This window comes from Lepidochelys kempii, chromosome 11 (genome assembly GCF_965140265.1).
Source record: "Lepidochelys kempii isolate rLepKem1 chromosome 11, rLepKem1.hap2, whole genome shotgun sequence".
In the NCBI taxonomy this organism is placed as follows: Eukaryota; Metazoa; Chordata; order Testudines; family Cheloniidae; genus Lepidochelys; species Lepidochelys kempii.
This window is the reverse complement of record NC_133266.1, coordinates 38,887,338-39,131,028: the sequence shown is the minus strand read 5'-3', so window position 1 is coordinate 39,131,028 and position 243,691 is coordinate 38,887,338. Positions and strand designations below refer to the sequence as shown.

General features: G+C 40.5%; 3 protein-coding genes across 11 annotated transcripts; 1 reads left to right on the top strand and 2 right to left on the bottom strand.

The window, feature by feature from the left end:
• Positions 1 to 1,144: 1,144 nt before the first annotated feature.
• On the bottom strand, positions 1,145 to 208,631 carry UBR3 (ubiquitin protein ligase E3 component n-recognin 3). Of its 6 annotated transcripts, none has more exons than XM_073305780.1 (40): positions 208,054 to 208,630; positions 181,219 to 181,358; positions 177,103 to 177,261; positions 175,003 to 175,146; positions 174,307 to 174,356; positions 169,100 to 169,166; positions 165,357 to 165,487; positions 160,295 to 160,523; positions 151,215 to 151,394; positions 149,447 to 149,580; positions 146,411 to 146,497; positions 145,714 to 145,779; positions 145,509 to 145,598; positions 144,272 to 144,400; positions 144,127 to 144,179; positions 143,054 to 143,187; positions 141,131 to 141,215; positions 139,265 to 139,407; positions 126,422 to 126,518; positions 117,805 to 117,946; positions 111,123 to 111,227; positions 107,196 to 107,369; positions 106,891 to 106,923; positions 105,186 to 105,646; positions 99,899 to 99,987; positions 79,818 to 79,967; positions 79,144 to 79,277; positions 74,640 to 74,750; positions 72,963 to 73,175; positions 71,918 to 72,054; positions 63,472 to 63,557; positions 51,101 to 51,206; positions 39,713 to 39,813; positions 21,763 to 21,887; positions 17,834 to 17,941; positions 16,635 to 16,760; positions 11,553 to 11,732; positions 10,080 to 10,289; positions 6,941 to 7,080; positions 1,145 to 3,570 (listed from the first exon to the last, which is right to left on the bottom strand). In XM_073305780.1, the coding sequence occupies exons 1-40, from the start codon at positions 208,491 to 208,493 to the stop codon at positions 3,453 to 3,455; spliced, it is 5,607 nt and encodes a 1,868-aa protein (XP_073161881.1). In that variant the 5' UTR covers positions 208,494 to 208,630; the 3' UTR covers positions 1,145 to 3,452. The 6 variants fall into 6 exon arrangements, with proteins under 6 accessions (XP_073161881.1, XP_073161882.1, XP_073161887.1 ...); XM_073305781.1 differs by having other exon boundaries at positions 72,975 to 73,175; XM_073305786.1 differs by lacking the exon at positions 72,963 to 73,175 and having other exon boundaries at positions 208,054 to 208,631.
• On the top strand, positions 208,458 to 222,461 carry METTL5 (methyltransferase 5, N6-adenosine). Of its 4 annotated transcripts, none has more exons than XM_073305789.1 (8): positions 208,458 to 208,925; positions 212,826 to 212,948; positions 213,778 to 213,892; positions 214,405 to 214,586; positions 215,152 to 215,234; positions 215,646 to 215,697; positions 216,587 to 216,636; positions 219,114 to 222,461. In XM_073305789.1, exons 2-8 carry the CDS (start codon positions 212,840 to 212,842, stop codon positions 219,264 to 219,266), a joined length of 744 nt encoding a protein of 247 aa, XP_073161890.1. In that variant the 5' UTR covers positions 208,458 to 208,925; positions 212,826 to 212,839; the 3' UTR covers positions 219,267 to 222,461. The 4 variants fall into 4 exon arrangements, with proteins under 4 accessions (XP_073161890.1, XP_073161891.1, XP_073161889.1 ...); XM_073305790.1 differs by lacking the exon at positions 208,458 to 208,925 and adding an exon at positions 211,820 to 212,088; XM_073305788.1 differs by lacking the exon at positions 208,458 to 208,925 and adding an exon at positions 211,821 to 212,278.
• Positions 218,263 to 231,037, bottom strand: SSB (small RNA binding exonuclease protection factor La). Its single transcript, XM_073305787.1, has 12 exons — positions 230,900 to 231,037; positions 225,040 to 225,114; positions 223,046 to 223,149; positions 222,699 to 222,873; positions 222,354 to 222,461; positions 222,147 to 222,247; positions 221,860 to 221,931; positions 221,729 to 221,771; positions 221,012 to 221,152; positions 220,051 to 220,237; positions 219,743 to 219,877; positions 218,263 to 218,708 (listed from the first exon to the last, which is right to left on the bottom strand). The coding sequence occupies exons 2-12, from the start codon at positions 225,103 to 225,105 to the stop codon at positions 218,611 to 218,613; spliced, it is 1,230 nt and encodes a 409-aa protein (XP_073161888.1). The 5' UTR covers positions 225,106 to 225,114; positions 230,900 to 231,037; the 3' UTR covers positions 218,263 to 218,610.
• Positions 231,038 to 243,691: the final 12,654 nt, after the last annotated feature.

Below are 243,691 nucleotides of genomic sequence, written 5' to 3'. Positions count from 1 at the left end.
GTTTGTTTTTTTTTAAAACATGCTAGTGCAGACAAAACACGAGTGATGTTTGGAGGATAATTAGATTAATTTTTTGAAACTGTCACCAATTTAACAATAGAACAAACAGTAAATTTTGCTTTCTCAAACACTATTTAAAGGAACAGGCATATTTAATATGTAAAGCATATTACACACAATCTGTGGAATGTAAGACAGTGATAAGAGAAAGTACAAATTAAAATGTAATAAAAGTGAAAGTGTGAACAAAAGAAATTACAATTAAAAATAACCATTAAAACCAAAACATCAGTCTTCATCTTATATTCCTACACCATAGCATACTGCAAATTCAGTATTTCACACACACACACTCTCTCTCTCTCTCTTTAAAATCTGGTCACTACCAGCTATAACCAGACCTCACTAAAGAATGGTGCCACACCTACCAGGCCCTCCATAGAGCCTGCAATGGCAACATCTGGTTCCACTAAAACCATTTTTTAATGTTAATGCAGGGCACTGAGCAGAAGACAGAATGGAGACAGACAACCAAATGGTAAGAACCAAAGTGTGGGTGGAATTGCTTCATCAAAACCTTCTCAATAAACCACACATCCACACCCACAAAGAGGATAAAGACCAGATTAGTAATAGTAAGGTGAAGCAATGTTTTTTTTGAGCAGAGCATTACTATCACCTGTTCAAGATTCAAAGAGGCTTAATAAATCAAATTCATTACTAGTTTAATTCCACTGATAGAATTATCTCAAATATAAATTTGACTTAAAACCAACCAAACATGATTTTCCCTAAATCTTGGTTTCTTAATTTGGACTTTTTTTTGTTAGCAGTTTTCCATAGCAACAGTGAAATAACAGCAGACTGAGGTAAAGTTTGGACTAAGATAAGGGACCATTAAGTGGTATAACTCAGAGCAAAATGAAATTAAAAGAATTGAAGTGAGTAATCAAACACACACACACACCCACACACCAGCTAAGTGGCCAAAAAGCTAAAACATTCCAGAGTTGCTTTATGTACAAAATGTTTTTGCATGCATTAACTATTAACTATAAATATTTAGACACCGAACACATTTCAATAACAAATATACCTCGGATCATTAAGGCAGAGAGAAAAAAAAGCCCACAGACACACAGAATGATAGTAGACTTTTATTAACATATCTTACAATGTTGATTACTGTATTCCTACTTTTGTACTTTTTGATGTGTTATAAAGATTGATTTAAATTCTACAGTAATGTACTGTACTTAAATAATCAGTCATCCAGGATACCACACCAGTACATTTGAAGAATGCACACACCCACACCCACCACTCTAGTTTGGAGCTGTTATTTTTCAAAGTAAGCTTAATATAGCAGGCTTAAAAAACTTATGGGGGAAATCAAAATTCTAGTTTAGCAGCATGCATGTATATTCAAGTACAGTTCTTGAATCAAGTGCTTTTTTCTTTTTCTTCTTTTTATTGACTGGTGACTAATTCACCAATACCAAAATAAACACTATGAAATACCCAGATTTTAAAGTTAAGGCTAATAATTTTACTTCACATCCATATGCACAACCATAAAACATTCCATTTTAAATAATACACAGTAATCAATTTCTGGAGACATTATCTCTTGTAAATATAGCATCAGCGTTTCAAACTATAGATTACTCAAATTCATGAGCCCTGTAATAATGTTGTGCTGGAGATGTAAAGAATCTTTTTGCTCTTCAACCACATTTACAAAATGGCCTAATATTCATTATGAGCAATGCAAAAATATTACAGGCTGAACTTATGATACAATATTAAAAAAGTAGTATTTTGGAAAAGACATAGCTATTCAGTTGGTGAAACAGAATAATTCTAATCTTACAAGAAGTATTCTAATACTTTTGAAATATATATATATGTATATATATATAAAAAACAGCACACCATTATAATGTATTTTAATGGTCGATCTTGGGGAAAACTCAGGGCGTCACTTTTTTAAAATTTTTTTGTTTGTCCACTTCTCTTGACTGCTGTACAGTCATTGTATTTCCCCTATACACTTTTCACTAGATAATGACTTTCAGTGAGACCCTTAAAGAGGAATCAGTTTCCATTTTGTACACATGGTTTTAGCATTAGATTTTTTATTTTACACATATAAATTTTATTTTACATAAGCTATGAAAAGTCCCTAGTACCAGGAACTGCTTGATAGCACTGTATGAAATAGCCAACAAATGTCTGACTCATTTGAGAGAAAAGCTTAGTAGCAATATATTACATACCAGTATTTATCTGTAATCTTCCCTACCTACGTACAGTGTGGAGTTTAGCCCAATCATGCCTATTCTCATGGATTTGTAAGCCCTCTGAATATAAACTGTTTATTTGGTATTCTTCCAATGAGGATTCAGATGCATTGCTCATTCACCAGGACCACCTCTATTGCGCTTTTTTCTTTTTAGGAAATCAAGCAGAAAGAGCACTGATTACTCTGCACAAATATAATACAGATGACCCTCTTGAGCTGACATGGAAGATTCAAAATTGTGTTTTATTTGCAGGATAACCCGCATGTTTCCAATCCAATCATTCTGCAACATGCATCTGGTTGGCAACGAAAGGCAGGCAGGCAGGGTTGTAATTAGAACCTGCCATGTTGTATGTCTGACAAATTTTGTACAGACACTAACATCTATATATGTTATCGCCAGTAATTTACTCAACTGAAATGGCAAATTTCATTTCTGGAAAAGAAAAAATAAGAAAGAATGTGTGTTCTGTTTTCATAGCAAGCTACCTAATTCACAGCTATTTCACTTATACATGGAAAATATCTATGAAATTCCTGAGAATAAATAAGGTTTTCAGCAATGCGTGAAATCTTTCAATAGATCTTTAACAATAAGTGAAATGTTCTTTAAAGTTCTACTTTTAGACCAAGTGTTACTATACAGTCTCACAAATCATGTGTTTTATATCATTACAATTGGATATCAAGCAAAAATCTCAAATTAATACAAGAAAGGTAAAGAAAAATCTATCCAGTATGTTTAGCAGATGTAATACACATATACAGTGTTTCAGCAGAAGATGCTAAATGACTCAATTCCACCCAGAGAAATATAAGGTTCCTGGGACCTGTCATCCCTAAACAAGTAACTTGTGCTTGTCATCATTAGTGGAATTCTAAAAATACAAAACAAAAGGAGACTACTGAATTAATTTAGATTTTTCACACCATTCAGAAGAGATTTTTAAATTTTAAACTGTCGTACCATTAATTTGGTAGCAAAAACACCTAATTATTGAAAGACTTTATATATTGGCATAGTTTCACTCCCCCACCCCACCCCCCACCATGAAAGAGCTAAACCCCCATTCAATTAAAGCTATTGTCAGTCAAGTTGCATTCATTCATGGTAAAGGCGATGATATGGTACAATAATAGTGATAGTTTACAATCCATTGTAATGTGGTCCCCATCTTTTATTGATGTGATCAAAGGTATGAGATATCCACTGCTGTTCAAGCACCTTGTATCTTTCCTTACATATGTAGAGAGGTTTACCACGCCTACAGGGAGAGAAAAAAAAATCAACAGTTAATAGTGCAGAACAAATGTAAAATATTTATAAGGTGGCTCTAAGTAATAGTAATGTTCTAAAAGCGAAGTTTAATGATTTTTGCATTTTTTTTCTTTTCAGTTTCCATGTACATATGCATATATTTATATTATAGGATGCCAGTCTTCATTTGTTTTAAAGCACACATGCATTGAAACTCCTGACAAACAAACACCTTAAAATAATGAACTTAGCGGTAAGACATTAATGCTCAATAGCCCATATCGTAGGGAAAGCTGTGGGAGAGGCCAGTGGGGCAGCAGTCTAGGTACTGAGTACGCTCCCTAAGTCTACAGAGAAGTGGTGCTCTGTGTAGAAAGGGCTCTATATGGTTGATCAGAACATGCAGAAGAATGAAACACACAGAGGTGGAGTGGCTGCCCGAGCGGTCTGGAATGTCACTCTGGCACCTGAAAACTAGGGCAGAGCAGCACTGTGACCCCATGCACCAGACGAAGGGGCTATCGGGCATGAATGTCTTACTGCTTAGTTCATTATTTTAAGGTGTTTATTTGTCAAGAGCTTCAATGCATGTGTGCTTTAAAACAAAGACAAAGACAGGCATCCTATAAAAATACATATATGTACACAAACTGAAAAGAAAAAAATGAATGCATGACGGAGGGGAGGCCACCTGTGCCAATCTTGCATGGTGCTGCAATTTGATGGGCCAAGTCATTACGCCACTCATCACTCAAATTTGGCCTGTGCTCGTTAGTGCAGGGGAGGTGATGGGAAGGAGCAGAGCTTGGCACCAGGATCAGGAGAAGCTGCCTTAGTCCAGGAGGGGAGCAGAGTGCTAGCCAGAAGAGGTGCATGCTGGTGAGTGGCCAGAAAGGTCATGGAGCAGTGAGTGAGGGGCTTGGGGTGAGTTGTTAGTAGGCTATGGGGTGAATGGGGAGAGGCTTGGTGGCTGTAGCTGATGGGGCTGTGGTGAGTATTACAGGGTTGCTGGGATGTGAGGTGGGTGGTCTGGTCTGATCAACTAGTTAAATTGGGTTTACGGAGTGCCCCAAAAGAAGCTGGCGCATACCCGCATATCTTGCCCTTATTTGAAGTTTGCAGACAATATTAATTTTGTGAAAACACTATTTTACTTGCACCACCAATGGACTTTTTGACTTAAATACATGTGTGCTTTGGATGGAGATTAAAGACTAGGACTCTTCACCTTAGAAAAGAGACAACCAAGGGGCGATATGATAAAAGTCTATAGAATCATGAGTGGTGTGAAGAAAGTGAATAGGGAAGTGTTATTTATCTCTTCACATAACACAAGAACCAAGAGTCACCAATGAACTTAATAAGCAGCAGGTTTAAAACAAACAAAAGGAAGTACTACGTCACACAACGCACAGTCAACCTATGGAACTCATTGCTAGGGGATGTTGTGAAGGCCAAAAGTATAACTGGGTTCAAAAAAGAATTTGAAAAGTCCATGGAGGATAGGTCCATCAGTGCTTATTAGCCAAGACGGTCAGGGATGCAATTCCATGCTCCTGCTGTCCCTAAACCTCTGCGTGCTAGAAGCTGGGACTGGATGACAGGATGCCCTGTTTTGTTCATTCGTTCTGTTGCACTTGGCACTGGTCATTGTCAGAAGACAGGATACTAGGCTAGATGGACCACTGGTCTGACCCAGTATGGCCACTCTTATGTTCTTATGCCTTGCTACTTGATATGTGTATTTATTACACATATTGTGTGAAGTCTCAAAATTGTTGTTGTGCAGACTTCCAATTTGATAAAATTTGTTGGTAAAATGTAAGTTAGGTTTTGAATATGGGTGATTTATCTTATAGTTTCATCACACTCAAGATGGATTTTGAAGACTCTCATTGTAACAGAATTACGAGCTTGATATCATTTCTATAGGGCTCCTGCACAATAAAAATTTAACACTGCATAATTGGACACAAAGACACAAGGATGAATTTTAACATGGAAGGGTGCAACTTTATTAATTTTTATTTGATCTGGGGGAGGGGGATTGTGTGCTAAACCACACTCCAAAATACCAGGCAGTTATTTGGGCCCAGTCTGGTGTTCAGTGGCCAAACAGCCAATATTCAGGATCAGCTCCTTCAGCCTAACCCCATGAATTCACTCCACCTCTGACTCCTCTCACCCTATACCCATGACAAGAAATGAAGGTACACATGAAGGCCATCTCAATCTGTGAAGACTTAACATCTCCCCTTCTTCCTCCAGGCCAATAGGGTCCACCAGATCTCTGGGAGCCAGCGCCCTGGAGCCTCCCACCTGCACTAAATACCAGCTGCAATTTGCAGTGAAATTACAAACATGCAACTTTTAAATCCCCTCCTTAAACCAGGCCTCCAGGATCCTGCTGGAGAGGCAGAAATACCTACTGGAGACCTTGTCAATCTTGTCCTGATCCCAAAACCTGGTGATTGCTCAGGCCCACATCATGACAGAAGCACAGCTCAAACTATACCTCCATTATTTGGCAGGGCAGCAACCACAGCAGAGTGGCTGCTATATGCTCTGAGGGCTTCACAAATAGCAAGCAGGGTGGGGAGCCATGAGAAACAATCAACTTTCCCTTCCCCACCACAGCCTAGCCAATGGCAGCAAGGAGAGGTGGAGAATCTCTCTCCTCCTTCCCTACCCCTTCTTTGCCCAGGCACAATCTCCACATGCATTCTAAATAGGAGGAGGGCTCAGAAGGTGCCAAGTCTGCCCATCCCTCACCTTCTTCTCAGAATCCCAGTGGTTGTCTTTCTCCTATCAGTCCAATCAAACATCCCTCCCATCCTGCTAAGATGGGGGCGGGGAGGGGAGCATTTTGGAAATGGGGCTGTGGTGGAGCAATAATGAAGAAATCTGGCAGGGAAACCTGGATCCCCTCCAAAGCTGCTACTGAGCATCCAGAGGAACACTCAGCCAGTTGTAACAGGGGTCCTGAAAGACTGGGGAAAAGGGAGCCAGTAGAGTCCTCCATAAAAGATTGATCCTGCTTTCAATGAGCAATGAATGCCATTCCATGTGAATCAGCAGGATCCACAAGGATGGCAAAGCCTCTCCTTCTCAAAGTGACATTCGGCAGGAAATTCCTGCACCACAATGTACACCTTGCAAGTAGCACAATTAATTTTTTAGTTAACAAGTTTCAGATCATTTTATTTATATAAAGAATATAAATCTAATTAGCATAATATAACAAATACAATGACAACATTTACATTTCTAAATATGTGTTACTCAGGAAGGGAGAACTTGTTAATTACCGTATCTGTTTTATTACACACTGTAAACATAAAGCACCAAAATCAAAACATGCTCTATTAAAATGTTACCTAAGATCTCTGTCTTCTTCACCATGTGCATCTAGATAAACAGAACCCCAAAGGCAGAAACGATGGCCTCGAATGATGATGATTACAGATGCATTGATCAGAAGAAATATTCCTGTCCCAGCTCCACAGTTCTGAGAATGCTAGAAGTTATATTTTGGGGTTAGGGGAGGGAAGAGTACAAATATCCTATTAATGGCTGACAGTTTTATAATAAAGAGGCAAGAACATTTTATTTCAAACACACTACTTGTATTAATTCAAGTCACATCACTTACTAAGGAACAATTTGATCCTTGCCCCTACTGTACACTTACGGTTATAACATATAATCCCTGGAAACATATAACTACAAGGGTTATATGTTTCCAGGGATTTGCATGACAAAGTAGAGCCTACCAAACATTTTATGAATAAGCCAAAACCTCCTACATGATATGTTGCCATAATGCATATACACAAAGTCCCATGTAGAAGATGGTTCCAAACTCAAAAAGGGAATAATGTACTTCTGCTTTTTTTAGACAACATGCCACTCTGGGGAAAAACTAAGTTACTATAGAAAACTGAGTGAAAGTGTTCACAACAATATCACTAACTTCCTACTAGCAGAAGTGCACAATTTGGTGTGGCAAAATATTTTTAGTGAACAGTGAAAATTTGAGATTCTCTCAGATTATGAAGTACTCAGAGTAGTTTGCTACACACTGCTTTACAGGATGGACGCCTATTTGCAGATGTTGCCATACTTGTGTATTTGCTCCTCATCTTGCCCTTCACAGTATCTACACCGGTCATAATTTTTTAAAAAAAATAACACCTTAAAAGGTGAAACTCCTGGTTACAACAATATATTTTAATTGTTCATGAATGACACAGATATTAATTTATGCAGTTCATTTCTGTAATTGTATTTTGCAGATTTTAGCCCTTTCCACACATTTTTACTACAAAGGAAATTTATGACCACACAACTAAAATATAATTCTGAATATTGCAAAGTATTCTATTCTTTGTCCTATACCTTTATTGTCTGCAGTATATTTTCATAAAAATGACCTCTCAAATGTAGTCCTTATGTCCAACTATTTTAAAGTTTGATTATTTTTTCTCATACCATATTATTTTTTTGTGACAGAGTTGGAGATAAAACTATTTTCCACTTATAAAGCACCTGTCACTTCAAGCACTTCAGAAAGGTGCATGAGTATTATCCTTATGGGGTTTTTTCATCATGGCAATTTTTAGGAAAAAACACATGTAGAGCTCATGTTGAAAAAAGCAACTAATGGAAATATAATTTTAAAAGGTCAAGTGTCATTTAATCCCCAATGCCTTAAAAAAAACATTTTAGAGGAAATTACTAAAACTCTGCTTGCGATCTGAAAACAGCAGCCAACTTTAGGTATAGTACCATAGTTACCATCTTGGCTGATATTTGCAAATCCATTCTACTATTAACTCTTCACAATTTATGTCTTTTTCTTGCATTTTATGCTGGATGGGGCAGAATCCCCTTCAAGGAATTACCAATCTGACCCAGAGTTCCCTGAGGTGGGGAACCCGAGGCACAGAAACGTGGAAACTTAGAACACTAGCAGTTAAGGCCCAATTTTTCAGAAGTTCCTGCCTACTTTGGGTGTTTCAGTTTTTCAGAGCTCAGTTCAAGACAGTTGGGGCCTGGGCTTTGATCTACCTGATGAAAACCTACAATATCCCTTGAAGTCAATGGGAGCTGGGCACAACACAACTTTTTTTAGAAATCGTCTCAAGACATCTATAGCCTGAACACTAAAAACTGAACACCCAAACTTAGGGGACATTTTGAAAGTTATAGGCAAAGTGACCTGCTCAAGTTTACACATCAAAAAAGTGGTGGTTCAGAATAGAATCCCGGTGTGCTGACTCCCCCCTCTGCTTTTCTCTAATACTGGAAACATATTCCTACAATAAAGAGCATGTGGTTCACAGGAACACTCATCAAATGTGGAGCCTTTAATTTTTAAGTTATTGATATGAATATCCATCTAAAGACAGTACTGATCAAATAGTAAACACTGATGGCTCTTCTGTGGCTTATTTGAAATGAGTTTGTGGTCTCAGTCAACTTCCTAGTGGCCAAGCAGCCACAAATAAACAAACAACACACACACAAAAATCATAACCACAATTTGTAGCCTTGTTGGAAAACTCAGTAGAGCTTTATAATAATTCAAGTTTCATATTAAGATTTCATGGCATTGAACATAGTAAATTTAAAAGACAATGTTAAAAATCCTATTTTCAAAAACATTTTCTTAATGGTGTTATTAGCAACAATGCAGATGAATCAAACAAAAATTGAAGATCATTATCTGTGTTGTTTACATTTTGCATTTCATTCAGAAAAGGAAAATAGACCACTCAGTTTTACTTTTATTTCAGTTCAGTTTTACTTTGTAGCTTCCCTGCACTAGTACAATGCTATAAAGTTTAGGATGAACACACTACAGGAAATTAAAAATAAACTTGTTTTCATTCATATTTAAATAAAACATCTATAAATATCAGATTTTATAAAAATTATATACAAAACTGATTTTTGGACTTAAAAACCATGTGATAGTTTCTCTTTAAATATATTTATACTAATTTTATAATGGCTAGTCTTGTGTTAGTACCATGGATATACTAATTCAGGAACAATCACAAGATTCTTTTCGCAAGCCAGCTTTGCAGAGATGGCAAATGTGAACTTCAGAGCGAGAGTGGGTGACAGCCACTGACTTACAGAACTGTTCCACCCATTTAGTGACATCAGCACTGGCCTCAGAGCAGACGATTTATTCTCCTTCATTATGAAGGGAGAATAAGGCTAGTTGCTGTCCAAACAAGGAAAGTAAGGACTGGCTCTTAGAGGAAGGAGTACCTACATATTATCTCACTTGAGTTGCCTTTGAGATCAGGCCAAATACATAAGGGCCTTCAGAAGTCTCCTGTGAGGGGGCAGACTAAAAATTTATTTAAAACATGTTTGGAAATGAAAACTGTCAGAGCTGAGAAAGGAATGCAGAACTTCTTAGCATGACTTTTTTTTAAAATTTAAAAATGGAAATAAAGCTACAGTAATTTGAAATTCTCTTATTGTAGAATTCTCTCTTACCAGTACACATTCACAGTAACTCTGTTGTTTGCAGCAAAGTCCTTTCAAGCATACAAAAGTACCACAAACTAGACAAACAGCAGGATCTTTAGGAACCTTGGTACAGACAGTACAAGTCTTTCTGTGATAATACTGGAAGATGGTATTATAATTTTCAGGCAACTGAAGGAGACATGGCAAGTCCCACTTAGGCTCTTGTATAAGCAAAACCTAAAAAGAAAATGATAGAAATATTTATCAGTATTGCATGTATATTTATCTGTGCTGTGAGATTTAGAACTACAGAATATAAATGTAAGAACTGTTTTTAAAGGAGGGAAATGTACTCTTCGAGATGGCCCATTCTTTCTACTGCATTCCACACAAGCACTGAAGTGTCCTTTAAATGCTTTCTGGCTTCCTATGGAGACTATTAATGCTGCATTAAGACTTCAGCCAGAGAGCATCACTCAAGAGCAACATGCTTCTTCTTGCCTCAAGGAGCTCAGCATACTCATATACATTGCTTTAGTAAGGTTACAAATGGACTACTGACTGCCTTTCCTCAGGGCACAATGCATTACACCTTCTAAAGGCAACAAACTTCACAGGTAAAACATGGGGCTTAAAGTCGTGTTTACTTTGGGGATTTGCCCTGATTATAGCCATTAGTGGACAGCCAGTGACATAGCTGCGCCACTGCCAGTCCCTAGCATAGACAGGCAAAGCTGCTACTTGTACTGAAATTTGGGGCCAAAAACAGTAGGGTAAAGTTAGGCTCTGAAACTGATGTCTAGGAACTTGTTTGATTTTCAAACATATTGAGCACTCAACAATTCCCAGTTAAATTGATGGGAACTGCTATTCCCTATGAGGTCAAAGGGAACTGCTGGATACTCAGTACATTTAAAAATCAGACAGGTGCCTAAATATTAGTTTCAGAGTCTAACTTTACTCTCTTATTTTTGAAAAACTTCGCCTAAAATTTTTAAAGAGCCAATAATACATTACCATTGAATCTATTCCATTTTTTGCAGGTTACCCACTTAAAGGCACACATGTGTGAGGAATTTCTTACAAATTACTGTTCTGCTATTTCACAAGAGTTTGTTATAAAAACTGAAAGAGGTCTTTTTTGAAAAATACAGTAAAACAGCAGTGTTCTTTTTCAAACATAAAAACGATATCAATAGTTTTATGACCATGGCTCAATGGTCTATTGAATGAATCAGATCTACTGAGGGCAAGAACATTTTGTGATTACCATTAGGGTTCAAGTTTTCATAACAAAGTTGTACCTGTAAAATATGCAAGTGAAACAGATGCAAACACAAAACACACATGTTGTGGGTTCAACTATGCATTTTGCCTCCTTATTTTATCATGATAAATTTAAAACACAGCATTACACATACACACTCAGCGTAACTAGAATCAAGTAATTCCATTCTTACACATCAGCACTGTATGGGGGGTGCAAATTTTTTTACGTACCTTCACTTGTTCTGCATGTCTTTCTGCAAATGAAGCCAATTCTAAGCACCACTGCGATATCATATTAAATGCTGGCACTGGCCAATCAAGGCAAGAGGCACTGGTGAATTGATGTGGTGACTGAAAAGATGATGGTAATAGACCCAGGCAGTTTGCAAGAACTGTAAATTCTTCATCTTCCTTTTAGACATGAAACAAGAAAGACTTGATCATTTTGTGTTATAAACTCAAAGCACAGCACAGCACTGTATGTATCAATTCCATATCAATTAATATGTAAGTGACTGGGAGGGAGCACGGTGGACTGAGGCTCTGCTGCACCTGATTCTCCAGTGGTGTAAAATCCCAGAGGGACCTTACATCAGAGGTGCACGTTAAAGCTGCCCCTGAACTTAAGTGAAGTGGAGAATGAAACCCATAAAATGTTAGCTTACAGTTCACAGACCTAAGAGTGAAGTCTAGTTTGAATGGAAGTGCTGTATTCTCTACAAATTCAGAATAGGTTTTAAGATTACTTTGGTGATATATCTGAGAGGCAGATAAACCGCTGTAAGGCCCCGATGCTATAAACACACACGTGCTTAATTTTAAACACAAGTAGTCCTACTGATTTCAATGGAACTACTTACATGCTTAAAGTTAAGCACATACGTACATGTTTAGAACTGAAGCCTAAATTGATAATTAGAGAAAAGAAAGAAAACATAAAATAAGACCATACATTTATGCAGAGCACATTGATAACACAGGGATGAAATGAATGGGATAAAACAATACAGGAAAAGGGTAGAAAGAGAAAAATGTGAAGTATTCATAAATGAATTAGAGTATGTCCAAGATGCATGCCAGCCGGCAACAAGTATATGATTAGGAATAAAATAATAATAATAATAATAATAAAAGACCAATTTGGATAAATATATGCAGAGTAATCCAGGGTGAGAGAGAAGAGGCTGCAAAGTATTAAATGACAGATGATGAGAGGACAAATTATAGAATGAAGGGAGTGTAAAAATGGAAAGAAAATTTAAGTAGGAGAAAGTAAAAGAGGTTGCACAAAAGATTAAGCCAAAGATTAACACATTTTTCATTGGAACAACAGAAATCAGCAAAGGAGACATACAGCTTTTAACAAATATAGAATATAACTGATTGACAGAAAAGATATTACAAATACACATATTATTTTGTAAAATAGGACAAGAGATGGATAACAGAAACAAGATCAGGAAAATATACACTGAATGAAATCAGGATTGTTTCCAAATGGGTATGAATGAAATGCCTGAGAGTCATCAAGTTCTAAGGCAAGACAAGATTCACTGCAGAATTATGGGGTGAAAGTTGCAAGAGATACAGGGCAAACATACTTGATCAACTGGCAAAACATATGGATAGAAAAGAGCTATTTACTAGGATCCCCTGCCAATGAAAGATTAGTAAATGCACAGCAGATAACGTTTTTTCCAGTCTAGTTTTAAAATACAACAAGAAGGGTTCTAATAGTTTTTCTATGGAGATCATTTTACTGTCTAGTACATCTCCTTGGTACATTCTAGTCATACTAAATTTTCCATTTAATTTCTTACCATCACTCCCAATTATTCCCCATTTCCTATGCTATGTTATTTTTCCCTTTTCCTCCTTAGTGTCCTTTAAATAACTCTAAACTTATGCCATCCATTAGTCTGTTTAAGCAGATGCAGGTTGCTATGGCAGAACAGGAGCTATTGCTGGTTCTGGGGAGCATTAAATACATACAGTCAGACGTGCATACTGTAGTCCGATGGATGCTAGTAGTTTTTTCGGGTGGTGGCTAGTAAGACTGTCCAGAATGACTCCATCTTGAACATGGGAGTATGTATATGAAGGGGAAGGACCATCTTTTGACTATGAAATAACCCTAGTAGGACCATGAGAATTGCTGGTCTGACGAGAAAGACATCCCTGTTCCTATCGCTTTTCTAATTTAACTTGCATCAGTTCAAGTACATCTAATTTTCCACTTGCATCAGTTCAAGTACATATTAAGCAAAAACCCATCCAGCTAGAGACTGAGTTTGTCCACTTGCAGAAGAAAAAAGGAACAGATGACGAATATATTTTAAAAATGAGTTTTGTGAAATATGGAGACTCATTAGGAAGAGAAATACAGAAAGACGACTACAGTCGTCCAGAGCTGCAGAAGAAAAGGGTCTCTCAGCTACAGTGGCAATACTGTGCAGAAGGACTGATTTAGGAGACCATTGCCAGAAGAAAGTGGTGGGATAAGGTCAAGATCTACTGAATCAATAAAAATTGAAGGGCAATAGAATATAGAATGACTACAGTAGTCTAGAAAAAGAATAGGAGAAAGGGTGAGATGAGTTGCAGTCAAGGCTGGCCCACAGCTCTACCCTTCCTACTCCTCACTGGAAAGGATAGGGGAGGAACAGAACTGCTCTTTTTCTATCTCCCTTTTAGCACAGGGAGCTGGCCAGCATCTGTGTTTATTCTCTTCCAGGAAATATGTGGCAGTTGTCTTAAACACCACCACTGAAGAGAAAGAAGGTGGTACCCAGCTATTTAAAGACCACCTCCTGCTCCTCCAGTAGAACCAATGACCGCTGAAATGGCTACTTGGGTTTCATGTAACTCCCAAGGTGGCCAGAGATAAGGAGCGAAAAAAGGGGAAAAAGCCTGTCCCAGACCTCACCCCTCCCACCAATTTGGGTATCTAAATTCTGGCAGGAAGCATGAAAGAAACATGGAGAAGATCAGCAGCAGCAGCAGCAGGCATTGTAAGAACCCTGTCTGAGGATCTGCCCAGAGCCAGAGCAAAGGAAATGTAGCATCATCTGAAGTGCAGAGGAAGGTTATACAGTTCCATACTAATGCCAATAACAACTTTGTGTGTGTGCGCCACTTCTGGAGAAGAAGTCTCCTGCCTGAACTATTATGGCATCCTTTGCAGGTGTTGCCATTGCTGCATCCACTTTAAATGATCATGATGCAAACGGTTTTGGTTGTTGGCTTTAGTTTTTTGCCTTTGCTGGTTCATTCTCCTTCTCTACTTGTCTATAATGACTTTCAGCAGATTTCTTTGTTTCCCTTTTTAAGGTCTGGGTTAAATATTACTTGCAGGTAACTTAGCCTCATCTCGCTCAATTTGAAAGCCAAGTGTCTTGATCACCCTCTTTAACACGGTCTCAATTTTACCTGTCCCTTTTAAAGATGGGCCTCAGAAGTCATTCTTATTATTTTAGAGGCAGACTAGTGCTATCAATTCTCACAGACTCAGGAAGCCAGACTGTGAAACAAATGAATTCATTTTGGAGAAATTTATTTAAAGCAGGGAATTCTTGATAGATATTTTCTCCCACTGGCCTTCAAGTTCACATCCAATGGTTGCTGTGACTATGCACGGGACTGCTCTCCTCCCCCACTATTCCTCTGGAAGAGCTTGGAGGGATGTGGCTGCTCCCTAAGCCTCCTTCAGGGGCCCTGAACCTTTCCCTTTATGCACACATACTGCAAGGACAAGTACTGCAGGAAAAGCAAAGGCACTCCTTTTGTCATACAGCAGGTCTCTTCAGCTGCTGAGTTCATGTTAATAAGCTACACGGTGAAGAAGAAGAGATCCCTGTGCTGTGGAAGTAAAACCAGTTAAACTAATTAAACTAAAAAGAGCCCTGAAGTTATCCTGTCAGCAAGAAGTAAGATACATTTGATCAAAAACCCAGTCCTATGAGAAGAATTCACAATAGGAATAGGACAGAAGCAAAGGCCTGGTCTACACTGGGTGGGGGAGGGAGGGGGGGAATCAATCTAAGATACGCAACTTCAGCTACAAGAATAGCGTAGCTGAAGTCGACGTATCTTAGATCGACTTAGAATCACTTACTTCCCGTCCTCGCGACACGAGATCGATGGTCACTGCTCCCCCATCGACTCCGCTTCCACCTTTCGCTGTGGTGGAGTTCCGGAGTTGACGGCAGAGCGATCAGGGATCGATTTATCGCATCTTCACTAGATGCGATAAATCGATCCCCGATAGATTGATCACTACCCGCCGATCCAGTGGGTAGTGTAGACGTGGCCAAAGGCAGGATCACTAGTTACTCCGGATTTCCCTTGACTAGAAGCCAGAAGTCTGAGGAACAGGTGGTTGGCAGGTCACAGTGCCACCTGCTGGAAGCAGATAAACTTCTGAGGGAAGAAGACCCTCCCAAACATACAGGATTGTCAGACATATCTTTGAGATGGAATATTACTATAAATGAAAAATACATCTTCCCTATCTCCATTCCCCTATGCACAAAATGAACTCCCTAGCCCCATTTATTAAGCCCTACTGCCTCGCCACTCAAATCTCTATTAAAAATTTTATCTGATCTTAAAAATAACTTTTGGACATTTACATTTTTTTTACACCCCCACACCCCCATCCACCCACTCTCACAAAATAAAAGAACTTTAATAAGGTTGCAAAGTTAAAACACTCAAAAGTTAGGAAATGCCAGAATTAAGGTGGCCCTGGCTAGTGTATTAAAATACAGTATCTCTTAATTCTTGATGGAATTGTTTTTAACACATTACTTGCACAAAGAAGAAAATTCTGTGGAGGTTGAGATTAAACATTGGGGGTGTGTGTGTTTTTTAGCATCAATGTACGCAAAATAAAGTTACACCATGGCCAGTGATTTCACTCTATATTTTTTCTTTTGCATGCAAAAAAGCCAATTCTGAAACCTTTCTGCTCACATATCTCCCAGAGAAGCCCACAGGAGGTTATGAAAATGAAGAGGAGGAAGTATCTAGCATATAATATATTGCAAAGTTAGCAGTTCTTCTTGCCATGACACCTTCTACAAAAATATGCAAAATATAGTAAAACATTCTCTAGAATCTTACAATGTATCTGAAGTCTTTCATGTATGTCAGACATGAAGCAATGTTACAGCTAAACAAATATCTGCTCTAAATAATACAAAATGTTGGACCTTTTCTCTTTTGAGGGTGGCGTAATACATGTTTCAATTATAGTATATAAAACTTTCAACAGAAAAAAACAGTGTCATCACCTCCCTCCCCGTATTGTACCTGACAACTGGGTAAATCCCCTCCAAAAAGATGATGTTGAAGAAGGCAGGTGATCCTGAGGAAAGGCAGGCAGAACTGCTGCAGATAACACTCTATTGAGTCAGGAGACCAAACACTAGGGCTAACCTAGAGTGAAAAGAGAGGTTATTAAATTCTGCTTTCCAAATTCTATGTTCCAAAGGCTAGTAGTTCACTTATAATCTCAAGTGATTTTCTAACAAACAAATCTAGGATATAGCACCTTCCAGTTAGGCATTCTCTTTCTCAAAAAGCTGCTTTATACATAAAGCCAACTTTAACAGAAGCAAAGGCTTCTGGTCCGTTAAGAAACCAAACAAATAACTAGATAAATTACCCCAGAGGAATGGGCTTTGATCTGAAAAAGAGGACCTTTATCAGTCTGTAGCACAAAAAAAGAAAATTTCTTCAAAATACCGTTTCAATGGTTCTCACGCCAGTTAGGTTAAAATATGTATATAGATTGAATGGAGATAAATGTTGGAAAAACTATAGTGAGAGATTTTATGCATATGGTGGACATGTCCAGTCATTAAAGAATATGGGGATGTGATTTGTAACCAAATATTACGAATTGCTGAATATTTATTATCAAATGATCCTTTGGTAATGCTCCTGGGGCTTCCTAGCAGAAGTGGTCACACCCAAAGATATTAAGAATTAATCTCTCATCTGCTAGTAGCCGCTAGATTACCAATAGCCTCCCACTGGAAAAAGAAAAATAGTTCAACACTAGAGGAATGATTAAAAAAAATATGGGTGGTGGATGTTATGGAAAAATTAACATATCAATTATGCACCCAGCAAAACAGACAGAGGACAATAGATGCTTAGGTATTTTTTACCATTCAATTCATTACTCAGACAAAATATATTCACTGCAAAAAAAAAAAAAAAAGCAGCACACATGTCCAATATTTGATTATTAACATTTATAGACATGCCTGGTTTAATAGAGTCAGTAGTTTCATTCAATTTAATAAAATCACCAGAAATAACGCATGCTGGGTGGTACAAAGAGGCTCACTGTAATTTGTTAGCATCCTGCTAAACAAAGAGATTTAATGACTACATTACTGCATAATATTTCCAAAAGAAACAAAAGGTCATTTTGTTTCTATTTACATAGTAATGATTTGTAAACCTGTTAAAATTGTCTAAACAAAACTGTCAAAAAATACCATTGCTAATTCTTCAGTTTCTCCTTCCTCAAACATCTTCCCTTTAGAGAGCTCAGAAATCACATGACTCAGTAATGCTTCCCAAGACTTTTCTCCATTGGATGTATTCTGTGAATAAAGAAAAAGGCAGACTCAAATTGCATCAGTCATACAAAATAAGGAGAAAATTGTTTCTGTAGAAGCTGCAAAGGTGAAATATATTTCCTTTAAAGCAACACACACATTCTGACTCAAAGAGAAGAGATACATATAATATTGGAAGGGTGATGTTTTAAGCACAAATAAATACTGCATAACAATACACAGGATGTAGAAACTGAAACAATATGTGGATAGTGAAAAGCTCCTAAAATCAAATACAATTCAGATGGAATATATTTAGCATATACAGTGAGGTTAAGTGGCAGTTTTGAAACTGTACTTTGCTATAATGCGTTAATTAAACTGAACCAAGAAATGCTTGAAATTTAGATGTATTGAATGGGAAAGAAGCTATCAGAAAATTTAATGCTATGTAGAGAATGGGTAACATTTATACAGACAGGGAAAAATTCAATGGAATTTATTTTTTTAATCAGTCACTTAGCTTTGTGCCATAATAACTGTGTGTCAAGAAAGCTAATAATTACAGAAAACCATGAGAAATAAGCAGCATATTTCCATAAATGTCTTCCTTGAAATTACACAAAAATAGCCACAAGAAGAAACAATATCAGATACAAACTTCAGTTCATGTGAGAAAAGTATAAACATGATCAACAGAAAGACAAAATGTTGCCAGGACGAATATTTTAAAAAATACCAAAACAAATGAAGTGGGTTGTAATATGTAAAAGCTCTACCATACAATGCTGTATAAAAATTGACATTCACTTCCCTAATGTACAACAAGGTTAATCATCTCTTTCTAGGAGTTTAAACTCCTCACTGAGGGTGAAATTCACTGCAGGGGCCAGGCCAGATCCCTTTTCCCCATTTAGGCCCTTAGCTCAGGCTCTAAGCCAATGGTCTCCAATCTATTTTGTTGGAGGCTCCTCTTGTGATGATTTGGCAAAGAGATGTTCCTCTTTTCACCCCGTGTTCCATCTCTCCAGGACTCTCAGCACCACTATATGTCCTTTCTTCTGCCCATTCACACTCTCATCTACCATTTCCAGCCTAGCCTTAACCCTGGTCTTTAATTTCTTTCTTAAAATCTTTTTTCTTCTTTTGCTCCCTCCTCATTACTGCTTCTCCTTCCTTATTCCCCCAGTCACCAAAAGGCTACATGCAGCTTGCAGAGTGATTAGGGCTTCCCTGGGCTGGGTTTCAGATAATCTCATGGCCGAGCTGAGTATGAAAAGGAGTAAAGAAAACCAACTTGACATTGAGCTACTACCTGAACCTGTAGCCCTGTACACATGCCAGCGGTACTAAGGCATCTGCCAGAAACAGGCAGGGAAGGCAGGCTGCTGTCAGGAGCTACCAGAGATGCTTTAATTGCCACTATTGGACTATGTCTGCTGAAGGGTGCAGTGGGTAGTTCTGTGTCCAGTGGGTAGTTCTCTGCCTCTCTCATGCTTTACCTAAAGTGGCGTATGAAGTGGTCAGTGGGCTCTCTGTACCCAAAGCGGGGTGGGTGGGTGGGTGGGTGTAGGTCTGTCAACCTTCAACCTTCTTGAATTGACAGACTTTCAGTTACCATTCACTTTGATTTACCTACACAAACCCTGAACAGCCTTCAGCAGCAGGGTGTCATATAATGTAAAACTACTACCCACATAACTTTATTAACGTCTGTCAGAGACAGGCATGCCAATGAAAATGCCAGTTTTTCTTTCTAGAATACAAAAATATGTTACCAATACATATTTAGCTGCATATGTCAAGAGGTTTCAGCACTTGTGATTCTCAGTGCCTTTAGGATGAAAAAACTCTGCTACTTCATAAATCCATTTGCTGATCCATGAACATAATTTGCAACCCTAAGGCACAAACTACCTTATGTGCTAAAAAAGCTATTATTCTACTAGAGAGAGAAAATCTTAGCATGTAGCAAACCTGACTACAGTGTGCCATCATTCTCTATTTTCATACAATAAAATATTTCATTGTAGATAGCTGTTGAAACATTTAAAATATATGTTCAGATAAAACTTGACCCATTCTACTAACATTTTATGAAGGATAAAAAAGCTGCCTACATTTATCAACTTGACTGTGAAAAAATATAAACTGACAGCACTTTCAAGCACTCTCTGTCACAGATTTATACCTGTAAAATTGTCTGTCACTTAGGTCTCATTTAGATAAACAAAAAAGTGCACAGACCTCATGCTAAAATTGTGGGTTTGAAATTGAACACTTATTATGACAGTATCCTATGAAAAAATATTTATTTAACAATAATGCAGCATCCATCCTATTGCACAGTATCCTCAGATACCAAATAGCACATAACAAAATTTCGTTACTTAGCCCCCTCTGGACAAACTACTGACTTGCACTTAAAAACTGTAGTGTTGTATGTGCTGACAAGCATGGCCAATTTGTGCTTACATGGGAAAAGTAGGCCAGGTGTCTCAGTTTCCTTATAAATACTACTAACGGCAGGAAGGAGGATTACCTGCCTGGCCCACAATATTGCTAAATTCCTCCTCTGGTTCCTTTCTCAGTTGTGCATCACATATTGCATATTTTGAGAGGATTGCACATGGCTAGTAATTAATAACTATGAACAAAACTAGAAAATTCCATATTTTCTTTGCAGACAACTTGCTTTTTTATTTACTCAAGTAAGTATATTAGATTGCTGTCTGGTACATCTAACAGGACTTCAATTTTACAGTGAGAGGAATACTCTATTCTATTCCATTATATCTAGCTAAAGAATCAGTTTAACAGAAAGTCTTATTCCCAGTCTATAAATCAGTTCTTTATCAATGGCACATTGTGAAACTTCCAAAACCTCTTCATATAAAAGTGTCTTTATCTGATTTCCACTGTTCCATTCAAACACAAAGTTACACACACAGAAAAGAACAGGCAGGACTTTCTGTTCATGAGAAGCAGAAGAATAATCTTCTGCACTGGGGGAATGACCAATTGTACCATGGTTGGACCTAATGAAGAATTTTGTTTCTATTCCAACAGTTAATTAACAATTTCCAATAACCAATTTTGAGATCTAAAGTTGACTTTGGACAGGTCACCTTAAAAATTTCCCTGTCCTGGCAACAACACATTGGCACCATCATATATTAACCAAAAATGTACTAAACCAATCCATACATGGATTTTTTTAAAAATGAAAAGCAGGACTAATGTGTAAAATTAAAATACTACTTGAAATATTTTTATTAGCACTTTAGTAGATTTTAGTGCTCCTGCCAGTGAGGGACTTACACCACTAGACACAGAGGCAGCATGTAAGCTTTTAAGCACAACTCTGCAAATCTATAGTAAAACAATACTAGAACTTTGATATATTACAAAGATACTTACTTATGCCAAAATGTATAGTAGAGTCCACTGAGATTAAGCTAAAAATGAAACAAATCTGATTCACTTGTTACTTGAACAGTAGTTGAACCAGAGATGAAATTCTAATGATGCTAGGCCACACCTATTCTACATTAAGTTCACCACTGAATTGATACAATATACTAATAAATCCTTCATAAATTTAATAACAGGTTTCAGAGTAACAACCGTGTTAGTCTGTATTCTCAAAAAGAAAAGGAGTACTCGTGGCACCTGAGAGGCTAACCAATTTATTTGAGCATAAGCTTTCGTGAGCTACAGCTCACTTCATGAAATGAGCTGTAGCTCACGAAAGCTTATGCTCAAATAAATTGGTTAGCCTCTCAGGTGCCACAAGTACTCCTTTTCTTTTTGATAAATTTAATAGACAATCTTATCAATATTTAGTTTTTAGTAAACTGACCAACCTTTTTCAGAGCTCCTGAGTTCTTCCATGCCACCCTGTCTTCAGCGCTGCATTTTACAGAAAATGCTGCTAGGGCTTGGGTATACAATAATGTAAACAGCACCTTTACAATGCAGGTAAAGTGTTCTATAAAGTAAACAAAGAGTCATTGTCTTTCACATTTTTTAACCCATGACTTCAGTTTATTATAGACCAATTACACAGTCTCTTTCAATTTGCAAATAAAATGCTTCTCCAATGAACAATCAATTCAATATGAAAAAATCCAAAGAGCACAAAATCATTTTTAAAGTACAAGCTTTGGGACTCTCCCACCTCACAGGGTCCTAGAGGCCAGGCTGCAGCCCGAGCCCTATGAGCCCAAGTTGGCTGGCACAGGCAAGCCGAGGGGTTTTCCTTGTTTTGTTTACATACCCTCCGTACGTTAGAAAGTTATGGCAGACAGCCCTGGAGGCTGTGAAGTCTTCAATGTACAAAAGAGGTACAGTGCAAGTATACTTTCATTTCCCTGAAAATTCACCTCAATCTTGATCAGCAGTGACTTCCTTCTAGGGGCTTCACAACATTTGTCATGCTCACGTTATTGTAAAGAATTACTGATAAGATGTTCACCACAATCGACTGAAGTTGTAGACTAGAGCAAATTGTCTATCTTATCATGTCCGCAATCCTGATTCAAATATCTGGGTTAATCACAGTTCTAACAAATACTGAAATAGGTGCTGAATGACCCAAATAATCACAGTAACAGGGGCATTCAGCACATTTTTTTTAGCTTAATTCCTGACTCTCCACTTTCATTTTTCAGATACTGAAATTCCAGACCCGCCACAAGTCACTAGTTCCTACTTAATACAGTACCACACCTGTGCCTGAACCTTAGTAGAAAACAGAGCTGGGATGTGGAGCTAAGATAAATCCTGTTGTATTCTTATATATAAAAATATGAATTATGTTTCAACTTTTTTAGAAAGAGGTTTCTCTTTTCTTTCAGAAGCCCTCAGAATTGTATTTAGATATGTATGCATACCACACCCACCCACCCACACTATAGATATATAGATTACATAGACAGACAGGACATCTCTCCCTACAGGAAGACTCCAGTCTGCAGTGGGTACAAGGAACTGCTCTGAAATCAGCTGTGAGCAGCTGGCAATCAGAGGCAGAACGAGACGTCACAATATTTGAAAGAGAAGAAAGGTGAAAGTGAGGGTTAAGGTGCAGATGTGCTAAATGTCCCTTTTTCTCATCTTATTAGAGGCTTACAGCACTTCCTGCTCCAAACAATTTCATTTATTTTCAATTTTGCAGATCAACTTTAAAACTTAAGTTTGCACGACCTACCCCTTTCCTACTTCAATTCAAATCAGTCCCATACTAAGGGGACAATCTTCCATACTAGCATCGATGTAACTCTGATTCCTATTAAAAATAACAGGAGTTAGGCGCTTAAAACAAGTGCTCCCCCAGATTTTGGTTCACTTTTAGTTACATAATATGATGCAACAACAAACCAAAACTGGCTTAAATTCATTCCTCCTTAACCAAGGGCTGAGTGAGCTTTGTGCATGAAAACATACAGGAGTTGACGTTGATTTAATTAAGTGCTTATCCAGCATATAAGCAAGACTGAGGGGGTGCAGAGGGGATGTTGGGTCCTCGGACCCAACATTGGACTGCAGGATTCATTTGTGAACTAGTGTCCATTTTTGTCTTTTTGTTTAGTAAATGCTCACAAGAAATCCAAACACAGACAGAAACCTATGGATTTTCACATTCTTTAAACACTATCTAAACAGCATATATTTACTAAGCACAATTTACATCTAAATGGTCTATGTCATTGAAAAGGTACTAGTTTTTGTATAACCATATGCGTCCCATATTAAACAAACCAATGCATGGGCTTTACTTCTTATCTCAACATAATTACACTAGTTTTCTTATAATGGATTTCATAGTATATGTCATCTTCTACTCCCACATCCTCCCCAGAGAGAGGACAGTCTCCTGAGCCTCTATCACAGCCCCCCACAACCCAAGCCCTTCTTTTGTTCCTCTTCCAGAGGCTCCATTGTCATGGCGTTTCCACCTACAAAGACCAGCCTTCTTCGATTCACGCAGGGAAGGAGATCCACAGTTTAAAGGCCATGCATGCGCACGCACACTCACAGCTTTACATGGCTACATCTACAGACAATTGATTCCATTCTAGTTTAGGACTGAGCTCAGGTCCTCAATTCTGATGCCCCTTGTGGCAGTACATAGAGATCTGAGCCAACAAGAGACTGTGTATTAATTTTACACCATGAAAGTGTAAATGAAAAGAAATACAACTTCATATTTCTTACTGTAAAACTGGGACACCCTCCTCACCCAGTCTGCATAGCCACTACCTTTGTCTCCCCTTCAAATCTCTTAGTAAGACTTACCTCTGTCATGTTGCCTATGATAGCAGGACTCTGTCATGATGCCTAGTGATAATAGCTAGGGAGGTGGCCTTCCTTAGAGTTTCTCATGCACCTGTTCTAATTTTTTTTTTTTAAACACACTCCAAACAGTGCACCTAGGATAAGATTGCGTACGTAAGCAATAAATGTTACACTTGTCTTCCTCCTCCTTGTCATTCACTTGTATTCTACACCCAACTGTCATGTCTTAACCTCGCTGGATGATAAGGTCTGTGGGGCAGGGGCTATACTATAAGTGTGTACAGCACACTGGGTCCCCAGTCCAGTTTGGAGCTCTGGGCTCTACTGCAGTACAAAAAAGTAACAATGATCATAATTAGGGGCCTATCAATTTCACAGCAGTGAAAAACGCAACACGGACCCGTGAAATAAGCCCTTCCCCGTTAAATCCGATGTCTCCTTGTTCCTAGGAGCACCCCAGCAAAGGGGGATCCTAGTTCCAGATAAACCTTGTCCATCCCCTGCATAGCTGCTCGGGTGGAAGGAGGGGCGAGAGAGACCAGACCCACATCTGGGTGCCTCCCCCTGCTGCAGGATGCTCTGGGACTGGGCAGCAGCCCTGGAGGTTCCTGTCACTGGAGGAGGCTTGTGGAGTTGGATCTGATCTTCCCTGTGCTGCTAGGAACACCCCAGCAAAGGGGGCTCCTAGCTGCTAGTCCAGGCAGGCTGGGGCAAGACAGGACTTGCTCTTTGGAATCTCTCCTGGCTGCAGATAGCTCCACACCCCTCCTCCCCACTCTGTTCAGCCCTGAAGGCAGCACTGAAATTAGGGTGACAATCCCAATACGCCCCCTTACAACAGATTTGTTACCCCCCCCCTTCCAATACCCTTTCGGGTTGGGACACTGTGAACAGTTACAACACTGAAATTTCAGATTTAAACATCTGAAAACATGAAATTTACCAATTTTCAAATCCTATGGCTGTGAAGTTGACCATAATGGACAGTGAATTTGGTAGGGCCCTACTTATAATGACATTATAGGATAACTACCACATAGATTAAATATAAACTTTTTGCATGTCCATTTTACACATTATTATTGCTGAAATTAAAGATCTATCATGCTTTTGTTGTTCTACTTACAAAATACTTGCATTGTTTGCATTAATAGTAAAAGATTAATTTTTTTTTCTGATGTGCAGAAATTTTAGTAGAAGCCAGAATTTAGCAGAACCAATTTAAATTACTTGGTAACATCAAAAGAATTAGGTTAAGAATTTACAATTTGCAGAAAATGTGATTTATACAATGTACAGCAGTAAAATAACGAAATATTTCACATAAAATACCTCAATACATACATAATACAGAGATACCTTGCAGAACTGCTAGGATTAGGGGTCTACCAGCCTTTCCTTTATAAACTCTGTTTTCGAGCAGGCTTTATTGTAGGCTGTGTAAAGGGACACTCAAGAATTTGGAGCCCAAAATGTTGTTTTTGTTTAAAAATTTATTTTAAAAATCCAGTAGAAATAGCTGTGAAAAGCATTCCTTAGTGGTGTTGAAAACCCAAACACCAACAGCATGGCAATAGTTTCACCCTTGCTAATGATAACTTAGTCACAATAATACATAACTCCACCTTCTATCTGGATAATAGCAGTGCAGTCTATTTTGTTATGGAAACATCAACCCTGAAAGGACTGCACCTGGCGCAGAACGCAGCAGCAGGTCTCATCACGCACAAACGTTACTGAGAGCACATCAGCCCAGTGTTGTTCTCCTGCCACTGGCTCCCTGTAGAGCATGATATTAAGTTTAAGATCTGCATCCTGATTCTCAGAACACTAAACAGCCAGGCACAGGATACCTAAAATAGCTGGTCCCTTAGGGACCAGAACTGCCCTCAATGTGGCTCCACTCCTCTGGTATCTGCCTCCAGGGTGAAGCCCATCTGTACAGAAATCAAGGCTTTCCTGGGGGCTAGCCCATACTGTAGAACTCTCTCCTGCAGGATCTAAGGAGTATCACAAACTGCACCATAGTGCAGCACAAACGCAAGACTTATTTTTTCAGTCTTGCATTTTCTAAGAACAGTATTACCACATTAGCTTACTTTTAAAAACCATGCACACTAACAATACGTTTTCGCCTGGGAGTAAGGAGCAGTACAGGAATGAAGAGGAACTGCATTTGATAGATATTTGTCTACTTGTTTCATTTCATAATTCTAGAAGGAACTAAGATACAGTGTTGGGTGCTGTGAAATAACCTAAGTAGAACAGAGTCGGAACTGAAAGATTAAACTGATTTTAATGGAATGGAGAATGACTTAAATAAACCAGTCTAGTTTCTCTCCAACCTGAGCAAAGTACATGAGGTCAACAAACATCATAAATGGTAAAAATAAAATAAGTTTTTAAAATATATTTTAATTCTAATAAAGCTATTGTTACAAAGAGCTTTTTTTATATAATATACCTTTTATCTTGAAAGTGTCTCTTTAAATGCCAAAAGAAAAGGAGTACCTGTGGCACCTTAGAGACTAACCAATTTATTTGAGCATAAGTTTTTGTGAGCTACGGCTCACTTATGCATCCGATGAAGTGAGCTGTAGCTCACGAAAGCTTATGCTCAAATAAATTGGTTAGTCTCTAAGGTGCCACAAGTACTCCTTTTGTTTTTGTGAATACAGACTAACACGGCTGCTACTCTGATATCTTTAAATGCCATTTCCTTGATTTCTATTGAGGCCCCTTTGCTTTGCTTTCTTGTGCCATAGGGTGAGAAGTCTTTTCTAAACCCCTCAAAAAATGACAGGAGAGCACATGGCATCTTGCATTCCACTAATCCAAGGCAAGAATAAATGACCCTAGTGGGCTCTTGCTACCAGCAAAACTTAAAACTGCCCTGAGGCAGTCAGAAGAGTTCAAATGCTATATTTGAATTACTTTCGGTTGACCCCCTCCCCTCAAGTCCTGCACCATTGCATAGCTTTCATGGACTTCAGGGTATGTCTACACTGCAGCTGGGTGTGTGCCCCCCAGCCCCGGTAGACAGACACATTCTAAGTCTGCTCAAGCTAGTGTGCTAGAAAAAGCAGCGTGAATGTTGTAGCATGGTTAGTGGCATGAGCTAGCCACCCCGAGTACAAGCCCGCCCAATCCTCTGGGGCCGTACTCCAAGGCTAGCCTATGCTGCAAAGTCCACACTGCTATTTTTGGTGCTCAAGCTTAAGCAGAGCTAACGCATGCCTGTCTACCAGGGCTGAGAGGCACACTTCCCATCTACAGTGTAGACATAGCAAGTCCTAGTCAATAGAGATTTAGGGTATGTAAATTTTCATCCTAACAAAACTAAATTCAGTCATTGTATTTAGGTAGGTCAAAATGCAGGGGTTTTTTAAAATGTGGTTATGCTTTTTGTACTTTAATTAAAAAAATTAATAAAAATAAAATTTGCAGGTTAGTTTTTTCACAATATGAACTTTAGGCCCTTTGGGAGTCCAACACACCCCCACTCACACTCAAAAGGCAGAAGGTGTTTGCAGTGGGGCATCTACTATAAATAACATATTAATACCTACTATTGTTTGTTGCATGTTAGGGATAAAACAAAGTTATATTAATGAGACCATTGCACATTGGTGTAGTATTCTCATTTTGCATTTACATGACTAAAATATCCAGGCAGTGTGTCTTTTATTATTTGTTAACTGTACAGCTGATTAGGGTGAAACAATTGTGTGCAAAAATCATCCCATTTATCTTTAATATATCTTTACACAACCTACACTGAAGTCCATTATAGAGTTTATAAAGGAAAGGCTGGTGGACCCCCTAATCCTAGCAGTACTGTGATAAGTCATTTATTGATAACTCGGCATATGCCTTTTTATTCGGTCATTTATATAAAATTAAATGTCATATGCTGGAAGGCAACAACTGCAATAAGAGAGCTTGCTGACTAAACACATTCAAAGGAAAAGGTTAGCAATTCTGCATAAACTGGAAATAGTCACCTTACCTAAATAAACCTTTTTCTTTCACTGAAACTTAAACAGATATTTGAAAAAAACATTTTAAAAAAAGGAAGTCAGCATTAAAATGTAAAATAATCCATGAAAGGCTAACCAAAAGCCCTGTGTATACATAATCTACTTTCAGTGTAGAAACTGAAATATTTACTGTTTAAGCTAATACTTTTTCTCTACTTAGTCAAGATACATATCCAGTGATGAAAGATAAATGTTAATGTTCACCTGAGGTGCTGCTGGGCCCTTTATGGTGCCGAAGGAGATTCAGGCTCTAAATGGGCAATGGAGGGAAACATTACTTCCCTTATGATAGGCTACAAGTCACTTAACCTTAGAGTGGCATAAATTAGTGCAGCTCCCAGGCTGCTTTCACAGATGCTCATGCTGAGCTGGTGAAGAAGCAGGAAGCTATAAGCAGTTCTCTGATGGTTCATGCCCACCTCATTCCCGTGGCAAGCTGAGTGCCAAGCTGAACAGAGGAAGAACTGAGCTCCATATTTTGGTTATTCAATAGGTTGTGCTCTTCTTTCAGTCAGTACTAGATCAATGTCCTTGCATATTATTGGGGGCACTGTGCTTTCAGACAAGATTTTAAAAAGGATTGCTCTGGCTTGGTCATTAAACCTTCTCCCCCCTCCTGCCCCCAAATTATTTGCTAGTTTGCCTGTACAACCTTCATTTGGGCCCCCGGTGTTTATGAATTATGAGACAAGTCTTTTACTACACAATCTCATACTATTTTCTCCACAAGATGTCTGCCTTTTTCTGTTCTGGGAAAAGACAGTTACCTTTTCCGTAACTGGTGTTCTTCAAGATGTGTTGCTCATGTCTATTCCACAATAGGTGTGCACGCTCATCACGTGCACCAGTGCTGGAAGTTTTTCCCCTCGCAGTACTCATAGGGGGGAGCACCCACCGCGACTCCTGGAGTGAGGCCTGCCTGGCGCGGTATAAGGGGAGCTGCATGCTCCCCCAACCCTCAGTTCCTTCTTGCCAGACAACTCCGACGGAGGGGAAGGAGAGTGGGATGTGGAATAGACATCCAGGTAACTGTCTTCTCTTCTTCGAGTGATTGCTCATGTGTATTCCACAATAGGTGATTCTAAGCTATATCTGATGGAGGTGGGTAGGAGTTCACACATTCCCAGGACAGAGGACAGCCTGCCGAACCCTGGCGTCATCCCTGGTTTGGGGGACGATCGCATAGTGCGAGGTGAACGTGTGAGCCGAAGACCACGTGGCGGCCCTACAAATGTCCTGGACTGGGACGTGGGCCACGAAGGCAGCCGATGAGACCTGCGCCCAAGTCGAGTGTGCCCTCACAATGGGTGGCGGGGGGACAAGTCCGCTCAAGGTAGAAAGCCAGAGCCCGCCGCACATCGACTGTGTGGAGCTGGCGCTCCTCACTGGATGGGTGAGGCTTGGGGCAGAGGACCGGTAGAAAAATGTTTGACCCATATGGTAGGCGGAGACCACCTTTGGGAGGAACGCGGGGTGTGGGCAGAGCTGGACCTTGTCCTTATGAAAGACCGTGTACGGCGGCTAGGAGGTCAGGGCCCTGAGCTCCGAGACTCACCTGGCCGACGTGATTGCAACCAGGAAAGCCACCTTCCACAAGCGGTGAGACCAGGAGCTCGTGGCCAGTGGTTCAAACGGGGGCCCCGTGAGACGAGCCAACATCAGGTTTAGGTCCCACTGCGGGACCGGGGTTCTAGAATACGGAAAAAGATGGTCCAAACCCTTAAGGAACAGGCCAGTCATAGCATGGGAAAATACCGTGTGCCCTTGCACCAGCGGATGGAAGGCCAATATGGCTGCCAGGTGCACCTCGGCTGATGAGGGCGCCAGGCCCTGGAGGTAATCAAGGATAAGCTGGAGGTGTTGGAGGTAATCAAGGATAAGCTGGATCAGGGCAGCCACCGGGGAGACACCAAGGTCTGCCACCCACCAAGAGAACCCGGATCACTTTGCCAAATAAGCGCGGCGAGTGGAGGGCCGTCTACTTTCGAGGAGGACGCGCTGAACCTGTTCTGAGCACGTCCTTTCCTCTCCACCTAACCACTGAGCATCTACGCCGTGAGGTGAAGCGCCTCTAGGTTGGGATGGAGGAGGTGGCCCTGGTCCTGAGGGAGAAGGTCTGGGTGGAGTGGCAACGGCCATAGTGGAGCTACCACCAGGCCCGTGAGGGTCCCGTACCAATGCTGTCTGGGCCACGCCGGGGCAATCAGGAGGACTGGGGCCATGCCTGTCTTTATCTTTTCCAGGACCCTGCTGATTAGAGAGAACGGGGGAAAGGTGTAGTGAAGCCAGCCTGACCGGACAGGAGAAAGGCATCGGAGATAGCGCCCCTCCCCAGGCCCCCCCTGGAGCAGAACCAGGAGCATCGCCAGTTCTGCCAAGTCATGAGTAGGTCCACCTGGGGAGTTCCCCACCTTCGGAAGAGCCGGTGGGCCACTTCCAGGTGGAGGGACCACTTGTGTTGCGAGGAAAAGTCCCTGCTCAAGCAATCCACCCTCTCATGCCAGGCACCCACTAGGTGGAAGGCCTTCAGGAGGATGTCATGGGTTATACAGAAGTCCCACAGCCTGAGGGCTTCGTGGCAGAGAGTAGAGGATCGGGCCCCGCCTTGCCTGTTATAGAACATCGAGGCCGTGTTGTCCGTGAGGACCCTGACTACCTTGCCCTCCAGGTGCAAGCGGAAGGCCATACACGCCAGCTGCACTGCCCTGAGCTCCTTGACATTTATATGTAGGGTCAGGTCTTGAGCCAACCACAGGCCTTGAGTCTGAAAGATCCCCACATGGGCCCCACAACCCAGGTTCGACGCATCAGACACCAGCGCCAACGACGGGGCCCTGTCCCTGAACAGGACCCTTTGGAGCATGTTGTTTGGGGCGGACCACCACTGTAGGAAGGTGATCACAGAGTCCAGCATGGTGAGGACCTTGTCCATCCTGTTCATGGCCTGGGAGAACTTCAAGGCCAACCAGAGCTGGAGGGGCCTCATCCTGAGTCTAGCGTGACGGACCATGTACGTGCACACTGACACATGACCCAAGAGTTGCAGGAAAACCCTGGCTGTTGTCACCGGGAATCTTGTGACCGAGTTGATGAGACCTTTCAGAGTCTCAAATCTGTCTGGCGGGAGAGAGGCCCTGGCCGACACTGCATCCAGGAGCACCCTGATAAACTCTATGCGTTGGACTGGGACTAATGTGGACTTGGTATTTTTTACCAACAGGCCCAAGGTGGTGCACGTGGACAGGAGGAGCGCCATGTAATCCCTCACCTGCGACCAGGAGATGCCCTTGACAAGCCAATTTTCCAAATAGGGAAATATCTGGACCCCCCGCCATCTGAGGTAGGCCACTACCACCAACATGCATTTGTAAAGACCCTGGGGGAAGCCGACAGACCAAATGGGAGGACCATGACTTGGTAATGATTCTGTCCCACCACAAAACAGAGGAAGCGCCTGTGCCCCTCAAATATGTGGATGTGGAAGTATGCGTCCTGTAGATCGAGGACAGTGCTCCAGTCCCCAGGATCCAGGGAGGGGATGACGACGGCCAGGGAGACCATGCGGAACTTGAGTTTCACCATGTACTGGTTCAGACCTTGCAGGTCCAAGATGGGCCTGAGCCCCCCTTTGGCCTTCGGGATAAGGAAATAACGGGAGTAATACACCTTGCCCATGAACTCCTTGAGCACCGCCTCTATCGCTCCTAGTCCTAGGAGCCACCCTACCTCCTGCTCAAGCAGATCTTCATGAAAGGGGTCCCCCAAGAGGGATGGGGGTGGGGAATGGTTGGGCGGGGAGGAAGTAAACCCTGGGAGATCGTGTTGAGGACCATCGGTCCGAGGTGAGCCACGACTATTCTGGGAGAAAAGCACACAACTGATTGGAGAAGGGTAGTTTTATTGGGGGTGGATCCCTGGTGAGGACTGGCGGGGTACCCCCGAGCGTCCTGTCAAAAACGACTTTTCCCCGCCTGCTTGCCCAGGCTGGGGGGCAGGCCGAGACCGCCTCTGAGAGTGTCTCTTATAGTCCCACTGCCTCTTATAGGCGGCCCCATACTTCAGGAGGGCAGCCTGGAAGGGAGTCTGCTGCGGCTTGAACTTAGGTTTTGCTGGAGCCGGGACATAGAGGCCCAGAGTCTGGAGGGTCGTGCGGGAGTCTTCCATGCCATGCAGCCTTGTATCTGTTTCCTCTGCAAACAGAGCCTTCCCATCGAATGGGAGATCCTGCATGGAAGACTGCGCCTCGCTGGACAGCCCAGAGACCAGAAGCCATGACGCCTGTCTCATGGACACGGCGGAGGCCATTGATCGTGCGGCCATGTCTGCAGCATCCGAGGCTGCCTGCAGCGACGCCCTAGCAGCCGCTGCCCCTTCCTCCACTAGCGCCCTGAACTTCTTCCTATCACACTCCTGGAGGGAGTCCTCAAACTTGGGCAGGGAGCCCCACAGATTGAATTTGTACCAGCCCAGGAGAGCCTGATGGTTTGCCACTTGTAACTGTAAGCTCGAAGACGAATAAATTTTCCTTCTGAAAGAATCTAGTCTCCGAGAGTCTTTGTTCTTTGGGGTCAGGGCTGGCTGACCTTGCCGTTCCCTGTGGTTGACTGATTTGACCACCAGGGAGTTGGGCGCTAGGTGGGTATACAGGTACTCATGCCCTTTAGTGGGTACAAAGTACTTGTGTTCCGCCTTTTTAGAGATGGGGACCAACGAGGCCGGTGTTTGCCACATGGCATTTGAAATTTTAGCCACCTCCTTCATGGAGAGGCAAGGCCACCCTATCCGGTGTTGATGAGGACAACACGTTAAACAGCGAGTCTGAGGGCTCCTTCATCTCTTCTGCTTGGAGGTGAAGGCTTGCTGCCACCCTCTTTAAGAGTTCTTGGTGAGCCCTGAAATCCTCCTGCGGGGGGGGGGGGGGGCGGGGACGGACATCACAATCACCTCCTCCAGGCAGGGCGAGGAGGCCGGTGCAGTGCTCTGGGTGTCAGCAGGCACTGGAGGGCCCACCACCTGGTCGGACTCCAGGAACAGTGCCGAGGATGTATGTCCCACCGACTCCTTTCTCAGGGTTCTGGAGAGGGAGTCTAATGGTGCTTCCGACGCTCCAGCCACCGAGTGAGCTCCCACCGGTGGCTGCGCCGGAGGCCACGGTGCTCACTGATACCATTGGGCTGGTCACGACGCTCAGTGCCACTGCACCTGCTGTGGCCCCGGCAGGGCCAGCTGTTCGGGTTGACTGGCCTGGCCCACCAAAGGACGGCTACAAATGGAGACCGGGGTTGGCGTAAGATCTGCTGCTATCTCTGGATCGGGAGGAACAGTGGTGCTAGGATCTATGACGGCTGTGGGACCGCGATCTCGACATGGAGGACTGGTATCGATTGCAACAGATGCTCCGCAAACAGCCTTGACGGGCGGACCCACAGCAGCAAGCTGCCAGTGATCAACGCCCGGGGCTGCGGTGCCTTGGCAGAGACTTGGAGCGGGAGTCCGAGTGGGAACAGCGTCGATGACCGTGCCGTGACCGACTGCAGTACCCTCTCCGAGATGAGGACCATTGGCGACGCCCACTGCGGCCCCATCAATATTCACTCCTTGAGGACAAGCGGTGCCGAGAATCCTAGCCAGAAGGAACCCAGCCAGCCAGTCTGGTTAGCGTTGAGGGTGAGCCACATGGACTCTGCCCTGAGCAGTCGCTGGGCGGTGAACGGTGTCAGGAACATTCCCTCAACCAAGACTGGTATCAGGCCGGAGGCAACTGCGGAAATCCCAGTGGCGGCTTGCCTCTGGAGCGTGGGGCCAACATCGGTGGTGCTCCGGGCACCGGCATGGACATAACATCCCAGGACGCCTGGAGGGCTTCAGGTGCAGATGGCATCCAGACATCCAGAGAGGCCTGTTCCAAAGGGGCCAGGCTACTCTACTCAACCTGAGTAGGAGGCCTGGGGCCTGGTGGGGATCGAGGACTGCCCGACATGGGCCTAGCCTCTGTCCCTGACTTCCCTCAGTGCTGCTGCGAAGATGGAGTCTTCCTGGCCCTCTTGGCAGGCCCCGTGGATGGGGAGCAGTGCCAACTGGTCAGTGGCACCAGAGGGTCGCTGCATACTGACGCCGCGGTGCTGGGTACCAGTTCGGAGTGGCGTGCCGGAGTCGGGGTGAGCACTGACTCCATCAGGATGGCCCGGAGCCTGATGTTCCTTTCTCTTTTGGTCCGAGGCTTAAACAACTTGCGAATCTTGCACCTTTCGCTGATATGGGTTTCTCCCAAATAGCGCAAACAGTCTGCGTGCGGGTCACTTCTTGGCACAGAACACCTACATGAGCTGCATGATTTAAACCCTGGGGCGCAGGGCATGCCCCGACCCGGCCTCACTGACTAACTAAACAGCTAACTAACTACAGGTACTAACACTGAATGAATGAGCAGTTCTGGGGACAAGCTACAGCAAAGCTGGAGCAGAGCAGTTCCAACGCACCTTCACTGGCGGCAAGAAGGAACTGAGGGTGCGGGGAGCGTGCAGCTCCTCTTATACCGTGCCAGGCAGGTGCCACTCCAGTGGTCGTGGGGAGCGCTCCCGCTACAGGTACTGCTAAGGGAAAAAACTTCCAGCACCGGTGCACGTGGCGAGCACGCACACCTATTGTGGAATACACATGAGCAATCACTCAAAGAAGAAAATGGGATAACTATTTAATATTTATTTTTACCTCATTGTTCAGTGTGTGGCCCTGGGCCTTATTTACTGCACACGATCTAAATCCTGCTCTGAATACAAAATTATTAATTTCCTCTTGGGCTTTTCTGTAGTACTACAAACAATCCATTTATCCTCACAACGCCCCTGTCAGACTGTATTATCATCGTCTCCATTTCACAGATGGGGCACAAAATCACAGAGAAAGCAAGTTCAAAACTGTCAAAAGTGTCTACCAATTGTGGTTGCCCAACTTGACACATCCAGATCCTGATTTTTCAGAGTACTTAGCATGTATATGATACTTTATATGTTCAAAGCACAGCTCTCCTTGACTTCATTACAGCTTTGAGTCAAATCGGACCCCACAGTCTCAAGTCAGGCACTCAGGAAATGAGGAACTTATGTTGAGTGGTTACCTGTGAAAAGTTTGGCTTATGTGATTTGCCCAGCATTAAGAATATTGTGGCAGAGGAAGGGGCAGAATTCAATTCACAAGGATGGCATTCAACTGCCTTAACCACAAGACCACCCTTTCTGTTTCTGCAGTCTCCTGCCACATACATTACATAACTCTCTACTTCTACAACAAATGTGCCAGGGCTTCTACAGACAATAGCCTCATTTGCTACACAATCCTGATTCACTCCCTGAGAAGTGTCTATTCTGTGCATTGCACGATGATGCACAAATATTAACTCATAAGCACATACATGTAAGTGTGCTTCAAGAGACCAATATATTTAATCTCACATTGTAAAGATGAATTCACAGTATCCTACACATATGAAGAGAATTTTACTTAATCACAATGCCAAGCATGTCAAGCACATAGCAGCTCTGCCCATCTTAGACTTTTTAGGTTTTTAAAAGTCACAAATTGTTTCAGCAAATGAACACAGTGACTATTTTGCAGGTCACACTACACAGCAGGTGCACTCTACACGTACAATGTGTACCCTCTTAGTCCTATCCTAATAAATTGATGTGACTAGAGCCTGTAAATGTTCTGACCTCTATCATTAAGCTTCTCTGTAATAAAAGACTTAATTTGTGTTCTTTCTTTATGATGGGTTCAGATCAATTTTCACTCTCTGAATGAAGAGACTGAACAGTTATAATGGTATTATTTTGCCTTAATCAATGTAGGAATGAAAAAGATACCAAGATGGTACAACAGTTAATAAGGTAGCTAATGCAATTCCCAGAGCTATACTTGAAGGCCAATATATGAAGTTTCGGTCCTGCTTCGTAAGTGCTAATGTTCTCAAAGAATACTATGTAAATATGATTAGATCTCAAAAATGGATTTGAAGCAAAAAAGATGAACTGACACATTAAATACTTGAAGAATAAGGTAACTGTAGTTTACCACAGGGACCACAATCAAATGTGCAAATATTTTATTACTTTAAAATTGTCCACACTCCAAAGAAATGGTATTGTAATATGATGCAGAACTCAATGCCCATATAAAATTGTTTCTCTCAAAAAATAAAGAGAAAAAAACCTCCATGTATTCTATACACAGATTTTCTGTTTGTTCTTATGACTCAGAGTCCCCTGGTAGTAGGTTTAGCATCATACTGCAGTACCATTTTGTCTGTGAAATACTTTAGTATAAAGTTGGAAGAGCATTCTAGGGATAGGTACAGTATATAGGGATAGGTACCATATATACTCGATCATAAGCCGGTTCATTTATAAGCCGACCCCCCAAAGATGGACAAGTAAAAATGGAAATTTTTAATGACCCGTTCATAAGACGACCCTATAATACAGGGGTTGGCAAATGTTGGCAAACTTTGGCTCCCAGGGCAACAGGATAAGCCGCTGGCAGGCCGAGACGGTTTGTTTATCTCGAGCGTCCGCAGGCAGGGAAGTAAACCTAAATAAACAAACTGTCCCAGCCTGCCAGCTGCTTACCCTGACGGGCTGGGACAGCAACTGGTGGGGACATTTTTTGTGTGTGTGCGGGGGGGTTGGGGGGGGGAGAGAGAAGCAGGGGGAAGCTGAGGGTCAGGGAAGTAACCCCTGTGACCACCACCCCCCCATGACCCTACCCCTAGCCCAGGACCCCCACACTCTCCCCATCCCATCCCTTCCCATCTTAGCTGGGGCGGGCCAGGGGAGGATGTCTCTGGCCTGGCTGGAGCTGCTCTGGCAGGCCAGACTGGGCGGCGCGGCCGCAGCATGTTCCGGTGGGCTGAGCGGCGTGGCCACAGTGTGCTCTGGCGGGCCGGGTGGCGCGGCCACAGAGTGCTCTGGGGGGAGGGGCTGAGCGGCATGGCCGCAGCCTGCCAGCCCCGGAGCTGCAGCTGCTTCGAGGCTGGGGGAAGATCAGCGTGGCCAGAAGCAGAGAGACTCTGGCCCCACCTCTTCCCTTCTGGCTCTGCTGCCTCTCCTTGTCCCCTCTGTTGGGGGGCGGGGCTGTGTCCCACCTCTCCCGCTCTCTACACCCGTTCATAAGCCAACCCCCTTCGCTGATGCTTCCACTTTTTTACTAAAAAAATGCGGCTTAGCGAACAAGTATATACGGTAAATATAAGACCACATCCCATCCATCCTCTTTGCCTCAGAATCCTCATGTCCAGTCCTGCCACAATTGCTGTGCTCTGGAATCAAACTGAGAAGTTGGAGAGAGCTTGGGAAGCCGCATGGTGAGACGTAGTTTCTATTCTCAGCTCTACCACTGACCTGCTGTGTGACCTTTGGCAAGTCACTTTACCTCTCTCGGTCTCAATTTCACCATAAGTAAAAGGGTGATCATGATACTTATTTTGTGAATTACATACACATTACATAAGAGCTAAATATCTCTATTACTGTATGTACAAATAACAACACATTTCACTGAGCTCCCAATCTCTGTGTTTGGAGAGTGAGAGTTGAAGAAGGTTTTTCCTCCTTTTTGTTCAATTTTCTTTATGGAATAAGAATTACAAAAAGTGGTGGACTTTGGTTTTACCAATCCCATTTTTCTATTTCCAACTTAATACTTCCTAGGTTTGAAAAATGTATATCCATCTTTTCCCTGTCACTTCACCTTTCCCCTTTCAACTGGAACATATTCTGAGTAAAAGCAAAAGCAAATGAAAATTTACAGAACTCTCTGCATGACGCCTTGCTATTAACTGAAAGTTGTTTTCCTGATGTAAAAGTGTACCTGCATGCAAAGCTGTCCTACATTCTTAAATAAAATAGCCCCAGAAAGGTTAAATCATTTGTACCAGGGTTCATTCCGTCCTTGTATAAAGAATAATTTTAGACCACTTTCATAGATAGATTCATAGATACTAAGGTCAGAAGGGACCATTATGATCATCTAGTCCAACCTCCTGCACAACACAGGCCAGAGAATCTCACCCACCCACTCTTGCGAAAAACCTCACCTATGTCTGAGGTGTTGAAGTCCTCAAATCGTGGTTTAAAGACTTCAAGGATCAGAGAATCCTCCAGCAAGTGACCTGTGCCCCATGCTACAGAGGAAGGCGAAAAACCTCCAGGGCCTCTTCCAATCTGCCCTGGAGGAAAATTCCTTCCCAACCCCAAATATGGCAATCAGCTAAACCCTGAGCATATGGGCAAGATTCACCAGCCAGATACTACAGAAAATTCTTTCCTGGGTAACTCAGATCCCACCCCATCTAACATCCCATCTTTCCTCAGTTTAGTCTCCTTAGGGTTCAGTTATCCCTGTTCGTTAAGCCCTTCTGATAAGACTCATATTTAAAATAAAGCACATTAGTATAATGAATGTTTTATTTTTGTGACAAACTGTATCCCACTCTTAATTTTTATTCTTTAGATTATTAGAATACCAAACTATTCAGAGAACATATTTTTTGGTGCATTACAAAGAAAGTACATTATAGTACAAGATAAACAAAAAAACATAAAATTGCAAAAGGATATACTCAGACACCATAATTTTCCAATCCTGAGCTGAGTTTTAGTGGAACACTCAACACTTAAGGGTCTGTTCCCTCTCACTGGGCACAAACAGATTCTATTATCCTTACGGGGAGTTAGGTGCATGCATCAAGAGGAGAATAAGCCCCTTACTTAGCTAACTGCAAACTAACAGAACACAACTAAGTACCTCCGCTGGTTGCATCCTAAGTAAAAATAAAGAACTGTGAAATCAAAACCTAAGTCACTTGTTTAGGGCCATACATTGACTACTCACAAAATAAGCCACAGTCAACTGTCCTTTTTACAAATATAGATATATTTCAAATATCTTGAATTTTGGTAACTAAGACTTCAGTTCACAAGTGCCTATTTAGAATTTATACCAAGTTATACTATATGCTGACTACATTATAGTTGCTGCATTACTGCAATTAACATCTTTGTATGTGACCTCCTATTATACATGATTGCTGCAATTTGAACTCAAACTCAAAATAAATTACTATCTTTCACCCTTAGGCACTCAGTTCAACTTGAAATATTGAGCTGCCCCTCTAGAGAAAAGAGATGAAGGTCACGCAAAGGACACATTTTTTCCAGTAAAAGAACTTAATAGTTTTTCTCAGGCTTCAGGTCTTTATTGTATTGGTTGACTGATAAGGTGCGAGAAGACAGGGGACACAGATAAGCCTGTCAAACCACAACAAAAATTTCTGTTCAATGCCACCTTCTTTAGATAAAGGCAGAGTCACTTTTTCAGAAAACACAGCAGACAAGCTCTGACTTGTTGTGTTTTTAAAATCACCATGAATGCACACAGTTATGTTTACAATCATTTAAATATATGCACTTTTGTAGAATACCTTTGCGCAATGGTTGTGGCATGGTTAAAATCTGGATGAGCAAAAGGGATGAGACATCTCTGTAAAGTACTGGAACCTCTGGCAATTCTTCACTGCTCATCCTGAAAAATTATTAAAATCATCACTTTTGACACTATAATACATCTTTCATTTTTACATTTTACTTTGCATTTTAATTTTAAATGGTTGTCATTGCAATATTACATGATTGCAAGCTTTTGGAATCCTAATATCTGATAATACTAATGAAACTATAGTTTTAAGATCACATTTTAGTCTACTGTACTTATGACAAATCACAATTTGAGCATCTGACTATTGTTACTAGTAGTTTTAAGCTTTTAAAAAACTGTCTGTAAAAAGGGTTTCTAGAGATCCAAAGATACAACTCACCTGCGACATTCAATGTGTCTCCCTAAATGCTCATGATCCACAAACTCCCAGTCATTCACAAAAACAATTTATAAAAAACGTTAAGATTCTGGCAGGCAATTTAGCTTGTTTCTCCTCAAAAGGTTTAGCATATATACATATAGATTCACATGCACACACACACACACATCACTACAGTACTCATGATTAACTTTCTGTCCCACAGGATGAATTCCACTGAAAAACACTGAGACCCTATATAAGACTTTCCTTTCCTTTATGAGATGGAATAAGAACTGTATTGCCATATGTATAGGCTTGGAAGGATTCGATTTCACTATACACAAAAAACAACAAAAACATTTACATCGACAATCATCAAAATTTACAGATAGGCAAAGTAAGAAAAATGCTGCTTGAGAACTTATTAGAGTTTGATTTAAGAATATTTACTTTATATACTTTGACATGTGATATTGACAATTTGTGTTGTAATGGTTATACAGCTTTAACTTTTTGGATCTCAATGTCTACTGTCAATTAATGTCTGATTCCCATATTGTCTGACTCCTGCCATAATTTCCTGCAACTGTGAAAATTTAAATTGAGTAAAAAAAAGGAAGAAATGCTTAAAAGCAAAATTTTGCACAGCTATATTTAAATCGATAAAAATAAAACATACTTAAAAATAAACATTAAGAAATCAACATAAATGCTTAACCAATACACATTATCAATCAGAATTATAATAAAAATAAAAATTGAATTCTGCTAAGCCTACAAACGTTAGGGTAAAGGAAAAAAAAAGTCAGCTAGATTTCTGCCCAATTTTTAGGGTCTTAATCCTGCAACATTTTATTAAGAACCATAAGTTTTATGAAAAAATTCAGATGGCTAGATTGATAGAGAGAGCAAGCACAGAAAAAGATACTACAGATTTCTTGTTAGATTAATCAGCTTCGTTCAACAATACAATTTTATCAGTTATCTACTTATAAATATCTACTTATAAATTTTCATCACAGATATTTTTAGTGAAGTCATGGACAGGTCACGGGCAGTAAACAAAAATTCATGGCCTGTGACCTGTCCATGATTTTTACTAAAAATACCCATGACTAAAACTTGGGGGGAAGGGTGGCTGCCTGGGGGCGCCACAGGTGCTGGAAGGGAGGGCAGACAGTGGCCCAGGACCTCTGCTGGTGCTGGAGTGGGGATGGAAGGCGGCGCATGGCCCGGGACCCCCGCTGGTGCTGGGGGCAGGTGGAGCCAGCAGACTTCCTACCTGGCTCAGTGCTTCTCCCCCGCACCCCAGCAGCAGAGTTTGGGTGTGGGAGGTGGGGGCACAGGACGGGTGAAACGGGCGCTGGAAGGCACTTACCTGGGGGGCTCCCTGGAAGCAGCGCCATCCCTTTCACTCAGTTGCTAGGTGGAGGCGTGGCCAGGCAGCTGTGCGCGCTGCCTCTGCCCAGAGCACTAGGTCTGAGTGCAGTGCCTGCAGGTGGAGGCAGTGTGCACAGCTGCCTGGCTACACCTCCACCTAGCAGGTGAGCGAGGGGGAGGTCGCCGTTTCCGGGGAGTCCCCAGGTAAGTGCCGCCCAGAGCCTGCCTCACCCCATCCTGTGCCCCAACCCCCTGCCCCCTCCCACACCCAAATTCTGCTGGGGAGAGAGGTGTGTGGTGGACCAAGACTGCCCCAGCAGAGGCTGGTACGACTGGCGCAGGGGCTGCCTGAGCTGTCCCCGAGCCAGGCACACTGGCCGCTCCAGAAGTCACGGAAAGTCACGGAATCTGTAGATTATAAACAGAATATGTTAACAAGTATAAACAGAATATGTTAACGTGCATTTTTCTAGCTTGGTAAATGGCTTTAAGTATGTAGAGCAGTGGTTCCAAAACTTATTTGACTGCACTCCCCTTCTTTGTGTCTGTAGTAGTTTACGTTCTCCCCCCACCTCCTGCCACACAAGTATATATGCACACCAAAAAAAAAACCAAACAAAAAAAACATGCAACTCTCACTTAATACTAAAATCAGTAAGTCATTGGGTTCAAACTGAGCCAACAATCTATTATTTGTAATAAAAGCAAAAGCAAAACTGTGATTGTGCTCGACGCTTACAATTAAATGTGCACACGGCGTCGTAGAAAACTGATTAACATATAGATGGCAATGACTTTGTATAATGCTATGCAAGTTTCACACAAATCCATCAAAATGTATGGCGCCATCTAGAGTCAATGCACAGTGCCATCTGAGGACCTGATATGTCTGGAGGAATCAACGTTGCTAATTATTCATTGCTTTGGGTAAAATGTGCGCAGTAAAGTTTTTTTCCACTAAAATTTCTCAAGCCCCCACCCAGAATATATTCCACACCCCCCACCCCCTCCAGCAGGGCTCGCCTCCCAGTTTGAGAACCTCTGATGCAGAGCATAAAGTACCACCAACGGGGTCAGATACTGCAATCTACGTAGCAAGGAAAATGCACCTTGCTAGCTGGGGTGCATTTTTGATCGGTCCAAGAGCAACAGGGATAGCCAGTTCCCTGGGAACGCTCCACCTCCACCACCCTGAGTGGGAGTAGGGTAGGGGGAGATCTCAAGGAGCTGCAGCTGGGGGCAGTGCTACACACAATTCCCTCCTGATGGCCTGCAGCATATATGTATGGAAGAGGGAGAAGGTACTGCTTCTTTCTCATTCCCCTACCCCTTGCTGCAGGACCTGGGAGCAGGGGCACGGCACCTCGCATGGTATCCAAGTATCGGAACCTGTCCTGTCCACTCCTGCTGCCAGTGAACAGCAGAGGCATGGTGGGCCAGCTGATTGCTTCTCATCTGCCAAGACAGGAGTGGAAAGCTGCTTTTGCTTGCTGCAGAGGAGTAGCCATTTTGGGCTCTGTCCAGCCCCACCCTTCTCCATCCCTATCTAATGAGCTAGTTCTCCTCTGAAACTGGGAACTAGGCTGATCACCACATTTTGTTTGTGGCCTGGAAGGGATTTTCCCCTAAAGCAAAACTGGCAAACTGCTATGTGGGTTCTTCCACCTTCCATCAGCATCCCGGAGTTCTAGTTTTGGGATTGAAATTAAATTTGTCACAATTTAGTGGGCTCCAGTGTGGTTGATGGGTTAAAAATGGTCTTATGTGGTGTACCATAATTCAATGGGGTACTTAGACACTGACCCTAAGCATGGCATTGCATGTCTCATGCAGTGTGTTGCTCTCCTCATATCATCTCATCTCACCTACCTCCTCTGTGGAGGTGGGGAATGGGTTGGGACACTAACTTCCAGCCCCAGTCCCGGGTCAAACCTGAGGGTGTATTGACCTCATATCCACCCTCAGCTTTTTAGAATCTGGGACCACTGGTGCCCAGCTGAAACATGCACTGGGACAGCCCTGTCAGGTAATTTGGGGAATGGTTCCCTATTGGTTAATAATTTTAATCGAGTTGAATCCTCTGCACTTAACTATGCTATGGTGTTTGTCTATCATTATTTCTGTGTCTGTAATGTCCTTTAATCAGACTGCCTCCCTGGAGAGTTAGAAATTCTTGAGAAAGCGGTTTGGAGTGAATATATCACTGAGCTGGCATACATAGTTAACATAATCACACTGATTAACTATCTCTAAGTCCATAGTGACAGGAGCTCTTAAGGAAGGATTCAGTAAAAGGAGTTTATTTTATATCTACATTATCTCCTTTTATACTTGAAAACTAACAATGTATACAATGAGCACAAGTCACCAAGCATCAAGTCACTCTAAAACAGTGATTTTCAACCTGTGGTCCGTAGACTATGTCTAAGATTTTCAAAGGGATCTGCAACTCCCTCAGCAATTTTTTAGGGGTCTGCAAATAAAAAAAGTTTGAAAACCACTGCTCTAAAAAACAGTGTTGTGAACAGTTAGAATTCTAGAAAAGGCAATGAAGAAGTCAAATTTTCAAAAGCACCTAGTCCCATTTTCAAAAATGACATAGGCATTTATGAGCTTAAGTCTCACTGAAACTTAGGGATGTAGGCTCCTAAATCACTTAGGCACCTTTGAAAATTTTACCCATGGTTAATTTTATTTTCCCTTTTGTGAGACAGATTTATAAGTTTCATTAGGCTGATGCCCTAAATTATAAACAAGTCATTTTAATTTTTTTCCAGAATTTTAAATTCATTAAAAAAGAGAGAAAGAAAGAAAAAGAACTCTGAACTCTAGTTGATCATGTTCATATTTGAAAAGTTCTTTCCTTCAGAAAGCAACAGCGTTAAAGCCATTTCACAGCAACAGACAATTAGGTCAAATGCCAATTATGACACAATAAATTAGACAAGATTCCAATTTATATAGTGTGCGGTGATGACTGGCAACATCACCAAAAAAAGTATGGAAGACTCACTTTTTAAATGCGAGAACAAGTGAAATGCTTGCTTAATTTATTCATTCCATATGAATTGGAGAAGTAAAGCTATACGAAATGTCAAGGTTTTCGATAAGCTGCTTCAGTCTTCGTCAAGCACTGCAGCACATTAAGCACTTAAAAAGCACTCTGTCATTCATTAACAGCCTAAGCAACTTCTTCATTATGACACTGAAACTGCATTTATAAACTCTGTTTAGAATATGGAATTTATCCATCCTGCTAATCCCCTATGCATATGAGAAAGCCTGATAAGTCTGACTTTCCAACAGATTGTACCACAGTAGCAGCTAATGAAAAGCCAGTTAATGTAACTTCTCATGGTGCTGAAGCAAGGTACTGTAAAATGAATCCATGCATCCATTTTCAAAAGAATCTATATGATAACAGTTCAAAGAGGTACCTTCTGATATGCCCATAAACGAAAATTTGTTACTTGATTTCCTTTCTGGGACTGACCTCTCCCTCTAGTCCAAGACAACTGGGCTGCATTTCTCTGGCAGAACAAAAAAGTCCATGGGCTGGGGCTGGGAGCAATTGTGGAAATGCTCCACTTTACCCTTCTGTGGTTCCTGAGAGGGTCTCCTGGAGTGCAAAGCACCTCTTAAATCTCTTGTTTACTCCATTTGGCCTGCTCTGTGATGAAGGGAAGGGGAAACAAAGCCACACTATGGGTGATTTCATCAGGGAACAAAGGCCTAGAAATATTGGTCCCCAAGGGAGAGAAGAGAATGACACATAAGCTTTAAACGTTAGGATTTGCAATAAATAAGGTGTGAAGGCTGAACCAAGGCTCTGTTTGCATTGTCAGGGGCAATCTGACGGAAGGGAAGAAGAGCGGCCAAGTACAGAAGCTTCATCAACAAGGACAAGCCTATACCATTTCTAAATTCTACTCTTTGTATTGGGCACCACATAGGACGCAACACAGCTTTATGCTGTTGCCCTTTTGCTAATGTTTGTGCGCTTTTGCAGCAGGTCAGTTTTTCATTTGATGAGAAATTGATGATGCAGTGTCAATGTATTTTCTAATATGATTTATTTAAAAAATGCTTATTACTCGTTTCCCTGAACAGAGGTGGGGTCACAGACTGTACATAGGCAACTGCAGCTTGCAAAAACCTCAACTAATGCACTGTCACTGTCTTTTGGTCTCTGTCTCTCATGGACTGTGTGCTTAAAACATTGTTTCCTCTTCCTCCCTCAGCCCCTGAGCTTTACTCCTGGTAAATGCAAAGCTGCTCATTTAGCACCATATGGTGTCAAAACGTGACTTGACCATTAATCTTCCTTTTGTGCAGCTTCTCTGCAACACACAGGAAATGTGCAGAAAAGGTCTGACTGCCCATCCAGGCAAAGAGTACTTTAACTTGCACAGTTCTCTTAACAACTGTCTGGGTGCACCTACAGTATAGGGGAACATCACAACTTTCTAGGGACAGTTCCATCCTGAGTGCCTATATATCAGGGCTAGCCAAACTTACTTACCCTCTGAGCCACATACATCTATCTTCACAAGTTCGAGAACAAAGGCGCTCCTGTCGGAACTTGGGGCTTCAGCCCCGCAAAAGGCGCCTGCTGGGGCTCGGCGACTTCAGCCCTGTTCCTGCTGAAGCCTCAACCCCTGACAGGTGTGCCCCATGGGACTGAAGCCTCGATCCCCTCCTCTCTGCTGGACAGAAGCCCCTACCTCACCACCCTGTTGCAAGGCAGAAGTCCTAAGCTCCCGCCCCACATCTAGTAGGTGGAGAATGGGGCGGGGGCTCCGCGAGCCGTACTTTGACTGTAAAAGAGCCACACCACCTCCACTATATATCAAAGACTCATATCATCCTCGACATAAGCACCTTTTGCCAAAACATTTTATCTGTCAACATATCAACCACAGAAGACTAAGCCAACCCGGAGAATTCAGTTTAAAGCAATTTTCATTTTTATCCTAGATTTGGGATGGCTATGTCACCAGGTGGTCAAGCAATGACCAACAACATACCACTATGTCACTGGTTCAGCAGAAACTGTAAAGAACCTGGTATATCACCACCAACAACTTAGTTTACCACAAAAATCTTCACAATTTATTAGACAGCTTTTTTGCTTTATAGAATAATTCACATATTTTAAGTTCTTTTGGACACAGTCTTCTTGCTTAATATTTCTCACACACATAGCACTTCACTTGTGCGTGGCTAACTGACACCATATTAACCCCTTCCTAAATTGTCTAGGGTTATTTATTTACATGGATAAAGTTGCATCCAATGATCTGTGCGCCATACAAGAGTTAAAAACAAGGCAACTGAGGGTGTGGAAAAAAAGACTATAAATTTCTCCTTATTCCTTCTTGCACAATAAATCACCTCTCCATCCAAACCTACACCTCAATCAGATGCTTCTTTTCTATAGGAACGGCCAGTAAAAGCAGATGAGTACTGCTGTGTGTATCCTGAAGTTCAACAAGTCTGAGCTCTTGCAGACCAAGTAGATGGTGGAAAAAATGTCCAGAGTCATGAATTCCTGACCAAAAATTCCCCGATGCTATCCTGCTTCTGATTAAACAAGAGGACTGTTCATTCAAGCACTCAATGAGGCATCACCCAAGAATGGAGGCAATCTCTCAGGTACCCAGATCCCTCACCAATTATGGAGGCAGATCTTGGCATAGATTGGGGCTGTTGGCAACAGTGCAACTATATGCAGATGTGCACACTGAAATTTTTTTTTAAGTAGCAGTATTATTTGGATTTAATTTTCCTATACATTTGGCATAAAATCTCCAGCCTGATATACAAATTAGTGCCAGTTGTGTAGAAGAAAACCAAGCTAAAAGTATGAGATCTAGAGTCAGACGATTTTAATTCTAAATTTGCATTTATATAAATAAAGTTATTAATGTTATATAAGAGCTGCAAGAATATAATGCAATCTTGCTTGTGTTTTGTAGATTACTTACAAAGCTGAAAAGGAAGAAGCCTTTTATTAAGTAAATAGTTATGCAATTAATCTCCTTACAAAAAAAATTTTCAATTAAAATGTTAATTTAAAGTAAAAATGAGATAGAACAAATCCAGAGTGTTACTAGGAAGTTTTGTTTTAGAAACAAAGAACCTGGATAAACAGTACTCTTCTGACACAGAACAGGTTTTGCTAGCGTTGATTTTTGTCTGAAGATTAGAAGTAGCACAAGTGAACACATTAGTGATGTTCAGTCAAAAGTTGTTTAGCTGCTGGGACTTTGTCATGCTGTTTGCAATCAGAATAAGCAAGTGAGGCTATTTGGATCTTTTCCTTTTATTGACAGATATTGTTCTACTGGGAGAGTCCTGACCTGGGAAAGATGATTATTTAAATTACTAAAATGCTTAGTTAGACTCAAAATGACAGAGTACAATCCATTTCCTAAGTCTGCACTGATATTTCTCCATCAACCTTCTAACCTTCTGCAGGTTGTAGTAAATCACCTTCTCATTAGCTGAGTTCTTACAACTGTATCTGAAAAAGATGCACTTTCAAAAGACCCTGTGAATTTTGAAGCAGCTTCAGATCACACATGCTCAATATGTCGTAGTTCACTTGAAGATTTTATTTATTTCTTCAAATTCCAAAAGTGTAATTACAGGAGCTCATATTGTGCTCCGGGTGCCTACCCTACAAATTAAAATCACAAAATAACGCAAAAAGGCTGGCTGCAAATATATCCTCCTTTGCCACCCTTTCCTCAACAGCTGTAGAGAGGAAAAAAGATGGGGTTTGCAGTGTGCTCAATAGGTTACCAATCTGAGCTCCGGAGGACCAAAGCAGGAAACAGTCCAAAATTGAGGAACCTTCACAGAATGTCCAGCCAGCAGCTCCCTCTCATTTCTACTGAGGGAGCTCAAGCTTGAGTTCCTCTGCTGATCTGAACTGTGGTAATATGGCATGATGAGAAAGGCTCTCCCTCAGGTAAACAGGTCCTGAACCACTTAGTGCTTTACAGGTTAAAACCAACACCTTGAATTCTACACACGTAGTATAATGGAGTAATCAAGGCAGAGTTCCTCTTGTATGGCTGTTCACCTTGCAAAATAGATAAAGAATGGGTACAAGAACACTTGGAAAACTTGAACCTGTCAGCACTAATTACAGTAAATATTTAGAAAACCAGGAAACATCAGTTTCAGAAGTAAGAAACCTATTATACCACCAGCTGCATCTATAACTACTTATCTAAGAGGTTTTTGAGCACAGTATCTAGTACGGCCCATAGCTCCATAATCACTAAGGGCTCTAAGTTCCATAAACAGGCTCTGTATAAACCTGTACAGGTTCCATGGGGCTTGTTTGCTATGTCACATAGATATGAAATCTTTCAATTGATTCAAAAGCTCAAATAGGAAAAAAAATCTCATAGCCACTCATAGCCAAATCTCCCTCTTCTCCCCTAATACCTCTCCACAGACATAGGTAATCCTTCATTTGTGATTCCCATTGTTAAACTTTAATATTATGAAATTATGCACAAGCAGTACCCACAACGCCTTTCACAGATGGATAGACTATCCCTGGCTGACCAATGACAGTTTGTAGAGATCAGTATGGAAATCGTAATATATGGAGAAAACTTTAGAAAGGTAACTTTCAAGCGTTCTTCATGCAGAGCACATTGCACTAATCCAATCCTGATATCACACTCAGGTGTGTTTTACTGTAACCAGGTCCATATCCAAGAGAAAAGGCAGCAAATGCTTAACTAGAAGCAGGCCTGGTCATTACAATGATTTTTCCTAAATATTATAAATTCTAACAGTCCCTGCCACAGTCATCCAAGATCAGTTTTGAAGGCCCACAAGCCATTCATCCACCAGTCCTCCATTTACTGGAAGCTCTCAGACCAAACTTTAGCAATAGGGAGAGGGGAGAAGCACTCAGACTGCAGAACTGTCAATGGGTATGTTTACAGAGCCGGTGGCAGCATGCCGCCAAGCCCAGGTTGAAAGACTCAGGCTCAAGCTACCACATTAAAAATAGCCATGTAAACAGCACTTTGAAGTTGCAGCTCGGGCTCTGAAGCTCAACCCCTTCGCTAGGCTTCAGAGCCCGAGCAGCAACATCTACACAGCTATTTTTAATGCACTAGCACAAGCTCTGTAAACCCCAGGCTGTCGACCTTGGCTTCGAGGCTCATGCTACAGGCTGTGTAGACATATCCAATATGGCCACAGGGGAGCAGCTCATCTATGAGGACACTGCTCGGTGTGCAGAGAAGGAGGGACTCAGCATCCTTCCGGTGCTACTAGCTGCTCCCTTGGGGGATCAAGAACCAATGTGGTTTCAAAGAAGGAAGAACCTAGCCTTTCCCACCACTCTCAGTAGTGGTGGTAGCAGACCCTTCCCACCCCCTCTCACTAAAAAGAGGTACGGAGATTGAGGAAAAGCAGAAATATGAGTCTCCACAAAGAGAAGATATACAGATTTTACTGCCACAAAAAAAGAGCATCAATTCAAAGCTCCGGATGCCCTTGACAATCATTTAAATAATACAAATAATTGAACAGATTGTTCTAATTGTTCTAATAAAGAATAATATTTTAGCATAAATTTTTTTCTTGGTCTCCTCACAGATCTCCCTATTGCCCAGCTTTTCAAACCTCTACCCTCCCAAAAGCCAGGGAGAAAAAGTAGGCCTTGCAGTGTGCCCAAAAGAGCAAGAAACTCTGGTTAATTCAGACCAGGACCATTCACAACTCTTTCCCTTTCTTGCTTGTCTCTAACCAAGTGATTTCCTCTCCAGCTCCTCCACCATTTGGCTATTTGTCATCTTTGCATGTACACAACCTCCATGCTTTCTTCCCTACTGTTTATTGCTAGGTATCTGGGGATTTCCCATTAATTTAATTTTATATTTTTCTTTTAATTAAATATTCGGACAACTTTTACTATTGGATTCAGGCACTCTCATGAGGATAACCACAATGTGAAGGAAGGAAGTATAAAAGAGAAATTAGGATAAAGTACCTCAAAGAAAATGGGGTCACATTTTATATCAAAATTCCATTTTGAAATCGTTTCAAAAGGGTTAATAAGTGATTTATAGATGTTTGAATATATGGTTAATCAATTGTTATAAAGTCCAACAGGTCAATAAACTGCTTATAATAAACTATGACACATTCTAGCCTATAACATATACTTCTGACATATACTATTTATGTCAGTAACATTCTTATAACATCTATTAATTATTTAACTCTTTATAAACCATTTATAAATGGAATCTTAAAGTGTAACAAAAAGAGTTGCTTCCATTGTCCCTGGCTATCTAAATTAAAAGATCAAAATGTACAGAAAATTATAAGCCCAATTTCCTACCATCCTTAATGTTGGGCCTACTTGTCTTAACAGTATTACTTTAAAATCACAAATATGAATCTCTAATATTTTGTATAAAACAAATTTGAAAATTTCTTCTCTGCAAAGAAATACACTGTGTGTTAGACATTAAGTTTTGTATCTTACACGTTTGGCCATTCAGATTGTTGACAAGTAAAGATTTTTAGTTTCAGAAAGCGACCATTTGGTCCAAAGAACTATACTGATGTTGCGTATTTTAAAATACTTACTGTGAATTCCTATCTTGCATTATCTGTGTTAATTTTCTCCATGGGTTATATGCAGAGTCAATGCTGTAAAGCCGCATGTGCATGGCCAAAACATGGAACAGTTGATCTGAATTGGTGAAGGAAAAAAAGATAATTTTGTTAAATATATCTAAAATATTTTATATCAGTTTAGCACCATTTATTTCCGAAATCTTCTACAAAACCTGATGTCTTCTAGAATGCTATAAATGATGCTTTAGTGACAGGTCTACAAGATTCTCTCTCATAACTTCACTGGGTTTCTAAGCATAAGGGATTATACCTAGGGCCCTACCAAATTCATGGCCGTGAAAAACACATCACGGATCGTGAAACCCAGTCTCCCCTGTGAAATCTGGTCTTTTGCGTACTTTTACCCTATACTATACAGATTTAATAGTGGAGACCAGCATTTCTCAAACTGGAGGTCCCAACCCAAAACGAGGTTGTGTGGGGGTCACAACGCTACTGTAGGGAGTCGAGGTATTGCCACCTTTACTTCTGCGCTGCCTTCACAGCTGGAGAGTGGCACATGCTGGCTGGCCGCCCAGCTCTGAAGGCAGTCCCGCAGCCAGCAGCAGTGCAGAAGTAAAGGTGGCAATACCATGACACCCTTATTACTGCACTGCTGCTGCTGGTAGTGGTACTGCCTTAAAAGCTGGGCTCCCAGCCAGCAGCCACAGAGATTTTGGTCAATTTCACGGTTGTAGGATTTTAAAAATTGTAAATTTCACTGTTTCAGGTATTTAAATCTGAAATTCATGGTGTTGTAACTGTGGGGGTCCGAGCTCTAAAGGGTGTCATGTGGGGGTCTCAGGGATATTGTAGGGGGGGCTGCAGTATTGCAGGGGTGGCCAACCGGCAGCTCCGGAGCCACATGCAGCTCTTCAGAAGTTAATATGCGGCTCCTTGTATAAACACCGACTTCGGGGCTGGACCTACAGGCGCCAACTTTCCAGCGTGCCAGGGGGTGCTCACTGCTCAACCCCTGGCTCTGCCACAGGCCCCAACTCCACTCCACTCCACCCCTCCCTACCCCCTCTCCTGAGCCTGCCATGTCCTCACTCCTCCCTTTTCCCCCCCACCAGAGCCTCCTGCACACCACGAAACAGCTGATCGGGATGTGCGGGAAGGGAGGGGGAGGCACTGATTGGCGGGTCTGCTAGTGGGCGGGAGGTGCTGGGAATGGGGCGGGGAGGGAACTGATGGGGGGCTGCTGATGTATTACTGTGGCTCTTTGGCAATGTACACTGGTAAACTCTGGCTCCTTCTCAGGCTCAGGTTGGCCAGCCCTGCGGAATTGTCATCCTTATTGTGCACTGTTGCTGACGGTTACTCATGACACAGCAGATTTTCATAATACAACTTCACAATATCAATCAGAATTCATGAGTTGCATAGATATAGCCCCAATTCATAACAGTGATACCATGCTCTCACTTGTTTGTCTCGTATCTGAAGTACTCTTCTTGTATTCCATATGTCTACGGTTTAAAATTCCTAAAGTTCCTGGAATCAAAGGTTCAGATCCCAGCTGGGTCAACTCAGCCCTTCATCTTTTGAGGGTAGAAACTTTTAGTGCCACCAGTTTATTATGCAGTCATCTTTTGGATAAGACTTTAAAAACAAAGTTTCTGCCTACTTTGCATTGACATTACAGATAGCATGGTATTTTTCTTAAGGACACTATTTTGCCCACATTTCTGCAATGCGCTGTGCAGTTTGTTGTCACCCTCCAACCCAGATGCAGCTGTATTTCAAGGGCCCCGGAGATATATGATTATTTTCAAAATACTTTTTGAATCCTTTTGAACAAAAGACACTATTATGTTATTAATGTAAGTTATTACAGAATCATATATTAAATGTGATTATTGCCACATAGATGCGAATTGTACAATTGGTCCATAGAAACAAACTAATATATTCATGAATTACAGATAACTATTCACTTGGACTACATCCATCTGCTCTTTTTTCAGATTTCCTCTTTGTTATGTAACTTAGGCTGGCAGTCACAATTAGTGCAGGCAGCATCTTCAGATTTTTACATTTTGCAGGTTTTGAGACGCCCTGAAGCCCTTTCAATTACTTCTTGTATGTTTGTTGTACTGTTACATCCCTAGTGAAAGTGTATATGCTATTCTACTGTAATGTGTTGATATGAAAGTCCTATTTTTAAAAAATGAACTCTCTAGGTTTCCCATAATTTGGCTCAGTTTTCCCTTCCTTCACTACATGTTTTCTTTCATTCTACACTATATATTGGTGTCTTCTGCTGTGTCTGTTTCAGTGTCTCACCCCCCCCCCCAATTTTTCTGTAAAGTTAAATAATGGTTCCTTCTTATTTTCACTCTCTCTTCCTCTACTTCCCTTCAATTTTTCCTTTTTGTTCAATCCTCTCTCCCATTTTCTCCTCTATTATTTTACTTTTCTCTTGCTTCATGTTTAATCTCGCTCCTTTCTTCTCTTTCTGCAACCCCCATTCCACCTGCACACACATCTACAGGTCTCCATATTTAAATAAAAATAGTAGCTATTAATTTATTTTCCACAAAAAGATAATTACTCAGAGATATTTGGTCGCCAAAAAAGTCTTATGCTAAAGTCAGCTGACTCTGCCAGAGCCTGAGGGCTGTAATTAGTTCCCGGGGTTTGTAAAATAATTGAAGATGTAGATGACACTGGAACTGATTGCTGTCACCTGCTTTCTGAATAAAGTCAGTCAATGAGGACAAAATAAACCCTCATTTCTCCTAGCAAGAAATTATAACAAAATGTTGTTTTGCTGACAGATTTCTCAATGTCCTAAGAATATACTGATCTTTCAGAAAATTATACTAATTTCTTTTTATTTAAATGAACACCACAAAACTATTGGTTTCCTCCTTTCTCGTCTAAAGGAAAAAAAAATAGAAAACATGATAATTTACATTAAACTGCTCCTTGCTTCAAACAGAAAGGAGCACCGAGGCAGAAATGTGCTCAGAGTAATTAACTCTTTGTTCCCATATTGACTATTTTCCAACCTTACATTTAACATAAAATGAATTGGTCAAGCATCAAATTCTAGCACCAGAGGGTTTATTATTTGTATGTTCTGGCTATATGTTTGTGAAATTAGGGCGTGTTGTATTGTAGTACTAATCTGAACAGAAACATTTTTGTTACCAAAAGCTTTATGAAACACAAAATCTTAGGGTTTGTTAGTTTGTGATGGATCGAGGAGACAGCAATCCTACTACCTACTTCTGTTCTATATAAATATGATGCAGGATATTCAGTCTAAGATAGGCAAAAATAAGCAATGCTTCTGCTGGATTTTTTTTGAATGAAAAATTTTCTACAATGCTATTTTAAAATATAAAAATAATTCTTCCATGTCAATGGAGCACAAGCATAGAGTGTTTTTTTCTAGATTTAGAGTAACAAAAGAATACATTGCCCCCTAATGGGAACACAGTAGCAAAAAGACATGGTTTCTGAGTCTCTTCTTGATGTCTAAATATTCTTCACTGTTTAGTAAAATGAAATCCTGAAGTGGCCATTTGTTTTTTTTACTACTCCTTTGCAGTGACTATGTGATTATGAAAAGCAAGAGAATAAGGACAGAGAGAACAGAGAAAGGCATGATATGCCATTTCTTCACAAAAATTGGCTTGTCTTGGATACATCAATATTCAAATGACAACATTCCTGCTATTCTACTCCGAAAGTTTTCCTGCTTATGTGTTTGTGTGATGGCGTGGAAGTCCATGTGGGGCTACACAAAGGCAAAATTTATCTGCCTTTATATACTGTGTTCTGCCATGACTGCACCTCACCAAAGTGTGGATAGAGGCCTATAAAAAGCAGTTACCTCATTTTCCATAGACTTTGTCTTAAAGATCTAAACTACAGCCTCTTCTGTTAAGAAGCAAAAGCAACATATTAAATGACAATGAATCATTAAAGAGCCACCCTAACTAGTCTCCAGCAGCAAGAAGATGACAGCCATAACTCAACAGGCATCCCAGACACCCCCACAGACAACAGTGTTTCTTATGGGCCCCTCTCCCAGGAATAATACAAAGTCATCAAGCAGCGATGATGGTGTGCAGAAGCAAGTGAGGGGTCTGGCCTGGAATCTCCAAACTAATATACTTCAAGCTATTTGAAAAAGTCTGTTAATTTTTTTTAAATCTTAGAAGTACAAAAAACTACAGGTTTACAATGTAATGAATGGTATAGGACAACGTAAACTGGACTCTCCTATTTTTCCTCATATAATACATGAGTGAGGTTACAGCCAATTAAGTTGACCAAATGTAAACAAATTGTTAGAGTTAGATTGTTTTTGTTTTCAGAGAGTACCTATTTATGAGCACAAACTATGCAACATACTTAACAAAACATCATCTACATTTACAGTCAGTTTTGACTTTGATTCATGGTAATTTATTACCAAACACTCCCCTCAAAAATTATCTTGCTCAAAAAAAATACTTAACCGGCTACCAGGGGTCTGTTCTTTTCAGCTGCCCCATGCCAGCTCTGCTTTCAGTGTTTTCTTACTGTGAAACAGCAGAGATGAATTAATCAGAGTCAGCACTTTCAAAAGAGCAGCTGGAGAGAAAAGACACTACCACTGCTTTGGGACTGAAGCTGCTAGAGAATAGTCTTCTGATGTTCTCACCCTCAAATATCAAGGATAACATTCTATATATATCTACATCACCAGCACTTGCTGCTGTAATCACATCCTTTATTATTTTCAATATTAAGGAATACTGGTATACATTTTTGATTCCACAGGAGGACAGAAAAAGATGGTCCCATACATGTTTTTATCTTTCATTTCTATCTATACACAGGACAAACTAAACTAATTTGGAGAGATGATTACATATGATTTTGATAGGTGAATGGAAAGATGTATCCAATGTCTGCTAAATTTACAATATCGACATGAAATTTACTGAAGCTACACATTTTCTTCTTGTTTAGTTTGGAACTCTTCTTCTGCCCTACACAGAAACTTTGCATAGCTATTTAACATTGTCTTTTGCCAAAGAGAGTTTAGAAACTTCATTCACATGAGGTATCACATTCTACATACGGAATGGAGGAGGTGCTGTACGAGTGATGAAAAACTGCATGTTTGGCTCACATTTATTTTACCCTTCAAAAGTCAGGAGCACATTTTTATCCTCAATTCTTCTCACATTTGTATTTTTAAATACAGATAAATATTACCTGTTTTGCTGTAATGCTCATAAGTCTCTGTTTTGACTTTACTTTTCTTGATCTGACCTTTTTTCTCCCTATTCCAAAGACTATTATTCATATTTCCAGTGTTAACAGGGACAGCTTGCAGGAGGCAACAAGCAGTCCTCTGCAAGTGAAGCATAGTAGGTGCTTCTGGTTTCAGGTGCAGCATGAAACCAGTAGCACTATTGCACTCCTCCCCTCAACCTCCTGGTCAGGACTCTATGTAGATCATTACTGGAGACATTGGCTAGAGTACTGATTTTTAACAAGGAGTCGCAGATTTCCTTTTTCTCTTTATAGAGCTTAGTTAGCCTTAATATCTTCAGTAGGAAAGACTTGCCGTCTGTCTTCCCAGTCATCACTGATCCTGTAGACTGGAAATACTGAGAAAGATTTTCCTTTCTGTGAAGGTCAGGAAAATCCTTTTTATTTTAGGCAATAGATGATGCAGCACTGTCAGACAAATCTAAGGCCATGAGCACTACACTGATTAAATAGCTAATATCCTCTGGACCAAAACTCTTCAGAGTGGTGTCCTTACAGTAGGAGATCAATTTTAGAGAGGATGAGGGAGAAATTTTCCCTTTTTCTTTGAAGAATATCATTGGCTTTCTTTTTAGATTCCTTCTTCGAGTATAGAAGATATGTCAGACTTCTTAGCAACCAGCAAGTGGGGCTCTTTGCTATGTGATAAAGAATGCTTTTTGCTGCTATATTTTTAGAAAAAAGAAAAGGAGTACTTGTGGCACCTTAGAGACTAACCAATTTATTTGAGCATGAGCTTTCGTGAGCTACAGCTCACTTCATCGGATGCATTGCATTGCATCCGATGAAGTGAGCTGTAGCTCACGAAAGCTCATGCTCAAATAAATTGGTTAGTGCATCCGATGAAGTGAGCTGTAGCTCACGAAAGCTCATGCTCAAATAAATTGGTTAGTCTCTAAGGTGCCACAAGTACTCCTTTTCTTTTTGCGAATACAGACTAACACGGCTGTTACTCTGAAACCTATATTTTTAGAGTTGACCTCGGTGGTTAAGCTGAGTGGGAGCTATCTAGGTTCGACAGAGGTTTTGGCTTTCTTGAAATCAGTGTCAAGACACGACTACCAGCTGTGACTGAAGAAGGCAAAAGGGGAGACGGGCACACCCAGATGGCTGAGGAGCCAGCAGCAACAGGAATGTTTGCATACACCTGGAGATGCTCATAGTAGCAAAGGATCAGGAAGTAGCTGAAAGAGAGTTTTACCTTTTTCTATGACTTCTGTATGAAGTTAGCTGGGAGTCTACTCAATTGTGCTCACGTTACTAGACTCTGCAAGATGGAAATGATACAATCTACACTGGGAGAATGATACAAGAACCAAATTACTTTCCTGGAAGAAACAACATACACCATCTCTGGATGGCGGATACAAATTGCAGTGTGGTCAGATCCAAGGATGGTGCCGAGAGCTATCATTTGATTTGGCTAAGGAACTTGGTACAGAGTTCAATAGAGAGCATACTTATTACCTCTGCAATGCCATTTGTTTCCAGTGCTTAAGAAATTCTGTGTATCAAGAAAGCTAGCTGTGTATCAAGAAAGCTGAGCTCTAAACTGAACAAGAGCCATTAGAGAGGAGGTAGAAACAACCTAATGAGACAGTTTTTCATTGTTTAGGACCGCTATACAAGGATAAGAAGGTATTGAGCGTTTCATTTTAAGGACAGCTTACAAGAGTCCCAAATACTCTTCCTATATTCATATACATGTGAATTTCCTTCCAATTTAAAAAACTGGTGCTGTAAGCTCATAGGGAGATCACTGTTTCCTTTGGCTTTCTCACAGTCAGCTCTGACAGGAAGCCTACACCAGAAATGAGCTTTCATCCCAGGTTGAGATCAGAAATGTTGTTGAATTTTCCTATCGCCACCTGCTGCTATCAGGGCACTTTGAATTAATAGTTACTTGGAAAAGATAAGCAAATACAACTACTTAAGGAAAGCAAGAAATATGGAAAAATAGGCTTTTGTGATATTTATGGACATTAGAGAGATACCATAATGAAACACACATCAAAGGAACATCAGAACGTAGTAGAGAAGACAGATGGAAGAGAGAATCTGGATCAAAAATGTCTGTACTACATTAGAAGATGAACACTGCTACTTAGACATTGAAGGAATCAATAGGATTTATAAAAAACTCAAGAAGATGACATCTCTGTTTTCATATCCCTTTCTCCTTAGCATATGTTATTTACATAAGAAGAAAGAAGGTATTTCATATCACATTACATAACATTACTATCATAGGACAGGAGAATTCCATTCTGCATTCTTCTGACCAAATCCTAGAAAAAAAAGCAATTGAGATATCTGAGCTTTTTATAAACCTTTACAATATTCCAAAGTAAAAAATAAAATCTGTACAAATATTAGAGGACATAATTATTTCTCCTTAACCACAACATTTCAAGAACTCTGATGTCATGTTGCTATCAATGCCTAATGTCACACCACTTCTAAAAAGAACCTACATGTAAGATAAAGAGGCCTTGACCTGCATGTTTGTGTTTTATACTGTATACAAGCATATATTTTCTTAAATTCACAACATTTTTAAACCTTAAAATGACAATTACATGGCCAGATTTCCTTTATCATTATTGTCACATTGGCTCAGTCACTGACTCTAGCAGCTACATTAATCATTCTTAATTTTACTTCCCAAGTACAGTTGCCCTCATGGTGCAATCTACTAAAACAGCACTTGACCTATTTGTTCCCACCATCTTCACTGACTCTTGCTGCTGTAATAGCTCACCTGGGACACCATATTCCATTTTCTGCACTATCTTATCGACGAACTTTACAGTTGTTACAAGACTAATACAGAGTGGTGTGCTTAATCACAAGAGAGATACCTCAGTACCAAAGCTGTGAGAGAATCAAAAGAAAGATCTGTGGGGGCTTACATTGTCATGAATTGTAATTGTTCTATACTGAACAGAAGCAGGTTTAGAAAGACCACAAAGTTAGTATAGTACTGCACAAATAAAGCCTATATTTCCTAAGAATAAGATTAAACTCAAAATAGTATTAAATTCCTACATAGGGAAACAAATGGCTTGCCTGCAATCATTTCATCTTTAAATAAGAAAAAAAAGTGTTTCAGTTCTATCTACATAATGAAGAAACTGTAGGTATTTTGCAAGTACATTTTTTTTAAAAAAATGGAACAAAATACAAGACTATGGAAGGATAATTTACACATGGCAAACAAGAAGAATTTTGCCAGGCTTATGTTTCTAAATTATATTTTGTAAAATGACTATATAGAGAGAAAAACAAGAATTCCCCTTTTTAAAAAGTGCAGCATCTGTTTTATGGCTACAGCTAACTCATACACTTGAGGGACATATTTTCACTCAGTCCACAGACATCCCAATGGCCTGAATGGACTCTCTCTGTATGGGAGGTTGAGGACAGAACAGTCTCATTAAGTTAAACACCATTTCATAAAACCTACTAACTAGGAAAAACAATTCTCTTCTCATTAGTCAAAATCTTACTGTTCAAAGCTAAACATATTAATACCAAACTCAAGTCCAGTGTGATTCTGTTCTAGGAGGACCTACATTTAAACAGGAGTCTATTTTATTGCAAGATTTAATGTGACTGAATAGTTTTCCAGTTAGCTGACAATCCAAGCTTTTTTACCAATTTAATGAATGCAATATAAATAGCGTGTGAATGAGCTAACAATAATTAGATGGCATTCATGGTTTTGTAGTTTGTTTATTTAAAACAACATGATCTTAGTTTAAATAGTGCATTTCAACTGAAGCATCTAAAGCCCTTTTTCAAATTTCCTGAACTATGGGCAGGTTAAATTTCAGTATATAATATTGATAAAAATAGCAATGCAAGCTTAGGAAATATGCAATTATATTTATAAAAAAGTAGAAAAACAACAACATTTTAGGGTATGTAACAATATTACCAGAACTTAATTTCAAAGTCTTTTCTTTCCCCTCTTGCGTGTGACATGGTCCAAACTCTCATAACATAATATAAAACTATTAATTGTTTTTGTCCAAAAACCCTCTACTAAAAAATTCTGTCATATATGAAAATGAATCTGGATTGAAATCTTAAGGTTTTGTTTGTGAGACTATTTACTCTATCACAATATTCAGTGCAAACTTCTCAAGTCAGCTTCTGACAGGCTGAGTGGTTAATCAGGAGTTTATCAGAAAAACCTTTTAAAGTACTGTAACTTAACCATTTTTAATGAAACGTGTGTTGTGTACTAGTTTACGCATATCATCTGTATTTAACCTTGGGTATGAGAGAAAGAGAGAACTTATTCGTTAAATTACATACAGGACCCTTGGGAGGATGTCTTTCATATACATTTTTCTTTTCTTTTTTTTTAAATTGTGCTTTGTTTTAAATAAAAGCTACAGTTTGAGTGCTCTTTTGAAGAGCCCACTACAAAAAACACTCTGGAAACTTTCCATTTAAATGATAAAATAGGTATCCTCATGGTTGTTTGGGTTTTAGTTTTACTTCAGTAAGGTATATTTCTGAGGCATAAACTGCTTCACCTTTCCTTTCAAATTCATCAAACTTATCAGTTTATTTTTCAACTGTTTTTCCATTAATTTTCCAAAATTCCATTAATTTAGAAGTTACATGCTGCCCTAAGAGACTATCAGTATGTTCACAAACAGTTGTGTATTTCATCAGGGTGATTTTCAACACTGGCTGATATTCAGATGTTGGTGATAAAATACTGATATAAGGAAAGTGAGACTATGCATTATCAAAACTTTTAAATAGGCAAAAACAATATGTTCTTTTGATATTAATATAACATCAAATATTTTTACAGTGCTTTAAGGTCTGGTGAATTTAGTTCATTCCACTTTTATCATACATCAAAAAATCATAAGTGGTACTACTATGCGGCTGATAAGTCTCATATTTCTGAAGACTCAGGGCTCAAGATAAAAAACATTCCTTTACTCACTATAGGCCACTTTCTCCAATTAAAAAAAATTACCCTAACTGAGAAACATTAAAAAGGCAGAGCATGAACAGACACTGATAGTCATGTGGGCCAAAAGGCCAGATTGCTACTATCAAAGACCTGTCATTTATTAATGGATTGCACTCAAAACACATCCAGTACTTTCTATACATAGCAAGACGCAATCCTTGTCCCAGCGAGTGCACAAATACTTTTCACTTATATAGAGACTCCCATTCAAGGTTCATAGCCTTGAACCCATTCATAGCCCTTTACAAATATTATGCGTCACAACAACCCTGTGAGAGAGGTAATATATCCGTTTCACAGGTGGGTAAAAGGCAGTGAGAAAATCTCCATTATACCAATTTTACATTTGGATAAACTAAGGCACAATGACTCATTCAAGGTACCCAAACACAGACAGAAACAAAACTGGGAATAGAACCATAGTCATCTTCGCCAGCCATGAGACAATACCTCCACTTCAAGAATTCCTATGGAAATAAGCCTTACACAGAAGAAGCAGTTGTTCTGCAGCTGTGTGGGAAATGTTTTGCTAATACACACTGGATAATATGCTGCTTATTGTACATTACATTCAAAAAATGATGTTAAAATAACATTATTTAGATTGCAAACCAAAGCACTTGAAAGTTAGAAAATGTCCACACAATCTTAATTCTGCCTCTTTGTTCACCCACCCCGTGCACTGAATGAGGCAGTGGGTTTTATGTAGAAAATAGTACGTGATTATGTTATTAAAAACAACATAATGCAGATACACAAGTGGGCAGAATTATGGTTGCATGGATAATTGTAAATCTGGTGCTTCCTAACTTTAAAATGCTAGGATTTTTTTTTTTTAAAGGAGAAAGGTGAACATAAATCCTATTATGTGCAACTGTACCCTCCCATCACTTATCAGCAGAATCTGAACCTAAGCCTTCAGCAATGCAACACAGACTTCAAACCACTTAAGCTACAGAATTAACTACATTGGCTGGTAAAAGGCTCCATCACCCCTACTTCTCCAAGAAAGGGAATGAATCACAGGGTCCTGATGCTGGGTCTTGGCAGTGATTGTGGATGACAAAGTCAAGCCCAGCCCAGCCCAGGCCTCCTCCCCGCCACACACATACACCCCACCCCAGGGGCTGGGGTAAGTTCCTGGTCCATGTGACGCCCAAGAGATGGGCATGGGCCACTGGGACCATGTGCCGGTCTTGGTGGAGAGCCTAGCACAGTCCGGGTCCCTCAACTATAGCCGCTTGGATAGTTCCCTAGCCTTCCCAGGACAGCATCTGCTGCAGCATGAGCCCGGCCTCAAAACGTGCTGTGTTATTATTTTGGCAGGCTGCCCAAATTTTCCTGAAAAAGGTAAACCACAGAAGGGAAATGATCATTTTTAACACTTTATATCTCCGCGAACTCATGGGAGAAAGAAAAAGGCACTTAGCTCTCCTTGCCAAACAGCAAGGTCTTTCTGAAAATAATGGAAGTGTAAAAGCTTCTCAAAGTAAAGGTCACAAGAGTTTTTATCATGACAAGTGTTAAACAACTAAATATAGGTGTCACCACCAGCTCCCCCATTAAAGAGTCAGTGTGTGTATCTAGTGTGAGTTACAAAACCAAAGTTGTGGATATCTTTACTTACCAGCAGTAGCAGCCAGGGTTGTACAAAAATTCTCTGGCAAAGTAAACTGCTTTTGTATAAGCATTATCGTTTGCTTTTAAAACGCTTATAGCTGCTTTGTTTTTATCATTTTAAATCATTCAAATGATATTACATGGTTATGATGATATTTGCTTTCTAAACGGATTATCTTTACAATACAGGAATATTCTTTGTGGATAATCTTTGTAAATTACACTTCTGTTTTCTCTTAACCAAAATTACAGTAAACAAAAACAAAAAATTAACAATCTGAAAAAACTCTAGCATAGAAATAATAAAAAGTTGACCACAGTACACCTAGAAAATATGCTAAAATGTAAAAACAGGCAGCATCTTTATTTTAAGCTAAATTTCACAGTTCTCGTTTAATTTTAAAATAATTTAAATCACACAATAAATTAAACTTACTTAAACAAGATCTTTTTCCAGCTGTGCTTGCCCCGCCTAAGCATAAATTGCCTCCTCGATGAACCAGTTCAAGTTCCAAGTTTGTTCTGCATGAAATATATAAAGGTATTAGGATGCAACTTCAGGATTCAAGCGTCTATAGACAAAAAGGAGCTTCCATAAGCTCGCATTGTATACCATAGGGAAGAACGCCGCACATTAGTTGCTTGGTGGTTACAACAAGGCAATGTTTGACCATTAAAAATAGCAAAATAGAATACTTTTTTGATTTAAACAGCTTGGTTGGCAAGTATTGTATGAGGCACTCAAACTACAGTGGTGAGTGCATTACCGATAACTAAGTATATTTATTTTGCAGCATGCATCTTTTTCAGACATTTTCACAACTCATTGCTGCTAGTGGAATTTTTGTGCAAACCTGGAAAGACCATTTATAACTCAAAGTCAACAAAATTTTAGGAAGTTAGATATATTTAGAACATGTGACTTCCTTTGTGAGGCACAGAACTTTTAAAGTAATTTACAAATAAACAACATAAATCAGATACTTCATCTTCAGAATATTTTAATTCCATTACAATGGAAGCCCTGTCCTTTGTTTGATAGCAATGTTATTGGAAGCCGTGGAGGTAAATTTTCAGTGAAAGGCACTGGGATTTAGCTGTGTAACTCATTAGTATGAGATGGGAGTTGTGCAACGAAATCCCTGCATGTCACATTAACACTTTACTTCTTAGTATATTATAATATTCTGATGATTCGATATTATTTTTTGGCCAAATTCAACAACAATGTTTGACTTTGGAATTGGATGTTTATGTACTGTATTACCGTTTACCCTCAAGACACTGATCAAGCAATTTACATTTTGTCTTCTGAAAGTTTGTTTTAACAAATAAACATGCATCCCTACATTTCTGGTATAGGAAGACAAAATTACTATTCTGAAGTGATATTATGCTAAATTAATTCAAACTGCAATCTTTTTCCTTACATGTTTTTCTTTAATTGAAATTAAATAAACCATTTCTAGACTCAGTATAATTTGACTGAATATCATTAATTGCAAGAAAACCTATTTTAGAATTTTAGGCATATGCATATTTAATCTAAACTACAGGATGAAGAGAACAGAAAAATACTTCATTCAAAATAAAATATTTTGGAAAAATTTCAGCTCTATCAGTTTAAGAGACTACAGGATTCTTCATATACAGTGTTTGTAAAGATACTTTCATATGTTTCTAAAATAGTAACATTTCAAAATATTAATATCCCTAAATTTGCAGCTCATGCCACCCATTTCTGAAGGAATGCTTTAATCCTCTCTAGCCAGGGGAAAAAAAAAAAAGCAATTTAACACTGATAATGTTCCTACTCAGAGCTCCATCTGGTAGCTGCTGATAAGGGCATCTGTGTGACAGGGGAATTTTCCACTCTTCAGGCGATTTGCAGTGCTCACTGAACTTCTAAAACCTACCAGCAAGGAAGCAGGGACAGGGATTTCATATTAGTGGGCAGAACAGCAAGTGTAGATCAGCATGTGTTAGTTCTTCTTTGGAATATAAATGAGACAAATGTTTTATTTCTACAAATCTTCTGATGACTAATTTGTAAATTAATGGCAGTCTTCTACTACTAAAACCAAGACATTTGCTAGATGTTATTTAAATGATTTAATCAGAAACACTATCTCAATCTCTTAAGAACAAATGTCATATCTAGAATTTTCAATTTTCCTTTCACTAAGACATATATACAATTTTACAAAAGCAAAAGTCAAGGACAAATCTGACAGAACAAGACATGCATGCAGTACTATGCTCCGCAGAAGGAGAGTCCTGGTGACAGACAATCCCTCCCCAGCCCTCCTCTTCCCGCAATCCCCCAGCACACTCACTCTCTTTCCCTCCCAAGAGAGTAAGGCACCTCCTTATAGTGTATCGTATCTCCACAGCAGAAACACCAGCCCTCTTCTGGTGAGGTATCCCCTCCAAACATGCTCTTATTTATGGGAAATGCTTTCCCCTATTATGCTCAATCTTCTGAGAGACTAGAGCACTTCTCCCATAAATAGGCACTTTCTACATGGCGTTTTCCCCATATTACCCGAAAACATAGAAGATATGGGTTGGAAGAGACCTCAGGAGGTCATCTAGTCCAACTCCTTGTTCACAGCTCAGTTGTTGGACAGAGACCTGCACCTCACTTCCTGTTCTCTTCATCCCCATTCACATTCCCATCCATACTGAGGTATTGGTTAACCCCTATAGTCAATCACCCAGTGATGGAAAAAAGTAAAGCTGAACTCTTACCATCTAATCTCCTGTCACTGATGGAAAAGTAGGGACACCTGACATACCCTAAATAAGAGACGTGGAAAGTAAACTTGACTCTTGATCGAACCCTCCACTATCCCACCTCCCTCAGTGAAAAGTAAGAGAGATCAACCACTTCCAGTCTGATACACCATATCTCTCAGAAGAGGAGAAGCAAAAGGAAGTGCAGCCTCTCCATCTTTCACTGGGGCAGGGACGTAGGAAGCACAGCCTCATTTGGGTTGCTCTTCCTCCCCCACTGAAGAAACTGAGAAGGGAGGGCTGCTTTGGCTCAGCTCTTGCTTCCTTCTGATGCAAGAAAGGGACCTTTTTTAACTCATGTTTGTGAACTCCAATTAACCTGAAAAATATATGTGATGCCATGTTTTTTAGTAGCCATCATAACACAGAGTAATACAGGGGTATAGATAAGTTACCCCTCTGCTACTGCTCTTGAGCAGGAGGGGCAGATAAAGGGATGGAAAGTATGTCTGGAGGAACCAGCCCCTCTCCTACCTTTTCACAGGAACAAGTATTAGAATTGGAAAGTCCACTACCACTACCATTGCCTCTCTCTCACCTCTTTAAAAAGTTAGCATGTATGAGACAGTGAAAAGTGAAAGGGGGGAGGGGAGAGCTGTGTGTCAATGAATACATAGCTGACAGCATAAACAATGGCTTTGTCTAAACATCAACAAAGGAGAGATCTATCACATGCGATGCGACAGAAGCAGTTTACAAGATGCTGCCACAAATGACAACCATCAGTACAACATTGAGCTATTACAATTAAAAGTAACATACATACACCACTGTACTAGGCCTATAAATGCCTGTGGAGGGAGAGAAATGGCGCAAATGGAGGAACAGACTTAGGTAGCAAGATAAGAGATTGGGCGAAAGAAAAAAAGGACCTCTACAGATAGCTAAGTAGCTGCTTCTCCAGCTGCACACGCAGATCAGGAGGCAATGGCCACGGAATGTCTCTGTACTGGGACAGCTGGCAAGAACTAGCTCTCTCCCCGTTAACAGCTGCAGAATACCCCCTCTACTTCCATTCCTTTATCTCTACTTGAATGTGTCTAGGCAGCAAGAGAGTAATGGGTGAGGAAAGCATGTTGCATTCACACTGCTACAGAAAGGAATGAACTGCTACCACTGGCTACCTCAGGACACCATAACCAATCAATAATACCACACTTTCAGTATGTGGAGTTTACAAATGGCTGCCCAAATGCCCCTTTCATCTATTGCATACCATATCTTCTCCTCAGCTCTGCTTCAAAATTTCTTCTTACCTGCAAGATGTCTCCCTAGAGAAGGCAGGAAAGGACATTTCTCTTACTACAGATAGTACCCCAGCCTGTCCTCTGACAGACAATGGAACATGGGGCTGATTAAGGCAAGACGATTCAGAGATGTATAGATTAATTCACTGGCTAATAAAACGGCAAGGCTGAAAGTCCAGTGGATACAATCAAAAAATATTTTTGAAAAGTGCTTTATTACGAAGTGGCCAATTGTCATCTTGACCACTTTACATTGCGCCATTACCCCAACTCTGTCTGTCCGTGTTTTTGATTGTAAGCTCTTTCGTGTTTGCACAGTGTCTAGTGTATTTTGCACAGGCAGAAACAAAATAATAATAATAGTGAACTAACTATATATAGTTTGACTAAGACAGACTACAAAAGGAGAAAAGTGGGCAAGAAGGTAAGAATCGACAAATAGCAGAAACATCCAGAATAGTTATTTAGTGTGCTACAAGGAGAAATGACAGCCAGAGAAATAATGAGATGGGATTAAGAAGGAAAAATTTAGGCTGAATACCAGGATAAACTTCCTGATAGTGAGGAGTATAATTCTGTCATTTAACAGTGAAGTGGAGGATACTCTATTGCATGGACATTTAAAACGACACAAAACAAGACGCTAGAAAAAGTACAACAAAGAACAATCCTGCTTCAGATAAGGAGGTGAACTGCTGACCTACATAAGACATATTCTTATTTCTATTAATGTTATGTGTATTAAGGTTAAATTAAATGCTTTTAAAATAAAGGTTTATGATCATAGACATTCCAACCCTATAGTCCTTATACAGATAAAATTCAAGGACAGTTCTGTGCACACTGGATTGCTGAATCAAGTCCTAAATCATTAAGAGTGAAATTAACAGTGCTGCAGAAGACCTGGCAAAGGACCTCCATGCTATATCACATGTATGGGAACAATATGGAGTGGCTGGATCCAGGGTCTGAAAACCTCCATGTAGGGGAAACAGAAAGCAGCGACCACTTATCCAGTCCAAAGGATGAAAGAACAGCCATGGATAGGGAATGAATTTTATCTCCCCCACCCTAAAGGATGTTCAGGTCATTTATCTCTAAAGCAGTGTAAGGAACAATGTAACACTGTTCTGGTCTGGGATATTTTTAACTCTCACAGGAGAAACACTGAATTCTGAATTTAGATTTTAGCACAAACACGGAATGTCCAATTTACTTTTTAATTTGTTCAGCTGACATTTTCTATGTTGCATACCTTTTATATTATTATAAACAGGATTTTGCATTTTAAAAAGGCATTTAAGCAAATCATTTTTCACACAAGGAACATATTCATTAGATGAGCTAAACAGAGTGACAAGAAAACCTCAACTGTGTACCCTTGTATACAATATAGTGTATAGAATATATTTAGAGGGGGTGTACTATAACTGTTTTTTAATTTGAAATTATCTTTACCATACATAAAAATAAAGTTACTGTTTCACATTAGCTAAATATTCTACTTACAATGTCAAAAAGACCCAAGAAAATCATTAAACTATTATGAAACAAAATACAACTGAAGTACTCTTAAAGAATAATTTAAATAATTTTCCATTTAATCGCCTAGTTTGTTTTATAAATAAATGCAACAGTAGTTAGTTTTTATGGATATATAATAGACACAACAGGGCTGCGAATCTTTACTGTGACATGACTGTATCTGAATCAGCAAAATATTTGTATGAAAGCTTTAAATATTTGGAATCAATAAATGAAATTGTTCAGAAGAGGATTAAAATGTTATTCAGTATTAACAAAAAATCATCATTAGAAACTATATCAAAACCAAAAACTTTCTTTTACCAGTTAAGGTTGCTATGGTAAATTATAACAATATATTTACCCTTTGCATCACTTACAAAATCAGGAAGTGTTTAATTAAGGATATCAAGAGGCTCATCAATCTACAGATGCACCAGGGCTCTGTTTGGTGCACAGTCGGGGAAGAGAGGAAAAAAGTGGGTGGCATTAGGCCATCTTTCTTCTCACTCACTTACCCCTGATACTGGGCATAATCTAAGGGCCATTATGCTGGCAGCGATAATCAGCGTGTAATCCATGCAAAGAGGAGGGGAAGACTGGGGGAAGAGGAGTGGCCAGAAGTGGGCGGTACAGAGCTGACAGAGTTGGGTTTACACAACCAGGTGAATCCCTATGCAAGCAAACTCTCCAACTGCACTTTTTTACGGTAGCTTTAAGTTCCCTTTAAGCTGCCAAAGAGGCACAAAGGGCAACTGGCATAGGACAGAACCTGGTCCATAAGTCTTATACTGTCCACTTTATTTTTATCAATGCATATTTCACCACAACACAGCCTTGACTCTGACCCATGATTTTTATCATCTTGATTTCAATTTCCAAACATTTTAAAAGACAGTATTAAATGGGAAACGTTATCAGTATTGTTTTAAAAACTACGCATCATTGTTCTTTCTCGTATAGATACGGACAGATCTTGCAGTCATATCTTTGGAAGCAGACATTTGTGCCCCCACTGAGCCCCATTGAAGTCAATGGTGCACTGTGTGGGTGTACGAACCCAGATGTAGGAATCCAACTGAGGCCTTTCGTTTAAAAAGAAATGTGTATAACTTTATTGATTTACAGAAAAATTGTGTGTGTGGATTTGCATTTGAGACTGAATCAATGTGTTTTAAGAACAACTGAATGCTGCAGTTCTCGTCTGAGATTACTGATGAAAGAACAGTATTTATTTTGGGAATTAAGGTGAATTCTGATGCAATTTTTTTTTACACTTGATAAAGAATAAATGGTTAGGCTATCATGTAGGCAGTGTAAGATTTATGATCCTGTACCCTTAAACTGGTCATTTCCTTGCCTTCCAGTATTTCCGTTTTGCACATAACTCCGTAAATTTAGCAATTTCGGTAAGCTAAGCAAGCATAATCGGGTTTTGAAAGAAATTGATGCTGATCAAATATTAGCATTCGCATTTTAATAAAATCCTGTTGTAACAATTTAGGAGTTCATAGCTAAACTGCTTAAATTTTCCTTTTGTTTTTAACACACTCTAAGGCAGTGGTCACCAACTCATAGATCACAATCGACTACTCAATCCTGGAGCCTCTGCCAGTTGATCGCAATCCCCGACCGCTAAAAGTCCGGCAGCACAGCAGGGCTAAGACAGGCTTCCTGCCTGCCCTGGCCCCACGCCGCTCCCAGAAGTGGCAAGTACGCCAGGCACGGGGAACTGCGGCCAAAGGAAGCTGTGGGGGTGGTGCTTGCAGGCAGGAGCAGCACGCAGAGCCAAGTGCCCCCCACCAGGGGCCGCAGGGGCGTGCTGGCCACTTCTGGGAGTGGTATGGGACTGGGACAGGCAGGGAGCCTGCCTTAGCCCTGCTGCGCCGCCAACCGTGAGCCCCTTGAGGTAAGTGCCACCAGGTAAGTGGCCCATGAGGTAAGTGCCCACACCCCAACCCCTAGCCCCTCCCGGAGCCAGCACCTCATACCTCCTCCTCCACCCCAACACTCTGCCCCAGCCCGGAGCCCCCTCCTGCACCCAAACGTCCTCCCAGAGCTTGCACCCCTCTCCTGCTCCCACACTCCACACCCCTCAGCCCTGGCCCAGAGCCTGCACCCCCCCCCCGAACCCCAACCCAATGAAAGTGAGTGAGGATGGGGCAGAGCGAGCAACAGGGGAGAATGGAGTGAGCGGAGCAGGGCTTTGGGGAAGGGGCTGGGACTCAGGGAAGGGGCAGGGTAGATCCTGGGTTGCACTTAAATTCAAAAGGTGATCTTGTGTGTAAAAGGGTTGGAGACCACTGCTCTAAGGGTACAGCTATTCACCATTGTGTGGAAACCATTGCTCTTCTGTCAAACTTCACCTGCTCAGCCACACTAGAGGAGCTTCCTGCCTGTCCGAGAAAAGTTTGCTAGTCCTCATACTAGTATGTCACATCATTGCTATTTAACATTTTCCTATTTCTCAAGCAGAAACTAAATAGCTGCAGTACCATAAAAGAAAACTTTGTAACATGGGAGGAAAGAGGATATTATGTTGAATGAGCTAGACTCAGAAAGAAATTAAACGGGCTTTTTGATTAGCAAATTCTATTTTGCTTTAATTGTATCTTTTCCCACAGAAGTAAGTCTCTAAGAACAGCACTCTGTAACCATACCGACTTGTGTTGAGAGCCAGTCAAATCTCCCATATTAAGTAGGGTCACGCCCAATCAACACATAAATGGATGACCTATGGGAAGATATGTTGACGATTCAGGAAGCGACATCTCATTCCTTTGGGTCAGTGCTAAGCCAATGCCCCGACATGGTGGTTATGTCCCTTGATAATGGAGATGTGGTCCTTCAGAGGATATGCAGAACTCAGGTCCTATCACTCCACCTCATTAGATTGGCTATTCTTAGTAGACAAGGGTTAAATAAGGTCTATTCCAACACAGATAATTCACTTCATACAACTAGTGATGTTATGACAAGTTTCACAATAATATGTGCTTTTCTTAAAGCTCCAGCCGTTGGAGTTATGTGAATACATGAGAAACTCAGACTGCATTAAGAAACAAAACAAAAACAAAACAACCCCTCCTCCATAAAATTCTAGCCCTGATTGTCCTAGAGTGAAAAATGTTACTTCAGGGCACCCTACATGTTGAAAAAACAGAAAATCAAAAGAACCCAAACTTTATTATTTTTTAAATCTCATGATTGTTAAGCCAATCTCAGGATTTTGGTGGGTTTTACTAATGATTTTTTTGGGCACTATTACTAATAACAAATGCAAAAGGAATGGTCAAAACAGCTTAATGGACCTACCTAGCTACAGAATACATGAAGAGAAAATCATTGTCTGGTGATCCAGGAGTCTTGCTGTAGTCTGTATATTTCTTCTGGGTAGTACTTTTTATATCTTTCATTACAGATTCCATTTCCTTACTAAGATTGGTTTCAGACTACGAAAAAAGAAAAGGCATTAATAGGTTAATTTACTTATCTGGTCAAAAGCAATACACAATTACAAAGCTTAACATTGTCATTATACCTATACAAAAGAACATTTATAGGTTATATGAAAAATGTGTATTAAAAGCTGCTATCGTACTTTTTTGTCTAGTAGAAAGGTATATTCTGAATACGCAGGGAGATGGACAAAGCAATTTAACTGTTTTGTCCATATAATGTATAGAATTTTTAGTCTGTGCTATCCTGAAGTATAGTCAATGGGGCATATGGATTGTGCAACAAGTACCTGAAAATAACACATTTAAAATTGCAATCCTTAGCAAACTGAAGTATTGTTACTTTGAAATACCTTTTAAATAGAGGTATTTCCTATGAGATTGGAAGACTAACATGATTTTACAGATCTAATTACATCTTTTTGAATGACACTATAAAGCGGCTACATTATGTACAAGTAGAGTAAATTGTCATCTTTGCAAAACAAATAATCCACAATCTTACATGGTCTGAACTGACATACTTTAAATAGCTTCCAGTTACAAGGGATTCATGTTTTACATTGAAAAAAAAATAGTGAGCTTCATGAAATATGATTCAGTTCTAGGTAAATTACAAGAATGAATTGGATTAAAGAATAAGAAGAAACTATTCCAAAAATAAACTTTTATATTAGTAACGTTTTGATCATAATTCTGTTTTTACTTTTAATAGGTAATGTCATAAAAGGTATAAATCTTTAAAATGTTTTGATTACATTTAATCCATTAAAAAATAGTACAATTTTCCCATACAGAAAGAGGAGGAAAAATGTGGTTTCATAATTTAAATAAATCACAGAAAGAAATATGAAACAAAGTTGAAAGGTAGAGGCAAATTAACAAGGATCTTTCTGCCTTACACTGATGCTTACTGGGAAAGTTCCCAGCTGTTCTTGAAGCTCTTCCACCTCTTTTATAAGATCTTGCATACTCTTGTTACTATGACATTGCAAAAGGCTTCTTTCCACATTGTTTCCAGGATAACAAGGAAGAACACTGTTTGCAAATTGCCTACAGAGGGGGCAGGTAAATTCTCCTTTGTCCACAGAAAAACCCTGGAGGACCTGGTCATTCTTTAAAAAAAAAAAAAAAAAAAAAGAAAGAAAGAAAGAAAGAAAGAAAGTAGATACATATGAACTCAGTGAAGATCACAATTGTGTTCTTGAAATTTCATAGACAATATCTCACAGATAAAAATATAGACCATCTACAAATAACTGTAAACCAAGAATGATACGAATGTGCGCTGAATTTTGTAAGAGCACTCTAATTACTTAGACTGTCTCATGATATCCCTATAATTTACAAGTATTCCAGAATGTCCAAGACAATCCATAGTTAAAATGTCACACAGTTAAAGGAGAGATATTCATGTTGTTCCCATACCACAGAAACAGTGACTGCATCAGCTCTAACTGACACTCCGATTTGCTTGAACAAATTCTGGGTGGGACATGAAGCACTCACCAGAGGACTTCTCTTACTCTGCTTGATTCATGTTATTTCAGGCAGAACAAGGAGTGGTATGACCAGCAACAGAGAACCCTGTGGCATTGCAACAGCCTTCCATCATTGGGAAATAGCGCAGCTAGGGTGGGATGGGGAGATTAAAGTAGTTTTTAATGTTTATTTTTTATTGTTGATTGTTAGCAACTGCCGTAGAGTTTGAAAGTTTCCCTTATTAACTTTATTACTCTGCATCTGGCAAAAGGCAAATTTACTTATCAGTAATGGGAAATATCTGAAGTTACTGTCCCAGGAGAAATACATTCTTGAGCTTAGTTCACACTATAGTCCACAGGTCAAGAACCTAGCCATTGGAGAGCACCATGCCAGATGGAATGGCTCAGTTCCTCTCGACTACAACAGAACTCTTCCACATTGCTTTAGAGTCCATTGAGGAGTGTGGAGCTATAGAGGGTGGGGGGGGGGGGCAGTTTCAGGGAGCTTCAGTTACAGCACGTAACTTCCCATTTTCATCTTCACAAAGTGCCTCATTGGATCCCCACATCTGAGAGCACTGCAGGAATAGGGCTGACTAAGTGTAATTTGAGCTTCAAACAGGTAGTCCCCATACTGAGACAGTCTCCAGCAAACTGACAGAATTACCTTTGTAACTTTCTGGGTCCCTGACTAGTTAGAACAAGTTTAAATAAAAAGTTTTACCCATGAAATGGGAATACAGTTTTCTACCAAAATTTACGAGACATACAGTATATACAGGGCACAATTACAATATTTTTAAACAATGAGATTAACTTGTTGAACTTTTCTTCTTCATAATTGCTTTGGTAGGTCAAAATAATTAGATACAAAATCAATTTTTTACAAAAATGTAAAGATGAAATAAAAAGGAGATGTTAAAAATACACCATTTGGAAGACGATCAAAAAAAAGTCTTGCACATCAATGTAGAAAATAAAAAGGACTCAGTCTTGCTTCCATTCAAATTAGTTGTAAGCTCCCATTGACTTAAATGGGAGCAAGATCAGGTGCAAACAATACAAGACAGCTTTTGGAATTGCAGATCAACTTACTCTTAATGATTCCATGTAAGATTTATGACAATCTATGTGTAACGTATGACCACAAGTTTGTACATAAACACCTCCTTCCCAGCCTATTGACACTGCTTGCAGACAGGAACTCTTAAAAAAATATAAATGTACATGATGTTATTCAACAGACATTTCCAGCTAAAATGTATACATGTGCTATTCAATAAATATTTCTTTCACTTTTATAGGGCTTAGTTATAATAATCCTTCCACTATACAGCTATTGCTGTGCTTTGCATTGAAAACCCAATTTAAGCTCTTATTAAAGTTATAATACTGCAAACGTTTGCCTCCCAGGATGGTGACAGAATTAGGGAGGAATAAAATGCATACAGAGTTCACATAGATTTTACCGTGTTAGAAGCATTCATAGTTATATTGAAGGTAAGTATCACAATGTAGTTCTTGCAATTTTATTTCTGACCTTCTAATACACTCCACTCCCTTAAGTTACATATTATTTCAGCACCAAAGCAATCTTTTTTAAAGAATCTCTGGCATTCACTGTATTCAGAGAGCTTTTAAAGTCCATTCTGCTGTAAAACTACAAACTTTTCCCTGCTTCATAAAAGCTGACTCAAATGTATTTCATTCAGAATGAGCAATACGATGCCATAAGGCTTTGAACATAACATGAATCATGTACATTAATAAAATGTCCACAGTTGCATAATTAAATATCTATCCAATTTTAATTCAATTCAAAAACTTCAATCCTCTTGCTAACTGCTTAACAATACAGTCAGGAATACAGTATAAGATGAAAAAAGGCATTAAGTGGCATAATAATTCAATGTATCAACTTTTGGGCTGTGGAGATCTGAAGTCAAACCTCAGCCCACGTCTAAAGCCTTACATAGCTTGTTGGCATCATCCTAGCACCCTATTTGGCCACATCACAAAACTACACAATTTGGTGAATGGTACTCTAACTCAAGAAATGATCAGCTAGAAAACCAGACAGAATTATGATGAGAGACTTTTATAATACATGCAATTTCAATCACAAAATTAAAATGCATATATTGCATTTATACAAAAAACCTGTCCTAATAGTGAAGAGAGAACAGTAAAAATGATCAGCAAAAATACCTGTTTTAGCCCTAAAACAGACTTGCCCTGCAATGATTTGTAATGGACAATGTAAAAATAACAGAGTGGTGGTTTGCTTTTTTTGGTGGTATAACACCTCTCTTTTCCTGCATGTGAACATATAGAACATTCTTCTATTTTACCTGCTCCAATTTGATCTCTAACATTTTATAGCTCTCCAAGGCCTGAATCTACCACCTTAACCATAACACAGTCTTTCTTCTTCCCGCTGGCCCCCAACTGATTGAGGGACAGACTGGGTGGTGAATCAAGTGAGATTATATAGCGAACTAGGATGAGTTGCTATATAATGAGCCTCATTCACTGAGAAAGCTCATTGTCTGCAGCCAGAGAGACTGGTGTCTGCAGCACTTATTACATAAATGGGATGGTCCATATAGCGAATAAGGCAGGAGTCCACAGAAAGAGGAAGGATAATCAAGAGATGTAGATTTTATTGCTAGTTCACCCACAGATCTTCAACAAATAACAATCTCTCTATGCCTCAATTCTCCCATATGAAATGGTGATACCACATTTTTACCTGTACTGAACACGAATTATATTAGGACAAATTCATTAATAGTTGTGAGGCAATCATAAAATAATAAACACCACTGAAAAAATCTATCAAGAAAAATTCCTGCTCCTGAGCGAGATGTGGATTTTATGCAGTGAATAAGGTACAGGGCGTCACACAAACAAAAGACTTCTTTGAAGTCCTGCTTCCTTCCACATGCACCTTACCAGACCAGGTTCCACAATCTCCCTACCTGTTAAAATTGAAATTCCATTAAACTTTCTTATGTGTGCATGTGAAAATCCCTTATAATAGTTGAAGAGTGCCTACTCAGTGGAAGTCTGCACACAATTGATAAATACACATGCACATGAAGTGCCACTGGAAAGTTGGCAGATTGTTAGTTTTGTCATATGACAGTAATCGGTGTGAATACACAAAGTAAGATTTATAAACATTTTTAACTTCAATAAATCAGAACAGAATTTTTACCATAACGTGTAAACAACAAAGGACCAATAAATGAACTAGGGATCTGCCAAATTTCAAGATTCTAACAGCTTCTAAGGGTCTAGAGTTGTGGGTTGGTTATTTCTTTTAAATTTTCCCACAGTTGAAAAAACACTATTTCTCTCCCCCCCACACACACACACTCTTTCCATTCTTAAAAATAGCTGCTCAGCCATTTTTCCCTGACTGAGCAAATACACCAAATTTCAGCCAAAAAAGGTAAAACTTTAAGAAAAAAATTAAAATGACCTTCTTTTGTACTATTTAGTATATGGCTTTTGAAACAGTGTTTATGTTGTTCTTCAAGTGGAAGAGTATGGATCCTGTTTTGTATCTTACAAACAATTTTCACAAATAAGTAAAATCATCCTTCCATCTCCTGAAACCTTCTGCAGTGCCTGTCATTACGGGAAGGACACCTACTGCTGAGGGTACAGCTGATCAACAAAAGGATTTCTTATTGCTTAGCTCAGCGGAACAAGCCACTCAGGACACTAACAGATGTTTCTGTTTTTATGCCAATAAGAAATTTAAGGATTTGTTCTTTCATGCAGAGACATTTTTAGCACAGTAGTGATCTAGAAAGTTGAAAGCAGAAACAACTAATCCAACTAATGTCTGAATTGGAAACAGAGTTTTTTAGAGCAGAAAGTATTAAGCCACTGAATCATTATAGTATCTTTTAGATTATTTTACAAACACTCAATGTAGCCTCACAGGAAGGAAGAAATCTGATTGATCATGAAGTTACACTTCCATAAGGTCAAGTTTAAATAAAATACACTTTTAATGAAATCCCCTGATATTTGTATCATGAGAAAAGCATAGAGATTAAGATTATATACATTTTTTAAAAACACTTCACTGGGGAATAACTGTCCACTGCCAGACTAAGACCGACAGTTATATTAACCAAGTTTTGGTTTGTTAACAGGTCTCCTTCTGAGCTTGACAAAAGCAATATATTATTAATTGCAACAGGTCAAAGTAGGTGCATTACTGTCATTCTTTGGTGGGTATCTATAGCACAAGTATATTATGCTAGGGTTGACAAAATAGCATCATGAAATGAAAGGTAACATCTAAATAATATAATGCCAAAAAATTAAAATCTATCTATGGATACTTTTAGTAGAAGATCTGTTTGTTCAGGAAAGTTTTCCTGACGGATTTAAACACCTATATCAAAACAAATCGAGAATTCAAAGCAGACTACTAACCTTCTACTGCATACAAATCAGACAAGCTGCCAGAAATTGGCTGATTTCAGTTTTCTGTTTAGAAACTGAATGTGTTATGAGCACATCATGGGGCTGCCACAAGTCACATTAGAGTTAAGATGGCAGCGACTTTTCTGTTTAAAACCAGAGTTTCAGTGTTCTAAGCTTCATGTGCCTAGTTAGATCAGTTTGAAAACTGGTATGCCAGCAGAGGGCCCAGGGTAGCATTTGTGCTGCAGATCTGGGTTCATTTGATCCCAGGATTCGGAGATGCAACCCTCTCCCCAGCAAATGACCTTTTTTTAAAATTTTCACTCTTTTACAATAATTGTTTGTACAGCGACAAGGATAAAACTATAGGCTGTCTCTACGTAAGTTATCACTGGGCTAGCCCTGCTGAGATATAGTGTTCAGTACCAAGAACCAGCTCCAAAACCTAACAATTAATAAGTTATTAGATATTGGTTTTGGTTTTATGAGGAGGTGAACTGGGCTGCTGGGAGCAAAGCACAGAATGTCACAGCAACTGTGTGCAGAACCCAGGCTGGAGCTGCAACACAGAGAAAGCATACCCAGTCATCCGGGGAAAGTGCAGTTGGCTGGCTATCGAGAACCATGAGTTCAAGTCTCTTCTTGTTTTGATCCCTGTTAATATTTCAGTGTACTCCTATTAACCAGGCATTATATCTTTACCCTCGGTAGACAACTATCATTCTTTCATTCTGCAGAAAAAATAACTGGGGAGGATGAAAAAGGTCACTTCTACCAGAACTGGAAATAGAACTGAGGTCTTTATTATGGCAAACCAAGTCTCATTCCCCTAGCCACACTATCTTTTGAAATGACATCCACTATTCCAGTATTGCAATGATACTGTATGAAAATTTTGCAGAGTTTCCACTGACCTATGCAGAATAACCTGCACAAGGAGAATTAGGCCCTAAATTTAAAAACCAAGGAGCTTATCAAATTTAAATACTTTACACCATTCTTATTTCAATTAATTTTTCAGATGCAGAAATAAAGTCAGGAAAACCAATTCTAAATACACTGAGCACAATTATTATACAACTGGTAATTCAATTCATGTTTTTACACCGCACTTTTAGAGATGATAGTACTGCCCTGTATCAATACTTACATCTTTAAAGTACCGCTGTAATGTTGTAAGCCTAACATCATGTACTGCTGCACATGTATCCGAAGGGTATATTTGCTCCTCTTCACTGGTAGGTAATTTCTTTGGCTCAGTGCTATTGCGACATTGCCCTAAAACTATACATAGAAAAAAGATGAGCAAGAGTAAAATGGACAATGATATATGCCCAATGAAAAAAGATTAAATGAAAATTACCCCAGGAAATTGTAGATATAACCATATTTGTCAGATAAAAAGTTTTGTTTCTGTTGCTAACAGAAATCGTAGGGAAAAATTAAAGAAAAACTACATTGTGAAAATAATACCTTTTGCTCTATGCTCTGATGGAGTAGGTACATACTGCTAGTTTTTACATTTTTCCTTTAATACCAGGTTCCTATGCTCCCATCAGGAGGTTTTCCTTTGGGATTATTCAAGAGGATTTGGAGGATCGGGAGAGTGAACAGGACGAACCTCCTTCTCATCTCCACCCCACAGAAGCGGCTAAGTGTTTAGCTCTTTAAACCTACAGATCTGCATGATGCAAGGACCATCCATATGGAAGCATGTCTCCCTAATCCCCTTGCCCAGGCTCCATGAGGCACCTTAACAGCATGGGGTTTATGTTGTCAAGGACTCCTGGAACACTGGCTCTTCCAATAATCCCCTTTTCATACCTGAAGAGGCTTGTAAAAGCACAACTAGTCCTGTAGGTCGATCTTCAGTGGAAGGGCCACTCTGTCCACAAATAACACAATCATACACAGCCTCAGAAACATGCTGTTCTGATGTGGCTATCTCCATAGCAATATCAGCATCTGGCAATTCTAAGAAAAACAGACAAGTTATGGAATAATTAGGATGCAACAAACATCTTGCATATGGATCCAGATAAAATGTCATTATCCTATTCCCAGATAGGATATCATCAAAAAACACAGACGACTACTTACAACTAACCCTGATACTTCAAGTAGAATGGGTACACATGCAGACTGTGCACTAGAGCCAAAACACTGTAGAAAAGCAAAGAATACTCCCTCACAGAACTGAAGTTTCACTTCAAATTTATAAAGAGCCTTAGCTCTGAGATGCCGGTTTCTTCCACCTACTTCGATTCTACATAAAAAACTCTGAAGAGCAGCGATGAAGGGTGATGAGTGTGAATCCATATCCATTGAAATCAGCTACTGGTAAGTAACCTTTTCTATCTCTAATTAGTGTCAGAATAAATTCTGAAGATCGTGGGAAATCAGCAATAAAAGCACTTTAAGGGGGCGGAGCTGAGGAGAACTAGTTAAATAAAGGTATCAGGACTGATCTGTGAACTGTTTGTACGTGCGTGAATGCACCTCCAGGTAGCAGCCTGGCATATCTCAGGGATGCACACATACCCAAGAAGAGCTGCAGAAATTGCTTTAGAGTCAGTGGGCACTGATAAACCTGCAAGGGCATAACTGGGTTGTATAAAAGTTTGACGTTCCCCCAGATTGTCTTCATACATCACAAACAAATAGGTAGTTTAGAAAATATTTAAGCTTTTATCAAGATAATTTGGGGCCTTTTAACATCTAAACTGTTCAACATGGCTTTCTCCAGTAACAAATGTAATTTAAGGGGAAATACATGTAAATATAGGTTCAGATGGAATGTAGAGAAGACCAAATGTAAAAATATGGAGGTGCAGTCATAAAACCTTTTGCTGCTATGCAACACTATGTAAAGAGTGACAGACATCAGGATCTGGATTTCACAGACTCTCTTAGTGGATATTATTGCTTTTCGGGATATAAAATCAAAACATTTAAAACTTACGTGCCTAATTTTAGGCACCTAAATAAAAGCCTGATTTTCAAAGATGTTCAGCACACGCAACTCCCACTGTGGGATTTGCAGGTGCTCAGCACTTCTGAAAGTCAGGCCACTTATTTAGATGCCTAAATATGAAATTAGGAGTCTACTATACCTCCAAGCTCCTAGGTTTGAAAATCTTGCCTGGAGTTTTTATTGATATAGACAGAAAAATCTCTCCTAGTGGCTTGTTATCAATTTATTAAACTAAATACAAGTGGAGTTTCACACACACGTAGAAAAGTATGGCCATTATTTTATTTTTTTAAAGGAACCTTTTGACTGTCAGAAGTCTGGACAAAAAAAATCCTTGGACAGGAATATGATTCATTGATATGTCTAATAGATTAAATCTGACTAGGCTTAAGGCCAAAACCAGAGAGCCAAAATCTGTCAGAGGCTCTTAATGTCTCCTCTAAATAGGAGGACTAAAAATAGAACTGATAATCCTTACGGGCTTAAAAGTGAAGATTGAGTATCTCCCAGGCAGGCGACCCTATACCAGTTGCTTCAGGGTGTTTGTGATCCACATCTTGCCCTTACAATATGGGCAGAGTTGAAACACAGAGTTTTTTCTGTTTTGTTTTTAACTGGACTCGGCCATGGGAGATGGATTTACAGAGGGGGAGAGATCTTCACACCTGCTCCAGCCCCTTTACGCAAGCTAAAAGGGCCAGAGCAGCATAAAGGGGGCCAAAAAGCCCTGGCTGCAGCTGGCACAGACACTGCTTATGACAGCTATAAGGCTGCCTTATATGGACACCATTTCAAGCTGGGAGCAGGAGGCGCATGTTCAGGGCAGGGCAGGATCACGCAGAGTAGTGGAGATTCCATGCAGCGCTACTGCCCATCAGGCAGCTCCCAGGGCTATCTAAGGTCAGCTGAAAGTTTCTTGAGGTCCCAAAGCAGCCCATTATTGGGAGGGCACAAAGCTGACGTAAAGCCCCTTTAGCCAGTCCCTGGGCAGCTAGTTTTGTACTGCGCCTCTTACATGTGCAGCACTGAATCTCACACAGGGACTCTAAATGAAAGCAAAGACTAACTGGACCTGATGACATCAACAGGACTGAGACAACAACGCACCTCCAACTCCAACATTTCAGTAAATTAACAATGCTAACTCTATACAAACGAGAGCTGGAGTTTTGAAATTGGAAAATAAAAACAGCCAAACGTAACAGCAGGAGAAGGAGAAAGAATTCTGAACTCATTTCTCCATAGACTGGAAAGGGGGGAAAAATGAAAGAGAGAGAGAGGTCTTGAGAAAACAGCATCTTAACATCTTGCACTGAACATTTACTACTGCACAGAACCATGAATGCTGCTCCAATGGTCATTAATCTTCTAGAGGGTTCAAACTTCAATGTAAAGGGCTCACATGCACCCAGAAGAGCAAACTTGTACTGACACTATTTGAAGGATAGCATGAAATTCTTCCTTAAACGGAACAAGTATGCAAAAACATGGCTATGAATTGTTTCAAAAAACCTTAAAGCTAAAACTAACCTGGACTTTAATCTTCCTCACTGAAATATGGAATTGCTGATCTAATCATTGTACAACAAAAATTTTTAAGTCATGAGGAAGAAAGCATTTTTACAGAGTGTTGATGAGATTTTCAGTAAGCCAAAACCTGGCTGCCTCTTTGGTTTTCCTTGTATATCTCTGGAACTCAAATGGAGGCCTGATGATTATTCTAACCTTCCTCCCCTCTCCCTCAGTAACATCAAGTCCTTTTGCTGATCACAGATTGAACAGAGCTATTTTCAGAGTTTAACAATATTCTCAGTGGCCTACAGAGTATGGTGGATCTGTGTAACAGAAGGTGAAACAAGCATATCTGCAAAAATTACAAGCTACATTTTTCAATAGATACTGCTTAAAAACAGAAATGTTTATTATTTAAAAGTGCTCCAAGGATAGTGACCCATCCACCATCCACCATCAAGCAATAAACAAAAACAAAACTGTCCTTTTGCATTCTAAGTATTAGTGTAGGCCACTCAACTGAAATGTCTGAAGTATGACAGTGGTCACAAATAGTGTCTATTATAGTAAAGGTTGCAAGACAGTTTTCACCATAACTCTGTTTTCACTTGCTCATAACTTCCTCATGAAATTCAGATTTGGACTGCATTTTCCATGCTTAGTCTCTTCCCACAGATGATGGTGGAAGTTTGAAGTCATTTTTGAGTTATGGGAAAGTAAAACAAAAACAAAACAACACAACACACTTTTGCGTTGTAAAAGAAAAGTTAACCATTCAGCAAAAACAGCCAAATATAAAGTTGATAGTTGGCATCTAAAAAGTCCTTACTGAAGAAGCTTTTGCTTGGAGTAAGGTTTAAAAACATGGTTTTAATATAAGTATTTATAAACGTTTAAAAATAGCATACTGATCCTGCTTTCATACAGTATTCTAATCTATAAAGTTTCTTGGGTTCCTACACCATGCTCAATGCTATAGTATCTGAGCCTTCCAGTAGCGTAACTAACATCTGTCACATTCTCTCATTTTCTTGCCAGCAGAAGGAAACACGTGCAGTGGAGCATTTTTTCTTTTCTTTTACTTTTTCAAAATATATTATAGTGTACACACACAACACACACATTTACATATTTCTATGTTTGTTAGAGAAATCAAGGTCATAGAAGAGTGCCTGGCACTTAGAGTAGAAGGTAGTGGTGGTTATGGTTATGGTGTGATGGTTATAAGTTCCTGTGGTCAACTTGATGGTAATGGTATGGTTGCACGGATAAAGAATAGGTAGAGGTGTGTGTCATCTGCATACTGCTGGCATGTTAGTCCATGTCAGTTCCTTTAGTGGATGCATGCAGATGTTGAGAGGACTGGAGAGAGAATCAGTCCCTGTGGGACTCCATAAGTGAGAGAGGCCCAGTTGTGAAGGTGTAATTTCCCATCACTGCTCATTGGGTGCATCCCTCCAAGAAGCACTCAAACTATTTTAGCCCAGGACCAGTCTCCTCTCTCAGGTGAGAAAATTCACAACATGTAAATACAGAATGCAAGTGAAGTTTACATATCTTGCTTTAGGCACACATATTTAGAAATATCAGTATTTAGAATAGGATTGCTTAGAAGCGTAAACAGCAATAAAACCATTTTCATTAAGGTGGCTTTCTAACAGCACTAAAATCAGTACAAGTTACAGGATGGAAAAAACCATCATTTCCAAAATGATATTACTTTAATAGGTATTCATTCCACAATCATTCATTTTAATGTTAAATGAAAATGATAACCTTCAATATTTATATTCTTGAACACAGCAGTTCCACCTGAGGTGTTTATATTAATTTGGCTGTACCATTTCTCTAGCAGCAAAATAATGATAAAAATTATATTTAGTCTAGTCACATAATGTAATCATTGAAATCATTCTTATAATTATCAAACGACCTTTCTGTTCATTTGTAAATTATGCCCCCAGTTCTATTGATTTCCAGGTTGGTTTTCTTCCCTTCTTCATCTTTTTGATGGATGTACCATGAACTATCAGTTCTGAAGTACAAAAGGAAGGCTCATGATTCCTTCCTACTGTATTCTGAAATGACTTTGTATTACTTTTTACTTAAACTTAAATATCTGAATTTCCTCCCAAAAACCATGGGAGGGGGGTGAGGGGGTGAGAGAACCTGGATTTGTGCAGGAAATGGCCCAACTTGATTATCATGCACATTGTGTAAAGAGTTGTCACTTTGGATGGGCTATCACCAGCAGGAGAGTGAATTTGTGTGGGGGGGTGGAGGGTGAGAAAACCTGGATTTGTGCTGGAAATGGCCCAACCTGATGATCACTTTAGATAAGCTATTACCAGCAGGACAGTGGGGTGGGACGAGGTATTGTTTCATATTCTCTGTGTGTATATAAAATCTGCTGCAGTTTCCACGGTACGCATCCGATGAAGTGAGCTGTAGCTCACGAAAGCTCATGCTCAAATAAATTGGTTAGTCTCTACGGTGCCACAAGTACTCCTTTTCTTTTTGCGAATACAGACTAACACGGCTGTTACTCTGAAACCTGTCATTCAGTATCTGGTTATTTGTTTCTTTAAAAGTGACTTTCTCAGAGTGAAGACTGTCTGAAGTGTGCAATAATATTTACTTCATACAACAGACGGACCTTCTTGACACGATTTGGGATATCACACAAACGGTTATCAGCAAACATAGAGGTAACCACTTTCCTCCAGGAAAGCTGAGGATATGATAATCCTCCCAACAGCAGTTGTATTTTAGAACTTTGCTAAAGGAAGAGGTGAAAATAGCACACCCGTAAGTGAAATTACAACTCTTGTCAGTCACCAAGCACCACCCTGGGAAACAGAATAGCACATTCAGAACTGGTGTTTATTGTCATAATACCCAGTACACCAATTCATAAGTCAGATATTTATCAAACGTCCATAAAGAGTGTGGTGTGAAAGGTAGCTCACCTCCCATTAATCTCTAATTTATACAAAAAATAGTATAAACATTTCCAACTCTAAATGCAGCTTAAAACACCTACTGTATAAAAATAAATCATCAATTGTCACAAAAGGAAGATATTTTAAGTTGTCAGGAGCTAAAATTACAATGGGAAAGGAGGCCACAATATGCTGATTATTAATTTGTATATGCACTTAATGAATATCATTGCAATATGATTTTTCCATATATTAGCAGAGAGCTAAATCACTTTATGAAAAACAGTTTCCTTGCAATCCTTATTAGCCTATGGTTATTAAAATTGTGCAAACATTTATCACCATCTAGTGGCAGCCTGATGAAATGAAAAGCGAACTATATAAATTTCAAATATTTTTCCCCCACTCTGAAATTCAAAGTACTCTATTATACATTAGCTATCAGAGAAAGTGTGTGACACATCTGTTATCATAAGGGGGAAGCAGCAACACTAAAGTTATTTTTAATTTTCAATATTTTCGGTGCCATTCTAAACAATGGCTGACTGGCCAGGGCTTTTGGGGTTGTTTTAGATTCTTTTGGTTGTTGTTGTTTTACAATATCCCTCATCTCCTAAAGCCAGAGGTGTGTGGAAAGGAAATAAGCGAAGTGTTCCTGCTTTCTCAATACTGTCAGCTTTAAAAAAAATATCACTTTTCAAACAGCACATACTGGCACATCCCAGATGTAACCTATATTGTTCACAGCTCTTGTATAATGTGTGCTATCAACCTCTGTGTTAGTTTGGTGTAAGCAGGTTTTTTGCCTTTTCAGCTAATACTTTTCAAGACACTTATTGCATTCTGCTTGTCAGTCATGATGACGGATGCAATTTCGATTGCCCCAGTTTCTGAGAAATGGTCAGCCTTGTCTCTTCATTTTTAACTCTTCCAGTGAATTAAAACCACGTAAGACTATCTAATATGAGAGCATTTTCGCCTTTTATTACTTCCTTCAAAGTTCTCAATTCCCTAACATGCAATTTTTAATATAAACAGGAAATTAAAATAGTCTAGATTAGCAGTATTTGTTCAACAATTTTCAGCAATATACTGTAACACAAAGAAAGTTATGCATTTGATTTATTTAGGCTCTGCTTCCCTCCGATTAGCACAAAAATCAGCCAGATGAATTAGTGCACAATTTGGATGTCAGGGTTCAGGCAGATTGTTGAAAAATATATATATATTTGCACATTGCATGAACATAACAAAAATATTTTACTCCAGGGTTCGCGCATTTTACAGTTGCTTGCAGGGACAAGTGTCAACATCTGGTACTTGTATTCACACTATGATAATCTATTTCTCAATAAAATTTGTCTTTAAAAAATGAAAATAAAACTAGCATAAATTTCAAATGTAAAATATAGATATTACTTTAAAAAATTTCAGAGCCACAGCTTCAAGACACGGTGATGTGTGCCAACATTGTTTCTTACTTCCTCATTGCATGTGGGGAACAGGATCAAAAACACATTTGCCTGGATTTAAGAATGCAAATGACCAAAAGTAGGCTTACTCCATAAACTTTTAGATGTGATGCAGGGCTCTTTTAGCCACTATTTAAAAAAATAAAATAAAATAAAAAAGAATTAAATACAATGGGGCTAGATCTTTGAATCCAGAAGACTACTTACTATTCAAATGAGAAGGCAATTTCCTGACTGACACTGAAGGAAAAACGGGTGAGGATACAAAACCTCAATAGTAATCATTAAACCAAGACAAGATTTTTGTTTAAACAGACAAGACCGTACTTAGGGTTGCTGGTTCAGGCTAAATTAATTGTCCCAGTTAGCCTCTGAGCTGAAGTCAAGTTTTCTGCTAAAAAAGCATCATCTATGTAAGCTCCACACACTGTACTTATGGTTTCTGAGAGTGTACTGTCCAAGAACAAAATTCACAAATACTGTTCCATTAGCCTAAAACTCCAAAGAATTAACCCAGGTTACACATATTTACATTTGAAGAAAAGAGAGGTGTATTTATTGGTGACACAGTAGTTGCAGGTAATTAAGCATGCCTTTTGCAGTTAACTAACCAGATAAAAGTAATTTTGGGTCTCTGCCAGAAGGACATTTTTTAAAGTATACCATCAACTTCTGGCTTTACAATACTGTTATAAGATGACAATATAGTAACAAACCTGGGACCACAATCTTAAAATAAACATAAGGAGGAGGAAAGTGTAGCTTGCTTGGTAGAAAGGAGGGTTAGAAGAATATTCTGAGGGGGATTAGGAGAACTGAAAGGATTTTGGTAGTTTGGAAGAGCAAATTCAGGCTGTGGCTTATATCACAGAACAGAGTTTTGCAACTGGAAAGAGGATGGGCACAGGGTGCATGACTGGAACAGGATGCTGACGGTGAACTGAAAAGAGCCATATCACTAGCGGTGAGGGAGGTTTAGGACGCCTGGCAATAAGTGGGTGCGTATTCCTATGTTCCTTCTTGCCCCAGCCTTTCCGTTTTCCCACTTCCTCTCTATTGAGCAACCTACCCTCTCACTACCTTAATTCTAATCACATGCTCCCAGCTGAACTTGTGCTGCATCCAGACAACCACGTTTCTCACTCAAGACACTGGAGATCAATAGAGATTCCTCCCCACAACCCTACCGCCAAAACACATTACTACTATATCTTATGAATGTGCAATAAGGACTGTGGTACTCAAACGGTTCAGAAGTACTTGGATTTCAGTTATCCATTTTGGATTTCACTTGGAGGTCGTTCACTCAGATGCAATAAAACTCAGGGTTTTACGACAGATGGAATTTATATGCAAGTTTAATATTCAGTATACTTTTTGACACCATACCTATTTGTTTTAATGTATAAATAGTGAAAATAATAATGCAGAAATGTCTTGTGTAGTCTGTCATAAGTTATTCATGCCTTGTTAGACATTTATAATTTTTTTTTTATATAATATTCAATTGAGTTGACTGGTTTCTCTCTCTAGTATTTAGGTAATTTTATTTTAATTCTACCAGTGATGTTCTCTTTTCCTTCCTATCATTTTTTAGCTGTAGTTGAGGAGTTGAAGATCATTAGTGAATTAGATGGGATCTAGTTAATTCATTCCTTCTTCCATGGAACCACAGTTGTATAACTTCACAAGGCTTATATTGTAAGGTGAGCAATGGTTTGGTTATTTCCTTGTAGTAGTAGCTACTCCTGTTGAAGTGAGTTGATGAACTGTATGTTCACTGACAATATTTTGTTTAAAAAGTTTTAAGTAGTTATTTATTTGGAGTTTTTGTTGAAGTGCTGTGCCTCCTTACCCAAATCCTTTATATTAGTCAATGACTGTAAAGTGCTGTAAATAAGAAATATATAGAGAATCTTAGCTTTGAATAATTTTAAAAATATGTGAACTGACATTTTCTAGCTTCTAGGATGGTATTAAAACAATGTTGGCTACATAAAAAGCAAGTGTCTAGGTACTTTTAAATCTGAAAATTATTCTTTACATTCATCATCATTTTCTTTGGGTGCCTGTAATATATTAAGCATAAAATATCTCCTATTATCATCAACAAGACTTCATTTGAAACAAGGTAAGCTGTACCAAATTAACTGAAATACATTTCGAAGGACAGAAAGTAAGTGAGCTGTAGCTCACGAAAGCTTATGCTCAAATAAATTGGTTAGTCTCTAAGGTGCCACAAGTACTCCTTTTAATTTAACTCTGAAGCCACTGTTTGTTTCTCATATAGCAAACTGCATTGTTAACCCAATAGTGAAAACATTTGCTACAGGGTTTGAATCATTCACCAACTAGAATGGCACTGACTGCACATATCAAGAAGACAATATGGTTAGTTTGTAGGCTAAGGGCAATTTGCTCTTTCTGAGCAACTGAAATTTTTGCAAGCCATTTGCAAAGAGATACTGGTGTCAAGCCCTTAGGCAGTTTACCCTTCCTCCCTTTGAAAAGCACTTTCTAACAACAAGGAAGGAAGGAAAAACAATGATTTAAGGGGGAAAATGGGATTATAAATAATTTGCTTCTCAATTCCAAGCTGTTTAAAGGGGCTTCTTCATCCTATTCTGAATATGAAAAAATATATTTATGTTCTAACCAGACAAAAATAAAAATATTCCTCCCACAGGACAAAGAAATCTTGTCTTGAATTCTGTATGTATAGACAAGACAGCATTGTTCTCTGTAGCATTCCAGTGCTGAATTCTATGGCAAACTGGACATTTTGCAGTAGCTTCAACTAAATTTAAATAACCCAAGTACTTTATATTCAATACAACAAATAAATACAAGCTAAAAATAGGACAAAGAAGAACAAATAAGGAGAGCACGGAGAAAAGAAGAAATAAAACCTTAGGTGCTCACCAAATTTCACCTCTGATCATAACTAGTCATATTCTTTACGGAAGGAGTCTGTAACATGAAACATCTAACACACCCTTGTAGTTTATTAATAAAATTAAGTTACATATTCCTTGGTTTATTTTTATATTCAAGTGCTAGGGTACACCTCCATGTTTTCAGTTTGCATCAGCTTTTTTTTTTTTAAACATATACGCACTGTAGTAGTTGCTGATGAAAAGCTGGAGGTCTTGGCAGCTGTGAAGGTGACATTTAAGGATATTAACACCCAGGAGGGAAATTGTGTGAAGCAGGAACCAACCAAAAGGTGATTGTGCTTTATGCAATTGACAAGAAATGCATCTCACCCCTGCTCTCCTTCTAGTGCAAGGTCAGAGATGATATTTTTGTTTGTGCTTGATCGCGCAGTTCCCTAGGCCAGCAACCTTTGACAAGAACTTACTGCCTCCACTGCAACCAGCAGTCATGGATAAGCATATTAGCTAGATGTTTTTGCTAAAATTTTAGCTAAAATGAAGTAGCTAAAAATGGTTGATTAAACTGAACAGTGCAAACATCTCAGAGCATTTGGATTCAGGCTCTCTGCAGCCTCAGGCAGACAACACAGCAGCAGTTTACATTTCGTTCACATTTGGAAATGTAAATGTCTAGAAATGTAATTAAGAGCAAAAGATTCTTTTAGAGGCAGTTTAGGTTATAGATTCTGAGACAAATTCCAGGACTGCAGCATCGTGGACCTGTGTACAAATCAATTGTACAGAATTCTAAAATCCAGTCCTGGTAATTAAAAAGGTTAGCCTTTAACCATACTATTTTAATATAGCACCAGCCATATGTTTTCTGTCACGGTGAAGTTTTTCAATTTGTGGAAAGGATGAAAACGGCTCTCGTCAGAATGTAATTCAGAATGGAAAAAAATCAATGTTTTTAAAATCTCATAATAAAATGGCATCAGGAACTTCTGTGTTTTGACTGATCTAATATAGTCATGATTCTATCCTTGCACACGACTATTTGGGAATCCTTTTGTTTACTGAAGCATGCTATCACTGACACCAAACATGTAACTTACTGTTCAGTCAAAATGCAGGTTTTCAACACCATCTCAGTACATCTCTTGTTTTTCTTCCCTTCTGTCCACAGTTCTCTGGTAGATGTTTTATTGTTCTCCTACTCCTTTCAAACTCATTCACTCTGCTCACCTAAAACCTTCCTTCTCATTGCCCTTGGTTGCAGGCCCTTCTTTTCCAGTTATTTAAACCTTCTTCCCCTGACATTTTTGCCACCTACATCCAACAGGTTTCTCAGCTTCTCCAGTGCTGTTAGGCAAGAGCCACTCCTGGCTGACAGGTGTCACTTCAATAAGAAAGCAGCTGATGCTTAAGACCAGCGGTACTTGGGGTTAGTTTGTTGGAATTTTTTAAGCACCCCTGCACAGAGGCACTACAAAGATGGGGATGTTAGGAAGCCAAGTTGGGGAAGAAGTGAATAAGACAAGGGAGGGAGACAAGGGAAAAAGAAGAGGTTAAGTTATTCTAGCAGAGAAAACAAAAAAATTATCAGCTATTGACAGTTAGGAAAAAGGTATTTTGTATTTTTTTAAATTACCTTAATTTTGAATCTGGAAATATTTCTCTTGGCATAAAAATTATATGGTCTGTTCTGTACTTTCCCTTGCCCCGAAGACCTCACTCACACCTTTCTGCTGTCTTGCTCACTCTTGCTATTCTTCCCCAGTTTGAGAGAGAGACAGGCAAACACCCCTACCCACACTTCCTGGCTCATGCTACTCATTCTCCAGAGTCCTTTTACTCTCTGCCTACATCCAGTTTGGCTCAAGAGGTATCGCAGGGCCACATCTTTCCTAGCCCTAGAGAAACATCTCAGTGCTTTCTCCTTATGAGACTTTCAGTACTGACTGAGATTCAGTATCCAGCAGATACTGATAACCACATTCGATATTCAAGAAATTCAGAAAGCCTGGAATTATCACATCCCTTTTCTGAATATTGTATATCTCCACACAGTTGAAAAATACTAGTACTGTATATGTATTTCCGGTCAAAACTAACACACACAAACTTGGACACTGTCTATATTATACTCAGTTTAAGGCATCAATCCTCCAAAGACTTATATGCATGCTTAACTTTGATGGGGTCCCACTGAAATCAAGGAGATTACTCACAAAGAAAGTTAGGCACCTGCTTAAGTCTTTGTAGGAATGGTTCCTAAGCATATGTCTTTACTAGCAATGTTAACAAAAGCTCTCCCAGCACTGTAAAAAACCCACCCCCATGAGGGGGGTGGCTCCCAGGGCTGGTGCACTGTCTACACTACTATTTTACAGCGCTGAAACTTGCAGCATTCAGGGGGGTGTTTTTTCACACCCCTGCGTGAGAAAGTTTCAGCACTGTAAAGTGACAGTGTAGACAAAACAGCAGGTGAATAAAACAAAAACAGGAAGAACAAGGTAACAATGAGATGATAATGGTCAGCATGATGATAATGCCCCATCTCAGTCAATCATGTTTTTCTTGCATGATTTCTCTGAGGTCATAAACCTAGTAGTTCTCCAGTCAATCATTCGGAGTTTCAGGAAAGAATAAGTAGAAAAGATATAAAATTTCTCAAATAAAATAAAAAATTCTTTAAAAATCAATATTAGGCCTCCCTTAAAAGTCATAACACTTAAAGAGAATATTTTCCTCTTCCTTTGCAGTTCATCCTCAAGATGAGCTGAAAATGTCTATCTTTTCTATACCACACAATTCGTTTGGAATTGCTGGAAACTGTGTCAGGTTTTCTTCATGCCATGGTTTGGGAGTGAAATATCAAAGTGAAATTTCAGTACATTACTTTCTGATGCCAATTTCTCTGCACCTCTAGCTCTGGAAAACATGCTAACCTTATTAAGTCAACATAACAGCTACATAGTTCAGCTTGCACACAAAACTTTTGTCTGTCTTCCTGAAATCTAGTGTCATTTCAACACAGTCTATGCCCAGAAGATAGTCAAAGTACTTCAGAGAGGTGCTAGTGACAGAACCATCCAGCAATACAGTACAGGAGGGCTGCTTTAGAACTATGGGGGATTCTCTGATTATCACCAACTAGAAAGTTCTTGTGGATTTTTTTAAAGGGTTCCATCGTGTCCTCAGATTTCTGTGTATCCAAAATTATTAAATAAATTGACTATAACCCTGTGTAACTATAGGAAATAAAGTTTACACTAAATATTACTGAAGGACAAAGAAAGCATTTAAATCTGTGACTGATATCCTCGGTGGTGCAAAGCATCCACTATTCCCATGCATTTCAACGGGAGCTGGGGTTGCTCAGCACCACTCAGGGTTTGGCTCTGTATCAACATAACTGAGTGCCCCAAGCTAACAAAATCCCAACATACACTTCCTCCTAGTATAAACTTTAACCAATTTGATAAACATCTGGTGCTTTGTTTTATTATAGAATTTAACAGTGACCTTGCTGACATTATATTTCATTCTGTATTCTCCTGAGTTTAGGTGCATGAGATTCAGAAATCAAAGAGTTAGTTAAAGGTGTCTAAACATGCTAAATACAGTTTACAATGCTAACTGTAGGCAGCATTCCTCCAGCTGAATATTATGTGTCAAGGTGGTCCCCTAGCATCAAAGCATCTATTAACACACTAATATCTTTTGCCCTGACCCAGCATGTGTGCTCTCAGGAGACCAGTAAAAACTAATTTATTTTTCTAACTGGCTTCAGAAGATTGAGTGTTAGGAAATGTGTGTCACCTTGCTTTAAAAATGTGCACTTTTTTCCCTGTGCTAAGGAGCATTGCTTCAAGGACTGAAAGATGTCCTGCTGAGAATCACAGCATATTAGGAAAGAACTGAGTAAGCATTGATAATTCACATTTGTCAAGAGGCATTGCCATATAAATTTAATTGAGTACTCCAAAGATGATAAAACTATTAAAGGAACACAAGATATTTAACATTCCTAATAAAATAAATGATAAAATTATGTAATATGTCAAGTTCAAGACAAAGGTATATTTGAGACAATAGTTTAGAAGTTTGCCTGGAACAGTTTTTACCAATTCACTTAAGAGTTCATTCAATTATTTACAAGTATCTATACAATTTATTAGAAGACATTATTAATTTGAAGAAGAGGACTTGAGCTTTGCTAATTAGTTTGTAGGACATTAAATATCCCAAATTCTTGTGTGACATGGATGCAACATTGTAACTTTACGACACTGCACTGCTATGGAGTGGCAATGACAAAGCCTAATGTCATCACATGACAACTTCGTTTTAAGAGAAAGTTTTAAAAGTAGCAATTTGGGGGGGGGGGCGCGTTACAAGGCTCAGGAGATTACATCAGACACCATATTGCCAGCTTTACTCTGCAACGTGACTATACAAAGATAGTTGTTTGCCGTGTTGTTGTAGCAATGTTGTTCCCAGGATATGAAAAAGACAAGGTATGTGAGGTAATCTTTTATTGCACCAACTTCTGTTGCTAAAAGAGACAAGTTTTTGAGCTCCACAGACCTGAAGAAGAGTTCTGTGGAGCTGAAAAGCTTGTCTCTTTCACAAACTGATGTTGGTCCAATAAAAGATATTACCCCATCCACCCTGTCTCTCTCATATAAAAATTACTTTCTTAATCAATAGATCTTCTCCTTGAGTATATTCAGAATTGTATCTGCTTACTTTAGTGGCATATATATTACATATATTGCTGTAAATCCTGCAGAATCCATACTATTGTTAAAACAGAGTAAGCTGGACTCTATTCTTTCTTGTGCATGAATACAAATGTTTACTAAGTTTCATTCAATTACATCTAGGCAACCAAATGGCAATACTGTTGCATAGGTATCAATGGGAGTATAATTAGAAGACAATGAGGAATATAAAAACGCAACTGAAGGCCTAAATAATACGCAGAACTTCTGTTACTGGTGATTACATACAAGAAAGAAAGAGCTCTGAGCTCTCTCAATCAAAACTGAGTTTGCAAGGTTGCAGTTAAAAGATTCATTTGAATTGTAAAATAAGCACATTTAATATTAAAACACAAGCATGGAAAGTCATGCCATTTGTATTAACACAGGAAGCCCTCTGAAGATCAGACTGTGTCTGTGTTTCACTGTGCAGTATAGTTGTAGCCATGTTGTTCCCAGGATATTAGAGAGACAAGACAGGTGAGGTTTTTAATCTTTTATTGGACAAACTTCTCTTGATGAAAGGGACAAGCTTTCAAGTACTCTGGAAACTGTAAAAGATTTGTGTTTAAAGAGATACCATTCCCTATCCTCTGTCATGTTTATCACTGTCTACCCACATTTACTCTAAAAGAGAATGATCATACTGTAATACAAACAATACAACACATACTGAATGTAGCAATTTCCATTTTCAAATAACTGTACACAAAATCAAATTAATTAATTCTCACATCTCCCCAGTGGAATAAGCGTCCTCATTTTACAGGTGGGGAAACTGAAGCTTAAACGTTAACTACTTCCCAAACCACACCAAGGAAGTCAGTGACAGCTGGGGAGGTCTTAGCTCCCTGTAATAGACTCTGACCATGACTAACACGACAAAAACATATTCATAAAATTTAAAACAGACTGGTTGCCAAATAATCCAACTGTGATACTGCTGATAAGCAAGACCACAGTACAGATATTTGAGAACATAAAGTATTTTGATTAGGTTTGGTTTTAGTATTAACATATTGTTTTCCAAATAGAACAACACATTCTATAACAGCAATACACTACAGGGTGTTGCCATTTAATAGCATTGCTTCTGTGGGTATGTCTACACAGCAAAAGCCATGCACAGACTAGCCAACTGAATTCAGCTAGTGAACGTAACAACAGCAAGGAATACAGCACAGCACAGCAGATTTCAGCGTGGATAGTAGAAACCTAGCACAAACCCTGGGTACGTCCTCTGCTCACTAACCCACTCTGAGGCCTGTACCATGCTGTCTTTACTGCTACTGTTAGCCACAGTAGCTGGATTCAAATGAGATCAGGTAGGATAGACTATGCACAGCTTTTGCTGTGTAGACATACCCTATATTGAGTAAACACATGCAGAATTTAGTCTTGCAGCCCACTTTAGACAGATGCCTGACTAGTACTTAAATATCGTATCTTTTTCGTTAAATATTTCTAATAGCTGTTCCTGCAAAGTTTACAGCGATTTGCTGTTAACTAAAGAAGGTTAAAGAAATGCGTTCACTTTGTTCAACATGCTCTACTTTAACTAGGAATATTCCATTTCAATATTAAATTATTACAAGATGATGGAATGCAAATTTCTTCTGTGTGCATATTTTAATTTAAATCAGAATACAAAAGCTATTTTATGTTGGACAAAACTGCAAATTACATATACCATATTCTCAGTAAATAACCAGACTTGGGGAAATGGCAGAGTAGCCTGGAAGGTGCACAGAAAAAAAAGTAAGCTGCATAATGTTTCTGTTTTCATCTATTAACACAATGCTTGGAGGTTGGAACTGTATTAAGATGTCACCAAGAAATGTCTGCACTCGTAATAATCATTTTAAAGTGGAGTCCATTAAATTGATGCTATGTACTACTGTGGCATACTAACATCATTAGTAACAAAAACACATTTTCATGCTAAGAAGGGTACTTAAAATTATTCACTAATTAAAGTAGGAAGCAAATACATATTTATTTTAAAAAGTTACTAAACTGTTCTAATTTGCATGCCCAGAAACCTTTTATGCATAGACCTAAGCACAACGACCTAGGTTTGTCTGTATAGATGTTAAAAATTCTATGGAATTTTTCCAAAGAGTTAGATTCACCTACATAATCTTGGTAAAAGCTGCATTCTTACTAACACACATCCTCTCTCATGTACAGTGGGTCTAGCCACCATTCCTGGATTCTGGGCAGGACCGTAACTATTTGGTCATATGATACCTGGATGGGGAGTAGACTGTGCTCAACCAATATTACAGAGGCTGGAAGCAAAGTCAGGCAAGTGGTGTCACATATATGCACGCACTCATATGGCCAAGGAGCCCCAGACACACAAGCACAGTCATCACCAGTCTTATGCACTGGCCATTCTCTACTGACTGAGGCAACCGGAACCTGTCCTCTGTCATGAAAATATTTACCAAACTGGAATCAAGTTGAGCTTCTATGAACTTTGTTGTCTGTGATGGTGCAAGAGACAACATCTCATAGCCCTGGTCTACACTGGGGGGTGGGGGGGGAAAGGGGGCGAAATCGATCTAAGTTACATAACTGGGGCACATAACTTACGAGGAGAGGCTGAGGGAACTGGGATTATTTAGTCTGCAGAAGAGAAGAACGAGGGGGGATTTGATAGCAGCCTTCAACTACCTGAAGGGGGGGTTCCAAAGAGGATGGAGCTGGGCTGTTCTCTGTAGGGGCAGATGACAGAACAAGAAGCAATGGTCTCAAGTTGCAGTGCGGGAGGTCTCGGTTGGATATTAGGAAAAACTACTTCAGCAGGAGAGCGGTGAAGCACTGGAATGGCTTACCTACGGAGGTAGTGGAATCTCCATTCTTAGAGATTTTGAAGGCCCAGCGTGACAAAGCCCTGGCTGGGATGATTTAGTTGGGGTTGGTCCTGCTTTGAGCAGGGAGTTGGATTTCCTGAGGTCTCTTCCAACCCTAATGGTCTCCTGAGGTCTCTTCCAACCCTAATCTTCTATGATTCTACAATTCCAGAATCTATCATAGGTAGAATGCATACTCACATGTACAAAGAAATGAAACATCTCCTTTATTATATCTTCAAAGAATTCCATTAACCTTTCATTTCAAATTGCCATTCAAAGTTAATCTTGTTTTTAAAGTAATCCATAAACATATTTCAGCACATTCTACAGGTTTTGTTTTGCCCTACTTTCGCCAAGTGCGCTGTCCCTTCACAGAATCTCAACCTAGTTGGTAAAAGACTCTTTTTGGTGACCCTTGCCATCTGGAACAGCCTTCCTGTATCTCTACTCCATTAATAAAACATCTAAAGCACCTTCAAATATAATATGAAACTATTTCCTCTATTACATCCTGTACCCCTCTACTATTTTTTTAAATCTTGTAACCACAATATTTAATTCTAAAAATTGTTCGGGTTATAGTGTGTATGACCATCACCGTATAAGATAAAAGTTCTGCTTAAATAGGGTGGATTGATTTAAATTACAATTATTTAAATCACTCATTTTAATCATGACTTAAATCAGCAAGCAGGAAACCTTAGTTTAAATCACTGGTTTTATCTTGGTTTGCATTTGTGCTTTTTAGTTATTTTCCTTATTAAAGGTTAGTTTTCATCAATTGGTATAACCATTAAAACATGTGAATTTGCAACCAAAGACAGCCTTTACACTAAATTTGACCTACTTTTTGATAGCCTGGAGGATATACTATATCTATACTAATTTATTTAAGCAATTACATAACTTAATATACATTTATTCAGAGTCTTAAATTTTTATATTATGTTAAAAAATGGTGACTGGCCCATTTCTTATTAACTAGATGATAGGGTTTTTTGTCAATCTGTATTTGGGTAGAAATTGGAAATCCATTAAAAATTTACAACAGCAGTTGTTTTCAAATTGTTTTCATTAGTTAAATAAAACTACCTTAAATGTGCTTGATACCTAAGAAAAAAACATCAAAATACTTTTTGCACTTAAACTGATTTTTAAAATAAAGGATTAACTTCAGTTACTCAATTGATATTGTTTCCAGTTATCATAAGCCAGATTTTTTTAAAGGTATTTAGATGCTTAAAGATGCAAAATAACTGCCTAGTGAGATTTTCAAACTTTAACAGGTTAGGTGGCTAACTCCCATTAAAATCAATAGGAGTTAGGCACCTAACATACTCAGACACTTTTGAAAATCCCATTAGGCACCTCTCTGAAACTTTAGGTGCCTAAATATTTTTTAAAATCTGGCCCCACATCCTTCAAATTTTTAAAATTAGCAGAGCTCATCCCCTCCCACTTCATTTTTATTTATACATTTGAAAAGGAAAAACAAGCTTTCCTGCTTTTTTAACTCCCCAAAATGTCATTTTAACTTTGAGTGAACTAGTCCAAATGAAGAAAATATTCTCTGTATCTGCTAGCTAAATTGAAAACAAAAGTAATTAATGAAAAAGCTTTTCTGCACAACAGAAACTAAAAGTACTTACATTTGGAAAAAAGTAAATACCAGTATTCGCTCCATGGTCTGAAAATAATATATATAGTAATGCAGTGCATGACATCGTGATACATTTACAAGCTTGCACTGACCTCAAAAGTTAAGATGTTTTCCTTTTGATTCTCCATCTAATTAAAAAAGCAGCATCCTTTAACTATTAACATAGGAGAGGGCTCATGTTTGCAGTTTTTTTTATTTAAATGACTTTAATAGTTTACAGTAAATGTAGTCCTAACATAGGCTGTCATAATTTCAATTTTAAACAGGTTTATTTTAAAAAAGAAAAATGTATTAAATTTAAATTTTAAAAAAAATCCATCAACTTTTATCCACCCTGTGTAAAAACTATTTGCCCTTTATGGATGGTTTGGACTCAGTTCTACAAATTAGCTCCTGAACATTTTCATGATTGCCATGCTTTGTTTGGTAGACAGCATGGTCAGGTGGTAAGAGAGCAGAATTGGGAGTCAGATTCCATTCCTGGGTCAAGCCACTTACCATTACTTGGCCTGAGTTTATCTGTGAAAAGCACTGAGTGTGTGTCTCTCACAAGAATTTGTGATGTTCAGTGTTTGTGAAGTCCTTTGGAGGTCCTAGGATATAAGTAGCTACACAATGTAAGTACATAGTATGAAGAATTATTTGAAGTCCAGGAAATGTAGCCTATTTGTAAAGGGCGCCTTATTAAGCAGCAGCAGCATTTTCTTTTCTTTTTTTTTTTTTTTAAGAGAAACTGCATTTGTAAACATCTGTGGGAGCATCACATGCACAGAAATTGGTCCAAGGGACTTTTTAAAAATAACTTAACTACATACAATAAAATAAGTAATACAACTTACCAACATCCATGGCAGTTTCCATGAAGCTTTTCTGTCTCGAAGCAAATTCAGCTAGCAACTTTTGTTGCCTCTCTCTGGCCTTTTGTCGTCTACATGAAAGATATTAGAAATTTACTGAAGAACAGTGAGAGAAGAGTTAAAAATGTATTTTCTTAGGTTTATAGCATAGCAGTTAGCACTCCACATGTAACACTGAGAGAAGAGTTAAAAATGTATTTTCTTGGGTTTATAGCATAGCAGTTAGCACTCCACACAATTGCATCTGAGATACAAGATTTACCACGGTCACCTCTTTGCATTCATTTGTTAGACAGACAAATGAGGAATCTAATACCCTAGAAGTGGTCCTTGATGATAAATGATGACTAGTTTTTGTTGGTTACACGGGAAGGGATGAAAGCCAGACAACAAAACCAAAGGATGATGATCTAATCAGAACTTACCAGTGTACAAGAAATAAGGACATTACTCCTGAATGTTATTTTTGTACCGCATTAGGGAAGAGCAACTCACAAAAAATGGAAGCAAGCCTGAGAAAAATGGCAGCATCAGTATACACATCCCCACAATAACTTCTAGTGTCCATACTTTTCTGCTTCCCTTGCAAATAGTGATTAAAATTTACTAGTCCAGGCCAAAAAACAGCAACAAAACTGCCTGATTTGTATGCCATTGCCTGTGATCGGGATAAAAGAGAACAAAGGACCTGGAGTAGGAGGAGGGCACAAACACCAAATTCTTGTTTTAACTATCCATTTAAAAATATGTACAAAATGTATAAGACATATAAAACGATGCTAAGGTTGCAACATCAAGCATTCAAAAGTTAAGAAACACTAAAATTAATGCTGCTCAAGCAACCTAGAGACTGATTTTTCCAAAGATGCTGAACATCCACAACTCCAACTGACTTCATTTGCAGTTGTGAGTACTCAGCTCTTCTGAAAATCATGCTCATGGTGTCTTAAATTGGGCCCCCAAAAAAGGAGTACCACACAATTAGTGGTCACCTAGGGAATTTTGGTTTCAGTGTCTTGCCCAGGATCACAAAGGAAGTCCATAGAAGAGCCAGAGGTAAAACCAAATTGTCCTGGGTATTATTCAACTGCTTTAACCACAAGATCATCAATGCTCTTCTTAAGTTGCTGCCTACTAAGTGGTTCCAAGTTCAAATTAAATGAAAGAAATATGGTAACTCCATATATTCACTTTCATGTGACTAGATCATCATCACAAAATTAGCATACGTTATTTAGCATAAAACAGCCTGGGAAAATATCCAAACTCTGCTCATAAAGAGCCTCAGGACAACACTAGAATCAAGACTGAATTACTTTTTTCAACCAAAGATGATATCAATGATTTTAATCCTTGCTAAGGTTTTGAAAAACCTCATCAGCAGTTGCTTACACTGGTGGGAAAAAAGTGGCCTTTAAATGCCAGTGCTGCCCGCTCATTATCTTTCACAGGTCTGGTTTCTCCTCATCACACGCCTCCCACCCAAAAACACAAACAAATTAAATTAGAGCCAATAAAGAGCCAATTAATAAATATCCCTGAAATGAGCTTCTAGCGCTGTGATATTCACTGTTTTGTCACTCCAGTTTATTTTTTAAAATTAAGTTTGCTTTGGAAATGTTTTGGAAATGCACTTTACACAGTTTATGTTCCTATTAACAAAGAAAACTCACTAATTTATTTTATTTATTTTAAGATACATTTTGAAATATCACAATAAGTATAATGGTACCTATTAATTGTTTGAGAATTTGGAGGAGTCAGTCACTAGGCTCTCTGTAGGCTGTCCCATCCCTCTCCTCCCCTTCCCATTTACTGAGAAAAATGACACACACACGCATTATATGGAAAGATAAAATTTTATGTTTTAAAGGAAACAAAAAGTCACCCTTAAAATTAAATCCACAGTAAATTGTACAGTGACTCAATAGGACCCTGGTAATGAAATTATTTACACTGATTAAGTAAAATATAGTTTTAAGAAAGGGCAAGAGTAATTAGATACTGTTTTTCTTGAGCAAGTATTATTTAACTTAGTCAATTTTCTTAGGCATTTTTAGAATTCAAGTATCCCCACATGCGCACATATTTATTTGTCACATTGAAAAGTCACCACTTTTTAAATTTTTTTTTTCTTACAACAATTTTAAGATTGATTATTTTAGAGGATGCATCCGTAATGTGAGACAACCTCCTATTGGAATTATTGTGGTAATTTTTCCCCAGAATTTTTTCCTCAACCTATGCTTCGTTTTTACTAAAAGAGTCTGACTGTAAATAGAGAACCTTAATAAGGAGACATAAACAAACTCTGACAGATTCAGTACAGCTCAGTAATTTTCCATGATAGCCCAAGGGCCTAAGATACTGAGGCTGAAAAATATTGTAAGCAGCTCAGTCTCTCCTCTAGCTCTGTCTTGGTTTCTATGGTGACAATCGATCATGTGAGAGATGCCAAGTTTGTCTTTGTAGGTTGAGGTAACTAGAAATGGGTCATCACTGAGTGCTCAAACACTGCCTGCTCAATCTTCATTATTACAAAACTAGACTTGAAATACAAATGTAAATTGAAGCTTAGATTCATGCTGCTCACATAGTCATCAGATTAGATCCATTTGAATTCTAAACGGTCACAAGGTACTGCCTGTTAGAATATTTGTTTCAAGTCTTTGCAAACAACATCGCTGATTCAAGGAGGTAGAAAAATAGTCATTTGGATGACAAATAACTGGAAATTATCATTTATCATAATCAAGTGATCCTTTGAGCTTTATTCAACATAAAAGTATTCAGAACGTCTGCTCAAATGTCACATCCTTTACAGAGAAAATGCATGGAATTACCCTTTATTACATGAAAAATACAGTTCTGTTTCACTTATTCTCTCTTCCCCTCTGTTTAAACTGAAGAACCCTCAGTTGCACAACTGAAGCATAAGTATTTCAAAGTGTAGCACTGTATTTTTAAAGAGACAATCAGCACATTTAAAAAAAAGCAAGTTTCACCTTCTAAAGTTTCTTCTTTAGTTCACTGAATGATTGAAAAAAGTTTTAATTTTTATTTTGTAGCGTTTAGTTTATATTGAGTTTTGGTTTTATATTTAGTCAAGGTTTTTAGATAATATGGTTCATAAAAACATATGAATTTATTTTGGGTTTATTTTATTTAAAGAAAAATACACTTCTAGTATTAGGGTTTTGCATGAGTCTAAAGCCTTCAGTAATTTTAAGTAGCCATAGAGACTTCAGTGAGAGTACTGATCATACAGCAGGTCATTTACCCTTAACTGCTCAAGGTCGCACTGGTCTTTTCTGAAAAGACCAACTTTCTTCTTTGCCACTCCAGCCAGTATAGCTTTTCTTGAAGTGCCTAAAAGCTGAACGTCTTAGAATCCTACAGTTCTTAAGGTCTATACTGTATTTCTAGCCAACTAGAATAGAATGAATTTTGTTGTTCATTTTTTTAAAACTTTCCCAAACCATTTTAAAACAAACTGAAATTACAAGTACACTATACATACATACACGCACACACACTTGATGTTCTTGGGAACCTATAGCTTTTATAAAAGACTGAAATCTTTCTATTCCTGGATTTCTTGCAGCTATGTTCATACCAATATTATCTTGCCAAGTAAACCACTTGAAGATGGAACAGCTCAGAAGAAAGCTCATCTTTTCAAAAAAGAAAAGTGTTCCTTGAGTAACGAAGGGCAAACTGACCTGCTAGGTGATCCAATCTTTCATTGAAGTCTCTCTGGTTCTCCAAAAGTTACTAGAAATGTAACTATATGAAAGCTACTGGAAATGCATTTTTCTTCAAATAAAATAAACCAAAAATAAATTTAGATGTGACATTCTGTGTGTAGGTGTGTATACAACCACACACAAAAATATCCCCTATTTACTTAATGTTATTAAGATTGCATAGTAGCTCATTAAAAGTTCCTCATACAACCTTAATTCTGCCCTGTCTGCATATGTACTAACATACTCTTCAATTACATGATCACATACTATTTTTTGCCACTTAATAGTCTTTTAACATAACTTTTTGCATGTTCTATCCAAGTACTTAAAAAAAAAAAAAGAGAGAGAGAGAGAGAGAGAAGGAAAAACATGTTATGTGTGATGGTGCCCCATCCAGAAGCTCAATTCTGTGTGGCAAAACGAGTGACATGCTGGAAAGCACTGAACGTTGAGCAATTTTAGTAGCAAGCCACTAGCATGCTTGTCTGGGCATAACACAAACTGCATACAGAGATTTTTGAAAGCTTCTCTCTGCCAAATTTGAACAGATTTTGATGGGATCATCAGTAGGCACTTCCCTGACCCCAGTACTATCCTCTTGCCAACTTTCAAAATCATACCGAAAACAATGGGACATTAGTGTTCCCCAAAAAAACAAAAAAAAGTAGGAAAAAAGCATCAGACAACCTTTATATAGAAGTCACGTCTCTTCTGCTACAATATATACATAGGTATACACAGAGACAATATACATGTGATTGTGCACTTTATCACAGACATATAATGTCATTATGTGCCCACTAATTCATCTCCCCTGATCTTATTTCAACCTCGCAAGCCCATGGTCAGCTTCAAACTGCCTTATTTAAAAAAAAATTATCTTCCTTGGAAACTGTTTCTTTCTTGTCTTTGCTAATGTAGACTATCACCCCTTCCATCCTCCCAAAAGTATAGCTCACTCAAAGCCTAGGAAAGGAGAGAAAGTCCTCAGATAGTAACAACTGTTCTAGACATTAAAAGGTGTCTGCTTTAAAGTTCTTTATTTTGTAGCCCTGAATGTCTAGAATCTACATTTTTGACCATGGACCAAAAATGATTGAGAACCACTGATGCAAACAAAGAAGTCATGATCGCCAATCAAAAGACCTCACATATAACATGACACAAGATGACCAGGAACAATGGGAAGGATTAAGGAAAGGGAAGACAAGCATTACAAAAACAAAAACATATGCTAACTATCATTAGTTATACACACAGCAGGAAACTTTCCCTAAGAATTTCTTTATGTAAAGGCCCAATCCTGCAAGGTGCTGATGACACTCAACAGACATTTAAATCAGGCAGCTTGCAGGACTGGCTGTTGAAGACTAGAGTTATAATTTAAGATTTTAAATTTTTTGGTAAATTATTTGTTGGTTTAGAGATTACTGCCAAACAAATAGATCAATTTATCAGACAGACAGGGGTACATACCACCACCCGCTCCATTGTGCCCCATATTATTTTTAATACATTACCTTTCCTCTTTGTCCAAAGTTTTCTTCTCTGCAGGACTAATCTTTTTTGGTGGTACAGGAGGAGTCACTTTTCTGCATATCTCTTCAATGATACGTTTATTCAATCTGCTTTGTACTGCAGCTTTCAATAAAATTCTTTCTACTGCTGTCATCCCATCACCATGAGAATATTTAGGAATTTCTGGTTGGATTAAAACCTCCATATCATCAAACCATGGAGGATAGTAAGAGTTTTGTTTTCCTGAGAGTTTGTGATGAAGTTTGATAAGCAGGGACAATATGCTTTCTTTGATTTCCAGAATGGCTGTGGTTAACTGTGGTGTTGCACCAGGTGCTGACCATTTCATTGATGTCTTGGGACGAACTACCTGACTTGCTTCACTACTATTGCGATTGATAATTTCCTGAAATTTCTTTCTACGTTCTGCAACCAAGCTGAACACTTGAGCTGTCCCTGAGTTCTTAAAAAAAGAAAGAGCTATCTGTAGTGGATTAATAAAAGGGAGTACAAGAATCAACAATAATCATTTTGCAAAACTATAGGCAACATCTTTTCAGCTTCCAACAGCTAGCTAATGAAAAAACAATAAAGGCATTCCTATGCCTTTAATTTCCTCTTCCCAAGCAATTATTAGTTATTTTGCCACAATTTAAAAATATTTCTATATTCAAAATATCCTGCATGTCCAACATGACTTTATACATATTAGTTATACTCATAAATATAAAAAGCCAGGTATGAAAATTTAAAGTATCCATATTAATATTTATGTTTTTAGTTGAACAGCAAATAATCAATTTCATATTTAACGTTAAGATACTGATCTCAGTGTAAGCTGTTGAGTGGTCAAAACTACAAAGAATCAAGTTACTTTTTAAGTGCCTAAATATGGCATTAGGAGCTTAACTTATGGATCCTATTTTTTTTAAAACTTAGTCCTCATTTTCCAGAAAAGGTGAGCACTCAACAGCTTCCAATTATTTAGGTGACTAAATTTGGAGTGGGGAGTCTGACTTCAGGCACTCCCGTTTTTTCTTTTGTTTCTTTTAAATGATGGCCAGTTTTTATTGGGAAAAAATGTTGTGCTAACACACAAAAATACCTGCTATATAAACTACACGTCACTGCTGTAGCTCTCTTTAAATCTGGTGTTCTTACATAAAAACAACAATGACAATAGAGACTGGATTATCTACCAGTTATAAATCTTATGATTCCAGTTTATAAAAATTAATTTTGCTTCCACAAAAACAAACCAATTTGCCATTAATCATTTCGAACACACTTTCTACATAACATTAATAGGTCAAGATTATTCAGATATGAGACACTAGACAACATAACATTATAATATGTTAGTAACATTAGTTTGCCATCTGCAGTGGCAAAAACAAAACAAACAACAAAAGGCACATACATAGTGAGCCCATATTTGCTCCAGTAGTAGGCCAGGAAAAAAAAACATTTAATACCTTTAATAAATGGGAATTATTTTAAAAACCAAATTATGTCAAATTCTAAGTCATTCAAATCTATCAGTCTATTATTTAAGAATGAGGGGCTGACAAAATGCATAGGTACTTGCAAAATAAAAAAAGTCTCAGAAATTAATGGATTGTTATGGTAATGGAAGTTAATGGTAAGCATAGTTAAAGCCATGTTGCCAGTTAAGGGCATTAGAATACAAACTGCACACAAATCTACCTCTCTTTGAAGGCTCTTAGACCGCCTTGGACTCTGGTAGGTTGGGCAGGGAGGGAGAAGAGGGTGGAATTAAAAACGGTCATTTGGAAAAAGGCATGTTTTGAAATAACTTCCACACTTCAGGAATAATCCTGCCACAGAAATAATGTAGTGGTATTGATGAGGAAAAATACTCCTGAGAAACTTATAAAACTAATCAGTATTAAGGTAAGTTAACTGGTGTTCAAAACAATCAATACATTAGTTACATCTTTCTGGCACTCTTATTGCAGAAGACAAAAAACTTAGGATTTCTTTACACTTACCTGGGAAAAAGCTAAGCCATCAGAGCTGGTACTTGCAGGTGGTTCTCTCTTCACTTCTGGAGCAGTCTCTGGTACTCTCACTCGAACATAGTTAATAAAGTGACGCATGTTAGACACCAAGTTACTACCTGGAAACCAGCTGTCATGGCAACGTTCATGTTCACCAACAGAATCCTAGAGTAATAGCCATGAAAAACAAATCAATGGAAAAAACTTTGAGTACATTTTATATATATGTTAGCTAGATAGATATTTCTTTTATAGACTATGATAAATAATGTTGCTTTTAGAACTGTACCAAAGCTGATTATTATCTCTGTAGTAAAAGGGAACCGTACACTGGAGTATAGATTCATAGATACTAAGGTCAGAAGGGACCATTATGATCATCTAGTCCGACCTCCTGCACAATGCAGGCCAGAGAATCTCACCCACCCACTCCTGCAAAAAACCTTTCACCTATGTCTGAGCTACTGAAGTCCTCAAATCGTAGTTTAAAGACTTCAAGGAGCAGAGAATCCTCCAGCAAGTGACCCGTGCCCCATGCTACAGAGGAAGGCGAAAAACCTCCAGGGCCTCTTTCAATCTGCCCTGGAGGAAAATTCCTTCCCGACCCCAAATATGGCGATCAGCTAAACCCTGAGCATATGGGCAAGATTCACCAGCCAGATAACCAGGAAAGAATTTTCTGTAGTAACCCAGATCCCACCAAGGTATGTACCTTGGTAAAATGATACAGATCTTCAAAAATGCTAGTGACAGACTGCTGGACTGAAAACCTCAAAAAAATGTAGAAAAATTATATTTTGTTCAAATATAAGCATCTATAAGTATATGAAGAGAGCATGCATGAGGAGGAAAGGAATTCTTCAGGGTAGTACAAAGTGGTATGAACTGAGAGTAATGGGATAAAATTTCTAACTGTGAGCTCTAGCATAGGGTAAACTAATCTTCTAAGGAGAATAGCAGAAGTCCAGTTTCCTGAGTCATATAAAACAGAACTGGATAAAGCAATGAAAAAAATATATATATTGTAAGGAAAAATCCTGCACTAGTTAGGGGGCACGGACTAGCTGACCTACACAGAACCACAGATATTCAAGACCTATCTATCTAGGTTCTCACACTGGTTGGAAAGGTAATGTGAAATTCAATAGCTTTCTTCAAAATAATGGTATATCACTGCCTTCTAATGCTTTTCGTTTTGACAAAAAAAAATTAATATTCTAGGTCAGCGGTTCTCAAACTGTGGGTCGGGACCCCAAAGTGGGTCTCGACTCCATTTTAATGGGGTTGTCAGGGCTGTCTTAGACTTTCTGGGGTCCGGGACCAAAGCCTGAGGGCTTCAGCCCTGGGCATCAGGACTCAGGTTACAGGCTCCCTGACTGGAGCTGAAGTCCTTGGGCTTCAGCTTTGGCCCCCACACGGGGGCTCAGGCTTTGATATCCCGTTCTGGGATCATGTAGTAATTTTATTTTCCGAAGGGAGTCACGGTGCAATGAAGTTTGAGAACCCCTGCATAGGTCAAATAGTCTTTCGTTATGCTGCCATTATATATTTTTATCAAATATTGTCTCTTTCACTGGTATTATGGACATTGTCATCTACAGTACTAATGTTTAATGACCTCAGTATCTTCAGTGCTGATAGTTACCTGGGTAAGGGACAATGATTTCTCCAATGGCTACTAGGATTCCTCTATGAAAATTTCTCACTTAAACACACTAAACTGGATGCTGTTTTCAATATTGTATTAAACGGGTTGTTCAACTTTACAAAAACTGCAAGATGGTTTAAGATAACTGTTGTTCTGGAACTGTAATGCTGTCAAATAAATTTGAGGAATGGTAACTTCCTCTCATCCACCGCCACTTTATCTCCATTTTAAAAATAGTTTTTAAGAGTACAGTTTCTGTCCTAAGTGTTTTCTCCTTTTTTCATATGATGTTTCTTATTAAGCTATCCAAAATATAGCTACAATTCATTTATTTCCTTGTTTGCACATTACATTAAATAATGGAACAGTATTGTTCTGGGAATAAAATGTGTTTGTTAAATTCATTAATAAAAACACTTAAGATTTTGCTTCCTTTATGTAATGTCTGGGGCCAAATTCTGCTCTCAGATATTCAGAGATTTTAACAGAAGAAAGATCATTGTGGTTATCTAGTCTGACTACCTGCACAAAATAAGCCATAGAATGACACCTAGGAAACTGCTGCATCAAGCCCAATAACTTGTGGTTGAACTACAGGCTGTCTTTAAGACAGACAACCAATCTTGATTTAAAGATTTCAGGTGATGGAGAATCCACCATATCCCGTGGCAAGTAGTATCAACGATAAATGACCCTTAATGGTAAAAAAAAGCACTTCACTTCCAGTCTGAACTTGTCAAGCTTCAACTTCCAGCCATTGGGAGTTATAGAAACATTTTTAAAGGGAATAATTTGATTCTAACTTTTTCAAAAGTCCATGGAAAATGGAGATTTTACTTTGGTCCCTGATCCTGCATGTTATTTGTTCCAACCACATGGAGTCTCACTGAAGTCAATGGATTCTGTGCAGGTACAGAGACCTGACCATGTGGAAAAACAAGATTGGGGTCTTGGTGAATAGTGGCCCCGAATAGCCCTCAGCCTACCATTACGATATCCTCCCCGTAAAGAATCCTCCCAGACGTGGGATACTCAATTTTAAAGCTACTAAAAAAAAGGGTATCTTTACAACATGTTTCATTTGTGTAGCCTTCAGCTGGTGACTATGCGTTGGTGTGAAGATTAATATTATCCAATTAGACAGACCTACTCTAGCTTCATAGAACATGTAAGAATTTTTGTTTGTTTTTAGCTAGCAGAATATTACTGATTGCCAAGAATTCTCTGAACATCTCATCGTTTAAGGTTTTTTTTGGTGCATACAGATAGGCTTTAAAAACCTCTATTCATCATTAAAAAGCCAAACCTTAATAAGAGTTTGACCTTGTGGTTGTGACAAACCTTTGCAGACCTGTTGTTGTGAATTCATTTGATAATTTTTGCATTTTTTATACTTTTTAAAAAATTTTGTAATGTAGAAGAATACTGAAAGTGAGAAGACCAATATGCTTGCCTGTTCTCAACTGGATATATTGGTTAAGAGATACTTGAAAGCTATTCTTTAAGTGAGCTTTATAGTCAGTTCATTTTCAATAACCATCTTCAAGCAATAATTTACTAAATATAAGTCCATTAGCATTACACTGACCATTCCAGCATATGTACTACAAGATTTTAATTTAAATTTTCACAACTGTATGCTACTTTATGATATTCAAAAACACACACATTAATTTAAAACAAAAGTTAAGCAAAACACTCCTGAAGTAACTATTAATTGGCTATTATTTATTTTCTCAAGAAAATTTTCCCAGCAAATATCCCAAATCTTAAGGAAGAGTCCTGAAATCCAAAAAACATTGGGCCAAGAGCCCCATCTTGTAAACCTAGCTTACACACGTAAATACCATTGAAATTGCATACAAGAGGGACTGCATGATTAGGTGCCAAGTCTTTAGGTTAGACTACTAAAATGATATTGTTTTACAAAGACCTGTTTAAAATAGGAGGAAGCAAGAGAGAAAAAATTCCAACACCAGCTAATTTCAGCAATTTGGCAATGTTCAATCGTAGTCACATCAACAAATAATAAAGCCACTTAACTGCCTGCCTTGCTGTAACCTGAGACAGAAAGATTATTTAGCCTCGAACTGATCCCTGGTTATACGATAAAATGACAATCTTGTATCCCTAATCAAATTTTAAAATTCTCGTTATTAAATTTGATTTTAAATCATGCCTATAGCTTCTTAATGTTATTGTTTAAAGATCATATACAAATAATACTTTCCTTATTAAAAAGGAAAAAACTAATGACATTTAACACTTACCTCTTCATCGGACTCCTGCTCTGGTGAATCTTCGAGTCCCAATTCAATCAAATACAAAACCATGCAAAGGACATGTTCTGACAAATTTTGATGATCCATCAATATCTAGGAAAAAAAAAATTTACATTTGTAACTCAGATGACGGCATTTTGAGACCCTCATATGAAAAGTGCAAAGTGCAAATTATTGCTGCCAAAGAAACTGATGGAAGAGGTCTGTAACCTAAACTGAAAGATAAAGAAGATAACCAAGATTTTCTTTTGATGGGGGAAGATAAGGGGTTCACATAAGATTTGCTGCCCCAGAACATAAGGCTTTTCCACTTACAACTAAATGCCCTTCCAAGTAAGCTCCTTCAGAGAAGGTAGATGGATTTGAGACACTTGCTTGAAAATACCAAACCTTTTTTTTTTTTTTTAACATACTCTCAGGAGCCATACCTATTAAGAGAGGAATCCTGAGTGGAAATGTAGAAAAAAGAGCAGATGGACAGAGACAGTATGCTACATCAACACTTCTGTTGCCCAATTCTTTCATTCAGAATTTAAGCTCTGATTTTAAATACAAGTTTCTTGCTCTTAGAATCATGAAGGAAGACTGCCAATGTGAACTGATTTAGTGCTATCCTACTTCATCCACAAGGAATGACAGTCTGAAACAATAGTCCTCACATAGGTCAACTGCCCTGTTCATCTTACTGGGATGTTTACTGTGAAGCACCCGAACAACTTAAACGCCATTCTTTACCTCAAGAGAAAACTCTACATGGTTTCTAGACTCCAACCCACTATCCATCTCCCAGTTTGCCTGGCACCTGAGAGGCTATAAAAACAAAAGATTTGGGGTCTCCAAGTAGGTATCTCAAGTCCTCCTAACTTCCCTGAAGGAGTATGCTGGAAGGACATTCAAATGTAAATAGAGAATGACTGTTTTTCTTTTTCCCCACCTACAGCCCAGAAACTCCTTCCAGCAGAAGCCTATGAAGATTAAAACTCTTCAAGTTTACACAGAAAAGAGGGCGAAGAGAAAAAAAAAGAGTGAACATGAAAACAAACTAAGAAAGGCATAGCACGTGGCTCCTACCCTACTGTTCAGTACTCAGAGACAGAACTCTACCAGCAGAAGCCTTTCCCACAGCTTAGTACAAATAAAGTACTACAGACAGGCAGTTATTCTGCTCCCATTAAAATGCATTTTCTGCCTACTACCATGCATCCATCCAAACTCCCAGTGCTAATAAGAAAAAGCAAAACATGAGAAATGTAAGGTTATACAAAAAACAAAACAAAACAAACAACCCACCAGATGCCTTTGTCACTCAAGCATGCTCAGCTTATAGCAATGAGATGAGAACAACTCATGTAGTTGTTAATTGAGATCATGTACTCACAGTGCTGAGAGTTTGACTATTGGCTTGTTGACCCTTGATCTACCAGAACCTTAGAGGATGAGAACCCCATCTAGGTTTCTTTTTAAGACATGGTTAGCATGACATTACAAGCCCAATACTGGCTCATGTTGTCCCTCCCTATTACTCATTCACTATACCCTTGAAATGCATAAAATGAGGGCAGAGCAGAGATTCTACTCCCAGCCAGTCCTCATGTGCAGAAAAGGCTCCGCTAGAAAAACAAGACTATCCACCTCATCTTCAAATCAACAGACAATCCTAAAAACTCTACTCAACTACAGACAGAAAAGGCTTCTCAGAAGCACTGCTGGAAATGCTGAAATGACACGACAAGGAGTCTGCTATTGTACCTCATTTTTCTTGAATGCTTCAACATCCGTACAGATAACATTTTGATACTATTGCGCAAAACCTCCTACCCACTGTAAACGATGGGTCTTGTACAAGTTATTTCCACACAAGACACAACTGGTCACACAACAGACTGGCTCCTTTACCTACACATCACTACCTCCTACAAGCAGTCTGCAGCAGAAGGGTCCGTCTGGATTTCCCATTGTAGCTGAACACACAGAGTAACAGCATCAAAAATTACTTTTCTTCCATCTTCCACTAGCCAGAAGACTGAGCCACATTGTCAGACAAAGTGATCCAAGGCTTTGTGAGCTCCAGGCTGAGACTATTAAAATTCACTCTGCCTCGGCATAAGCAGTCCAATATTAAAATAAAGCTTCCTCCACCAAAAACATTAACTGGTACTTCACTCATTATACTGGCTCCTCACAGAAACGGGGCTGAAGGGCAAGATCTCTGGGTTACCTTTCGAGGCCCCCCCTGGAATTAGCACAAGATACCTCAGAAAGTGCTTCCCTCTTTGAAGAGGCCTCCCTTGACAGTTATATTAACCAGGAACAACAAAGATGTCAAACTCAAAGATGAAGCTCACGAGAGCCGAAGGCAGGGCTTTCTTGGCAACAGGACCAATTCCTCAGAACTCATTACCTAAGGAGATATGAATGACCACAAATTTCACTGTCTTCAAATTGAAGTGAAAAGCTCATTTCTTTGACTTCACTTTCCCACAGTTCCAGCTAAACATAGCAAAGAGAAAAAGGGGGGAGATGAGGTAGGAAATAGAATGAGGGGAAAAAATAAATAAATGCAAACAAACAAACAATAAGAGCCCAACTGCCTCGGGTGAAGTATGGAGGAAAATTAGGCCACTAGCCTATTATGATCTTGGTTATCTCACAGAGGTACTCAGATGTTTCAGTGATGGACACCATTATAAGGATCTAGATAAGTATCAAGACCAACCTGAGCTCATTTTTTGAAACACAGACTTGTTTTCCAGATCAGCTCCCACATGTGTGTTGATTTTGGTCTCTTACTTAAAAACCTCTGCTAAAGTACACAAGCATTCAAATTGAGTTGGTGGTGAAGAGTGGTGAGAGAATGAGACTACTGAAGAGCAAGTCTGTCTCTGGAATGCACCAACTGGCATAGTTATCAGAGAAATATGAAGAACTTCAGCAAATGCACTTTATGTACAGTTGTTCAGCAAGAGGTGATGACCTCTTTCTTAATTATGTTCAGGTGAATATATAGTTTAAATGGAAAAGACAAACATAGTTCCCTATTCCTCACCCTTTCTTTCCAGGCATACATTATGTGTACACTAGGATTATGACCAAATAAAATTGTCCTATATTTTAAATCAAAATGTCACGTAAGCCTGGAAAAATGGTAAGTCTGCTCAAGCATTACTTTTAGCTTCCAGCAAACAGCTTCTCATCCTCTTCGCAGATAAACATTGGTCATCACACTCTGCTGCTAAGATCCTTGTCCATGTTTCATAACCTTATCAGAGGAATCCAGACCATCAGGAATATTCTCTTTTTCTACCAGGACTGTAAATGAGAGCTCCAATTTATATCCTTCTTGCTCACTGTGATCAGTTTTGAAGTAGCTATTTATGACCCTAAGAAAATAAGCAGGATTACTAAATCCAGCTGACACTCTTTCTAAGAGCATAGAGACTAATGCAATTTCCAGAAGGTCCAAGGAGAGCACCAGCCCACTTCACTCTTCTCTGATGAGGAGCATATTCAAAAGACTTCAGAAAGATACATAAAAAAGCAGCCAAACAAAGCTTCTCAAAATAAATACATACATTAAAGAGATAGCTTAAGATTTCACCCATATCAATTCAGGGAAAAAAAGAGTTCTTAAAAAACCCCACCATTTCTCCTGAAGAGGGAGAATTATTAGAGTCACAGCCAATGGAGTTCGGAAGAGGAAATCCAGAAAGACCTCCCCTCCCGCGAATGTTTTCATTCAAAGGGAAGAACAGTTGTGAGAATGCTCAATTTATGAGAAAAAGTGGAGGAGAAAGTAAACTAGAAGCCTGTCTATACTGAGCTCAAACTGATTTTGTTGCAATAAAGTTTAAAACAAGTTTTAAATACAGTTTAGTTGTGAATGGGCCAGCTTATTTTACAAACATTTATATCCCTGAGCTCTGCCAGAATGCCATTTTAAAAATTTTTATAACAAACGCTGTTTTGCACCTAGTCTGGTCTAGCTACCTAATGATGTTTGCACAGTTTTAAATTTATTCAGCAAACTCAGCTTAACCTCACTGTGAATGGGTCTTGAGAGAACTGCATTCAAGATAGCATTAGCATGAAGACTGAAACAAAATCATGAGCTATTACGCCACTCAGAAACAAAAGGCAAATTATGCAATATTTCCCAAAACAGTCATGTGTATACTTGATTTTTTGTGATCTCAAAAACGGTCAAAATGACAAATGCTGTCTTAAATCAAAAGAACTCACAAATGTACAGAAAAACTCATGTAGAGACCCCTTAAGTCAATCCTTAAAAATAATCACAGCTTAGTTCCTATATTCCTAGCAGAAGCAAATTTGTATATTCTGATTAGGAAAGTACACTGAGTATTTCCTTTTAGATTCTTGAGAGCTTCCCAGTGAGACAAGACAGGGAACCCACATACCCCAAGAGATGAGAGCAAAGAAGTTTGGGGTGATGCATTCCTTAAAGACAGTGCAGAGCCTCTGAACAGCACAAGCATTCAAAGTGTTCAAATCTACTGAAATAGAGGACTATGAAACTAGCCTTAACATTATTTTAAAAGATCATAAAGGAAAAACAGGTGTGGATAGCTGTGTTGTCCAAAAGTTTCCAATCTGAAGCATCAGGCCATAAACAAGAGATGGTTCATTAGCAGGGCTGGAACTTTAAGATCCATTGCACAGACCTCTGTTACTTGAACTAATGGAGTAACTGATAGCAGTAGTAAGTTGTCATCCTCCATTTAGACCAGCACCAGAGGAGGAGGAGACACACACTTGACTATAGGTTTCATAGATATCTGCTGACAGGAGAAGAGTCCGAGATTCAAGAATTTTGGGTTCCATTACAGGATCTTAAAAGGAGTGTAGTCTTCTACCCATCCTCCCCAAACTTGACCCTTCTGTCTCATCCCCTCCTTCAAGCTGTCCCTGTCCACCCGTCTTCCCCAACTCTTGATCTTTGTCTCAGTCCTATTATTCTTGCCTACCCAGTCCCAGTCTTCACTTTTCAAGCTTATTATCCCAGTGCCAGGCTCCTGGCCCAGCCAATTCAAGTCTGCCCCGCTTCTCTCCCCATCCCAATCATCCTGCTTCAGTTCCCCCCTCAGTCCCATTTTCCCTGCCCAGCCATTCCCACTTTCCCCCTTGTCCCCAATCTTTAGACTTCTGCCCAGGTCCTCATCTGATCTGTCTCTTCACTACTTCCCCTCCACACATCTGCACTGGCTATTAGTCCCAGTCTCCCTCCCTAGACTCCTCATCCAATCTCCATCCTCCCCACTCATGCACTCCTTGGCTCCTTGTCCCAGTTTCTTTACACAGTTCTCCCCCTGCTCCCTGGCTTTCCCTCAGTTCTGGCTCCCCAACCCTAACCTCCACCCCACTTTTTTTTCACTCCTAGCCTCCTCTGGCTCCTGATCCAATCTTCATCTCTCCTGCCCCCTCACTGCCCCTCATTCCCTCCTCCAGCTCCCAGTCACTTTGACCAGTCATTCTAGTCCCCCACATCCCAGCTTGCAGTCCCGGTTTTCCTTTCCTGCTCCTACCAATTTTCTGTCCCAGTTTCCACCCCAACAGGCTCTATGTCCCAAACTACTCGCCATCACCGTGGTCTGTTCTTGTCCCTTCTGCATTTCTATAAGGCAGCTTCCTCTTCTACCCTGCCTGGATATCAGCAAGGAAAGGCAATGAGAATACAGGAGATATAAGCTCTCCATTCCAGTGCCTGGACCTGCAACTGCAATTGCAGGGCAAGTCCTTCTCATCCCTAGAGATCATGCTCAAGTGTGAATTAAATCTTTAGAGACTTTAGCTGCCAATATTTACCAAGTATCTACTGAGCAGATGTGAACTGTGATTTTTCAAAGGCTTATAACTTGGCCAAATGTGGACGTATTTTCATGGGGATGGCAAAAGGCACATCCCTGACACACAGGGCACCTCCTTGTTAAATTTCAAGTTCCTGCTCAAAAGCATGGGGGGTGTTAGAACAGATTTATTTATTTTTTAAAATCATGGGCATGACAATGTATTTTTCCCTAGCCTCATTCTTAGAAATGTCTTAACTGTTTTAGCTGAAAATTTTCCAAATAAATTCAGTCTGAGACACACACGACATGTAAAATTTCAGCCTAAATGGTAAAAGTTAGGCAAAGCCATAAGCAAATGAAAACACTAATGGGACACTAATGTGTCAGGCAACCCTAACAACAGGTGGTGCTATTAGGACACCTGACTATTAAGGAACATACATAATATATAACAGACAGTGACAAACACAGAAAAATCATAGAACATGAGCATGGTCATAAAATAAATTACTGAAAAAATTTAAAAAATTTACATCTTTGAATTCATGCATTTATATTCCACTTCATTTAAAAACAGAAGCTACTAAAAAAAAAAACAGAAAGCAGAAACTGAAAATTTTTAAAAGTAGAAAATGGTGTATTCTGATGTTACAACTCAACCTTAGTTTAATTCATAAACAATCCTTCATTAATCAAAAACAAATGATTTTTTTCTCTAAAGTACAAAAGTATCAATATTTACACACATATGAACCTGAACACTATAAATCAAGTGTAAGAAATCTACTTAATTTTAAGCACTCTTATTTTAAGATAAGAAAATAAAACTAGTTTTTTCTCATTATGCAGAACTACAACTGTACCTTATAAAGAAGTGTGAACAGTACAATGTGCAAGGTTTTACAGTGCAAAAGCTTCATGAGACCTTTATAGCTTGGATGCAGTGGTGTTCGTTTCTTGTAGGGAGGCCAGGGGTTTCCGGGGAATTTTCCACTCTGCTTTAAACTGTTTAAAAAAAAAAAAAAAAAGAGAGACTAAAATTAAATGCTTCACTAATCAGAACGAAAACAATAGCTCTATTATAGACAATAGGGAATCAAAATATACAGGTAACTTATGTCTTAGGGTACTGACAGTTTCAAAGCAGTATTATTTATGTTACACAACATTTTTCAAACATATCTCCTTTATGAGCAATGGATTGACAAAGGTCACTCATTACTATTACTGGGAGTCAGTGCTGGTGTAAATCCCCTCTTGAATCATTATGAGAATGGACCTGTACAAATCAGTTGCAATGACTTCAAGAATGCTTGTTTCAGTCTTTCAAAGATCGTAAAAGAACAACAATTTGCAGAAATGTCTTCACCTTAGCAAAATCTGTTTTTCCATGTGGCTACAGTTATAATATATATTAGCATGGACCAAAGTTTTCTAACTTTTGTGTCAAAAGTAAGGCACCTGCCTTTGACTTCCAAAAGTTAGACTACTGTATTTAGAGATACTGAGCAACTGTAATACCTATTATTTCAATACGAATTATCTTCAATGGGAGCTGTGTGTGCTCAGCACTTCTGAAAAATCAGAATTGACTTTGGGTATCTATATTTGCACATTTTGGCCGTGGTCTCTTCCCTTAGTACCTGACAAAAACCAATATCATCATGAAACCAAGATACACAATATTTCAATACTGCACAAATTATATTTGTATATACTGTTTGAGCATCAATTTTTCAGAATATGCTAGTGTATGGCCCAGTTCCTCTCAGCCACTTATTCCTCAGAAAATTATGAGACTTGTTGCTTGAGTCAAACATGTACTTATCTATAGACAAGATGATACAACAGGACAATGTTTTTGTGTTTAAAAAAACTAGAAAAAGGGAAATGTTGAACTACTTTGTATAGTATTTTTAATACACATGGTATATTTAACACCTTATAAAATTAAATTATTCATTGAGGTATGGAACATCCTCCCTGTATCTTTACATTTTTTCCCAAATCTCTCCTAAAACCATATGTTTTCTCCTTTGCTTAAACCAGAGGTGGGCAAACTATGGCCCACGGGCCATATCTGGCCCGCAGGACTGTCCTGTCCAGCTCTTGAGCTCCTGGCTGGGGAGGATATCCCCTGGCCCCTCCCCTGCTGTCCCTCCCCCCCCACAGCCACGCCGCCAGCATTCTGGGCAGCGTGGCTGGCTCCAGCCTGGCTGCACGGCTGCGAGCTCCTGCCACTCTGAGTGGCATGGTAAGGGGGCAGGGAGCAGCGGGGATTGGATAAGCGTGGAAGTCCCAGGGAGCCTGTCAGGGGACAGGCCTGTGGATAAAGGTTGGGGCAGTAAGGGGACGGGGGGAGTTGGATATGGAGTGAGGTCCTGGAGGGAGGTTGTGGCGGGGGGGTCCTGGGAGGGGGCGGTCAGGGGACAAGGAGTGCGGGGGTTTGGATGGGTCAGGGTTTCTGAGGGGGGCAGTCAGGGGGCGGGAAGTGGGAGGGGGCAGATAGGGGGGCGGGGGCCAGACTGTTTGGGGAGGCACAGCCTTCCCTACCCTGCCCTCCACACAGTTTGGCAACCCCGATGTGGCCCTCGGGCTAAAAGGTTTGCCCACCCCTGGCTTATACCTTGTAATTTCTCTCCCTTTGTTATTGTGTGTCTCTGTCATTGTAGAATGTAATTAGCTGATGGGGTCATGTGACTGTTTGAATGAAAAAGCCAATAGCAGCATTCTGTATGTGCCTGCATGTGGACATCTGAAATCTGGGAAAGCCTCACGGAAGAGCCTTGCAGTTTTCAAGGGCATGGATGAAAATTTCTGCTGAGAGAATCTGAGGCATAGTCACATACTGGTAGTCCTGTGTAGGTGGTGACAGGCATGCCTCCAAACACAGAAGTAGTGGTGGAGCACAGTTCAGGGTAAAGGACATACAGTTGAATATCAGTGCAAGAGTAGTAACTAAGGGCAAGTACTCGGAGTGGCTAGCCATCCTGTGGCTCCAGCTGCTACAGTTATACTCTATTTTTAGCATGCTAGGTCAATAAGAGCTGGCGTGAATATGTTTCCTTGAGCTGGGAATCACTCTGCCAACTCCAAGTGTAGACATACAAATGGTTAAAAGGGGAGAAAAGGCAGACCGAAAAAAACAGGGAGCCTAGAACAGAATCCTGTTGGATTTCACAAGAGGAACAGTATAGACACAAAGTCCACTAAGGAAGTGGGTGTTACAGGGAAGGGGGGGCATGGCAGAGCTCAGCCCAATTCTCAACTGGCATATTAGTTCTAATGTGTGTGCAGCTGGATGGCTGTGAATTCAGAAGCCACAAATAGGTCCCTGCAGTCCCCTTGCCCTGCATGTGAGCAGAACTTGGTTGGAGTAGAGAGTCTAATAAAAGAGGAAGAAAGTGGTGTTAGCAACAGTTGAGGAAGAGGAAAAGGATGGGTGAATTAAAACAGTAATGTAGAGAGCAAAAGTAGGGAGAATGGAACAAAATGAGCAAATGAACGAGTAGATTTCTCGCACCTGGCCTGGGATAGGCTGGAAGGAATGGGCAAGCCCAGATGCTGAATTAAACCAGTTATAGTAAAGAAGGCTCATATTCTATCTTTCTGAAACTCACCTCCATCAAAACTCACTTGCATAGTAGTTTCTTGGTATATGAAAGTGACCTGCATTTTTTCTTTTCAAATGCAGCAATTCTAAAATTATGTCTTGAATGCAAAAGTTACCCAGCCAACATTTAATACATCAAATTACATTTTTTTTAAAAAAGTGTTAAAAGATGGGCTCCACCTACAACAAAACAGAACAAGATTGCTGGCATATATAATTAAAAAGGTCATAGAGGAGTTTTTAAATTAAGGGCTGGAGGAAAGACAACAGGTGTGGAACAACACATACTTTGGACAGAGACATCTTTTACGGGAGGACTTATTAAAGGGCTTACGCTAAATCCTAATAAAGAGGAGAGGATAGAAGTTGATACATACAGGTAGGAATCAAGAGAAACAGTCAAATGACAAAGAGTCCCATTCAATTACATCTCATGAACACAGACAACTAAATATTGGCAAATTTAATCAAGTGCTTGTATACAAATGCTAGAAGTCTAAATACTAAAGGCCTGTCTACACATACAGCGCTGCAGAAGTGAAGCTGTACCGATGGAGCTATAGCACTTAGTTAAGACACTACCTATGCCAGCGGGAGATCTCTTCCCATCCCTTCTCAAGAAGCAGTAGCTATGTTGATGGGAGAAACCCTCCTATCGACAGAGTGCTGTCTATACCAGGAGTTCAGTTGGTATACCTACGTTGTTGAGGAGTGTGGATTTTCTACACTCCTGAGCGATGTAGTTATGCAGTCGTAAGTCTATAGTGTAGAACAAGCCTAAAATGGCTGAACTTGAGTGGCTGGTATTGATATAATAGGTATCACAGAAACTTTGTGGAACGAAGATAATGAATGGGACATGATCATACCAGGATCAAAGTATACAAAATGAGTAGCACTATATGTGAAAGAAAGTAAGTATAGTAAAAATCTTAAATAAATCAAACTGTACCATAAAATCTCTATGGATAGAAATTCCATGGTTGAATAATAAGAGTATAGCAGCAGGAATATACTACTGACCACCTGATCAGGATGGTGATGGTGATTTTGAAATGCTCAGGGAGATCACAGAGACTACAAAAAACAGAAAACCCAATAATAATGGGCGATTACAACTATCCCCATATTGACTGGAAACATGTCTCCTCAGAATGGGATGAAGAGATAAAATTCTGAGACATTAATGACTGCTTCTTGGAGCATCTAGTACTGGAACCCACAAGGGGAGAGGGAATGCTTGATTTAGTCCTAAGTGGCGCAAAGAATCTCACCCAAAAGGTGAATATAGCTGAACTGCTTGGTAATAGTGACCATAATGTAATTAAATTTTATATTCTTGTAGGGGGAGAAATACCAAATATACCCACCACAGTAGCTAACTTCAGAAAGGGGAACTACACAAAAAGTAGGAAACTGTTAAATGAAAATTAAAGTCACAAGAGTGAAATGCTTGCAAGCTGCATGGAAACTTTTTAAACACATCATAACTAAATGTATACCCCAAATTAAAAAAAAAACAGTAAGAGGACCAAAAAACAACAGAGTAAAAGAGGCAGAGACAAAAAGTGACCCTTTAAAAACTGGAAGTCAAATCCAACTGAGGAAGACAGAAAGGAGCATAATCCCCAGCAAGCCAAGTGTAAAAGTATAATTAGGCAGGCCAAAAAAGAATTTGAAGAACAATTAGCAAAAGACACAAAAACTAACAGGAAAATTTTTTAAGTAATTCAGAAGTGGAAAGCCTGCGAAACAATCAGTGGGGCCACTGGACAATCGAGGTGCCAAAGGAGTGCTCAAGGAAGACAAAGCCATAGTGGAGAAGCTAAATTAATTCTCTGTATAGGTCTTTACTGCAGAATATGTGAGGAAGATTCCCACATCTAAGCCATTCTGTTTACGTGACATATCCGAAGAACTGTCCCAGACTGAGGTGTCAATAGAGGTGGTTTTGGAACAAACTGATAAATTTTACAGTAATAGGTGACCAGGACCGGAGGGTATTCACTCAGGAGTTCTGAAGAACTTCAAATACGAAATTGCAGAACTACTAACTGTGGTATGTAACGTATTGCTTAAATGAGCCTCTGTACCAAATGACTGGAGGATAGCTAATGTAATGCCAATTTTTTAAAAATGTTCTGGAGGCAATCCTGGCAATTACAAGGCAGTAAGCTTAACTTAAGTACCAGGAAAACTAGTTGAAACTATAGTAAAGAACAAAATTATCAGACACATAGACGACACAATATGTTGGGGAAGAATCAACACAACTTTTTTAAACGGAAATCATGCCTCACCAATCTATTAGAATTCTCTGAGTGTCAACAAGCATGTGGACAAAGGTGATCTAGTCAATATAGTGTACTTGGACTTTCAGAAAACAAGGTCCCACACCAAAGGCTCCTGAGCAAAATAAGAGGTCATGTGATAAGAGGGAAAGTCTTTTCATGGATCAGTAACTGGCTAAAAGATAGGAAACAAAGGGTAGGAATAAATGGACAGTTTTCAGAATGGAGAGAGGTACAGAGTGGTATCCCACAGTGATATGCACTGGGGCCCGTGCTGTTCAATATATTCATAAATGATCAGGGAAAAGGGATAAACAGTCAGGTGGCAAAGTTTGAAGATGATACAAAATCACTCAAGATTGCAATCTGCTTTGGACTGAACAGAGGCCTTGTCTACACTACGGGGGTAAGTTGACCTAAGTTATGTTCCTCCAGCTACGTGAATAACATAGCTGGAGTCAACGTAGCTTAGGTCGACTTACCACTGTGTCTTACCTTGCTCCTCTCGTTCCAGTGGACTACCAGAGTCGACCAGAGAGCACTCTGCAGTCAATTTAGTGGGTCTAGTGAAGACTTATCTTCACTAGACCCACTAAATTGACCCCCACTGCATTGATCGCAGCAGCGTCAATCCCTGGTAAGTATAGACATGGTCTAAGACTGGGATCTCACTAAACGGGGTGATTGGGGAACAAAATGGCAGATGAAATTCAATGTTGATAAATTCAAAGAAATGCACATTGGAAAATATAATCCCAACTATACAGACAAAATGATGGCATCTAAATTAGTTGTTACCACTCAAGGAAGATCTTTGAATCATTGTGGAAAGTTCTCTGAGAACATCCACTCAATTTGCAGCAGCAGTCAAAAAAGCCAATGTTAGGAACCATTAGGAAAGGGATCAATAATAAGACAGAAAATATCACAATGCCACCATATAAATCCATGGTACACCAACACTTTGAATTCTGCTTGCAGTTCTGGACACCCCATCTTAAAAAAATATATAAGAATTATAAAAAGTACAGAGAAGGGCAACAAAAATGATTAGGGATCTGGAACAGCTTTCATAAGAGGAGATATTAAAAAGACTGGCACTGTTCATATCGGAAAATGGATAACTAAGGTGGGATCTGACAGAAGTGATTAAAATCATGAATGGCGTGGAGAAAGTCAATAAAGAAGTGTTATTTACTCCTTCCCATAACACAAGAACCAGGGGTCACTAATGATATTAATAGGCAGTAGATTTAAAACAAACAAAAGGAAGTATTTCTTCACACAACACACAGCCAATCTGTGGCACTTGTTATCAGGGGATGTTGTAAAGGCCAAAAGTATAACTGGGTTCAAAAAAGAATTAGATAAATTCACAGAGGATAGATTCACCAATGGTTAATTAGCCAAAATGGTCAGGGATGCAACCCTATGCTCTGAGTGTCCCTAAACCTCTGTCAGAAATTGGGACAGGACAGGGGATTCATCAGATGCTCTTTCACCTACATCCAGTGCATACACAGGTATATGTATGTCTAGTGGTGCAAGGATGCATGCATAGAGCAAATCCAAAATGAAGGCCAGGACTTTTAATCTACTGGTCTCAAAAAGTCTTCCGCAGTTTGTTCCACAAGTCTGACACATTCCCACCACCAGTTAACAAAAAGAAAAGTCACATTTTCACATCTATGATGTAGCCAGAGGGCTGTGTATCAGAACTATGAATAAGGCAACACACACACACACACACTCAGGGTTCCGATGCTTCAGTCTCTTGATTACTATTACCCCTTACTCAGCATTACATTGTAGCTGAGTTCTATGTTCTGCTTCCTCTCATTCCTAAAAGTTATTTGCATTGATGTAAGATCTTCTACCCGAAGGCCTCGAAATACTTCATTAACAATGGATTACACCTTGCAATCCCCTGTGTTATGTCCATTTATCATTATTAATATTTTTATTGTGATTGGGCCCATCGATCCCAGTTAGGATAAGCACCTTTTTGTGCTAAGCACTGTACAGACAGATATGAAGATGCAGTCTTTACCCTGAAGATCTCATGTATCTAAGCAGAAAAGACAAACAAACAGTGATAAAGACAACATGTAAGAAAAGATCAAAAAGGTATATAATCTTGTTGGTTCCTTTTAATTTGCTTTGTGCTTCCCCTGCACACCAAACCATCCCATTTGTCATGTTCCTCTGTACCAGATATGGACTGGCTACAGACCTTGCTTATACACACCAGATGTGTTCGGCATAAGCTCCTTTAATGCTCTGCCAGGTATGGCCAGGGTTCGTTTAAATAAGGTATTTCACAGACTGTGCCTACCATTTACACTGACACTATCACCCTGTCTTTGAAGTTCCGTACATATCAGTCTGTTAAGAGTCTCTGAATCTTACTGGTTTCCTAATTACACGACATAAACACTTAACAACTTGGTCATCTGGCTGTCCACTAGTTGCAACCACTGACTGTGGTCAGTTTGGAATACTTTAGTCTTCTTCATGAGAAGAAACTTGGAGAGTGGTCAGTTTGGATGAGCTATTGCCAGCAGGAGAGTGAGTTTGTGTGTGTCCAGGGGGTGGAGGGGGGAGAGTGAGAGAGCCTGGATTTGTGCTGGACATGGCCCACCTTGATTACCATGCACATTGTAGGGAGAGTGGTCATTTTGGATGAGCTATTACCAGCAGGAGAGTGAGTTTGTGTGTGTATGGGGGTGGGGGGGGGGGTGAGAAAACCTGGATTTGTGCTGGAAATGGTCCACCTTGATTATCATGCACATTGTAGGGAGAGTGGTCACTTTGGATGAGCTATTACCAGCAGGAGAGTGAGTTTGTGTGTGTGGTTTTTGGAGGGGGGTGAGGGGGTGAGAGAACCTGGATTTGTGCAGGAAATGGCCCACCTTGATTATCATGCACATTGTGAAGAGAGTTGTCACTTTGGATGGGCTATTACCAGCAGGAGAGTGAGTTTGTGTGTAGGGGGGTGGAGGATGAGAAAACCTGGATTTGTGCTGGAAATGGCCCAACTTGATGATCACTTTAGATAAGCTATTACCAGCAGGACAGTGGGGTGGGAGGAGGTATTGTTTCATGATCTCTGTGTGTATATAATATCTGCTGCAGTTTCCACGGTATGCATCCGATGAAGTGAGCTGTAGCTCACGAAAGCTCATGCTCAAATAAATTGGTTAGTCTCTAAGGTGCCACAAGTACTCCTTTTCTTTTTGCGAATACAGACTAACACGGCTGTTACTCTGAAACCGTTCATGAGTATAGTTTGTGGGGACCAGAGGAGGTTTTGCCCCCCAAACTGCAAGCCCTGATCAGGTGTAGAACCTGGGGTTAAGTTGATTTGAGGGAGAAAGATAGATTAAAATCATAAGAATCCAGACACTGTCTCTCAATGTATAATTATTTACTGAAAGTCAAATTTGGGGCCTAAAAATATTGATATTGTCCTTTTAACGACATAATGACATAGCATGCCAATGAATACCCATAAAATAAAGACCCTGTACGATACGCAGTATTCTGTTCTTATACTACTGAGTATGATCAACTTACAATGCTGTATATCTGTCCATTGCAGATTGCACATCTCTACGGTAAACTGTACGAAGAATTACCATGACTGGGTCAAATTCTTTATCCCAGATATCAGCTGTTTAAAAAAAAAAAGCAAGCATAAATTAACATTAACTTCTAAACACTATAAATTATTCTAGATTATTTTGTTAATTAGATTACAGGAGGCACATGTATTTTATGTAATTTTTAATTTTCTAAATTGTCTTCAGCAGCAGACAATGTAGCTTAGTTTCTTACTTTTTCATACATCAGTGCATATCTTCACAATTAAAGATATTTTCTCTCAGTTACACAATAAAAATTAAAAAGTAAGAACTTTTCAGGCAATAGATAGCTTTTACTAAGCAGCTTGACTTCAATACCTTGTAGAATTTCATTTATTTTTGTATAATACCTTACATTATACAAAAAAACTTGTATGATGCCTCTAAAATGACAACTGACTATAAAAGAAAAACTGGATTTATAAAGCATCATTCAAAAATTATTTCAAAGCCCTGAATAACAGCAGTGTTTCCTTAGTTGCAGTTCACATCCCCACTTTTTCATATTCATGATATTTTGCTTTATTTTGAACTCTTTTAGGAAAAAACAGAATTTGGTAAATATAGCCAGTCCTGGAAATAAGAGATAATGAACATGGTTAATGGTTGGATGACATTTAGGGGTTGTCTACACCAGGGAGAGGGGCAAATGGAGGGGTGTTAAACTGGATTAAGTCAAAATAATCCAGTTTTAAAATACTTGTGTATGCACAACACAATTTATTGTAGTACACTGACTCTGTATTTATGGCAAACTCTGGAGTCCTCTTTCAAAGTGAACTAACTTTGCTGGAAATCAAGTTAGTACAGTCCATTGTTCATGTGCATGCAATGCTGTTGCAAACTACTTTGGCACTCTTCCAACAGCTACCCCACACTACTTTGCAGGTTAATGTTACTGACCTGTTTACCTGTGTGTCCTCCCCTCCTCTGGGGTCAAGTTAACCAGATGTCCCCCCATTTATCAACTGGCACACAGCCAGAATTTGTCCTTTTGCTCATGGATTCCAGTTTCTCACCATAGCTACGATAATACTCCAGAAGCTCCACAACATGCCTCAAGCAGCTGCTTGGAGCTGCACCAAAACCCTGGATCTTTTCACCATCTGGGGAGAAGTGCTGGGGCAGGAAGTTCTTGTGACAGCCACCGGAATAAAGACCTATTTTTGCAGACACTGCTAGACAGATGTCTGTGAGGAGCCAAGACCAAATGCCAAACAGTACTAGATAAAGAACAAGTAGCTCAGGAGGACCTACATTAAAACAAGGGATGACAGTGAAAAAATCTGGCCAGGGACATGTAACCTGTCAACTTCTTGAGATACTGGATAGAATTTTACATAACTATACAATCCAGAAACTTGTGGAGCCCGCTGCCCACTCACCCCTCCACTCCCTCAAGGATGACCAGAAAGACCAGCAAAATTCATTGGATGATGAACATGAGGAGACCCATGAAGAGATCACCCCCAGAAAGCCAGGATCTGTTCAAGACTCAGGATTCTGATACAGAAGATAGGAGAGCCAGATTCCTGACATGCAGCAACCAACTTCGATTCCCAGGCAGCAATGCAGACCAGGACTGACGAGGCTGATCCTATCGGTGTGTAAGTCTATTAATAATTTTTTAGATAATTTAATATTAAAGTTTTAATTCATTATTATTATTGTTATTACACAGCCTTGCTAGCCTGTGTTCTGGTGCCCCATGGCCATAGCCAGTGTAGGTAGATGTGAGCTAGAAGCCTTTCTGAGTCCAAGATCTCCACCTCCCTCCCTCAGCCCATGCTGTCTGTTTGGTGCCCCACATACCTTTCCAAGACAGCAGCTACTCTGGCTGGGCAACTCGCCGCCTCCTCATACTAAAGCCCCAACTACTGACCGTTTTCAGGCCCACACTATGGAAGGGATGCGTCCGTGTATCTATTTTCTTTTCCCCTTCCCTCAGCTGTCCTGCCTGGAGAACACCCACTCCACACACCCCAAATCCAGTTTGGCACCACAAAACGGCAGCTGGCAGCATAGCGAAGCCACAATCTCTATCCACCCTCCCTCCTGCAGTAGATTCAAATAAGGAAAACATTATTTTGTGTGAAATGCGAAAGTTTATTGAGACAGCGATTACAGGAAAAGAAGTTTGGTTAGTGTTCTGACTTTACACAAGATAGACATCGATACTGCATGCCCATACGGCCACAAAGGGTACAACCCCCTGCTGACGTACAAATGTCCTGTAACACCATTCTCAGTGATAATAATGAATCTTCATATAATCAGTGCAGAAAGCTAGCTATTTTTCACAGCACTTTCAACATGTCTGCAGGGGAGATAAAGCAAAATCTAAGGCTCAGAGATAGTTGTTCAGCAATTATAAAGAATAGCTGCATGGCCTTCTCCCCAGGGTAGTTCGCAGCTCCCCTCCTCACCTACAGCACTTCTGGGGGAGAATCATCTTGGCGAATAACTTCACAGTGTATCTTGCTGGTCTGCCCTTTGCCTTTTTCAGTAAGGCCATTCTCTGCCTCCTAGTCACCCATCTCAGTGAAATGTCATCCAAAATAAGGACAGACTAACGGGGATGTAGAGGGGATTACTATAGCGGCTCCCCCGTTAACTCGTCCTATACCATGTATGCACTACCAAGACACAGCAATACTGCAAAGGCAGATCAGGATCATAATTCCCAACAGCATCTCCATATCCAGAATATATTCCTGAACACACACTCACACACTCTCCCTCAGCCTCCAAGGCACAACTGCAAAGCCAAACAGTATATACTGCACAGACAAAAATCCCAATGCATGCATCACTGTCTCCAAGATTCCCTCCCGCCTGGAAAGAATCTCAGAGATGGTAAAACCAGAAAAATGTGTGAAAAAATTGCTATCACATTCTCCCTAGAACATGAACCATAACCACTTGTTATGAACAAATATCTGCACAGCTATAGCACCCTGCACTGGCCAGACCATTAAGGACAGGGATTTTATCAATGGCGGAGGGCTGACAAACCTGAGCGAGAGAAAACGGAAAACTTGTGATGAAATGTTCATGGACATCATTTCAGAATCTATGCCCCCCATCCTCCACCAAAAAAATCCCACCCACACATCACCACACCACACCAGGAGAAATCCAGAGAGGTGGAGACAGAGAGCGGTGTCTGATGATGGGAAGGGAATCCAACAAGATGATTTCCAGGGAGATTGTTGCAGTGGCAAAGGACTGCATGGCAGTTGCCAGGGAAAGCGATGTTGTGGCCAAAGACAGTATGGAAAAAAGATAGTGAAATGCAGAGGCAACACCTGGAGGCAATTCAAAGCTAAGATGTCCTGTTGCAATTCATGCTACTACTAAAGCAGCAGGCAATGCAGTACTGCAAACCAACACCCAGCCATGTTATACAGACCCTACAACAGGGGTTCTCAACCTTTTTCTTTCTGAAGGCCCCAGAAAACTCCACGGCCCAGCTGTGTCACAACTGGTTTTCTGCATATAAAAGCCAGGCCAGCATAAGGGGGTAGCAAGGGCCTCATTAGGGCCTCATGCCACGCAGGGCATCGCGAAGCTAAGTTGCTCAGACTTTGGCTTTAGCCCCGGGTGGTGGGGTTTGGGGCCCCAGGCTACAGTCCAGCGTGGCAGGCATTTGGCTTTCTGCCCTGGGTCCTAGAGAGTCTAATGTTGGCCATGCTTGGTGGATTCCCTGAAACCTGCTCATGGGGGCCCCAGGCAGCCACAGACACCTGGCTGAGAACCACGGCCCTACAACACAGGCCTCTGGGAACAACAGCTCCTCCTCCCCACTGTCCACCTGCAGCACTGCTGCCAGAAGCCATTCCCCTTGCAAACCCCAGCTTGGGGCACTGAGAACAGTGGCACCTGGGACCCCAGCTCCTTTGAGCCCTCTGTGGCCCCCAGTAATTTTGAGCTTCAGCGCTCAACACAAGAGGTGCAACAAACTAGAAGAGGCAGCACTAAGACATATACTTGCCTGTGATTCTAAGCTTCTTGAGCGTCGAGCTAGCTCCTGATGCCTGCACTTCCCTGCTTTGTTTCATTGCTCTTTTAATGAAATGACCTTTTGTGTTTAATACAGTGTTTCATAATCAAAAAAAGTCATTTCATTTTCATTTCAGTTGAAGGTTCATTTCTGTTTGTTCCTAACAGATTGTTTAACCATTAAAACCTTTAAAATGTCATTGTCGACCGTTCATTTTTCACAGAAAATAATTAACTTTGTACTAATTCGTAAGGCTTTACAAACACATGGAGGCAAAGACACAAGGTACAAGACAGACTGCCACAGCATTGCACTTCCACTGCCCATAAAAAAAAACCCCACTAAGCTGCACAAAAAACTTCCAGACCTTACCCCCTCCACTGGTCAACAGCTGGATGCACAGCAGCACAATTTCAGGCCGGAAGACTCAAATTAAGCACAGTACACATTCCTGATATTGCCCCAGCTCTTTACATTCTGTATTAGGCACCTTGCTGGCAGCTCAACTACTGAGGAAGTCTCTGCACCTTAGCTTCCCACCCATCGCTAAGGCTCTCTCCTTTACTCTCACAAATATTGTGCAAAATACAACACACTGCTATAATCTTTGGGACTTTTTTCCTGCTGCTTCCAGCCTGTTCCACAAACAAACAGTGCCTTCCCCACTACAAACAGCCAAATGCACACTCCAATTCCATTCTGCAACTACTGAGGCAGCAGTTAAACAGTTCCTTCCTTCTATCCAATTATCCTGTGAATGGCTTCATTGACCAGGGAAGCAGAGAATAAGTTGGGTCTCTCAAGATAACCGGAGCAATGTCCACCCCATTAATGTCCATAGCATGCCCACCGACAAGTCCATTGAAGTAAATAGAGCTGAGTTCCAAAAGATCCTAGTTTTATGGACCCTTCCAGACCACCCAGCATTTCTGTCCATAAGTTTGCTATGGTGGTGACAAGCCCTTGGAGCACAATGGAGAAATACCCCTTTCTGTTTATGAATTCTGAGGCCTGGTTGGGAGGGAGGGGACAAATAATAAGCATGTGGCTCCCATCAACTGTCCCAATCAGCTTGGGAATTCCATGTGTGCAAAGCCATCAATAACCATTGCAACAGTATTTTTTCCATGGCATCACACACCAGCATGACAGTGTTGATCTCTCCTTGCCAAATTGGTTTGCTACAGACTGGAAGCATTCAGTGGTGGTCACCTTACAGATGGCAATTGTTTTCCACTTGCACATGGATATGGGCACAGCACATTGCTAGGCTGCCGCTATAGTTCTGGAGTTAGCTCAGTACACATATCCAGAAAGGTTGCCTTCCCCATCCTGAAATTCTCTCACTGCTGCTGGTCACCTCAGGTCTGCAGAAAAATCCTTCCCTACCAATCCGTGCTAGTTTCCAAAGCCCAGAAATGGCGCTGCATGCTGTGAAGCTACTCAAGGAACCAGTCCTCTATCATCAGTTGCCTTTGGTCATCGTCTTCTTCATCCGTGCTCTGGTTCCACCACCACTGAAGCCCCTCCGACTGTCTTGTTACTGGAGGAGCTGCTGCTGCCATATCACCTGTTTGATGACGCAGCAGGCAAAGTTCCACGCCGAATTCATGCTGCTTTGAATACCGAAATACATCACAAGCAACCTCTACATATTCAAGTTTGCCAGCATAGCAGCGCGGAGCATTGTTGGATCCATGCTGGCCGACAGCAGTTCAAAAATGGTGCTAGCCCACCCTTAAAGGAAGTACGGGGGGAGACAGATGAATCACCGAATTTTTTTCTTTTAACAATTTGAATTAGCCTGACTTCTGCTATGCATCCCACAATGCACAGTGAGAAAAATCCCAGAATTTCACACTGTTGAGCAGCAAAGCGAAGTAACATGGGATATCCTCTGGGAATGTTACATCCTCCATTCACAGCAAACTGTTGACGTTTGTACACAACAATGCGCTTTGACATAAGACACACCGTCCCATGTGCATGCAATTACTGTGACTTGCATACTGCCAAAAGCTCTGGTTAAACACCTCGTGTAGACAAGCCCTTAGTTACAAAGTACTGTGATTTTAAATTTATAAATTGTGCGTATAGTTCTTAATTCAATCTAGCCAACAATTCAGTTTCTTTTCATATGTTTATGATCAATCATTTTGAAATTGGACTTACTTTTATAACAAACATTTACAGCTTTCACCTTATTTCTGGAAAAGGTTAGCATTCCTCTTCTCCTTTGAGATCATCAACTTCTGCTGCATTAAGTCCAATTTAGTCTGCAAGCTCCTCAGAACAGGAAAGGAGAGGTTACTTACTTTGTACTTGAGTTCTTTGAGATGTGTGAACCTATGGGCACTCCAAGTCAGGATACACATGCCCTTGATTGGATATTTTTGTCAACAGTGTCCACGGATCTGCATCTGTGCCCTATACAAACTCATCCCCAAATGAGGATATACAGAGAGGATCACCTCCAGTTTTTTCTCAACCACAAAATACCCAAGATAGAGACTCCCAGGCAGAGAGGAAGGGGGGCAGGCCGCAGAGCACCCAGAGGAACACACATCTAAAAATCTCAACTTACTGTACAAGATAAGTAACCTCTCCTCCTCCTCTGAGAAGCGTCCCATGGGTGCTACAAGTCAGGAGACTCCCTTCATCATGGAGGAGGGTGCCAAAGAAGTGGATTTAGTACGGACAATGTCACCAAAAACCGTATCAGCCCTGGAAACAGCCACAAGAGCATAATGCCACTAAAATGCACATGGTGAAGACCAGGTGGCCATCCTGCAGATGTCTGAGATGAAGGTCAAGAGTCCAGGGGAAGCCCAGAAGAGCATACTCCTGTCGAGGTAAAAGGCAAGAGCTCTTTTACTGCTCAGTGTATGGAGGCTCACTTCTTCTCTTGAAGAGTGAGGCTTGGTGTAAAATAACAGGAAATGAATCTCTTAACCTGGAATTCAGAAGAAACTTTAAAAAGGAAGCAAGGGTGTGGATGCAGAGACACCTTATAGTGGTAGAACACTGTGTATAGTGGCTCCACCATCAACAGTCCAAGCTCCCCAATCATCCTGGCTGAAGGAACAAGGTCTTAAAGGGACAAATGAAGGAGGGTACAACTCCCCATACATTTAAATGGGGGTATCCCTCAGGGCACTGAGAACTAAGGTGAGGTCCCATGGTGAAGTTGGTTCCTTGGGTAGGAGGAAAGAGATTGAATAAGGCCTTTAATAAATCTTGTAGTGGTAGGATGAGCAAAGACTAAGAATCCTTCTATAGGAGGGTGAAAAGCTGCGATAGCAGCGAGATGAACTTTGACGGAGTTCAGTGATAAGCATGTGGTCTTTAAATTCAGCAGGTAAGCAAGGATGTGAGCCAAAGAGAATTTGACAGGACATAAAGCTTCATGGTTGTACCAAGCCTGGAAGTGTTTCTACTGCTGCAGGTAAGTTTCCCTTGTTGTGGACTTTCTGCTATTAAAGTAGCACCCTTTGAATATCTGGAGAGCAGACTTGTTCTATACCAGAGAGCCACAAAGAAGCCAGGCCCTGAGATGACTGGGGTGGGGTGACCAAACCCTGGGTGAGTCAGGCTCGGAGGCTGAATGGACATGCGGGTCAGCTCTAGGAATCACACCTGTCTCAACTCTCATGGTGCTAGGAGGATGGCCATTAATTTCTCATCTCAATTTATTTAGGAACTTGAGAAGTAGAGGTATTGGTGGACAAATGTACATCAGAACTCAAGGCCACGTAACAACCAAGTCATCTCCCTTTAAGTTGTAGCTGTGCCCTCCCCTTGAGCAGGATCGTCTGCACTTTGCATGGGGTGAAGTAGCAAAGAGAGATCTACCTGTGGATAGCTCCAGCTAAGAGATCTCTTGGAACACCTCACTGTTCAGATCCCACTCATGGTTGATGCTAAAATGTCTGCTGAGGGAATCACCACTGTGTTCTGTAGTCCTAGTAGATAACTGCTGAGATCTATATGTGGTGTGATATACACCACTTCCATAGTTTTATGGATTCAGTGCATAAGGACCGGGATCTTGCTGTTCCTTTCTGACTGATGTAATACATCACTGCTCTGTTGTCCAGCATTATCCTGACTGGGTGAACCTTGATGTGTTGTACGAACTGTTGGCAAATTTAACGGACATTAAATTTGAGCTCTAATATGTTGATATGGAGGATCACCTCCTAAGGGGTCCATTTGCCCTGAGCTGTGAAGCTTTGGAAGTGGACACCCCAACCTATGAGGGAACCATCTGTGGTGATAATCCTCATGAGAGGAGGCTGTACACATGGAACTCTGAGGCACACCTTTTGTGGGTCCTTCCGCCAGTTCAGACAATCAAGGACCTTCCGAGGTACAGACAGCAGCTTGTAGAGACTGTCTGTTGGGGGTGCACACAGTTCTCAATCATGCTTGAAGACTCCAAAAGTGCTAAGGGAGTCACGAATATACGGCTGTCATGTGGCCCAGAAGTTGCAGGCAAGCCCTTGCAGTGATTTGTGGACTCTGTTGGATTGCTGAAACAAGGTTGGACATTGTGGTGAATCGGTCCCTGGGTAAGTACACTCTGGTGGAAGAGGAGTCCAGAGTGGCCCCAATTAAATCTATATGTTGTGTGGGTGTTAGGGTAGACTTCTCCATTCTGAAGTAGAAATATAGAGAATGAAACAGAGACAGGGCCTTGCTGGTTGCTGTCTGTACTTTGAGAAGTGAGCAGCCCTTCAGGAGCCAATCATCCAGGTAAGGAAAGATGATATGCCCATCTAGTAAAGATAAGCTGCTGGGGCTGACAGAACTTTGATAAACATCCATGGGGCAGTGGAGAGACCAAGGGTAGGACACAATACTGGGAGTGATCTCTGTCTACCACAAAACACAGAAATAATTTCTGCACAGTAAGAATAGCAACATGAAAATAAGCATCCTTAAGGTCGAGGGAAATGAATGAATCTCCCAGATCTAGTGAGGGAATTATTGTTGCTAGGGTCACCATTTTGAATCGCTGGGAGCAGATGAAGGTGTTTAAACTCCTGACATTGAGCATTGGTCTCCACCCCCCATTTTTCTTTAAGACGAGGAAGTACCAAGAACAGAACCCTTCCTGAGAAAGTCTGGTGGGACAGGTTTGATTGCCCCCAGATCTTGGCAGGATCGTATCTCCTGCTTTAAAAGGTCTTTTTGAGAGGGGTTCCCGAAGACAGACTTACAACAAAAGGATGGACGGAATAGCTTGTAGAAATTTCCTCCAGAATCCAGCTGTCTGATGTGATGAGCTCCCAATAAGGTAAGAAATGAAAGAGATGCTCTCCATAAGAGTGGAAGGGGAATACGTGCAATGCAGGATCTAGAGTGGGAGTTAGTTTGTGACCCTCAACTAATGGGTCAAATGGATGTTTTGAAGATGTCCCTGGTTGAACAGTCGCTGAAGAGGAAGGCCCTTTCTTAGGGAATCTGGTCTTCTATGTGGGGAGCTTCAGCCAGTTTCATGGGCTAACAGTTGACTGGGAGAGATTGTTGAGCTGTCTGCAACCTGCTGTATTTTTTTTTTTTTTTTGCAGGTGTATAGATGCCCTGAGCTTGTAGCATCACCTGATGGTCTTTGAGAGAATGCAGAGACCTCTCGAAGGCATCACTAAACAACTTTGCGCCTTCAAAAGGAAGGTCTTCAACCATATTTTGTACCTCGTGTGGGAGGCCAAAAGACTACAGCCAGGAAGCTCAGAGCATGATTACTGCCGTAGCCATGGAACACGCAGCTGTGTCAATGGTATTGAGTGAGGCCCAGACAGATGCCTTGGAAACTGTCTGATCCTCTATCATGAGGGCCTGAAATTGTTGTCTCTGCTCCTGAGAAAGGTGTTCAATAGAGAAGAAAATTTTGAATAGACTGTGAAGTCATACTTTGGCTAGTCTATGCTGTAAGGAGGCCAAGAAGTAGGTTGTACAGCCCAAAAAGTCCAATTGTTTTAGGTCCATACCAGAGGGTGTTGAACAGAACCAATGTTGCCAATTCTGTTCACTGGCGCCACCTGCGAGTTGGGAATCAGACAGGAGGTACCCTAAGTCTCTGGGAGGGATGTACTACTTTTTGTTGGCTTGTTTACATGTTGGTGGTTGGAGTTGGCCACACTGTGTGTTGCAGTAAGCAAAGCTTCACTGATGGGCAAGGCAAACTTGCCCTGAGGAGATGAAGGAAGGATATCCAACATGAAATGTTGGGATTCCTGAATCTCATCTAATGGGACTTTTAAGTTGTCTGCCACCTTTTCTAGGAGTTCTTGAAAGGCCTTGAAGTCACTGGGGTAAGATGGTGGGGGAGGCATGATAGCCTCATCTAGAGATGAGGAGGATTTGTGGGAAGGTGGTGTTTCTTCCTCTTCCACTAGTGCCCTCTCTGGAGGGATCTGGGGGCATCAGTTTATGTTCCTAATAGGACCTCTTTTGTGATGGTACAATGTAGAAAGACACCATAATTAACCTACAGATTCCAATAAGCCTAAACTCTCAGAACACCAGAACAAAGAGGCTGACCCAGAAAAGTCTCGGTTATTATGAAAAATATTTTTTAAAAGGATACCTCCAGGTATTAATTCTCCAGTGTTTTCCTACGAAAAATTACAGATTTCCTATTCAACATTTGGTAGATGAAAAATAGATGCTTTAGGTATTTAAGTCATATTAAAGAGATTTCAGATTTTCAATGGCTGTGGATATGCCTGAGCTTATTTTACAGACTAGTCATTTACATGCTAGCAGGCAGGAAGAAAGATAATTGAAAACAAAAACTCATTTTGCCATGGAATCAGAGTAGAAAGCACAGTATTTTGAACATCAACTTTACATAAGTTTCTATACACACGTTTTGTTTTAAAATAAACTCTTCCCAAACGGAGTCCAGAGATTTCAAGTTTCAGAGTAGCAGCCGTGATAGTCTGTATCCACACAAAGAAAAGGAGTACTTGTTTCACCTTAGAGACTAACACATTCATTTGAGCATAAGCTTTTGTGAGCTACAGTTCACTTCATTGGATTCCGATGAAGCGAGCTGTAGCTCACGAAAGCTCATGCTCAAATAAATGTGTTAGTCTCTAAAGTGCCATAAGTACTCCTTTTCTTTTTGCAGAGATTTCAAATCACACACAGGCTGCACTAACACCCTGAGAAATGTCCCCCTTCTCAGTCTGGTATTCTCAGACCAGACCACTGTGTCAGAGGGCAGGTAGGTTACAGTGTGCAGAACAGGCTATATAAGGAATCTTCAATGGGTGTTCTCGAACAAAGCAAATCAGGAAAGGTGGACAGATCCAAGGCACACCATTTCCAAGGAAGAGAAATTCTTAGACAATCTGGCAATAAAATTAAGCTAAGTTACAAACAAAACTACATTCATTCGTTTTTTTTAAAAAATATATATATTTTGAAAATTCCTAAAATTAGTGTTCAAAATCCAGTGCTTTGCCTATTTAGATGTGCAGAATAAACTTCTACCTGTTCCAAATTCCCTTGATCATTAATAAGTCCTGTCTTCAAAAATATATTTCTGTTTTTGGACACAAGTTTAGTTATTTATGAACATAGAAAAATACTGTAGCTTTTATTCTAGCTTTAAATATGAATACATCACTGAGAACAGTGCTATCAGTGCATCAATACAGACCACAACAAACAGGTGAGAACTCAGTTTGCTTCTCTGAAGTCTTCATTTGCTGTTCTACTTAATTTTCAAATGAAGAGAGTGCTCTTACATAGCTCGTTTATCAGTAGCCCTCAAAGCACTTTACAAAGGATGTGTCTGTCATGTCTCCATTTTACAGATAGGGAAACTGAGGCATAGAAATTGGAAGATTTCCCCAAGGTCCACCCAGCAGGCCTGTGGCAGAACTGGGAATAGAACCCAAGTCTCCTAAGTCTGAGTCCAGAGTTGCAGATCTCACTTGCATCTGTTAGTCATTTTCAGTTAGCATTACAGTAGAACCTCTGTACATTATCCTAGTCACTACTTTAGTCACTGCAGATTGTTTACATGCAAACTTGGAAATTCCAATAAACAAATATGGAAGGATAATATATCATGTACATTACAGTTGTCAAAATAAATGATCAATCTTATAATATACTTTACAGTACTGCAGCCAATATACCATATAATAATTTGTCAAAGTAAGAAAATCTACCTAGGATATGTGGCTATTAAATCTTCTCTGAAGAGACACCAACATTTTTTGGTGTCTGACTCGAAGTATGCTAATCACTAACTGCAATTTAGCAAGATTCTTCTGGTTTTGATTTTAGCATTGGCTTGTGATGACACAAAACTAAGACCACGAATCTGTCACTGAGGTAACTGATTCTGTGATTTTACGAGCCCCTTGTGACTTCTTGAAAATTTCAATAATTCAGCCCTGGCCGGTGGGGCTCAGGTTCCAGCTTCACCCCGGCCAGCGGGGCTCAGTCTCCTCAATCAATCCATGCTTTATTGTTTATTGCTCACGTCCTGTCCGTGACTTTTGATAAAAATACCCATGACAAAATCATAGCCTTATACATGGTTAATGCTTGCCTCATTGGGGCTTATGTTTGGACAACAGGTAAAAACTCATTTTACATCCAAACTCATTCTATGTCCATCAGTACTTACTATGCAAGAAAATGATTAAAAAGTCAAAACAAACAGAAGGGATAAATAATTTATTTTTACCATGAAAAGCATCTTCCATCTATGTAACTTGCTTATTAAAAAAATGTGAATTATTATACCTTTGGGTGTATACATTCCTTGTTGCATAGAACCTCCAGGTTCAAAAACGGGAGCTTTAAAATCAGCAACTGCTGACAACATTGATTCAAAGCTTAAACTTCCTGGAACAATGCCACTTTTGGGATTGGGGTTTTCTGGAATGTGATCTTTATGTTAAGAAAAACAATTGTTATCAAGGACTATTTAACAGCAGAAATATAGCACATCACTATTTTCTTTTGTCTTATATTTTAAGAGCTTCATTTAAGATGCTAAACTTTTGCAATGTTTTAATTTCACCACAAGAGGTCCATGTACGACAGCAGTTCCAGTGTAATCAAATTTGTATTGTACCATATCAACACTTTTGGCGTATAAATTTTAATTCTGTACACTACTTGCATTATTGCTCAAGCTGCTATGGTCTTATTCAGGGATTATATACTAAATGCACACGTTCTTGAACATGCTGTTAAACTTGTGCAGCTACCAATAAGGTGTGCTGGGGAGGATTGTTTAAACTTTCCAAAAATCTCTTCTCTCAATTAGCAATCTTTCTGTATAGAAACACTCTCATCCGCAGAAAGTAAGTCTTGAAAGTGAAAATGTCAAGCAAGCTCACTGATTGGCGATTACACATACATACGCACTCACATGCACACTTTTTGTTATTAAAAAAAGTACATGCTTGTATCCATGTGATAAATAACGATCATTTTATCCCTAGTACTATTAGTAACATATATTATTTTGAGTTAGAGTTAAGCACAAAGTAAGCAGATGACTGGGACCCACAGACCTGAAAGCTCTGTAAACTGGGTTGACCAGATCTGATTTTATGGAAGTGGTAACCTGCAAGGGAACAACTCATTTCCTGATCTCCTGTTCTGGCAGTCCCCAAAATCAGAAGGTCAGCCCTGCTTTAGCTATTTTAACTTTTGGCAAGCAATAGGATTTATAAAAATTTAAGTAAGCCACTAGCGTTGAGTAAATAGGCAGCTAGGCTGACCCACAAACCAAGAGGCTCTTGCAGAAATGGAGGAAAAAGGGGGTGGGTAAGAGAAACTTGGCATTGACTCTCTCGAAGAAGAAGAAAAGTTGGTGAACTGCAAATACAGAGACAAGTATATTCATTAATTAGTCTGGTTTTAAGTATTAATAGAAATCCTCCTCAGCATGAAAGGGTGACATAAAAGTTGCTGAAAAGGAGGCTATATGATTTATGTGCAGGGAAAGATGAGCGGTGGAGTGCTTGATGGTAGAAGGAAAATTTAGGAAGGGGGAAAACGAGTGGATTTAACTAAAAATATTAAAAGTAATATTGTGTGTACAGCAGTGGGGGATGGATGGGAAGATATAGGTGGAAACACACTAGGGAAAGAAAAAACAAAATAAAATGGAAAAAATAGCTTGTGAAACTAGCATGTGCACATATCATTCCTAAGCACTCATATTATTACCTTATTATTGTAAACCTCAAGCTACTTTTCACCATTTCTGCCTTTAAATTATTGCTGTCACTTACTGCACTATGTTTACAATTGGACTGCAAGTTCTTTAAGGAAAAGATCATGTCTATTTTACTTGGCTGCAAAGAACCTAGTACACTGTGAAGACAGCTAAAATGTATTGCAAATCCTCACATGTATCATTTTCATACGAACAATTAAAGAAGACTAAAGTACTGAAGAAAATTTCATTGTGATCAACAGCATCATAATCCTATAACATCTGCCCACAACTCCTAAAGCTTGAGGTTGTTACGAGCGAGCAATATTGATGGCATCGTGCACAAGCTTTAAAATTCTGCAAAACACAGATTTCTTTTATAGTACTATTTACACACAGAAATCAAAATAAATAAGTTAACAGATTCCAAGGATATGAGATCCAGTAGTGAGCTATGAGTCCTGTCGTTCATACAGAGCTGGGCTACCATCTCTGCTCTGAGGATCTCGTCATCTGTCATTCCTAGGACAATAAAAATAAAATTAAATACCCTGTACAAGTTGTATGGGTAAAGAAAAAGGGGATACACAGGCACACACATGCAGTCAAATCTCAGTAAGTTAAACACTAATTACAAATGTGAGACTCAACAGTTTGATATCCAAGTTAACACAGTTACATTGTTACAATTCAATTCAAAGATTTCTGGTCGATTCCCAAAGATGTCCACAAGAATTTACTAAACTATTCCTATTTTCTTATAAAGAGTTCTCTGTGTATTTGGAAGTTGTGTAAAGTAACAGCTCACTGATATTTCTCAATACATATGCTATTTTGAAAACAGACCATTGCACAGTAGACAACACTAAAACATGTTTTCTAAAGACTGCATTGTAAAGCACGGTAATAAATGAAGCTTAATAAAACACAACAGAATGCAAGTTTTAGCCAAGATTTTAAGTAGTCACTTAGGCCCAATACTGCAAACATTTATGCACACTCTTAACTTCATACACATGAGTAATAATCATATGCATAAGTATTTGCAGTACTGGAGTTTAATTCATTTTTCTATGGCAATATCAAAATAATTTTATTCTGTGTTAAATACTGTATATTTTGGGGGGAGAGGAGAATATACCAACAAAAAATCACAGGAAAGGTTTCACAGATCCTGTGTCCCTAGCTGAATGTTTGGAATTTATGCCACTGAAGCACTATCAAATTAGCATACTTCACACTTATTGTACCAACTAGCACATGTTTCTACATCAGTAACATTAGAAATGCTGAAAAGGGTGATTACAAAGCTCAGTTCAGCTAGCTCTCAGTTCAGCATAATTCTGAATAAAGATCAGTGTCATAACACCAAGCTATATCTACAGGACTTTATCGGGGGTAAATCCCCTCCCTCACTCTGCAGGTATGGAAGGCCCAACAGACAGGATAACTGCGGTAGTTGCATGGCTCACGTTTGGGCCAAGATGTAGGAAGCGCATGCAGAGAGACTGAATGCCACAGCAAGTGCTCTGAAAGGGTAATTTGTGCAAAGCTGCAGAAGTAATTTATGGAATGGGGTAATGCTAGTGGATCCAAAGCAAGAAGAGCAGCAGCCACTGTGGCAACAGTAACGCTAAAGTTTTACCAGCTGCCAAGTTTTGCGTGGCCGGGGAGAAGGTTTGGTACAAGACCAGGATTTTGCCCCAGGTTACTGGCAAAGATACTTTCTACATCATTTCTATTACAAATTAACAGAAAAGGAATATTCACAAAGCTGAAAATATTGCACATTTGCTTCTTCGCACATAATTTTTGAGGTGCCCAAGTGGGAAATGAGTCTCTCCTTTAGTTCAACTGACTTGATAATGTCCTATTCAGTTTACTTGATACAAACAGCAGAAACCAAGTCATGTATATAAAAATAATATAATACAATAAAATTTCAGTTAATAAGGAAAGTCAAAGTTTCAACAGGGGAATAAGAAGCTCAATCATAAGAGATTATTACAAGTAGGAGCTTTAGGATTTGCTGATTCAAACACTAGTATTGACATTTAAGCTTCAATATACATCTCGTGATCATATGTATAAAAAAATTCAGCCATTTATTTCTCTCAAGAAGAGGAATGGACACCCTAACCCTGTATTTTGGCTGTTTCTAGTTTTTAGGATGGTTAAAATGAAGCAACTGATGAAACTGAAACCAAATTACAAACATAAAGAATGATCACTCAATTTTATTTAATAATTTTACTTATTCTGCTACAGGATAGCTATTAAATGCCAAAAGATTTAAAACCAAATACACATAAAATTCCATGTTACAGTAATATTTGTGGCTAGACAGTTGTGATTCTTACCTAAATGTAAGCGAAGACTTAACAGAATGACGAGAAATGTTAAGGCTCCTTCCAACATAGATCTCTCATGTTCTGAATCAAGAACTGTATTCTGATGCTGCGATGCCATTGTTAACAGATCTACCACCTTGAATCTACAGGACACAGAGCAAAGTTAGCGACCTCATTCTTCCGTATTAAGAGCCTGATGCCGAGAGGTACGAAGTATCTGGGATTCCAACTGAAGCACCATTCAGGCCCAGGCCCAAAAGGAGTATACAATAAGATGTACATAATCTAATTAGAAGCAATCCTTGAAGTGAAAGGCTTTTTATTTTCACAAGGTGTATCCTTACCTTCATTGTACCATTCTGATCCTATTCATACTTCACATTCAAATACATCACATTTATATCAATTGAATACTTGAAAGTAGGTTAGTTGGTATTCACATTTATGTCCTGCTTTTCTTCAGCCATGTCTATGCTACAGCAGCACAGTTACCATGCTGCAGCTGTGATCCTGTAGCATAGACACTGCCTATGTCAGCAGATGGAGTTTTTCCGTCAACATAGGAAATCCACCTCTCTGAGAGACGGTAGCCAGGTTGACAAAATAATTCTTCCATCAACCTAGCTGCGTCTACAGAGGGGTTAGGCTGACCTAACTACTTTGCACAGGGTGTGACATCTTTCACAGCCCTGAGCGACAAGGCTAAGTTGATCTAAGTTTTAGGTGTAGATGGAGATGCAAGCAGACTTCTTGTGATCCTCACTGCTATTCATTCTCCCCTTCAGTGTGGGAGTTCCAAATACTTACACACCAGAGTGTGCAACACTTCTAAAATTGGAAAGCTCAGGAGATTCAACTCTGGAGTTTCATAAACATATTGCACACACTGGCGTATAAATCCAAAACCAGCCCTGAGTGAAAGGGAGGATGAATGAAACTGCCACAGTGGAACCCATCAGTGCTGTGGTGCAAGAGGGATTCAGCAGGTCATACACCTTTTCCCCATGGTATATTTTAAATAGTCAGTAAGTGGCAGAATGCTATATAGTGGTATTCATTCTATCCTTATGCTTTGATCTTACCTTTCAAAAACTGATGAAATAAAATAATCTGGGTCAAGTCTAGAAGCACAGACCTGTAAAAACAAACATGGTACATTCACTTTACTCATCAATCATTAGTGTTCTTATAAACACAGTACGTGGGTTCACAGAAACTATACCTTACCTGTAACAGGTAAATGTCAGGATCAATCATGGAGTTACAAAAATGAGACTGCACATAAGTCATTGCTTGTCCTTTAATTTGTAGACCATTTCTTACCCACATGTTACTATGGATTTCAGAAAGGCTTGCCTATTTTTTAAAGAAAAAGAATTAGCTGAAATAAATATTTTGCAAACGTTCAAGGAAAATCAGCTATTCAGTTGTCTGTAGTCACACCATCAGCTGCAATCCCCTCAGATCTCAAAATCAGCAGAGCTGGACTATCTCAAAAGTTGGATGAGAGACACCCCAGAAAATACCCCTGATGCTGCAAAAAATTCAGTTGGTACCAGTATGTATGTGGTTCTCTTCTTGCTGAGACAGTACTGAATCCATGCATGAGGCATGATATTAAATTACAGTGGTGAATAAGACTTAAAACGAAGGCTTTGATCACTAAAAAGATACTGTACTATTTTTTGCAAGTTTGTTAACCAGGTGTCCTGCCCAAATTCAAAGTAAGGTATTTATATTCCACCACAGATCTGTAATATGTAGAATATGGTCCACTCTAAAAGGAAGGGCATTTCAGGAAATGGAGGGGTAGGCATGTGAAAAGATCCATGGTTCATGATTCTTTATCCTGAAAAAGTACCCGAAAAATGAAGTGTGTGTCTTATAACAGATTATCAATTATTACAACTATTTCTCTTCATCTCCTAACTTGGATATAAACAGAATGTTAAGTGTAAAGCCACAGGCAAGAATCCTGCCCATCGAGGAATAAAGGGTCTTCACAACCCAACCTCTACATTCACTCCTGCATATTCTGCATCCTCAATTTGTACATATTAATATTAATTGAATGCACAAATTGTTCCAAGCACAAGTATGTACTCAAATTTAGCAGTAGCTTTTTGAAAATGTGATCCTAAACATTAAGCATAGTTCTCACCTAGGGTCATTATATGATGTTAACAGTATTTGAAAAAGTAGTTATCTGATTCTAAGAATACTTTTCTAAGTTTATTCTGACAAATCACTGTAAAACTGTGCTTACAAGTGATAAACATTTCATATATTGCAAGGAGTTGTCAACTATGTTAATTTTTGTATTCCACAATTAATGTGTTTTTCCACAGCTGTTTAGACATTTTTTAATATACTTAAACTATTTGGACTGGAAGAGGGGAAAAGAGATAGCTGTCCTCTTTCATATTCTGTACATTCAAACCAAAGAAGCAGCCTGGCACCATACCTGAATCTGAAGCGGGTGAATCATTAGTTTCATCAACATCTCCTGATCTGGTAAAATAGAATCCAGATCTAGCTCTTGGCATTTGACAGCCTACATACAAAATGGAGTATAAATTTTACTGAGAATATAAGGAAATGATTTTTTCATACTATAAACCGACACCACCTTATTTTCTTATAGAATATGGTAACAAATCCATGCTTACCTTACTCAAAAACATAGCATAGTAACGATGTAGTGGCAAATGAAAAGTAACCTGGTTAGGCGCTGGCTGCAATGAAAATACAATGCATTTTACCATCAAATACAAAAAAGTATACGAATCATACAGACTATCATTTCACCTGGCACATCCACTGCTGATGGCTCTTTCCGCTAGATATTGCTAACGTTACCATATCTCTCCCCCTGCCAATGCTTCATCTCCCTTTTCCCAAACAGTTCAGGTTGATCTCTCCTGCCTAGCCGCTAGGATATTAGTCTCACCCCACCTGGAATCAGAGAAATGTCTCCCAAAACACCAGAGCTGCCCACACCCTAATACTTCATACGAAATGGAGTGCAGAGAGTCTTTATCGTTGCTAAAGCTCTCCACTCTACTGCCTTGGAGTGCTCCTATGGCATCAATTGGTAGAACCTCAGTCTGAATACAAGTTCACATTAATTAAATTGGGGACTCCAGTGTTCTTAATTCACAGATGTATCACATCATACCCATGAATTACAAAGGTTTTAACAAGAGTAGCATTGTTTTTAACATGGTAATCCATCTGTTACGGTATTTAAAAGGATAATTTTCTTTCTCCTTTAAATAATAAAAAATACTTTAAAAGTTAATATTTTAACAAGTTTAACAAGACATTTCTGACAACACTTTGTTTAATCATATAAAGGATGCAAACCTCATCTACAAAGTTGATTGCATCAAACCAGTCCTGAAGTGCTTCAAGGCAGTACCTAACAACATTTCGTGTGTACTCTTGTGTCTCCTACAATAAGAAAAATTATTTGACATTGCATCATCGTACATTGTACCACACTATTCAAAAACAGTTTTGCGTTTACAGTTTCATTAATACAATGGGGAAAATAGTTTGTTAACTAGTATGATGGTTTAAGGATTTTTTCAGTTCTTTCTGTTCAGTTTTAAAACAGGGCACAAATACGGAATTTGCACAGTGGTTCTCTTTTTATTTAAAAAAAGTTTTCTTTTCCACCACTGAAAATTAACATGGTTTAACGATTTACCGGTGGTTGACACTGTCTTTCTCTACACTGAGGTTTTTCCCAAATTCATCAATGGCAGGAGTGCCAGCATACCAGAGCCTAGAATATTTTTGTTATTGTGTTATCCAGACCTGTTCTGAGCTGCGATGCAAGTGTCGCCCTCTATCACATTCAACCAAGTTTTATTTAAAAAAAAAAAAAAAACTTTCATTTTATTGTGTCAACCAATTTACTTGGTACTGAATTAAGTTTTCCGGGTCTATAATTCCTAGGACCAACCCCAACACCATATTTTAAGAGACTAGTAAACATTTGCTACCCTCCAGTCCTTGGATGTAATAACAGTGGATTTAAATGTTTGTTCAGCCACTTGATTGAGTTCCTTTGAAATTCTTACAAACAACACTATTTGGTCTTGGTGGCTTAATGTTGTTTAATTTAATCTATTTGTTTTAGCACAGAAACAGGAACCTGTGCATACAAAGTGACCTTTCATGCACAGATCTTAAAAGGAATTACTAAGCATCCAATATCCTATTCAAACATTTCTACTGCAATGTCTTTAGAGTTTAGCAAACTCAGTGTAGTAAAATTCAGTGCTCACCACTAGATTAACAAATGTGAGTGTAATTATAGTGAACGTATAGGAGTAATTTTGTTTCAGGTTAACCATAAACTTTATTTTTATATATATTTATATATATTCTCACATTGAAATGCAATTTAATTGCATCTCTCAAAGTTAAGGCAAGATAGGCTATAAACCTCAAGCAGTGGGGCCAAAAGCATGTGGTGGGGTGGAAGGGAAGACAACTAGTTGGCACTTCAAAAACTAGTAAATTGTAGTACAGTATTCTAAGGGCAATTTAGCCTCAGAAGTGAGATTTAATAAGAATATCTTAATATGATTTACAATATGAAAATGCCTTTGCAATTGCTAATTTAAACTTTTGGAATATTTAGTTTACACAAAGAAGTCTTTTCAGTGCACATTTCAATCCAGACTTCACTGTCCTATGAACACCAACATAACTCCTCCTACTTATTTTGGAAACTAGTTAAAATTAGAAGATTGATATTTATTATTCATAATAAATGATGATGAGGTAGAAATGTAAAAGTTTTCATGTTTCAAGTATTCCTCTCAATAGAAGGATTCCATTTTCTGCTAGTCTATCATTGTTTGACACACAAATTAACAATTGTGTGGTGTAATTGTGAGAAAAATCATCATTATGCAAGAGATTTAATCTCACATAGTTAATACTCCAGATCTTTGATTTGATAATTATGCACAAATACGTAGTTTTATTACTGTCCCAAAATGACTATTTGCAGGCACAAACAACCAACCAATATTATAATCACATCACAGCAGACTTAATTTTCTCTTTTCCCAATATTACAGAATAATCACCAGAGTTGTTCGGACACAAGTATCAACCTATATCCCATTACATTTTAACCTCATTCCTATTACAGTCAGTGTTCACCCAAGACCTCTAGTCCCAGTTCTGGAGACTATAACTAAGTAACATCAATCATATTTAAATAGGCACTTCAAAGGATTTACGAGATTGCTGTTACAGAGTTATATCCTCAGCTCTAATAGGTACAGCCTGAGATGTCTGTTGCTTGCCCACTCTATCTTTGTTTTCACTAAAATAATGCTTCTTTCAGAGAAACGAACAGTGGCTTTTCTCCTCTTCCATAGAAACAAGTCTCCAATATCATCATCCTTATCAAAGCTCCTGTGAAGGCACTAAAATCAAACTGGGGGGTTGATACTCTCATATACATTTCCTTAGTTTAAAGAGATTACTCTCTCAAACTCCTATACATTGCACTATGCAGGTCAGAAGCTATTTACAGTATCATTCAGTTGGCTGGCAAAGACAGTTCCCAGGCTTGGGTACAACCCTACATGTAACATGGACACCAACACCACAAGGACAGATGTTAGTGCCAAGTCTCATGTGGCCTACTTGCTGGTAGTTGTATCACCTACTAGAAGAAAGCAGCAGTTGGTGCACATATTACAGAGCTCCAGCCATTACTGCCCTAATCTAACATCTTGATAAGCCAACAAAGGGGACTAGTTTGCTTTTTTTAAGCCCCCTTATTTGACATACAAATGAAAAGCCTTAATTCACCTAAATAGAAAAATAAATCTCACCACACTCAGAGGCTTCACACAATGAAGATTCTGGAAAAGCTTGTCCTGAATCATCAAGACAAACCCATGGGAACATTTCAGCCTGCAGGTATTGATGAAAGTCATGATTTAGTGTATGAAAAAAATCTTTGGTGCTCCAGCTGAGCAATTTGGAGGAAGAGAACCCTTCAGCCAAGAATGCTTTTATTCAAAAACGCGTATCTCGTTTGTTTCAAAGATCTTCCAAGTGAACATCTGAAGTCATCACTCTTTTCTCCAGTCAAATGTCTGGCCAAATCTTATGCAGAGAACTTGAGTATAAACATCTTTTAAAGGATTTGTGAGTTCTGTTCAAATAAACTACAAAATACTGCCGGATGTATTTTAATCAACTTCAATTTCATACACCATCCAGAAAGTAACACTTGATGGAGAACTGATACATGACCCTAAAATCCAACTATTTGTAATATTTGCTGAGACTACAAAAAGGAAGTTAAAAGGAGTTGTTGTTTTTTAAAAGACGAAGCAAAAATGAAAAAAATGTTTGCCTTACCCTAACTTTACAATGTGATAGCAGTCCCCACATTGGTTGGGCACAGGCTTCCAGTTCAGCAGCAAATGCAGCATAGTAGGTCTGTGATTCAAACTCCACATGCTCATTTAATTCTCGCTTATTTAAATTCATACCTTAAAAGACGTAAGCAGTGTTATACAACAGTATCTTTCTCTACCATTAAGTGGATCTTAGTATTTTTTTTAATTATACACACACTTACATATATGCATACCTATACAGGGAGATGACATCCTTGCAATAAGATTCAGAGGGTGTGATCAATTTTACCTAAGCATCCACAAGATTAAGGATTTGAACTGAACAGAGACCTTGAAAGTTGACTAGAAAGAGATTAGTTGAGTAGAGAAAGTCTGGCCATGTTAGGCTAGCAACTCAAGCACCCATGCTGAACAGGCACGTGATCTGAATTGGGCCCCTTTTAGTCCCAACTCCAAATCAAATCAATGAGAATTTTTAAATTGACTACAAAATCTTGGATCTCTCCATAGAGGAAGCATGCTTTCCACTATGCAAACATTCAGAGAAAAACAAATCAATAAAAAAATCTCTCACATTTCCACGTTTGTACAAAGAATACCTAAACACGTCAAGTTCATTTTCCCTAGTATTGAGTTTACAACTTTGACATTAAAACATATTTCTATCAAAGTCATAGCTTACACTGTTAATACAGGTTTCAGAGTAACAGCCGTGTTAGTCTGTATTCGCAAAAAGAAAAAGAGTACTTGTGGCACCTTAGAGACTAACCAATTTATTTGAGCATGAGCTTTCGTGAGCTACAGCTCACTTCATCGGATGCATACCGTGGAAACTGCAGAAGACATGGTATATAATGTCTTCTGAGACCATGGTTTATAATGGTATATAATGTCTTCTGCAGTTTCCACGGTATGCATCCGATGAAGTGAGCTGTAGCTCACGAAAGCTCATGCTCAAATAAATTGGTTAGACTCTAAGGTGCCACAAGTACTCCTTTTCTTTTTACTGTTAATACAACAATTTCATGAGAACTTTGGCAGTGTGTAACCCAATGCATTTTATTCACCCCTTCTGTGCCTGATCAACATGGGCTACATGGGTCTGTTAGAGCTTTATCTCCAGAGCCTAACATTTTAACTCAAGCGTAGAGAGATTCATGCTTTAAGCTCTGGAGATCCTCAGCTGCCATGATACAAGTTGGAGCTTGTCCAGAATTCAAATCATGGTGTGTCTCAAACACAGTTTCCATGACTAGAAGTAGTATGTAACCCACCAGTCAACATGTATTACGCATTCCCTGGTGTGCCCCAATCCACAGTGGATGCAAATCTATTACAGCTCTCATTTTGAGACCCTGTCTTTAGTTCAAACTACAGAAACTAATGCTTTTAGATCTTGGACGTCCCTGGTTCAACGCCTGGTGAGGGTCAAGATGTCAGTTGTCACAATTGCACATCGGAAGTGCTTAATGCCTTTACATGTTCAGCCTTTGCTTCTCATCAGTTGGCATTTCAGAAACAGAATTCTTTTGGCTTGAGTAATTTACAAGAAACTATCCACTTCCAGAAATTTGCATCAGATTAAAACTGAACACGCTAATGGATTAAATATTTTTATACAAGTGCGTGTAAGGTATATGTTATTGTAAACATTGTGTCACCTTTAAAAATTCTTGTTTAAGTACAGGAGAGAAAAGACTTTAAATTAAGCAGATTCCAAAAAAGGTATTTCTAATCTCTAAATAAGAAAGCTAAAAGCCACCTACCTTGAAAGAATGATACAAAATTCATCCAAGTTACTAACAGACTATGATCCTCCAGGAATTTCTTAGCCACACTTTGGTGTGAAAGGATATTAATAAAATCACTAACAAGTGGCCAGTAAGTATTATTCTTTAATAGTGCTTCCCCGCAGTTCACTACGACATGTAAACTGTTTTCTTCATCTAGGAAAAAAGTGATTAAAAAAATCCCATCATGATGTTTTTTAAAGAAAAAATATAGTAACTACCATAGTGAACAATTTAAAAAATCAGGGTTTAAAAACATTTATAGCATGCACAGCACACGGCTGTAAAGAACGATTACTTACCTTATAGCAACGATTGTTCTTCAAGATCTTGTCATCTGTGTGGATCCCATTCTAGGTATACATGCCCCCCACTTGCATGAGATTGGAAACTGAATAGTAGCGGTTGTTGGGCCATGCCTGCACTGCACATGTCCTTGTGCCCTGCCTTTCTAGACCATAAAAGGCACTATTGCTCAGTTACCTTGCTAATTTAATGACACGTTTCAGAGTAACAGCCGTGTTAGTCTGTATTCGCAAAAAGAAAAGGAGTACTTGTGGCACCTTAGAGACTAACCAATTTATTTGAGCATGAGCTTTCGTGAGCTACAGCTCACTTCATCGGATGAGAGTGAATTTGTGTGGGGGGGTGGAGGGTGAGAAAACCTGGATTTGTGCTGGAAATGGCCCACCTGATGATCACTTTAGATAAGCTATTACCAGCAGGACAGTGGGGTGGGAGGAGGTATTGTTTCATATTCTCTGTGTATATATAAAGTCTGCTGCAGTTTCCACGGTATGCATCCGATGAAGTGAGCTGTAGCTCACGAAAGCTCATGCTCAAATAAATTGGTTAGTCTCTAAGGTGCCACAAGTACTCCTTTTCTTCTTGCTAATTTAAAATCTCAGGTAAAGAGGACTCCAAAAAAGCAGAGATGGAGGGCAGCTTGTGACACACACACACACACACACACACACACACACACACACACCCCAGCTCCTCAAAGAACCAAAGTTACTAGAAGGTAAGTAACTGTTCATTCTTCAAGTATGTGTCCATATGGCTCTCACTGAGGGTGACTAATGAGCAGTGTCCCATCTGGACAGTGTGACTGAGGAGTCCCAACGTTCACTAACTAACTAATGATTGTAATACTGCCCTACCAAAACTGGCATCTGACTCATGGCCAGGACCAGAGCATAGTGTTTAACAAAAGTCAGGCATTACTCTAAGTAGCTGCCTTGCAGATTTCAGACATAGGGATCAGAGTAGCAGCCGTGTTAGTCTGTATTCGCAAAAAGAAAAGGAGTACTAGTGGCACCTTAGAGACTAACCAATTTATTAGCCACTAAGGTGCCACTAGTACTCCTTTTCTCTTTAGACATAGGGATGTTTCTAACAGACCTGATTGGAGGACAAGCCCATTTTACAGCAACTTTCAAAGTTTGTTTTCATTCTGCAGTGGAACATTTTCATGAAAACAAAGTTGTTATAAAATGTCCTTTCTCAGACCAAAACCAGAGAAAAAGAGAAAGCGTACATACTGCCTCAGACATGAGAGATCCAGGTACAAGTTCCAGATATCCCTGATTCAGAGGAAAGTTTTTCCAACCCTGATCACTCTGAATCCCACCTTGAACCCCACATCCAGGGCAAGTACCATAGCCACTAGGCAAGTGAGAGAGAAAGACACTCTCCCCATTCCCCCCCCACACACACATGCTTCCTCCCCAATGAAAATGTTGTCAAAAGCAATAGGTTTAAACAAAACCGCATATTTCCCTGAAATTTCATTGACTCAAAAAAGTTCCAATCAGCTCCAGTTTCTAAAGCATGGAGAGGAGGCAGTTTCACTCTAGGGAAATGGAGCTTTGATGTTTGGAAGAAGAAGTGTATGAGACATGCCTTTGATTAGCAACTCTCTAGATATGGCTCAATGTGAATGCCGCATCTCCTTAGGTGCGCTGCCATCACAACTAGGTATTTAGTGAAGACTATTGGTACGGTGGAGAGAACGAGTTGTAGCACTTCGTATTGATGTGATCGGGCCCTACTAGGAATTGCAGGTTCTTCCTATGGGCCAAATGGATCACAATATGGAAGTACACATCTTGGAGGTTGTGATGCTTCTCGGGGTTATGGCCAGGGTTGTGCAGCACCTTGTCACCACCTGTCCTTGTCTCACCCCCAGTCTCTCCTCCAGCATTAAACAGCCAGACCAGCTCTGAGCCTCTATTTATAAAACAAGCCTGCTGATAGCTTACCCTTAGGTGAAATATACCAGGGCGTACCTCTGTAGCCCCAGACATAACTCCAACAATCTGTTATCTTCACTTGGAAACAGGGTACCTTCTGCTGCTTGTCTTTTCTGTAGTGACTCTCCCCTGAAGACTTTGCAATCTGTTGATTAGTATTTTGCTCAGTCTGTAAATAGGCATTCATTGTGAAGTATACAATATTCAGTTTACATATAGCCACATCAAGTTTCTTTCAGGTGGGAGATGCTTTTTATCACCTTTTGGTGACCAGTCCGAACTCACAGACCTTAAGACCATAATTTTCAGGAAGGATGGAGTGAGAGAGAACCTTACATATTATCTGTACATACATTTCATAAGGATTATGATAATCAGTGTGACACAAACTTTCGGTAGAGACCTGACATGACCCACTTTAACAAATTATCATGTAGGGACCAGACCCAAGGGATCGCTGTGCCCACTGCCAGTTGGCATCAAGAAGTCCCTGGGTGACAGAGATCAAGAACCACAAACCAGTCTTGTGCCTGAAAAGAAGGGATGATGTAGGCTGAATTTAAGACTGTGTATAAATGTGTTCAGTCTTCTCAGGTCTAGAATAGGATGAAGAGTCAGACCCTTTTTTCCTTCGGAATAACAAAATATCAGGAACAGAGGCCTCTTTCCCTGAGCTTTAGAGGTAACTCTGCTGTGGCTCCTAGGCAAAGCAGGATAGCCACTTCTTTTAGTTGATTATAAGAAGGGTCTCTGAAGACAGATAATGAAGGGGAATGGGTAGAGGGCCATGGACTGGAATTGGATGGAATAACCATGAGAGAACTTCCAGCACACACGTCTGTTATTCCAGTCCAAGCCCCACAGAAGAGAGCCAACCAGCATCTCAAGAAGGAGGTCTGGGCATAGCCCTTCCCCGATCTGAATGTGGCTCTCAAATCTCCTGCTGTCTGGAAGCAAGTGTAGTCTGGTTAGTGACTAAGGAAGATAACAGTCTCATACAAGAGTACCTCGTCTTCTTCCTAGATGGTTACTCAGAGAACTATTGCGAGTAGCTGGGTGTTTTCTGTCTAGCTTCCCTTGCCCTTGATATTTAAAGGGCCTGTGAATGGGGCAGAGGTGTAAATGCTTAGGGAGCCACGTATCTAATATCTTTTTTGGGTGCATAGTGCATCATTGGTACATATGGTGAGTAAGTCTGAACACTCCAAGGGCAAGTCCTCAATTGTATTCTCCACCTCCCTAGGGATGAAAGAAGCCTGTAACCATGATGCTCTGCACACAGCTACCACAACAGCCAGGGATTTAGCCACCACGTCCAACGCATCCATGGCTGTCTGTAAAAGAGGCCTTTGCCATTGGTTGTCCTTCAGCAACAATGGCTTTAACGCTGACTTAGAGTATTGAAGAAGTTTGGCCAGAAAGGGAGATAACTCTGCCCTAGGTCAGATAGTTTCACAAACAAAGCTTGACAGTTAGCTACTTGTAGCTGGAGTGATGCTGACAAATAAGCCTTCCTTCTAAAGAGAGGCAATTTATTTGGGCCCTTGGCCTTAGGAATGTTCTTGGATAGTTTGGTTATCTCATGCAGGGCAGAGACTACTAATGAACCCAATGTTGGACAGGTATAAAATTGCTCAAACCTCTTTTGGGGGACTGGTCTTCCTTTCAATTCTTTTAGCAGCAATGTGGCTGGCATCTGCCATAGAGTTTTAGCTGGTTCTAAGATGCCGTCATTAATTGGCAATGCTAGTCTAGCAAAAGAGGAGGAATGCAATATGTCAAACAGCTTGTAAGCTTTTTCTTCAATTACTGAGGTTTCTATTTCAAAAGGTCTCAGCTAAACAAGAGAGCATCTTCTGAAAGGCTCCAAAGCAGGTATGGGAGCCAAGGAAAATGCCTCATCAGGGACTATGAAAGATGTTCAAGAAGCTCAAGACATGCCAGTTCCTCCTCTGTCAGCTGTACTTGTTCCTCCCTGTCTTCAGATGGGGTTCTGACAATTGCTGCGGAATTGGAGCATGACCTTCTGCATTTTCTTCAGTGATAGGAGGGAGTTAGATTCCAAGATGCTCTAGACGGAAACCCCCACTATGCCCAACAGGGCCAAGGCAGAACAGGATAAGGCTGGTTTTGGTCAGTCCACTATCATTCCTGAGATGGATAAGTCAGAGATCTGGAGTGCCCCTGATTTGCAGAGAAAGACTTTCTCCTGATCTGTGTGAATGGTGAGAAGATTCTCTGCTGTAAGGTGGAGAGGTGTGTCCCGGAGATGAAGAGGAGTAGACTGCCTCCAAAGATAAGTCTGATTTTTGAGGTGACCTCAGTACCATGAGGTCAGAGACTCATGTCGATGCTGAGTGCAGTGCCATTGGTGCCAGAAATATAGCTACCTCCTCTAACAGTAGATTGGACAGTACCATAAATGTGTCAATTGTTACTGTCAATGCTGATACTGGGGGCAGCAGTTTGTGGTTGCCAGCACGGTCAGATGTAGGCACTGAGGATGCCTTATATATCTTCAGTGTACAGCTGGAAGTTGAACCAGCATCTCTTGCTCCGGTCACAAGAGCAGACCACGTGCTCAGTTCCTCGGAGGAGAGTAAGGGTTTAAGCATCTCCTCGTAGGAAGAGGGAGTTTTCATATCTCCCTTGCTTTGGTAAGGAGGCAGTAGTGGTCTTTGGTGCTGAAGTAGTAGCTGGAACCAATGTGGTCAGATGGTCTCAGATCCCTGACAGACAGTGCCATGGATTTTTTTGCCAGTACCAGCATTAAGTGTTGTGTGCTGGCTAACAAGGGCACTGGCTAACTGGGACTTGGACTTTACCAGTCCCATCTTAGAGATCAAGGCCTGTTCTTCAGGGTCTGAGGTCCCTTTCACTGATTGTCCAAGAAGATTCAACTTCAGCAGAGCATCTCTGGATTTTCTTGTGACGGTAGAAAACAGCACAAAGGATAGTAGTCTGGTACATGGATCTCACCAAAACAAAAAATGCCAGCTGCTATGACAGTCTGTAAGCAGAATGAGTCTGTCATGGGACTGGCACTGTTTAAAGCCTGAGGGCTTTGAATCTGCTATTGTAGGACCTTACAGCAGCACAGTTGTACGGCTGCAGCTGCGTCATTATAACATCTTCTGTGTAGCCGCTCTTTGCCGGTGGGAGGCATAATTAAACCATTCCCAATGAGCAGCGGTAGCTATGTCGGCGGGAGACGCACTGTCCACACCAGAGCTTTTGTCGGTGAAACTTACGTCGGTCAGGGATGGCCTTTTTCACACCCCTGACCAACAAAAGTTTTGCTGACAAAAGTTCCAGTGTAAACAAAGCCTAAATATACCTTAGTAGATTTCTTGCTACATCTTCTCGTTCCTCCTTTCCAGCATATCTGCATAAGCCTTTTTGCCAGTTCATCCATGCCTGAATCTCATTCAGATGGATAAGGCATTTGACCGTGTTAACTAGTTTTATGATTTAGAGGAAGAACTGTGTTTCATCAATATACTAAACACACTGTAACACACCCGTCTATGCAAATAAGAACATAAGAATGGCCATACTGGGTCAGACCACAGGTCCATCCAGCCCAGTATCATGTCTACCGACAGTGGCCAATGCCAGGAGTGAACCTAACAGGTAATGATCAAGTGATCCCTCTCCCGCCATCCCTCTCCACCCTCTGACAAACAGAGGCTAGTGACACCATTCCTTACCCATCCTGGCTAATAGCCATTAATGGACTTATAGGGCCACTGACCCAAGGGAAGAACAAGATGGAAGCCTGCAGAACTCCACGAGACAGCCATTGAGAGAGACGAGTAACTGTCCAGAATTATTCTGGAATCTTTCAGCAGTATGAGCAAAGCCACCAAAAGGCTTCCTATGTTGAGGGCTGCAGGCAAGTCAACCATACTTCATGATTAATGGAACTGGTAGCAGATGATAGATTCAAAAACAGATCACAAGGGGGACAATCTCCACCCTACCAAGGAGAAGATCTACCAAAACCATTTCCGCGCTCCAACCACATCTGTACCCAGACTCACAAACCTCAAGGAGACCAAGGCACCTCTCTCATATAAAGTTGCCTTGCCACAGCCTTCACAATAGTTTTAAATTCCAGAACCGAAAATAAAATATTGGCCAGAAATAGATCATTTTGAGTGCTGGTCATAGTAAGTTTCCTTACTTGACACTGTCAGTCTGCCCTGTCCTAAGGAAGGAGCTAACAATCTCTACCAATAATGAATCCAATTTTAATTTACTGGTCTTCACCGTCTCTAGTATCTCAGTAATCATGAATGGTCTAAATATCAAATCATGGCCACAGTCACAACAGTGAGCAATGATATGTACAACTGTGTATTACTGATATCAAAATCTGCCTTCCTATGTCTGCCTTCATATGCAGTATGCGCAGATACAAAATGGGGGATGCAAACCACTTCATGTCAAAATATAAAACATACAGTAATTAAAACAGCTGTCACTGCTAAGAGTTTCCTTGAATTATTAAAAAGGCAAACAATGAATCTTTGTGATACATGTCCAAAAAAGATTCTTAATAAGCTTTAAAATGCATTCAAATGCAAATGAACGTGCAAATTTGCTGTTTTCCTTCTTCCCCCTATTGAAACACTGATTCTTGAGTGCCCTAAACTCTCTTGTGTGTTAGCTGTTTGTTCCCAAAGTCTTTTAAAAAAAAAAATATTAAAGCAGTTCAGGCAACCACCAGATTACTTCATCATAACTACTGTTAAAACACTTTTTTTTAAGTAAGTCTTCTTAGTGCAAGACTAACAAACATAATCAAGATTAATAGCTTTATTTAGGCATAAGCTTTCGTGGGTTTAAAAAAGATGCATCTGAAGAAGTGGGGTTTTTTACCCATGAAAACTTATGCCTAAATAAATCTGTTTTTAGTCTTTAAGGTGCCACCGGACTCCATGTAGTTTTTGTGGATACTGACTAACACCTCTGATAATTAAGATTGTCTTCCAAGTAGGAATGTAGATCACTGTCAGTCTACACAGGAGGAGATTTATGTTCCAATTAACATTATCTCTACCCCACCCAACAATACGAATTCGGTGCAAAAATGGCACCTCTCTAAAAGCAGGGAAAATAGCTTTGTGAGGATTCTAGCAGATGATTCCCTAAGAACATGCAGTTGCTTGCCACAGCAGACACCAAATATCAGGTGAGATCCTTACCGCCTGCTCAAGCTCCCATTACATCTGGTAAAAGGGGTGGAGCTGCATAAAGGAGCACTAAAAGTCCTCGGTGCAGATGAAGGAGGAGTCCCCTTGCATAGGCACTACAGAAGGTGGACTGCTTGCAAGCCTTGGGATAGGCTTTATACCGGGGTTGGGTACATCATGCAGCACAGTGGAGATTCCAGACAGCTCTGAAGCCCATAGGGGAAGCCAGGAACGTGCCATAACTCACAAAAGGCTCTTAGGGCTCAGACAGGCTCTCTCAGAGCAACCCAGAAGCAGGAAGGCGCAAAAGGTGGATTAAAGCTACCATAACCTCGCCTGCCACTAGGCTGCAATTTCTGGCACAGCACAAACAATGAGGAGTCCTTGTGGCACCTTAGAGGCTAACAAATTTATTAGGGCATAAGCTTTCGTGGGCTAGAACCCACTTCATCAGATGCATGGAGTGGAAAATACAGTAGCAGGTATAAATACACAGCACATGAAAAGATGGGAGTTGCCTTACCAAGTGGGAGGTCAGTCTAACAAGACAATTCAATTAACAGTAGGCTACCAAGGGAGGAAAAATCACTTTTGTAGTGATAATGAGAGTGGCCTATTTCAAACTGTTGACAAGAAGGTGTGAGTAATAGTAGGGGGAAATTAGTATGGGGGAAATTAGGTTTTGTAATGACCCAACCACTCCCACTCTTTATTCAGGCCTAATCTGATGGTGTCCAATTTGCAAATTAATTCTAGTTCTGCAGTTTCACGTCCCAACATGCTTACAGATGATTAGTCTATACTGATAGCCAAGAAGCCAGAATCCTAGAGATATTTAAACAATACCTAGTTTTTAATAATGCAGTGTAAAGTTCTGCTAGTGTATCTCTGGTCTAGCAAAGTCACTTGACATTTGAATTGGCAATGGTAAGACTAAAAGACATCAGCATATATGAGCAATTCAGAGGATAACATTGTTATTCAAAACTTTTAAAGTGATTTATTTTGGGCAAGGAAAAAGTAGGCTCTGGGTCTTCACTAATGGGTTTACCCACTGTGCAGTATATTACATTCAGGTCTCCACTGTATCAGAATGCAAAGTGTCTAAACAGTAGTGTTTGTGAGGAGATTAATCATATTCTTAATTAATAATATCATGCATCGCAAAAGGCACTCCTCTCAGGGAAGGAAAATTAGAACCATTTAGAAGACAAGTGATGTCATGAAAGACTTTGAAAAATATTATGTTTAATAAAATCTCAACTTATATATAGTGCCATTCGTTGCAAAGCACAGCACTTTATGAACTGTATAAATGGAATCACTTCACCTGACACTGAAATGTGGCTACCTCTGAGGTGAAACATTCTGCTGTTTTATGTCATCCTACACTGTAGTTAAAAAAAACAGCATAAAATGCCAGTGACATACTGAATAAAGCTATTCTTACATTTCCCAAAAAGTTTTATGGTCTCTAGCTCCCAGTACGTGAGGCTACAACCTGTCCAGTTCTGAAAAGTTAGTGGCTAACTCAAAAACAGAAGATGAAACATTCAGTACAAGTCTCTTGTTTGATATTAATGAAAACAAGAATTCAACTTACCTTGCAGCTCACTTTTAATAAGACAACTTTCCATCATATATAATAGGACAGTGACCATAATATCCAACAGCTGACATTCTTCTGTCACTTGACGTGCTAGCTCTTCATTGCTGAATAACTGAACGCTGATATGCACAATTCTATTAGACATAGTGTCTGATTCATGGCTTTTCTTCAGTGTTTTCATAATAAAAGCATAATGCTGAACAAAAGTTTTAGTAAAGGCAATCTGCAAATTTAAAAATAAAAAGAATTTTAATATTACAATAGTTATATTTCCTCTTATTTAAAAAAATGTATTTGCAAACATACAATCAGTATTGCAGAGAAACATCAGATTTATCACAACAGGTCAAAAATCTGTGGTCCACCTTATCCAATATCCTGCTTCAGAAGAAGGTGCAGGAAATCTCACAATGGAATATCCTGGTCTTCCCAGCCTTCATCTTATATAATTGCATGTGTTCTCATTACACATGTAAATGACTCATCCTTTTTTAATATCTTGGTTCTTATGACTGAACCCTTAATTGTAGCACAACTGTTCAGTTACAGAAGGAACTAATCTAATCCTACTAAAATCTTGCTATCAATATCTTCTGACAATGAGTTCCACAAGCCAATTAAACACTGTATAAAAACTCATTCCTACCAGTTTTAAATTTGCCATCTTTTTCATTAGATATCCCCTTGCTCTTGTATTATGAAAAGGATAAACAGGAACTTCCAACTTAACTTCTCTACCATTCATTGTTTTATATATTTCTATGTCTTCTATTGGTAATCTCTCTAAACTAAAAAAAATAGGACTAATGTTTTCAATATTTCCTCATCAGGAAGTCTTTCTGTGACTTTCATTTTCTTTCCCTATCTCTAGATCCCAAATTTTTCTTCTAGAACCTTTTCCACATAGGATGACCGAAATGAACAAAGTATTCACCTAGACAAATTAGAGGATTGGGCCAAAAGAAATCTGATGAGGTTCAACAAGGACAAGTGCAGAGTCCTGCACTTAGGACGGAAGAATCCCATGCATCGCTACAGACTAGAGACCGAATGGCTAGGCAGCAGTTCTGCAGAAAAGGACCTAGGGGTTACAGTAGACGGGAAGCTGGATATGAGTCAACAGTGTGCCCTTGTTGCCAAGAAGGCCGATGGCATTTTGGGATGTATACGTAGGGGCACTGACAGCAGATCGAGGGACATGATCGTTCCCCTCTATTCGATATTGGTGAGGCCTCATCTGGAGTACAGTGTCCAGTTTTGCGCCCCACACTACAAGAAGGATGTGGATAAATTGGAAAGAGTCCAGCGGAGGGCAACAAAAATGATTAGGGGACTGGAACACATGACTTATGAGGAGAGGCTGAGGGAACGGGGCTTGTTTAGCCTGCGAAAGAGAAGAATGAGGGGGGATTTGATAGCTGCTTTCAACTACCTGAAAGGGGGTTCCAAAGAGGATGGATCTAGACTGTTCTCAGTGGTAGCTGATGACAGAACAAGGAGTAATGGTCTCAAGTTGCAGTGGGGGAGGTTTAGGTTGGATATTAGGAAAAACTTTTTCACTAGGAGGGTGGTGAAACACTGGAATGCGTTACCTAGGGAGGTGGTGGAATCTCCTTCCTTAGATATTTTTAAGGTCAGGCTTGACAAAGTCCTGGCTGGGATAATTTAGTTGGGAATTGGTCCTGCTTTGAGCAGGGGGTTGGACTAGATGACCTCCTGAGGTCCCTTCCAACCCTGATATTCTATGATTCTATTCTATGATTCAAGTTGAAAGTGTGCCACTGATTTAAGTAATGGCAATATTAAAATTTCAAGACCATTATTCAGTATTACTATTATTTTTACATTCTAACATCATGCTTGATTTTTTTACTGCTGCTGTCATACAGCAACTGTTCTCATTGAGTTGTCTGCAATGTCATCCAGGTCTTTCTCATAGATGGTTTCACTTAAGACAGAGCTGCAGTGTATATGAGCAGTTCATATTATTTGCCAACATTGAATTTCATCAGCCATCATGGCTTCCCATATATTTATCTTTGCTAGGTCTCTCTGGACTCCTTTAGTGCCTTCTCTAGTGCCAGAGGATGTTGTGAAGTCCAAGACTATAACAGGGTCCAAAAAAGAACTAGATAAATTCATGGAGGATAGATCCATCAATGACTATCCAAGATAGACAGGCATGGTGTCCTTAGCCTCTGTTTGCCAGAAGCTGATAATGGGTGACAGGGGATGGATCATTTGATTACCTGTTCTGTTCATTCCCTTTGAAGCACCTGGCTTTGGCCACTGTCAGAAGACAGGATATTGGGCTAGATGGACCTTTGGTCTGACCCAGTATGGTCTTATGTTCTAGGTTTGATTCTCCTAAATAATTCTGTCATCTACAAAGGTTTCCCACATCATTGTTAAAATGTTTTTTTCCAGATCAGTAATTAATATATTGAAACAATATCAGTCGTAGTATGGATCCTTGGGGCACCCCACTCTTAACGTTTCATCATGTTATAAACTGACCTTTTATTTATACTTTTGTCTTTTAGCCAATTTTTAATTCATTTCAAATTTCAAACCTAAGTGCCACTGCTGTTCTAAACTTCCACCATATGGACTTGTTTAGTCTGAAGAGATGAGATAATGCAAGCTGTTTTAGTGATTAAAGAAAATTTTCAGCTCAATAACTAAAATCCCACGTCTAGTCTAAAACCTGTCCTCTGAAAGTGTTAAATCTTTCTGGAACATAAAGTAGGCATTTTAAGGCTACCTTTAAGCCAATTGTGGCTTCCATGGTCTGAGAATACAAAATCACTACTTCACTTTACCCATGTCTGTCCACACTCTGAAATACATGGCCCATTTTTATTAAGAACACTGCAGTTTCCTACTTTTATTGGAACTGATTCTCCACAATACTGTGAAGCATAAAGGGACCATAAACAGGCCCCCTCTCCCCTGAATAAAGTAAGCCCAGAGTAGCGGATATGTTTGGAGTATACTGTGCATTGATTATTCTTGGCTGGAGGATAGCCTTCAGATACCATTCAATCCAGACCATAAGTTACAGTGGATGACACTATATTTCTGCAGAAATGAAAAAAGAGGATTTGGCCTTTTTAGAGAGACAAGGTGGGGGAGGTAATAATTTTCAGAGACAACAGAATTTGGTCCAATAAAAGACATTATCTCACTCACCTTCTCTCTCTACTATCCTGGGACTGACGCAGCTACAGCACTGTAAAATCTATCCCTACAGCATTCAGTGGGCCAAAGAGCACCAGTAGAGAACCATATAAAATTAAGTCAGAAGAGCGCAAGCATAGGTATCGTAGAATATCAGGGGTGAAAGGGATCTCACGAGGTCATCTACTCCAACCTCCTGCTCAAAGCAGGACCAATCTCCAATTAAATCAAACTGATTCTTCTGCTGAAAGCCAAATAACTGACTTCTGTTATTCCTATCCAAACTTAGGCTGGATTTACACAGGGAGGGTTACCCTTGAACTATCTATGCATCTACATAGCTTATTTCCATTTAAGAACTGTATTTCTTGTGGTACTGTACAGCAATAAGAAACTGAACTAATTGATGATCTTGTGGTTAACATATGAGACTAGATGCAGGAGATCTGGTTTCAATTACCAGTTGTATCAGACACTTCTCTCTGTGCCTCAGTTCCCCATCTGTAAAAGGTAGGTAAACCTTCCTTTCTCCAATAGCTTGTAAGGTCTTTAGGCAGGACTGTCTCTTTCTACATTCATTTAACATTTTAAAAAAGGAAAAACTGGTACAATTCAATGACTGAACTGAACTAATATGTAGAATACAACTTCACAGAATAACTTTGCAATCTTCACCATTCCTTTCCCTTCACTTGTGTCTCTTGTTACATCATATCTAGTAGGACTTCTAAGCTCCCTGGGACACGGTCTGTATATTACTTGTTTTGTAAAGCACTAGAACTGGTTGTAAAATGGTGGTTTCCTCCCTTGAGATGATTTCCTATTTTTGTCCAAAAAAAAAAAAATCTGAACAAACTTGGTTGTCTGATTTACTAAAATTTGAGGAAAATAGACATTTTCTGCAAAAATATAATTAAGTCAAAAACCCAATTTTCTGCCAAAAATAAATTCGATTAAAAAGTAATTTGACCAGTCCTACCTGACACACTTCAGGAGCTGTAGAGGTAATAAGGCATAATGTTCTGCTTCCAAAAGTCATCAGTTAACACACATTAAAATTAGCAGGTCTCAACAACAGCAGATATTCTTTCACAATAAAGATGTGAACCAAGTCATTTCTTATAACCAGATGAGATATGAGTTATTATTTATTCCTCAGTTTATTATAGGTGGCATAGGTAAAAATGTCTATAGTTAAGCCTGACACTTTCCAAGAGATTTTAAATTAGCACCAGGGGATTGAGGAAACCCAATTAAAAACTACATAAAGCAGTCAAGCTAATTTTTATCATAGAAAAAATATTGTATTAACACATCCTCCTGCCACAAGAATTACATGCACTGGATCTTTAACTAACTAGTTCTAAAGAGTATATTAACAGTAACAAAATATCTCAGGAGCAGATGTCTCTTCCCCATCCTAAATGTCTGATGTCTAAGGAAACTTGAGGGGGGTGGGGAGGGGGAAAGAATGGGTGTAGAGAAACAGCTTGTTGATATTGCACTTGCTCCAAGTCTGGAAACTAAAACTGTGAAGGCTTGTATGTATCTGCCCTTCAGAGAGTTAGATCTTATAAAGTCTAACAAAGCTTATGAGCTAAAATGGGAATAGCCAAAACAACAAAACAAACAATACTCTGGCTCCTGAAGGAATTTTCAGAACGGAATTATTCAGCCAACCTGTTTTGTCCACATCTCCTTCCATGTATTGTGCGGCTCTGGACATACCAACAAACCCTCAAATAATAAAAGAACACAGGGTTTGTTATATTAATTATTTATATCAACCATATATGTACTCATGCAAGATGCAATACAAGCTGAAAGTGAGTGAGTAAAGGAAATTGTTTTGGGGGGAAGGAGGGCATGTAAATACCTTATAATCTTGATCTGGTAGCATGTTGAGTAAGAAAGTTACCATCTTTTGTGGAAATTCATATTTTATTGTCCAAAATAATAATTCTTCTAGAAAACATTTATGCTTTAAAACATCCATGATGGACTGATCTGCATAAACAGTAGGAGAACAGAGGGGAGTAAAAGACTTCAGAATGACTTTACATATCACAAAGGACATCCCAACATTAGTTTATTAATATTCTATTTAACTTCCTAGATCAGGGGTGGCCAACCGGTGGCTCAGGAGCCACATGCGGCTCTTCAGAAGTTAACATGAGGCTCCTTGTATAGGCACCCACTCCGGGGCTGGAGCTACAGGCACCAACTTTCCAATGTGCCAGCGGGTGCTCACTGCTCAACCCCTGGCTCTGCCACAGGCCCTGCCCCCGTTCCACCCCTTCCCACCTCCTCCCCTGAGCCTGCCCTGGCCCTAGCTCCTCTTCCTCTCCCCCCTCATCCTCCCAAACCTCCTGCATGCCACGAAACAGCTGATCGGGGGGTATGGGGAGAGATGGGGAGGCACTGATCAGCGGGGCTGCTGGCGGGTGGGAGGCACTGGGAGCATGAAGGGGGAGCTGATGGGGGGCTGCTGACGTATTACTGTGGCTCTTTGGCAATGTACATTGGTAAATTCTGGCTCCTTCTCAGGCTCAGGTTGGCCACCCCTGTACTAGATGCAAATATCTAAGAATCAGGAACATCTTAATGCTACTATCCTGCTAATGTTGATTAAAGGGTTTTCTAATACTTGAGGAAAAAAGTTAGCTATCACCAATACTGTATCAAGTATATGCTTGTAATGATTTCATTCCTGCAGTCATCAGTGGAAGTCCTCAGTACAAATCAGCTGCAGAATCAAGCCCTTATACAGAACCCAATCTATCAACCTTACACTGGGTAGTGACTTACTCTGCAAATAGACACACTGGGTCAGACCTTCAGCTGATGGAAATTGTCATAGTTCCACTGACTTCAATTGAGCTACAACAATTTATACAAATTGAAGATTTAGTCATTGATTTCAGTAGAATTACTGATGGAGTACAGTACTATTCAACAGGAGCAAGTGTGGCAGAATCTGACCCACACTAATTGAATGTTAAAACTGTGATATAAATTAGGTTTAATTCCTAAAAACATATATGATCTTTTTGAAAACTTTTAAAACCTTTAAATAAAATGTAACACTTACATAACATTTTGCCTCTTCCAATCAATTTACATACAAATAATAAATTCTCAAAACAATCTGGTGAAGTAGGCAAGTATTATCCCAAATCTATACAATGAAAAAACTGATAAATAAAGCAGCTTTTCCAAAAATTATAAACCAAGTTAGTAGTAGAACAGGGATCAAAACCCAGTTTATCTCAACTCCCACACTCATTATGAGTCTACTAAATCACACAGTATCTCCACTGTCCTTCAAAGCTCTAATACTTACTATTCCACAGATAACATAACATGTCCACTCCTACAGTATGGAGAGATTTATGCAAATATGACCCTCCTGTACCTACTGGAGCCAACCGGGCTCAGGGAAAGGGAATCTTTCCCCAGAGGAGGGCAAGCAGCAGTAATGCCACCTCTCCCCCAAAGAAGGCAGAGATAAATTCCAACCAGGATTTTATAAAGGCTCCACCAAATCAGGGCAGGCAGTGCAAGAAATGCTGAATCAGTGCATCTCCTGGCCTGGCACTGTTCCCCACCCCTCCAGGCCAGACCCAATTATTTGTGGGATGTATTGGATGGCTTTAGGCCCAACAGTGAAGGGGGAATTGCTAGCATTTTGTGCCACTTTGCCCACTCCAGGTGAGCTTACCACCTGCATAGCCAACGTTCCATAGTCACATGCCAGTGGTGGACTCTGTCCTCTATGTTGGAATTTTCAGAAATTGTTAAAATATCACAAGAAATATGAACAATTTAAACTTGAGAGGCATTTTCATGAGGAGTCTCTTTTTCCAATCCAAACAAAGAAGAAAATCTATCTATGTTCTGGAAACGTGATATCAGAGAATTCATTTTTACCTCTCTTAATCCTGAATATTCCATCAAAAATCACCAGTCGCTTACTACAGCAAGCATGCTACAATAATTTAGGGTCTAATCTTCCTCCCTTTTAAAAAGAAGTGTGTATGAATTTACTACTGATTAAAGATGCCGGCTTGACGGCCATGCAGATTGAAATCATCCATCTGCAGAACAGACAAAATGATTACAAGAAGTAATGCTTCCGCTCTACTCTGGGCTGATTAGGCTTCAAATGGAGTATTGTGTCCAGTTCTGGGCACCACATTTCAGGAAAGATGTGGACAAAAGGGGGAAATCCAGAGAAGAGCAATGAAAATGATTAAAGGTCTAGAAAATGTGACCTACGAAGGAAGATTGAAAAAACTGGGTTTGTTTAGTCTGGAAAAGAGAAGACAGAAGGGACATAATAACTATTTTCAAGTGCATGAAAGATTGTTACAAGGAAGAGGGAGAAAATTGTTGTTCTTAACCACTGAGGATAGGACAAGAAGCAATGGGCTTAAATTGCAGCAAGGGAGGTTTAGGTTGGACATTAGGAAAAGCTTTCTAACTGTCAGGGTGGTTAAGCACTGGAATAAATTTCCTAGGGAGGTTGTGGAATCTCCATCATTTGGAGATTTTTAAGAGCAGATTAGACAAACACCTTTCAGGGACGGTCTAGATAATACTGAGTCCAGCCATGAGTGCAGGGGACTGGACTAGATGACCTCTTGAAGTCCCTTCCAGGCCTATGACTCTAGGTACATTTCAAATTCAAACACCACATCCTCACTTTCAAGTCTTTCCAAAGCTTTGTTCATGCCTTCGTTACTGTTTTCCCTATAGAAATTCCCTTCTCATGCCTTGTGGCTACCCAGTGCTATCTTCCTGTCTTATCATACCCACAAATAATGGTATAATGTAATTTTAAAGAAAGGGAGGCATTTGTCTCTTGAAAATATCAGTATGGAAGGCATTAACAATTGCCATTAGCACCTTTTCAGAACAATAAACCTATCAACAAAAAGCTTAAAACATGGATATTCTCCCACCTCTAATCCCCAAAGGGCTAAATCCTCATGTACTTTGTCAGTCATTCTTCAGATAAAACTCTCATTGACCTCAGTGGGAATTTTGCTTAAATTGAACTAAAGATGGCAGGATGTGGCCCACAGAGAGGGATGATTTAAAGGCAAGTTATAAATGTGAGTAGTTTCAAAGGAGTCTCCATTTGAATATCTATTTCTAATGACATTTCTTTTCATATTAAAGTGTCATTACAGGATCAGTTTACTTTAAGACCAAAAAGGATCAGAAGGAAAGTGTTCTTGTCTGGCCCAAATTACAATTATATTGCTCACCAAAATACAGACAGACATTGTCAGGAACAAATTAAGCCTTCCACTAGGTTTTTTAAATTTATTAGCATTTGAAAAACCTTCCACCTAAATACTGACAACACAATGTGTTTTTAGAAGTTCCCTTGCAAAACAAAGGCGACGAATGATCAGCTGATACCAAATACTGAATGGTAGTACTAGCTTCCTCATGAGATGAGAGCTGCAGATTAAAAATACTCACTGACAAGTTAAATGCCTGTGTCACATGCAGTTTCCCAGTGCTTAAAAACAGACTGAGCGTTTTTAGATACAATAAGATAAGACACAAAGAAAGCATAATAAATGGAGATCATTACTTCATAAATACCTTTGGTACTGGTGCTTAGTTTCACCCTCTTGCGCTTGCCCACACCTTGGCTTCCATCCTGGTCCTCCTGGAGTAGGGGAAGAGATTACAAAACTCAATAGCTGTACAGAGTTTACTACAGAGAGTAAATACTCTGTAATTCACTTCTGGATTAAACACACAGCTAAAAAACAACAGGAGACCCTGTGCATACTTGCTAATGGGACAATGTTTTATCTGCTAAGGGAACCACAGACTCAATAAAATGCATTAGAAAAATACATTTTAAAAAATGGTTTCCCCAAGGACAACATTATTATGTGCAAGATCAGACATTTTAACTTATTTGATTCATTTTGCTGGCTACTTTACTTTCTTTCTGAAACTAATTGCTCAAAAACGTTTACATAGGTAAAACATCTAGATACGGTACATGTAACTATGAAGTTTAATTTTTATCCCTTTATAGGTGGTTTTTTGGTTTGGGGTTTGTTGTTTTTTGCACGGATAGCCTCTTCTGGCTTTTCCAGCCAAATAACGTCTATGAATCTGAGATGGCAACACAAATAATTGAGTAGACATTTTCTAATCAATTTAAATGTTTCTATCCCACATTGAAATAATTTAATTTGTTGGCAGCCAGTTACAATTAGAAGAGCCCTAGCAAATAAAGTAATATTTCAGATATATAAAAGGCACTTGTCATCTAAAGTGCACAGAACGCTTTATAAACAAGCAAGCCAGCCTTACAGAAACCAATTTAGATTAAAAACATGATCATCACCACTTAAATGGGAAAGATGGGGCATAAAAAGAGAAAGTGACATGCAGACAGATATATGAGTTGAGGTTAGGATGCTGGATCCTGGCCTCCAAGTCTACTGTTCTAACAAGCAGATGACACTACGCCCACTATAATATTAGCGAAGCAAGTTAAATATATTTGTCTTCATTACAGTTTCTGAAATGTGTGATTTCATCCATTTAAGAGGATGAAAGCTATGATCAAATTTGGGGAATAAAGTATCATTTTCTTGAAGAATATTTTCTTCAACTGAAATGTGTGCTGATTATTTGGTCTCCCAAGTCTCAGTAGGGGAGGATTAAATCTTAATGGAAAGAGTTGAAGTTTAACAGCAATGCATCCTGAACACTAATCTTTTTAGATTCATCTTAAATACAAAAGGGAAAGTACCTTGCTGAATGTCATCTCTCTCCAATTACTCTCCCATGAACTAAAATACACTTAGAATTCTAAAGGACAGAATAATTCACCACTACTACTTATTCAGGAAAAAAAAAGTCCTACATGAGGAGAAAGCACAATCTTTTCTAACGAACTTATTTTCAATTTTGCTTGAAGGCAGTTTTGCGTTAGTGTTCTTGATGCAGAGAGTTATTGAACAGTAAGTAATATTTCCCTTGCAGTAATTTGCGCTGGAGAAACTGAACAAGGTTAAAAGCTTGTTTATTAAAGTATCTTAGAGTAAATTAACTGGATTTATATTTATAAATGTGTATTTCAGGTCCCACATTTATAAAAGGCTCTTCAGTCTCTTTTTGAGTTGCTAAAAAAACTGAGGGAATCTGGAAGTTATTTTTACCCTCACCCCACATCATATTTACTTGTAATCTCCGATTTGTCTGAAAATATGTCAGACAAATTAAGAAAAAAATGTACTCATAAATTAAAATTGGTTGTGTTTGTTTATTGTTAATCCTTCTTGCTATAGATGTCTCTAAATAAAAGTCCTGGTTGAGATCAAGTGTGAAAATGCTCACTCATGCTCTTTAAGATTACATTTCAATAGGAAAAAAGAAAAGGAGTACTTGTGGCACCTTAGAGACTAACCAATTTATTTGAGCATAAGCCCATCCGATGAAGTGAGCTGTAGCTCATGAAAGCTTATGCTCAAATAAATTGGTTAGTCTCTAAGGTGCCACAAGTACTCCTTTCCTTTTTGTGAATACAGACTAACATGGCTGCTACTCTGAAACATTTCAATAGGGTAACTGAGAACTTGACTCAGATCCCAGATAGGACCAAATTTCTCAGTTTTAATAATAATAAATAATAAAAACAACTGCATTCTTAACATAGTTGCTAGTTTGATCTAACATATGGCAATTTGCAGCTTTATACTCGAGTCTGGAAAGAAAGAATGAATTAAGTGTCCACAAGGTGTAAAACGCTAACTGACAGGCATATTTCAATTGCTGCTATTCTTTCCCCACTAACCCAAGCAATTCCTTTCCCTTGGGCCATCCATTCTATTCCCCAACCTTCCTTTTAAACTGTTATACTTCACCCAGAGAAATAAATCCTTTTCCCTTTCCATAGTACCAATATACCTCCCTAGTCCCCATTCATACCCCACCATCCTTTCCAAAAGGAATGCCATATCTGATCCCTCCCCAAACTACCATAATAGCATCAGTTTCCTTCCCTCACAATAGAGCAATCACAAACAAGGAGTGAGCATCATTCTGAATCAAATTCAGAATATTAAGATGAACTTTCTTTTGTTTCATTTAATGTCTCATCAGTAGTATTTCTAGTTGTTATTTCATATTGTGGGGTTGTGTTCGAGTAAAGATATGGTTAAAGAATAGCAAGCAGTACTTTGAAAAATGTCAACTTATAAATAGCACTGCTGAGAGCATAACATGCAGGGAGCTGGTGACAACAGAGTCAAGCATCTGATGTAACTTATTGTAGGTATAAACAAACAATAGATTTTTCATTGCTACACCTGTTCAAATAGATTTTAGGATACACTAATGACTGCTGTCTATTCCTGTCAGCTGGGACTAAGCTATCATCTGGAAGACTGTTAAAAGTTTTGTAAAAAAAAAAAAAAAAAAATTAGGTCCATAAAAACAATATTTCAAGCAAGTTAAGAATACATTAATAAAGCAACTCTACAGTGATGTAACTAGTCCCCAACAATTCTCTTTGCCAATTCCAGCTAACCCACACATAGGTTTTTCTCCTTCTCCCCTACCAAACATGATTAGTAAATAAGGCCAGGTCTACACCAGGGAATTTATGTAAGAAAATATTCCCACTGTTGCTATCACCAGCTCAGCTGCAACAGTGTTAGCATCACTGGGATATCTAGTGCCTAACACTGCTCACACCCCTTTTAGCATTATCTGTATTAAACCTGCTTAGAACAAGTCTAATTGACATGATACTGAAAATGACTGCTGGAAAGAGAAAGCCACCTGTGCTAGATATAGCAATTTCCTGCCATACCCTTGGTTGAGCTATTTGAATTAAGTTTAAGTATCTTTGGGGCCCATGGTATTAAATTAATGGTTTATGTATTACTGTGGGCTAGAATTGTATGTAATTTCCTGGTGGGGCGGGGGGAGGCGAGGAGAGGGAAATGTAACAAATGACAGACCTTGGTGTTCAAAGGACTATACCGAACGAAGTGCCAAACAGGAATGGACTTTTGGAACAAAAAGTGTTAAGTGAACTTCCTGGGGAATATCTAGGGGGAGGTAAATATAAATACCTCACCTCCAATTATGCAAAAATCAAACCTTTTGAAACTATGCTCTGAACAAGCCATTGTCTGCTGATCGCCTGTTACCTGTGGCCAAGATCAAAGCCCAAGCCGTATAAAGGAAAAACTGAACTGTTCATGGTGGTTCTGGTTCTGAATACAAAAAAGTTATGAACTTATAACCCTGGGGGGAAACCCAGTTATGGACTTGAAGCTACCAGAGCACAAGAATGAAGTCAGGTGACCGCTGGTTAAGTTTTTTAGCACACATGTAGGTTCTTTTACTCTTTTTAATGTTTTTTTCTGTAATGCTTTCACTTTAAAAATAAATTTGCTTGCTTATGAAGTGCTGTGTGGTAACTTGTAACTGTGGGCAATTACACTATTCATAGCCATTAGAGAGAAAGTAAAGTGCAGATGCTGGCCTGTTTAGGCAGGCTGGCTTGCTGGGAACATCACAGTGTAGGCAGGGAAGTGCACAGCCTAGAAAAAGCCAAGTCAGGAGGGAGAGAGACATGGGTCACTAATAAGGCTGCGAGTTTGTCTTGGAGGTCACGGATTCCAAGACTTTCTGTGACCTCCGGGACTTCTGCAGCGACCGGTGTGCCTGGCTCAGGAAGCCCCTGCGCCAGTCACACCGGCCGCTGCTGGGGCAGTCTCGGGCCACCACGCTCCCCTCCAGCAGCAGCAGAGCTTAGGTGTGGGAAGGAGCAGGGGCACAGGACGGGACGGGATGAGGCGGGCTCTGGCCGGCGCTTACCTGGAAGTGGCAACATATTCCCCCTCGCTCAGCTGCTAGGCGGAGGCGTGGCCAGGCAGCTCTGCACTCCGCCTCCACCCAGAGCGCTGGCTTCACAGCTCCCGTTGACTGGAAACCGCGGCCAACGGGAGCTGCAGGGGCAGTGCCTGAAGATGGAGGCAGCATGCACACGCTGCAGAGCAGCCTGACCACACCTCCACCTAGCAGCTGAGTGAGGGGGCTGTCACCACTTCCAGGGAGCCCCCCAGGTAAGCACCGCCCAGAGCCCACCTCACCCCGTCCCGTTCCTCCTCCTAACCCCTTGCCCCGCCCACACCAAAACTCTGCTGCTGCTGGGGGGAGACACAGAGCCAGGTAGGGAGCCTGGCGGCCCCACCAACACCCCCACCCGGCTCAACACCAGCAGTGGTCCCTGGCCATGCTCTGCTGCCCACCCCCCTGCAAGCACCTGGGCTGCCCTCCCCCACCCTGAGTTTTAGTCAGGGGTATATAGTAAAAGTCATGGACAGGTCACGAGCCGTGAATTTTTGTTTACTGCCCGTGACCTGTCCATGACTTTTACTAAAAATACCTGTGACTAAAACATAGCCTTAGTCACTAACCATTACGGCTGAAGACCTAGAAGCCTAGAGTGGGTTCCCTTGTTGGGCCACGAGGGGAGAATACGGGTGGCAGTTACCCTGAACTGTGACACCACATATCTGTGTTGCTTACACCAGTTCAGCTGAAGCAGTATTAGCAACAATGGAAATTTTTATTTTTTTTTAAAGTTATTTAGTGGAGCAAGGGCATAAGGATCTGGTCCTGTAGATCCCTACTAACAGCTTTTCTCTCCACTGAACTAGACAGACATACACCAAGTAGTAAAGATTTGCAGGATTTGGACTAAGGTATTCTCTCTGTTTATATATTGTTACATTTCTATTTAATTTCTTTTTAAAAAAAAATCTCACCTCATCTGAAGTCTCTCCTTGTCCTGATGTTGCTGTAGCACCTGCTAAACCTTTTGAAATAAAAATAAAATAAAATAAAGATTTCCTTCACAATTCTTTTACTGACGAGAGACACGTTTTATAAGATTTAATGATCCATAAAGAAACACAAAACATAACCTTAACTGTAGCCACACTGCCTCATACTGATCTCATTAGCTCTCACGAGATAAGCAGTACTGGGCTTGGCAGTACTTGGAGGGGAGATCTCCAAGGGATATTCAGGGTACTTGAAGAAGTGATGCTTGTGATTCAGAAGTATATCCCACCATAGTGCTTCAGTGCACTATGTTGGTGGAAAAACATTCTTTCAGAAGGGACAAACTGAAGTCCTGATCACTTCTGGCCATCAAAAATCCAGGGCACTATTGCAATAATAAGGACTTAACCCAGTTACAGTCCCTAAATTCCAATATGAGTAATTACATCTTGCCTACTCGAATTCCACGAATTCTCTGATTGGATAAGGATTATTATTCACATCCTATCCCTGAAGTACTATGTTTAGTTTTTTTGATGCATTTTGGCAGTATGTGAAGTGATCCCTACGAATAGTTTAATTCCATGAAGCACTTCAAATACTGTTTAGGACACAAGAAAGAGAAGGTTTTTTTTAAAAGCAAGATTTTTTTCGCCAAGATGTTTTTCTACACAAACCTTGAATTGCTAAAGTGCTAGTCCCAGATGCTTGCTCCTGCATACCACATGCAAGTTTATCCTCAGGAAATGCCAGTCCAGAGCCTTTCAAAGCTATGAGGTACTTTTCATGACTTTTCTTTGCACATGCATTTTCTCCAACACCTTGAATATATATTTAAGACAACATTAAAGCAAAGACAAACAAGTATTCAGTTCATGTACTAACACAAAAGGCCTCACTTAATGAGATTCGTGCCAAACGCATTTATTTTACAAGACTAAAAAATTTTAAAAGTGATCCACAATATTTGAAAAAAAAAAAAAAAACTTGAACAAGAATTAGAGATGCAAGTCTACAACTTGACCCTAAACACACACAAAAGTCAGTTTGCCAGCAGATGAATTTAAATTCAAAATACAAAAGACTTTTCTGATTCTTTACTTTTTCCAAATCAAGAAACATTTTTCTTCTAATCAAGGCACCCAACATCTCTGTTTAAGCAAGATTGCTACCTTCTATAATAATTCAACCATCTTCAGCTCAACAGAAAAGCTTGTTTTGCAATACAAATGGGAAAAAAAAAAAGAGAGACAGAAACTCCAAGTTGGTGGAAATAAAAGGATATTGAAGTGAATTAGGCCTAATATATAAAACTCATTTTAAATTGTCTACATTTTGGCAGAGAATGTTCTTAGAGCATCAAACAGGAAAAAACATTGTCACTTTAGTTTTGGATCTCAAAATATAAAAAAAAGTTGAGTTGAGACCACTGTAGCAGCAGTTAACCAAGATTATTCCCAGAGCTATAGACACTTCCACTCACATCCAAGTTGCTGGTTCACAAAGAAGTAAATAAATTGCACACATTGGATTAAAATCTTCAAAAACAAATGGCTAGGAAAAAAATCAATATTTCTCTAGCGAAAAAAAAAGTATGGGGAAATAATTTTGTTTTCAGGTTTTTAAGCAAGCTATTAAACAATGGAAAGGCAAATGCCACAGAGATGACAACATCCTTTTTAGCTGCCCACCTGCTAGTGGGCCACAAAAACGCCTCAGGCTGTGCTGTGTTCTGCCTCCATGGAGGCTAGGTTTCCACTCATAGAGGTACGTTCCCTATTCCTGCAGGCATATTTCCTTATTCCACACAATTCTCCCCCCCGTTGTCCCCTCCGAAAAAAACCCAAAAAACTGGCTCTTTCACCTAAGCACAAAATGCATAGGAAGTCTGCTACTCTGTGATGCAGGGTGAGCTTTTCCCCTGCAAAGTAAAAATTATTAAACTTCTTTCATTCAAAAGAGATCGTACTTGGCTCCCAAAAGACTTTTCCCTTAAAGCATGAAAAAGTCAATTTGGGAGAGAGGAGAGGGCAAAGTACTTTTCAGCAGTATTCCTAAGTACTTCTCTTTCAGACAGAAGACTGCTGTCTAAGAGTTTTGCCCTCCTTTAACCCACAGCTGCTCAAGATAATTACACTAACTTAAAGCCAGAGTAACTCCTATCTGCTTTGTAGTCATATAGAAGTAGGTTAGAGAGACTCAAAAATGAAAGCAGCAAGCCACAGAAAGCAGGGAGTTATTTGCATCAGGTCTCCCTAACCAGTGACTGTGTAACATTTTGGGCTGAGTGGGAGGGGGAGCATCAGAGGAAGAAAATAGGTGGCTTATGTATCAGGCTATTTTTACTGTGAACAGAATACCCCACAGTCTCAGGCAGCAACAGGTATTCTTTATGAGAGCAGGTCCTAAAATAAAATATGAGGCATTTATGATCATATGTTTTTATGGTAATTAAATGTTAGTTAAGTCAGCTCTGTTCTTGATCTTAGACCAATTATAAAAATCTTTATTGAAATGATATGTCCTTATAAAAATACTTGTGCCACAAAAGACCCTACTCCACAGTTCTTACATCAGCAAAATTCCCATCGGCTTCTCAAGCCCTAAAAATAGCAATCAACTCAGATGACCATTATGCTTATAATTATTTTTCTGATCTTTTTGGTGACATCAGAACAAAAGAATACAGTACACTGGCCTGATAACGAACAAAAATGGCTTCAATTTAAATTCCTAATAACTTCAACATTCATTAACAGGAATATGCATGAACTCACCAGAGCTCAGATCTTTGTAGAACTGTTGGTTTGTCAAAACCTGGGTAAGGACTGATCGCATTGCTCCTCCCATTTTGGTCAAGTCTTCTAGAAAGGAAACATGAGGCTCCAACATCTGAAGGATTCTGTGAAGGTCTTTTTCTGATGGCAGATCAGGAGCTGGAAACCCAATAAAAAGAAGTTTAAGGAAGAGAAAGACAATTGTTTCATTTTATTTTTATTGTTTCAATAAAGCATTATACTGAACATTTCAGAAGATTAAAACACTAGTTAGGTCACCAGTAAAATGTGTTTATAGACAGTCTGGTCTCACTTAAGAATTATCCCCACTTGACAAACATACAACATTAGATAATTGGATTTATGATCAAGAGAGATCCACGACTGAAACAACAGGGACACTACAAGTTAGTACTATGATGCAAAGGCAATAATACAAATACATAGTGAGCTTACAGAGCAAAATGAACGGCCATAGCCAGTGCTGTCAGTACAGTACAGACCTGTTTACGCGTGAATCCACTTAACTAGCGGTAGCTAGTTTGGACATGTGGCCAGAAATCATTACCGAGTGAAGATTGCCTGACTTCAGAATTTCTGTCCAAGGAAGAAATATTAACGGGCTGCGAGGCTACGTTGGGCCACGAAAGTGATGGCGAGGATGTTATTGAAAAGGTCAAAATTTTGCCCACAGAAGCCCTTAGTGCTGTAGAAACTGTTGTAAGATTTATGGAGGAGCAAAATGCGGAAAATATCTAAATCATTCATCTGCAGACTTCATAAGAAAGAAAAAAAATGCAAGCCAGAAAGAGCAGAAAATAACGGCGTTTTTTTCCTAAGTGAATCATAGACACTTTTTTCAGCATGGCCCTCTTAACCCCGGTCCGTTAACAAGCGGTCGTGACGGCTTGACTCCCGACATCCGTGCGTAAACGGGTCTGTACGTATATTACTTTCAAAGAAATAAGATCTCTATACAATAGAAAATCATGTTTGTCTGAACTATAACTGCATGAATCATGTGTATGTCAATATCTCTCCACAAGATGAAATTTCTGTTTTACAATTTACTTTTTTAAAAAAAAACATAAGAAACTACATACAAAAAGCTATGTTAAAAGAATATTACGATTGTTTGTGAAACCTTAATTTTGTCCCCTTGTGCGTAAGCATTACAAGAGACCTTAATTACACTTTTAAAAAAATTAGTGTTATGGAGAATGGTTAAGACTGATCAGAGCTTTCTGTTAAAGAGAGCATTTTTCAAAATGCTTTAAAATCCACGTCATAGTTCAGGGCAACTGCACCTGTATTCCCCCTCCAGAGTCCAAGGGCACCCACTTTAGGCTCCTAGCTAATCAGGAATCACCGCTTGTGGGAAGTGACCCGCATCTTTCTCTCTCTCTCTCTCTCCTGACTGGGAGTTTTCCAGGCTGCATACTTCCCTGCCTAAACTGTGATATCCTCAGCAAGCCAGACTGCTTAAACAGGCCTGCATCTGTACTTTGCTTTCTCTCCAAAGACTATGAATAACTAATTGCAAGCACTCAAAAAACACACAGATCTTTATAAGCAAGCTAATTTAAAATGAAAGCATTACAGAATTTTTTTTAAAAAATAATAAAATAACCTGCATGCCAGTAAGTTTACCAGAGATTACCCCCTCCCCCATGTTTTAACAAGATCTTTGGTAGGAGTTAGTCCTTCAAACCCTAAAAAAGGGTTTTTCTGTGGTTACAAGTTCATAACAGCCTTAACTCAGAACAAGAAACACCAAAAATAGTTCAGTCTTTCCTTTATACAGCTTGGGCCTTTGATTTCAGATTCCAGGAACAGGTAATTGTAGGCCTGGCTTGACATGAGTAATTGGACATGGGTGAGGTTTCATGTCTTGAGAGAGAAAACTAGGGAGGTAAATGGATCAGCAGGTTGGAATCAGAATGTCTGTACTAGCTAAGACAAGGGAGATGTCCATTGTAAATGGTTTCCTGGGTCAGAGAAGTAGGGAACATAAAGATGAGGTAAAGAGAAAGTAATACATGGATGGTGCATGGACAGAGGATGCTGCACAGGGATTGGTTCCTACAAAGTAACTAAGCCAATCCCAAAATATGTAATGCAATGTATCGTAAATGCAGTGCAATGTGTAAATGTATATAAAGGAAGAGGACTGCTGTACAACTGTGTATATGTGGTATGCCCTGTACCCACCCCTATGCTTGAAACTGATCAACTCAAGTGTAGTTTGATTGTATGCCAATAAAGAAATGAGTGATGAGTTCGGAGTCTAGCTGAATTCTTGGAGAACTAAGTAAAGAGGTCTTGGTGAAACCCCAACAGTAATCAGCAGACAGTGGCCCTCTCTTTGGGGTGTAACTTCAAAACGTTTGATTTTTGCACAGAGTGGGATATTTGCATTCACTTTCCCCTAGAGATTCCAAAGAAAACTGCACGACACTGTCCCAAAAGTCCATTCTTATCTGGCCCATTCAATTATAATGTTCAATTACAGTCCTTTGAAGCTCACAACACTTCCCCAGGCTCATACATCCCATCTCCTCCCTCTTCCCGGCCCCAAAAAGAGGTTACATACAATTCTTCCCACAATAATACATAAACTCTGCATTTAATACAATGGACTCCAAACACACAAACTTAATTCAATAAGATTCTTCAAGGATATTGCAGGAAATTGCCATATCTCTCTCACCATGAACACAGGGAGCCTGTTATGAAATCTGATATGCCACAAGAAGGATCAGCATAGACTTTATAGTGCAAGTTTAGCATAATTCTGTCAAAAGATTAAGGAGATACAGCCTACCCAAAAGTGAGCTGCTTTCAATTGTTAAAGTGCTCTGAAATACACAATACCCTCTGTTTACAGGAAGGGCACAAACCAATGCAAGGCAAACTTAACTCCACATTACTAAAGTTTTTTGGCACTGACTAAAATTAAATTGAGCTCACCAACTACTGGCTCATTGTGTGCGCACGCACACACACACACAACACAGCTCTGATCCTTTCAACATGTGGCTAGGAAAGGATTCACTAGGTTCAGCATGTTGGATCATATTAAAGAAGTTCTCTGTTAAAATCACAAATGAGTTTGATTTTTCATAGTTTAAATTCCAGGGTATTACTAATTAAGAGGTCTCTTGGTTTTTAGTACTGTTTCTCTCCCTCTATGTGTGAAACTTGCAAGATGCTAATTGTGTTAGTACATTCTAAGACAGAGTCTGTTCTCAAAGCAATTCTTTGTAACAACCACCACTCACACAGAGAGAGACTCAAAGCAATACTATGTAACAGAAACAGCACCCAGAGACTCCCCGCCCTTTTGTTGTATTCATCTCGCTTTGTTAACAATTGTGATTAAAACAGAGATAGAGGATGTATGTGGATGGATGCTTGGTGTGGATAATAACTGAATGATCAGGGAGGTGCCAGCCAAAGAATCCAGTGTCCATCGGCTGAAGAAGGCGTCAAGTGGAAATAATCAGAGGACCCCCCCCCCCCGAGGGCAGACTGGAATCCACCCAACTGCCTCAAGAATGGGAGAATCAAAGAACAAGATAACATCTGGCAGCATGGAGCCGTCAGGAATGTGCCATCTGCTGATTGATTCAGCAACAGCATGATGCAAAGCAATTCCCATAGACTGGCATAGGAAGAAATTCCTATAAAAATGGACTCTAGAAAGCGAGAAGTTTGGGGTCTGATTCTGCAAACCAACTTCCAGGAGTGTCAGATGAGCACGTGACAAGTCCCTGCTCCCTCCTCATGCCCAGGCCATCTGGCCTGTGGCTTGGCATGAGTAACTCTAAGGCTGGTAACTATGATAACAACCTTGCAGAACCTGTGTGTGTATGAATGAATGTGTGAATAAATATGAGATTGAATGGAATGTTATAGCTATAACTAACTGCTTACTATGATTCTTTCTGTATTCACAATAAATGTGGTATTTTGCTTTTTCCCCTTTAATAAGATCCTGCTGGTTTTTATTTTATTGGTATAACAAGCACAGACTAAAGTTAGCATCTTCACAAAGAATCATAATCAAGAGACAGCGACATAAACCATGGTATCCACATGCAAATTCAAACATACCAGGTTCATTATATCCTTCTCTTAAGTACTGAATAAGACTAAAGATGAATTGTGGAAGAACTAGTTCTGACATCATCAACAAGTCTTTTGGGACACAGGGAACATTTGAACTTGATTTCATCCGGTGGCGCTGACAAAATCTATAAGACAAACAGGGGGAAAAAAAAAATAAGTTAGCCAAGTACCAATATAGTTCAGAACAGGTATCTGAAAAACAAAACAAACAAAAAAACCAAACCCTGAGCCACCACTATTTTCAATTCCCCTTACTGATCTGCACACTTACGTGCATAAAAGAGGGTACCATGAAACAGGTATTCTGTACAAAAGTTAGTTACGATGAAGATACAATTGTGTTCACATCCTCCCTGCCATATCCCCCGTAAATCATAAAATAAAGTTGAGATATACTTTCAGAAGTTAATCAGAACATAGGGTGTTTTCCACATTATGAGCATCTTCCAAAGAACTGGGAAGAGAACACTGTCACGGTATTTCTCATAATTAAAATGTGTTTATGCCTGCCATCCAAAATAGAAGTCGAAATGTTTTCCTCCAGTGAATCTGTACTGGTTTGCTGTATGGATATTGGTAAGCACTGAGCTGACACAAACACCTCTTTGAAAGCAATAAAACATTTGTTTTGAAAGGGAAACACACTTATGATCACAGACAGTTAAGAAAAATCTTAAAATCAGACATGGGACCTACCAACTTTCAGAGTCTTTTCAACGGAGAACAATTCGATATTTTATTCTCTTTGCTAAATCTGGATATTACAAGTTTCTATGTTTTGTTCAGTGTGTGTAAAATAGGAGGGGGAGATTGTCACCCCAATACAACATGCACAGGACCGATGTACAGGAACCCCACAAACCCTGGGTCCAGCCATGGGAGGATTCCCCTGGCACAGGAACTACAGAAGACAGCCATGAGGCTTATGGGGCTGACATAACTTAGACAGGCAGCTGGTGCTGTCTAAGTTGCACCAGGAGTCCCAGAGCACCCCATAATTAAGGGGACACAAAGGTGGCCTCAAGCCTCCATATCCCACCTTTCCACCTGGCCTCTCACCGTCTGAGAGGCAAAGCACAGGATCACACTCTGAGTCTTGATGTTATTTTAGTTCACGAATTTTCAGGCTTAATTGGGGGGGGGGGAAAGAAATAATCCTAAAGTATGTCTGTCCCCCACCTCCTACCAATATTTAATTTAACTGGGGGGATGGGGGGGAAATCTAACTACACAGCTCCACTTAAATCCTTCTGTGAAATACCTGAATCTCTACACAGCCAAAGAGAAGGACTAATCCTTCAGACCTTTAATCACAGAAGCAGGCTTGCTGACATCAGCAGAACAACTTGTTTGAGTGTAAGGATTCACATCAGGCCCTATCTTTGACTGTGTAGCAATTCAGAGATATCTACAAAAGAATAATAGGCTGATCCTGCATCAACTTAACTATACATATTGCTTAATAAAAGCCACTCCTCTTGTCCTTGTTGGGAAGCCCTGCAGATGACAGAACCGCAAGCCTGCAGGATTCCTTAGGCAACAGGTATAATCCGAAGTCCACTGAAGTCAATGGAAAAACTCCCACTGATCTCAATGGGCACTGAATCAGGCCCACTTGCACTCTGCCAGGTTAGTGTTACCAAGGGTCTTCAAATCACACATCTGGGATATTTACCCAGACCAGAAAAAAAAAAAAAAAAGGCCAAAACCATGGGAGGAGGAGTCTAAAAATACATGGTTTAAAAACAGTAAATTTGATTTGACAGTGTCACTTAGCAATAAACAGCTACTCATGTTTATCATCATCATCTATTGATGTATCACTGACAAATGGCTGTGCCTGAATATGCAAGTTATTTTCTATAGTCATACCCTCATTGAGAAATTGGCTATACCACCACTTTAGGAAGAAACTCTATGTTTTCTATAGAAGATTCTTCAAGAAGGAGAGGCTCAAAAGAACCAATTCAGGTCTTATAGTGAAACACAGTAATATAGGAAGGGGCTTAGAAAAAGAAAAATCAGGTCTAAGGAAGCGGGTATCAGACTTTTAGGCCACAAATAGAGAGGCTGTCCAGTCCAAGGATCAACTGTGCATTCAGACAATATACAAATATTTCCCAGCTCACAGCAGCCCAGCTTTCAATAGCTGCACCTTCACAAGAGTAAATGTTCTCTCTTTTTCTATTACTCATTTATTTTCTCTTTCATTGAACAAATAAGGCATTGCATAAGTGCAATTATAGTCTGTTGATTTAGAGAGCTACAACTATTGCTTGTTCATCCCTGGGAACAAAAGTGCCCTCAGAGGAGAAAGACAAACCAGGTGAAGTGTCTGTGATCTAGTGTCTGTGGGTTAGTTGAACAGAAAGCCAATGAAAAGGAATTTAGGAACAGATGCACTCTGTACTCATGGTATTGCTGCCTACAGATGGAGGTCCACGCTGGCAGAAAATGAACTCCGAGTACCTTTTGGTTGGAGGATCAGTACCTCATTTAGAACACTAAGATATACAGTTTCTCTTTTATCCCAGCTACAGCCTTTTTATGAGGCTTTTCCAAGGCCAATCAAAAAATTTGTAAGATTTAAAGGCACACCTGCAATTATAAGGCGATTATTTTAGAATAATGTATATTTATATCCTTATCACTTTAATCAGTCCGCTGTACATTTTTATGTTCCTCAAATGTATTTTTTGTAGGTAAGCATCTCACGCTGGTGTTCTGAAGATCCTTGTAACTAAAAGCCTGCAAATGTGCATGTTGAGCAAAAACTCCAACCCACCCTATGATGCTGCCATCTCTTTCCCTTCTCCAGAAATAGCTCTGCTCCTAGGAAGCCTTTCCAAAGGCAAGATCCACTCAAGAATCAGGCCTATTGAATTTACCCCACATCTGATCTACCTGGAGCTAAAGGATATGAGGCATGTCTCCTCCCTAAACACCCCCAAAATAATGTGATTTATAGCAGATCTTTTTACTAGGGGGGTGTTGTTTTTTTTAATATAGGCTCTGCAAGATCAAGAAGGAAAGCAAATTCCATCCACAGTGAAGGACCTTACATTAAAAAAATAATAATAATAAATAATAATAATAATAATCTCAGCAGTCTCCCCTCCTTCTTAAACTGAGGGAGATCCAGACATGGATTACTTTCCAGATAACCAGGCCCGAGCCTTACAGCATGTGTGCCAAAATCATTCTGTAGAAAGATACACATTCCATATCTGTGGTTCATGGACTCCTCAGTCCACAGTGTCAATAAGAGCTTTGAACAATGATCAGGAGTAAAATACAGCCATTAAGTAGTAACTAAACTATGTTATTGTCACACTCAGCATTAATGGAAAATATGCTGCCTTTTGTCTCTCTTCCTTTCTGCACTTTCTCTCCAACTCACACCTTCCTGTCAACTGTTTGAAATGGGTCATCCTAATTATCAAAACAAAAGGGTTTTTTTTTCTCCTGCCGATAATAGCCCACCTTAATTGATTGGTCTCATTACAGCTTGTATGGCAACACCCATTTTTTCATGTTTTCTGTGCGTGTGTGTGCGTGTGTGTAGATTTATATATCTTCCGACTGTATTTTCCACTCCATGCATCCGATGATTTTAGCCCACGAAAGCTTATGCCCAAATAAATTGGTTAGTCTCTAAGGTGCCACAAAGTACTCCTCAGTCTTTTTTGCTGATACAGACTAACACGGATCCCACTCTGAAACCTCTCCCACTTCTCTTTGTATCTATCCTTCCCCCCCCACACACACATTTCCTTCCCTTCTCAATTTCCACCTCCTGAGTTTTACTCCTACCCCTTCCTTCATCCCATCTGCTGAGCAATTAAACAGCTAATGCTGACATTTAGAGTGTAAACATTAGTCTTTAGAGTTACCACTCCAAAGAGAATAATGGGGGCAGGGGAAATCATACTCTCAGAGCCATTATTTCAAGCTGTCTGTAGATTCAGTGAGGCTTGGTCTACAGGAGCAAGCCACAATCCTGAACAACGCAGTTATATTGATCTAACTCCCAGTATAGACAGCACCATGTCAACAGGAGGGTTCCTCCGATCGACATAGCTACCGCCTCTCAGGAAAGTCGATCACCTATGCCAAGGAGAAAAGCTCTCCTGTCAGCATAGGTAGCATCTTCACCAGTGATTCTCAAAATTTTGTATTGGTGACCCCTTGCATCCAGCAAGCCTCTGAGTGTGACCCTCTTATAAATTAAAAAAACACACTTTTATATTTAACACTATTATAAATGCTGGAGGTGAAGTGAGGTTTGGGGTAGAGGCTGGCAGCTCGCAACCCCCACATGATAACCTCAATGATCCCCTGATGGATCACGACCCCCAGTTTGAGAACCCAGGGTCTTCGCTGAAGCATTATGGTGGTGGAGCTGCATCATGTCAACTGCACCACTGCAGCATTTTAAGTGTAGACAAGCCCAAAGACCACACCACACCAGTTTACACTCAGTTCATGTTTTCAAGGTTATCTTTGCACTCCTGGGGACCACAAACTTGCCCTTTTATCAAAAGAAAGCTTAGATTCTGCAGTCTGAATATGCCAGATAGGCACATAAACATAAAATGCAAGATGGACCCAGCCCCCAGTCCAGGTGTTTGATACTCTGCTTTATAATTTAAGATTAACATCTTAAATAACAGCAGGAAAACATCAGACAGTGAAGATCACAATAGGTCCTTGCTCCAGAGAGGAGTGGTCCTTAGTTACATCTAGTCAGAGGTGAAAGTAAGCTGGTACGCCCCGGTACGGCATACCGGCAAGAGCCAGTCCGCCATACTGGGGTGGATCGGCTTCCCCAGGTGCAATTTAAAGGGCCTGTGGCTCCCAGCAGCAGCCAGAGCCCCGCTGCTGGAGCCATTGGGCAGCGGCAGGGCTGGGGCGGCGATTTAAAGGGCCCGGGGCGATAGCAGCGGCCGAGCCCTGGGCCCTTTAAATCGTCCCCAGAGCCCTGCCGCCGCTTCCCCAGGGCTCCGGCAAGCTCTGGGGACAATTTAAAGGGCCCGGGGCAGTAGTGGCAGCAGGAGCCACATCCCCGGAGCCCTGCTGATGGAACCCTGGGGAAGCGGCGGTGGGGCTCTAGGGATGATTTAAAGGGCCCAGGGCTCTGGCCACCGCTACCACCCAGGGCCCTTTAAACCGCTGCCAGAGTCCCTGGCTGCCGCTGTTACCCTAGGGAGAGGGAAGGAGGCACTTGCCGGTACAGGGTGGGCCAAGGCTGGCTCTAACCTCCCCCAGCCCCGCCCCTTCTGCCCAAGGCCCTGCCCCTTCCAGAGGCCAAAGCCAGCCCCAGCCCAGCCCCGTACCGGTAAGTCCCTAGACTTACTTTCACCCCTGCATCTAGTCCAGTCCATTGTTATCTTTAAAAATCAGGACCAAGACTGGATCTAATCTAAGATAATCTAGAAAGCAAATTAAACACATGAGCCTGGTTTCAAAATAAAACAAGTTAAAGAAGGCTTTGGGTTTATAGTGCTGACTGCAAGACATTTCTCTTACCCATGTTCCAGAAAGCTTGTTCTACCACCATCTGGTATTTCAAATGCCGAAATACTGATCCTATTCACTATTCACAGATCTCCTGACCTGTCACGGGATCACTTTTTTTTTTTTTTTTTTTAAATGTGTGCCTTGGCAGACACCATGTAAACTGAACCAGGAACCTAAAGACTAAAAGCACGAGCTTCTACGGCTAGAGCCAGGGCTCTGCAACTATTCATACCTTCTTTTAATTAACACAGAGGTGGACCTATAATACTCACCAATGGAAAAGGAGTACTTGTGGCACCTTAGAGACTAACCAATTTATTTGAGCATAAGCTTTCGTGAGCTACAGCTCACTTCACTGGATGCATTCAGTTTTTTCCACTGAATGCATCCAATGAAGTGAACTGTAGCTCACGAAAGCTTATGCTCAAATAAATTGGTTAGTCTCTAAGGTGCCACAAGTACTCCTTTTCTTTTTGCGAATACAGACTAACACGGCTGCTACTCTGAAACTCACCAATGGGTTACATGTACACTAGATTCACTGGGAAAACAGAAGACTAGGCTATTCCATAATCATTCTCCAATATTACTGTAAGAGCCCCGTGGCTGGAGCATCAGTTAAGCAAATGCCTGACTAAATAGTCAAACATTTCAAAACACCCTGAAGACGATCAAAACTGTATTCCGATACACTAGGAAAGGGAGTATATTCCACATCCTGGACCTGCCACTAGTCCAAGAGTTCCAGTGTCTGGACCTGACAAGAATACTGCAGCTAGTCGTCTCAAGTGTTGTAATAAGGCATTAGAGAAGAAGTAGCCTCTAAGGTAGACAACATATACAAATATATATTTTACGGCATCTTCCGCCATAGTGAGGCAACAGAAAACACACTGAAAAGTAAAATTCTGTACTGGAAAATTGAGAGACTAGCTAACTAATAGGTCATTTCCAGGTCTAGTTTCTATTATTACAAAACACTCTAGTACTACAAATAATGTCTTTTTAGATAGGAAAATATATTACTTTTTATGTGTCTTATGCTGCATGATTTTTCCTTTGTGAATATTTTACTTCTATAAATTCTCTGATAATCATATTTGAGAATGTGAGTATGTTAGGAAGAGCCATTTCATTAGTCAGAGCTGTGGAAATCCCATTTTATTGGAGACATTTAATTGACGGTAGGGGGTTTGGTTTGGTTTTTTTGATTACAAACCCAAAGACAAAGGGAAACGCTGTTGTCCTTCCCTGTCCCTATTCCCTTCACCAGTAACTTGTTGAGGTTCATCTTTGCACTACGCCTTCAAATACCTTTTCCGGAAACATCCTTGAGCTAAGACCAAGCATGTAAAGCTTCTGCTGAAAGAATTTTTGAGAAAGTTACAATTAACGAAAACAGAGGTTTACCATGGAAATGCCATGCAACCTCAGTTACAATGTTTTCTCAGATTTATAATCACAATATATCGAGATTTTTCCCTGCAATTCCCTCTGTCATGTTTCACACCTAATACAGTTTATGGTATGCAATAGCAATTAGTGTATGAAAGTTCACCTTTAAAAAATAAAATAGGAACAAGAGATACTATGTATCATCAACATGATCATGTTAACATTTCATCAGAAACCTTAACTTTAGGATTTTTTGACTTGATCATTTGATTTCACAACCTTTCATATTACCCTGCCTTTTTTGTCTTTGACTTTTCCTTGTCAATTTCAAAAAAAAGTGTCAAAAGCAATTTCAGGCAGGACACCTGCCCAAGTCTCCACAATTGTGGTAGTTTTACAAATCACATTAAAGTCCCAACAAATCCCCTCTCCACCCCCACCACAATCAGGCAATTTGCTCTGCATTCTCTTCTGGACAGTTGGTGGAGGAGCTTCAAAGACTCCAGTTTCCCTAACTGCCAGAGCAGCAAAAATATATAGAATAGGGAGCTAGGGCAAGTGCAGGGCCTGTCCAGTCTCTCCCCACCACAGATGGACCATGGTAGCACAGGTCCATCATGAAGCCTTTTAAGCCAACTTGTCTACTAGTCTGCTAGGGACAAGTCTTTAAACTCCCCAGTACACACAGCAGCAGCTGCAGCCAAAGCCAGGGCACACCTTCGCAAGTCCTGGACATTCTTATCACTGCAGCCCTCCTCACTGCATTGCACTGTCTCCAGTTTCAGCTTCATTCCACAAAGCCAGACATACAATCATGCAGTTAAGTAATCTAGTTATTATTTTACCTTCATCTTCCCCTCCCCTCCTAGTGTTTGTCACATGTACTTGTTTCAAATTAGATTATAAACATGCTAGGAACAGCACCATGTTTTCCAGTGCGTTGTACAACACCTAGCACAATGGGCCCTGTTCCTGATTACAGCTTTTGAGCACTACCAGAAATTAAATAAATAAGGATTATTTATATGTTCTGCATAAAAGACCCACACAAACAAGTGGGGGAAACAAACTACTCAAACTGAATTTGCACTAGCCACGAGCACAGAGTAAATGAAACAGAAAAACAGAGTAAACATTTATTTTATCTTAGTTTTAGTAACGTTAGGTGTTCCATAAAAAAAAGTAAAATAGCGTGATGTTTTAAATGGACTGCCTTTTAATGCAAAAATAAACCTTATAAACATAACAAAATTCCATTCTGTTTATTGCACTGTTAACAAGATGCTATACTGGAAACTAATCAAAGTACTTTTTGTACTGAATAGTTTGACAAGTTGCAAATAACAACTAAGCACTAGCTTAAAAAAGGAGTTTGTATGTTGTGCCAACTATGAAATTCTCTTAAGCACTTAATTTCAAAAAGCTTTTACACAGCATAATTTGGTTTTTCATGCACATCTTCCCTATATAGGTAATAAATTCATACATTTTCTGCATTTAACTGCCTCAATACTTCCTGAGAGTTCTTGTAAACTGCATTTCCCCCCATTTCCTTTAGTCTATAGCATTCTCTGTATAGCTGTTCAAAATGTCTTTGCATGTTTTACAGGTCACTGTTTAACTTTATGACAACTACTCTTAATTCTTCAGCACTAGATACATCTTTTTACATCAGAAGTGGAAGATGTTATATTGGTAAATTAGGATGCTATACTAACTGTGCTTTGTATAGGCTTGAATAAGTCCCTTTGCCCAATCACTGGTGGCAAGCAGCAAATCCACCCTAGAGAAGAGAGTACAGTAAGCCATCAATTTCTGCAGAATTTAAGCTGTCATTTTTAAAATAGTTAAGTTTCTAGTCCTCAGATGCAAAGATAACCTTCCAAGAGTGAACCAACGCAATGTTGACTTCCGAGTCTGGAGAATGCCTACTCCTGTACCTGTGCTGTTGTTCACAGCTTTCTCAAAAGGCAGGGGGATGAAACTGACATATCTGATAAGTTTCATTTCTGCTATTCAGGACTCTCCAGGAAACCACAAAACTGACCAGAATCTGTTTCACTCTGCTACTAATTGAGAAAGCTATGGAGCAAAAGTAAAGGTATTAGAATTATAAAAGAACCGTGACCATGAAGTAAAGACTGGAAGAGCAATGCTCAGGAGGAGGTTTATGGAAGAGAGACATAAAGCATCTCCTCCTTTACAAGCAGTAAGGGAATTTCAAAATTGATGCCTACTAACCAGAAGCTAATATAAGCAGGTGTGAGGAAGAGCATCCTGGTGGCCTTCCCTCACCTAAAATTAGGACTGGAGGTATAGTGTTAGTCTTGTCACCAGGCCCCCCTCCCCCCCCTTTTTGTATCAGCCTCTTTTTCAAGATTTCCTGAACTTTGGGTCACGACCCTATAAAAAATAATTCAAGAAGTGATAAAAAATTAACATACCATGTAAGCCCCATAGCTCTGTGACACTTTAAGGCCACCACATTTTTGGAACCTGAAAATCCCAGCTAGCATTTCAACCTAGGCTAGTACATGATGAGAGCACATGCAGCACCCTGCTACAGACTCTCCAACTAAATCAGTAGAATACCTGTATTGGTGTGTGTATGCCTGGATTTTCTTTATGTAAGAAATAATATCAGCTTCATTAAATACATATATTAAGTCCTCTGATAAATGTGGAGTTGGTATGTAATAAGGTTATGAACACTGTATGTGACCTGTTCAACAAGGGGAAGTGTAAGACAAATATGAAATTAAAGAATATGAGTTATTTTAAGTTTGATTAAGGAAATACAGTAAAAGCTGTATTATCCGTCCTTGTACCAACCAGAAAGCTCTATAAACCAGCATTTCTAATCTTCATAGAAACTCCGGTTTATAGTCCGGTTGGAACGGGGCCGGCAGGCTCCTTATCTGGCTTTGCGTGGCTCCCCGGAAGCGGTGACATGTCCCTGCTGCTCCTAGGCGGAGGAACGGCCACAAGGGGTTCAGAGTGTGGGAGGGGGTGCGGGCTCTGGAGGGAGTCCGGGCTTGCAGCACAGGAGGGGGTGCAGGGTGCCGGATCCGGGCAGAGCTCACCTTGGGCGGCTCCCCACAAGAGGCAACTTGTCTCTGCTGCTCCTATTCGAAGATGCGGCTGCCTCCGCCTGCAGGAGCTGTGGAGCCAGGGCTCGGGGCAGGACGGGAACACCACGCAGAGCTGCCTGCCACACCTCCCCAACCCCTGCCCCAAGCCCCCTCCCACACTCAAACTCCCTCCCAGATCCCACACCCCCTCCCGTGCCCCAAGCCCCAGCCCTGCACTTCCTCTTGCACCCGAACTCCCTTCCCTCTTAGTTAACCGGAATTTGTCACTTACCGGATCCCCCGTCCAGCCCCCCATTCCCCAACATGCCAAACAAAAAAGCTTTAACTGTATATCGGTGTTCTAAGGAAAGGCCTTGAAAATAATGAGTTATTAGGCCAGAAGAAATGAAGTAAGGGGGATGTCTGGTTCAAAGAATAACTAATGAGATAAGGGGAAGTTTAAAGGCCTCTGACTGATTGTTTTATTTAAAACCATCTGCAGTCACTACTAAGAGAATCCGTCTTAAAATGAGCCAACAAGGCCTTTCTTAACCTACACACTAGCATTAAAGCCTATTTGAACTCAGGTGCAATGGAAAACAGTGTTGGTCAGCAAGAAGTAGGAGAGGAAAGACTGGGAAAAGAGGAGGTTGTAAATCTTATCTGGATTAAAACTGGAAATAAGAGCATACTGTCTCAAACTGGTTTTTAGCTCAAGTAATTGGCAATGTTATCATTTGTTTGTTAAAGGGTATAGAAGGGTATAAAAAGTAAACTCTTAATGGGTTCATTGCTGTTACCTTCCTGACCACGTTGGAGCTGATCAGTATAGGCCTAAGTACTCTGGGTTTGGCTTGTATCTTGATCAAATACTAATAAATGTTTTGTTACTGTATTGGATGTAGTGAGTGCTTATTTTTAGGATGCTAGACATGTTTAGAGCAATTGTATAAACACCATTTGGTCCTTGGATTTAATAAAGGAATTTATTATTAAACTTGTGTTTGGTGGTTTCCTATATCAATAATTTCAAATATTATTAATTCCAACAGGAAGTTATTAAATATTGGGAGTAACAATGTTTATTATACACCTATAATGCACAAATTCAATGGGATCTTTACAGGAAGGCAACACAATGGTTTTCCAGATAAGAACACACAAGCACACATTTGAAAGACAGTGGCATCCTTCCAGGCCGGAGGCTGAAGTGACACAGCTGTTTTGGCAGAGTGAGAAGCTAGAGGGCTATAAACAATTTAAAAGTCTCTTGATCTCTACAAAATATGGGAGGGATGGGGAGAGTCACTAAGGACCATCCAGAGCGTGTCAGTGAGCTCTGATAGGGAGACAAGTAGACACAGAAGCTCTGAGTAAGAATCTAGAGCAGGGGTGGGCAAACTTTTTGGCCTGAGGGCCACATCGGGGTGCAAAACTATATGGAGGACCAGGTAGGGAAAGCTGTGCCTCCCCAAACAGCCTGGCCCCCGCCCCCTACCGCCCCCCTCAGAACCCTCGACCCATCCAACCCCCGCCCCGGTCCTTGTCCCCCCACCACCCCCTCTCGGGACCCCATCCCCTATCTAACCCCCGCACCCGCTCCCCATCCCCTGACTGAACCCCCCCAAACCTCCTCCCCATCCAACCGCCCCCTGACTGCCTCCTGGGACCCCCTGCTCCTTATCCAACCCCCCAGCCCCCTTACCATGCCGCTCAGAGCAGCATGCCTGGCCACTGCGCTGCCCGGCTGGAGCCAGACACGCTGCCGTGCTGCCCTGCATGAGCAGGCAGCCCCACCGCCCAGAGTGCTGCCCGTGCTGCGGCATGGCTGCAGGAGAGGGGGGACAGTGTGGGAGGGGCCGGGGGCTAGCCTCCCGGGCCAGGAGCTCAGGAGCCGGGTAGGACAGTCCCGCGGGCCGTAGTTTGCCCACCTCTGATCTAGAGCTAATCCTATTAGGATCCCCACATGAAAGACGGTTAAGCACTTTGTAGGAGAGACTTGCATGTAGCATATTTTATGGGTTTTAAGATACGTTTTCTCTAAAATGCGTTTGTTCTAATCAATAATACTTTGCTTGAAGAAAGCGGTTTGGTCACTGTTTACAACTGTCATTTCCCCAGGGGAAACAAAATTGCAGAGGGGAGGGACTCAAAACCTTAAAAAAAAATGAAATCAACATGATTTGGATTATTCAAACTGACAACATACAGATAAACGGCCTTCAAAGATGTTATAAAGGTAGAAGGTGTTTCTGCAAATTGCACAATCATGAAAAGTGCACACCTCTACAGAAAATCTTGTCCGTCCCAATTCATTATAGTTTCAAGGATTACGAAGCCTAAATCAACTACCAAGTTGAAAACAGTGATTCTGACAAATAACATCATTTTGCAACATATCAGTGACATGACTGAGGAAGTCAGAGCAGCTACTTTCAAAATGCAGAAAAAGTGAACATTTAGCAATTCAGCTTGATACATCCTCCAGCACAGCTTCTATAATTTGTGAAGCATGTTTATGATGGTTCTATTGAAGAAGGCTTGTTCTTTGATAAAGCTATATCAGGAATCACAGTAAGAGAATTCTTATATTTCAAGAGGATCAAGATTTTCATTTTCAATGGGAGTGGTGTAATGCAATCTGCTTAGATATTGCCAAGGCAATGACAGATAAGAACACTGGCCCTAGTTTCCATTGTTTCATACATAGCAAAATACTTGCTAACAAATGCTAACAATTCTCAGACAAGTATTTTATGAGATGTTAAAGCAATGACAATTCATTAAAGGACATCCAGTGAATTCTCAAATTTTTGTATTTATCTACGACATTGGTTCAGATTTGGAAAATCCTACTGCCCAAAAGCCTGGGACAAATAAAAGAGCTAACTGGGCAAATAAACGTGTCAGGTTTCCTGTCTGTTGGACAACAACAACAAGACAGGCTGGGGCCAGAGTGAGTGAGATCAAGCAGAGCAACACTCAGCTGTCAGTCAAGAGTTCTGAAGGAACTTAAATATGAAATTGCAGAACTACTAACTGTGGTAGGTAACCTATCACATAAATCAGCCTCTGTACCAGATGACTGGAGGATAGCTATAACGCCAATTTTTTTAAAAGGCTCCAGAAGCGATCTTGGCAATTATAGGCAGGTAAGCCTAAATTCAAATTGATTGAAACTATAGTAAAGACATAAAGATGAACACGATTTGTTGGGGGAGAGTCAACACAATTTTTGTAAAGAGAAGTCATGCCTCACTGATCTATTAGAATTCTCTGAGTGTGTCAACAAGCATGTGGACAAAGGTGAGCCAATGGATATAGTGTACTTGGACTTTCAGAAAGCCTTTGACAAGGTCCCTCACCAAAGGCTCTTACGCAAAGTAAGCAGTCATGGGATAAGAGGGAAGGTCACCTCATGGATCAGTAACACATTAAAAGACGGGAAACAAACAGTAAGAATAAATGGACAGTTTTCACAATGTAGAGAGGTGAATAGTGGTGTCCCCCAGAGAGCTGTACTGGGACAAACACTGCTCAAAATATTCATAAATGGTCTGGAAAAGGGGGCAAAAAATCAGGTGGAAAAGTTTGTTGATGATATAAAATTACTCAAGATAGTTAAGTCCACAGCAGATTGCAAAGAGTTAAAAGGGCTCAGTTTTGTGAGATCAACTGGAAACCAAAATGGCAGATGAAATTCAGTGTTGACAAATGCAAAGTAATGCACACGGGAAAACATAATCCCAAGTATATATACACAAAATGATGGGGTCTAAATTATCTGTTACACTTAAGAAAAAGATATTGGCAGTCTCACAGAATCACAGGACTGGAAGGGACCACAGGAAGCCACATCATCCAGTCCCCAGCACTCCTGGCAGGACTAAGTATTATATAGCATTATCTCCTGGATAGTTCTCTGAAAACATGTACTTAATGTGCAGCAGCAGTCAAAAAAGCTAACCATGTAGGAACCATTAGGAAACGGAGAGATAATAAGACAGTAAATATCATAATGACCATATAACACTCCACGGTACACCCACACTTTGAATACTGCATCCAGTTCTGGTCACCCCATTTAAAAAAAATATTAAATTTGGAAAAGGTACAGAGAAGGTCAACAAAAAAGATGAGGAAAGATTTAAAAAACTGAGATTGTTCAGCTTGGAAAAGACGATAAAGATGAAATATGATAGAGGTCTACAAAATCATGAATGGCGTGGAGAAAGTGAATAAGGATTTGTTATTTACTCCTTTGCATAACACAAGAACCAAGAGTCACCCAATGAACTTAATAAGAAGCAGGTTTAAAACGAAAGGGAGTACTACTTCACATAACGCACAATCAACCTGTGGAACTCGTTGCCAGGGGATGTTTTGAAGGCCAAAAGTATAGCTGGGTTCAAAAAAGAATTAGATAAGTTAATGGAGGATTGGTCTGTGATAGGTTCCTCCCCTTCAGGCTGCCACTTGGAACTAGGGTACCACTGAACCTGCCTGACCCACCAGCCTGGGCTCTCTTTCACCCTATAATGCTGACACAAGCAGCAGACTCACGCTTTCACCAGCACACAGGTAGGGACGCACCCAGCGGCAGAAACACAGACACTGAAACCAGCTCTGCATGGGAATTGCCCAGTACTCAAGTGCACACTCCCCTGTAGAGCAGAGGTGGGCAAACTACGGTCCGCGGGCCAAATCCAGCCCACGGGACCCTCCTACCCGGCCCCTGAGCTCCCAGCCCCTCCCCTGCAGCGCGCCATGCCACCAGCGCAATGCTCTAGGCGGCCGGGCAGCACAGTTGCAGAGCTGCGGCCTGACCCAGTGCTCTGGGCAGCACGGCTGTAATGCCGCCAGCCACTGGTGCTCCAGGCAGTGCGGTAAGAGGGTGGGGGGGGTTGAATAGAGGGCAGGAGAGTTCGGGGGCAGTGGTCAGGGGTGTGGATAGGGGTCGGGGCGGTCAGAGGGCGGGGGACTGGATAGGACAGGGGTCCCGGGGGGGGGGGCAGTCAGGAATGAGAGGAGGGGTTGGATGGGGCAGCAGGGAGCAGTCAGGAGACAGGGAGTGGTGGATGGGGCATGAGTCCCGCGGGGGCCCTCAGAGGACAGGGAACAGCGGGGGTTGGATGGGGCAAGAATCCCAGTGGAGCCGTCAGGGGGTGAGAAGTGGGGAGGTCAGATAGGAGGCGGGGTCCGGGCCACGCCTGGCTGTTTGGGGAGACACAGCCTCCCCTAACCGGCCTTCCATACAATTTTGGAAGCCCAATGTGGCCCTTAGGCCAAAAAGTTTGCCCGCCCCTGCTCTAGAGGGTAAACCCAAAATTGTACAGTCTTGCACTGCTCGGAGAACTGTACAGTGTAAACTCATGAAATTTGCCCTCTCCCTCAACGTGGAGAGGGATATACACAGCTTTTTGCCCCACATTATGATTTCTACACACACTGGTTTTAGACAAAAAAAAAATGTATTAACTACAAAAGATAAAATCTAAGTGAGTATAAAGGATAGCAAACAGATCAAAGCAGATTACCTATCAAATAAAATAAAAACAAAATTGGATATGAGCAGCAAATTCTCACCCTAAATGTTGTTCTAGGCAGTTTGCAGAGAGTCTTGAAGGCAAACTGCACTTGCTTGCAACTTAAAACTCCAGATATTCCATTCACAGGCTAGACAACCCTCTAGCCTGGATTCAGTCCTTCCCCCTAGTTCATTCCTTTTGTTTTTCAGTTGTTTCCAGCAGTCTTCCTTGTTGGGCGGAGAGTCAGTGAAGAACGAACCACGATGATGTCACTCTCCTGCCTTCGTTTTTTCATATGGTGGGAATCCTTTGTCTCCCAGTTTGATTCCCACCCCCAGTCACTGGAAAGACACTAGTATTATCATAGAGTCCAGTACCAGTACCAGGTGACTTGGTCACATGTCCCTGCAGCCATATCTCAGGGCTTGTCTATACTGGCACTTTCCAGTGCTGAAACCTTCTCACTCAGGGGAGTGAAAAAACACACACAGCCCCTCCCGAGCGCTGCAAGTTTCAGTCCTGTAAAGTGCCAATGTAGCTATTCCCCTTGTGGAGGTGGGTTTTTTAGAGCACTGAGAGAGCTCTCTCCCAGCACTATGTTACACCTACACGAGCCACACTGCTAGTGAAGACCTGCGCTCAGAGGCTGTTTGCAGCATCCCCAGGAAGGCTCCCTGGTGGGAGATTAGCATCTTCAAAGACCTTGTGACCCCTCCCAAACAGCCATCTAGACTGATTGTATTCTGTCTAGTGGGCGTTCCTCAGGTGTAAACACATTTGTAATTGATGCATAGACAATATTCCTAACTTCAGATACAAAAATGTTACACGCATACAAATAGGATAATCATATTCAGTAAATTATAACCTTTCCAATGATATGTCACATGCCCGTTCTTATATAAAATACATCATAGTTATGCCATAATCATATCATACTATCTCTATGAAGAATATGGGGTCATAGTGCCACAAGGTCCATCAGTGATTATTAGCCAAGATGATCAGGGATGCAACCCCATGCTCTGGATGTCCTAAGCATCTAATTGCACAAGCTGGGAGTGGATGACAAGGGATGGATCACTTGATAATTGGCCTTTTCTGTTCATTCCCTCGGAAGCATCTGGCATTGGCCAGCATCGGAAGGCAACATACTGGGCTAGATGGCCCACTGGTCTAACCCAGGGTGGCCATTTTTATGTTCTTCATTTGCCTCAAAGTTAGAAACAATTTGAAGCTACTCTAAATTTTCCCCATTACTTTTGAGAAAGACTAAATTCAAGGTGGTTGTTTTTTTTAAACGGCTGTTTCTACCCTGTCATGCATGGATAGAAAACTCATACTGTGCCCCTGAAGAGAAGAATTCAACACTCGTTGGGGCTGGCTTAATTATGCTGACAGGAGAGCTCTCTCCCATCAGCATAGAGCAGCTACACGGGAGGCCTCAAAACAGTGCAGCTGCAGCAGCACAGTTAATGCGCTGTAAGGGCTCTAGTGTAGACATAGCCTTAGACAAGTTAGAAGTCTTCAAGTCACCAAGGCCTGATGAAATACATCCTAAAATACTCAAGGAGCTGACTGAGGAGATATCTGAGCCATTCGCGATTATTCAAAAAGTCATGGAAGATGAGAAAGATTCCAGAGGCCTGGAAAAGGGCAAACATAGTGCCAATCTATAATAAGGGGAATGAGGACAACCTATAAAATTATAAACCAGTGAGCTTAACTTCAATACCTGGAAAGATAATGGACTAAATAATTAAGCAATCAATTTTCAGATACCTAAAAGATAATAAGGTGATAAGTAACAGTCAGCATGGATTTGTCAAAAACAAATCATGTCAAACCAACCTAATAGCTTTCTTTGACAGGATAACAAGCCTTGTGGATGGGGGGAAGCAGTAGATATGGTATTATCTTGACTTCAGTAAGGCTTTTGATACTATCTAGCATGACCTTCTCATAAACAAACTGGGGAAATACAACTCAGATGGAGCTACTATAAGGTGCGTGCATAATTGGTTGGAAAACTGTTCTCAGAGACAGGTTTCAGAGAGTAGTTATCCATGGTTCACAATCAAGCTAGAAGCACATACTAGTGGGGTCCCACGGGAATCAGTTCTGGGTCCGCTCTGTTCAACATCTTTATCAATGATTTAGATGATGTCATAGAGAGTACACTTATAAGTTTGCAGACTACACCAAGCTGGGAGGAGGTGTACGTGCTTTGGAGAATAGTATTAAAAAAAAAAAAAGGCAATCATCATTTTGGGATGTAGTAGCAGAAGCGTAGTAAGCAAGACAAGGAGTAGTTCTTCCACTCTACTCCACGCTGATTAGGCCTCAACTGGAGTATAGTGTCCAATTCTGGGCACCATATTTCAGGAAAGATGTGGACAAATTGGAGAAAGTCCACTGAAGAACAACAAAAATGATTAAAGGTCTAGAAAACATGACCTATGAGAGAAGATTGAAAAATTTGGGTTTGTTTAGTCTGGAGAAGACTGAAGGGGGACCTGATAACAGTTTCAAGTACATAAAAGGTTTATTACAAGGAGGAAGGGGAAAAAAAGTTCTCAACCTCTGAGGATGGAACAAGAAGAAATGGGCTGAAATTGCAGCAAGGGGGGGTTAACTTGGACATCAGGAAAAACTAGCCTCTGTTTGTCAGACGGTGAAGATGGATGGCAGGAGAGAGATCACTTGATCATTATCTGCTAGGTTCACTCCCTCTGGGGCACCTGGCATTGGCCACTGTCAATAGACAGGATACTGGGCTGGATGGACCTTCGGTCTGACCCAGCATGGCCATTCTTATGTGGCTATTAATGCTATACTAATCTTGCCTATTAACATAAAACTGTTCTGTGGTTACATTTCAATCTTAAAACATGTAGAATATAGTTAAGTTAATTCAAAATAGCTGTTCTAAGATAAGAAGTAGGCTGTTATATTAGTTTCTTTCTGTGAGGGAGTTTGGGTGCAGGAGGGGGCTCCAGGCTGGGGCAGAGGGTTGGAGTGCAGGAGAGGGTGAGGGGGTGCAAGCTCTGGGAGGGAGTTTGGGTGCAGGAGGGGATTCTGACCTGGGGCAGGGGTGCAGGAAGGGTTGTAAGGTGTAGGCTCTGGCCGCGAGGAGTTTACCACAGGTGGCTCCTGGCTGGCAGCACAGCAGGGCTCAGGCAGGCTGCTTGCCTGCCTGCCGTGACCCCACACCGCTTCCAGAAGCGGCCAGCTGCTGGCACGTCTGTGTGTGCCCCTGGGGGGAGGGGGACAGCGTGTCTCCGTGCGCTGCCCGCACTTGCAAGGGCCACCCCCAGAGCTCCCATTGGCCAGTTACCTAGGGAGGTAGTGGAATCACCATCCTTAGAGGTTTTTAAGGCCCGGCTTCACAAAGCCATGGCTGGGATTATTTAGTTGGGGTTGTTCCTGCTTTGAGCAGCGGGTTGAACTAGATGACCTTCTGAGGTCTCTTCCAACCCTAATCCTCTACGATTCTATGAACAACTTTGTTTTCCTTAGCTTCAATCTCAGAAACAGTTCAACCACTTTGGCTGAAATTTTCCAAAAAATATTCAGCCTGAGACAGACACCAAGGATAGAAAATTTCAGCCTTAACAGTTAAAATTTGCCAATGTTATAAGGAACTGAAAACAGGGCCTTATCATGGAAAGTGTCAGGCAACGTCAATAATATTCAATGCTACCAGCCCCTGCCTATAATTAAACAAGAGCAAAATGAAATGTCTGACCAAGTACAGGTCAAACACAGTAAAACAAGATAACATAAGTGAGAAATCCTGGCACAAGTCCAAAAAAAACATAAGCAAAATATGAAAATTGCCTGTAGACAATCACAGCAGCAATAATATTTCAATTAACTTGAGAAAACACCCACATTCTTAGGTGGTGGTCTCAGATATATTTTCTTGTCAGATAACCAAATGAGAAAAGTGACCAGAATGCAGATAGCAAAATTTTCTTTGTGTGTTATTCACCAGCAACTCCTCTTTCATGCCTAAGTGAGGTGACTTTCATAAGGTAAAGTGCTAGCTATTCTTAGAATTAAGGCCAGAAAAGCAAGCTTTCCTGAATGATCTCACTTACACGCTCCATAATTCACCTTTCTCATCTTTGGGATCAAAATGAGTTGAATTCTTCTCTTCAGGAGCACAATGTGAGTTTTCTATCCATACATGTCAGAGTAGAAACAGTCATCAAAAAAACTTAGAAGTTCTTCTTCTCAAAAGTAATGGGAAAATGCTGCCTTTCAATTTGAAGATATTCTACAACAGTCAATGTAAGTAAGGCAGTGTCTACCTTGACACTGCATCGACCTAACTACATCTACCTAAGCACTACGCCACTCATGGAGGTGGAATTATTAAGTCGGGGTAGTGGACAAGTTACATCAGTGGGAGCTACATATTAGCGTAGACACTTACGGAGTTAGGTCGATGTAAGGCAGCTTACGTCGACCAAACTCTGTAGCGTAGACCAAGCCTTAAAAAGACCTAGATAAGAACTATCAGGAACTCATAGGTCAGCATTTGAAGAACTATTTTTCTGATGACCCAGAGAAGCAGAAAGAGACTGCTTTCCTTCACATAAATCAGAGGCTGTTTACTTGGCAAAACTGACTGGGCAACTGCAAAACAAAACAAGCAAACAAACACAACTGACTTTCTATAGCTCATATTTCATAAGTTCTTAGTGATGCTCTGTGAAGAAGAGGGACTCAGTTTTAGTAACAAAAACCTTGAAAGCTCTCATTCCATTTTCCATCCTTGTATCTAACAGTCAGCATTCTCTTGAGTGGTAGTAATAAAAACAAAGTCCCTCCAGTCGCCTGTCAACTGAAAGGGACCTAAGTCTCCCCCACCGCAGCCACTTCAACTTTGGATGGGACAGTTTTCATCAACAAGACAGGCTCATCCATAACACTTAGTTGGGAGTGTATTTAAACTCTTGTAAATCTTTTATAATTAAAGTTTTCTTTTCAAAACTTCATTAGTTATTTCTGATACATTGATGAAATTTCACTTGCTCATGGTTAGACGTCTTAGGAGAGAGGGTCATAAAACATTTTAGTCTGAAAGCAGGTTGCTGGCTCTTAAAAGTTTGGGAAATCTTGCTCTAGATAGCAGGGTTAATCTTCTCACAAGTAGGTGTCCAAGTAAATTTTCAAATCCTGGTATAGATCATTTCTAAAGTCCAAGATGTATTATCAGAACTACAAATGCAGTGGCTATGACAACATTATGTAATAAAGGAGATCAGAAATGCTGAAAATGGCATGGATGTGAAAGATTTGTACAGCAATTTATAAATTTTAACCTAACGTTTTCTGTAACATCTCAAAACTCAGTAAGCTACTTGACTCACACACCAGCACCTAAATGTCATGCTAGAACAGGGGTCGGCAACCTTTTAGAAATGGTGTGCCAAGTCTTCATTTATTCACTTTAAGGTTTCATGAGCCAATAATACATTTTAACGTTTTTTAGAAGCTCTCTCTAAGTATATACATTACATAACTAAACTATTGTTGTATGTAAACAAGGTTTTCAAAATGTTTAAGAAGCTTCATTTAAAAATTAAATTAAAATGCTGATCTTACACCGCCGGCCCGCTCAGTCCGCTGCTGGCCTGGGGTTCTGTTCACCTAGGCCGGCAGCGGGCTGAGCGGGGCCTGCGGCCGGGATCCCAGCTGGCAAGGGGCCAACAGCCAGAACCCCAGACCGGAAGAGGGCTTAGTGGGGCCAGCAGCCGTGACCCCAGACCAGCAGTGAGCTGAGCGGCTCAGCCCGCTGCCCGTCTGGGGTTCTGTCTGCCGGCTCCTGCCAGCCAGGGTCCCGGCTGCCGGCCCACTGACAGCAGACATTAAAAATTGGCTCTCGTGCTGTCTTTGGCACGCGTACCATAGGTTGCCGACCCCTGTGCTAGAACATAAGAATGGCCATATTGGGTCAGACCAAAGGTCCATCCAGCCCAGTATCCTGTCTGCCAACAGTGACCAATGTCAGGTGCCCCAGAGGGAGTGACTCTAACAGGGAATGATCAAGTGATCTCTCTCCTGCCATCCATCTCCACCCTCTGAAAAACAGAGGTTAGGGACACCATGCTTTACCCATCCTGGCTAATGGCCATAAATGGACTTAACCTCCATGAATGTATCCAGTTCTCTTTTAAACCCTGTTATAGTCCTAGCCTTCACAACCTCCTCAGGCAAGGAGTTCCACAGGTTGACTGTGCGCTGTGTGAAGAACTTCCTTTTATTTGTTTTAAACCTGCTGCCCATTAATTTCATTTGGTGGCCCCTAGTTCTTATATTATGGGAACAAGTAAATAACTTTTCCTTATTTACTTTCTCCAGACCACTCCTGATTTTATATACTTCTATCATATCCCCCCTTAGTTTCCTCTTTTCCAAGCTGAAAAGTCCTAGTCTTTTTAATCTCTCCTCATATGGGACCCATTCCAAACCCCTAATCATTTTAGTTGCCCTTTTCTGATGCCAGTATATCTTTTTTGAGATGAGGAGACCACATCTGTAAGCAGTATTCAAGATGTGGGCATACCATGGATTTATATAAGGGCAATAAGATAGCCTCCGTCTTATTCTCCATCCCTTTTTTAATGATTCCTAACATCCCATTTGCTTTTTTGACTGCCGCTGCACACTGTGTGGACGTCTTCAGAGAACTATCCACGATGACTCCAAGATCTCTTTCCTGATTAGTTGTAGCTAAATTAGCCCCCCCATCATATGCTAGATGCAAGCTTCCTTGTTTACAGACATCTATTATAAAATTGTATATTGTTGTAGCTGCAAGAAATAGACTACAATCTTAAATACAAGCCTTACTGAAGCATTTATATACACCCTTCCCACACCACAGCCTATTATATTTGGGTTTTTATTAACCCTCTTAAAGAGACAGTGCACTACATGGTGAACTAAACAGATTTATACTACAATAAATAAATCATCATGTACTTTGCTAAGACTGCATTAGAAAGCATTCTTCTAAGTCAATATGTCTTGAGTAAAAGTTCAGAACATGGGTGATCAAATCACAAAAACTGAGGAACATAATACCAATACTTGTGTCTTTCATGGATAGTAACTACAAAATTTTATCTAAGCAAAGCAGATGGCAGACAAAGTTTGTAAGCAGGTTCCACATTTGAATCTCTCAGCTATTAATAGAAGCCTAGGCTGCAGTGACCTTACGTTAAGCTAGAAACCCAACTTCTATTGCATGAATCCAAGCTGCTATCTTAGCTTGGCACACCTCAGCACTTCTTATGTATCGATGACCTAATATACACACAAAATTGTACCAGTTTTACTAAAAGTGCTACGTTAAACCAATTCAGCTCAACCAGTGGAACTTAGCATGTGGACACTCTGACAGTAGTTTAAACCTGTTTTACTTTGGTTTAGCTTTTCCCTGTACAGTAAACTGCACCAGCTTATCATCCTATCTTTACTTAAGCTGAGGAAATTTTATATTCATAATTTTATTAAATTTTATATTTAGACCAGGCTACCTCTAAGTACCAAAATGCACTTTGTAATGTATTTATTAGCAAACTGAAGCTCACTTTCACAGTATTGTTCTTGTACTTTTCAAGAAAAATCAAAACAAAGACAGTAGAACCTCAGAATTACAAACACCTCAGGAATGCAGGTTGTTTGTAACTCTGAACAAAATGTTATGGTTGTTCTTTCAAAAGTTTACAACTGAATATTGACTTACTACAGCTTTGAAACTTTACTATGGAGAAGAAAAAAACGCTGCTTTGCCTTTATTTTAGTAGTTTACATTTAACACAGTTCTGTACTGCATTTGCTTTTGTGTGAATGTATCTCTGCTGTTGTCTGATTGTGTACTTCCAGTTCCAAATGAGGTGTGTGGTTGACTGGTCAGTTCATAACTCTGGTGTTCGTAACTTTGAGGTTCTACTGTATTGCTTTATCTGGAATGACCATACCCATAGAATGGGATCTGCCCCACACAACAATTTCAATCGTTCCTACTCCTACCCCACCAATGACAGCTCAATCCATCTTTCCCCTTCCCATTTGTCTACATTTTATTATTTCTATCAACTAATATTATAGGTAACACCTTAGATTGCTATAACTGAAAAATCAGGTGAGAAATGTTATATATATTTTAATGTGGTTACTCTGTGGATTTAACAACAATTTTCTTTCTTCTTTATAAAACCAATTTCCCCACAGGTGAGAATTAGTTTTAAAATAGGAAACTGATTATAAAAACTGAAATTTAGGATAAGTTACTGACCCAAAAACTGCTTTAAAACTATTCTGAAAATGTGTTTTTCAATTTGGCCATGTCCCACTAAAATCCTGCCCTGTGTGTCACAAACGGACTGTTGATTGGTATGCCATTCAAGTCTTCTCTTTCTCTGGCCTCCCATTACCAAGGGGAGCTGTTACTTGTGCTCTCACCTTAGTGCCTCAGAAGAGGAAGACTGGAGACACCAACAGTAGAGATAGCTGACTGCCTCAAGAAAACAGCTGGACCACTGACCTCATGGTTTTAATACTTCAATTAAGATGAAGGCAAGGCAAGAGAAAGACATCCCATCTGATTGATGGGAACTGAAGAGAGGGAGGGGCTTACAGAAAACAGAAGAAGGAAAAAATGAGGGATGAAAGAGACAGGCTAGAAGAGCAGCAAGAGAGAAATAATAAGAGAGGCAGAGACTATTGAGTAAAGTTGTAGGTTATAGAGCAGGTGAATGGAGATTATTATAGGAAAAGAATGAGTCAGGAAACAACTTAAAAACAAAAACAAAAAATCAAAAACGGTAGGATAAGAAAAAACCCTAAATTGGAATGCAGAAAGAAAGGAAATAGAGGAACAAAATTAGTTAGATCAGTGGTGGGCAACCTGCAGCCCATCAGGATAATCTGATTGCAGACCAAGAGACATTTTGCTGACATTGACCATCCGCAGGCATGGCCCCTCACAGCTCCCAGTGGCTGCAGTTCGCCGTTCCTAGCCAATGGGAGGTGCGAGAAGTGGCAGCCAGCACATCCCTGCAGCCTGCACCGCTTCCTGCAGCTCCCATTGCCCGGAAGTGCCGAACCGCGGCCACTGGGAGCTGCAAGAGGCCGTGCATGCACACGGTCAATGTAAACAAACTGTCTCACGGCCCACCAGTGGATTACCCTGATGGGCCACATGCGGCCCGCAGGCCGCCCACCACTGATTTTGATTAATTTATTTAAATAAAAAGGAATAAAGATGTAAAACAGAGAAAGGGAAACTTTTAACGTTTCCTTACATTCCTGAGACAACATGGGTGAGGTAATATCTTTTATTGGATCAACTTCTGTTGATGAAAGAGACATGCTTTTGGGCTTATTCAGAGCTTTTCTTCAGGTCTGGGAAAGGTACTCAGAGTGCCACAGCTAAAATTCAAGGTAGAACAAGTAAGGAGTTAACATAATGTTGCAAGAGACCATTCAAGGTGAAGTGGGCAGTTGTAACACCTCTACAGTCATAGGAAAAAGGAAGGTTAGTGGGTTACAGACTGTTGTAATGAACCATAAATCTATTGTCTTTACTAAGTCCATGATTTTTGGCGTCTAACAGAGTTCCCAGGCTTTCCTTTTAAAGGTGTTGTGCAGGTTTCATGTGAGGACGAGGACTGTGAGGTCAGATAGGGAGTGACTGCAGAGTCCTTTGTGCAACATGTTCATCCTAGGGTGATATGGTGTTTTTGTCTTCTATCATTTTTCTGTGAGAGTTCACTCGAGAGTGGCTACAACATTCCTTGCATTCCTATAAGTTACTGTCAGATGCCATGTCTGAAAATTGTATAGAAAGGGACTGGATGGCTGTTTTGATAACATTGTCGAATACTATCTACCTTGTATTTACTCTGAGTAACCTGGTTAAACAATTGGTATTCTTTTGGAAGTCAGCCAGTACACATTCTGTATTTAAATAACCAAAAGCAGTGTTATTGCTGTTTACTTTTTTCCTCTAATTATGCTTTCCCCACTACCATCTTTTTCATCTCCTCAATAATCAAGACATACCTACAAATTAGCCATTGTTTGACTACTGCTTGGCTGATTGCTTTCTTTTCTGACAAGGCATACCTCGTTCCCCTTTTTATAACTGTATACAGGGCCAGCTCCAGGCACCAGCTATCCAAGCTATGGCGGCAGCGGCAATTAGGCGGCGACTGCTTCGGGCCGCAAAATTGGTAGAGCCGCCCCTGACTGTATACCCAGGCCTGGTCAACACTATAACTTGAATCACATTAGTTAAAGTAAGAAGGATCCTTGATAGTCTACTCACTTTTCTTGGAGCCCAGCCGGGTTCTGTGAATCACGCACCACTCACATAAGGGTAGTGACTCCAGGATTTAAAAGTTATGAACAGCATTCAAATTGAAGGGTAAAATAATCTCAGAATAAAGTATGTCAAAATGGCACTCTTAGCTGATCTCTGTGTATTTCATCATACATACTGACAAAATATTTTGACATTTTTTGTCTTGTTTGGTTCTGTTCAAGGAACGCAGCTAACATGGAGCTGAATTTTCTTTCTTTTTGTGCATTATCAGACTCATTACTAACTTCCATGTACAGTAACGGTTACATCTGAGAAAGACCAGAAAGCAATGGGTTTGTACAACTGTCCCTGTATAATTGTGCACTCGTTGCCACTGGAGGAAGAATTTAGCCTGCAAAATCCATATTGCTGATGATGGTATGGGGCATGAGAAGAAAACAACCCAGCTTGACTCTCTGATCAATTTTGCAGGGCTGACAATGTTGTTAAAAAATGCACCTTTTTACTTTGACACAGATTCACAGATACACAATCAGTGTGGAACCCACAAAGCCATTTTCGTGGTTACTTTCCTCGCACTCCCTACCTCCGGGGCGAGAGAAAGGATTTTGGTTTAAAGGGGGAAACAGATGAATACATTCCCACAGTTCTCTGGCCTCCCCTTTGCAGCACACGCACCTTAATCACAGAGCCCATCACAAGCTAAGGGATGACACTTCTGCCTGAGCCCTCCGTTTAAATACTAGCAGCAGATCACCGCGCCCGCCTGACCCTCCCCTCAAAAAAGCGACTCCCAGCCGCTGTGCCACCTCTTCCCTTGGGGGCCGGCTAACGACGCACCTGCAGTCCTAGGCCCACCCACTAGGGCAGAGACTGCAGGTGCCAGCCCGCAGCCTCCAGCCACAGGCCCCGTCGCCCCCGGCCCACTCCCCTCCCAGCCAGGTCGCCCCCCGGGGCTCACCCGGCCTCCCGCATGACGTTGCCGTCGCCGCAGTCGCAGGCGCCCCCTGCCTGGCTCCGGAACATGTTGTAGTCGTGCCCGGCGTGCTCGCCCTGGTGGAAGCACTCGGCGCACAGGCTCATGCAGGGCGAGATGCCGCACGTCCGGCAGCGATAGGCCACGAAGTTGGCCGTCCAGACCAGGCCGCACAGCGTGGCCGGGTCGTAGGCCCGCACCGCCTGCACGAAGCCCTCCCAGGGCTCCCCGCCCGACAGCAGGCAGCGGCACCACTCCAGCGCCTCGGCCGCCGCTTCCCCGCCGCCCGGGGCCGGGGCCAGCGCCCGCTCCAGCAACGCCTGCAGCTCCGCCGCCGCCCCGCTCTCCCCGCCGTCGCTCAGGGCCGCCTTCAGCCGCGCCGCCGTGGCCCGCTTCTCCCGGCCGCTCGCACCGGCCCCCGCCATGATGAGGACTGGGAACCCGGGACGCTGGAGCCGCTACGGCTGCGCCGGGCTCCCGGCTCTGGGGCTTCCGACCCCCGCCCTCTCTCCCCTCCTAGCGGCGCCTCTCTCGCGATAGCCTGGGAGCCGGCACAGTGCCCGCCGCAAGACGCCCGTTCCCCCCGCCCTGCGTCTGCCTCCTCCTGACATTGTCCCTCCTTCCCCTCCGCTTCCTCCAGGGCCCTGTCTTGGGCGCCGCCGCCCGCCTTGCTCAGGCACCCTGCTGCCTCTCACACAGCCCCTGCGCTGATGAGCACGTCCTAAGCAGATGCCACCTTCGGAGGAAACTTCCCAGGAACTCTTAGAGAGGGACACTGTCGTGTCCTTTAGCCCCATCCTCATGTTTGGCCTGGTATTTACAGCGTCTCTCATCTAAGACTCTCAGCGCAAAATAAGGTGAACCCTGGTTTCAGTGATATTGTGAGATAGGCGCTTAAGACAGAAGATTGCTTAGGGAGGTGCCTTGTGCAGGTTTCACTGTAATCGTTTAAGAAAAAATAATGGATACAAGTTTTGACCAAAATGATGATAATATTACCTCCTCTATGTGATCCTAGCCCATCCGAACTTAAATATATACTGGTCGTTTGGGATAGTTGTATCAGTTGCATTCTGCCATGGTATTTATGGAGAAAAACAATAGTTCTAGAAAGATTATACAAACCTATACTAATAGAAATGTTTTAATTATTTTTAATTTTCAAGTAAAAGCCATTTTGTTTGGATTTAAACATTGCACTGTTGTGATTGCTGAATGGGGCCCTTAATATGCAAGTTCATCCCTAGAGATGAATCTGTGTATAAACTTGCAGGATCTGGCCCCTGCCTTCAAAGCTGAAAGACAAAAATGACTAGAAACCAAAGTGAAACTGGCTAGCCTATTTTCATTGTCCACATTGAATGAAATGTTAACCGAGAATAAAAAGTGAACAGTAAAGCCACAAACCTGCAAACACTTGTGCATGTGTTTACTCACATGAGTAATCCCATTAAAATGATAAAGGCTGGATTTAGGCGACTACTTGTTTTGTGAAATTGCTAGCATTTTTAGGCTCTTAAAAATAAAATAAATACATAATGAAGAAACACTCTTACTATTAAGTAAATGAAACCACAAATCAAATTTGAGCAGCCATAGGTTCCAATCCTTCAATTTACAATACAGAGCAGACTACTGCTGTATCCGTGTGGAGCTCTGCACTGTAAACTGCAGGAACAGGACTCTACATTTTTACAGATTAAGGGGGAAAGTCCTCAGGATTATAATATTTTTAAATTTACAGCTGTTGGCTGCAATACTTTTGAAGCAATATTCGCTCTGTAATTAAATTTACTATTGAGTGATGACAAGTTTTTTAAAAAAAAATGTTGCCTTAACGAAAATAGTCCTACATTTTATTTGGCCTGTCAAATAAACAAAACGAATAAACAAAACCTAACAAGGTGGATACTCCCTCTGCTGGTTTTGCAACATTATTCCTAGGGCTGTCCGCTTCTCTGCTTGGAGTGTTGTAGCTGCGTTGGTCCCAGGATATTAGTGAGGTGGGTGAGGTAATATCTTTTATTGGACCAACTTCTGTCAGTAAAAGAGACAAGCTTTCAAGCTACATAGGGCTCTTCTTCAGGTCTGGGCAAGGAACTGAGAATGTCACAGAGCTGAAAAAGATACTAAAAGATATTACTTGTTTCTCTAACTCTCCTGCTGGCATACTCCACAAGTAAAGTAAACTAATGCATCTTGTATTTTGGTACATTAGGAACATAAAACCCAAGTAATAATGTGCAATCAGCATGATATTTTTTCCACAGAATTCTAGGAAGGAACTGCAAATGAGTGTAAAAACATTTAAATCCAATCTATTAAAAGATGACAGTCTTTCTAATAGACAAAGGAGCTGCCAGTGTTTTGGTCACTAAAATCTGGTGCTAAGCAACGGCTATGATATGAAATAAAGAGATGGTTGCTAGGGAAATGGTGACCTGGGAGGAATTCAAATCTACCTCATAGCTCTTGAGTCACTGCTTTGAAATACTGGAACTAGAATTATGTTGCAGACATTTATTGGTCAGTAAACTGTTGGGCAAAGAGAAAGCTGTACCTGGCAAGTGTTTTGCAAAACATTGAACATTTGTACTTTGCTAGAAAAATAATGAAAAAAGTAGTATCTTGATGTATTTAACTCTAACAAATGTGCATTTGCAAGAATATGTACTCAGTTACAGGTGCATTCACTGCCTTTTCCTATGTGTATCCTCAAAGAGTGGTTATCATGTATCCTTCACAAAGCCCAATTTCAATTCAGCTGAGAGAGAACAAACCAGCAAAGGAGGAGAGTGTTCCTCTCCATCTGCCAGCTAAAAGGCCTACAGGGTGATCTCTTCCATTTCTTTCTGCTGTGTCTAGAAGGAGCAAAGCAGGGAAAGATAAGGTGGGTGAGGAAATATCTTTTATTGGGCCAACTTGTGTTGGTGAGAGAGACAAGCTATGGTGCTCACACAGAGCTCCTCTTCAGGTCTGGGAAATGTACTCAGAGTGTCAGCTAAATACAGGTGGAACAGAGTGGTTAGCACAGGGGTTCTCAGACTGGGGGTTGATCCCTCAGACGTCAGGAGGTTATTATGTGGGGGTTGTGAGCTGTCAGCCTCCACCCCAAACCCAACTTTGCCTCCAGCATTTATTTAGTCTTAAATATAAAAAGCGTGTTTTTAATTTATAAGGGGGGGTTGCACTCAGGCTTGCTGTGTGCAAGTGGTCTCCAATAGGAAAGTTTGAGAACTACTGGGTTCGAGTAAGTACTTAACAGAGTGGTTCTCAAACTTTTGTACTGGTGACCCCTTTCACATAGCAAGCCATTGAGTGCGACCCCCCCCCCGCCTTATAAATTAAAAACTTTTTTTATATATTTAACACTATTATAAATGTTGGTGACAAAGCAGGGTTTGGGGTGCAGGCTAACAGCTTGACCCCCTATGTAATAACCTTGCAACCCCCCTCAGGGGGTCTTGACCCCCCAGTTTGAGAACCCCTGACTTAACACATATTTCAAGGAACCATTCAAGGGCTTTAAAGTTTGTCTCCGGGGCCAACAGATGTTGGTCCAATAAAAGATATTACCTCACCCATCTTGTCTCTCTAATAGCCTGGGACACAAAGAGGACACCACCACCAATGCACACAAGAAAGCAGGAAGGGAAAGGTGCTCTGGGCAGGGTACAACGCTGCTAGTACCTGGGTGGAACTCACAGCGCTGGTCTCAGTTTCTTCTGTGGATGCATGGGGGACGGGTTAAACTGCTGCACTGTGTAGAGCGAAGAGGAGGTGCGCGGAAGTAGGTGGTGGGGTCTGCAGCAGTTGCTTGGCAGTCTCCGAGCCTGGGCTCCGGCGGGGAGCGGCCGGGAATGGGCATTGTGCTGGGTGCTGTGCAAAGACGCAGGAGGCAGCCCCAGGACAGGAGCGCCCTGCCTTGCATGCTTTGCGGCGAAGGAAATCAGCAGCACAGCTCGCAGCACCACGCTGTCCCGCTGTGAGGCTCCCCTCGCTACGGAAAGTACTTCGTTTGTGCGTGGTGATGGGGTTGTGGCAGTGACCCAAGTGGGTGGGCGATGGTAATCCACTTCAGTGGGTAGGGAGCGCTGCTGATGGGCAGGGGGGTGTCTGTGGAGTGAGTTCAATTTTGGTAGCCCTAGAGAGTAGTTGAGCCACTAGAGCCCCAGAGGGAGAGGATTCATTTTTCTGGCTCTTCAGACAGGTGAGGATGCAGAAAACCTGCTTCAGAACAATTTTTTTTAATTAACCTCAATGTTATTACAGTTAATATTTATATATAACTTTATTTAATCCAAGTCCCCTACTAGCATTAACTAATTAATGTTCACAGCACTCAATTTTTGTTCTGGGATAAATTGCTAAGTGATGGAAAAGGGAGTCAGCTTGCAGATGCATCATATTTACATGACTTTTTCCAGCTAGATTTGCAGACATCACATTAGCTATGGGGCCTATGCATCAAGGCACTGAACATCTGCAGCTGCCATTGAAGTTAATACTGGAGTGTGCTCATTAGCCAAACAGGACTGTAGGGGGGCTGGGTTTGGTTTTTGCCAACTATATGATCTCTTAAGTCACACTTGTATGCTATATACATAAAAAAGTAAGTCTGAGAAACAGGTTGTGTTTTTTTCTAATGTATGTTTATTTTTAATTAGTTTTTAAAAGTTTTTGTATTTTATGTATAACTATAAGAACAATTGTAATAGTGCAAACTATGCCTGGTTATAAATTAATTTTTTTTTTAGTTGAATAAACAAACATGAAGAAGTTAAAACTTAAGGAACTAGAAAGCCGTCTTCAGCAAGTTGATGATTTTGAGAATCCAAAATTACTACTTGAACAGTATCCAACAAGACCACACATTGCAGGTAGAAATTAAACATAAAATTGTTGTAGATTCTCAGTTTTCTGGTGCCAAAACTGTATCAATACTTAAACTGTAAAAAACAATTTTTAAAAAATCTGCTAAATGTTTTTTTGTTTCTAGATGTTTATTTTGTGTGTCCTGAGAGAGTAATAAATTCATTAGAGGCTTTTGCATTATTGCCAGAGATAGCTTAAAGAGAAACACTAATGCATTTGTTTCAGTAAATGTCTCTAATATCTCAAACAATTAAATCTAATAAATGGATTTTAAAGTTAAGGATGTGGGTTGCAGAAAACTTTCTGATTTGTACGGATAAGAACTGTTAGTTTGCGTCAGGTATTAAGAACACAGAAACACGGCTCTTAGTTTTAATATCGATCTTTCAATCTGAGTAATTATAAAATACCATTTCCACTGATGAAGTGAGCTGTAGCTCACGAAAGTTTATGCTCAAATAAATTGGTTAGTCTCTAAGGTGCCACAAGTACTCCTTTTCATTTCCACTATAGGACCATCACAAACAAAATTTTCTTGTACACCTTTCATAATTACAAAGAATACACTGCTGTATATATGAGACCAACATGTAAGACCAATGATCTAGATTCTTTCTTACTCTTCATTTTTTGTTTCCATACATAAACAAAGATGTGTATTTTACTGGGATCACTAGATTTGTGTATAGCTTGGTTCCTGTATAATCTACCATAGCCTATGTGTCCTTGCTTAATTTTGAATCTGCTTCAAAGCTTTCTGAAAGACAAAAGAAAATAATACATTGACTTGTCAACTGCCTATTTGTTCTTATCCTATAATCTCTTATTTTTCAGCATGTATGCTTTATACAATTCACAACACTTTTGATGATCTTGAAAACAAGGTGGTTGCAGATCTAGGATGTGGTTGTGGTGTACTCAGCATCGGAAGTGTAATGTTAGGAGCAGGGTAGGTGTTTAACACCCAAGTTCTCTTAGTTTCTTTCCCAGTATAGAATTAAATGAGAGAAGATTAAGAATGTGACCAGTGCTAGACTGTACTTAATTTAGGTAACTAAAAATGGGTGCATGACCACACATTTTAGTAGATCTAGCTCCTATATGTGCATGCAAATAATGACAATAGGGGCAATTCCTCTATATTTAAAATAGAGAATTATTTATTAGAAACATCTTCATAATTTAGAAAATATTTTTCTCCAAACTATTATTCATATCCTGTTCAAAAAGTTAAGTAAAAAGCTTTACTACTTACATTCCTTTTAGTAATTTACTTCTAAAATATATCACTGTTCTAACTCATGAAGAAGATAACAGAATGTTCTGCTTTAGGCACCTCTCTCAGAACTTGAGTGGGAACAAATATGACTGTGTTTAGAAATGAGCCTTCTGAAAAGAAAATGTACCACATCTTTTTAAAGTAAAAATACTGCAGTTTGTTGATTGATTTTCATTTTCCAGGTTGTGTGTGGGGTTTGACGTAGATGCAGATGCCCTGGAAATATTTAGTAGAAATGCAGAAGAGTTTGAGCTCACAAATATTGACATGATTCAGTGCGATGTATGTTCTTTAGCTGCCAGAACGTCAAAAACTTTTGACACAGTAATCATGAATCCTCCTTTTGGTACTAAGCATAATAAAGGTTGGTGATTCTAAAAAGCAATTATAATACTCCTACTTACTTTTAAGAATGAAATATTATAAAGGAAATCTTCATCTGCTAACAAATTTTAAAAGTGGCAAAACCTTTGCTATTCTATATGGGACCTTAGAGACAGTTACTCCTTTGCCCATTTTGTGATGTAGCCACATCCACATGTGAGCCATATGTAAAGTCCTTGGTTAAGTTGAATCATTTCAGGAAATGGTGTTGAAGTCTTGATAATTGGCCTTTAATAACTAGTTGAACTAGTAGTTCTTTTGTATATTGCTGTATACAATTAAACTTATCTACATCTATGCTAGACACCACAATTAGGAAAAATATGGAAATACACACCCTCTCGTCTGTGCCTTTATTTACTCAACGCTGCTTTTCAAAATGTACAGGCTAGCAAGCATAACTGCAATTATTAGGTTTAAAATTATGCTATCCTTTCCCTTTATAGAAAAGTAAGGACACTTAAGCATGAAATTGAAGAATTTAAGACTTTAAATAAATGCAGACAAATAAGGCTTTAACTGCAGCTTGGATCCTCTTTTTACAGGAACGGATATGACTTTTCTGAAGGTAGCTTTGCAAATGGCACAAACAGCTGTATATTCCCTACACAAAACTTCAACACGAAAAGTAAGTCCTTGACTTCAGCCAATTAAGCACTATGCAGCTGTAAGTGGCACTCTAATCTTCCGCTGTTTCTGTAAAATCAAATGTGGATTCAGTAGCCAAGATGAACGCCTGTGCCTTGGGTGTTTGAAAACTAAGATAATTTATAGTGCTTAATATTTGAGTGGGTATACATACATATTAAAAAAAAAAGACAGACTCTGGTTGGAGTTCTGTCTTTGGAGCCTTAGTAATTACTTGGTGTGAGAATGACTTAAGGTATTGAAGCAGGAGAATGTAGATGTCAGACAGATTAATACTTCAACTCAAAACTCAAGTACACTTAAAATATAAAACATCTTATTTTAATGGGGTTTCCTCAAAATGCCATAAACTAATTGGAACTAAGTTCATGGACTATTTTCTTATGTTCAGCATATTCAAAAGAAAGCAGATGAATGGAAAGTGAAGATGGAAGTTATAGCAGGTAAGATTATCTTGTACATACATATTTTTATAAAATGCTCTGTTAGTTGGTAATAGCCTCCAGGACCAGCTACTATTCAGATGTAGCATATAAGGAGCTCATTTAAAAATATGATCTATTGGGATGAAAAACTGGTAGATTGGGAAGTGGAGGGTAAAACAAACTACAAGGAGCAAGTGATAAAGAGGTCTAAACTAATGAAATAGGAAGTTTTGTAGATTCTTCTGCCCCCAGGACAAACACCTCTAATGATGAAAGATGTCCTGGTTGATCAGAAAGTAAAGCAAATATTCTGGATATAGTCAGGAAAAACTTCTCAAAAGTTGCACCAATTTGGTCTTAACTGGACAAGATTTAGTACTGAAATAGGAGCAGTTTTGTCATCAGAGAAGGCAGCAGACCCCACCTCAAAGCATTGTCAACAAGTTTTATCTTTCACTGCTCCTGCATTCCCTTAGTCCTCAATTTGAGCTGTCAATTTTTCTGATCTCTAAATTTTGGTGGATGTTTCAAGACTTGTGACCTACTTTAATGGTGTAGGAGTGAAGAATGTAGGGGGGAAAAAGACATAATGCAATATTTATACAGCAGTAGAATGCAGAGTTCCTTCATTGTCATACTCGTTTTGTGATGGTTATCTAGTAGCAACTTCCTTCTAGAAACAAACTTGCTAATATGAAAATGCCTGTTCTGGTATTAATGTGCATTCACTAATCAGGCCAGAGCTCAAGAACAGGCAGACAGAGACTGAATAAATGAAAAGCCAAATAATTTTAGTCAAGTTGCTGGCAACAAAAAAAGTGGTCAAGGTAGTACAGTACAGTTTGTTGAATACCACTGAGCAACTAAGTGATTTTAGTATGACAGGTGTTCTCTATGCTCTTCACAGAACTTAGATATGATTTACCAGCATCATACAAGTTTCATAAGAAGTCTTCTGTAAGTATTTTCCTAATCCCCTATTAAATTATGAAATTGTATCTGAAATTTAGAGGTAATTGGTTATTAGTTTAAGACTGAAATCTGAATTTAGTTTAACTTGCATTGGAGTAGTGCCTAATCATGTGCTGGACGCTCTACAAAGGGGTTAGAGCTGCACTTGTGACTCAGTTTAGTATTGTTACCAAACTCATTTGGTTTCAGGATTGATGTCATGTGCTTTGTTACAGAGCAAGTTAGGGTATAATTTGAAGTTGGTGGAGTAGAAACATTCCAGAAAAGTTGTCTCTAACCCTCTTCTAGATGGGTGGAGACCACTGTAGTTAGTACCTCTAGCATAAAGAATTCTATTGAAGGATTGTGTGTGTATTACATAACATTTAGGCTCAGATCTTGCCTAAGGTTTACCACACTGAGGCCCTGAATTAATCTAATTAAGACTTAGCAAGTGGGTGCAAGAGGCTACGTTTCCATGTATCAAATAAGTTTACTGTCTAAACCAGAGGTGGGCAAACTACGGCCTGCAGGACCATTCTACCCAGCCCCTGAGCTCCCGGCCAGCGCAGCTGGCTCCAGCGTGGTAAGGGGGCGGGGGCAGTCAGGGAGCAGGGGGAGTTGGATGGGGGTGGAGTCCGGGAGGGACCGTTAGGGGTGGGGGTGTGGATGGGGTCATGGCTGTCAGGGGTCAAGTTGGGGGGCTTGGATGGGTCAGGGATTCTGAGCAGGGGCAGGAGCCAGGCTGTTTGGGGAGGCACAGCCTTCCCTACCCAGCCCTCCATACAGTTGCGCAACCCCCATGTGGCCCTCTGGCTAAAAAGTTTCCCCACCCTGCTCTAAACTCTTACTCCTACCTACAATTGACTGGGGTGAAATCCTGCCCCCACTGAATGCAATAGCAGAATTCCATTTGACTTCAGAAGGGGCCAGGATTTTATTGTTAAAGGAAGGGTCATGGCTTTGCATGAGTGTGAGGGTGTACCGTGTATAAGGGCTGCGTGGACAAAAGCAATCAAGAGCTGGTGGGAACAGGTAGTTAAGGGATGGCAGAGTAGGAGACAACAGAAGCAGCAGCAAGTGATGTAAGATATGAGTTATAAATAAGGACCAAAACTTTGTAGTTCACAAAGTGGAAGCAGTATGTGTTTCGGGTTTGTTGTTTTTTTGGAAGGAGAGGAGATGATCACCTGGTTAGAACAGGCTGCATTTAGAGTGGATCCAAGGGGAACAAGGTGGATGCCAAGAAGGTTAAAGGGGAGGTCACAGAAGTCACACAGAGTGGAGGACCTGGATAAGAGTCTGATCAGAAAGACAGTATAGTTCAGCAGTAACCTGGAAATAAGATGCAAGGCTTGGATGAGACTAGATGTAACATGAAGGCAGAGTCAGAGACCAAAAATTGTAGGATCAGTGGAAGTTTTGATTGTGTACGTACCACTTGGAGTTGCATTTGGCTAGATATCTTCTCCACAGTGAGGGACTAAAAGAGTTTTATCCCACTGAAGCTATCCTTATGCTAATCAGAAAATAGTTTGACTATCTACAGACGAAGTAGTGTGCACATATCTGTGCTTTGACAAGAGTTCTGTCCACTAACATTAATAAGTCTGAAGCTAGCATTCAATGGTCCATGATTTTTAAATATGGAATTTTATTGGTGTTTTTCATACAACTTCAAAATTACAGTCAGATTCAGGGATATACCCTCCCTTTATACATTTGACTCAAATGCGAGAAGTACTGAGAGGATCAGACAGTATAAGCAAAACTATAAATATAAAAAAATACCCAAGTTGGCATGTTAAAGTAAGCATGCATCTGGGGGAAAAAAAATTCACAAAAAAGCTTTCCTCTCATTACAGGTGGATATTGACGTGGATTTAATAAGGTTTTCCTTTGAAAAACTTCCAAACTGAGGACTGTCTTAAAACCTATTTAAAATGGATTAATAAAAACTCAGTGCTTTTTAAAACAGTATTACTGATCTCCAGCTCCATTTTCTGTTTTCAGCTGTTTTGATGCAGGTTCTTCTTTTTCAGTCTCTTCTAGTGGTCTTTTCTTGGGACTTGCTGACCCTGTAAGAGTTAATATAGACAGACACTTATGGGACTAGTGAAGTTTGATATTACTTTCAAGACTGTTCCTATCCAGTTCAAGACATTCAATCTTTCAGGCTGCTACATATGAACAGGTTGCCTTGAAATTAGTACTTCACATATTGCCTGGGGAACAATTCCAGGTGATCCACAGCTACTATGTAACAATGATGCATCACCCATTCATTGCTTGTTTCCAGTGGCTTTGGACCACATAGCAGGGGGAATTAACTAAACAGGAGCACCCAGAACTTTTCCAGTCTGAAAAAAACAGGAACAGTATTGGTCATTTAGAAAGACAAGGTAGGTGAGGTAATATCTTTTATTGGATTAACAGAAGTTGGTCCAATAAAAGATATTACCTCATCCACCTCATCTCTCTAGTATCCTAGGACCAGCACAGCTACCACAACACTTCAAACAACGATGGAAGATACCATATTTTTCCTTTTGGAGTCAGGCACCAAATCTCAACAGGAAGGGAAGACAGCCCACAATATGGAAGAGTTAAGAACCACTGCTCTAGGCTATGGCTAACAGACAAAGGTTTCTTCTACCATACTGAGGTAAGGGTATTCATTTACTTGGAAAATGGTGAATGATTAATTTACTGTAACAGCTGTGTAGAGCTCAGCAAATGGAGGACTAAGGACAGTATCTCTTCACTGAAAGCTGCTTTGAATTGCCCTGTAAATGTTCAACTCTGCAGAGGAATATGTCCGTTTTTGTACCAGTTCAGTCCTTCATTTGACAGACCGCCACAGAGGCATCAGTTAGGTGTCCCTGTGAACATGACTAAATTTGAATGATCAGGAAAACTGTGCTGGGAGGGAACAAAAACTTTAATAGTATATGATAAACCATATTTTGCAAATCTCAAATTTCTTGAGCAGTTTCTAGAAAATACAAGAAACTACTATTTGTTCAGTCTTCTCTCTATACACACAGAGATTGCAAAGGGTTGCTTCGCAGCAGCATGCGAACTACACCCTCTCATACACAGAACAGCTTACCTGTTTTAGTGTTCTCTTCACCTTCTTCATCCTCACTCTCAAATTTTGTTTTCTTGCCCTGGAACTGTACTTTCCCTTTGTTCTGTGAGCCCTGGGGTACTTTGCCACCTCTTCCTTTACCTTTAAATTTGCGACCTGTCAAGTTGTACAAGATAGTTCAGGACCTTTTAAGAACCAAGCATTAGTCATTTACTGATCTAAAATCATACAACTCTGTGCATGTACCATCTGACAAGTTCACATTAATATAATAGAACTTCCATGAAAGTTATCCAAGTGGTATTCAAATTAGTCAGGGAAAAAGTCACCTTTTGCTTTCCATTTGTTTAATGATTCTTGCTGACCCTCCATGATTTTTTTCAATGCTTCTTTCTCTGCATCTCCTTCCAGCACCTCCCATATGACATCTTTGTTGCGCAACTGTAAGTTCCCATTATTTGCTTCTTTGGCTTTATCCAGTGCTTCTTTTGCATTATCCTTAAATAGGATAATCCCCTAAACACAGAAACAAGCACCCTTTGCATTATGGACTCTTGCCAGTGCAAAAGCATTAATAGGACTGTAGCTGGAGTGTCAGGTAGCCCCAGGTCTCCTGCCAGACTCAGATGCTGCAGTTTGCAAACTCATTTAGAATACATTTCTAGCCCATATGGTTTTGAAGATAACCTATATATTAACAGGTTTAGTGCTTCATCATTTTCAGACTCATGAGTATTAACTGACCTACAATTCATGTCAATTTAACATTTGAGCCTAAAAATACCAGCCCCCAGATTTTAAAAACCCTTAGATAACTGCATGTGCACTTCATATGGACAGTGATATGCTTAGCTAAGCACATAGATGGTTGAATAAGAAAAAGGCCAAGGTTTGCTCTGCATAATCTCTCTCTACTCTCCCAGCAATCAGTGATGTTGCATTTAATAACTGGTTTGTTTAATTGAGATCTTTAGTCTAGCCTTTGTTTTATGCAAACTTCCATATCAGTGTGCACTCCTCTGTGGCTCTAGGTTAGCATGTCCTTACTTTAGCCATAGACTAAGCGTAACTCCGCAGGAGGAGAGTCACATTAATGCTTTTACCTTTTATTCAGACCACTTTCTAATAGTAGTTAGTCTAGAAAGCTGAAGAAATAAACTAATTCTGCAGTCCCCAATGGAAGGTGTAGTATACCATTGCTAAGTTAACCATCAGGCACTTAAGCAGCATTCAGATACCAGACAAATTTCACACAGACAAAAGTAACATCTCATCTGACAGCCTCCTGACCTCCTTTGCCCCTCTGACAAAGTCTATCCATTTAATTTCTCCATGGTCAGAGAAAACTGCATGAAGATCTTCTCTGCAAGTCTGATCTTCTAGGTCGCCAGAGAATTTCAGCAAGCATCCTGTCTTTTCATCCAGTGATTTCTAAATACAAGAGAACTTTGTTAAAAAATAAGGCAGCTAGAATTTGAGATTTGCACTGAAGTGCAGAGTTTCAGGGAGCTGTATTAAGGAGACAGTATTCAAAAGATTGACGCAAGAGATCAGAGAAGAGATCAAGTGATACGGATCCAGCTGTATTGCCAGCAGGCCAAATATCTCGTACTTTTACACCAAAGCACCTCCAAGCACAAAAAAGTTTCTAGAAGTCTTGCATAGCATTGCTTTTTTTTCAGCCTTTCCAGACTCTCCATAGGATATTTACAACCCTTGATACCCATGCGCCACTAGCCCTGGAGGCTGAAACCCCAGTTTGTGAACCTATGCACAAATATTGTCAGTACCACTAGAAGTGCTCATCCGTGCCATTCTCCCACACACACCCCCTCCTATACCTATGTTAGATCACAGGGTTACTCTAAAAACACAGGGTAGAAGTAGGTTTACTACTTATCAGATATATGAAAGCATACAGTATCAAAACAGACTTGACAATTACCAAAGTAGATTCATTGTAACCTTGTTTATTCTACCCTTCCAGACCATTCAAGAGGTACATACCATTTCAGCATCTTCTGCTTGCTTCTGTCTTTCTTCTTTCTCCCTGTAAGAGTTCAGATCAGAGTTGGTTAGAATATAAACTATCTAAAAAAGGTAAGGTGCTTCATTTATTAAACAAGAGCCTAGCTTACTGTTTTGCCTTTGCTTTAGCCTCTACTTTGTTTTGTTTCCTCTCTTCATTCTTCTTTGTAAAGTACTCCTCCCTTCAATAAAGGTATAAATTAAGTTAATGCAGCCTATAAAAAAAGCCTTTATTTTATTGAGAGAAGATGGTAGTAGCCAAATAAACTTCTAGCTCTAGAACATCTTTATAATTTGAGACTGTTCCAGAGGAACAGCAAAGCCTGCACAAATCAAGCAGTATTGGACCTATATGGCAATGCAGGTATCTGTTCAAACATAAATGAAGTTGACTTACTTGAAAAGCACAATCAGCTCTGTGTCTTTGTACTTTTGGTTTGGTATTTCTGTGAACTTCTTAGCAGATTCAACACTATCAAATACTGCAAAAATTGATCCCTATTGAATAATTGGGGAATATTAAGAATTAAATAGATTAATGGAATGTTCTCTAGTAGCCTGTTTTTCATACCTTGCAAAGCATCAGTTATTGTGATACAATTACCTTGAACGTTTTACTCAATGTTCTCCTCATTTGAATGTTTTCTACTGAGCCTTTACCTTCTAGCCATTCTTTGATATCATCAAGTGTTGCATCTGTTGGAAAGCCTTTCTGCAAAGTAAAATTGAACTTCCAATAATTACATCAAACAGACTATGACATTCCAATTAAAGAAAGTATCATTACAAACCAGTATGGTGACTGAAAAATACAAATCAGTTGCTTAAAACTTATGCTACACCTCATTTTATATTAAAATAAACCTAAGCAATAGAATCAGAATTTCATTTGGGTTAAAGCCTTTTAAGTAATAAACTGAAAGTAATGCAGTAGAGTATGAAAGCTTACAATATATACAGATCTGTTTTTAATTGCATTTTTATACTGGTCATTCACTTCAGGGAGGGGTTTGCTTGGAGATCTTCTGATTTTAGTTTTGTCTTCACTTATTTCCATAAGTCCAGCTTTAGATTTTCTCAGTGCTTCTACTATAACATTGAAGTCTTTTGAGAGACTGCTTAACCTATGGAGAAAGAACACAGTATATCAAAACATGTCCACATACTCCATCCCCAACATTACTCAATCAGGATTTGAGCTGTACATACAGACTGAGGACATATGGCCCCTAATTCAGACAGTATGGTAATTTGGAAGGCACCCAGCCACCAAAGGTTACGTGCACTTCATTTTACCTGTTGAATTTGATCATTATTTCTAAAGGCACCCAGCCATCATCCAGTTTGACCTGCTCCTTTAGGAACTTGTCTCTTGGTAGATTGTGATCACCAAAATAGTACTGCAAAAATAAAGACAGATTTGTCCTAGACTGTTGAAGCATAAGATAATTTGATGGAGACTTGATGCAGTAATGAACTAGCCAATGGAAGTTTGGCATGCCCCTTTACACCAGTATCATAGGAGTTATCTTTAACTCAATTATGCAGATATCTAAACTTCAGAATTTCTAAATTCTCCATTTAACTGGAATTCCTCCAAATCTAAGTGCAGGTAGCTGACCATCTAAAGAGTGATCTTGTCTAGTGGGACAGTAGTAAAGAGTTTCAGACACAAACAAAGTCTATGGCCTTGGCTGAGCAAATACATGGAGACTTTTGTTCTGATAGCATTTAGACATCAACCTGATCAAATTAGTCTGATTACTAGTCAAAGTTGGTATCCTGATGGCTTTACATTTTAGTTTAAAAAAAAATATGAAAGGTAGCATTTGTCCTAGTAGGATACCATCTATATGGGCCATTCATATCCCATTCAGGAAGCTTCTAATTAGCTTTTATTTTGGAGGTTTTATTTTGCCAGTTTTACTACCATTCTCATTTCAATTGGACCCAGTTCAACAATCCACAGAATGTTCTGCTCCTTCAAGGATTTGCCTGGCCTACTTTGAATTAGCCAGCAGAGTTGTTTGTAAGGGCAGACTCTTGCTACAAGTGATAATCCAAATGTCAAAACATTTTATGCTGCAAGAGTCAACATGGAAATATTTCACTGATCATTCTATACCAGCATCAGTTATATTGTGCACATATTAATCAATCAATTTATACTTCTATGTGAATTTAACCTACCATTGTTACATTACCACTGTTGATTTCTCATTTTAGTTATGGCAGTTCTCCTCCCCCCCCCAGCATTAACTCTGAATTTCACAACACTTCCAGCATTACTAATACACGAGTGGATTAAGAAAGCACTACAAGGACACTTCTACTAACCTATTATGTCTACTACTTTCAAACTTAGTTTTTAGACCTTTACATCTTGTGATGAGGAGATAAAGATAGTTGATGCCTTATGTCCAAGTCTTCTTTAGTCAGTAATTCAAATGTATTTTTTCCAATTAAAAAAAACAGAATTACAGGGTAGTATAGGACAGTAGTTCTCAACCAAGGGTACATGTACCCTGGGGGTACACAGAGGTCTTCCAAGAGGTACATTAATTCATCTAGATATTTGCCTAGTTTTACATCAGGCTACAGAAAAAGCATTAGTCAGTACAAACTAAAATTTCATACGACTTGTTTATACTGCTCTATCTACTATACACTGAAATGTAAGTACAATATTTATATTCCAATTAATTTATTTTATAATTCTATAGTAAAAATAAGCAAGCAATTTTTCAGGAGTAGTTTGCTGTGACACTTTTGTATTTTTGTGTCTGGTTTTGTAAGCAAGTAGTTTTCAAATGAGGTGAAGTGGGGATACGCAAGACAAATCAGACTCCTGAAAGGAGTACAGTAGTCTGGAAAGGTTGAGAGCCACTGGTATGATATCACAGCAGATAAAAATCAAGACACTGAAGAACTTAAATGTAATAAGTAGAAAGCTGACATCTTTACAACCTTGCTCAGACTATAACATATTAAATACCTTTCTCTATTTGCATCCATAGGGAATGACTCCCAAAGTTGCAATAAGAGAAGTTAATATTTTGGTTGAACAGTCCATAAACTTGCCAGTTTGTAAGGTGACTAGTATTTAAGTTGTTAGTAAATTCACAGAATGAACACTGTCATAGAACCACGGACAAGCATTTCTAGAACCAGTTTTGGAAGACTGAAGTTTAAATACTAGGTTTAGCATTTTTGTTTAGAATACCTAAAAAGATTAACAGTTTAGCTAATGAGAGAAACTGATTTAGCATCCAGTGTTAAAATAAACATACCTCAATTTGCTGACAGATTTTGTTTTCCAGGTTAGACATATTTTCACCCTCTCCATTTTCAGCCATTTTGGCCACCTGTATTCACAAACCGGAGTTTGATATTACTTAGTATTGTTGCTTCACCATAAACTTTGCAAGAAACTAGAAACTCATCAAATGAAATCCCTAATTTTGGGCAACAGCCAGATCATATAAAATGTATGAAGAATATCAAATTTATTTAAGACATCTAATCAACTTAGAACATGAACTCAGAACCTTAGTTAGGAGTTAGTCAAAAATGCAAGATAAATAAAATGTGTATGAGACTTAAAGTATCAAATCAACATGCAGCATTATCCACTGTAAAAAAACCAAAGCAATTTCACTTCTTCCCAACAGTGATTTAGAGAAACAAAGTGGATAAGGTAATACCTTCAGGTCTGAAGAATAGCTGTGTGGGGCTCAAAAGCTTGTGTCTCTCACTCAAAGAAGTTAGTCCAATAAAATATAATACCTCACCCACCTTGTCTCTCTTAATATCCTGGGACAGATACAGCTACATCTATACTGCATACAACGGTGATTTAGGCATTTAGCCATCTAGTGATTAGAAAACTTCATCACAGGGGAAGTCTGATGCCATCATGTTGACACGAATTTTAATAAAATCCAGTCTCACCCAGGAGGTTGTGGCCTCAAGAAAAACCCTTGGTGGTCACATGACTGCATCTGAGAAACCCTGGGTTAGACTACCTTTTAAGGAGTACGATGAAGTTATTTACAATTCCTAATCCTGCCTCATCTTCCAGTTTGAAAGAAGCTGGTCATTGACTACTCTGAAGAGGGAAGCAGAAGCATCAGAGCACCGTACAGTAGAAACCCAGCTTCTTCTGGTGCTCCCTATAGAAAGGGGTTTGTTCTCCCCTATGAGGGCTTGTCTATTGCACTGTTTGCTCAAGGTATAACTCAAGTGTTGCCTGTATAACCCAAATTGCATCCATACAAACTTCTAGCTCAAGTTAAGTGGTGCTTTAAGCTCCAGCTGGGCTAGCTTCTTGTCAGGGTTATGGGTTGAAAGCTCAAGTGCTGCTGGCACTGAAGCTAGTAATGCAGTGAGAATGCAACTAAACACTACACCTAAACAAATACTTTGTCCATTTTCAAGAAGGGTAATGAGATCTGGGGCAGTGGCAGGATGCTGAACGGGAACAAGGATACAGAAGTAAAAATTACCACATCCAAGGTGGAAGCCAAACTCACAGTTTAATGGGACCAAATCAGGGGGCCCAGATAATCTCCATCCAAATGAACTGGCACATGAAATTGCAAGTCCATAGCAAGAATTTTTAATGAATCCATAAACTTGGAAATCAAACCTTATGACTGGAGACTTGCAAAATACAGTACCTATATTTAAGAAGGGGGCAAGTGATCTGGGAAACTACAGGCCCTTTAGTTTGACCTCAATTGTATGTGAGGTCTTAGAACAATTTTTAAAAGAGATTAATTAAGGACTGAAGTAAACAGTAATTGGGATAAAATACAGTACAGTTTTACAAAAGGTAGATATGCCAGACCAACGTGATCTCTTTTCTTGAGAGGATAACAGATTTTCTATACAAAGAAAATGCAATAGGGCCAGTCTTCCTGGACATCTGTAAAGCATTTGATACAGTTCCACATGGAAAATTAGTTAAATTGGAGAAGACTGGGATTAATATGAGAATTGAAAGGTGGATAAAGAACTGATTAAAGGGGAGACTACAATGGGTCATGCTGATAGGTGAATTGTCAGGCTGGAGGGAGATTACTAGTGGAGTTCCTCAAGGATCAGTCTTGGGACCAATCTTATAGAACATTTTCATTAATAACCTTGGCACAAAAAGTGGGAGTGTGCTAATAAAATTTACCGATGATAGAAAGTGGAGATTCGCTGCCAATACAGAGAACCAGAATAGCCTAGTTTTGGATGACCTTGCAACTGGACTTATAGAAATGGGATGAAATTTAATCGTGCAAAGTCATGCACTTTGTGACTAAAAAAACATTTCTGCTGTAAGCTGGGAATGTAATGGTTGAAAGCAACAGAAGAGAAGAAAACCTTGGTATATTGGTCATTACAGTATGATGAGCCACCAAATATGCTGTGAGAAAGGCTAATGCAATCCTAGGATGCCCCAGGCAAGATATAGCCAATAGAGATAGAAGTGTTATTACCGTTATACAAGGCACTGGTGAGACTATATGGAATACTGTGTGCAATTCTGTTCTCCCATGTTTAAGAAATGTGAATTCAAACTGGAACAGTTGAACAGGTGAAGAGAAGGACTACTAGGCTGATCAGATGAATGGAGAACCTACCTTATGAGAGGAGACTTAAGGAGCTCAGCTTGTTTAGCTTAACAAAACAAAGGAGGAGGGAAGATCTGATTGCTCTCTATAAATAAATCAGAGAGATAAGTACTAGGGAGGGAGAGGAGTTATTTAAGTTAAGGGCCAATGTTGGCACAAGAACAAATGGATAGAAACTGGCCATCAACAAGTTTAGGCTTGAAATTAGATGAAGGTTTCTAACCATCAGAGGAGTGAAATTCCAAGGGGAGTAGCGGGGCAAAAAACCTAACTCATTTTAAGACTGAGCTTTATTGGAGGGGATATGATGAGATTACCTACAATAGCGTATGAGCTCTCTGTAACGGTTATTAGCAAATATCTCCACCAGGTGGAGATGGGATACTAGATAGGGCGGTTACTACAAAGAACTCTTTCCCAGGTGTCTGACTGGTTGGTCTCAGCCACATGCTTAGGGTCTAACTAGTCACTATATTTGGCATCCAGAAGGAATTTTTCCACAGGTCAGATTGCCAGAGGCCTGGGGGTGGGGAGAGGTGCCTTCTTCTGCAATTTGGGAACAGGTCACTTGCTGATTTGAACTAGAGTAAATGATGGTTTCTCTGTAACCAAGATTTAATGACTTCAGTAACTCAGAAGTTATGGCCTTTCTGTAGGAGTGGGTGGGTGATGTTCTGCAACGCACATGAGGTAAGCCCAGATGATCATGATGGTCCTTTCTGGCCTTAAAGTCTCTGAGAATCTGTAAAGGTAGCATACTAATGGGTGCATGGGTGTGTTATTGGTGTGTTAAGACAACACGTAAAGAGGTCAGAGTTAAGGTTACATTGTGGAGATAGCACAAGAAGAAGAAAAAAGAGTTAAGTTATGCCTTTTCAGAATGTGAAGAGTGGCTGAGGTAGCACTGGGCAATCTTACTCCTTAAGAAAGTTATTTAATTTCTGTGTTTTAAAAAAAAAAACAAATTCCTCTGTGTACTGCAGCCCAGTTCTCTTCCTCCGCTGTCTCTAGCTCCTTGGCTATGATTTCCCTGGCCACAGAATGCACTGGCTGCATGCTACTCCTTTCACAGGAGTAACTAACATAATACTCCACTATGTTAGTTAAAACATGCTGATCTCAAAATTTGCAATTTCATTAGGGATCTCTAAAAACTAAAAAGGCATAGTTATGCCAGCATATACCTTCAGCACAGATGCATCTACACCAAAGGAAGGGATTTTTTCCATCCCTGTAGAAACATCACCTCCCTGAATGATGGTTGATACATCGACTGAAGCATTCTTCCATCAATATGGCAGTGTCTACACTGAGGGTTAGGTTGGCATAACTATGCCATGACCAATGTAGCTATGCTGACTTAAATTAACAAGTCTTTATTAATCCTTCCATTTAGTCTACTCCATATTCTTTCATTCAACTGCACTTTTAAAATCTTGAGTCTGTAGACAACCTTGTTGTGTTAGGATAGGTGCTTTTACCACGATCAAAAATTAGTTGATGTTCCTTGACTACTTTTTCAGTCTACACTTGAAAATGGTGCATGAGCAACAAGTTCACATTAAGGCCTCATACAGAATTTAATATGCAGACTTGATGTGCACTTTTGGACAGATTCTGATTAGAAACCAGGATGGGGCCTTTTATCTGGGCAAGCTGCCAATGGTTTTATACTAAAACAGTTCTGATAGCAAACACGATCTTGTCATGTCAATAAATGGTTCAGGCAGATCAGAGGAGAAAATCCCATGGTCAGCCATTACAGCATAAAGCTATATGGTAGCTGATTGGAGTTAGTAAGGGCTGGTCTACATTTACATTTTACCAGGATAAGAGTGCCTTGTACCACACAGATTATTTCAGTTCCCAAACCAGTATATTCACTTTTATACCAGAATACCTGTGTCCACGTTAAAAGGGGCCCAGGGGCTGCTGCTTTAAGATATACTGATATAATTCAAGTTGTAAAGCTTTCTGGTTTAGACAAACCCAGATTTACATTATCCAAGATGACAGGTTTCAGAGTAGCAGCCATGTTAGTCTGTATTTGCAAAAAGAAAAGGAGTACTTGTGGCACCTTTGTGGATCCACTGAATGCATCCGATGAAGTGAGCTGTAGCTCACGAAAGCTTATGCTCAGATAAATTTGTTAGTCTCTAAGGTGCCACAAGTACTCCTTTTTATTATCCAAGATTGTAGAGATTCTTTGTTGTCCACTCATCCCTGCCTAGCAGGCTCACGTCTCAGGCTATATTGTATACTATAGCGAATGCGATTGGTTACAACCAATGCACTTAGGTCCCATCCACACTACTAATGAAGCTGTTGGCATAAAAGGGATTCAACTAACAGTTTGCCTCCCAAGAGTAGACTAGCCCGACCATATTGAAACACTATTACTAACCAGCCAGTGGTTAGACAGAGGCCTAATTTTACTCTGTAAAACTGAGTCAGCATACACCCTTGTTAGAGTGTTAGCATTAATAGCTTTCTAAAATGGCTCAGGCTAATACGTTTACTCCCAGAGCATACAGGACATGAGATTGAGATCCAGCAGCATTATTAATCACAGAAAGATAACAGCCAGGCTGCCATATGAAATACTAAAATCAGGGAAATAAATGAAGAGTCAAAGTGGGCAACATCTGTGACCCTGTTTGCATTATAAGCACTGATACAAGCATATTAACCTTAGTACTTAGTTTAGTTTATCTGCACTACAAGGGCAAGCATGTTAAAGCAGGTGAACTTGAAGCTTCCTACCCCTGCTATGATCAGTATAGCTCCACTAGAGGTAATATGGCAGGAGCACGGGTGCAGAAGTTAGCAGCAGCCCTTGGGGTGTCAGCCACCATGTGGTTTAGACCTAAACCCATCCTCACCAACGTTAAACAACATAGTTAAAGCTCTCTCGAGGGGCAAGTGACCAGTCTACTAACGCCACGCAGGGCTCCCCCACGGCTTCCCCACCACAGCCCCAGGGGCTAGGCGAACACACGGTTCTCGAAGATGCTTCTCCGCGGAGCCCAGTAGCGCCGAGACGGCCCCAGCGCTTCCCCTGGGGGCGCGCCGTCGTTAACCGCGCACCAGCCCGGCGCTGCGCGGAGCTGAAGTGACGCTCCCGCTCGCTGTTTGCACAGCCAGGACTATCGGCCCCGGTAGTGCCGTTTGGCCGCACGCCGCTTCAGACCCGGTTACGTCTCTAGCGCAGCCCAGGCCCGCCGCACCTCTTGGAAAACCCGGCAGCGCTGTACGAACAGCGGCCCAGGCCCCGCAAGGGGGCCCTGGCATTGGCCCGGGGCAGAGCCGCCGCAGGAAGCCGCGTGAGGCAGAGACCGAAAGCTCAGAGCCGCGGGGACCCGCCAGACCGCACGCAGCCGCCACCGGCGGAAGACCGACCCCAGCCCCCGACCCCGGGGTCTCCGCACGTGGGGCTGGTAGCGGCCCGGGCCGGGGGAGACTCTGGGCGACGCATAGCACCGGGGGCGGCAGCTCCAGGCTCCCGTCGCGCGGCTCAGCCACAAACCTGCCGTGGACCCCAGCGAGGGCAGCACCGCACGCGCTCGGACCTCCGGTTCCGCCGGCCCCGCCCTCCGCCTTTAAAAGCTGCGCTGAGCGCTCGACGCCAGTCCGGGCAACCCCAGCATCCCCCGCGAGCGTGCGGCTCCCAGGCCCCGCCCCGCCTCGCCTCGCCTCACGTGGGGCCGACAGGAGGCGCGGCTTCGCAGCGGGCCGCCTGCGAGGCGGGTTCCGCTCTGCTGCTGCTGCTGCTGCTGCGGAGTCAGCGAGGCTGGTTCCAGGCGCCTGGGGCGGCCTATCATCGCCCGGGCTCCGAGCCCGCTGCGCCCCCGCGAGGGAAGCTGATGCCGGGCTCAGCCCCGCCGTCCACTCCGCACGGTCCCGGGGGGGGCGCCCTCCCTCAGCACAGGCTGCCCAGCCCTGCCTGACCCAGCCTCACGGCGGGGCGCGAACCCTGCCTCAGCCTCACCGTGCCTGGCAGGGCCGGCTTCCTTGGGGTGGACGTGCCCCGAGCTAGTGCCAACAACGGGCCCGCTCGGGCTACCCTGGCGGGGGCGAGTTGGCCCACTCGCTGTGAAAACGCCAGTGGCCCCTTTACACGAGGGTTGAGCTGACTCGCTGATAGCAATCGTGGGGAATCTCTGCAGAACTTCCCTGCTCTGGCCAAGGCCAAAATACGTTGTGTGAGGATGATGCAGCTGAGGCATCCAACCCCGATCCCTCCGTGACTGCAAGGCCTGAGAGAGGCGTTTGGTTTGAGAAACCCCCAAGTGCGGGTAGGATACAAATCGCCAGCCACTTAGTAACCCCTTATGCCATTCTCAGAACCAGTTTTTTTGTTCGTGGGCTCTTTGCCCTCCAGGTCCCTACCCCAGTCTAGTTGATCTTTCATTTAGATTTAATTCAGGAGTTGCCTGTAGTATTCTATTTACAGTATTTTCCTGCAGTCCGTCTCATGTCTCATTTGTAAGTGCCACAAAGTGAGGAGTTTCTGCCATATTGCTGATTCATGTGAGCAACATAAAAAGCTGCAAGTGGCCAGCCTGTACTGCTCCTGTCTCGCACTTTGAATTTATTTTTACAATAAACAGTGCCAGGTATAATGAGACTCTGTAGTTCAATAAGAACAACACAACTGCTCTCTTACATTCAGAAGTTTTCTTTCAATTTTCCTAGAATCCTTAGACGTATATAGCTTTAATCAACTGCATTTAAAATTTTTGCAGTTAGTAAAATCTTACTACACTCTTTTGCTAGGAACAGAGCCAAGAGCTTTAAACACAAGATTGCTAGCTCCAAGCAGTCTTCTAATAATGGGTTGGGTTTTCTTTAAATTAATAGAGAGTCTAAAAAATCTTATACTTCAACAGCAAAAAGTTAAGAAAATACTATTTAAAATGGACTTGCTTTTGTTTGTGGTTATGGAAAAATTAACACTAATTACCTACCCAGCAAAAGAGGATGTTAGATATTTGGTTTCTTTTATTCAATACTCAAGTACATTCACCTACCAAAAAGTACCTGTCCAAGTATTTTAAAAAACATTTGATATACATTCCTGCTCTGTTAAATGTGTATGTTCCAATTTCACTCAGTCACTAGAAATGTCACATAACATCCATAATGTGGATCACTCTGTAATATGGTACCAGCCTCTTAAAAAGATCTGATTACTTTATTCCTGTGTAATGTCTCTAAACAAAAGCAAGCTGTTGTAATGATCATTTTGTTTCTGATACTAATCCTTGCCAACTAAGTAAACTTGTTAAAATTTCCTAAATAAAGAGTTTAAAAAAGAAGCCCAGCAGGGCTGCTTTAAACACATTGGGGGGGTGGGGAAGAGGAGGAAAAGGAAGAGAGAGAGACCTGTGTGTGCGCGTGCACGCGCGTGTGTGCATTAAATAAATTACTTCAGGTCTTGTATAGTTCCTGACCATTAGAGTCTTATTTCCTTATTCATATATATATATAATTAATTTAATTAAATTAATGTGAGTTGTTTCTTAGATCTCAATTTTTGAAATTCATGTATTAACAGTAACTGATAGTTTAGATCTATTACATTGTTAATTTTTGTAAAAAAGTTTGTTCAAAAGTGGTATTAATATTTCAGTGGATTCAAACAATGTCCTTTCTTTGTTTTTTTTTTAATAGTCGCTTTTGTTCTCTGAGCAAAAAATTAAGTTTGGTCTATATTTGCAATTAAACTGCATTAGCCAAGCGAATTGTAAAACAGTTCAGACAAATTAGTTTGAAGGTAATTTCCTTGACACAGTGGATAGCACTTTTTTTAAAAAAATTGATGGGAGCTCTAGTGCAGAAAAGGCAAAGGAGTTTAAAACATTCTGTTAGCTAAACCTGTAGTCCATGGAAGTTCCCAGGTACTAAGACTTCAATGGGAACAAAATTGGGTAGCTGGACTCTAGGCCCTGGTCTACACTAGGACTTTAGGTCGAATTTAGCAGCGTTAAATCGATGTAAACCTGCACCCGTCCACATGATGAAGCCCTTTATTTCGACTTAAAGGGCTCTTAAAATCGATTTCCTTACTCCACCCCTGACAAGTGGATTAGTGCTTAAATCGGCCTTGCCGGGTCGAATTTGGGGTACTGTGGACACAATTCGACGGTATTGGCCTCCGGGAGCTATCCCAGAGTGCTCCATTGTGACCGCTCTGGACAGCACTCTCAACTCAGATGCACTGGCCAGGTAGACAGGAAAAGAACCGCGAACTTTTGAATCTCATTTCCTGTTTGGCCAGCGTGGCAAGCTGCAGGTGATTATGCAGAGCTCATCAGCAGAGGTGACCATGATGGAGTCCCAGAATCGCAAAAGAGCTCCAGCATGGACTGAACGGGAGGTACGGGATCTGATCGCTGTATGGGGAGAGGAATCCGTGCTATCAGAACTCCGTTCCAGTTTTCGAAATGCCAAAACCTTTGTCAAAATCTCCCAGGGCATGAAGGACAGAGGCCATAACGGGGACCCGAAGCAGTGCCACGTGAAACTTAAGGAGCTGAGGCAAGCCTACCAGAAAACCAGAGAGGCGAACGGCTGCTCCGGGTCAGAGCCCCAAACATGCCGCTTCTATGATGAGCTGCATGCCATTTTAGGGGGTTCAGCCACCACTACCCCAGCCGCGTTGTTTGACTCCTTCAATGGAGATGGAGGCAACACGGAAGCAGGTTTCGGGGATGAAGAAGATGAGGAGGAGGAGGTTGTAGATAGCTCACAGCAAGCAAGCGGAGAAACCGGTTTTCCCGACAGCCAGGAACTGTTTCTCACCCTGGACCTGGAGCCAGTACCCCCCCCAAACCCACCCAAGGCTGCTTCCTGGACCCAGCAGGCGGAGAAGGGACCTCCAGTGAGCGTACCTTTTAAAATACTATACATGGTTTAAAAGCAAGCATGTGAAAAGATTACTTTGCCCTGGAATTCGCAGCTCTCCTGGATGTACTCAGAAAGCCTTTGCAAAAGGTTTCTGGGGAGGGCAGCCTTATTGCGTCCTCCATGGTAGGACACTTTACCACTCCAGGCCAGTAACACGTACTCGGGAATCATTGTACAACAAAGCATTGCAGTGTATGTTTGCTGGCGTTCAAACAACATCCGTTCTTTATCTCTCTGTGTTATCCTCAGGAGAGTGAGATATCATTCATGGTCACCTGGTTGAAACAGGGTGCTTTTCTTCAGGGGACACTCAGAGCAGCCCGTTCCTGCTGGGCTGCTTACCTGTGGCTGAACAGAAACGTTCCCCGCTGTTAGCCACGGGGAGGGGGGAGGGTTGAGGGGGTAGCCACGCGGTAGGGGGAGGCAAAATGCGACCTTGTAACGAAAGCACATGTGCTATGTATGTAATGTTAACAGCAAGGTTTACCCTGAAAGAGTGTAGCCACTGTTTTATAAACTGTGTCTTTTTAAATACCGCTGTCCCTTTTTTTTTCCTCCACCAGCTGCATGTGTTTCAATGATCACAGGATCTTCTCCTTCCCAGAGGCTAGTGAAGATTAGAAAGAAAAAACACACACACTTGTGATGAAATGTTCTCTGAGCTCATGCTGTCCTCCCACACTGACAGAGCACAGGCGAATGCGTGGAAACAAATAATGTCAGAGTGCAGGAAAGCACAAAATGACCGGGAGGAAAGGTGGCGGGCTGAAGAGAGTAAGTGGCGGGCTGAAGACAGGGCTGAAGCTCAAATGTGGCGGCAGCGTGATGAGAGGAGGCAGGATTCAATGCTGAGGCTGCTGGAGGACCAAACCAGTATGCTCCAGTGTATGGTTGAGCTGCAGCAAAGGCAGCTGGAGCACAGACTGCTACTACAGCCCCTGTGGAACCAACCGCCCTCCTTCCCAAGTTCCATAGCCTCCTCACCCAGACGCCCAAGAATGCGGTGGGGGGGCCACCGGCCAACCAGCCACTCCACCACAGAGGATTGCCCAAAAAAAGAAGGCTGGCATTCAATAAATTTTAGAGTTGTAAACTTTTAAAGTACTGTGTGGCATTTTCCTTCCCTCCTCCACCACCCCTCCTGGGCTACCTTGGTAGTCATCCCCCTATTTGTGTGATGAACGAATAAAGAATGCATGAATGTGAAGCAACAATGACTTTATTGCCTCTGCAAGCAATGCTTAAAGGGAGGAGGGGAGGGTGGTTAGCTTACAGGGAAGTAGAGTGAACCAAGGGGCGGGGGGTTTCATCAAGGAGAAAAAGAACTTTCACACCGTAGCCTGGCCAGTCATGAAACTGGTTTTCAAAGCTTCTCTGATGCGTACCGTGCCCTCCTGTGCTCTTCTAATCACCCTGGTGGCTGGCTGCGCATAACCAGCAGCCAGGCGATTTGCCTCAACCTCCCACCCTGCCATAAACATCTCCCCCTTACTCTCACAGATATTGTGGAGCACACAGCAAGCAGTAATAACAGTGGGAATATTGGTTTCACTGAGGTCTAAGTGAGTCAGTAAACTGCGCCAGCGCGCCTTTAAACATCCAAATGCACATTCTACCACCGTTCTGCACTTGCTCAGCCTGTAGTTGAACAGCTCCTGACTACTGTCCAGGCTGCCTGTGTACAGCTTCATGAGCCATGGCATTAAGGGGTAGGCTGGGTCCCCAAGGATACATATAGGCATTTCAACATCCCCAACAGTTATTTTCTGGTCTGGGAATAAAGTCCCTTCCTGCAGCTTTTGAAACAGACCAGAGTTCCTGAAGATGCGAGCGTCATGTACCTTTCCCGGCCATCCCAAGTTGATGTTGGTGAAACGTCCCTTGTGATCCACCAGAGCTTGCAGCACTATTGAAAAGTACCCCTTTCGGTTTATGTACTCGGCGGCTTGGTGCTCCGGTGCCAAGATAGGGATATGGGTTCCGTCTATGGCCCCACCACAGTTAGGGAATCCCATTGCAGCAAAGCCATCCACTATGACCTGCACATTTCCCAGGGTCACTACCCTTGATATCAGCAGATCTTTGATTGCATGGGCTACTTGCATCACAGCAGCTCCAACAGTAGATTTGCCCACTCCAAATTGATTCCCAACTGACCGGTAGCTGTCTGGCGTTGCAAGCTTCCACAGGGCTATCGCCACTCGCTTCTCAACTGTGAGGGCTGCTCTCATCTTGGTATTCATGCGCTTCAGGGCAGGGAAAAGCAAGTCACAAAGTTCCATGAAAGTGCCCCTATGTATGCGAAAGTTTCGCAGCCACTGGGAATCGTCCCAGACCTGCAACACTATGCGGTCCCACCAGTCTGTGCTTGTTTCCCGAGCCCAGAATCAGCGTTCCACAGCATGAACCTGCCCCATTAGACCATGATGCATGCATTGGCAGGGCCCATGCTTTCAGAGAAATCTGTGTCCATGTCCTGATCACTCACGTGACCATGCTGACATCGCCTCCTTGCCTGGTATCGCTTTGCCAGGTTCTGGTGCTGCATATACTGCTGGATAATGCGTGTGGTATTTAATGTGCTCCTAATTGCCAGAGTGAGCTGAGCGGCCTCCATGCTTGCCTTGGTATGGCGTCCACACAGAAAAAAGGCGCGGAACGATTGTCTGCCATTGCTCTGACGGAGGGAGGGGTAACTGACGACATGGCTTACAGGGTTGGCTTCAGGGAGCTAAAATCAACAAAGGGGGTGGCTTTACATCAAGGAGTATTTCAGGCAGGACTTCACGGAGGGTTCCAATAAGAAATGGTGCACCTAAGTTATTGTTCTTATTGGAACAATGAGGTTAGTCTGGCCTCTGATTGATACATGGCTAGATTTACCTTGCTGCACCTTCTCTTTGAGTGACTGCAGTGTGACCTAGAGGAATGAGTCCCCTAGACGGGGGAAGGGGGGAAGCAAATGAGTACAAAACAGATCTGGTCTATTTCTTGTTTTGATCCACTCCATCTATCTTTTACATCTTTGGCTGGCAGCAGATGGTGCAGAAGGACTGCAAGCCATCCACATCTCATGGCTGCTCGGCAGAAGACGGTGCAATACGACTGCTAGCCATCCTCATCTCTTGCCTGCCTGGCAGAAGATGGTACAGTACAACTGCTAGCAATCCGTATTGCCTGCCTGCTCACCATAAGACGGTTCAATAGGACTGACTGCAGGACTAAAGAGAATGACCTGGTCAAGTCACTCCAAACTTAGTCCCTGCGCCCATGTCTGTCCAGGCGCTCCCGGCCGACACGGCCAGGAGCACCTCGGACATGATGATGACGGCTACCAGTCATATTGCACCATCTGCTGCCAGAAGGCAATGGGTTGCTGCTACTGTGTAGCAATGCAGTACCGTGTCTGCCAGCACCCAGGAGACATACTGTGACGGTTACCTGAGCAGGCTCCATGCTTGCTGTGGTATGGCATCTGCAAAGGTAACTCAGGAAAAAAGGCGCAAAACGATTGTCTGCCCTTGCTTTCACGGAGGGAGGGAGGGAACGGGGGCCTGACGATATGTACCCAGAACCACCCGCAACAATGTTTTAGCCCCATCAGGCATTGGGATCTCAACCCAGAATTCCAATGGGCAGCAGAGACTGTGGGAACTGTGGGATAGCTACCCACAGTGCAACACTCCAGAAGTCGACTCTAGCCTCGGTACTGTGGAAGCACTCCGCCGAGTTAATGCACTTAGAGCATTTTCTGTGGGGACACATACACTCAAATATATAAAACCGATTTCTAAAAAACTGACTTCTATAAATTCAACCTGATTTCGTAGTGTAGACATACCCTAGGGTAGGGTTAGATCTAGTCCAATTTAAAAAAACAAAAAACGAACAAACAAAAAAACCACACACCACCGTATAGCACCAGGTCTCAGAGGCCAGGTAAGCTGACTCAGGCTCCTGGGGCTTGGGGGTCTAAAAATTGTGATGTAGACCAGAGGTTCTCTGCCTCTCTCTCTCTCAGCCACCTCCAACATGCTATTAAAAAAAAGGCACATACCATCCATGCCACAACTGTTTTTATGCATATCCAGTAGATTAAAAGCCAGGGCCAGCATTTGGTAAGCATGCAGGGCAATTGCCTGGGGCTCCATGAAGCTAAGTTGCTCAGGTTTCAGACCCACATAGCAGGGCTCAGGCTTCAGCATTCTGCTCTGGGGTTCAGTGAGCCTAACAGCAGCCCTGCTCTCATTTGTTTTGGCAGACCCCCACTTGTGTACATTTGGGCTCAAGCTGGATCCCAGGCTCCAAAACGCTCCTCCATCACGCACTCTCAGAGCTAAGCTTGAACATCTACATTGTAACTTTATACCTCTACAGCCCAAGTTCTGGGAGCCTGAGACAGCTGTCAGCCCAGAGGCTGGTCTACTCTCACAGCAGTGCAGTGGCAGAGCTGTAGTACTTACTGAAGACACCACCTACACTAACAGGAAAGTTTTTCCCCCACTGACATAGCTACCACCTCTCTGGGAAGTGGAGTACCTGTGTTAGCAGCAGAAGCTCTCCCATCAACATAGCATGGCCTACACTGGGGGTTAGGTCAGTATAACTTACTCAGGTGTGGATTTTCCACACCCCTGAGCAACATAGATATACTGATGTAAGTAGCTAGCATAGAGCAAGCCTGGGTCTTTTATTGCAGTGTGCTAGCAAACTGAACTGGGTGTGACAAAAGGTGTTTGACAGCTCTCCCAGCCATATCCTGCCACTTAATGAGGTCCTGGTCTCACGGAGGTCACAGTTAAAAGCCCAGTATGTAAAACATGGGAGATAATTGGCCCATTCTTTGTTGTGGTGAGGCCTTGGGTGGAGTACTGTGACCAGTTCTGGGGGCCACGCATTTGGAGTCTTCCATTTGTCCTCATCTTTCCTGATGAGAGCAACAAACATGATAAAAGGTTTAAGAAAACCTGACCCGGGGGGGGGGGGGGGGTGTGTGTGTGTGTTAAAACAAACAAAAAAAACTACACATGGCATGTTTATCAGGTCCTACTTCAATCTTGTCTCAAGACTAGTCTTCAAATAGGTTATGGGCTGTTATAGAGGGCAGCAATCAGTTCTGCACCTCAGCTGAATGTATGATAAGTAATAATAGACTTAATCAGCAGCAAGGGAAATTTAGATCAGATTTAGGAAAAACTTTCTCTCTGGAATAGACTTCCAAAGGAATCCCCATCATTCAAGGTTTTTAAGAACAGGTTAAACAAATGCCTGTCAGGGATGGTCTAGTTTCATTTGGTCCTGTTGCAGCATAGGGGAATGGATTGGAGGTCTTCTCAATGTCCCTGCAAGCCTTACACTTCTAGGCTTCTATAGCAAATCACAGTTGACCCTATTCTAGTAGAATAAAGACAGATGGTTGATTTCTGGTCCCACTGCTTACACAGACATGATTTAATGAGTTTTAATAGATACTCTCAAGTTAAAAAAAAAGTCACATCTCTTTAGCTGACCGTGTACTTGCTAGTGTTAGCTATTTTAGGGGCTACCTATAATTGAAAGATTAAGAAAATCTATATAATTTGTTACTTTAGGCATTTTGGGTACCATCTACAAGAGTGCGTAGGTGCACAAGTTCTGCCTTTAGGTACCGCTCGGCTACTGTCTAAACCCATTCAGTAGGTAAGTTTTTCTTCAGGGCATGCACACTACATCCTCACTTTAGGCACCTGTCGCCTACCTGATTTTATGCACTATGTCTATGCTGCACACTTTACAGTCTAAAAGGCACCTCTTTCCCCCCCATTTATTGTAGAGGTTTAAGCACTTAACTCAAGGTTTGTGGCATGCAGTAGTGTTCCTATGATTTTCTAGGCAGTGCAACATTTTAGTGCCATGACTGTCAGTCCCTTTGTGGATCCCACCCTTTGTGTAAAATTAACTTCACTGTATTGTTGATGGCCCTTTATATCACGATCATGCACATCTCTTCTCTTCAAGACACTTATCTGCCTATTCTCCAAGCTCTGTACCAGGGTGTTTACCAGTAACATTAGCAGGATCTGTTAAGAGTTTTACCACCTACCTTCTTCATTAATGGTGTATGTCCAAAGCCATCTGAAAGCCTTTGATTATAATACCTAGCACACTGGTATTGAAAAAAATTCCAAAATTCCTTTAAGCTGATAATCAGCTCAATCATTTAGGCTCCAACCTGCTAACATCTTCACTCACTACTTAACTTTAGCACATGAATAGTCCCGTTGACTTTAATGGGATCACTAAAGTATGTAAAATTAAGTACATACCTCTTTGCAGAATCAGGGCATTTTTCCATCTCCAGAATGGTAGTCAATGGAAATATTTTATTGTAACTCCACATTTTGCCTAAAAAGCTTTTTCCTTAGGTCAGAGAGGGAGAGAAAAGAAACCTCTCATCCTTAGACTTCTGCAGCTTACCCTACTCTTGGAAACAGAGTCTCTACAGTCAGTCAGTGCTAGAAGCCTATTGTAAGCCCTAAGAAGTTTTAAAAATATCCTACTATAAAAGGAGTTGGAAATGCATCATCATATAATAACTAAAACTATGATTCTGTGTGTCCGGGAATCCGAGAGCCAATACACGACTAAAACAGAAACAAGACTTCAGACTATTCTTCTGATATTCTATTCAATCAAAAGAAATTTCTGTGGTAAAATATACCTATTATTTACAAGATTAGTTTAGAAGTTTGTTTGTACCTTTTTTTTTTAACAAACAAAAATTCAAACATCGTTGACAAATTAAAACATTCTCCATACTAACAGTTTTCATTTTTAAAATTTGTTTAACTAGTTAATAAATTTAAACATGAAAACAAAACATTGCACTAAGTTTTACATTTAGTAGAAAAAAATCAGTTTGACATATCCATATTGCCAAATCCATGGGTATCACATTTATCAAAGTGAGTATGCCTATAATTAAAATATATTATACATACTAGTAGTAACTTGAAAAGTGATTCAACTTAGGTATTTCATTCCCATTCCCTTTCTTTCCATTTTATGGATGTTAAAACCAGGAAGTTATATAGTCAACCCCTACCTTGGTATGAATACAGTAGAATTGCTTCATAACTTAATCATCACATTAATCTATTCAGTCTGTTGCATTGGATGACTGAAAAAACTGCTGTAATCACCCTTTTGACACTCCAGAACTCCCCCACCATAGTCTAAACAGCACATGAAACATACAGCCTTGGCCTCTCACACCACACCCCAGCACAATCCTCTCCTATCCTTGTACAAGGACAGTTATCCCAGCCCTTCCAACTGAAGTACCACCCAACTTATCCAAGCAGAAACCCCCACATCCTCTCTGCTGGGAGCATCTTTGCCAAAGGAATATCCCTTACTCCCCCTGGCCTTCTCACAGTTCCTCTGGGTCCAGCTCTAGAGAGGTCAGCTGATGAACTCCTTCACTGCCTTCAGTCTCCAGCATAGAGCCAGCAGGCAACTCCCCCTGCTGCTTTCTGGCATTCAACCCTCATCTAGTCCTCTGACTCAGGGATACCAGCCAGCAAAATCCTCTTACTGCTCTCCTGCCTTCCTCCAAGCACATTTTACCACCTTCTGCAAAGACACTGATGACTTACAGTTCCCCTGCTCTCACCTGCCCTTAAGTGACCCACTCCTTTCTAACTCCCTGAGCTCTATTTCCCTCCTTGGGTCTCATTCTGCTGCTGAGCCACCCTAATCTTTTATAACCTTCAGGTGCTATGCCAGGCCACCCTCTTAATGGTCCAAATTGGGAGCACTTGATCTGGCACAGGGGGCTGTCCTGCTTCATTTACTGCAGCCAGCCATCCTGTGATACTGCTTTCTACTGTAGTAATATTGCTCTTTAATTTTTCATTTAACTTTTTAAAAATACTCTACCATAGAGAATAATTCCAAATAGAAGGAGAGAAGAAAATAAGGGGGCAGACACAAACTCACAGCAGATTTATGTCTCCTCATCTCCTTTTTCTAGTGTCTTTGCCTTTCACTCCACTTTGTACTAACCTGTCTGGCCACCCCATTCAAAAGCAGTAGGAAGTTTAGTTGTCAAGGCCTCTTTATATTTTATGTTCTTTAAGCAAACTATATTAAGATCATTCAACAGCTTTCCACTAGGCTTTAAATAAGCACAGCTCACAATTCCCTACATGCACATGAGCCTCAGAATGGGAAGTTTGCAAACACCAAGACGAAAGTAAATAAATCTACTGTTTTAAATTGAAACTCAGAGTTTAGTGCAACATGCTTACAAGTGCTTAATGCAATAAACAGAGTAGGATGATACAAAAAGGTAGCAAAAATAATAATTCAAAATTTTTATAGATTAAAGGGGAAATAATTATAAATTTGGGGCATACATGCTCTGCAATCTCCTAGGATATACTTACAATTCTTTGTAAATAAGGAGAACATTTTTTCTTCCTTTTACCCTCCATCTACCTCATATCATCAATGCCTGTTTAGGCAGGTGTTTCTTCCAACAACCCCTGGTAGATCCCTGACAGTTCTCACTATAAGACAGTGGCTTTGAAGGAATGGGCAGAAGATTTATTTTTTCTAAAGGATATATTATCTTTTTTGTAAAGTGTCCAGATACTACAGTGGTGATACTTAAAAAGAAAACAAAAAAGGGTATAATAATTACCCTGTGAGGTAGGTGTTTATTTATTTAAATTATTGTATATATTATTTAAATTATTGTATACATTATTATCATGACATTGGGGTGCGTGACATGGAAAAGAAGCAAAATTAAACTCCCCATGGTAAAAGTAACAGCACACCATAAAAACAACACACCATAAAAACCTCTGAAGAAATGATCAACAGTCAATCAAATGCAATTTAACAAAAGTTACATCTTGTATATCCTCCCTGAGATGTGACAGGGCCCATTTTATACATCAAAACATTTGTAAGACGACTGATGATGTCTGAGTCAGAAGGTCATGGGTTCAAATCTTTCAGGTGGACTGTACCAGTACCTTATGCTGTGTTGAAACTACCTTGCTGCATTGTAGGGATCACAATGCAATATCAGATAGCTAAACTGATCTTTTTTTCTGCTCATCTCAGACAGCTCTCCAGACAGAAGTTAAAGATCCCAGATCACACTTCTAAAAGGAGTAATGGATAAATCCAGTGTCCTGGTCAGTATTCTATCTCTAAACTTTTTGCTGAGTTCCTGTGGCTGCTGAGCCTCACTCACTGCACTACCAGTATCTAAATCATGGTTTAGTGCTTTTGGAGATCCTGGTGTGAAAACAATTATATAAAATATAATTCTGTTTTTCTAGTCTGTACCAGAGGTGTTTGTACCTCAAAGAGTCCATTAGATTCCCTGCCAGTCTTTTCCACTCTAAAACAC

Excerpts from the sequence above, each read along its gene's own strand:
- UBR3 (XM_073305780.1), bottom strand. The coding sequence starts at position 208,493 with ATGGCGGGGGCCGGTGCGAGCGGCCGGGAGAAGCGGGCCACGGCGGCG. Across the intron at positions 174,357-175,002 it reads TAGCACTTTAGCAATTCAAG|GTTTAGCAGGTGCTACAGCA; the intron begins GTTTGTGTAGAA and ends TTATTTCAAAAG. Across the intron at positions 143,188-144,126 it reads ATTTCATCAGTTTTTGAAAG|ATTCAAGGTGGTAGATCTGT; the intron begins GTAAGATCAAAG and ends TGTGTCCTGTAG.
- METTL5 (XM_073305789.1), top strand. The coding sequence starts at position 212,840 with ATGAAGAAGTTAAAACTTAAGGAACTAGAAAGCCGTCTTCAGCAAGTT. Across the intron at positions 213,893-214,404 it reads AGTGTAATGTTAGGAGCAGG|GTTGTGTGTGGGGTTTGACG; the intron begins GTAGGTGTTTAA and ends TTCATTTTCCAG. Across the intron at positions 216,637-219,113 it reads AGTTTCATAAGAAGTCTTCT|TATCCTAGGACCAGCACAGC; the intron begins GTAAGTATTTTC and ends TCATCTCTCTAG.
- SSB (XM_073305787.1), bottom strand. The coding sequence starts at position 225,105 with ATGGCTGAAAATGGAGAGGGTGAAAATATGTCTAACCTGGAAAACAAA. Across the intron at positions 222,248-222,353 it reads CATTGAGTAAAACGTTCAAG|GGATCAATTTTTGCAGTATT; the intron begins GTAATTGTATCA and ends ATTATTCAATAG. Across the intron at positions 221,153-221,728 it reads AAGCAGAAGATGCTGAAATG|AAATCACTGGATGAAAAGAC; the intron begins GTATGTACCTCT and ends TCTTGTATTTAG.